This window comes from Pituophis catenifer, unplaced genomic scaffold (genome assembly GCF_029215685.1).
Source record: "Pituophis catenifer annectens isolate HBS135680 unplaced genomic scaffold, rPitCat1.0.hap2 SCAF_7, whole genome shotgun sequence".
NCBI lineage: Eukaryota > Metazoa > Chordata > Lepidosauria > Squamata > Colubridae > Pituophis > Pituophis catenifer.
In genome coordinates, this window is record NW_027256887.1 from 52,137,069 (window position 1) to 52,425,426 (window position 288,358).

At 37.4% G+C, this 288,358-nt stretch overlaps 4 protein-coding genes and 1 pseudogene across 4 annotated transcripts; 3 read left to right on the plus strand and 2 right to left on the minus strand.

Moving 5' to 3' along the window:
- Window positions 1-29,512: 29,512 nt before the first annotated feature.
- On the plus strand, window positions 29,513-30,308 carry LOC139319834 (craniofacial development protein 2-like; annotated as a pseudogene).
- A 62,598-nt stretch (window positions 30,309-92,906) lies between these two features.
- Window positions 92,907-119,443, minus strand: CUNH12orf50 (chromosome unknown C12orf50 homolog). Its single transcript, XM_070947990.1, has 12 exons — window positions 119,390-119,443; window positions 111,691-111,810; window positions 110,254-110,377; window positions 102,616-102,774; window positions 100,998-101,075; window positions 100,781-100,891; window positions 100,214-100,324; window positions 98,455-98,562; window positions 96,913-97,020; window positions 96,404-96,607; window positions 93,447-93,536; window positions 92,907-92,970 (listed from the first exon to the last, which is right to left on the minus strand). Exons 1-12 carry the CDS (start codon window positions 119,441-119,443, stop codon window positions 92,945-92,947), a joined length of 1,293 nt encoding a protein of 430 aa, XP_070804091.1. The 3' UTR covers window positions 92,907-92,944.
- Window positions 119,444-122,877: 3,434 nt separating this feature from the next.
- RLIG1 (RNA 5'-phosphate and 3'-OH ligase 1) lies at window positions 122,878-130,324 on the plus strand. The gene is made up of 7 exons (XM_070947991.1): window positions 122,878-123,061; window positions 123,924-124,041; window positions 125,783-125,878; window positions 126,350-126,466; window positions 128,294-128,491; window positions 129,559-129,728; window positions 130,106-130,324. Exons 1-7 carry the CDS (start codon window positions 122,972-122,974, stop codon window positions 130,286-130,288), a joined length of 972 nt encoding a protein of 323 aa, XP_070804092.1. The 5' UTR covers window positions 122,878-122,971; the 3' UTR covers window positions 130,289-130,324.
- Window positions 130,325-131,399: 1,075 nt separating this feature from the next.
- Window positions 131,400-192,792, minus strand: CEP290 (centrosomal protein 290). Its single transcript, XM_070947989.1, has 53 exons — window positions 192,654-192,792; window positions 192,490-192,567; window positions 191,054-191,123; window positions 188,802-188,848; window positions 188,033-188,176; window positions 187,125-187,178; window positions 184,617-184,637; window positions 184,159-184,308; window positions 182,576-182,758; window positions 182,209-182,298; window positions 181,999-182,121; window positions 180,975-181,098; window positions 180,225-180,397; window positions 179,480-179,642; window positions 177,950-178,050; window positions 177,785-177,872; window positions 174,875-174,987; window positions 169,588-169,672; window positions 168,293-168,435; window positions 166,594-166,758; window positions 165,420-165,569; window positions 164,888-165,003; window positions 163,879-163,981; window positions 163,254-163,484; window positions 159,225-159,398; window positions 158,845-158,956; window positions 158,114-158,316; window positions 156,871-157,022; window positions 156,267-156,378; window positions 155,717-156,172; window positions 154,524-154,688; window positions 154,274-154,381; window positions 154,048-154,182; window positions 152,750-153,013; window positions 152,118-152,225; window positions 149,019-149,218; window positions 148,476-148,689; window positions 146,950-147,087; window positions 144,267-144,488; window positions 143,594-143,710; window positions 143,213-143,358; window positions 142,429-142,584; window positions 140,363-140,486; window positions 139,468-139,602; window positions 138,570-138,656; window positions 136,899-137,063; window positions 136,325-136,447; window positions 135,713-135,885; window positions 134,647-134,791; window positions 133,578-133,651; window positions 133,130-133,230; window positions 132,279-132,367; window positions 131,400-131,838 (listed from the first exon to the last, which is right to left on the minus strand). The coding sequence occupies exons 1-53, from the start codon at window positions 192,753-192,755 to the stop codon at window positions 131,650-131,652; spliced, it is 7,404 nt and encodes a 2,467-aa protein (XP_070804090.1). The 5' UTR covers window positions 192,756-192,792; the 3' UTR covers window positions 131,400-131,649.
- Window positions 192,793-206,942: 14,150 nt separating this feature from the next.
- Window positions 206,943-229,538, plus strand: TMTC3 (transmembrane O-mannosyltransferase targeting cadherins 3). Its single transcript, XM_070946880.1, has 13 exons — window positions 206,943-207,134; window positions 207,865-208,083; window positions 209,271-209,370; window positions 210,011-210,126; window positions 211,316-211,488; window positions 213,053-213,305; window positions 220,409-220,557; window positions 222,552-222,672; window positions 224,299-224,410; window positions 225,811-225,914; window positions 226,305-226,474; window positions 226,605-226,831; window positions 228,065-229,538. Exons 1-13 carry the CDS (start codon window positions 206,946-206,948, stop codon window positions 228,880-228,882), a joined length of 2,751 nt encoding a protein of 916 aa, XP_070802981.1. The 5' UTR covers window positions 206,943-206,945; the 3' UTR covers window positions 228,883-229,538.
- Window positions 229,539-288,358: the final 58,820 nt, after the last annotated feature.

The window sequence follows — 288,358 nt, forward strand, 5'->3', positions numbered from 1 at the left end:
TTTCTTAGAAAACTTACCATGGTATCATGCCCCATAGATCTGATAGCAGCAGAATAGTAAAACTAATCTCTTTGTCAAGTTGTGATTCATTTATCAGTTTCTGCTTCTACAGGGATGAAACATGAAATCCAGCATTTTCCCCAGGGATTCATCAATCAAAGATAGTTAACTGAGGACAAGCAGGGACATCCACAGTGGAAAACCAAAAAGGACAAGTTGTAAGTATGACCATTCATCAAAGTCCTATTCTGTTCTAAATACATAGTACATTAACATACATAAACAGAATGGGGGTGGGGGTTGATTATGCAGTCAAACCTGCTTTTTTGTTTCCACCTACTCGTGGAACCATACTCAACCAGTATGCCTGGTTGAGGAATTCTGGGAGTTGAAGTCCATGCATCTTCAAAGGGTCAAGTTTGGGAAACACTGACCTACTCCAAATTTAAAGGCTCCTCTTGCTTCACCAAATCTGTACTCCTCATAGTATAAGTTATTTAATAAATTGGTTTTTTTCAATTCCTTCATAACTGGCACATCAGAAGATGTATTTAACCCTACATCGTCCTGTGGATTTGTGGATTTGTTGGCATAAACTGACTAACTGGTATTTGTTATCCTACCAGAAGAAAAGCCAGAAAGAAGAAAAGTTGATCTATGCCAGAGCATTGCCTCCACAAACAAATGCAAACATAATCAAGTGATTTTCACAATGGACACCTTTTGTAACTAATCACTCAGAGCCAGCCAAAAGGATTCAGAAGGAGAATTGTATTTGGGCTATAGCAGATCCATGACATTGGACTATTCAGCCACAATTTCATGGGATAGTGAACTGATTTTTTGGAATTTGGTGAGTAAACAAGGGCAAACATAGTTTGATTAATTGGTTGGCTAACATTCAAGGCCTGATTCAAAATTTCTATCATAGATTAATCACTAGAAAATGACCCTCAAATGTTGCTTTGAAGGCTCACTTGTGGACTGCTAAATGGGCAGGTATATTTTACAGTACCTTTAAGAAAAGTAGTTATGTAATATTAAAACAGATCTATTTGTCATACCTTGAATATTGATGGAGACCGATGTCTAGAAACAACTTTTAAGGACCCTTTATATACTTTTTGCAGAAAAAAATGCAGTTATGATTTGTTGTTTGAATGGTAGAAAAACTACTTGAATAATAGAAAAAAGTGAGTGTTTATTTGCAATCATGTAATTTGGTAATTGTATTTGGTGCAAAGGAAATCATAACCTTATTTTATTTTTTTCTTTTTGATTCTTTGTTTCTGATTTTTTCCTTCCTTCCTTCCTTCCTTCCTTCCTTCCTTCCTTCCTTCCTTCCTTCCTTCCTTCCGCTTTTTATTAGTTTGGTTTAGTTTTTATGTGTTTTGTAAAACTTTAGTTAAAAATTTATATTTAAAAAAACCTTAGGTCCTCCACATGCTTTGGACCTAAACTCTACCTATCATTTTACATGACTGAGAACTATAGCCCAACTTCTTCAGAGAACACTTGACTAGGGAAAACTGGTTTATTTGCCAATGGTGATGTAAGAACATGAATTAAGAAGTTCCAGCATGAACAGTCTGTGAAAAATTCACTGTTCTTTATAAAAATTTTGGCTGAGAAAATACTGCCTATATATATTGCCAGTAGGACTATATATTTGATGGGGAAATAAATCTCAACAGTTTTGCCATTAGCACTCAAACTCACATAGAGAATGGGTATATTATAAGTTTTTATAGGATAGTGAATAGATTTGCTGTTCTGTTTCGATGCATAATGTAAAGTAATAATTTCAACATAGGGTGATTTCTGTCTGAGCCAAGAGAAGGAAGAGACTTGTGACTTGTTCTACTGTTAACAAGAAAAACAAGATGCTAAATTTGACAAGTATGATACATTTTCTTATACATTATGGCCTCTAAAGGTCTGACACAAAAAAATAATAGGAATATTTATATAATCTGTCCCAGCCAATTGCTGTGCCTCTTTTATACTATAGTCATCTAAGATTTCACTAGCAATACAAATATGATATATCAGAGTTCCTGGCAGATAGAGTTTTACAAATGTTTAGCATCAGGGTGTTGATGAGATTAAAATGGGAACATTCACAAGCCCACGAGCAAGTGGTTGGAAATCTTGAAAACATGCCAGCATGATAAAATATCAGATTTTCAAGAAGTAAAATCAGCAGTCAGTGTGTAGAATGAAGATGCTTTCAGAACTAAAGTATATATTACAGAAAATGTTTTCCTGTTTCTGTCTTTATTTCTATGTTGCTGGATGCTGCAGTAAATTCAAACTTTTTTTTCTACCACAATAAAGTGCTCCAATAGGTGACATTGACTAATATTTCTGATTTTAAAATCTTAATGGTTCTTTCAATGTTGTTCGTATTGAATATGATTTCTTTTCACATACAGAAGGGCATAAAATACTTATTTCTTGTCAATCAGAAATGGTATTTGTATTTATATTTAATTTGATACATAATTAGAAATGGGGCATTGTAAAATATAAATATAGGACTAACTAAAAGAATGATGTCTATTAAACACCAAATCAACCATTGATGATTGATTGAGAGAAATTGAAATGATTTATTTCAAACATTTATATCTCTCTTAGTTATAGAGTTGGGTTTCTAATTCCTAAAAATAAAACCCCCACATCTATTGTAATATTAAAGAATTTCATCAATTATGCACCAGTAGTAGCTAACAGCATCTCTGCTGAGCAAATTTTATAAACTACAAAGCAGTGTTAATTACATGCACTAGATGATGCAAATTGTTAACCTACTGGATGCTAATGACCCAAAATAATTACTTTAGGAAGACGGTGGAATATTGTTGTGATCCCTGGTTGAATTAAATACCTTATGATTCTGCTATCTGCTACACTATATTAAAGATCCTGTATTACATATCAAAGACCACAAGAGATTATGTGGAGTAGATTATAATAGATCCAATAGATTGATTGTTGTAAAAATACATATAGGTATTACATAGGTAGATAAAGAAATTCCTTTGTTTAAAATATAGATAGCAAAAAAGGAAAAAGTTAGTGGAGGAGCAGATTGCACAGATGGTAGTATAGCAAAATATATAAGAATTGTACATTTTACATACAAATGTACATATGCACAATCATACAAACATGTACATTATGTGTTTCTCCTAAAATAAAAATTGATGTGGAGTAGAACTTGGAAGTGCATCAGTTTAATTCATCTAGTACTGATTAACATATAGGTAACCAAAATGGTATCTTGTTTGGTATAGGAATAACACATTGTAGATATAAACAAGGTAAAGCATTTATTTTTCTATTTTATTTTTTTAATTTGTTGGCTCACTGCAAGGCCATTATATTTGTAGTGTATTTATGTATGAATGTAAAATAGGTATTGGTTAAGGTGATATAATTGACATAGGAATTCTATTTACTGTTACTCAAAGAATTCCACAGAATGAACTTTTGTATAGAAATGCATATGATTGTACTTCTAGTAATACAATGCGTTGGATGGTATTTACTTTCATTATAGAAATGTGTTTGTGCATGTGTGCATTTATAAAGGAGGTACTAGCAACTTTTTTTTAAACAAGGGATGTACATATTGATCTATGCATAGTTGATGGAGTTGCCATCATCTCCTTGATGCAAATGAGCTGACATTTTCAGTCTGTTTTTTCTTGTGGGCAATTATCAAAATCTCTACTTTGCCAAGAGATTTTAATACTACAAATAATCTAATGTGGTCCATGTCATTTTCACATTCAGTCAAATCAGTAATTTGTTCTGTTCTATTTCCAAATCAGACTACCATTTGGGGGGGGGGAAATTCAGGGATCCGTAACTCCTATGATTTATTTTGCCTAAAATCTTCCCTATGTCCTTTTAGGTGGAATCCAAAACCCAGATAAATTAATACATATACTTGTTCCCATGCATGCAATTTCTATTTTTAAGCATGAGAACTGTCTGATCCAAAACACGACTACTTTCAGAAGGCCTTTACCAAATACTTTTCAGTAGTCTTATGGTATAAGGATTCATGTTAAAGTATACTATCAAATGTTATTTTTGATATTAAAAGGATGTAAACCAGGGGTGAAATCCAGCAGGTTCTGACAGGTTCTGGAAAACCGGTAGCAGAAATTTTGAGTAGTTCGGAGAACTGGCAAATACCACCTCTGGCTGGCCCCAGAGTGGGGAGGGAATGGACATTTTGCAGTATCCTTCCCCTGCCATGCCCATCAAGCCACACCCACCAAGCCACACCATGCCCACCAGGCTTTGCCCACAGAATCGGTAGTAAAAAAATTTGGATTTCACCACTGATATAAACAGTAATATCATTGTATTATATGTGCTATCCTGAAGCTCTTACGAAAGTTCATAAATGAATTAGGATATGGATACTGAAGTTTGCTGACAATGCAATTATTTGGAGAGATTAAATTTAAAAAGAGCTCTGAAGACTCTGAAACATTATTTTTCAAATGTGACCATTTTAAGATATGCAGACACTCCCAATTCTCCAGCCAGCATGCTGACAAAGGATACCAAAAGAATATAGCAGTAAAACCATCATAATGCAACAACAAAAGCATCAGCGCCTGAGGAAGTCAAAAGATCCACATCTGTACATGGAGAACTTCTGCCATTTTCAATTGTACATTATATTCCCAAGAGACAAAATGACTAGAATATAAATAATAAACATACATAAAACATTTTTCCTATAAATGGAGACATCACTGACAATCACCACATTCATCAGAAAATTTAAACGATCACTGCTTAATCAAGATTTGCTCGTACTTAAATATCATATAACCTTGCTTTTCTCCTATATCTTCTTAACAAGTAATGTGTTTTGCTCTTGTGTTTACCCAGTTGGATTTTCCTTTCCTTTCGTTTCCTTTCCTTTTTTTTTTTTTTTTTTTTTTTTTGGTAAATTGATTATTTAAGCCTATGATCATTTTCCATTAAATTGCTGCAGAAATGCCAGAGAGGCATTATGACTTTTTCACTCCAGCTGAGCTAAACCAGAAGGAAATACAGAGTAATTGACCTTGTTGTTCAGTGAATTGTACAGGACTTCGCTACCCACTATTTTATGCCACTCACTTCCCTTCATGAATCTTCTAATGTCATGCCCTATGTGAGTATATTCTGTCCAATACATTCCACAAAAAGAAAGGGAAGAAAAAAGCAGGGGGCATTGCAAACACAAAGCATTAAATACATTGAGCCCCTTATACCTAAAATTCCAGAGCCAAGCAAATCTTGTACTGTAAATTGGGTGGTTAAAATAAAATGTTCCAACTATTGTAATGAATTAGAATCTATTAAGAGTCAACACATCAATTTATGGAGGGGGGGGAGTAAAACATGCAAATGCTACACTGAACAAACAATTGAAAGCAGAAGTTGGCAAACTTTTCAGATGGGTAGAAACCAGAGTATGCTTCCATTCCAAGAAAGCAAACATCTTTTTTTCAAAAAATGCCAGCATCTCTTGGGAGCACTAAGTCTTATGAAGCTTTTCACATTTTTATATAAATTTTATTTATATAAATATTATATGGTTTATATAAATGCACTGAAATCTCATATATCCTTGCATTGTTTGATAATTTTGTGAAATTTCAACTATGAAAACTGCTTCAACTATCTATTTTATCATCATTCTCATGGCTGCTATGCTGCTAGGTCCTTACATAAAATCTATATCTGAATCAGTGCCCCCGGTTTGCACCGGTTCTATAGAACTGGTAGTAAAACCGGTGGGAGACTCTGCCCACTGACCCTGACATCATCAAAATGCTTCTGTGCATGCAAACCCTGTTGCGAACTGGTAGTAAAGGTAAGTAGAACCCATCCCTAATCTGAATGCATAACTTTCAGCAACTATACAGTGACCATATTTTTTTGTTCCTGTTCTTGACTCAGCTCCTGTTCACCTATCAGTTCAAAAGCATGCAAATGTGAGTAAATAAATACCTTCAGTGGAAAGGTAACAGGGTTCCATGTGTCTTGGCAGGTAGTCATGCTGGCCACATGACCACAGAAATCACAGTGCTGGCTCCTTTGGCTAAGAAATGGAGATGAGCACCACTCCCCTAGAGTTGGACATGACTGGACAGGGAAACCTTCACCTTTAGCTTTGTGCTCATTGTAAATATAAAGTATAAATAAATAAATATATTTACCTTGGTCTCACAATAGTTTTGTACTAGTTGCTCAGTCTGGACACAATGTTACTCCTAGATGAACATTTAAACATGGAATGCTTTTATTTGTGCAGAAACCCTAAATAAAGATTTATACAACAGTCTTTTAATACATTCAGATCATAAATATAAAGAAATAAAGCATGCTTCCAACATGATGCTGGCCTCAGACCCCTTAGATCACTCAGACAAAAGTAAACCATGTGTATATTAGGGCTCCATATGATTGGGAATGCCACATAAGAATCCCAACTCATGGAAAGCCTCTTTTAGCCTATTTTTTTGATGCGCCTATCCCTGATTTATTATCAACATGAAATCAGCTTATTATTCTAAGATCTTTCTCCAGAATATTGTTGCTAAACCTGATCTACCACATAGTATATCTACTGTTTTTTAAGTGAAGAATTTTCTATTTGTCTCTGTTAATTTTCATTCTCTTATTTCCATTCCTTTTATCTAAGTTACCAAAATCACTTTAAATTATATTACTGCCTTCTAGGATACTAGCTATTCTGTCCAATTCTGTATCATCTCTAAATCCAATAAGCATTCCCTCCACACTTAACTAATCAAAATGTCATGGGTACTTTGTCAAATGCTTTGCTGAAATTAAGATATATGACATCTACAACCATTTCACAATTTACTAAGGGAGTTAGATTATCAAAAAATGAAATAATATTTTTCTGGTGAAGCTAATTTATGACAAATCTATGTTAACATTTAGTAATAGGATTATATTGTCTTCACACGTATGGTCCTGTTGTGATCTAAAATCTAATAGAAGCTGTTTGAAAATGTTCCCGGGTGCACATTTTCTGTGTTTCTGTTGCATAAAAAGGGATCTTTTTTTGTATGCATAAACAAAGTATAGTATATAGTATACATAATTAAGCATGTTGTAGCTCTTTTTGATGAATTTATAGTCCTGAATAAATCAACACAATTATTCCCTTTTCAGATGGAAAAGTCTTGTTTGCTTTTAAAGAAAGCTAAAACAGTTTGTCATTATTAACTTGATGCACAGAGATGGAAATAGGGACTCTGTACATTAATTAATAATATGTTGCTTCCTCCCTAATTAAAAAAGGAAGCAACTTATTATTTATTAATGTATAGAGTCCCTACTTCTCTCCCTCTCTCTATGTATAAATGGATGTGTATATGTGTGTGTGTGTGTGTGTAGGATGATGATGATGATGATGATGATGATGATGATGATGATGATGATGATGATGTCAAAATAAGTTTCATCTGCCAAGATTTGTTCTTGGAAAATCCAGTCTGACTTCAGATAATTATCACATTGTTTTCAAAGCTCTTTCAAATCAATAGTTTTATGGTCTGTTCTAGAGTCTGCACAGATAACAATATCAAATTGATTGATGTTTCTTTCTCCATTGAGGGTGGAGACAGCAGCCAGACGTGGGTTGTGCTCATTGGTCAGAGGTTGGACTGAGCCTGTAAAATCTTCTTAAATTCACCCCCTGTTGCTAGGGCACCCAGCTTTTTCCTCAGTTGTCAGACTGGACAGTTGTGTGGAAAGTGTGCTCTAATTGCTTGTGATTTAGAGTCAAATTTCTCCTTCTAAAATTTTTGGTTTTTTGACCTTGGATTTGCTACTGACTATTCTCTAGCCTACTGGACTTGGATTAGGTAAATTCTTTCCTCAGCAGCTCTGTGGAGCTGCTGTGCCTCTTTCTCCCTCTTTCAGTCCCTGTCACTTCTTCTGGACCGTTGGTTTTGAACACCCTTGTGGAGCCTTTCACTCCCTTTGGGGAGGGGGAGGTTGCCGTTTGTCATTGAACAAATTAAAGTGTTTACCTGGATTTGAATTCCTGGTGGAGTCTTGCGCTCCTGATAGTCTCGAGCGGCCATTTTGTGTATTCTGCCTCCCAGGTTTTAAGTAGAGCTTCGCGCTTTCAAACACTAGCCGCTTGTCGGTTTTTTTCATTTCCGAGACTGCCGGGCGTCTCTCGAAGACCCTGCTCGCCGGCGCGTGCCATCTCAGCTGTTTAGCACTGATTGACGGCTCGCCCTCCCTCAGCGACTCGGCGCTTGCATTTAAGAGGAGCTGCGGCCACACGCTCTCGCCTGTCTCAGCTGTTTGGCGTGCAGCTTCAGAGCGGTTTGGCGCGCTCCCAGCTTTTAGCCGCTTGTCGGCTTTTGTGGAAAGTGCTTGTTGCCCCTAGCCAGTTGGCATCCTAGGGGGTCCCTTACCTAGCTGACCTTGGGGGGAGTGCCCTTTCTTCGGCTGTTTAGAGCCGAGACTCTATAGGCCCGGTAGAGTTTCGCACTCTCCTTCAGGGCCTCGGGCGCCATTTTGGGATCAACTTATACACGGTCTGGCAGTTGGGGTCTGGCCTTTTAATATTGTCTGGGCCTGCACACAGTGGTTTTTCTCTCTGCCGTTCCCTGTAATTGGAGGCACAGATTTTTCTGGCCATATTAGCTGGTGGTTATTGGCCACACTTTGCTGACTGTTGCTGGACCTCTTCTCTAAGCCGCCTATATATATTCTAAATTGGTCTTCCTCATTTGGCCTACCTTGTCTGGAGGTTGTTCTCTCCACCATGCCCAAGGCACAAACTAAGACCAAACATGGCTGGAAGGCCACGGTGTGGGAACAATCAGAGGCAGCAGCACGGGAAGGCCAGATCCAGGCGGCGAGTGAAGGGGTGCGCCCCCCTGTCCCCTCCACCAAGCGCCCTTCATCCCATACCAAGGCACCTAAGTTTCAAGGGAAGCCTTCTAAAGTGGCTTCCAATAAACTGATTGGCAATGACCCACTGCATGGTAAGGCATGCAGGGTGCCCTCTGAGGACCCCATGCGAGAGTGTTCTCTGACTCCTGATCAAAGGTCCTTGCAGGACTTTCCAATGTCTGTGTCTTCGGCAGATGTTTGGGGCTCTGTTCCCTTGGCGGGAGTGCAATCTGCTGTGGAGTCTAGCACTCCCGGACTCGCGGTGGTCCTCCCACCCACTTCTTCTGTTCCGGTCCGAGTCTCTACAGAGACCGGTCCGGCTCCAGGTCTACCTCAGGTCAATTGGCAACCAGAGGACATTCAACGAATGATTTCTGTTGCGGTACATCAATCGTTGTCTACTCATTTCAACCCTACCCATGGGCCGTCCTCCACTCGTTCAGTCATTTCGGAACCGGCTGACTCCCTAGCCAGGTTCGAGATGGATGATGCCATTTCTTTGGCGGGTTCGGACTCCTCATCTGTCTCCGGGGTCAGTGTTCACTCCAAAGAGGTGGACATGGAACCCCAGGAACCAGAACTTTCAGAGGATGAAGGGTTACCCCCTGATCAGCCAGCCTTCACAGGCCTTTTTCCTCAGGCCCTTTTTAAATTACTCCTTTTTAAAGCGGTTAACGCCGCTCAACTGGGGCCCTCAGCTCTGCCTGAGCCATTACCAACTGCTGGCGCCTTGAATCCCTTATTTGCTGAGCAACCTAAGGCAGTGACGGCCATCCCTACTCCTCCACTTTTTCTGGAGGTCATCCAGAAACAGTGGTCAGCTCCTTCTTCGGTTCCAGTGCCAACTTCCGCTGAAAAGAGAAACTTCATTGTCTCTTCGGATCTGGAGTCCCTGCTTCAGGTGCCCTCTGTCGACGCCCCTGTGGCGGCATTACTCTCTTCGTCTTCCATCCCTGGAGATCCTGAGGAGGGTCTTCGACCTTAGGAACGCAGGTCTGAACAAGTCCTTCAGAGGGCGCACTTAGCAGCAGCATGGGCCATTAAGTCTGTGACCACCGCATCCTTTTTTAATCGAACAACGCTCCTGTGGCTTAAACATTTACAGGAAAAGTTGGCTCCTGAGGACTCTAGGTTGAAACAGGACTTGAATAAAATTGTGGCAGCGGTACAATTTTCTGCAGACGCCACATTGCATGCTACGTGGTTTGCAGCTAAGTCCTTAGCCTCTTCCATTGCAGCCCGCCATTTAGTGTGGCTCCGACATTGGCAGGCCGACGCCAGGCATAAGTGGCGTCTGGCGTCAGTACCTTTCTCAGGCTCAAAACTGTTTGGTGATCACTTAGATAAGTTCCTCATGGAAACCAAAGATAAAAAGAAGATTCTGCCGGCTGTGTTCCGTAGAGGAGAACCTCGGGTTTTCCCTTATCCGCCACGCTCTCATCTTCGACCTGCAGAAGGGGGGATGGGTCCTCCCCGCCACTCAGGTAATTTCTATCCAGGGGCTTTCAATTCTATGCAGAGGAACTTTCAGGAGAGACCAACCAGGGGTAGGGGTTTCGGTTCCCGATGGCCCTTTCGAGGGGGAGGGGGTTGTTCCATCTGTCGCCGTCATTAGTAGTACCGGGGAGTCTCCCATTGGTGGACGATTGGGCCTCTTCGCCAGCGTTTGGGAGGGTACTACTTCAGATTGCTGGGTCCTGGCCTCCATTTCATCTGGGCTGGCCATTGAATTTGTTTCCACCCCCCCCCTTTATCTTTTACCCGTTGTCCTCTGTCCCCAATAGCAGAACGTCGGTTCCTCATGGAGTTGGCTATCAACCATCTGCTGGCCATTAAGGCTATCCAACGTGTGCCTCGTGACCAGGCAGGACAGGGCTTTTATTCTCGGGTCTTTTTAGTCCCTAAGTCATCGGGTGGGTGGAGACCTATTCTGGACCTTAAAAGATTGAACCAATTTGTAGTCTATAGAAAGTTCAAAATGCAATCCTTACGTTCGATCCTAGACGGCATACGGAGGGGCAATCTCCTCTGCTCAATAGATCTCACGGAGGCTTATCTCCACATCCCCATTCGCCCTTCTCATAGAAAGTTCCTTTGTTATTGTTTTGCTGGGGTCCACTACCAGTATAGAGCCTTACCCTTTGGCCTTTCCTCAGCTCCCCGTAGTTTCACCAAGATTTTGGCGGCCCTGGCAGCCCACCTCTGGCTTCAAGCCATTCGTCTCCAGTGCTATCTGGATGACATCCTCATTATGTCATCTTCCCATCAACAGTCCATGTCTGATCTCCGTCTTACAATTCAGACTCTAGCGTCCCACGGCTTCTCTGTTAATGTTGAGAAAAGCCACCTGGTACCCTCGACTAGAATCCTTCATTTGGGGGCCGTTATTGATTCGGCGCAGAGTAGAGTTTTCCTCTCCCCGGATCGACAAGCCGGGTTGAGATCCATGGTAGCTAGAGTCATAAAGGACAAGAGGGTTTCTCCCTTATTTCTTTCCAAACTGCTAGGAAAGATGGTCTCGGCCATCTCTATTGTTCCCTGGACCAGGTTGCACCTTAGAGACCTCCAATGGTTTCTCTTGCCTTTGCAGAAATCGGGCAGGGGATCCTCTCTGTCCAGGGTAGCAGTCCCACAGGAGGTACTCTCATCCCTTCGCTGGTGGCAATCTCCCACGATCTCCAAGGGCTGTCTGTTCCTGGAGCCCCAGTGGGTGACCGTGACCACCGATGCCAGCAAGTTCGGCTGGGGAGCTCACTGCTCGAGTCGCTCAAGGCACTTGGTCCACCATGGAATCTGCCTGCAGCATCAATTGGCTGGAGCTGCGGGCCATTTATCTGGCACTTCGGGCCTTTCAGCTACTGGTAACCAATGAGCATGTGTTGGTTCTCACCGACAACATTTCTGCCAAGGCGCATGTCAATCGCCAAGGCGGCACCAGGTCCCCATTGCTGATGCGGGAGGCAAAGAGACTAAGCCTTTGGGCAGAGAGGCATCTGGCCTCCTTGAAGGCGGACCATATATCGGGGGTCTCGAACGTGATGGCAGACTGGCTGAGCCGCCAACATTTAGATCACGGAGAATGGAGTCTTCACCCGCTCCTATTCCGGGAGATAACGGCTCATTTCGGAAGTCCGGAAATAGACCTGTTTGCCTCCCCTCAGAACAGCAAGTTGCCTCGTTTCTTCTCCCACTTCCCTTCCCATCAGGCGGAAGCTGTGGATGCTCTGCGCTCCCCTTGGCCGCAAGGCCTGCTGTATGCCTTTCCTCCAATTCCCCTCATGCCGAGGGTGATTCGGAAACTATTACTGGAGCAGGCGGAGGTTATTCTGGTGGCACCACATTGGCCGAGGAGATCATGGTTTGCAGACCTCATGCATCTCTCAATGTCTCCTCCTTGGAAGATTCCGTGTACCCCGGATTGCCTCAGCCAAGGGACAATGGTACATCCGGAGCCTCAGTGGCTCCAGCTGACCACTTGGCGGTTGAGTGGGAAGCTCTGCAGCGGGACCACATCCCTTCTGACGTGATCCATACCATCCATGCCTCCTGGCGAGCATCGACGGAGCGGATTTATTCGGCTACTTGGCAGTCTTTTTCCTCGTGGTGTTCATCCCAGGGGTTCTCTCCCCTTCGAGCTTCGGTCTTACAAGTCCTCAGGTTCCTACAGTCTGATTTGGACAAAGGACTGTCTCCTAACACCCTCAGGAGACGGGTTGCAGCAATTTCCTCAATCCTGACATATAAGTCTGTACATTCGTTGTCTCAGCAACCTCTAATTCGGCGGTTTCTCCGTGGTGCAACTAATCTCTGTCCACCTGTTTTGCATCGGTATCCCTCTTGGGATCTTTCCCTCATGCTGGATTCTCTTATGGGATCACCATACGAGCCTCTAGATTCGGTCAGCTTGCGCCTGTTGTCGGGCAAGGTGGCCTTTTTGGTTGCAATTACGTCGGCGCGTCAAATTTCTGAACTAGCAGCATTATCTATTAGGGGTGATTTATGTGTGTTTCATGGAGATCGGGTGGTCCTCCGGTTGGACCCTACATTCGTGACCAAAATTAACTCTCCATTTCATCGTTTACAGGAACTGGTCCTACCAGATTTCTATCTCTGTCCTTCCAATCCTTTGGAGAGCCGTTTACACATGCTGGATGTCCGCCGGGCACTTGAACTCTACATTCAGAGAACTGCTGCTTTTCGACATACAGAATCACTGTTTGTTTCCTTTTTGCCACCTTCCTTAGGACAAAAGGTGACCTCTTCCACGGTGGGGCGTTGGATCCGAACAACGATTACAACTGCATACGAAATTTGATCGTTGCCTCCTCCTTCTACTGTCACAGCTCATTCTACCAGGAGCACGGCGACCACGGCAGCTTGGGCTTCGAAGGCTTCCTTGGTCGAAATCTGCAGGGCGGCAACTTGGACGTCTCCTTCCCCCTTTATTAGACACTATAAACTAGATAAGTTCGCCTCTGCAGAGGCTGATTTTGGGAGGAGGGTCTTCTGCCCAGACTGTTCCCGCCCGTGAATTGGGACAGTGATCTTTGGTATGTCCCATGTCTGGCTGCTGTCTCCACCCTCAATGGAGAAGGGGCGTTGGTCCTACCTGATACGCCCCTTCTCGTTGAGTGGAGACAGCAGCCAGCCCCACCCTGGTTTTCAGTCTGGTTGTTAATGTTATTGGTGTATCTCATTGTTGTTTTTCTGTTTTCTTTCCACACACCGAGTCTGTTTCTCCTTCAACAAAAGCTGGGTGCCCTAGCAACAGGGGGGGGATTTAAGAAGATTTTACAGGCTCAGTCCAACCTCTGACCAATGAGCACAACCCATGTCTGGCTGCTGTCTCCACTCAACGAGAAGGGGCGTATCAGGTAGGACCAACGCCCCTTCTCATAGGTTTCTTTGCCCCCCCCCCTTTTTGGAAAAGCCAAGGAACAGTTTTCCTTCTCTGGTGATCTGGCTGTTCATCTTCTTTCCAGGATTTCTCAAAAATATAACATTTTTTCAGACTGTCAACAAGTTTTTTTTAAATACCTGAGGGTGAAATTCATCTAATGTTGCAGATTTAAATTTGTTCAATGCATACCCAAAATCCCTCACCTTGTTTCTATGTATTTCGATTTTAAGTATGTGCTTTCCTCATACTCTTTACTTTCTGATGAAATATGTACTTTCTGATTGGAATAGACTGAAAGAAAGTAGGAGTTGAATAGTTCTGCTATTTTTCTGTCCTGTTGGCATGTTGATTTTCTCATTGAACAAATCACAAACTCTTTTATTTATCTGTCTTTTATTTGAACACATGCAAAGAGGTTATTTTGTTATTTTTGGAATCCATACTAAATTCAACTCTGATTTTTAGCTTTCTTGATACCATGTCTATAGTTCCATACTATCTGTATCATCTTTTAATGCTGCTTGATTCTCCTTCAATCTTCTATATATATTATGAAGTATTTTGTGTAGCTTATTTGTTTGTTTAAAACATTTATTTATCTGCCAATTTATTACAAACTTTGGGCGGTTCCCGATCAAAAATTAAAATAAGATAAAAACAATACTTTTTTTCTCATTGAAAAGATGTGCAATTGTGATTTAGGTATCTCCTTCTTAAAGGAATTCCCACCTATGTAGATCTTCTTTTCTTAGTAACTTCTCATAGAAGTTAATCTTTGAAGTCCAAGATAGCGTTTCATTACATTCAGTTTATTTTCTTTAAAATTAGGAACTTAATGATACATAGTTATTTCCCCTGAATTTTCCTTCTATTTCCTCTTCTTGACTAAGTTGTCACTATTCATTAGTATCATATTAACAATAGTCAATCCCCTTGTGCCTTCTACTCTCTGGTTAATAAACTTGTCAGTTAGACAAGTCAGGAATTTCCTGAAAATACTAAGCTTATCAAATTTTCTCTCTTAATGGACATGGGCTAAGCAGAGTCCCCTATCACTACTACTCTTTATTTATTAAAAGCTCTGTTCTGAAAAGCATTACCCATATGTCTTCCTTTTTTAGGGCATGCAATAATGGATAAAAACAACAAGGTATGATTTGATTTCTTTATTCCAAAATTTAGCCCAGATGTTCCCTATAGTATCACAAAAGTCATTAATTGGGATTTTTAAGCAGCTGTGGCTTCTTTTAATATACAGTCCAATCATTTTTATCTTTTGGTTCCTTTTGTCCCTTTTGCTTTAATTGAATACCTTAATTGCTATATTCATTGAAATACAGAAATAGAGCCATATAGGATTCATTCGAATCATCCTTCCAAGTCTGTGTTACACTGAGTAAATCATGTTTTTCTTCTCCTGCTAAGACTTCAGAATCACCTTGCTAATTTTGCATACTCTGAACTTCACTGTATAAAGGAACCTTGAATTTTATAAGCTGAATTTTTAACCTTCGGTTCCTTCAAAAATGTTGTAAAACTTGACTGCTTTTCTTTTTTTCTTTTTCTTTTTCTTTTTCTTTGTTCCTTCTCACAAAATTCTTCAAAACTTTAACAAGATTATTTTGTAAATCCAATGTAGGAAAATTATCCAGGTCATCTTCTTGTTTTGTCGTTTGAATATCCCTTTTAGCTATTAAAATGTCAGCTGGTTTCTTTTGCATGTCCAGTGCAACATCTTTTATCACTTCATTCTTCTAGCCTGTCATTTTTAAATTTACTTTCAAGTCAGTCTTGATCTTGCCAGGTAGAACCTGTTCCTCTTTTATAGTATCTTTTAAACACAATCTATTTATAGAGGCATTTTTCTATGGTAAAAATTCTTTATAATCAATACCCAAATCTTGTTTCAAATTTATCTGAAGAAAGGTCCATTTGTACCTTTCTTTCAAAAATAGTAATTTGTATTAAAAATTACAATTAAAGAGGTAAAAACTAATACAAACTAAAAAAAAATAAGAGAATAAAAAGTAGAAATAGTAAGTATTGAAATGAACAAAGAAAGAAGATGAGAAAGGAAAATAAGATTATAAAGAAAAAGAAAAGAAATATAAAAAGAAATTACTTTCCCTTCATCAAAAACATAAAAAAATTAAGTAACTTTTTACCTTCTCTTAAAAAACAACAAGTGATTTCCTCTTTCTATATCCCTTTTATATACAGTATTTATCTTGTCACAGGTAGTCCAGACAGGAAACATGACCAGATGTGCTAATTCTATTTTATTGTAAGACTACATTAACAAAATCTTTCAAGCCTGAAAGTACAAATTTCTTTTACCACCCTAATAAGTTATAAATTATAATCAGTTCATCTGAGCATTTCTCCCTCTCCCATTCCTACATACCATTATACAGGTAATCCATAAACAAATCCTTAAAGCTTCATCATTCAGTCCTGATCAGCAAATGTTCAAAACACCTTGAATTATCATTTTTAGTTCCTTCAAAGCCTTATCCTACCAGGTTTTTTAAAGAGAATTCAAGACAAAAACATTTTCCCATGTAAAGGATTCCTCTTAATTCCAAAATCTTTTTTTCAAATCCATCTAGCCCCTTAGTCCATTTACAGTATAACTTTCTGAATCTAATGACCTCTTGCTGTTTACTGCAAAGAAAAAAAGTACATTTATTCTGCTGCATCTTATGGAAATAGTTTTTGAAGTATGTCATTTCTTGAAGACTGTCTAGAGACTAAACATCTAGAAAACCCTAACTCAACTGAGCTTTCAAATTCCTTGAGGGTGATTTAAGAACCATTCTCTTAAGAGAGAGCATGCAGAAGCTGCTGCATTATATACCGTGTTTTCCCGAAAATAGGACATGTCCTGAAAATAAGGCCAAGCCTGATTTTTGGGGTGGGCATAAATATATGCCCTCCCCCGAAAATAAGCCCTAGTGAAAGGGTGGGCGTGGCCAGCACAGGAGGCAGCCCTTCCCTTCTCCGGTCACCTCATTGAGGTTCGGCCCCTTAATTGCTGCCCACTGATCAGCTGAGCCAGTGAGGGCTGTGCAACTCAGCCCAGATTTCCAGACACCTCCCCAGCTGCTGGCCTCCTCCCCCTTTTCCTGCTGATCATTCTTTACTTGGGATCGCAGCACAGACACACATCCCCAAAATGCTCCATCTGAAGCCTTCAGCCTTCCAATCCCGGGAGGGGCATCTGTACTGCGATCCCAAAGAAAGAATAGGGTGTGTGTGTGAGAGAGAGAGAGAAAGAAAGAGAAAGAGATCTGATCCAACCTTGGAGAGTTATCCAGGGCTGGCAGCAATGTTCTCTCCACCCCCCCCCCCACTTCTCTCTCTCTCACACACACAGGTCCCTCTCCCCCAAAACCCTCCCAATGTAGCCACATCCCTGTGAACTACTGCGCCCCACCTACCCCTTCTGCCGTCCTCACTGCCCATGGCATCAACGGGCACTCGAGTGCCCATTTCTGCAGCATGATGGCAGCCTGCCTACTCTCGCCCCCAAGTCCAGATAGCCTGTGTTACCAAGTGCCTGCAACAGCAGCACCAGCATCACTGCCCCAGGTCTTCCTTGGAAGGGCAGCTGGCAGTGACAGAGAGGCCTCCATGCACAGCACGTGGAAGTCAGTGCACACATGTCTGGTGGGAACTGGGCAGTGCAGTGGGGCAGTCACAGAGGACTACAACTCGCAGTTGGGCACGAGTCTCTCAGTGGGGATGGCTGAGGTGCTGTGGGTGTTGCTGGTGCTGCCGCCGCCGCCTGCGAAGGCCCCGGCCGGCACCCTGTGGCCAAGCTGAGCTGCAGTCAGGGAGCACTGGCCATGGCTGGGTCGTCTGAGATGCGTTTGTCAGGGCTGCCCTTGGTGCGGCTGCCCGGCATCTCGCTGTTGGGCACCTGGAAAGAGTAATCATGTCAGCTTTGGAAGCCATATAAGGCTGGAAACTTCCATGCTGCCACCTTCTCATGTGTGGGAAAGTAGGAGGGGGGATTTAGTAGAGGGGTTGTCTGTAGACATAATAGCATTCTTCCTGTTGGTCAAGGTCAGGCCGATCCTGCATCTGGAGGAGTGGTCGGAGTGAGGTCTTGAGATGGAACAGTGGTTGATTGGAGCATGTGATCGACTGAGAAGTGAGGAGATGGTTTTGGGGGTTTTGATTTACTGAGGGAAAACCTGGACCTCTCAGATTCGGGTTTTCCCAGATGTGCCAGTTTGCCTATTCTAGTAAATAGAACTTTGAAAATGATTGCTTCAGAGTCTTTACTTGGAGTTGGGTTTTTTTCTGGAATGCTGACAGTGGGGCCTGCAGGAGGAAGGGAGGGCAGGCAAGGGTCCCACGAGGCTCCCCTCACCAGGAAGAGTCTGGCTGCCCTGGTTGGAGTTTGGAAGCTGCAGAGGCAGAATTTGGGGGAGAGAAAGGAAGACTTCTGCTACTTCTGCTTTTGGCTGCATGCAAGGAAAGCAGCAGAAGTCTTTCTCTCCCCCAAACTCTGTCTCTGCAGCTTCCAAGTTTCTCTGTGGCCCGCCCTGCCCCATCCCCCACCCCACCTGCCACCCACAAATTGTGCCCCACCGTGAAACGCGAGTCTTACCGGAGACTTGCAGCTCCATTGCATTCCTCGCCATTGTGTCCAAACTCCTCAAACTCGTGAGTTTTCTTTTACAATGTGTTTCCCTGGACACAACGGCAAGGAACACAATGGTGCTGGTAAGGTAAGATGCACATCCCACTTCTTGTCCATCCCACCTGCCAACCCCTGTTATGCCTGGCGAGGGGGGAGGGGAGACGACAGCAGTGATGGGACATCCAGTCCCACGCTCGCTGCCTCCTGCACCCCCAAAATAATAAGACCTTCCCGATAATAAGGCCAAGCTCTTATTTGGGGGGGGGGGGTCAAAAGAAAATAAGACCCTGTCTTATTTTGATGGAAACACTGTGTGTGTGTGTGTGTGTGTGTGTGTGTGTGTGTGTGTGTGTGTGTATTTTATTGTCATTGTAAGTATATATGCAGTATACCCATACAACAAAATTCACATAACACCCAGAGACTAAGCCCAACACACATGACAATCCCCAGACACACCCCCACCCACCAAAAATTCCCCTTAAACCACCCAAGCATCCACACAGCAGACCAAATAATGCTGTCCAACAGCTCACTGATGGTAGCCCTTTCATTCATTGTTGAGTGTAATTACAGTTCTGGGATAAAAACTAATCAGAAGACGTGTGGTCCGAGTTTTAATTGTTCTGTGTCTTCTGCCAGAAGACAACAGTCCAAAAAGATTGTAAGCAGGATGGGAAGAGTCTCTGAGAATGTTGTGCAACTTTCTGAAACAGCGAGATGCGAAGTTGTTATCCAGGGCTGGTAGCTGGAGCCAAATGATATTCTGGGTAGTTTTAATAATTCTCTGTAGAGCTTTTATATCTGCTGCAGAGCTGGCCCCATACCATGCAAGAATGCTGTATGTCAGGACACTCTCAATGGTGCTGCGATAGTAGGACAGAAGTAGATGCTGAGATAGATTTATATAATATATATAAAATTAGTAATAATTAGTAATAAAATGAAAAGTTTGAGCTAAGCAAATTAAATGTTAATTGTGAATTAACATTTTATTACTGGTCAGTGACTATAATAAAATATATTCAAATATTAAGCTAATTTCATATGAATATGAAGGTTAAAATGTGCAATATTGATAATAATTAGACACTTAATTATAATTTAATATATATTTTTTATAATTCAATATTTTCATTTATGATTTTTATTTTATTCAAAGAGAATAAGCAGTATGCCATAATGTGTATAGAACATAGTGTATGTTTATACATTTTCTTTAATGCTGCCAAAAAAATTGAGTATCAACGATTAAAAAGGTCTGAGAAGCTGGTACTTTGCCAATTATTTCTAAGAGTAATTTCATAAATCTTGGTTTTCTATGAACATATATGCAGGGTTTGTTAATTGTATAGTACAGTAATATATTAAATTCCTTAATATACTATGATTTGGGGGAAAAATCTGACACAATTAAGGTTTCAAAGTATAACAATGTAGCAGTCTCTTTCAGCCATACATTCTCCGGACATACTAAATTGAAGTTTTTACAATTCATAGCAAATATGGTTGTAGGCATAATGGGTAGCAGGTTTATGGGTTGTAAATCAAACCATCTAGAGTGCAACTATTGGGAAAGATTTCTCTGTTATTAGCCTTGTATTTACTTAGTTGAATTACAAGAATCTTTTGTTCCAATTTTCATAATTGCTATATAATGTGCTGCATGCACATATTTTCCAGGATCCCGCCATCTAACTGAAGTTCTCCAATATGTCACCCAGGCCATTCACATCAGAGGTAATTGGCAACAAAATGGAAGGTGCAGTCAGGCTATAAAACCCCACTCTTTTTAAATGTGCTTCCCTCAGATTGCATTCATATTGCAATGAACAGAGCTTCATTCTCTGAGTCACCATTTTGAACCCAGTGTCTTTTGCTTCACATGCCCTGATGTCATCCATTGGGTAAAATATACCTAAATTTGGTCTTTATACAATAACATTTTTAACAACCTTATTTTTTAAAAAAAGATTATTTATCTCTTTATATTTTTTCCTCCAACATGTAACAAAATAGCATGAAAAATTAACGTGAAGAATGTAGATTATAATAGCTTTATTATTACAAATGGTAATATCTGAAATATTTTCATATTTCATTTACAATTTTGTGTTTTAAAAGTCTGTCTGGCAGTACAAGATTACAAAATCAAATATTTTCTTAGCTGAAAGAAAAATATCCTCTGGATAATAAAGTTTTGGTTTTTAAAGGTTACTCGGAATGCATATTGACTATCAGTTAAGGTTATGTTTAAAGATCTCAGATAAGGCATCTTATATAATCATTACAAAAAGAAGCAATATTTTATAATAAATAGTAAAACTATTTCAGTCACTGATGCTGATTTTACTAACTCATTTACTAAATTTTATCAAAGACTACATTGAATTTCTAAGACATTTAATGCAAAAAAAAAAAAAATGAAAATACCAACACAAATATCTAAACTGCATCATGAATAAGACCATGTGAATGTCAGTGAATTTAAGAACTCCTTTTTCTTTTAGCCTTGTGGAAGAGACAACATGATCATATTTAATTATTTTAACAACTTTATAAACACATTTGGAGAAACGACAGGCCCAAAAATGGAATTCCATGTATGAGTCATATCATGCTACATGACTTATATATGTACCCAATAAATATAGAAATATACTCAAGCATTATTGTCTAAGGTTGAGTTAACATTCAGTATTTATTTCATAGAAATAACTTCCTTCTGTGAATCTGTAATATGCAGAATTGCTGTGAGTTCATATATAGCGAAATACATTCATTGTTTGAGAGGAATTGTTTACAAGATAAATAATACATAGATTCAGGGTTTCAATTTTTGAAAAACATATGGCAACGTTAATTACAAGCATATAAAATTACTTTTAAGATTATCCTTATAGTCAGAAATAAAATCAAGGATTTTAAAGAATTTTGAGAATCAGAACAATACCTCTTATACACTTTTGCTAGTCCTTTAAAAATAATTATTTACTTTGTCCATTTTAAATTTTCTTAAATCATATCTTGTTAAGCTTTTGCCAAATATTCTTTATCTTTAAATTCTTAAATTTTGTTTTAGTTTTAATCCAGAAAAAATGAAATTCATGAAGAGGAATCTTATATTGCTCTTCATGAATTTATGAAATTATGAATGAATAATACTCGAAAAGAATACGTCTCTTAATCTGTAAAATAATTAATTCCAAAAGTGAATAAGAAATTACACCTTGCTGTCCATAAAGGCTACATTGTGGCTGTGAGCATAGATGGAATTCCTCCAGTTTATGCACAAGGAATGGCTGCCTGTAGAACAAGCAGGTTATCTCAGGATCCCTCCATTAACTGGAGAGATTTTAAAGTCCAGTGTTGGCCCGCCAGATGTAATCTATGCTGCAATGCTATCTGTAATTTTGGACAAGTCCTCTATAGACATCACCAAATAGTCCTAATTTTTTTTTTAATGAAAATGTATATAATTAAATCAGAGAAGAGAACCAGACGTTAGATTCTCTGAAATACTTTTTCTTACAACTACCCTGTTTCCCCCAAAATAAGAAATTCCCTGATTATAAGCCCAATTGGGCTTTTGAGCACATGGCAATAAGGCCAAGCGCTTATTTCAGGGTTTAAGAAAATATAAGACAGGGTCTTATTTTCAGGGAAACACAATAATGAATACAGACAGTTGATAACATTTATAAAACAAAATATAAATATAACATGAGCAGATTTAGGTGCCTGACTGTAATCATAGATGTGATGCTTAGCTACAATTATACTATTAACTATTATAAGCACAGGAAGATAAAGGAGCTGAACGCCATGATTTTGTATTTCTATTTTCTTTGTTTGAGATGCTTTCAGTTGTTTGGTATACTTTCACTTTTGGAATTTGAATATAGTGGCAATAAATTGATGAAGCATTATTGGACTGGAGGAGAGATTTTCTGGAACAGCCTACAGAGAAAGCAATTTTAATAAATAATAATAATTTCATTAGTTTTATTGCAGAAAATGTTTGATCCATTTGGCAGTATATTGCCTGAGTCACTTGAGAGTAAATTTAGAGCTTTTGAGAAAAAATAGATGAAAGACTTGTTAAGATGAAACAGGAGTTGAAAGACATTTTAAAAATTGAAAATTCTATAAAACTAATGTTTATAAAAACAAGTTAATGATAACGTAGAAATTTTGGAGAGATAGACAAAGGTTAATAATAATTGGAGAAAGAACTAGGTAATTTGGCTCTATTTGAATTGAGACAGAGGAATTATCTTTGAGATTTAAAGCATTCCTCTGGCATCTGGTGAAAACCTCAGAGAAAAAATTATATAAGATTTGGTCATGTTGGACAGGGAATTGAGAGAATAAAGAGGTAGGGTTAGGTAAACTTTACAGAATAAATTCACAATTTGCAAGAATAATAAATGTTCTGAGGGATGTTTGGTGCATTTTGGGAGGAAGAAAGCAAGACATCAAATTTTGCAACAGAATTTTAATGCAAGATTGAACATTTTTTCTTGACTGAAAAATTAAAACAGAAAAAGATCCCATTTCACAGGGGGAAATTTGAAGATATGATTAAACTGCAGGAATTTCTACTGAATTCTGGAAGAGATGAAATAGAGAAACCTCAGAGAAGGCTACACAGAAATTACAACAAATGCAAACTCAGTTGGGAAGGGATGATTCTGAATTAGTTGCTACAGGTTATTGGTTTTTTTTAATATGTTTTGCCTGTTTGTGCATTATAACAAGAGAAGAACTAGTAGCAGGAGGATATAGTTGTTAATTGTTCTCTTATTTACAATTATTAGAAGGATTTAAAAGCAGACAAAAACAGTGGTGGGTTTCTACCGATTCACCCCGGTTTGGGTGAACCAGTAGTGGCGGTGGTGGGAGGCTCCACCCAGGGGTGAACTGCTACTGGTTCGCTCCGGTTCGGGTGATAACTGGTAGCGATAAAAACTACCGCTTCGGGCGAACTGGTAGTAAAAATAAGCTACTGGTTCGACTGAACCAGTAGCTTTTTAAACGTGCAGTGTATGTTTGGTGCACACTGTGCATGGGCATGCAGCGTGTATTTGTTGCGCACTGTGCATGCGCAAGTAGCACACATTTGGTGTGCACTGCACATGCAGTGCGCATTTGGTGTGCTGCCTGTGCGCAGCGCACACTTGGCATGCAGCATCATGCACGGCCAGCGAACCAGTAGTAAAAAAAAGCTCAGATTTCACCCCTGGCTACACCCACCTGCCCGGACGTCATCACGGACGCTTGGTGCATGCGCAGAAGGTTCTGCACATGCACAAAAGCACCACACGTGAGTGGAGCAAGCATCCGTGCGCTCATAGTTCCAAACCGGATATCGAAGGTAACTGGAATCCACTGGAAAAAAGAACTTATGGTTATGAACATTGTAAGACTGAGTTTGATTGCCAACATGATCATCAACATCCAGATATAGATATGGGTATGGCACAAAAAGAAGAAGACTGAGTTTGAAACAGAATTGTTTACAAATGATGAACATGTAATTGTTAAATTGTGTAAACTTTTATTGAAATTAGAAAAGGAAGATCAAGTGAAAGAATTTATTCTAAAGTAGGCTAGAATTTTTGTTTATAATATACAGATGAAACAATGGGAAATTATTTGGAAAAAGACTGAAATTTACACTATGTTATAATCTTAAAGAGGATTTTTATAAAATGTTAGTAAATGTCATTGGAAAAACATTGGAAACATGAACAGCAAGAGGGACATTTTATCATGCTTGGTGGCATCTAATGACAGTCTGAAACTTTTAGATGCAAATGCATGCATTAATTCAGATCATTTTTTAAAGATTATTATACAATTGAGACCAGAATCCATAATTTTTCTTTTGGGAATAATTGATAAGTAGTTTGAAAAAAAGTTATAGAACTTTGTTTTTATATAACTGCTGTGATATTATTGCATGCGCAATGGTGGAAAGATTCAAGTTTACCCACAATGGATGAATGGATAGCAAAGATGATGAAGCTTGCAGAGATGGCTAATTGGCATCTTTGATCAGAGAAAAGACATTACCTAAGTTTATTGCTGTCTGGAAACCACTTATAGAGGTTTTGTGTAAAAAAACGAAAAGGATGAACATTTGATTTATGGTTTCAATAATTAGGAAAGAATAGATTATAGATTATAGATTATATAGATTATATACAGTAAGAGGTACGTTTCTATTTATAACTGCATTTCTATAAAGAAAATTAGAAACTACTTTATATTTTCTTTCTTTTTTCTCAACTTTTTTCTTTGTTTTTTTCTTCTCTTTTTTCTTCTCTATATTGGTTTCTGTTAGTTTTTATCCTTATTAAAATCATAATAAAATTGTAATAAAAATACCTAGAGAACTACTTATAATAATAACAGAATAACAGAGTTGGAAGGAACCTTGTAGGTCATCTAGTCCAATCCCCCACCCAAGCAGGAGACCCTACCCCATTTCTGACAAATGGCAGTCCAAAGCTTCCAGGAGTAGTGAAGCTCCCACAACTTCTTTGAAGGCAAGCTGTTCCATTGGTTGATTGTTCTCACTGTCAGAAAATTTCTCCTTATTTCTAGGTTAAATCTCTCCTTGACCAGTTTCCATTCATTATTCCTTGTCTGGCCTTCAGACAGATTTAGAAAATAGGTTGACTTCCTCCTCTCTGTGGCAGCCCTTCAAATATTGGAACACTACTATCATATCTCCCCTGGTCCTTCTCTTCACTAGACTAGCCATGCCCATGTTCCTGTAACTGTTCTTCATATGTTTTAGCCTTCAGTCCCCTAATCATCTTTGTTGCTCTTCTCTACACTCTTTCTAGAGTCTCAACATTGTTTTTATAGTGTGGTGACCAAAACTGGATGCAGTATTATAGGTGTGATCTTACTAAGGCTTTATAGAGTGGTATTAGTATAAGTTAAAAAGTTGGTTTGCCCTTTTAAGATATGATAATTCTATCATAAAGGTAAAGGTTCCCCTCGCACATATGTGCTAGTTGTTCCCGACTCTAGGGGGCGGTGCTCATCTCCATTTCAAAGCCAAAGAGCCAACGCTGTCCGAAGACATCTCCGTGGTCATGTGGCAGGCATGACTAAACACCAAAGGCACATGCAATGCTGTTACCTTCCCACCAAAGGTGGTCCCTATTTTTCTACTTGCATTTTTTACATGCTTTCAAACTGCTAGGTTGGCAGAAGCTGGGACAAATAACAGGAGCTCACCACATTACGTGGCACTAGGGATTCGAACCGCTGAACTGCCGACCTTTTGATCAACAAGCTCAGCATCTTAGCCAGTGAGCCACCACGTCCCTTAATTCTATTATAATTTAAATTTAAAAAAGGAACTACAGTGAGTTCACTTATGCTTGATAATTGCAGTTATTCTTAGTATTCGTATTTGTTCCATGCTATGATATTACCAAGTAATACTGGGTAAAATTTGACATAGTAATACCTGAATACTTTCAGTAAAGTTGTGTCCATGATTGCTGAAATGCCAAACAAAATGTTCAAGAATTTATAACTATCCTATTAATCTTCTTTCTGTCACATTTTCCCCTTAAACTCTTGCATATTACAATAGTCAAGAACAGTAGCATGAAAAAAAGCTAAAGCAGAATGCAAACATGAAGTGGTTGCATGGTGAGAGTTTTAATTCAATTTATTAAAACTTTACCTTCTTATTAGAAACAAACTTAAACAAACTAATAAATCTGGCAAGACTCAAAAATCCTATGTATTCAATTTTTCAATATTCTGTTAATAACATTCTATAAAAGTAAGGATCAAATTTAGAAATCAGCTCTTTTATGTCACTTATACAGAAAATAATATAGTGCTCAATTACCCATGGGAATCTTTATAAATGGCACAAAAATAAATTGATTCTAGGGTTATCAGGTTAAAAAAAATCTATTTTATTCCGCAACTTTCATCAATACAATGCATAAATCATAAAATAAGGTCTGTGTTGTAAAACTCAGCTCAGACAATGGTAAAAGCATTATTGCCTTGATTAAGTAACACATCAAAGAAAATGCCAGTAAAGCCCAACTCATCCATAACTTGATTGTTGATGAGACAGTTGACCTGGCTCATTTTACTTCCAAAGTGGCTAACGCTGCATTGTTTTTGGAAATCTTTTCCACCACACATTTCTGAAGTGGCTAAGCTGCATTGCCTTTGGAAACCATTCACCAAAAAAGCAATAAAATGGACAACTGGAAGGGATTCTGATTTGTCTCCTCAACAGTCTGTGCTGAAAAAAAGGTTACATTTTAATTTATCTAGTTGTATATAACAAAAGCCAAATCAATTCTTTTCTCATTTATGTTTGGACTTTTCAGAAAACAGTTCCCAAATCCATATTTTGATATTAGTCACCTTTAAAAATGACCAGCAGTACTAGCACTATAACTGCATACTTAATCTGCCCAGTTGGGGATTAAAATGAAAATTCTGATTGCATGATTTAGTGTTCCCTTATCTTTCATTTGTAAATTAATATTGTTAATCTGTTCTTATTTTTATAAGCAACCATAGCAAATATGCAATCTCAGCATTTCTCCGCTTCATGCCTTCCAGTTGAGTTGGGCTTTATCTCTTAGAACAGCTGATCAGCATTAGAGTTTCTTAAACACACACACACACACACACACACACACACACACACAACTATATATATAGTTGTATTCTAATAATTTAGATTCATTTTTTGTGACTAAAAGAAAAATAAGGTACACATTTTCCTTTATTAAAATATAAACAAAAACAATAGAACTTGTTGTAAATATAAATATGTATAATTGCTTTCAAACAGCATTGCTGGCAAGGGTTCATATAAACCTATAAATAACCAAGTTACTAAAAATCTAAAATCGGGGTACATGGGAGGATTTTTTCCCATTTTTGTTTGGTTTGGTTTGTTTTCTCCAGTCCACAAATGGCTGTAGCTTACTTGTTTATTTGTTTTTTCTTTACCTCTTTCCCATAATTTATTTCTAACATTCACATGAACTGGAAATCTACAGAAAAGAGCTATAATAAAAAAAATTATGAAACTCCTGAGAAGTTATAGTATTTCCACTCTTGTGTTCTTGATTAACAGCTCTGCATGATATCAAGGCACTTTTAAGAGCATGTGAATGTCTTCTTGATAAAAAAAATCAAATCAACAAGTAAAAATGAGGAAGTTGATATTTTTATAGGTTAAAAATTTATAGTGTTTATGCATCTCTTAAACATTAATATAAATTGTGCTATCTTTGATTCTGCAATCTTGCAGCAAATTCATTCTCATAGTAAGTGGTTAGTAAGCTGGCAGATATAAAATAAATGAAAGATGCTGGCATAAAATAACATTCCGCAAAATATAGGTAAACTGGAATCTGCCCCTGACTCTGATTTGCGGCCACATAAAGGTTGAGTGGACCATCTGACAGAAGAAAATATATAAACCAGGAATTCATGGCTGTAAATGTGAAGTGCTATTCTGAGTCAATGTGTCCAGTAAATGGTGCAGCCTGACAAAAATATAGCAAATAAAACCGGGATATTTTATGAGACAAAATAAAATATAGTATCCAGCTATTCTATCTAGTGGTCATCAATTAATATCCACGTTGGTGTCTGCAGAAAAGTCTATTCAGTCCCAAAGACAGAAAAATGACAGCATCACAGAATGAAAGAAGTTAATTGAAATTAAAAGGCAGGCCAAAGAATAAATATAAATACAATATACATGCTTCATTTAGTAGGTTCCATTTGCAAAATGTCCATCTTATATAGAAGCAAATTACTATTTATTTCATACTCTTCTTTACAGGAATTGTGAAGAGCTTCCTAAATTCTCTCAGTTCCACATAATAACTTTGTGGAGGTTAAGGTACAAAATCAGGATCGGCTAAACATTAGACTTCCCAGAAATCTAAGTCTATTATTCTGAGTTCCAGTATTCTTCATTCACTGTAAGATAAACAAACAAGTCTTCTTTTGTGTGACTTTTTAACATTTTCTTTGCCAAAGGTCAAGGTGAAAGAAGCTACAATCAGCCATTACTGTTTCAGATTGCTTTCCAGAGCCATATATGTCCTAACTGCATATATGAAAGGAGCTAGTGACAAACAACATACATAATGGCATCAACAGCAGACTGTAAGCATCTAGTTGTGAGTTTGCCTCATAACATAACTGCATGCAAGTTGTAATTTTTCCTTCATAATGGCTTGCTGTGGATGCCTATTCCTAAGTGTGTATTTGTTGAAACAGAAATACTTTGTAGATGTTCAGAACCCAACAGGTTATTAAGGAAGTGGCACTGAAATAGTTCTGATGTTACTCTACAGGTGTGAAATGCAACCCTAATAGCTTCCCAGCTGAATTTCATTAATAATGCAATGAAACCATTTGTGACATTTACTGTAACATGTATATTGCAAGATATGAAAAGATGCCTCTCTTAAGTGTGCAACTTTTTAATATAATCTTGAAAGCTAAGAGGAGGGAGCTGAAATAATTACAGCTCGTTTCCATAATGAATGCTGCCTCAAAGATAATTAAAAGAAAAACATTCAGAACTTACACTGTCCAAATTAATTACAGTGACTCAAATGATTTGTTAGAAAGAAATGGTCAAGAATAACTGACTTTCCCTTAGCCGTATGAATATAAACTCACTTGGGGAAGTGAAAACAAGAGAGCAGTAAGAATAAAGGAGGTCGCAGACATGTAAACAATTTGAATTACATTGATAAATTATACTATATATGTGTGTGTAGTCCCCTTCATGGATCACTACCTTGTCATGGCAAAGGAGCTTGTGTAGCTCAATGAAGCTATGAGCTATGCTGTGCAGGGCCACCCAAGATGGACAGGTCATAGCAGAGAGCTCTGACAAAACGTGATCCACTGGAGAAGGAAATGGCAACCCACTCCAGTATCTTTGCCATGAAAACCCCATGGACAGTACCAAAAGGCAAAAAGATATGATGCTGAAATATGAGCCGCTCAGGTTGGAAGGTGTCCAATATGCTACTGGGGAAGAGAAGAGAACTAGTACTAGTAGCGCCAGAAAGAGTGAAGTGACTGAGTCAAAGCCGAAAGGATGCTCAGCTCTGGATGTATCTGGTGGTGAAAAGAAAGTTCGATGCTGTAAAGATCTATACTCCATAGGAACCTGGAATGTAAGATCCATGAATCAAGGCAAGTTGGACGTGGTCAAACAAGAGATGACAAGACTGAACATTGACATCTTAGGAATCAGCAAAGTAAAATGGACAAGAATAGGTGAATTTAATTCAGATGACCATCAGATATACTACTGTGGGCAAGAAGAAATGGAATAGCCTTCATAGTCAATAAAAGAGTAGGAAAAGCAGTACTGGGATACAATCACAAAATGACAGAATGATCTCAGTTCGAATCCAAGGCAAACCATTCAACATCACAGTAGTCTAAGTCTATGCCTGAACCACTGCTGCTCAAGAGGATGAAGTTGACCAGTTCTATGAAGCCCTACAGCACCTTCTAGAATTAACACCAAAAAATGATGTCCTTATCATCATGGGGGATTGGAATGCTAAAGTAGGAAGCCAAAAGAAAACAAGAATAACAGGCAAGTTTGGCATTGGAGTACAAAATGAAGCAGGGCACAAGATGGTAGAATTTTGTCAAGAGAATATGATGGTCATAGCAAACACTCTTTTCCAACAACCCAAGAGAGAACTCTACACATGGACATCACCAGAAAATTAAAACGTACTTCAATAAAGTATTAGTTTAAGGGTGTGCATACTTATTCAACTATGTTACTGTACATTTTTATTGTGATTTTTTCCCCTTAAAATATTTCAGTTTGTTTTTCTATTGAATTATACAGTTTACATATTATATTAAAGGTGGAATACTTCTTAAAAACCTGGCATTATAACAGGGATGTGTAGACTTTTTATACTCACTGTCCCATCCATAGGGATAAGAAGAGATTTTATAATAATATATTCCAATTGAATAGTGCTATTTATTCTTAAAATGAATGATCAAACATTTCTGAACTGGTTACAGTTGAATTTTGGGTAGTAAATGTTTTGGATTTGCGTCACTTACTATTACTAATATATAGAAGAATCCTTTTGCATATAATAAGTACAGAGAATACAGAAATGTATGAAACCCCTATTGAAATGCTTCTGTCAACTAGTCTTACTTCTCTGATAGAGTAGATGTATTTTATGATACTGCATGGTTAATTGTATGTGAGTGGCTTTCATCACAAAATATGCTACTTTAAATCTTAATTCTTTTCTGTCTTGTTAGGCATTACCTGAACAAGATGCAGCAGTAGAGCCACTAAAAGTAAAAAAAGTGGTGTGATCAATAATATGGATGCTGCCAATAAGGCTTCTGGGTGAAAAACCAGTTCGAAGGTAATGTTTTTTAATGAATTCATCTGATAGGATATTGTAAAATTTGAATACCCAAATTAACTATATACATAACAGTGATGGCTAACCTTTTCCAGACCAAGTGCCCAAAGTGTGTGTGTGTGCATGCACGAATGTGTGTGCATGCCCCCAAACCAGCAAAATGCAATGTGCATGCGGCCCTCGCATACCCCTTGCCCCTGTGCATTTTCGCGCAGTGCCCTGACACCCCACGCCTCCCACAAGAATGCCTGCGAAAGGTCCGATGACCAGCTGGCCGGCGGGAAACACGCGCACATGCATGGTGGAGCTAAACTGAGGCAATGGCTCGCATGCCCACAGAAAGGGTGCTGCATGCCACCTGTGGCATGCGTGCCATAGGTTCGCCATCACAGCTCTAAAATGTGTGGAACATAATGTGCAGATCTAGCCAACATACTTGTAAAGTGAAGTTCTGGAGACAGAAAGGAACTAGATTGGATATATAGCATATTGTCTCTGCTGTAATATAATAAAAACTCCAGTGAAGAGTCTTCACTATCTTTTGTTCTCTCTCCATCCCTCCTCCTCTCCCTTTCTCCCCTTTTCACTCTTTAGCTGTTAGACGACTGAGCTTCTAGTGAGAGAACAGCACTAATCCATATGAATGAGAATGTAGTAATTCTGCAGCAATTCCAACCTCATTAAAACTACTGAAGCTCTACTAGGTTTAACAAAGGTCAATGGAAAGGCTCTTGCTAACTCCAGTGTGCCTTGGACCCAACCTGAGTCACTATCTATTTTGATTCAATTTGTTTCGAGATTGTGAATTCAGTTACACTGTTATTGATAATGGATTTTAAAGCTTCAATCCTTAATCAGTGGAATTAGCATATGTATCTAATACAGTATTTTATTCCCTTTATGTCACATCCCTTTTTCCCTTCTTCTTTAAAAAAAAAAAAAGCCTTATTCCTGGATATATTTAATAGAAGGTGGTGAAAATGCAGATAGGATTAGTATAAGCTTTGCATACTGCTTCAGTGCTTCTGCAAATAAACTACAAGGATGGTGATTAATCTGGTGCACTTTAACTTTTATTTATTTTTAAAAATCAGCAAAAAGAGTTTTTTCTTTGTCAGTTGGGACATTTGAGAAAAGTAAAACAAAAACAATTACTTTAATTAACAGAAATGTGGGTTTTATGATTGCTAACACAGTAACATGTCTGTTTGTGTTTTTCCATTGACTTTTCAGTGCCAGGCTGAACCTCCTATTAAAGTTACATAGGAATAGAATAAACAGTTATTATTAGTCAGTTTAACCCTCTAACATTACTTAAATAACTCTTCCCTGCAGCATCTGGTAAGAAATATTAGAACTGTTGCATGACTTTACAACATCCAACATGCCCATAAATATTCCTACCAAGAAAAGAGTTTTGACAAGATTCTGCCAGAAGCGTGTCATGTTGTCATAACAGGCCTGACTTGCCTTTCAACTGAATGGTTGAAATTATATTAGACAGGAATGTAGAACTAAATAGCTTCTGGGATTAAATTTATTGACTACTTTTATTGAAGATTGTGAAAAGCTTTGAGAGATTTGGGTAGACAAAACTTTGAATCACTCTATTGAAGAAAATTCCAGAAATAAAATACAGGAATTATTGAATTGACATTTTTCACTAACTGTGTATTAGCTATAGATTTAGCCAAAGTTTATGAAACATATTCCCGCCAAGCTCCCATCCAATCAGTTCACACATGACTGTGCTAAGTTCAGGATAGTATATTTCTTTATTAGAAGTAGAGGCATTGGAATTAATCTTCTAATCACAAGAAGGAAAGACAACTGGTGGATCTCAAAAGGATGTTTTTTTTTTAATATAATAATAGCCCATGCACAATTTATCCCCCAACTGTGCATAGAGCATATAGTGATAAGGGCATATTTGAGAAGCAGCCTCCACTCCTGTATTACATATTGATAATGATGGGATGAATTTCAAAATAATGCATATTATTAATCTTATATATATAGAGAGAGAGACAAAGTGATTCTGATGAGCAGAACATGGGGAATCAAAGGAAAACAACACTATTATGAATCCTTAAATAAAAATCCAAATAAAACAATCAGAAAAACAACCAAACAAAGACCAAAACCTAACAAACAAAAAATTATAATCTCCCATAGGGACAAAGATAGAGATAACACTGAACAAACTATTATCAAACATTGGAGGCTTCATTCAGAGCCAAGGAATGAAATACAAAGCAAGGTCATGGAACTATTATATAGTCAAACTATCCAGCAACAGAGTTGCCCAGGGAAAACAAGTTTGCATTAAGTTATAAGGAGATAGCAAACTCAAGAAAAACAAGCAAAGATAACCGTATTCATCAGAAAGTGAAGCATACTACAGCTTTCCAAGGCCAGGAGTTTCTATGAAAAGCCTGGACCTCTGTGATAAGAGCAAGGTATGTTACCGCTGTTTAAAGGTGTCATAGATTGATACTATAGTTATCTTACACCTTTTGGAGATGCAGTCCCATTAAGCATAACTTCGTACTGCAGTAGCACTGCAAGAACACGGTTACATTTTAATTCTAAATGAAAGAACAAAGAAAGCAAGTTTGGTGTAGTAATTACCACACAAGTCTAAAAACCAGGAGATTGTGAATTCTAGTCCTGCCTTAGGCAGATAGACAGTGATTTTGGGCCAGTCATTCTCTCTCCTAAAATGGTAAAATGATAATCCCAAATCAATCTACTTTATGGCAGAGGCAATCTAGGAATACTGCCTCCTTGTTTCTTCATGTCAAGTGCATTCCTAAAGATCTGCTAGGAATTAGGTTAGAGTTAAATGTTTTCTTTATTTTCTTTTTTGGCAAATTTATTCCTTGTCAGAGATTTTTCTATGCTGAGCATGTGCCTGACAGAGAGCATATTTTTCCACTTATTGGTAGTAAATCAATCCACCTGTACCCTAGCAGCACATGAACTATTTTGAATTTAAATCTTATGCCAGTAGAGAATTTTAAATTGATCTTTTACATTTTAAAAGTTAAAATGTGATTCCATTTTAAAAGAACATCCTGAATATGTGTTTTCACATATCTCCTAGTTAATGAGTTGTAATCAATAGATGTTTGCTTGCAAAATAATATCTAGAGACATATACAAGCTAAGATAGAATAGCATGAGTAAAACTGGGTTATATACTTGTGGCCAAACTCACAGATACTGTTGTTACTATTAGTATGGAATGCTCCATGTGGTATGGATATGATTAAAGCTGACAAATCTCTCTGCACTTTCTCTAATTTACTAAAAGTATTAAGTGAAAACCTTGATTGATCAAAGCTATGATGTGTAACAAAGGTTAAAGGCTATAGGCACATCTCACGATGATCATGGCATACAAAAGAGTTTGACTTTGACAGTAAGAATGGTGAACAACATGAAAAAAATAGATATGTTGTATGTCTATGTTGTAAAAGCATGGATAAATGGAATGAGATGATAGATATAGGAAAAGCTTCGGCATTTGGAAACCCAAGAAGAGGGACTAGGGAAATCAGGAGATTTAGCAAGTTCAAATGAATATAAAGATTTATTGCAAATGTAAGTTCTCTACAAGAATCTGACCAATTAATCGTTAAGGAAAATGAGTGGAAGATAAGAGAGGCATTCAAGGTGGGTTGACTTAGATCTCTTGCGAGCACGCAGGGACTCATGGCTTATGACACTTTTAACCTCTTCCTTGGGCACAGCCTGGTCATCTCCTACAATTATTTCAGAGTGTGTGTGTGCACGTGTATGTGCGTGTGTGCAATGGAATTTATATAAATGGAAAAGTTTGATTAATTTGCTTATAATAAAGGTATGAGAGAAATAGGGAAAGTGATAAGTTCTAAATGTGGGGCAGAAGATTTTTTGATGGTGTCAGGAGTTGATTCTCAGGTGAAAGGAATTAAAGCAAAAGTGCAGAAAGACAAACTACCAGTTCTATTCAAGAAAATATCAGAAAGCACATTCATTTCCAAAGAGAATGACTGGAAAGAAGATGTAAGGAATGGATTATGGAAGCTACTGGGAACAAAGTGGAAAAAAATAAGTTTCAAAGTACCACAGAACTGAGTGATGTTATACTAATAAGGAAAAAAAAGATGCTTGATGGAATGATGAAGTGAAAGAAACTGTGGATGAGATAAAATGCACAGAATGCTATGACAAAAAAAAATGAGGATGAGTAAGAGACATTTTGTGTGTGGACATTAAGCACTACAGTAGTTGCAACAAATATAATCAAAAACAACAAATGAGTTAACAAAATATTTAAAAAGACAGAGAAAACAGAATTATTTGGGTGAAAATAAAAACTTGTATTGGTTGTGCAACTTGTTTAACACATATGTGTTGTGGCCCACCGGTGGCTAGTGGAGCTGGCAGCAGAGTCAGAGAGTGAGGAGGATGGAGAGGAACATGGGCCAGTCATGGGGGCTGAGGAAAACTTGGATGAGGGCTCTGCGTTGGAGGCTGAGAGGGAGCTAGAGAGCAGTGAGGCAGAGGAACAGCTAGAGCCTGATCCCAGTGTGTGCATGTGCAGAGCTGCCAGAAGACAAGAACAATTAAAAAAGTAGGGTCAACTTGGGAGTAAAGCCACACCTTGGAGGTGGTTTGTGGCTCCCATAGGAAACAAAAGAGGAGTGAACGGTGGAGGGGGGGAGAAATTTTGCAGGAAATAATTCATTCATTCAGTCATTTCAAGAGTGGACTATAAGAGACTCTGTGCCAAGTTTTGCCTTGCCCGGCATTTGGAAATTAGTTATCTGGCAGCTCTCCAAGCAAGATAAGATTTGTGTTGATAAATATTCCTTTGAAAGACTGTTTGCCAAACCTTGCTGACTGTGAATGAAAGGAATTCACAGTTGAGTAAATAAAAGGGGTTTTACCAGGACCAAGACTCTGCTTCATGCTTTTTAAGGAAGCCTAGGTCAGAACAATATGAAGACAAGCTAGAACTGATGAGTGTTCTATCATGCAAAGGGAAATGTCACAAGAATGAATACAAAAAGGACAGGAAAATTATAAAGCACATCTAGGGAAATGTTTTGCATAATTTTTGTCATGGTTGTAAAGGACAATCATGAGCAAAACATGGAAAGTTAGTATGGCATTATGTCAAACACGATTTTTGTCCAACGGATCATTCAGAAGTACAGGAAAGAAAGCACTGTGCATGTATAATTTAGGGAAAGAGTGTAATAAAAAATGTAGGGTTGAATTAAGGAATGCTCTTTGCAGATATGGTGTTAAATGTTGATTGTATGCAATAAAAGCAGTATATATTGGAAGTAAAGTATGTGTGAAAATAAATAGAAACCTGAGCATTAAATAGTTCGTAATACAAAAATGTGTGATACTGTAGATTCTTGATTAAAATATTTATGGAAAATGTCTGATAAATATTTTTAATCATACTAGAAGTGTGTTGATTGAGAAAGTAAACACAAATGTGGTTGTTTGAAATGATGATATGTTGGCTGAGAATGTGACTGCATTGCAATGAATTTTAACTATATGATGCAACAAGAGCTATAAATCTCTGTATCCAAGACTAAAGAACTTTTGTTTGATACTGGATATGGAATGAACAAGATACACATAAACAATGAAAAATTAGAATAATGAGAATTTATATACCTTGATAGAATGATTACAAAAGAAGAAAGTGTAAAAACAATGGACGTGCAAATGCTGGCTAATAAGATCATATATAGCATGAGGTCTATTGTAAAGAAGGAATGTTGAAAAGGAACATTTTTTTATACATTCCTATCTTTTTTATAGGAAAATAAGATTGAGTATGTTGGACAATTGTAAAAATAAATTGAATGCTAAGAATTAGAGAAAGTTAAATTTTTAACCTAAAATAAACAGGTGATAGATTTTTTTTAAAAAAGGGTGGTGATAGAGTGGTGTAGGGACATGGGGAAAAGAAAGGATGGTTTGTAAGGCAAAAAAAGAAAAATATGAATGTGTTGGTTGGTACAATCTAATTTTAACTGTACCATCTTTCTTTTTTCATATCTCATCTCTTTAATTTCTTGGCTTACTATTTCTTCCCCCTTTTCTATACGCTGCCTAATGTTTTTAGCTTGAAAATAAATAGTGTGATGTTGTCTATGTATGTATGCTAAAAGTGAAAGAATTGATCAAAATGAAAATTAGTTGGAAGCGAAAGGTCTTCCAGATAATGTTGTGTGAGACAGTGAATATGTGTTGCTGCCAAATTCAGTTTCAGATTTACTCTGAAGATGTTAACAGCATGGCTAGTAAAATGTCAGCATAAATTCATTGTCTTATATGACATTGCCAGTAAATCAGTTCACCAATAAATAGCAGCTGGGTAACTTCCCTCTTGTTCACTTTTTTAATATTTCCAGGATAATTATGTGTTACCTATGACACTGGTAACACATGGTGTCACTGGTTCATGCATTCAGAGCATCTCATCTGCTCCATGCCTTATCCTTTGTGATCTCTGTGTGTTTAGCTGGCAGGTCTAAAGAAGACTTTTATTTACTATACACTGAATGTAAACAAAACTTTCTACAAAACTTGGCATCTTCCCTTATTAGGGTTCCAGATACTATGATGTCTGTCTTGCAAGATATACAAGGCCTTGGTAGCACAGTGGACTAAAGCACTGTTATTAACATCTGCTGCTTGCAATTACTGCAAATTCAAATCTCACCAGGCTCAAGGTTGACTCAGTGCCTTCCATCCTTTCAAAGGTAGGTAAAATGAGGACCCAGATTGTGGGGGCAATAAGCTGACTTTGTATAAATATATAAAAGTATGAAGGCTATTGCTTAATGCATTGTAAGCCGCCCTGAGTCTCTGGAGAAGGGTGGTATATAAATTAAAGCAAAAAAAAAAAAAAAGGCAAGAAACATGGCTAGATGAGGTAATTCTATTTTATTGGAAAGTTACATTAACAGAATCTTGAAAGACTGAAGGTACTTCTCTCCCAACATTTCTCTTACAGCCCAAAAAACTAGGGAGGGTCCCTTCTGATGCTCTTGCCCCACCCACATTCCTGCTGTGTGCTCAGCTGTCTTTTATTTGGTCATTTCCTTGGTTGCTCTCCTTGTCCTTTCTCTCCCAAGGTCATTCCTACTTATCATTTCATATGGATTGCTGATCTCATGTTCCGATGAGGTTAGCAATTGTTTGTTTTTGTCTCTCAGCCGGATAGTAATGATGCTTTTGCACACTGAGTAGTTAGGACTGTAGATTGGTCTATATATATGGTAGGTGCAGAGTCAGGTGCAATGGGACATGATTCTGCCTTGTGTCTAGAATTAAGGCTAAATTGTCAGTTAGATGTGCTTGATGCTCTGTTTGATTCTTCAATGAGAATTTCTGTGCCAGGAATTTAAACCAACAATGTCCTGGATTTCAATAATTATTAACTGATTTTTGAGGCCATTCTGTACATAAACTATTTTCTTTTAAACATAGCTTCACATTTAGTCCAAATTCCTTTTTGATGAGAGAAGGGAGACACAAGTATTAAAGTCTCACTTTGCCAACTTGATGCCCTCCAGATGTGCTGGATGACTGCTTCCAACATTCCCATCCAATCATGGACACACAAAACTCACATGGAGATATAATCCAATGCAACTGCAAGGCATCAGCTTCAGAAAGGTTGCTCTACAGAATACAAAGTACCTTTTAATTTATCCAGAAACCTGCAGAATTGAACCTTGCAAAATTGTTTGGACAGAGTAGCTCTTTCACACATGTAGTTGTAAAATGGAAGTGTACAAGCTTGTTTCTCCATATATCCTTGACTGGATAATCAAATAAATTTAGCCGGTAACATTAAACATGCTGGAAAAGTACCGTACTAGATGTTTTATAGAAGCTCATCAGAGATTTCTCAATTTTTTTCACCTGTATTTCAGCAATGTAAATATGTCATAATGACATTTTCTCGGTATTTTCATTCTGTGTTCCTATATAAATCACAGTGCAGAAGAATCTACAGTTGTTCTAACTTTTGTTTTTAATCAATGGAAGAAATGAAAATTCCTTGATTTATTTTACATCAAGAATCTGAAACTGAGCATTTTCAGGGAAAATAAATTACAGAAAGATTTCTTCACTCTAATTTTAAATATATCTAAAAAGAACGGTTTTTCTTTAAATGAGTTATTTGGGCAGAAATGGATTTTGCATTAAATTGTACCTATATTATGCTAAATCTCAGCTGTGATCAGCTGAAAGCCTGATATACCAACCAGTACAGTGCACCAATTTATTTTTCTGAATCTCTTTCTGAATACATTTTTGTACTAACAGACAACAAAACTTAAATGGACAATTTCTTGTAATAAAAATGTCTCTAACAAAGAATATGTTGTCATTCTCTTTTTTCAAGTCTGGATGGTTTACAATAATTCTTCATTTTAATTTATTGCTATCAAATAGCAAACAAATTCTTGGACATTTCTAATAGGTCTTGGCTTGCCACCATGAAATGTCTAGGCTTTAAGTTTATAGAATGGTAATTTCCAGAGTTTGGGGCCATAATGCACACAAGAAATTAATAACAAATCATATATCCATAAAAGTTTTGGGTTATAATATTATAACTCATTTCTGTAAAGAAGTACAGTGAACATAATGTAGGATTGTGGTAGAAAATAGTTTGTGAAATCAAAGAAGCCCCCAACCCCATCCCACATCTTGGAAATCATAGGAAAAACAGGGATTAATGGTCGTTGGCCTTGATTGCAGTTTGATTTCCTCTGAAGGCCATATGCTGGAGATTAGTAAACTTCCTTGTGAAATTGGCTGGCCAGAACAAACATCTGGACTAGATGATCTAGAGGTATAGAAGATCAATATTTCTGACATAAGCTTCTGAAGAAAGGAAACAAATGGGAATGAGGCAGGGAGTGATGGCACTTTAATCACAATGTCAGCGGTTGAACTGTGATATAATGATGCATGTTTTGTCCGGCTAGTATCATCCCCTGTTAATTCCCTATTCTTCCGATTCAACTGCAATAGATAACCCATAACAAAGCCTACAGTAGTTCATTTCTCTAGTCAGTGCTTAATCTAGTGTTATATTTTATGGACTGAAGCACAGCAACAAATCAGTCATTTTGTCAATGAATTTTACTCAATAACTTTGGAAGATCAAGCTATAAAGGAAAAAGATATTGACTTCCAAATTTTGTGTGAAAAAAAATTTCTTCAATCTCCTTACATTTATTTTCATTTGGTGACCTTAAGTTTTCACCTTCTAAGAATGGAAAGGGGGGGAAATCCTTTTCTTAATGTTATCAATATTATTTCTCAATTATTTTATATAGCTGTATCATGTCTCCCCCTGCCACCAATGACTGTAGTTTTTACATGTAGAGAAGTGGCTCCAGCTCCTCCAAACACTTTCCTCTCCCTTTTTAGAATCTTCAGATACACTAAATCTAGCCTGGAAAGACAGTTCTGTAAGAACTGGAAACTGAGACATGTAAATCTTTAATCACCAGCATGTTGACCAGGGGTGGATTCTACTTACCTTTACTACCGGTTCGCAATGGGGCCGTGTGCGCAGGAAGCTTCTGCGCATGTGCAGAAGCTTCCTGATGATGTCGGGGTTGATGAGCGGAGCCTCCCGCTGGTTTTACTACTGGTTCTTGCCAACTGGTCGGAACCGGGGGCAATCCACCACTGATGTTGACCCAGAAAAAAACTGGTAACTAATGCAGTGATTGTAGAATAACTACTAATTACATTAGCAGATAGACACTATATATTGGATCAGCTTCAGAATCTTCTTCAAAAGCAGCACCATGTAAAATTTGCTATAGTAATTTATTAGTAAGGTGGTGAGGTATGAATCATTGCAACCAGGGCCTCCCAGCTTGAAATGATCTACAATTGCTCTGCCAGCAAATGTTTGGGGAAAAAACCCTCTGGAGACCTCCCAAATCATCAACCTGATACTTTAAGGGGAAATGTGAATAATGACTGGAAACATGAATGAACTAAATTAATCACCAAGACATAGTAGGTCTATTCCATTTTATAGAGCCCTGTGCCCCCTTGATATACAAGGCAACTCTGTCAAGAATATGTCCTTTCCCAACTTTTCTGTAAATTTCATATGCAGAAATAGTGTCCCATTGAGATTTCCTCTTGAATATAAGCTCCTACATAGAGCTTTGTTCTTGGATGTTCTGTGACATACACTTTTAGCCTTGTGATCTTCTGGCTTTTTTTACTGATTATATATGTTTTTTTTATAACTTACTCTGTCCTCCTTTATATGGTTAACAATAAATTTACAATATCTGCCAACTGCAGATAGATAAGATATTTTTGGAAGGAGAAGTGTTTGTTTAATCTGTAGCTCTCAGAATTCCCAATCATGTCTGCTAACTGTTGGAAATGTAATCAGATACCTGGTTCATATTATCATATGTGGTGGACATGGCCAAAAGCAAAAAAAATTGGACAAAAATGCACACATGTTTGGAAAAAATGATAAAAAAACACATAGATCTGAAACCTGAAATATTTTTGTTGGGCATCCTACTGGAAAAATACGACAAAGGGAAAAAATATTTGATTTTATGTGTATTAACTGCAGCTAGAATTGTATTTGCACAACAATGGAAAAGTGAAGAAATCCCGACAGATAAAAATGTAATTTAAAAAATATTAGAATGTGCAGAAATGGATAGATTAACATTGAAAATTAAGGAAAAAGAGGACACTGAATATTTTTTGACATGGGATCTGTTTTATCAATGGTTGGCTAATAAAAACAGAAGTTAGAAGCATAGAAATGTAAGAAAGGGTTAATGTTATAAGGGAGATTTATTAAAATGGATAAGTAAATATTATTATAGAATTAATATCAATGCAATTACTACTGTTGTAAGTATTTTGATTATTATTTTCTAAAATAACATGTACCCAGACAACACACTGTTCAATTGAAATTGAAATTTATATAGGTTATAAGATTAAAAAAAATTACAAAAAAAAAAAGAATTCCTAATCAGTTTTGCCACAATCACAGGAAAATATTGAAAATCTAATCCCAAAATATGTAGAGGCTGCCAGTTTTGGAAAATCACAATTAAAGATATGGTTCTTCATCAGAGTTCAATTATTTTACGAAAGGAAACTGTTGTTGCTGGCATTTCTCTGAATTTATAATAGAATAACTGGTGATTGAAACTGATACTGGCCTGTGTTGAATGATGCATAAATAGGAAAAGGAAGCTAGAATAGGAGGAGTCCCTGTTTATTTGAAATGCAGAGCACTGTACAAATACCAAATGATTAATGAATGGGACTTACCTGTAAATGTTATTAGGGTTATTAGTAAAGTTACTTGTATATGTTTGTCTGGCCTTTGAATAAAAAGGCTGCTTCATAATAAGATATATTATAAATGGCATATTGTTTTAAAAATATTTTCCATTATAATCAATTGGAATATCAACATTTTTTTCATACATTTTTCATTAACTGTGTGACTAATAATTTGGAGTTAAATAATATGAACTTATGTTAGTCTAACTAGGATAAATTTATAAATTCTAGAATTGCTACAAGTGGATACAGAGGGGGGTGTCTTATTTCAGAGTACTTAATCCAAAGTACTCATAGATCTAAAAGAATACAGTCTTCCATCCATGAAAAAGAGCCTTCTAATGGAACCTTGCTCAAAATCATGGTTTATTTAAAATGATTGGGCCAACAAAAAAGTGAGAGCGGGTGCGCAGGCACGATGCGAACCGGTAGTAAAGGTAAGTAGAACCCACCCCTGGGATGTATAATTAGCAATGTTACATTTTCACAAGTGTTTTTCAAATGTAACTGGCTCAAAGCAGCCTTATAAGACTTCTGTGATTAATTGTAACATATGAATCTTAGCCAAATATTTTCAGCGAATACAGCTTATTGTCCAATTGCAAAATGATTGGCCTCTTCACATCTTGAAGCAGACCTAGGCTTCCTACTACATACAATGGGGGCTAAATGCTAAAAGCATTTTGAAACCCTAGAATTTACCTGCAAATGGGTCAGGTCCCTGGAATGGAATTTAATGTCTCCATAAGTTAAATTCAGTCCATTAAGTTAAAACTCATTAGTAGTAATGACTACTAATGTAATTTACTAATTACAAAAGTTCATTAAGTTTAAGATAGTATTACAAATAGGAGATTATATTAATTATACCCACATGGTTCAATTTGTCAATTTGTCATTAAATTACTGTTTAGGACTAAAGTGGGGACATGATAGGCAGACTCTAGTAAATATCAGAAGTCAATTAATCTAAATGATTTTAATGATTTTAAATGATTTTAAACCAGTTTTTCATTCAGTTACATGACTTTGTGTTAAGTATGAAGAGAATACTTTTTTGAAATCTGATGTCTATCTTTACTACATCTAAACAGTGTTATCCACATCAATAGGTCCTTTTAGTCAGATATAATATAGAGCCAACCCTTAGATTAATACAGGTAGTATATTAATTCTTTAAAAGTTTCATAAGAATATGAGACTCTGCAACATGTAGTTCTTCAAAAGGATTACAAAATAATACCAATGAAAATTGTGGCTTTTTTAAAGAGTTGCAGACCAGATACTACATAAAAGTCTGTACCCCCATGCTCCAAAACACCATTCTGGAACCAAATATTGATTCAAATCAAAAGTCATTTGGGTGTAATGGTTAAGGTGCTAGCCTAGAAACCAGGAAACTATGAGTTCTAGTCCTGTCTCTGACATGAAATCCAGCTGGGTAACCTTCAGCAAGTCATTCTCTCTCAGTCCAATCTATCTCACCATATTGTTTTTAAAGTTGAAATAGAAGTGGGAAGGAGTATTATGTATATTTACCTGAGTTAGCTATAAAAAAATAATAAAGGCAGAATTTTAAAAAATCTGAAACACTGCATATTCTCAGTAATTCTTGTTACTTATTTCCTCTTTTTTTAGCAGAAAAAATGCCATCTCAATCCAATTCCCTCAATGGATAGAAAGTCAGAAATCCCATTTATACATTGTAAAAACTGCAGCCCTTACCCCATGAGCTTGTTAGCTAACCTGAATAAGAAAGGATTTTCTGTGGCATTCATATTATGAACATAAAAAGTCTGTCAATGACTGACTAGGGCTATTGGAGGGTTAAGAAAGCTGGTAGAGTATCTGTTTGCAACATCAAGTGCCCTATATTTTACCATATTCTTTGCGAAAGCATATTATCTATTTACCGCACATCCATTATTCAGTTTTTACTTTTGATATCATTAGTATGAAGATCTGTTTTCAAGAGAAAATAAAGAGCAGCAGTGTCCTCCAAAACTAAAGTTGATTTGTATTCATAATTTATGTTGGTGATTGGGGGAGTTATTCTTGATTCATTTTTCTCCACACAGTATGAGAACAAATGGCTCATTAATTTTAAACCCATCAATCTAAATGTGCTATTTACATCAGATAGAATAATGTCTGATATTATATGGAATACAAAGGACTCAATACACAAATATGATTGTCTTACATTAATTTGTGCATTGTATTTTGAAGGTTTTTAAGAATCTTATTATGAAAGGCTTATATATTAACAATAAAGCAATTTGATGTATTTAGTTGTAAGGGAACTGGTTTATTGTCAGGAAAACATAGATTCAAGTCCAACGGAAAGGATGCTCATTGAATGACTGTGAATTAATCACTATCTCACAATCCAACTTGCCTCATAGAGTTATTGTTGAAAATTTGAAGCAGTATTAGGTAGTACATCACTTTCAGGTCCTAGAAAAAAATTAGACTTTAATTTAACCAATAAATAATATAGAATCAAGAAATCCCCCAAATAATTAAAAGCCACTTAAAGTTAGCAACTATTAGTCCTGCAGCTCTCATTCCACTGGTCTACTGATGGCGATCAAAACTGGTTACATAAAAATACAGATTTTAAACAATAATAATAAATATCACCATTTATTTACATTATTTGAATTAATAGGCACTAGGATGTCCACAGGAAGCAGTAAATTCTGTGGTTCTGAAAGTAAAATGAGATTATGCCAAAAATGTGGGACCTTTTAGACTCTTTAAAGCCTATGAAGATCATTGAGATGTAAATAACTTCACCATATACATTATCTGCAGTCCTCAACTTGTTTCCATTATCAGTTGAGCCTTTTGACTAATATGAAACAAATAATTCTCATTAAAGTTTATTTGAGATTTATTTATTATTTTCTTAGTGTTTCATGGAGAATACCAATGTGTTTTGATTAGGAGGTCAAGTTTGGGTGCAATAAATTATCTTTTTAAAAAATATATTATTAGATTCAATAACAATTAAAAAAAAGGACCACATAGTAAAAATGCAAAAAACCACAATGCAAAATAATACATCAATACACATAAGTGCTGGAAGAAAAGGAGAAGAAAACCTGATCCAATAGGTCACCTCCTCCTACACTCAATCCTGGGGGACGGGAATCCCTAAAGGCAGACAGGTTAAATGACTTTTGCGGTGGCCAATGCTCTTCCAAAAGGCAGGAGCACTTGGCATACATATTTACTACCATTAATTTATTCCTTTAATTGCAACACATGACAACCTAATTATGGTTGATTTCTGGAAGTGTAAAACTGACCGATATTCAGAAGACAACCCCTACAAAAAGTATGTAACAAGAAAAATGATGGCTACAAAAGCTAAATATGTTCAGGGATAAAAGAAAAAAAATTAAATCTGATTTATTTATTGAGTGGCACACTCACATCACATTAACAGTTAAAAGGAACACAGGGATAAAATACAAAACATAGAATATAAAATCTGAAATCTTAACAAGAAGGGTTAGGATTAGGGGTTGAGGTTAGGGTTAACTATATCTAAATTGCGAATATAATTTTTTACTTCATTTGTCAGAGCCTCAGTAAGAAAACTACCTACTTTAAAATAGTTACCAAGTTTGTTGTAGTCGTGACCACCTGAACTCTACTACCATAAATGTCTAACATGCAGAAGCTACTGAAAATGATAAATCCCTGTTGTTTGGCTAAAGGTGTGGTTGAAAATATGAAGAACAATATAAATCTCCAGATGAATATGAGATTACAATGCTTCCAAATTGCATTTGCATTCTTATTCCACAATCTTTGTGGCTTATTCATCAAATTTCATAGGATTTGGGACTTTCTGACATAATTATTCTCCTTTGTAATATTTCTAATTAACTTTGGTTTTTCTCCTTACTCCAAAAGAAATTAAAATCAGTATTCTTTGATTGTTTGTGGCACTAGGGAGCGTCTCAACACTTTGGAAATACAGTAATTGCTCATTTATTACTTTAGCTTTTAAAGGGGATACGTTAAAAAATTGTATACTGATTCAAAATGCTGCCTGCTACATGTTTAATCCAAATGCAATGCTTGTTTAGTTGACCCTAACAGAAATGGTTTTAGATCACCAAAAAAAATTGTCCATGCAAATCTATATTTTCCTTCTACAGAATAATGTCCAGTATTAAAAAAATGTTTCTTAAATGATAGATTAATTTGCTTACATACATCCACTCTATCAAATTACTACAGTATAGTATTCATTATCAGGAGTAAGGAACTAAAATGCTTCTGCAGATATCACTGCAAACAGACCTTAAGGAATCATGGGATATAGATGATCCTAGACTGAACAATGGATCTCTGTGTTTGGTTCATTTACTAATCTTCAAGCCAGAGGAACATCCAGTCAAGGTGTTTCCAATTTGATATGGAATAGTTTAACCTCCTTCTCGGGAGGTTACACGAGGCTGGCTCCAGGGAATTATTAACGCTTCATTGAGTGAGGGTTACTTCCCCACGGCCTTGAAAGAGGCAGTGGTGAGGCCTCTCCTCAAGAAGCCTTCCCTGGACCCGGCAGTATTAGCCAACTATCGTCCTGTCTCCAACCTTTGCTTTGTGGTGAAGGTTGTCGAGAATGTGGTCACACGACAGTTTCCGCACTACCTGGAGGAAAAGTCTTATCTAGATCCGTTCCAGTCGGGTTTCAGGCCCAGGCACAGCATGGAAACAGCATTGGTCACGTTGGTAGATGATCTCTGGAGGGCTCAGGACAGGGGTTGCTCCTCTGTTCTGGCCTGTTAGACCTCTCAAACCTTTTGATACCATTGACCATGGTATCATGCTGCACCGGTTGGGGTACATCCGGTTGGGGATGGGGGGCACCATGTTACAGTGGTTCTCCTCCTTTCTCTCAGACCGGTCGCAGTTCGTGATGACAGGGGGGCAGAGGTCGACCTTGAGGCCTCTTATATGTGGAGTGCCTCAGGGGTCGGTCCTCTCGCCCCTTCTGTTCATCATTTATGTGAAGCCGCTGGGTGAGATCATCCGTGGCTTTGGGGTGAAGTACCATCAGTACGCTGATGACACCCAGCTGTACATCTCCACTCCAGGCCACCCCAGCGATGCCCTTGAAGTGATGTCCCAGTGCCTGGAGCCTGTGCGGATCTGGATGGGGAGACACAGGCTCAAGCTCAACCCTTCCAAGACTGAGTGGCTGTGGTTCCCGGCATCCTGATATAGTCAGTTGACTCCATCACTGACCAATGGGGGGCAACTCTTGGCCCCCTCGGAGAGGGCTCGCAATCCTGGATACGCAGCTGTCCTTGGAGGAACATCTGACGGCTGTTGCCAGAGGGACTTTTGGTCAGGTTCACCTGATCCACCAGTTGTGGCCCTTTCTTGATCGGGATTCCCTGTGCACAGTCACTCATTCTCTCGTCACCTCTCACCTGGACTACTGCAACGCTATCTACATGGGGCTCCCCTTGAACAGCACCCGGAGGCTCCAACTGGTCCAGAATGTGGCCACACGGGTAGTCACGGGAGCCGCATGGCGCTCCCATACAACACCTTTCCTGCGTGAGCTGCACTGGCTCCTAGTGGTCTTCTGGGTGCGCTTCAAGGTGTTGGTTATCACCTTTAAAGCGCTCCATGGCATAGGACCTAGTTATCTTCGAGACCGCCTACTGCTACCGACGGCCTCCCATCGACCTGTGCGCTCCCACAGAGAGGGCCTCCTCGGGGTGCCATCAGCCAAACAATGTAGGCTGGTGACCCCCAGGGGGAGGGCCTTCTCTGTGGGGGCACGTACCCTCTGGAATCAACTGCCCCCAGAGATAAGGAGAATCCAAGACCTCCGCCGTGCCCTTAAAACCTTCTTTTTCCAGCACGCCGGGCTGGCCTAAGACTTTTTAAAATGTTTTTAATTGTTTGTTATTGTTTTTAATAATGGGGCCAAATTTATATATATCTTTTTAATTGTATTTTAATGTTTGTAGTTTATGCTTTTACTTGGCTGTTCACTTCCCTGACTCCTTAGGGAGAAGGGCAGTATACAAATTTATAAATAAATAAATAAATAAATAAATAAATAAATAAATAAATAAATAAATAAATAAATAAATAAATAAAGAAAGAAAGAAAGAAAGAAAGAAAGAAAGAAAGAAAGAAAGGTCTCTTCAGGCTGTTTTTTTTTAAATTCCCTTCAAAGTAGCCTACAACAGCATTGTATAACTGGGTAAGCTGGTTGTAACGTTCAGTATCTTCACCTCAAATACATCCTGTAGCTACCGCTGATAATCTAACTCTCATGTGGCAGAACTGACATTGTCCAATAGTTCTTGCATTTTGCCAGCTTCATTTGGTGTTGTTGAGCAATGAATTAGTCAATCATGGTAATTTGCTAAGAGAAGTGTGTTTGAGACTTTGAAGTGCATATTGGTAAACTTCTATATGTATCTCATGGTATGATATGAGGGTGCTTTTAGGGCTATATATGTGGTTTTCTTCATCACAATGGGCATCTGGACTGGCATGCATGGATGATTCTTTTATTGCCCCATGATTTGTATTTATGGGTCCATCTTAATTCAACTTTCACTTGATTTATACTGAAGCATCTCCTCTTTTTGCTAAATGGAGCAGTCTCACCTACAAAGCTTGCTAATAATTCAGATATACAGGAATTATTTTTGGCAGAGAGGAATGTCGCCTGCATGCAGGTGGCTGAATGTCTTTTAAAGAATTGGTGGTTAGTATCACATTTTGTAGACTTGATATGGTATCATCAAGGTCCTGTATTAGATTTATTTGCTCTTTCTGAGAAAGTATAATAGGAGGTTATCTTGAGTCAAATTTATTTCCATTCTTCAGCCTTATGAAATTTTTCTGAAGAGTGTTATGTGGGACAATTTCCCACTGTGCCTTGGTAAGCATTGGGAATTAGGAAAAAGTGGGCACTGATACTTTTAAATACTTTTAATTGGAACAATCCCAAAGAACTGAAATGATGCTGAGTATTAAAAGTATTTGGGGTAGAACTGGTTGTTGAAGTGATGGCACAAGTTTCTTAAAATCTTGACGGTGTGGGAAATTAGTTAGGGAGATTTGTTAGTTCGTTTTGTGTTAATTTACACCCAAATAATTTTGTGAGAGATTTCAGAATAGCACTTTTTGCATTCAATTTTTAATCTTTAATTTCTATCTATAATATGACTTTACCTAATTAAGTACATATGTTTTACATAGTCCTTTAGTGCTAAGCTTTGAACTTTGCTCATCAGTTGTGCTCACCCCATATTTCCATTTTGACCAGCTGTCTTTCCCTTCTTTGAAATCCTAAGGAATCTTTCCTGTAGTGGTGTTTTATTTCCTCTACCTTTTTGTTGACGTCTGACAGCTGATCATGTATAGATATGACTGTCTGGGCAATAAGCATTTTTTTTCCAAGTAAGGACAGATTTGCAATAACCTATAATGCACTATTTCTCTACCTTGGCAACCAACTAGAAGAACCCTTCCAACTGCAGATGGGAGCACTGAAGACAAAGTCTGAAGTTTGGAGCCTAAAGTTGCCAGGGTTGAGGAAAAAAATAACCCTGCTGTAATGAGTTACCAGTTGAATCCACTTCATCAGTCTTAAATTCCATTCTAGCTACTTCTCCTTTTCCTATTAGAGTTAAATCTTCATTAGAGAATAAGAGCTTATTAGAATCCCAGACAAATATGTCATGATACTTGTCATCTATTGCAGGGGTGGGTTCTACTTACCTCCGCTACTGGTTCACAACAGGAACGCGTGCATGCATGCACAGAAGCTTCTGTGCATGCACAGATCGTTCATGATGATGTCTGGGCGGGTGGACAGAGCCTACCACTGCCGTTACTACCGATTCGCAAGAACTGGATTGAAATGGGAGCAACCCACCACTGATCTATTCTAAATAGATTTATTATGAGCCTTTTGTTGTTGTTCAGATAGTCCTGTAGTTTATTTTATTTTATTGCTTATCTTCTTCAAGATGTTCTGAAGTTTTTCTATTATGCTGTTTACTGCTGCCTTTGTCACATTGCCAGGCATGTTAGCATTCTTGGTTCTTCACTCCTGATGCTTATAAAACTTTAAAAGCTAAAACTAAGACAATTGAATGATATGACTCCAGGCAGGGATAGAAGGAGTGGGTTAAAAGGTGAGTTAATAGATCTGAATCCTAATTCTTATCCTAATAGATGAGAGGAGCATGAGAGGCTTGGTGAAAAGCTGCTTCCCCTACATCTTCTTAACAAATGATCTTGTAAATAGTTTGGCATGCAGTTCAATAAATCCTGCATTTGCATTATTCATAGGACCTACAGTAAATAATTTTGTAGTACCACAAAGATAATATAAGGGTTTTTCTTTTTTAAAAAAACTTGACGACAAAGCTCTCTTATATTCTGGCTTTTTATTTATGTATTTACTTCATTAAATATGTCACTACCGAACTAAGTATTTTATATAAGTTATATAGGTAGTCTTCAACTACAAATGAGACTGACAATACAGTCACTAAGCAACATGGTTGTTAACAAAACATCACATGACCGAAGAATTACAATTTTATTGCAAGATTCTCTTGACTTTTCTTGTTGGTAGCTGGCCATTAAGTATGCAAATTGCAACCATGTGACCATGAGATCCTTGCAAATGTCCAGCAGATGCAATGGTCCAATTTTAACCATCTGATCAGGAAGACACTGTGATGGTCATAAATGTGAGGGTTGATTGTAAAGTTACTTTTTAGGTCCAGCATAATTTGAATGGTTGTTAAACAGGGCACTTGTTAAGTGAGGACTATCTGCAACAGCAAATTTAAAGCCCAGTCTATTCAAAATAGTAAATTGGTTATTTTATTCAAGCAAAGGTTATGATGGCTTGTGAGCTCAGTAGCGAAGACATTTTCAAAGGCTTGAGCATTTGTAGAAAAGGCTCAATTTCAAAACTTTGTGAAATAGTCAAGTGGCTACTAAACACCATCCTTTTAGTAACCACAGTAACTGGAGTGTGCATGGGATGGACTATGTACGAAAAGGTTTTCTTTCAAAGACTTAAACTGCATAGATGTCTTTAAAAACGTTTTTCTATGATGCACCAATAATTATAGGCCAAGTGGAAAAACAGGGATAAGCAGATATGCAGGAATTTAAATAAGAATGTTGCATACATTTTCTTAATAGATTCAGATACTATCCATAAGGCTGCTTAGTTTGCAAAATTATATCAATTTTTGCTTGAATATGGCATTAAAAATCCATATAGGCTATTTTTTTAATGCATCTTTATAGTCCCAAGTTGGAAGTCCTCTTGCCTATCTCAGCATTGTCCTGTATTTTTGCTGTTGTTATTAATGTAGAGGAAGCACCAACATAATGTACTGTGACTAACACAGCCTGAAAATAAAACATCCCTCCCATCCGAAGGGAGCAAAAATTTGATCACCTAGAAAATGTGAAATTGAAAGCGGTTTTCTGAAATCAGAAGGGAATCACAAGGATCACAGAAACATTGGTCATATTTTTACTTCAAAAATACTCTTCAAAACCATTTTGTTTTTAACTGCTGTAATTTAACTTTTCTCATTATTGAAATAATTGCTTTCAGTTGTCAGGATTTGCTAACAGGGGCTCAAATATTTCATCCAATCAGTAGCATATCTCATCTAATGATGACCTGAAAAATCCCCAATGTTCCCCAATGAAAAAGCTATTCAAAGGCACTACAGCTTGACTAAATTTAAATAAGAATGGCTGCCCTACATAACATACATCACATAACAATGCATATTTACACAGAGGTAATTTTTAAAGAGAAAACAGTTAACATACAGACTGTAATCAGAATTAATTTGAAATGCTTATACATGTTGATTATAATAGAAAAGCTACATGTGGCACAAAGAGTCATGGAAAGATACACGCTCAGCATCGTAGGATGAGATAAGATAGAAAGACCTGCACATGGATTAGAGAACAAACAAAAATATACCATTAAGAGAGTAAAAGAATTGAAATGGAAATAGGCAGGTCACATAGCAAGAAGAACTGATGGCAGGTGGACCAAGGAAGTCATAGAATGGATCCCACTTGATAAAAAGCATCCATGAAAGAGACCTAAAACAAGATGAATTGATGACATCAACAAGTATTGTGGGCCCAATTGGCAAAAGACTCAGGACCTTATTGGTTGGAAACATGCAGAAGTGGCCTTCATCCTGCAGTGGATAGACAATGGCTAAAATGATGCTGATGATGAATTACCATGGTACAATAAGAGGGAAATTGAAATCAAGTCATTCCCTTGGAATAATGATAAGTGGTAGTGATATTAACATCTTGTTTGGAGTATTATAGAGATTTATATATATGTGTATATATATGTGTGTGTATACATATATATGTATATGTATACACACACACACAAACACACACACACAATATAGTCAATTCTATGCAACAGATGAATCAATAATTACAGAGCTTTACATTTTATAGTTTACTTGCTAATATTTTATTCTTTTATCTACTACATTTTTCTTTTCTCTTTGTTGTTATTTATTCTATTTCTTTTCCAAAATGGTTTAATAACTCCTGAACAGAACATGATTGTACAGATAGGTAAGGATTTTGTTTTTGTTTTTAACATACACTAGTGGTTTGCTCTTAATAGGAAACTAAAAACAGCCTGCCATTGGTCCAAGAGTAATCCATCTAGTAAATTCATGAATGACTGAATTTAACAGCAGGAATACCTGCTGTTAATCCAGTTTTATGGCCAACTGAGAATGTTGAAATCACTACAGAAATAAAGTTCTTGGCCTTTTGCAAAATGGTAGATGTTTAAAGTAAATATCAAGTATTTTTCATTATGCAAAATAAGGAAAGAGCTGGGCAATTGGATATTGCCTGAAACATAATAAAATAAAATTGTTTTCAAATGTGCTTTACTTCAAAACCTACTTTATATCAACATAACTATTTAATGTAACATCAGCACAAGTTAAGAAGTTCTTTTCCCATATTGGAAGCATCGATGTGCTTCTGTGGTGAAAAGATTTATCAGTGATATCAACGTTGCCTGGGACACATCCAATTGGGGGTGCCTTTCATGTCCCCATGAAGCTGTCCATTGAAGTGGTATCCATTCATCTACTCACGGTCATCCACTTTTCAACTGCTGGGTCGGGAAGAGCTGGTGCGTATGATGGAAGCTCACCCTCCCATGGCAGCAATGGGTCTCGAACACAAGCCTGCCAATTGGCAGCCCACCATTGTAACCTAGTGAGCTATTGTGCTCCTCTTAGTTAAGAAATTTCCTTAATTTCTTAAGAAATTTTGTTGTTACCATCTAGAAAACATTATAATCTTCATGAAACTACTGGGAAAGATTTGATCTAACATCAGGAATCAAATTATGCTCCTCTGTATCATTTATTTTCATCAGATGTATGCAGGGCTGTAGTTATCCTGAATAAGTGCCTGGGTACAGTAGAGGAATTAATATGAATAAATAAATTGAGACTCATTCCAACAATCCAATGGTTGATTGATAATAATGTTCAACCTTTAGAGAGCCAAGGTTATCACTGGCTAAGTAAATTTGCTAATTATGTTAGGGCAGCAAAAATATCCAGCCAGCAAAAATCTGAACAATGGGACCAAAATGAGAATTTTTTTTCATATAACTATGCTGACATTTAGTGGTGATTTGGATTTTTGGCAACCCTGACACAATATGCTTACCCAAAACTGTATGCAAGAGTACTGTTTTATATTCTGAAAAGAGTACAGCTACGCTTTAAAAGCTGTGATAGCTTACATTGGCTTTTACTCTTAACTGAGTGTTCTGCATATCTTGAGGACAAGTGACTAAAATTCTGCTTTCATCCATCTGTACTTATCCATACTTTAGGGACCTATTTAGAGATTCTGCTCCAGATATGGTGAATGAAGAGAGGTGGATGACCATGACTAAGCAGACAATGTTTTGATAGTGCTACAGTTAAACATTTGAACTATTTAAGTTTGGAATTGGGTAAAATGCCTGTATGTGGGTGCATGTACTGGAATCTTGTTAAATTTTGAAAAGACACTATAGATATGTGAAAAGTTATGCTATTATGTGCCTTGAAGAGCAGAATCAGGTCTATAACCTGCTCACAGTTTGTACTCATTAAACCAATAGAAGAAAGCAGGGAGTATTTCAAAACTAAAGATGAAACATATTGGAATGAGCAGTTATGGAATATAACTGGGAAATACTGTATTTGCACATCTTATTGTTCATTTTAAAGAAATTATTTCCTTCAAATTATTGGAAAAATTGATCCCTAAATTTACCACAGTCTTCGTATAAGAGGTACGAAAATGTTCATTGAATAAATATTTGAAGTAGCATTTCAAAAGTTCAAGTATTCACAAAGTAAAAAATGGTCTGGGCTCTTTTGCTCTCTCCTCAGGTTCTGCTAAATCTTCAGGTTTTCTACAAATACTAGCAGGGTTTTCCCATAATCTTGTTGACAAAAAGAAGAAAACTGTTCAATCATTGATCATCTCTGCTTTTCTTTAATCATATTTCATAACATCATATCTGAAGCCAGAGTAGGAAGGGGTTTTTTTCAGCCTTCCAAGACTGTCAAAGAAGATTTCCCTCCGACATGGTTTAACACAGTCACAGCTGCTGGTTGTAGATATTATCACCAATATGACAATATAATACATAGTTAAGGTGATTTTTGTTGATTCCAAATAGTTTCCTTCAAAATTAGAATACGATAATATTTTGAACAAGCAATAATTGCCTATACTGCTATTTATGTATTTTTTTGGTACAAGCCTAGTGTTTTAGGAAACTAATGCAACCTTATACTGTATGCTGGGTGTTTGACTTACTTATATTATTTTTTTATTCACTGCATTTTACTCATTCTTGGACTAGTGTGGAAGCACAAAGGAAAATAGCAAATTAAGATTCTGCTATCATTGGTCCATGCTAAACTGTAAAACAATTTTGCATATTACTCCAGGCTTTTCTTATAAAATGACAATTATACCACTGGAAATCTTTCTGTTTAAAACAAAAGTAGTGTGCTTTAACTGTTTCATACTGCTACATTGAAAAGTTTGAAAATGCTGACTTACTGAAATTTGTAATTTCAAAAAGTAGAACCCAGAAGGGAAACAACACAACAGTTTTTGTATGTTTTTGTTAGAATGTTTTTTTTAGCTAGGTATTGATATATTCAATTTAAATATGGTTATGTCTACATAATTAGGAATGACCAGCAAATTAAAACTAGGCTGAACAGAAGAATCAATTTAATATGAAATTTAACCTAATTTACAAATAGTCATATATTTAAAAACTAGTTTTCAACAAAGAAAATCTCCAGTTGGTATATAGTCTTTTTTATGCATCACCAACTGTTGCAGCTTCATAGCTCCTAATCATAGCAATACTGGATAGCAATTATCAAGATTGACACACTCAAAAGTTCAAAACTAATACACAAATAGGAGCCTGGATAGCTCTGCAGACTAAAAGCACTGTAATTTAACACCAGCTGTCTGCAATTAAAGTAAGTTCGAATCTTGCCAGGCTCAAGGTTGACTCAGCCTTCCATCCTTTCTAAGGTAGGTAAATTGAGGACTCAGTTTGTGGGGGCAATAAGCTGACTTTGTATAAAATATACAAAAGTATGAAGGCTATTGCTTAACGCACTGTAAGCCGCCCTGAGTCTCCGGTGAAGGGCGGCATATAAATCAAATTTAAAAAAAAAAAATAGAAAGAAAATGCCCATGAGTGGAGTTGCAGTGAATAGTTTATATTCTTGCCCTCTGTTTCTGATTTTTACAGCTCCATCCGTTGAATTTCTATTTCCTAGAATTTGGCATCTTTGTAGACATACTATCCCTTTAGCACAACTATTTTGGATACCTATTTTGCTATAACATTACTTCTTCATTATTCCAGATTATGTGATCAAAACTGCAGGGAAACAAAAAAAATGAAGATATCTCTTGTTGTAGAAATCAGATATCTTGCACTCTTACCCTGACTAGATACCAGATGTCAAGGTCTTATTATATTGTTGTGCCTTTGAGCCATTGTTGTTTTCTGGTGAGGGTCAGGGCAAGTCACTGCCATTTTCTTGGCAAGATTGGTTTGTCATTGCTTTCTTCCTAGGGCTGAGAGGGAGTGACTGGCCCAAGGTCACCCAATTGGCTTGAAGTCTCTAGCTAATGTCCTAACCAATACACCAAACTGACTGTCACCATCTACCACCATCATATAGAATCTCAATGCAAACCAGGATACTAGTTTCAGATTGTGAAAGAACAAAAAATGCTTAAAGAAATGTGTAGCCACCATTGCATTCTCTAATTGCTATGGCTCTCTATAGCACCTAGAATGGTCTCTCCTAAGCAATTTGTTGAAGTACCATATCACAGAGACCATTTTCCCAGAGACAATCACATGAAGTTTATCTCAGGCATGAAATTTGCCAGACACAACTGCTGCTTCATTGTTGAAATGCCTACCATTGCAGTGTTACATTTTTTCTGCTGTCATTATTAGGGGAAGAACATCTATAAAATGGTGACTAAATCCAGGCAGACTTTGGCACACAGAATTTGTTCTCAGTGTGAATGTATGATCCTGTCAGGTGTTTTGGCAGCTGCCTAAACTGAAGGGAATCCTTTATTTTTATTTATTTTTCCAGACTTATAAACTGTTCCAATAGAAGCTGATTCGTTCCCATATTGATATATTTACATTAAATGCAATTAGTTTAACAAGGCAAATGAACAGAAAAAAAAATGTAAAAAGCTGGAAATACTACAGCCAGTAGACTAAAAATTAAACACTATTTCTCACCAGATGGAGCAGTCAGTCATAACACTCCATATCTGAGGCCAGATGGAGGAGCCTTGTTTTAACTGACATGCTAAAAGCCTGGAGTGAACTGATTATTTTGATCAAGCCAGGGTTTCTCAACTTTGGCAAGTTAAAAATGTGTGGACTTCAACTCCCAGAATTTTCCAGCTAGCTGGCTGGAGGATTCTGGGAGTTTTTTTTTTATTATTATTATTATTATTATTTTTAATTTGATTTATATGCCGCCCTTCTCCGAAGACTCAGGGCGGCTTACAAAGTGCTCAGCAATAGCCTTTATCCTTTTGTATATTTATACAAAGTCAGCTTATTGCCCCCACAAACTGGGTCTTCATTTCACCTACCTTAGAAAGGATGGAAGGCTGAGTCAACCTTGAGCCTTGGCGAGATTCGAATCCTGCAGTAATTGCAGGCAGCTGGTCTTAATAACCAGCTTAATAACAGGGTGCCTTAAACCCTGTACTACCAAGTCCACACATCTTCAACTTGCTAAGGGTGAAACACTAGATCAAGCCATTCCAAAGCAGGATTGCTGCAAATAAAAAGACATGTTTTGGAGGATTCTGTAGATGACAGCCACTGAGAGAAAGGACCCAGGCTGATGGAAGAAGGCAGTCCTGCAGATATCCAAATTCTAAATGATGAGGATGTTAAAGTTGAACAACAGAACCTTGAATTGAACCCAAAAGCCAACAGAAACCCGTAAGTATCTTGAAGTAGATATGTTAGAATGGTATGCTTAAGCACACTCATAACTACTCAACCTGCTGCCTTCTGGACCTACTGTCATTTCTCAATGCTTTTTGATGCATGACTATCACAGTTTTCTAAGCATTAAATCTTTATAGAAAGATTGAGAATTCCTGCAACTAAATTATTTCTCCTGAATCGTTATTAATATGGGAACCATACTGGCATTATAAAAGGACATACAGATTCTTACATGAAGTCTGCTGAAATTACATCTTAATCCAAAATATTAACATGTTCAGCTATGGAAACCGGAAGCATCGCAGTGACACTGGCTGGGAAATAGCAAAGCTCTGCTGAGCTTCACGAAAACCCAGGCAGACAAACCACTGTTGGGGGGTCTTCGGACCAAAACCGTCTTGTAGGGACGGGGGAGAGAGAGATGCGCCTCAGAAGACCAAAGAGGAACAGGCAAATTCCTCGAACGGTCGGAGGCAGCACTTTGACCCGGTGGTGGGGGAGGCGGCCATTACATCCACTACAAACGGGCAACCAGACTAAGAGATGTGGGGCAACCAGACTAAGAGATGTGCAGGAGCGGAGTTTTGAACAGAGTATTGTTACCGGGTGAGTAATTGGCCAACTCACAGGTAAAAAGAAAAAAAAACTTTTAATAGCTTAAAGAAATCCCAGCGATAAATTGGTGGCTAATTGGCACACCAATTAAGAGGAACTTAAGCAGAGGGGGGGGAGAGGAACTTTAAAATCAAACCTAAAGCCCTAAAAATTCCACCTGGACTTAAAATTGGATTTCGAAAGGAAAAAAATATATAAGACAAGGAAAAAGGAGACAGAAAAGTATTTTTTAAATAATAAAAGGATTTAATTTGGATAAGAGAAAGTAAGCATTTTTGTGGATTACAAAATGGATACGTTTTACTAGAAGATTTGTGAATCAGAGAAAGACATCTGCTGGCAGAAAGAGCGTGAGAAAGAGACGTGGGAGTACATATTCGTGCAGCTGAAGCAAGATTAAATAGAAGTGAAGGACATAGATTGAAATTGTGTTGACTCAAGTGAATATTTGAATTGGACATTTAAAAAAAAAGGACATTATATGGACTTTGAAACCTGAAGTATATGTAAATGAAAAGAATAAATTTAAAAATCCTAGCCTTTTAAACTGAAAATATGGAGTATTGGGAGGATGAATATGAGATACTGAGGGAGATGTTTCAAAAAATAAGAGAAGCATTTAAGGGAAATAAGGAAACAGAGGATTGGTTAGAATGCAAAAAGAAAGAAGAGAAAAGTTGAATGAGAACAAAAGAAACAAGGAGATAATATTGAAAAGGAAACAATTGAAAATAAAGATAAAGATGATTACACTGAGTTTAACAGTGACAGAATAAAAATAGATAAGGGAAACTACATCTCAAATATGAAAAGAAGAGAAATAAATGGGGAAAGTGAGATGAAAAATTAACAGAGTTAAAATTAAAGAAAAGAGGTTGAAGGGGAGAAATAAGAAAAGGAAAAGAAGAAGGTAAAGGAATGGGAGAAAGGGAGGAAAGCATCAAGAAATGGAACTGTGGGGAGTCTAAGAGAAAATGGTTAAGAGTCAGTGAAAATATTAATATGTTAATAAAGCGAAGGATGTTAGTTGTAGAAATTATATGTGAAAATACTGTTTAATGTAAAATAGATCAGTAGATGAAATGTGAAAAAAATGAACTATGTTTTTGATGTTGGAGGAAGCACTAAGTAGAGAGAAATAAAAGCAACAAAAGAATTAATTGAAATTAAGATGGGAATTGAAATTGAAATGTAAAATTGAATGAAAATGAAATGTTAGTAAATGATGTAAATGACAGACTTGTAAGAAGTAAAACGGAAGAAATACAGTGTTAAAGGGAAAAAAGCAAGGGTTGGAAGATTATTTTAACAAAGGTTTCAAGGAAAAAATGCACTAAGTTGAAATATTTGTTAATAATTAAAAAGAGGAGGGGAATTTCGAGTAATATTTTTAATAAATGAGAAAGATCAGGGTTGCCTGGACACCATAGTGGAAAATATTAAATTGAAAATGAATACAGCAATAGAGAGAGATGAAAGAGGAGCAGAAAGTAGAGAGATGGAAGAGAAGGGGAGAAGAGAGAGGGATGGAAGAGAGGGGAAATCAGAGTAGGAGAGAGGGCTAGATAGGGAGGAAGAAAGGAGGAGGAGAAAGGAAGAGGAAGTAGAGAGGACCAGGAGAGGAGGGAAAAAGAAAGTAAGAAGGAAAGAAGAGAGGGAGATGGCAGGATTGAGAAGAAAGATTGTTGTTCAACAAAAAAGATGAAATGGAAGAAAAGCAACCCCCAAAATACAGTATATAAATATACTAAGATAAAGAATGAATGGTTAAAAAATAAAAGAGAATAAATGTGAATAAGCAGGAAAATTAGAATTTGAGGGCGAATGAAGATGTTGTTTATATAAGTAAGCAAATAAATATTGAGATATGATTAAAAAAAGGAAAAAAAGAAAATTGTGGCAAAAATTGTAATTGAGTAAAATGTATTTTATTTGATTAATTGTATAAGATAAGATATGACCAATACTCTGTTCAAAAAAGATGTGTATGAATGTGGGGGGGGAGGGGCACCAATAAAACTTGATTAAAAAAAAAAACATGTTCAGCAATTGGGATTTGCTCCAGTACACTTTAGATATATTTAGTAATGTTAATATATTAATATGAGGTTATTTAACCTAACCTACTGGGTCCAGCCCCTCCCCCAATGTAAAATTGTAAATTGAATATATCCATTGAAGGGAAGACAACTATCTCTCTGGGTGATAGGTTCCATTGTCAGTCTGTTCTTTGTTATTGAAACATTTCTTTAAAGTTTCAGTTGGAATTTTCCAGGAATTTAAATCAACAATCCTGCATACTAAGAAGTGATATAGAACGTAATGTAGAACGTGAACTGAAGGTCTCCTTCAATTCATTCACATACTTGAAGTGTGCTATCCTATCCTTTCTCCTGTTCCAAAAGCTAAGATTTTCTGCTACTGATGCAGCCTAAAATTATATCTATTTTTCCCTAGTTATATTATATTGCTGATTTATATGTAATCTGAATAGTATTCTGAGATCTTTTTCTCATATGATTATTAAGCCTGAAACATCCATTTTATAAAAGTGCCTTCAATTTCTGTTTTCTGAATGTATCATACTAAGATTTGTCTTTAATTTCATCCTGTAATTTTCTTTACCTATTCTATTGAGATCATTTTAAAATGTCTTCTACAATATTAGTATCTACAACTATGGTATCCATCCCTTCCACTTCTTCATCTGGGGTATCAATATAAATGTGCAGGCATTGATACCTGAGTTGTATCAGTTGCTATCATTTGAAGCCCATCTGTTCCTGCAACAATTCCAATAAAACCCATGCTTTATGCTCCTTCCAGAATTGTTCTGGCTATTTTCTCACTGCAGAACCTCAGTGTTTTCATGTACTGTATCTTGTCTTCACCTTGGGACAAAGATTGTTTTTTTTAAAAAGAACTGAATAGCTGTAATTACCATATGAAAGTAGGTCAGGACACTTTCCATTGGGGCTCTGTAATGTACAACATACACAATAAAACCGAAGAGCACCATTGTGTTTTATACATTTTGCTGTATCAAATTCTTACTCCTTAATATTTTATTTCTGCCTGTAAATGCAATCATTTTTGAAGTATGCTTTTATTGTTTGCCATATTTCAGATTCATTACTGTCAGTGTCAGCATATTAGATTTCTTGGCGTATATACATATAAATTTATGGGAAAACAACATGAATAATAAATACATCTCAATCCTGCAAACTGTAAGTCACTGATCCCTGCTCTCTTTTCCCTCCTTCCAAAATTTATACACTGCCTTTATCACTTTATACATTTTAAATTCACCACTAAGAGCTGAAAAATGCACTGCTACATAGAACTCAGACCGAGCTATTGGACTTATTAATAGCCACTTACTGGTGACAGTACACTCTCTGCAACTCCAAGTTCTCCGTTTTTAGTCATCCATATGTTCTATAAATAAGGAGACCTTGGTCCTCCCCCATATGTCTGCAAGGTGTTACAAGAACAGATCTCTTCTACTCACTTTTAACAGTATGAATTTGTGATCTATAGCTCCTTCAGATTCTGCAGGTTAGGACCATTGAAAACTTAATGTCAAAAATGTAGAATGAAAAATAGCAAGAAAACCTGCAAACGATATACCTGAAAACAAAGTTATTATCAGACGGCACAGATTATTAACCCCAAATCTTGTATTTTATTTTTCTTTCTTAATTTCTAATAGAAACAGCACGTATTTGAAGAATTTTGGATTGGCTTGCAAAATGGAGCATGTTGTTGGCTCTATTGAAGAGAATTTTAAAAATTTTAAAATATGTATATCAGTTCCCCCATTTTTGTGAGTCGGTGAATTCCTGTCACAAGCACAGTTTATCCACATCATTTATATAGACAGAAAATGTGATATCTGTGCCTTCCGGTGGACTTAATCCAATTTCCCAAGTTTTGGTTTCCCAAGCTTCCTAAATAACAATTCTAATCACCATATCCATCTTTACCTTTTGTTTGAGATTGAGGTGTCCAAACCTACATACTGATCGAAATTTAGGAACTAATGGTCCCAAACACTTTGCTATTTACTACAGGTAGTCCTTGATTTGTGACCACAATTGGGACCAGAATGTTCATTGTTAAGCGAGAGGTTGATAAGTGAGTCATGCTGGATTTTACAACCTTTTTTGCCATGGTTGTTAAGCGAATCACTCAGTTAAGTGAATCATATGGCCTTTAAGCAAATCCAGCTTCCCTCATTGACTTGTTAGAAGTTGACTGGGAAGCTCATGAATGGCAATCACATGATTCAAGGATGCTGGAACCATCGTAAATATATGCCAATTGCCAAATTGAATTTGGATCACATGACCATGGAGATCCTGCAATGGTTGTAAGTGTGAGTACCAGTTGTAAGTTGCTTTTTCCAGTGCTGTTGTAACTTCGAACAAATGCTAAATGATTGGTAGTAAATCAAGGATTACCTGTAATTCATTGATATGCTGACTGAATAGTTAGGAGTAAATTTTTCATTAATTGTGTAAATCTGTCCAATCAGTTATATAATTTGCAACACAGATACAGAAGTCCTAATGTTATGCTTGTTATACTTACTAGAACCTTTATGCTGGATACCGTATCAAATAAAAAAGAAATAGAGCTATGTAGAAATATATAGTTGGAAAAGGTCATTTAGGTTGGTGAGTACAATTTTGTCCCGATTATGTGCTAGAAATAAAATTATAACATCCCTAACTGTTAAGTTCTGGGCAAAGAATGGAGGCGAGGCCAGAGTGATTTCTAACAGCTCTTTATTTAATACTGCCTGTGAGGCAACTGAACTTCCTGGCTGACACAGCTCCTTTTATAGGGGACTGATCAGCCAAACAACGAATCAGGAGAGAGTATTTTCCCACTCCCATAGAGGACCAGAATGAGATCTTCAATGGACAACTAAACACTATATACAATACATAACACTAACAGATGGCTATTTAGCCTCTCTCATCACCTCTCTGAGTATTTGATTCCACTGTCAAACTGGCCTTAACATCAGAAAGTGTTTTTCTTTATACTGGAATCTACCTTTTTGTAGCTTAAATCCATTATTTCTCATCCTACAGGAAGTTGGAGAAAAAAAATATTGGCTTTTTTCTGCGTAACATCCTGGGTTGGCCAGACAGGAGCCAATAAGCTATTTAAGATTCAAAGACACCTAAACCTGGGTAAAAAGCCAGAAGGATTTTATTGGATAACTATTAGGAGAGTTGCAGAGAAAAAGACATACCAGTCCATGTCATTTTAGCTTTCTTTTTTTTTTTTTTTTGAACAAAAATTTTTTATTGTTTTTTTTAAAAAAATTCAAACAAATCAAGCAAATCAATTAGACATTTGTGCAACCCCCCCGTCCCTCGTCCCTCCCCCGACTTTCCAGAAGAAAAACAGGGTATAGATTTTACGAAGCATACACTAAAATATGCTAAATTAATGCAAGACATTAAAACTCCCTAGACCCCTTAACTCCCCTTCTACAGATTATTCATCAACCTCCCTTTAAACACAAAATAACATATAATCCTTTAGCCCTAAGAATTTTTTTTAAAAAAAAACCAATAACAAACACTAGTAGATAATACATACTTAATCATTTGGCTATTCCTCCTGCTTTTGTTCTCAATATTCAAATATTTTTAACAATAATCATTGTAGTTAATCATTAATACATCAATAATTAGGCCAGAAAAAATTAATCTTCCCTTCTTCCTTTCTTTCTGTTTTTTTTCCAATCTTTCTTCCTCCCTCCTTCTTTTATTTTGAGGAGGTTTTGAATTTTAAGTGGGGGTTGATGTATCTTTAAGACTTGTCCCTTTCTCAAAACCATTTCCTCTGGTTTAGAGCCCCCATATCAACTCTTCTTGCTTGTATAGACAGTCAGTTCATAGACCAAAGAATTAACTCGATCAGTTTGCAAAGAAAAATCCATTGCTGCATTTCAATTAATTGTGTGAAAGCCTCTGCCAAATCCTCCGAGACCTCATAGAGCTGATCAGTTTCTTCTTCTTTCTGCTCCAAATTATATTTTTGAAAAGTTCTGTCAGTTAATTCCAAAAGGGCAGGAAGAAGGTTTGAAGATTCTTGAAGGTCAGCCAGTTCCAGCTTCTCTGTCTTGATCAAAATGTCTCCTATATTGTCTTTATGCTTTCCTTCAAAAACATCATCAGTTACTTTTTTATCCTCCACCAGTTCTGTAAGTTTTTGTTCCATGATTGCTGTAAAGTTATTAATAATTTCAATTTGGTTATTCATGGCTTCCTTTATAAATTCTGCAAAGTCTCTGAAAAAAGCCTTCTGGCTCTGTGTTTCAGTTCTCTGTGTCATTTCTAACGCCATTACAGAGCCTCCACTTTCAGAAACTCCTTTCTTGGAAGCCATATTATTTTAAAAGAAATTTTCTTTTCACAGCCATAAAGTCTCTCAAACAACTTTCTCAAATTTATTTGTAATTTATCAAGCAAGATAGTCTTTTCTAGACCCAGCTCTCAAATCCAGCAGTTTAAATCCAGTCTCTGAGCAAAAGTCTATTAACAAGCACTTTCATTTCCTACTTTCACTTTCACACCCACAAAGACGCCATTTCCAGCTCCAGCTCGGCAAAATCAAATAGAAACAATGTATCCCAGGAGTTAAGCATATACTTGCAAAAGCTTGTTCTCCTGCTTCCGTTCTGTCTGCTTTTTGAAATCAGTTAATCTTCTTCTTGGCAGCAGAGTTGGTCGCCGGCGTCTGGCTCCGTTTAAACGGAGTCACCACGGATCCGGAGCTTCAGTGGGCTGAACAGGGAGCTCTCACCCTCCAAGCCCCTGGAATTACTCCAGGGGCTCCCGGGGAGCTCTACCCTCACCCACCGGCTCTCCTTTCCTTCTTCTCCTGAAGGAGAGGTTTTTAAGCCGTCTGACAGCTGATTAGCGCTGTCAGAACGGCTCGAACGGAATAGCAGGGCTGGCGGTCCAAGAAAACCGTCCGCGACGCCAGGTGGTGCCAACCGGAAACCCGTCCTTTTAGCTTTCTAAGTACTCCAGAAATGGTAGTAGATAGATCTCTTGGAATCAGTAGCTGTGCAACACAGTCCTAGTATTTTGGTCTTAGGTCTATGTTGAGTTTGAAAACATCCAAGGCTTTTGCCACCTTTCTTAAAGGACATGAACTGTAAACTATAACACCTGAAGATGGTTTGATAGCACCTCTTAGCGGTGACTTGTTCACAACATCTGACAATTGATAGAGACATTTTTTAATAAGGCAGGTCCTTAGCAAGTAACACTTGGAGATAGTCTGAGGACATATCTTGTCAAAAACTGCCAGCCAGACAATTGACCCTTTGCTAAAAATATTTTTAAGGGAAAATTTCTTTTTAGTGTGTAGCAGCTGTCTTTGCCCTCTCCTTAACAAGAGTTAGACAATTCACACTATCCTTTTTCTTAATTATTACAAGTAGGAATACAGATAAAAGGCTGAAAGATGACAGTGATTTACAGTACAATAATACAATACACAAAGCTTGCTAAGTAATTTTCTTTCTAGACAGACCATGCGAGAATTTACAGAGCAAAACTTGCTCAACCTCAGCTGCTAAGTAACTTTTCTGCATAATTATGTCTTAACATATGCAAAGGAAAAAAGTAGTTGCAGTGTAGCATTAAATACTCATCTTGACATATATGTCCCCATTCTGACATAAATATAACAGAAGCTGTTGAATGCCTTCCAAGATTCTGTCTGTATGTGTGGGTGTACACTTTTGTCATGTATATATCTGCTGCCACGCAATCAAACTTTAGTAAAGCTATGATGAAACCTTCTCACCCTGAGGCAACAAGTAAGAAAATCAGATTCAATAAACATACAACTGTGTGAAGTTTCTTAAAGACTTTATTGTCAGTTATAAGAGGTATGAATAACATTGAAGGCAGACAGATAAAATAAAGTTCTACTTATATCCCTTCAGCTTTGAGAAAACTTAGTGGTGACAGTGGGGTTCTAGCTGCACCATTGGTGCAGCTGTAGCACCATTCCAGGTTGACTCCATTGTATCTAGAGATTTAAATTCCAATGTAAACTAACTCTTTCCTTTTTATCTAATCAGTTCTATCTTTAAACAAAATATCTATCTAGGCTATGTAGTACATACTGCATTCATATCTGAATTAAGAAAGAACACCTGATCATGCAATTCTAATTCCTTATACAAGGTGACTTTGAAACAAGCACTTACATAATGCTGTTTGTTTGTTTGTTTGTTTATTCAATTTCTATAGCTCCTCAACTCAACCAAGTGACTCTGAATGGCTTACAATTCTAAGATTATAAAACAACATCCACAAAATAAATAAATGCAAACAACAGTTTGATGATTAATCAGAATCAGACTAGAGCTGGAAGGGACCTTGGAGGTCTTCTAGTCCAGCCCCTTGCTCAAGCAGTAGATCCTATACCATTTCAGACAAGTGACTGTCCAGTCTCTTCTTAAAAACCTCCATTGACGAAGCACCCCCACCATCTGAAGGCAAGCTGTTCCACTGGCTAATTGTCCTCACTGTTAGGAAGTTTCTCCTCAATTCCAAGTTGCTTCTCTCCTTAATTAGTTTCCATCCATTGTTTCTTATCCTGCCCTCTAGTGCTTTGGAAAATAAATTGACCTCCTCCTCTTTGTGGTAGCCCCTCAAATACTGGACCTCTCCTATCATGTCCCCCCTAGTTCTTCTTTTCTCTAGACTAGCCAAAGCCAAATCCTGCAACCGTTTTTCATATGTTTTAGTCTCCAGGCCTTTAATCATCTTAGTTTAATCAACGAATAGTAAAGCCAAGTAACGGGGCTCTTAGCACATTCCAAACCCTAGGTCCAGGTATATAGCCAAGTTTTTAAGGCTGTGCTGATAATGTGTTCAAAAAATAAAGATATAAGAAATAAGATCCATATTAATGCATCAAACAACTTGTTTGCAGAATATATTGTATGCAAATCACCTAAAAGAAAAAAACCAGATATATTATTTATTTATTTATTTATTAAATTTATGTACCGCCCTATTCCCGAGGGACTCAGGGCGGTGAACAGCAAAAGATAAAATACATGTAATACAAACGTTAAAAAACCAATTAAAATATACTAAACACTCTGGTCCTAGATAATTCAAGACATCCCAGTTTAAAACAAAATCAAAAGCAATATAAAGGGAAAGTTAGGCCAGGCCAGCCTGCTGAAACAGGAATGTTTTGAGGGCACGGTGGAAAGTGCGCAGATCCGGGATCTTCTGTATCTCTGGGGGGAGCTCATTCCAGATGGTGGGTGCCCTCACAGAAAAGGCTCTCCCCCTGGGGGCCGCCAGTCGACACTGTTTGGCTGACGGCACCCTGAGAAGCCCCTCTCTATGGGAGCGTACTGGGCGGAAAAGGGGTGCACACTATTAACTGTAGGACTCTGTTATACTAAGGAATCTTTTTCAGCTCCATTTCTGGAAGCTATTAGGTTGAAGATACAAATCTTTTCTTAAATTATGGACTGATGAGCAGAGGTGAACTAGGAAAAACATCCTGTTTGAGATGAACACTCAATGCACATGGGTGGAATTGAAGACCCTGAACTAATTAATAACTCTTTCCTTCAAATACATAGCAAGAACCAAAGTTCTTCAATCTCTCCAAAAACTGCATCAGTAAAATCAATAACAAGAATTAAAATCTAACCAAAACAAAAAAGCAGCCCATCACTAGCACTCAAATGCCTATTGAAACAGAACTTTTTTTATTATTATTTTTATTTTTCTGAAATGTCAACAAGTTTGGGGCCAAATAAATCTCAGGGGGGGGGAAGTATGCTAAGATGTCAAGAGAAGCCTGTCTCTATGGGTTTTTCCCTTCTCTCTCTCTCTTCCCCCACTCCCTCTCTCTCCCTACTTACCTACCGAAATCATCCTTGGGAAAACTCTCCAAATCAGATGTATTTTCGCTGAGTGAGACAGTCCTGGAGGAAAGCAGAAGGCAAAAGTAGGCCTTTATGGGTTAATACCAACACTTTGAATTGGATCTGGAAACCTATTAGCAACCAACACAATGACTGTATCACAGATGTTATTCTCACCGGCAGTCTGGCCACTGCATTCTGAACCAATTGCAATTTCTAGATTGATTTCAAGACAGCCCTGTGTAGAATGTGCTACTGCAGTCTAAACATATATTGAAAAGTGCATGAGTCATACTCATACAAGCTTAAGGTGGCTAATATATAATTTATCTTGAATCTCCAAAATGTTTATATATGTGTGTGTGCACCAAATTCCTGTCTGAATGTTTTACTGCATTCCTATCTTTATATGTAGGTTAGGCTTAGGGTTATACACAGTGGTGGGCTTCAATTTTTTTACTACCAGTTCTGTGGGCATGGCTTGGTGGGCATGGCATGACTTGGGGGCGTGGCTTGGTGGGCATGGCAGGGGAAGGATACTGTAAAATCTCCATTCCCTCCCCAATCCAGGAGAAGGTTACTGCAAAATCCCCATTTCCTCCCAATCAGTTGGGACTTGGGAGGCAGAGAATAGATGGGGGCGGGGCCAGTCAGAATTTTTACTACCGGTTCTCCAAACTACTCAAAATTTCCACTACCGGTTCTCCAGAACTGGTCAGAACCTGCTAAAACCCACCTCTGGTTATACATCAAGGAGTACAAAGGAACTGTATTCTGTCAAATTTACCCATAATTTCATACTGGCCTAGAAAATCTAGGAGAATTCTGGGAAGCAACATATAATATAATATTTCTGGATAAAGAAAGTGAATTATTATCTGTTATTAAACCCTCCAGATAACCTAGTGTTTGCTTTTCTAGCAGTGCTAGATAAGAGCACGTCATTCCAACCACTGATTATATTTCAGCAAAGACAAAGTCAAAAAGCCATTATGCAGAATGAATCTAATTGTTTTGCTTACTGACATTTTGCAAATTAACTTTATCTGATTTAATTCAAATGTTATTTTATTACATAATGCCAAAATGTTCAGCATTTGGGGATCTTCTGGGTCAAATAAATGTGCAATTCCCAGTGGAAATTTAGCTGTGCTAAATGTGCCCTTTCTTTTCCATATCACCATATGTACGTTTAAAAATAATTCCTAGTGCTTTAAAATCATTAAGGATTTTGAGATCAATAAATAATTAAAAATGTTTTTATTCATTCATTATTCAAATGTTTATTTTCCCTTTCTTTAACTAGGTATCCTAAATAGCTTGTGTTGGTAATATATAAATATATTAAGGTTTAATATATCTTTTATTTTTTATTTTTATTTATTTTATTTTATTTTGAATTTGTATACCGCCCTTCTCCCTGAGGACTCAGGGCGGTGAACAGCCAAGTAAAAACATCAAGTACAAATATTAAAATACAGTTAAAATATACATATATAAATTTGGCCCCATTAATTAAAAACAATAAACAAAACACTTAAAAACACTTAAAAAAAATTAGGCCAGCCCGGCTTGCTGGAAAAGGAAGGTTTTAAGGGCACGGCGGAAGGCACCGAGGTCTTGGATTCTCCTTATCTCTGGAGGCAATTGATTCCAGAGGGTAGGTGCCCCCACAGAGAAGGCCCTCCCCCTGGGGGCCACCAGCCTGCACTGTTTGGCTGATGGCACCCCGAGGAGGCCCTCTCTGTGGGAGCGCACGGGTCGATGGGAGATCGTCGGTGGCAGCAGGCGGTCTCGAAGATAGCAAGAGGAAAGAGCCTTCAATTTGTGGCAAATAATTGTGATGGTCTTTAACTCTGCTATGCTTCTCTCATACCTCTGTGAATAAAGTCTATTCCCTCTCATCTTTTTCCATGCTGCTCATGAAGTCTGCGGTCTGAAAAACCTCGCACGATTCCCCATTCATGCCTCATAATAAAAATAAATAAAAATAATAATAAAAAACCTAAATACCCTACATCTTGGGTCACTGCCTTTCACAAAATACATTATCATAAAATTATAGTCATTTTCATAATATTTTTTTTTACTGAATTTGTCATTTAATAGAATAGATGAGCTATTAATCCTAAAGCATAATTATCTGACCCCTGGGTTTTAGGATGCTCCTCAAAAGAATTTTTCTTGATAATATAGCAATTCATATCATTGAAAAGGCTGCAGGTCTTATATTAGACTAAAATATGCTTCAACTCTTACCTAATACTAAACACGGGCTTTCCAGTTTTATTAGGAAAATAGGGCAGGATTTCACTTTGTTTCCAACCAGTATATTGGTTATTCTTTTGAATTGATGAGCACTGCTTAATCTCTTTCCTGCTCAGGACTGAACAAATTCCAAACCACATGAATTTCTAGAGCCCCATTTTTGTACGGCTTGGAGCTCCCCCATTCCAGACTGAAGTGTTTAAATGTGACTATCAATCTCTGTAGAGATGGGACAAAATTTAGTGTAATGGCTAAGGCATCAAACTAGAAACCAGGAGACTGTAAGTTCTAGTCCCACCTTAGGCACAAAGCGAGCTGTGTGACTTTGGGTCAATCACTCTTTCTCAGCCCTAGGAGCAGGCAATGGCAAAACACAAAAGCCTCACCAAGAAGACTGTGGGGACTTGTCCAGGCAGTGGCCAGGAGGTAAGAGTGCTTGGGAAAGAAGAAAAGGGCTTAACTGAGTTTTGAGGCTCTTAAAAAAAGATGTAAGATATACATTTTACAAATAAATAATTAAAAAATAGAAATAAAAAATTGCTTAACTTTGAAAACTACTCATACTCTGAATACTAAATTGGAAGTTTATGCTTAACATACCTGTGGTATGTTTCCTCTCTCCAGGTATGGCCATCTTTATTTATTTTATTTATTTATTTATTTATTTATTTATTAGATTTTTATACCGCCCCCTCTCCCGAAGGACTCAGGGCGGTGAACAGCCAAGATTAAAAACATACAATATAAACATTAAAATACGTTTAAAACAGAATTAAATCCAAAACGGCTCCCCAATTTAAAACGCCTTACCCATGACCCTATAATTAAAACAAATTTAAAATTTCCACATTTAAAAAGGGGGAAGATTTAGGCAGGCCAGCTTGATGAAATAGAAGGGTCTTAAGCACAAGGCGGAAGGTGCGCAGATCCGGGCTCCTCCGTATCTCCGGGGGGAGTTCGTTCCAGATCGTAGGTGCCCCCAAAGAGAAGGCTCTCCCCCTAGGGGCCGACAGCCGACATTGTTTGGCTGTTGGCATCCGGAGGAGCCCGTCTCTATGGGAGCGTACTGGCTGGTGGGAGGCTATTGGTGGTAGCAGGTGGTCCCCTAAATAACCAGGTCCTAAGCCATGGAGCGCTTTAAAGGTGATAACCAGAACCTTGAAGCGCACTCGGAAGACCACTGGGAGCCAGTGCAGCTCGCGCAGGAGAGGTGTTACATGGGAACTCCATGTCTCTCCCATCACCACCCGCGCGGCCGCACTCTGCGCCAGTTGGAGCCTCCGAGTGCACCTCAAGGGGAGCCCCATGTAGAGAGCGTTGCAATAGTCCAGACAAGAGGTAACGAGGGCATGAGTGACTGTGTGTAGGGAGTCCCAATCTAGATAGGGATGCAACTGGCGAATCAGGCGAACCTGATGAAAAACCCTCCCGGTCACGGCCGTCACATGCTCTTGTAAAGACAGCCGTGAATCCAGGAGGACGCCCAAGTTGCGAGCCCTATCCGTGGGGGCCAATGATTTGCCCCCAATAGTCAGCGATGGCACCAGCTGACTATATCGGGACGTCGGTAACCACAGCCACTCGGTCTTGGATGGGTTGAGCCTGAGCCTGTTCCTCCTCATCCAGATCCGTACGGCCTCCAGGCACTGGGACATCACTTCAAGGGCATCGTTGGGGTGGTCCGGGGTGGAGATGTACAGCTGGGTGTCATCCGCGTACTGATGGTACTTCACCCCAAAACCACAGATGATCTCGCCCGGATGATCTCGCCCAGCGAGATCTTCTTATTTGCTTTATTGATATAAAGCAGAGGTCTCCAACCTTGGCAACTTTAAGACTTGTGGACTTCAACTCCTAGAGTTCCTCAGCCAATTCTGGGAGTTGAAGTCCACAAGTCTTAAAGTTGCCAAGGTTGGAGACCCCTGATATAAAGGATCTAGGATCTTAAGAAAGTTGATGGTATGCTCTGCTCTAGACTTGAGAGTATCTAGTTCATACCCTGTACAAATGCTCCTGTACACAATGCCAATTACTTCTTGTGCTGTTCAATGTATGGTGTCTCTGCTTGAATCTTACACTCTGCCACTATGTGTTGGAATGTGTCTGAGGCCTCCCTGCACAAACTGCACCTCAAGACCTACAGTATCTAGTGTAGTAGACCTCTGCATCTATGGAGAGCTGTCTTTTTCAACCAGTGGTAAAATGTCAGCTACATCTGCCATCTTTCAGCGGAACATCCCATGCAGGATTTCATCTTGCCATGGCACTTGCTCTTCTTGATCTTTCTCCCATGTCTATTGCTGCCTGAGGAATTTCCTCAGCAGTTAATCTTTGAATGTCATCTGACTGATGTACTCCCGGGTGCTCTAGGTTTTGTCTAGGACAGTGGCTTTGACCCTTACCAGACTCAGCCAGCTCTCTTTCTGGCTGGTGTCCAGTCTCTGGATTTTGGATTTGGGGTGGAAATTACCATACATTGTGAGGAACTTCTGAATTTTCACATCAGCAGCTTCCACATTCTCCTTTAACCAGCTCACTATACCAATGGATATCTGATGACTGTCAGGGAATATGGTGACATGGGTCTTGTTCTTCTCATTGAGCTGGCTCTTTAGGGCCTGTCTTATCTTTTGGTGATACTTAAATGTTGCTGTCTTCCATGTTTCCTCCTTCCTTCCTTCTCCTATGTGACTGTGGAATACCAACATACTTGTAAGTGGTCTGTATGTCAGCTATCTGACCCACTGGTGGTTCAGTCTTAACAACCTTCCCTGTCATTACTATTATCAGGCCACACTTGTCTAGTCTGACACCCCGCTATCTTCTATCTTCACTGCAGATCTGTACAGGTGGATCAGCAAGTCAAAATCTCATTCACTTTTAGCATATATCTTGATGTTATCCATGTAGAGTGATTCCACTCTTGAACTTGTGTCCTTTTCACTAAAATACAATATCCATATCACAAGAATGTACTGATAATCATAAGAACAAAATGTATGTGTGGATGATGATGATGATACTGATGATGTTTCTGACTCATACCACTATAAGGTGAAGTATACCTGAAGGTTATGGACCATAACCTATCATATTGTTTCACTGCTGGTTAGTGGATAAATGTTTTCAATTTCACTGTCTAGGCTAAGAGAGAATTACTGACCTGGAAAAAAAAAACTGTCATTTTTTTAAAAAGGAGAAGCAGCAGGGAAGAATGCTTTGCCAGTGATTTGATTCTTGCTGACAAATATTTCTGCCTATTATTTTCCACGTTGCTTTGAAATGCATGTGTGTTTATGTGCATGTAAGTGTTTATTTAAAAACTTAAAGTTTAATTGTAGTCACCTCTAAACTTTAATATTGTCAAATTCATTTTTTTGATGTAATCCGAATTTCAATTTCTTCAAGAACAAATGTAGAAACAAATTAATAAATGTTGGAAAAATGAAAGATTCTGTCAACTTTTTTTAAATGTCTTAATTGTTTGCTGAACTCTGCTTAGAGGCCTTAGAATTACAGAATCATAGGACGTCAAGGTCTTCTAGTTCATCCCTCTACCCAAGAGAGGAATCCTTATACCCTCCTGTACAAATAAATATCCAATCTTTTCTTGAAAACCACTATTGATAGAGCACCCACGACTCTGGGTGACTCTGGGTAATGAAATCCTGACAGTGAGAGCAATTAATTTCTCCTTAATTCCAGTTTGGATGTCTCTTTAACAAGCTTCTTGTCCTACCTTCAGGTGCTCTGGAGAATAAATCAATCCCCTAATCTCTGTGTTCAGTTTATTGTCTCTCTGATTCAAGAATTTGGTTTTCAGAGACTTAATAGTATATTTTTTCTAAGTCAGGAAGCCAACTGGCTTCCATACCTAACGGAAGACTAGAAGAAAAGTTTCCCAATTCTAATGTAACCTTAGTTACTACACACTGGTTGTTGTTGTCTATGCCTGAGTGTATCAATACATATATGCATGACTTATTCAAGTAACATACCCAGTCATGAATTTATTTTAACCATTTTATTTTAGTGTAAGGTGACCAGACATCCCGCTTTTGGCGGGACAGTCCCGCTTTTGAGCAATTTGTCCCGCGTCCCACGGCGTTTTAAAAAAGTCCCGATTTTTCATTCTGCCTCCTGGTTCCCGGCTGCCTCCTGAATCCCCGCTGATGGCTAGAGGGAAAAAACCTGTTTAAACTCTTGCCGCGGGGCTTCAAAGGGCCGCCCTACGTTAATTAGCTCGGCTTCCCCCTCTCAGCTGATTTGCACAGGGCTCTGCTCTTGCTAAATTGCTCAGTTTTTTTTTCCTCTTTGTGCAAACCAAGCTCAAAACGAAACTGAAAGTAAAACAGGCTGTTGGCTTTGCGGTTTGCTTGCAACGTTGGAAAATTAGGCAGCAGATTTATTTTCCTTTTCCTCACCAAAAAAGGTAAGTGCAAACAATGGAAAATTATATAGGGCAAAAGAGGAGAGTTCAAGATTTTAAAACACAAAAGAAAAAAAAGCTCTTTTTAACTAGGGAATTGTAATAATTGAGATATTATTAATTGTATACTGTGTTGAAAGCAGAAATGGTTAAATTGTGGTTTGGAGGAATATATGGGGGAAATTATTTGGTTTATTATTATTGGTAAGTATAATTAATTGATTTGTAAGAAATTGGATTGCATGGAAATAATTGGAATATTCATGTTCATATTGATTAATATACAAAAAAGATAGTTATATAACTAATTGATTTATATTAAAATGTTGAATTTGTATTAAACAACTGTATTACATAATTACATAATTAACCAATGTGAGGATGGATATAAAAATAGATGACAATGGGAAGGGGTATAAAATAGAATAGAAGGGAAAAATTGAATTTGATTAAGATTAGAGATGAGGATGAAGGGTAATATTGGTTTTTTACAAAAATAGATGAGGAATAAATATGGCAAAAAGGAAATATAGAAATTGTAAATTTAATTGAAATGACTAAACACTGTTTAAATTTGTGAACCAGCCAAATATTCTGTTCAAAGAAAATACATTGTATGTATGTGTGTTTCTAATTATTGCTATTTATTCATATTTGTTCTCTTTTATTCTTTAAAGTTTAACAATTCATTCTTTATCTTAATATCTTTATATTTGTTTGGGGTTGGCTTTCTTCCCTTTCATCTTTTTTATTGTACAGCAATCTTTCTCCTCAAACCTACCACCTCTCTTTTCTTTCCTTCTTACTTTCTCTTCCCCCCCTCTTCTTCTCCTCCCTACTTCCTCTTCCTTTCTCCTTCTCCTCCTCTCTTCCTCCCTCTCTTAACCGTCACTCCTACTCTAATTTCCCTTCCCTTCCTTCATCCCTCTCAATTACTGTATCCTTTTATGCATATGGACTACTCAGACGGCTGAAAAAGTTATTTTTGACTGGTCCTTGCACTTTTGACCAGTCCTCGAACTTACGACTGTCCTCACATTTTACGTTTTTTGCCCTATCTTGTCACCATGGTGAAGAGAAGCAGTTGTGAAATGAGTGACATGGTTGTTAAGAATACTGCACGGGCATAAATGTGAGGATGGTCATAAGTGTGAGGACCAGTCAAAAGTGCGAGGACCTGTCAGAAATGACTTTTTCAGCCCTCTGGTTAGTCCTTTTGTGCATATGGACTACTCAGAGGGCTGAAAAAGTTATTTTTGACTGGTCCTCACACTTTTGACCAGTCCTCGAACTTACGACTGTCTTCACATTTTACGTTTTTTTCCCTATCTTATCACCATGGTGAAGAGAAGCAGTTGTGAAATGAGTGACATGGTTGTTAAGAATGCTGCACGGGCATAAATGTGAGGATGGTCATAAGTGTGAGGACCAGTCAAAAGTGCGAGGACCTGTCAGAAATGACTTTTTTCAGCCCTCTGGTTAGTCCTTTTGTGCATATGGACTACTCAGAGGGCTGAAAAAGTTATTTTTGACTGGTCCTCGCACTTTTGACCAGTCCTCGAACTTACGACTGTCCTCACATTTTACATTTTTGCCCTATCTTGTCATCATGGTGAAGAGAAGCAGTTGTGAAATGAGTGACATGGTTGTTAAGAATGCTGCATGGGCATAAATATGAGGATGGTCATAAGTGTGAGGACCAGTCAAAAGTGCGAGGACCTGTCAGAAATGACTTTTTTCAGCCCTCTGGTTAGTCCTTTTGTGCATATGGACTACTCAGAGGGCTGAAAAAGTTATTTTTGACTGGTCCTCACACTTTTGACCAGTCCTCGAACTTACGACTGTCCTCACATTTTACGTTTTTTGCCCTATCTTGTCACCATGGTGAAGAGAAGCGGTTGTGAAATGAGTGACATGGTTGTTAAGAATGCTGCACGGGCATAAATGTGAGGATGGTCATAAGTGTGAGGACCAGTCAAAAGTGCGAGGACCTGTCAGAAATGACTTTTTTCAGCCCTCTGGTTAGTCCTTTTGTGCATATGGACTACTCAGAGGGCTGAAAAAGTTATTTTTGACTGGTCCTCGCACTTTTGACCAGTCCTCGAACTTACGACTGTCCTCACATTTTACATTTTTGCCCTATCTTGTCATCATGGTGAAGAGAAGCAGTTGTGAAATGAGTGACATGGTTGTTAAGAATGCTGCATGGGCATAAATATGAGGATGGTCATAAGTGTGAGGACCAGTCAAAAGTGCGAGGACCTGTCAGAAATGACTTTTTTCAGCCCTCTGGTTAGTCCTTTTGTGCATATGGACTACTCAGAGGGCTGAAAAAGTTATTTTTGACTGGTCCTCACACTTTTGACCAGTCCTCGAACTTACGACTGTCCTCACATTTTACGTTTTTTGCCCTATCTTGTCACCATGGTGAAGAGAAGCGGTTGTGAAATGAGTGACATGGTTGTTAAGAATGCTGCACGGGCATAAATGTGAGGATGGTCATAAGTGTGAGGACCAGTCAAAAGTGTGAGGACCTGTCAGAAATGACTTTCCAGCCCTCTGAGTAGTCCCTATACACATAGCCACGCCCACCCAGTCACATGGCCTCCAAGCCACGCCCACACAATAAGCCACGCCCACAATGGTGTCCCTCTTACCAATGTTAAAATCTGTTCACCTTACCCTATACACATAGCCATGGCCACCCGGTCACATGACCAGCTAGCCACACCCACTCAGTCACATGACCAGCTAGCCACACCCACAAAATAAGCCACGCCCACAATGTCCCTCTTTACCAATGTTAAAATCTGGTAACCTTATTTTAGTGGTTCCTCATTAGCAGTTCTTGTTTTTCCAGAAACGTTTTTTAAATCTAAATTTAAAGCATGCTTGGCTTTGAGAAAAAATATCACAAAATGAATGATATTGTTTTTACAACCACAATAAAAAAAAAGTCTTCTAAATGTCCGGTCTCAAGATAGTTTTCGTTGTTTACAATGGGGCTTGTTTTCAATTAATTGGGTCTCAGATTGTCTTCAGAATCTTGTTTTATTCTGAAGTTAGCATGCCAATGGTTGTGGTGACATCTAGTGGTAAAATCTGAAGTATTTTTGAAATGTTTTCATGTCTATCCTCTGTGAAAAGTCCTTTTCATTCAGAGCATTTAAATTTGATTTCCCTCATTTGCAGTCCAAAATAATGCAATTCACTTTTGAATTATCTCCAAAGAGCCATTCATGCAGCTTCAAAAGCAGTCTGGAATGTGGGTTGAGGAGATATGAGCTAGCCTCAAAGGTCATAGAGTTTGCTTCGGTGTAGAGTCAGTTTTTCAGCACAGCCAGTTTGTCATGACAACATGGACCCACTCTGAAAGGCTTTTGTGGATTTGAACCTCATAGTGATTTCTTCAAAAGTGTCGCTAATAGCATTTTAATACATATATAACTAGCAGTTCTCAATTTCCAGTTTTTAATAAAAAGATTTATCTAGTAAGATGAAACTCTGCTGCAAGCTTTTTATTATTTGGAACCAAGAAAGGAATGATTATCTGTAACTTTTTCATTTTAAATTACCTATTCATGTTCTCCGCTGGTTAGATTGATTTATGTAATATCAGGTCGATGTCATTTCTTAGCAACCCCATAAATATTTTTTCCATGTGTTCTGTCCATAGAATTTAAGCAAATAATTTCTTTTCTTTTTTTTTTTTTTGTATAAAAATAATTTAAGCCAAAGCGACTGACTAATCTTTTTCATTTTTTTTATTCTTATATAAAAAGTAATATTATTTTTGAATACCTGTAATATTTATTCTTAATTTATGTAATAATAGAATTATTCTTGTTTTATGAACCAAGTTCTGAAACTGAACATTTTCTGTTGCAAGACGTAAAACCCGGGTTCATAAATTACACTAAGCCACCTTAGCTGGAAGGTTGACTCAGCCTTGTGGTAGGTAAAATGAGAACCCAAATTGTTGGGAGCAATATGCTGACTCTGTAAACCGCTTAAAGAGGGCTGTTAAGCATTGTAAAGTGGTATATAAGTTTAAGGGCTAAGGACTATTGTTATTTGTTTCATTTTGAGATACCTCATTGTGTGAACCATCCGGTTTATGACTGCATGAAGGAGGAATTCAGCCATGATTATCTTCTCTTTCTTCTTAACACTCCTATCCAATTTTCTTTTGTCTCCTTTTTATTATCTTTCCTCTTCCCATTCTTTCCTATTATGAAGCAATTTGAATTATTTGTGGCATGATTTTCTACCCATGCCGACCACAACTATTGAATTTTCCAGCCATCTGTTTAAGCAATGGACATATTGCATTTCCCTGAGGTCATTGCTCTAAAGATGCTTTTGCATACTTTCCAGCATCACTTTCAGAAATTGTGGTACAAGAGCAGCCCTAGACAATGATACTGGGATCATTTGAACATTGAGCAAGCTATTATATTTCTGACTAGTGATTAATGGGTAAAGATGCCTTTTCTCTTTCACCTTAAAATTATGTATAGAAATGACTTGAAATATTTAGAAAGGTAAAGCAAAAGGCTGAGGATATAACTGTTTTTTTTATTCTATTGCAATGAAAAAAAAGCCAGGTCACTACATTTTTCTTCCTTTTTCACTTCTTTCTACACTGCTTTTTTAACTTTCTCAATTTTTGTTTCTATTTGTATTTTATCTTATAATAAACTTTAATAAAAAATGATCTAAACTTTATAGTTCAGGCAGTCACCAGGAGTCAACACTTATATACACACACCATGCACTCACACAATACAGAAAGTTTAATGTACGGCACACGGGTCTCTGAACCCCAAATTAATAAAAATTGAAGAAATATGGTAAACTCTTAATGCACCTGAGGAAACAGAAGGCAGAGAGGGATTATGGTCATTATTAATAAATGCTTCTTTCTTTTTTTTTTTTTTGCTGGTCTATGACCAAATAAAAATTGATTAATGCTTCTTTATTAATTAAAGAAGACTCTAAAACATTTACTTTTCAGAGTTTTGTCCCAGATTGTTGTATACAATCTAAGATCTGGAGGAAATGTTAAAATCATTTTTTATGGACCAGGAGCATCTTATTGTGAACATAGCAAATAACATCTGATCAAAGCTCCTTAACTTCCCACCGTTGGAAACAGGGTCTGAAGAAGGAATTGTTGAATTTATTTCAAAAATATAATCTGGTAAGGCTCCCTGTCAAGATAATATACCCATCAAACTTCTGAAAAATAACCCAGATTAGAGGGGGCCTTTACCTGATTTATTACAACAAATATAGATCTGGTTTAATCTCCTTTGATTGGAATGGGGCTATAGTACTCTTTATAGGAAGGGTAAGATGAAAAACCCTGTTAATTACAGCCCCATTACTTTGCTATCAATCTTGGAAAAACTCTATGCTACATTTTTAAATGAAAAATTAGCCTCCTACCTTGAGGAACACACTGTTTTAACAAATGTTTCAGCTTTCAGATCAACAATTACCCGGTATTTTATATTATCCTACCTGGTTTGAAAATATTATATTTTCCTGAAGGCAAATTACTTGCTGCTTTCATAGGTTTTTAAGGTTGCCTTTGATTCTGAGAATAGAACCAAACTTCAGTTTAAATTAAAGACTTTAGTTCCTGACAGGCATCTTACATATTTAATATAGATATTATATCAAGACAGTATAATGCAAGTGAGATACAACACAATGGCTTATTTACAGGCAATACAAGTAATGAATAAAGTGTGAGACAAGGTTGTATTTTGGCTTTAATGCTATTCAATAAAGATGTAAATTTAGAGACTACATGACTTCAGGTTGATAGTTATTGCCTAAAAAGGAAAATTGGTGTTTTATTATATATAATTTATGCTATTCTTCTTAGATTGGGCTTCAAACACCAACTTGACCTACTAGCCAGATATTTCAAGTTAATAAACTATAAACAAATTAACTATGGTAAACTTAAGTCTTGGTTTCTGAAAAACATTCAAAAAGTCAGATGAAATATGTTGCCATCAAATATTTATGCTAACGGTGTCAAAAGTTTCCCATTCCTCAGCATTTTGTCTCTGTAATGGAACTGACCTTGAAACTACAACCCATATTTTATTGCATAGTGAGTTTTATGCAGGTTATTATCTATCCTAATTAAAACCAGGACAGGAAGAGTTATTTCTGATTGTTAAAATTAATACAATAAAAATCCTAAAATTGCAATGGTGACATAAAAAAATTAACTATTGCTACCAAAACAAAGTCTAAATAAGTTGAGTTTGAGTTTTTAAATGTTTTATGTGATAAATAATATATACCAATTTATTTTATGTGGTAACCTGTTTTATGTTAAAATTTTAAGTTACATTTGTATTTCGTTAATCAGGTCTTTTGGTTATAAATAAATAAATATATAATTATATCCGTTAATGACTTTTGCAGCTGTCCACATGAAGTCAGAGACACTAACACAAATTCATAGTCTCTTATGTATAATATATTTAGCATTCAAACTTATAGCAGTCTTTGTCATCATCCAGAAGAATAAAAATAAGATGCAAGATTGTCAGGAAAAAAGGAATAAGCTTACACAGGAGGTAAGCTAAGCAGCATACAGAACACATGGAAGAAGAAACAACAAGGGAAACTCCCCTTCTACACTTACAGCAACCAGTCATGTAGTTTGCATCGTGCATGAGTCAGCACTCTCAATCTAACTATTCACCTACAACTGTGTATTCTGGTCTATTTACTGTTCCAGCTATTAAATTCAGTATCCTAATAATATCTGCCATTTTTTTGAATTCTATTACAGTACCATACAGATAACATCCTGCGTACCTAAAAAGGCAGCTACTGCAAGAAGCTTCCAGAATGTGGATGCTATAGCTATATTGAGTAATACTTCTGTTCAGTTTACTAAATCATACAAGATTCCCCACCCCACTCCACCAGTGGTGGGTTTCAAAAAAATTTACTACTGGTTCTGTGGGTGTGGCTTGGTGGGCATGGCATGGCTTGGTGGGTATGGCTTGGTGGGCGTGGCAAGGGAAGGATACTGTAAAATGTCCATTCCCATCCCAATCCAGGGAAAGGTTACTGCAAAATCCCCATTTCTTCCTGATCAGCTGGGACTTGGGAGGCAGAGAATAGATGCGGGTGGGGACAGTCAGAATTTTTACTACTAGTTCTCCGAACTACTCAAAATTTCTACTACCGGTTCTCCAGAATTGGTCAGAACCTGCTGAAACCTACCTCTGCACTCCACCCACTTTTTTAAAGTAAAAATAGCTGCAACCAAATTGGCTGTTGTTCATAATAAATTGGTGTAAAAAGACTGACTTGGCCAAGGACTAAATCATTATAAATAATTATAATTTGATTATGCATCAGCCATATATCATATTCTCTTTCTTTCATTGGTTGAATATTGAGAGGCTCTGTTTAATGCTAGCTTTTGCATCACTTTAATATCCTTTGGGGAGAGAAATAACGTAATCTGATGGCAAATAAATCTCAATCAAAATTAAATTTGTATTTTTCCATTATGCTACTTCAGATTTTATGGGAGAGTATATAATTAAATATTCCTCACCCTGCTAAAAGGCAATACAAATATGAATAAGAAAATATTTTCTAATTTGGATAATCTGGTTTGCATGCCAATTAAAAATCCTATATTTTAGTAATTCTGCAATTCCTTGAAGTTGCCATATTTATAACAGGAGTTCGAAGAAAAAAAATGTTTTGTGTCAATGGATCAAACACATCTGAAACACTGCTGAAACTTCATTTCTCATAAATTTTTTGTTTTGAACTGATTAAACATTCATGTTTCATTTCAGTCAGGCAAAAGCAATTAAATTATATGCCCAACAGGTGAGCAGATGTTTTGGGGTTTTTTCTTCCCAACATGGCATTGAGAGATGAATAACACTGCATGTGGCTTGCTATTCAGAAATCATGTCTTCATCTTGTGTTTCACTGTATTACTTTTGGTGTTCCAGTTCCCATGTATTCTATTTTGCCTGTGCTTTTTTCTTAGTTTTTGTCATCTCTTTTAGATGCATCTCAAAGGGAATTAATGTCACTAATATGGCAGAGGTGTTATTTGAGATGTTATTCACAAGTTGTTGGAATTCATGGACTTGAAAGTGTAGACTTCTCTTAAAAATATAGTCAGGATTTTATTTATTTTTTTAAAAAAAAGAGGGTTTTTTTTTCTTATTCCTATAAGCAATAGAATTCTAAAATTTCATAAGGTACGTAAGGTGCATTCTTAATTAATTTGTACTGCTGAAAGAGGTTTATGTTCATTCTTAATTTTCTGAAGGAATTTGAGGGATGAATTCCTCTGCTATGTTAAAACTATGTCTCTGCCCTTTTAATTATATTGCTTACGTCCTAGACATTTCCTTAGAAAAAAAATATGGCTCCTGTGTCTGTGTCCTTGCTTGTTGCTTTTTACTCAAACTGGTCAGATGTTCTGCTTTTAAAAGAAAACACCAAGTGGTCTTTTATCAAATATTTAATTATTTCTTTTTATAACTTTGATCTGGATGTCTGACCTACATTTCCTGCTTGCTCAACCATGAGGCTACCTGATATTTTGGAAGGGTGAGAATAGTTGTCATTGAACTACCCCTAGTCTGTTGAGGAAGTGACCTCCATCTGAGTTTTCTGCCTCTCTTCAAGTACTGTTTCCCCCTTTCTGATGATGCAAGCTGGGTAGCCAATCTAGTCCACCTGCTATGCCTTATTTCTCTGTTCCAACTTCTGCTAAACTGTCTGCTCTGAATGATTGAGCCTTCGTTGCTGTTATTTCTTTCTTTAGTTAATTAGCAGAACAATAAAATGCCCTTCCTTCCTTCCTTCCTTCCTTTCCTTCCTCCCTCCCTCCCTCCCTCCCCCCTACCTCCATAAGGTTTTTTTGTAGCTGTTTCTGTTGTTCTTTTACTGGGTACAATTGACATCAGAGCTGCTGTTTCCCTCTAATGATAGAAAGGACTGTCAAACTGTTGTGATTGTGGTTTGGTTTTTTTCCCCTTTCATCAGTCCTCAAAAAGTATGTCCACAGAAAGAAAAGCAATTGGTGCTTGGCTTCCTGTCATGGATGGGAGGAGGAAATAAGCAGGGGAATTATAACTTGGGAGGGGGTGTTCAAATTTTACTATATATGCTACTGTTTCATCATAAGGATGTCATAGTATGTTGGTGAAGCAGTAAATAAAACATATCTGGCTTCATGGAGATCCTTTATAGTTTCTACAGTAGTTTTGACATGTCATTCTATCTGAATTATTCCACTATGGATTAAATGTTGACTAACATGATTTTATGCCTATACAGTATATATGACTTGAAAGAACTATTTCAGCACAACAGAAACAACACATTTATTTATTGAATCTGAATCTTTGTCTATTATGAGTTGCATTAATGTAACAGCTATATAATATCATGCAAATATAATGTGGACTTCACTCAACAAAAATTGTCCATCACTTCACTGTCAAGAAACTAGGATTCCACATTTGAGTCATTTCAAGTGGTTTTATAGCACAATTACATCTTGTGCCTGATCTGACACTAAAGTTAACTGCAACCTTATTGAAGGAATGAATTTAATAAATTTTAATTTAATAAATAAATAAATGCAAGAATGTCTACAGACTTTTCAAAAATCCCCCTAATGACTCTATTAAAAAAAAAACACTGAAAGTTTTGTTAAACAGCTTTTTTCAGCAGCTTCAATTTATTACTGTCATTCTACCACTAAACTTGATGCCAACTGAGGAATCAAATTATCCCTTCCTTTTCTCCTCAGAAAGATTGAAGAATATTTGAGTAGAGACAGACGATACATGAAGAAATGGAAGGAGGACTGAAAATCCAAAGTATGTAAGTAAAGTCTATTTGCATAATCTTACATCTAGTAATTTGTCTGAACTATACACCTCCCTGATATTTTTGGATAAACTATATACTGTAGGTAGACCTTGCTTAATGACTGCCTTGTTTAGTGACAATTCAAAGTTGCAATAGTACTGAAAAAGTAATTTTACAACTGGTCCTCACACTTATGACTATCACAGTATCCCCAAGATCACATAATCAAGATTCAGGTGCTTCACAACCAGTGGGCATTTTCAACCATCATAGGATTCTGTGGTCACATGATTACTTCACAACTGATTTTTGAGAAGCAGCAATAGTGCACATCATCATCATGGTCACTGTTTCACTTAATGACTGAAGATGATTCCCTTAATGACTGCAGTGGAAGTGAGGCTGTAGGTCTGTCATAGTTGTGTCTCACTTGACACTTAGCAACAGAATTCCCTGTCTCAATTTTAGTCAAACAAGGACTACCTGTAATTTTAAAATATTTCACTAATAGCAGCAACAAAAAATAGGACAAAACAGCAAGCATTTTAAATAATTATTAATAACTGTTATATTCATGGAAAGAACTACTAGACCAACCTGACTCCCTCACTTCTGTAAAGGCTCCAAGATTTATGCAACCTTATTTAATATTTTTCTTCACCTGTCACATTAAAAATTACAAAGCAAGATATTGAACTGGTATTTATGATCCTAGGACCTCAGTTATGCTTTTTGTAGTAAAGGAAGAACTGCAGTTGAGTGGTAGGGCAGAGATTTTGTGGGGGAAAAATAGGAATGATTCCTGGCTTTTTCAGAGAGGGATGGAAACAATTCCTTTCTGAAACTATGGAAAACAATTGCTAGTATGAACTGATCATGGGTGAATTACTGGGCTATTATTTGCAGATACTGAGAAAAAAAAGTTTCTTGAGTGGCTGTGAAAAAATATGTATATCAGAAGTTGACAATCTAGTAGTATCCATCTAATATTACAGACAGTTACTTGCAGTCTCTTCTCATAAACCATGCTCTTTATCACCTGTTTTTGACCAATTGACTAGGGCTGATGAAAATCAAAGTTGAGAACTAAAAGAAATTAAATTGCCTATCCCAGGTATATCTTTGTGCTATTATTCCAAAGGGAACTTGTGGCATATTCCAATACCTAATCTTATTGCTGGAATAATTTATTTTCTAGCCTTTCTATAATAGCACCAGAAGAATTTTAGCCTGAAACCTAATAATTTTGACTTTTTATGAAAGGGACCTCCTAAAAATATTCTCTTCTTTTCCTTCCTCTAGAAAGTAAAACAAATCTGATATATTTCTCTCTTTCCAAAAGATATCATTCCAGGTGAGTCAGTTTTACATCCATATTGATGACAACATGGTATTGAATACAGTTGAAAAGGAACAATAGCATCTCTTCATCTCCCATTTTTGAGCAACCTAGACATTTGGTTGGCACTGCAAACACCAAAATGGTGAACTAAGATGAGTCTTGGCCTGATGAAACAGGCAGTTCCTATGTTCCTTGGTGCACGTCTCCTCTATGGATACACTGATTTTTTTTTTTTTTTTTTGCTCAGGATACATTTAAAATATAAATTCAATGTTGATTTTAGCTAGTTTTGTTCATTTTGGAATACTATATTTTTTTGCTGAATGTTAATGTTATTCATGCAGTTAAAAAGCATTAGCAACCTTGGTTGATTTGTTTGTTTTGTTTTCAGAAGCCAGCAGCACCCTCACAGTATATATAAGCATAAACATTAGCAAAGAACAGCACATTTCTTTGGCAGGCAATGTGAAAAGAAAAAGTCAAAATCTGTTGAGTGATGAAGCAGGAATATAATTTCTTACAGACAAATTGGCCAAAGAATTATTTTTTTAGTTATTTTTTTCTTATTAAATAATCATATTCTGGGTATAAAAGTTGCTGCAGCTGAATACACTGATTATTATATGCTGAATGATATTGTATCAATGATCATTATGAATGTTCTATATCAAAGATGATCATTGTATTAGTCTGATGAACAGTCAGGTTACCTGGATAATTGTAACTAGTCTCATACACTTCTTATAAATTCTAAGCTATCTGTGAAAGTGTGTAAAAATGTGCATTTTTAGTTGATGTTTTTATGACAGTGTACAAATAATATAAAAACAAGGATAGAAGAAAGTCATAGATTGGCTGCTCTAAAATATTATACTACAAGTGCAAAGGAAGCAGGTGAGTTCAACTTTTGTGGATATATGTTCTGCCATAGTTTCAATTTAGGCCATACAAGAAATCAGATTAGCAGGTATCCATTGTCTCCAGATAAGAAATATTATAATAATAGAGCTGTTAGGTTTCAGACTTAGAATAATAACTTTGTCACTTTGTCACTTTGAATGTACACTAATTGGCATACATTAAAATGAAATTTCATTGCATACAGCTCTCAAAGGGTCACCATCTTGAAATATTGACATAACTTTGTGGATAAATCCATTTTTAACAACTGGCCTTTCCAGTGTATCACAGTAAGATATTGGTTTTTTCACATCTATTTCAGTGTAATTCTTTGCTTCCTTTGGTACAACCAGTGGTCGGATTCAGCCGGTTCGCACCGATTTGGCATAACCAATACCTTTTTTTTTTTAGTTTGGCGAACCAGTTATACCAAATATGTGTTTTCCAAAACACATATGTTTTTTGTTCAACTTCCTTCCAGGTGGGGAAAAAAAGAAAACCCTTCCCAAAAGTCCAAGAGAGGAACAACGGAAATCAGAGATGCAGTGCCTTCTATCACATTACTCAGGTAAAAACTACCATGTTTCCCAGAAAATAAGACCGGGTCTTTTGAAAAGACCAATTAGGTCTTATTTTCAGGGTGTCAGGGTTCCCCCACCCTAACCCTAACCCTGCACATAACAGAGAGAAATGCGATGGAGAAACGCAACAGAGCTGGAAATCAGGTTAGCAAAGAAATATTTGGGGGAAGCAAGGGAATCTGGACAATGGTGCGTGGGGCAAGCTCTGGGAAATGGAGTGGCCAGCGCGAGGGAAGGAGGAGGAGAAGGGAGAAAAAAGAGGGAAAGCAGCCTCCTTACTTCATGCTGGCTGCTCTGTTTTCCATTTCTCCATTGCAGAGCAGTGTCCAGGATTGAGGAAGAGAACCGCTTGTTAAATTATTTGAATCCCACCACTGGCTACAGCTTATTGCATTAACGTATTATTTCAGATTTTGAAGTGAAGATCATGCAATTAATCTACTAAAGATGATATGGGAGAAAATATTAGCACATCTTTAAAATTCTGTAAAAAGTTAACTATTGTATGAAACAACATCTGCACACCAGCTTCACTGTAGATGGCAATCACACTTACTATTCTTTTACTATTTCTCAGGCTACTAGTATCTTTATATGTGGTACTATTGCCCTCTAATGGTTATTGATTTGTTAAAGTAAAAAAAAATATTTATTCATTTAAATATTCATTTAAATATGCAATTTTTTCACTTTATTGGCATTTACCAGAGGATGCTCCAGATTTTTAGAAGGCTTATATTTCCAAAATGGCCCAAATTGTATCATTCATAATTAATTTCAAAAGACAAAGCATCGTATCATTTCTTCTTTAGAGAAATGTTATCTAGATAGATAAATAATGCCTGTAATGGACCCTGTAGAGGAAAGTGTAGAGATATCATAAAATGGCATGGGCAAAGTATTGATAATTAGCTGTAAAAGATATGGTTGGAATCTGCAATTTGGTTACTATGGAGAAAGGAAGGAAGGCTAGAGGTCCTTTTAGTTTCCAACTTAACTGAGGACGTCAGGGTGAAGGGATGTTTCTGGAGGAAAGCAAAGAAATGTATCTGATCAAACTTGAGTACGAGGCCGTATTAAGGATGACCTTTTGACAATAAGAGTGGTAAATCAGATGCAGGAAATATGATAGAAGATGGCAGAGATATAGTCCTGAATAAAACAGTGTCACAGTGTATAAGAGATATCTGGTTAAAGAGGTGACATCATCTCTCCCCATGCCTTCTGCCATGTTAGTTTTGTGGTTCTCAAAATTTGTATCTCTGTTATTGGTATTGCATTAGTTGAAAGTGTTGTGTTATTTGGACACAAAGATAGTATTAGATCTTTTCTTGTATGTAGTTTTCCACTATATGGATAGAATGTATGAAGATGAATGTTATTAACTGTCTTTTAATTATCAACCCTTGTCTGGGTTGATAATTGGCTGTGGCTGCTGGCGTCCCGATATAGCCAGCTGATACCATTGTTGATTATTGGGGGCGAGTCATTGGCCCCCACAGAGAAGGCTCGCAACTTGGGTGTCTTCCTGGACACGTGGCTGTCTTTAGAAGAGCACATGACGGCCGTGGCCAGGGGAGCTTTCTATCAGGTTCACCTGATTCTCCACATTATATGTATGTTATTCTGACTGTTCAATGCCCTGACTCCTTCGGGAGAAGGGCAGTATAAAGATTAAATAAATAAATAAATAAATAAATAAACAAACAAACAAACAAACAAACAAACAAACAAACAAACAAACAAACCAACCAACCAACCAACCAACCAACCAACCAACCAACCCACCCTTGTCTTTTCTGGCTGATTAAATCAAACAAAAACTTCTCTTGATGTGGAAATCAGTATATGAAATTACAGCCAGTCTCAAGCATATTACTTCTAAGAAAAGGTCCAGACACATTCTAGTTCCAGACACATTCAAACAACACTGATTATCTGGACCTATTTCCATAGCAACGAGATGCTGAATCTGTTTTGGATTCCTAGATCGAAATTGGGCAGGGAAAGTTCATCCTTTCTAGTTTTCACCAATTTTTGATAAAATCAATTGTGGTAACTTTTTCTTGAGCTATCTAGCAGGATTTGATCTGCTGGGTTATTTTGTAGTAATGTTCCCTTTGTTCTATCTATGTAGTCTGTTAATTTCCTTAATTATCAGCTACAACTTGGTTCAAAGATGATTACTGCAGCAAGAAATGCGTTTGCATTATTAAGATTAGTGTTCCAGCGCTATCCCTTTCTGGGTCCATGAGATTTGGTGACCGTAAGCCACATCTTGTTATACCCATTTTACAATGCACTCTATATTTGATACTACACTTGAAAAATGTATGTTTGATGTAATATCTGAGTTCTCCATAATGTAATTAAATTTATGGCTCCTGTATTTTAAAAAAAATACATGAAGCAATCTTCTTGCTAAATCTAGATCTGTTTAGTTCCTGGATGGAGAAGTAATGTATACTATAATTAAGAATACAGGACTGGTAAAGGAAGGAAGTAAATATTACATTAACTTCAACTTGTTTAACCTACTGGTTTTGATTTGATCCAACACTTACTTCCATCCTATATAAAGTTTTAATCTTGTTTTAATATTGTTTCTTGCAATATGTGCTGCAGATGGACATAAAAATAAACAAGGCTACTGTTATTATTTTTATTGCTTACCCAGAAAAACACAGAGACTTGTCCAGGCAGTTGTCAAGAGTCAACATGACTTGAAGTCAGACATACATACATGCATGCACTTTATAACTTAATTTCCCTTTAATGATCAAAGTATTTTTTTATATTAAAACCCAGCCTGGTTGGAGAGGCCTATAAGATTTACACTGCTTTGGACTTTCAAGATATAAAATATGTCTGCAAAGTTGTATAGTCTAGAAACTGAAATGGACATTATCCAATTAGGAAGGTAAAAACAATTTTAACAATGTGTTGCCATGCCTGAGAGTTAAAAGATGTTCCTTTCCATTTTTCACATCTTTCTATTGATTTTACAACTGAGACAAATTGCAAGGATCTGTGCAATAGAAATAGTTATAGAATTATGAATTATTTCTTTTCATTTTGAAATACAAGACAAATTTTTAAAAATTACCTAGAAAATTGGTGATGACAAAGGAAGGCTTATAGGAACAGGCATGTCCAACTCAAAACAAGCCCATGGAGGTAAGTTTCCCGATACCATATGTTTTTAAATTAACAAAAAAAGTGAATACAATATATATTGTGAAATTACTGGTTAAGCTAGAACTGTTCTTATGTGTGGATATTTTTGAAGAACACAAGGCTATACTATCACTATAAATTATTGTTGATGTAACTCTTACGCTGGTGAAAATCCATCAGATCAAGAAGAAAACTGGACAAAATAACACAGCACTAGCTTGTTTTAGGATGAAAGAACAGGTTCCAAGTACCAGTGGAGGAAACAGTTACTCTATATTGTTGTGAGCTAATATGTGGTGACTTTGATGATTAAAGCACTTTGCACAGAGTGCGCTTTATGTAAACATATTTTTAACTAATCCTTATAAAGTTTTCTTTCAATAGCCATCCTTTCCAGCCTTCAGACTGTCAGTTAATTACAGTATTCAGAAAATCTTTATGTAAACATGGTTGGAATTAAATATGCTGATTTATGTATGCTGATTACTCTCTGGAAGAACACAAAATATTAGTAGGACCTATAGTCATCTTTGCATCCCAGTGTTTTCAGTAGCTCCACATTATGGAAGAAGAAAAGACTGGTGTTCCTCTCATTAGTACCATTGTCATTAAAATCATGCTAATCTTTACTGAAAAAGGCAAAATATTCTAAACATCTTTTCTTGTGAGAGAACACATCCCACCGTTGTTAAGCAGGACATTTGTGCATGCTTTCAAAAGTGATTAAGCAAGAGCCTAGTACTCTCTGCTATTCAACAAATAAGTTCAACTTTCTTCAGATTTTGACAAAAGCCTGGAAAATAAATGGCTTTCTTGAATAATAGAGATGTGCTTGCTCTCATATGGGATCCAAAACATTTATTTATTTATTTATTTATTTATTTATTTATTTATTTATTTATTTATTTATTTATTTATTTATTTATATTTCATATTTGTATACCGCCCTACTCCCGAAGGACTCAGGGTGGTGAACAACCATAATAAATACAAATACATATAGAAGTTAAAAACTATTAAGAAACAGATTAAGTAATTTAGGCTCAAAGATTAAAAAACATCCAAATTTATCTAAAGAGGTTTAAAACCCAATTTAAAAGACAGTTTAAAAGCCAATTAAAAAGGGGGAGTTAGGCCAGACCAGCTTGTTGGAATAGAAATGTTTTCAGGGCTCGGCGGAAAATGCGTAAGTCTTGGATGTTTCATAACTCTGGGGGAAGCCCGTTCCAGATGGTAGGTGCCCCCACAGAAAAGGCTCTCCCCCTGGGGGCCATCAGTCGACATTGTTTGGCCGACGGCACCCTGAGGAGTCCCTCTCTATGGGAGCGAACTGGTCAGTGAGAGGCTATTGGTGGCAGGAGGCGGTCTCGTAAGTACCCTGGTCCTGAGCCATGGAGCGCTCTAAAGATAGTAACCAAAACCTTGAAGCGCACCCGGAAGACCACTGGGAGCCAGTGCAGCTCGCGCAGGAGGTATACTTATAAAGCATGCCCACACTTACTCCCAAACAGTAAAATTTTCAGTTCAGGTTCATATTAAAATAATTGATTCAGAAATAGATGGCTTGTTTACATATTTTAATGTAAATGTTTTAGCACATATACTTCCTGAATTTTAGAATGTTTTTGTCACCTTAGATCTCCAGTTGGATTTCCTGATAACCAAATCATTTGAATTTGAATATTTTGTCCTCTTTTGATGGCGAACCATAGAAGAGCAATATACCATTTCTTTATTCCCTCTTTCCTCGCTTTAAAATTAACCTCCATTTTATCTACTTCCATTTCTTCTGGGCTCTGAAATGAAAGCATATGAAAGTTTTAAAATGTAATAACATAAAATCTGAAAGTTATAGAGTCAAGGTAGTCTACAACAAACCATAGATCATGACATTAATAATATAATTTGAATTCCTAGCTGTTAGTACATCTTATATCAAAAAATGGGGCTTCACAAACATGAAGAAAGCAATTAATTGAAATTGCCATATCTTAATGGACCATTACTTCATGTATTACTTGCATTATCCACACTTACTTGTAAAGTAAGTAACTTTTTTCCTTAGTCAAGTTTTAATTATTAATTTATATAAAGAAGGACTACAGACAAGACTGGTCTGTAGCTAGACTTTAGGTAATATTTTATTTCATGAATTTATCCTTTTTCCATTAGCAATAGAAAAAATTATTTTGATCTTTTAAAAATCTCTCTCCATATTCTGGATTGCTACATTTTTAATACTTGCAGTATATTACTATCACCTTATAAATACCTGAATGCATTTTTTCAGGTTTAGTATATATTTTAGAATGCGGGCTTCTTTTTCTCCAGGCTGGTATATTATACGCTGAAGCACACCTCTCTTTAAAGAAAAAGAAAGAAAAGAAAGTTTTAATTTTTCTCTTTTATAACCTTGACTCTGTCATTCTCCTTAAGCACATATACCAGAATTGTTACCATAACATTTTCTGATATTACATAACAAAAAATCCTATTGAGAAAATAGCTTTAATTCTATAAGAAAATGCATTCTATATTTAACCTGAAATTGTGATCAAGATTTTTTTTAGAAATCTTCTTGTGTACTTAATTCATTTATTTTAAGGCATTTTTGGTTAGATATATATTGTATATTGTCTATTCTTCAGGAATAGATGGGTGTCTCCCTTTTATCTCTACAAGAATTATGTATGACATAGATTGAGTTGACAGAGAGCGATTGGTCCAGACTCCAAACCTACATTTATTGTTTTCTGTCTCAGGGTTGCAAATCTGGGCTGGAAACATCAGGATAATCTCTAGATGGCAGCAACAACATGTTGAACATTTTAAGCTTTAAAGCTCTAGTAGTAATTTGGATTTTGTAGCACAAATCATTTTAAAAACACTTTTTCTTGATGCTACAAAGCTATAAATGAAAAGTTTTTTATAAAAATAGAAAACATGTGAATACAATTTAAACAATTCAGACAAGAATGTACATTAAAAAGTCTACATAATACAAACTAACAACTAAGTACATATGCACAAAAAAAACCTTATAAGGAAATGAAAATATTCCAGATTTCTTTATATTAGTCAAAGTTATTTTATGAAATGTTTAATTGATCATTATATAGGATGGCTGATTTAGTTTCTGTAAAAAAAGCTATTCAAATCTACTGAAGATGAAAGGCTGCTACGCATCCAGATGAAACAAAGAACATAAAAGCTTTATGAACGTATTGATAACTAGCTGTTTTATGCAATTTATATTCTTTTTGTTGCCTTACAAAAATTGTGAAAGTTTCATTAATAATTAAGAGTAACATACTTTTTGCCCATTTTATTTATTTTTTTAAAAAAATTTCTTCCATTTTTAAATAAGGGTGTTTTAGATCAGCAATTGTTCGTGAGAGTTCAAATCAAATCAAAATGTCTTTCCCAGTAGTGACCCAAACCAACTACAGTGTTCAAAATATCACGGAATTTTTATTCTAACTGGAACAAGCACTTGCCAGGATTTCAAGGTTGATAAGTAATAATTCTCTAATAGGGCCTTCAGTATTACCTTTTTTGAAAAATATTTAGGAAGGCACATTTAAAATATGGTATATAAATGAAATTCATTAGATATGAAAAACAATTGTAAAGCATATTGTGCTACTGCACAAAGGCTGAAAAAAAAAGCACAACAAATCAGATGGGGCACAAAATATTAGGAGAATAAATCGGTTGCATTGAAAATGTTTATTAAGAAATTGCTACATTTCAGTATACAAATAACAAGTAAATTTAATGTAAAGGGCATTACAACATTAAAGCAGAATTGTGATATAAAGTATGAATGCAACAAAACTATCTGAAAATCTTTAAACAATCAATATCGTTCTCTGAAAACTTTGGTTTTAACTTTATTAATAATATTTGGAGCAACTAATTTAACAAAGTGAAATAATGATTTCTAGAGATATCAACATTTCTTAAACAACATGGCAGCATTTTTCTAGTTTGTACAAGGTAAAACTTCCAGCTTCTCCGATATATTTTGGGAAGACACTTTTCAGAAGAGGTGATAGTGCTGAGAGTTACAGAATATAAATCTCTAAAAGCTCACAGTAAAATTCAATGTTGGTGTAATGGACTGATGTAGAGGAAATGTAAACAAAATATTTTTTCCCTGAAAGTGACAACAGCATAGTATATTATAATTAGTCTGAATTATCCCAGTCTTCTATTACTAATCCTTTGTGCTATCTACATATTTTTTCCTTTTAAATGTTATTTACCATTTTTGAAAAACAAAACTGGTGAATGAAGTAACAAAATGAACAGGGAGTTTAGAAGCATGATAGAATTAAGATTAAAATCTATTATGTCAATAAACATTCAATAAGAAGGCAAGAGGGGATAAACCTGATTTGAAACTTTTCCAGTATTTTTTTTATTTCTAGAAAAAAGGCGATTAACATCAATGAAAAGTAATACTCAACATCCCTACATGAGCTAAAGAAGAGGTAAGAATTTTGCAGCTGAATTTATTTAAGTTATCTCTGAATTGTTTAATCCTGGCTTGTGGACTAAGCCATAGACCATAGTTTGCAAACCACAACTGTTGCATTTACATAACACATTAAGGGCAAATATTTCATACATTAAGATTTAGATGCAAATCATAAATACTAGAGCAAGAAACAGAATTAATGACATACCATTAATGTAAAGTGAGATTTCAAAATAATCACAAACAATATTAAAAAATAGTAATAACTGCTACAGTTTGCCTTCTTAGTAAATATACTCCAGTGAACAGCACTAACAGTTAGGCATTTTTAATAGAAAATTAACATTATTGCAGAATTTTTGAATGGCCAGTTTCTTGTAACCTTGTTCCTCATTGCAAAAACTGAATTGCAGAGACATTGTATAAAACCTAGAATCATATTCATTTAAGTAACAATGTACTTAAGTTATTTTAGATAGATCTTTCTCGAAATTAATTCCAAAAGCAATTTATGCAGTTAATAAAGTTTAAATCTCATTGTTTCAAATTCATGTACAAAACGACAGAAGATAAATGTCTCCTCCTTGTAGAGACAAAGTAGCAATGTTGAAAGCTTTAGGACACTGCATCACAGCTGAAAAACCTTTACTGATGAAACAATTGTATTATTTAATTAGCATAGCATCTCATTAGGAAACAAGGTGATGCCCCTATCAGAAAGAGATCTTATGAAGCTCAATGCTTACCTGTAGATAAATTCATTTTGGATTCTTTGGCTACCCCAATTTTAGCATAGGTGAGATTTTGTGATCTTCCAGCCATTGGAGCACTCAAGGAAATACTTCTCCCATTGGCTCTCTGAGAAGGAACATAAGAGGCATTCTCAGCATTCTTGATTTGATCATTTTGTTGGCAATTCCCTTTACTTTTAGAGTTTGAAGTATGCATTGCTGCAAGAGATAATAAAACAATCAATATTTCCTCCCAACATGTAAGAAACTATTCAGGGCTCAACATGTACTGCAAGGATGGGAAATCCATTCCAATTTAGTCATCCATGAACTCAGAACATCCCAGCTGGAAACAGACCAGCACTTTGTGGAGGACTTTAAGTTATCCATCACTCGCAAAATGAATTAAAATACTGGGTCCTAATAGAAAGCTCCATCTTAGTAGAGCGTGTCTGATGATGGCAAATTGTAAAATAGGGCAGACTGTGCTATTTGGAATGATTCAAAAAGTTCCTTTGAAATACCTTTTGCTGTCAAAGGGGTAGGCAGATTTTTGGATTCCTCAGATAGCCATTTCTTTTTCTTTACTCCCTTAAAATGATGCTTCTTGATGCTTTCTGTATGACTTGTAGCTGAAAAAAATGTTAGGATTGTGTTGTTCAGTTCTAGAGTAACAATTAGTAAGGAAGCCAACAGACAGATCTATCTATTCCACTAAGTCATTGTTTTACATGATTTCATGAATTATCTTTCTAGTAGGCTTATTCAACTTATTAAATCTCAAAGGAATAGTTTGGTTTAGCACACTCTGAATCAGGATTATCTGTGGCCTCCGTTCCCATGTTAGCACATGATCCAAGAATTTGATTCATAGTTTTAACAATCTTTAAACACTCATCCTAGAAATATAATGGTCTGATATTTATAGCATCACTATTACTGCCTGTTATTTTATTTACAGGTATTGTCTTAGTGGTTGTCTCCTTCACTATTGCTATTCAGTTCTAGTTGCCAAACTGGCATATGAAATGACCTACAAATACAGAAATTTCCTAGCAGGGTCTGAAGTATTTTTAAACTGACAAAAACAGTTCACCCTGAAGCAAGGTCAAACCATTGCTAATAGCTGCAAAAGTATAAAAAAGAAACAGGATATCCAGGGTGATCTATAGTATATCTATCCACTAATTGTTCTACTCAATTGCTAATAAACATACATGCTTTCTTCCAGAAAAAGCAAAGGCATCAGAAGTCAGTATAACCAAGCATTTGCTCAAATCAATATTCAACAGAGGACCTACTGTCAATCTTCAGAACAATTTCATTCTATTGCTATTATAATAGTAGTTCAAGTGCTACTGTGTTTTGTTTTGTTTTGTTTTTTAGCATTTTATATATTTCATCCAAGTATATGAACACTGGCTGGAGCAAACAAAAGCAGCAGCAGTTTCCATTTCCCTTAAAATTAGCACACAAGTGGCCAGGGGTTACAGTGAGCTAATGATGGTGCAAATTGAATAAGACAGAATTTATATTTGTATCACAGCTAAATTAGCCTTATTTGGGGCTTATTCTACAATGTTCCTAAAATGAGGCATGATTGGAAGACCTGCTTGGGGACAGATCACCCCCGAGAAGGTCTAAGGGGTTGATTTGATGCCACATAAGTAGTTAAATTTAATCATACTACTACAGTACTAAATATAATAGTACTAGTACTACCAGGAACTATGCCAAAAAAATCCCAATCAATATTAGTGCAGAGGTGTTTTTCAAAAACAATATAGCAATGATTGCCACTGAACTGTCATACCCTCATCCAGTGATACAATGTCACTAGCATGAGAATATATCAAGATGATTCCCCAATTATGGCATCATATAACCAATACATGGCTCAAATCACCCTTTTGAGTGGGGTCTAACCTTTTCTGCAAGACTTCTAAAATTAGCAATTTCTTTGGGGTATATTTTAGCCAAAGCCCTTGCCAGAAATGTTTTAAGACAGCACATATATTTATTTTTCCATTGAAAAAAAAGAAAGGTGAGACATGAGTTCTGAATACCTTTAACGTTTAAACATTTTAGCATGGTAAATTGTTTCTCTCCGTTGAACATTTTGTTTTGTATCCCTTCAACAAATATATTTCTTTGTGACAAGTAACAATCACCTCCTACAGAGAAACAGATATATCACAGAATTATCAAAGAAAATGAAACAATAACAAGAAACATACAAAAGAAATAAATAAAAAGAATAGTATTCTAGATGTCTGCTGTTTTCCCTTTAAATGGAAAAGCAATGAATGGCAACATTTGCACATGAAACAAAGTTGTTTAAACTAGCAAAATGAAATGTGATTCCATGGTATGAGCATCAATGGACCCTATGTAAAGCCCAAATGGCAATAACTCTTTCATGTGCCTGAACCATTGTAGTGAAATTGCAAATCTGTAAGGAGATGTCTTATTGTTTCTTTTCAAAGGCCTTCTGCTTACTTTAAAAAAACTATAAACACATACCACATCTAACATGAAAGGAAGAGATAGGAAAATTTTGCAATCAATAGCCATAATCAATTGATATCACACCTAAAATGCTAACTCAAATCATGCTACTTCTTTTCTGAAATTGTACATTCAAAAGAATTGCCTACAGCAGGGGTGTGAAACTTGCGTCGTCACGGCGTCAGGTGACATATCAGTACTTTTTTCCCCTTCACTAAACCAGGCGTGGGCGTGGCCAGTGCTTGATGCATCCGAGCCACGGGCCATGAATTTGACAGCCCTGACCTACAGGGAAGAAATAACCCACCTCATAAGGTTTTTTGGGGGGGAGGTAAAGTAAGACATGGGAACATGTTCCCATGATGTACACTACCTTGAGTTATACAGAAATAAAGGGAGGGTGTAAATCTAATCATCATAATAACAACATAAAGTTGTCCTAATAAAGCAGGAACTTGGCTTATAAGGAAGCCTATGTACACATAGCTGTATACTTTATGTAGCTTTCTCTTTACAAATAACTACAGTGAATGTTTACAAAGGGCTGACATCCAAAAGCAAGACCAAGAGGTGATACGAGGCTTATCAGGAGTGCTCACATATTCAGAAATTTGGGGCATTGCATCTCAAAGGGGATAGGGTTTCTTTTAGAACTGTATTGTTTGTCTGGGAAATAACACTGCAGTATTGTAATTACTGATACTGTACAAAGCACACGAGAACTCAGTTGCTTGGAAATAATTGAATGGACACTCTTCACCTCCATATTCTTTTTTTCTTACAGATGATTACACCAATATCCTTGCTGGGGGCTTTTATTTCTCAAAGGTCTATTCAGCAGCTTCCCCCAACCTGCCACCTAATAATATCTTGCTTGTTCTGATGGAGAATCCTTTTCTTTTGTTCTGAAACCTGCGGCATCTCTATTCAGGAACAACAATGCAGGTGTTTTTGTAATATGTTGATTCAAATCCCAAGTCTCTCTCCCTCTCTTTTTCCCTCTTTGTCTCTATTGTTGTTGGTTTCAATAGAGAAAGGAAGCAAAAATTGCAGTCTGAGAAGAGAAGGTAAATGTAGCTTGCAAACAATCCCAACGCTTCTTTAAATAAAATTAAATAAAGACAGATGGCATTGCTTCATTAAATTGGAAAATGAAAAAAAACCTGAGCAGAGTTTCTGCAAACTAGGTAGTTTGTGTGTGTGTGTGTGTGTGTGTGTGTGTGTGTGTGTGTGTGTGTCTGAATGCAGGTTGCTGCACACTTATTTCATTGTCAGTTATAAGAATTTAAATGTAGAAATTGTATTTTAAATAATTACCTCCATTTTCAAAGGCACTAAGTTCAGATTTAGAGCAACTGTCCACTGAGGCTGTTATTTTTGTTTGCCTTTCTATAATGTTAAACTTTGATGGAACTGCAACACCATCACCTAGAACGGTGAGAGAGAAAATCTGGGAAGTTATTAAACTGCATGTAATAGGAATAGTTTTCTGTAGGGACAGTTATTATCATAGCATTACCTACTGTTCTATAAGCTTTAGACCCCTACCTATTGGCAATATGGGAATCTTAAGTATGAAATTACTAAGTTCTACTTATCATTTTTTCTATAATAAGATGGATTTTCTTAGGAACAATTAATAAAATATGACTGAATATTTTACTTAATTCCATGACTGAAGTAACTGGCAAATTCCCCATTGTGACATCTGTTAATTGGTACTTTTAGTTGGCAAGTCTAGAGATTGAACTTGGGCTTCTTCCTGGAGTCTACCTCTAAATAATATGTTAATGTGGATTTTTAAAATGAATATTTCTTATCTTTAGAAAGATAAAACAACATTTAAGATCCAAAATTAAAAACTTCAGCTGTTCTATTCCTTGCCTTCTTGTAATTCTCTGCATGTTTCCATAGGTTTAATGAGCTCATTCTCCAGCACTGAAGAATTTTTTGTTAAATTATTTTCCTGAGAAGTCTGAATTCTATAATATTCTCCTGTTTCATCCACAGAAAGACAAAAGAAGAGAAAAAAATTGCTATTGTTATATCAGCTAAAAAAATGCACCAATGTTCTTAGTTGATATAACAATAAGATTCTTACCAGATTTATAGCACATTTCCTTTATTGCCTTTTCTTCTTCTATATCTTCTGGTGTCTTTGACAATAAATAAGATGCATCTGTATGGAACAATTTTAAAAAGTTATTTCTAATAAAATTCTTTCCAGGCTTTTTCCTGTGCCATATAAAGCAAATCTGAATTGCATTTACATTTATAATACAAAATAAAATATTTCTTTTACTGACGGAATAGATTTAAAAGGAAAAGTTAGATTATTTTTTTCTAAAGAACTCTTTTTTCTAAAGAATTCTCCGCTTTCATTCTTTCCTTCCCAATTGGGCATAAGAAAAAAACATGTAAAGAGGATCAAAATATCCTTACAAAAAATATGTAGAGAGGACATTTTGCGTTGTGGCAAGTACTGAGTTTATGAGTTCGGAAAAAAAAGAGCCACATCTGGACAAAGGAAAATATTCCAGAAAAAAAAAATCCCCTCAAGTGAGAAAAATCTTTTCCTATGGAGAAGGAGATGCACATATGCTGATATATTACTAACTGTTCCATTCTCGGCCCCATTTTCTCTGAGTCCCAAGACAGAGTGTATGCAACCGGCCCTAAGCTTTTCAGTGCACACATTGACACAAAGGCACAACACAAGTGGAAAACAAAAGCACATGCATGCACCATGTTATTTTGTTACATGGAAAAACAGAGAGATTTTTTTAATGGCTATTGCTGAGAAGAACTTAGAAAGAATTCCAGAATCTATACTTTATATGCTTTCCCTTCCTTCTTAATCTTTCCATCTCAACAGTATTGGAGAGAAATTATGTAAAAGGTCTTCAGACTCTGTCCATCAGTCTCTAAAAACTAGTAAAACAGGGCCAAATTTGGATTAATGGGACAAGATATCAAAGGAAAGTTTAAAGTAAAAAAAAAAAGGATAAATTTGAGACTATGGACAAAATATATTTTTTTTTCTTTTAATAAACTTGTAGTCCCTTGCATCGGAGTCAGGGTGACTGAATGGAACTGAGCGTTTACTGGCCGGGTGCCCTTTCTGATGCCTATGCAGAGTTCGCAGCAAACAATTACTCATTTCATCCAGAGAAAGAAAGAAATATCTGCCACTACACTGAACTCACAGCCTCCTGATTGTGAGGCAAGAGCTCCACCTCTAGGCCACCATGCCGCTTACAAAATATAGAACAATATTAATAGAAAAATCCCCACGGAACCCTTCGGAGAGCATTAGAGGAGTCCTTTCAGAATGTTTCATTCTAAGCTCCATTCTAAGTTAACTTCCCTCTTCCTTTCTAATACTGTTGCCCCAGAATCGAGCTCTTTTTAAAGGATTGGAAAGCATTTCCGAAATCATATTTTATTCTACATGAAATATATATATAATATGCTTTTATTTCTCAAAATCTGGATTTACAGATGAAGCAGACATTCTAAACCCATTTATCTATTTTTTAAAGAAGAGCATTCATCTCCTTTTTTAACTATGTCTCCAAATTTAACAGTAGGCAATATTTTAGATGTATATAGGTAAGCAAAGAAAAAGAAAGGCAAGAATATTCATGCTGGGATTAAGTTTTCATCTCTTTCTAAAAGACAGTATGCAGACAAACATGAATGTTTGAAAAAATATTTACATTTTTCTTCTTGTTCTTCCTCTTCTTCCTCCTCAAGATTGATGGTAATAATAAGTGGAGGATGAATAGGCCTTAATGTATTCTCCTGACCTTTTGTGGAATCTTGATTTTGAGCAGGATGCAAAATTCCTTCCTGAACTTCCCCTTGCAATGTAGAATCTATTGGAAGTAACTTTAAATTCAGTATAAAACTTTTGAATTGAGACTTTGAAGAGTTTAACAGACTTAACTCACTCATAAAAGCCAAAATAAAATTTAATAATTATATTTAGAATGTATATTATCACCTGAACCATTAACCAAATCAATCAATCAATTAACTTAATAGTATGCAATCCTATTCACAATGACATAGGATAAAATTCTTACATGTTCAATTGGAATAACTTTCTGTTAAGTACAGGTAGGATTTCAGCCTTGGTTCATTAAGTGTTCCAGACAGTTTATACATGTTATTCTAACTGGCTTCAGTGACATTTATTGTGTCATATGTTTTATGGCAGCAGCAAAGGAAATAAAATATACATTAACTCTGAAAGAAAAGATGCCTTGAAGGAAATGCTTCTTTTAAGATCCTATTCACACCCCAAAGTATATAAAATTAATTGCATATTACAAGAGAGCAATATTAAAGAAAAGATCCCATATCATGCTAAGCATTGGTTTTCAACTATGTTCTGACTAATCATACATTTCATTAATCCATATTCAATGGTTTATCATTCGTAATGACTGAATCCATGATAAAGCCTCCAACTAAATGAACAAAGCCATATTATTAATATTGCAATGAGTGAAAGGTCTATTGCCTTAGTGGCCAATTATTTATTTGCTTGAAATGAAAACAGTACTGAATTTAAGATGATCCTCAACCCCATAAAAAAGGAGTAAACCAAACTTACCCACACATGCAAAAATCTTGTTTAATGCCCAAATTCTTCATTTATACATTTAGAATTCCTATTTTTAGCTAAAAGTAATCCTCAAGTTACAAACTCATGAACGTAATGTAAAATGTAAAAACACCTTTGAGTGCAGCACAGCTCCTGGGTTGTCCTTGTCTTCTTGAGGTATTTTTCAATTTCCCATTCAACTCTATAATTTCCCTATAAACAACCATCCAAGCATTAATTACCCCTAATTCTGATTTTTCTTTGGAGCCCAGAGACAGATAGATAAAAACAGATTTACATGCAGACAAAATACAATAAAATGATTGTGGTAGCATAAAATATAATAATTACATGATTTGTATGGGTAGTCCTTGTTTAGCAACCCCAATTGGTTCCAGCAATTCAATTGTTAAATGAAGTAATCACTAAGTAAAAATCATGTGACCATAACTGTGTTTACGATTTTACACTGACTTTCCTTTGCTTTACAGTGTCAGAAGAATATACTCCCAAACAACTGAGTGATTGTTATTATTAGAGAAGATTTCCAGAACATGACTCATGATGAAGCCAGGTAAAAGGGCAAATTTTGTTCCACACTCCCTTGTCCGTTGGGATATTCAGCCCAATGCTGGGATAATTAGCAAGAAGTAATTTTTTTAATAAAAAAATGCATTCATTGGAGAGGAAGGAATTGCAAGACGGTAAGAAGGCACACAATGGGGAATATATATGAAAAGAAATGCACTGTTTGCCTAGCCCACTTATGGATGTAAGCTGTGAGCTGCTTAGGAGGCAAACAACAGCCTTTAGTGTGAATCTGATTAGTCTTCTCGTCAGGCAACAGTGCCAGCCAGCCTGAGGGTTCTAATCAACTTATTAAAGCCACAGAGCTAAGCTTGTTAACTTGTGGTTAGCACTTTTAGGGATACACTGTAGTGTGCAGAAAAGCATCTGAAGAAGAGATTGCTTGTTTAGGCAATACATTCACCCTGTGAGGAGGGAAGCGAAAAGGAAAAGAAAGAAAGAGAGAGAGAGAGAGAGAGAGAGAGAGAGAGAGAGAGAGAGAGAGAGAGAGAGAGAGAGAGAGAGAAAGAAAGAAGGAAAGAAAGAAAGAAAGAAAGAAAGAAAGAAAGAAAGAAAGAAAGAAAGAAAGAAAGAAAGAAAGAAAAGGACTTTTCAGTGGTGAGTTGCTACTGGTTCTCCCCGGTTCTTGCGAACTGGTAGTGGAAATTTTGAGTAGTTCGGAGAACCGGTAAATACCACCTCTGCCTGGCCCCACCCCCAATCTATTTGCTGCCTCCCGAGTCCCAGCTGATTGGCTAGAAGGAAAAAAACTGTTTAAACTCTTGCCGCGGGGCTTCAAAGGGCCGCCCTACAGCTGATCAGCGGTAAAAGGCAATGTGGTGGTAGACCAGTGTGCTGGAAAAACAAATGGGTAAACCGGTGCGTTCCAAAAACAAATAGGTAGACCAATGCCTCCAAAAACAAATAGGTAGACCGGAACGCTCCAAGAACAAATGGGTAGACTGGTACGGCTCTGCAAGCAGTTAAAAGCCTGGTAGACCAGTACCTCTGCTAAATCCTAAAGAATTGTTTGTCACATGACCATCAAACCATGCCCACAAAATAAGCCATGCCCACAGAAACGGTAGTAAAAAATTTTAGAACCCACCCCTGAGGACAATGTATACTAACTGTGTAGGACAAGGTATGCCTGCCTAGAGTTGAGATGGGCAACTATACAAATTAAGTAAATAAGTAAATAAATAAAATAAACTGACTTTAATAACCAACATGTAACTGAGAGAGAGAGAGTGAGAGATGCTGCAGGCATTGGTCACAAAGTTACTTTTTCATCATCATTGTAACGTCCTCTAATATTACAGACCATTCCATAAATCTGACAACTTTAACATCTTAATTATTTATTTATTAAATTTGTAAGCTGCTGGACTCCCAATGACCTTTGGTGGTTCACAAGTAAACTACCAGAGCCAAAAAGACAAAAAGGAAAACATACAATTAGTTAAAACCAGAGTAGCAGAAAAAGATCTCTGTAAAAAGAACAGTCCCGTAGCAAAAAATGAGCAGAGCTAGAACCAAAAAAAAATAACCAATAATTAAAAGATACTGCGTAAAGTATTCCTTCAAAATTAATTGATTTTCCCATCTTCATGTAAGCCTCTTTTTACATACACTAAGCATGATCACCCATAGAATCACACAAACCTGAATTCCTTCTTTTGAGAAGAAACAAAACAAAAAAAGAAACATATGGAAGATGACGAGGACAAAATAACCAGGATGTAGGTGGTATGAGAGAAAGGAGTACAGATAGTCCTTGACTTATATCACAATTGAGCCCAAAATTTTTGTTGCTAAGTGAGACAGTTGTTAAGTGAATTTTGCCCCATTTTACGGCCTTTCTTGCCACAGTTATTAAGTGATACACTGCAGTTGTTAAGTTAGTATACAGTTATTAAGTGAATCTGGCTTCCCCATTGATTTTGATTTTGATTTTGTCACAAAAGGTGATCACATGGTCATATGCAGGACACAAACTATGATAAATATGAACCTGTTGCCAAGCTTCCACATTCTTATTACATGACTGTGGAGATGCTGCAATGGTTGTAACTGTGACAAACAGTTATAAGTCAATTTTTTCAGTTCTATTGTAACTTAGAGCAGTCACTAAATGAATGGTTGTAAATCAAAGACTACATCTAGTGCAGGGGTGTCAAACTCAAGGCCCATGGGCCTTATCCGGCCCATGGGGTGCTTAGATCTGGCCCATGGAGCCAACCTGGGCTCCATTTTTGCTGGCAGAGTGCTAGCAAAACAAACTACTGGCAAAAGTGGCATTTGATCACGCAAGTGATGTCCAGCTGGCCACACTCACTCCGGCCTCCCAAGGTCAAACATAACCCTGATGTGGCCCTCAGTGAAATCGAGTTTGACACCTCTGATCTAGTGGGAAACTAAAGGTGGGAACTAAACTAAACGTGGGAACTAAACTGTGTGGAGATGAGGCAGAAAGAAGGCATAAAGGGACAGCAAAGGGAAAGAATTACAACACCAGATCTAAAGTCCCATATTCTTACTAAGTTAACCTGCAAGTACATCCTTAGAAGGGTACTCTTATTCCCAGGGAAGGCAATGTGACCCTCCCTCCCTAATCAAAACATGAGACTCTTCTCATCAAGTAAATATGGCACTCTTTTTGCAATCAGTTTCCTGAAATGTTTGCACACAATTAATATATACAATGCATCAAAGTTTTCCTTTCCTTAAGCTTCTACAACTCTGGGAAATCCTAAATCTTTTTGCCTTTATTGTTCTTAACATGCTTTATTTAGGCAGGGTATTTTCTTCTCCACCATTTTCTTATCTAGCTAAAACCAGTATGAGGAAATGACTTTTCTTTCTAAAATATAATTCACATGGATTCCATTGAGAATAACAGTAAAAAAAAAAAACCTCTCATGCAATTTGCAGAAGAGGTATATATATGACATATTCCATATGTAGATCTTTCTTGTAATATTCAATTGTCTTTTATTATTAAAGCACAACTTTTTCCACATGTATTTTTCCATACAGAAAATAACATTATATTGGAACCATACTTTTAGTATTGCCATAAAATGCAGCATTTATCTTTTCACCATTTTATAAACATTTATACCATTTTTTAAAAAGAACAAGAAGTTCCTGCATTATGCAGTACATCAGTTATTCATATTGCCTCTCATCCTCACTTTCTCTGAATATTATCCTGGAAAGAGTGCTGAATACTTAATGTATCTTTGCAATACTTATTTTAGGCAGGCATTACAGAATATAAAAATACTATTCCAGACAACCTAATTCAACAAGAATATCTTCTTCTTGGAATATAAAAACTGTTTTTCTCCATAAAAGTTTGGAGAACTGTATCAGAGCAGACAAAATTAGTTTAAGCATCCTAGAATCCTGGCTGATGGGTATGAATCAAGGAAGTGCTTCCTAAACTTTTTTCTTCATTACTCAAAATCGCTTATCAGAACGTCTTATTGAACTTTGAGGATCTGTGGTAATTCCTTCCTTCAGTACTGTTAAAACTTCAAACAGTCACAGAACAAATAGTCATAAACTGAGGACTATGTGCATTATACAAACAGTATCACTGAACAATATGTATGTCATTTGAACAAATTGCAGTTGGTAATTTCATTGATTTTCCTCTTGATAGGAATACTTTAGAGATTTTCAAATATATTTTAGCACACATGGCAATCTTTACATCAATTATATGTCTCTGTTGTGATGGGTAATAGGTTTGTGGGTGTTGTTACCCAAAGAAAAAACACTTTTACCCAATTTGGATAATTTATTCAGGTTTGAGAACCACTGAATTTAAAATATCAGTAGCAGCAACAAAATAATAGTGAAGCCAATTAGTATTCACTCTTTATTATAAATAGGCAACTATATCAAAACTCCCAAACATAACTCCTTCGTATAAAAGGACTGCGTAAATTACATCAAGTACACTCACAAAAGAATGTCAAATGTTAAAAGAAAGTGCCTCCTAGAGCTAAACATAACTTTGCAGAAGTTCCAGAGATTTCAGAGAAATTTGAAGCCTTATAAATGTGTCCAAGTTTAGAAAGTATGATGAACAAGACCCCCATTCAATCAAGGCAACTCAACTTTGCTTAGATGAATGTGAGTTACAGTTGAAACTTGTATCATGTTGTCTATTCTAACCATTGAATCTATGTGTTTGTCTAGATGTAGCCCTCACCTAATTTCATTCACCAATCAGCACGAACTTGTGGCAATTCAGAAGATATCTAGGAGAATGTTTCTAGGAGGAGCTTCTATCTGGAGTTAAAACAAAACAAAAAACAGACTACCTTGATGGCCTTCCGATCCCATGGAAACATAGTCCAGGGCTCAACACAATATATGGAGGTAGATGTCAATATCAAAATATATCAAATGAAGAGCATATTACTGTTATCTTCGTTCCCCTGGAAAGAGGAGATAACAATGATCCTTGAAACAATTTCACTGCTGAACAACAGTAAAATACCGATTAGCTACTGATCAAAGCACAGCTACCCATTCCCACCAGTACAAGCAAATCACTTTTCTTATCAAACGTGGTTCAGAACGACAAAAATGCCAATGTCAAAAGAGGCAGCAAAGCAGAAAACTGATAGGAACCCAATCAGTACTGGTGGACATCAGTACTATCTTGCTTTGGGTCATTTAATTGGCCCATTACATTATTTCTTCTCTACCAGAAGGAGGCAAAAAGCAATTCTGAACCTATCTACCAAGAAGATTAGATTAACACAGACCATGCTGGCCTTCTGTAATGGTTTAAAGACATAATTGTGTCACTGAACTTGGGGATATGTATGTATGTATGTATGTATGTATGTATGTATGTAGGTCTTTGGTTATTCGGGTTTTCTCCCGCGTAAAATTGGAGGTTTCTTGGCAACGTTTCGACGAAGTCGCATTCGTCATCTTCAGGATGGTGTCTTCGGCTTCGTGCTTCTAGGAGCAATGTGTGTGATCGCAGCTGTTTCTTCCTTTTAACTGCCAGTGGGGGTGTGAACTGATTGGGTGGGAGCTTGGCTGTGTTCTGATTGGGTGGAGGTGTGTTCTGATTGGTTGGGGGTTTGGCTGTGTTCTGATTGGATGGGGGGTTGGCTGTGCTCTGATTGGATGGGTGTGTGTTCTGTTTAGGTGGGGGCTTGGTTGTGCTCTGATTAGTCTGAGTAGCACGGGGATTTGAGCTGGTGAGCTGTGTTGCTGTTGTTTGGCTTCGTGTTCGTGGCCGTGCTACCTCTTCATGGTGGGTGTCAGTCTGCTTCATGTATGGATTGGAGGGGTTCCAATCAGAACACAGCCAAACCCCCAATCAGAACACAGCCAAGCTCCCACCCAATCAGTTCACACCCCCACTGGCAGTTAAAAGGAAGAAACAGCTGCGATCACACACATTGCTCCTAGAAGCACGAAGCCGAAGACACCAGCCTGAAGATGACGAATGAGACTTCGTCGAAACGTTGCCAAGAAACCTCCAATTTTACGCGGGAGAAAACCCGAATAACCAAAGACCTACATACAAACACCCGCGAAAACCTCAGAAAACAAATATATATATATATATATATATATATATATATATATATATATATATATATATATATATATATATATATATATAACAGAATGCATGCAATGATTCTCTTGATCTGTTGTAGTTGGGTTGTTTTTTTTACCTTAGGTGCCATATATACATTTATTATTCTATTGTTATGTGCTTTGTGGTGTTTTTAACTGTTGTTTGGTGGCCAAATAAATTCAAATGATAGATAGATAGATGATAGATAGTTAGATAGATAGATAGATAGATAGATAGATAGATAGATAGATAGATAGATAGATTCCCATTAACTTTAATATTGTTATATGCAAAATTCTTAACAGCAGTAAGGGAACTAGAAATAAGAAAACTAATTTTATAATTGCACTAGATAAATTATTAATTATAATAATCTGCTGTGAGTACAGCCTTGAAAACAAAGATTAGCCCCATTCTAATCAGATTATGAATAAGAACTTTGACTCAATACCTAAAAATTAATTAATTTTATGATGTTGCTCATCAATGATAACAGAAGTGAAACATCTGTAATTGACTTTATTTCAGTTACTAGAAAATGAAAAAGATACTCACCATTACTAGGGGGCAAAAAAAGTCCATTGATATTACGAGGTTTCCTGTGATGGAAGACACAACTGATCCTCACACAGCCTAAAGGCTGCGTTTCCCAGAAGCATGAGATGCTGTTGTATTTTTGCTATAGAAGAAAGCATGGGTGGTTCCATATTTAATAACGTTCTGGAATGAAATTCTGCAATTCATAATCTAAACTATGAAGAATAAAATTAGAACAAAGCATTCAAAAAAGGCTTTGCATTTTACTGTAAAGGCTTTGCAGTAAACCCCACTGCTATTGACTTTGTGGCTTTGCTGAAATTGTTTCGACTACTTTCAAAATTAAAGATCTGATTGGCATCAAATTGGTATCGAACACCAATTAGGTTTCTTCTTTATTATATGTGCTACGGTCTTCCCTGTGGGGAAGGCCTCTTTTATATTTCACACTAAATTGCATATTAAAATTTCACCCACATCCAAAAAATGTTTCACTTAAAGAACAATCTAGGTCCAAACAGTGAGTATTGCTATAGAACCTTCTGGCTGTATTGATGAAAATTTTAAAATAGGAAAACAATACTAATGCCTATTCTTCTATTAATATATTTGCGCCACAACTATAGAAAACATCTGAAAAGAAACTATTTTTCCTAGTATCTTTGGAATCACAGTAAGTATAAGCCAGAAACTGCAGAAGTTAAAGAACAATTTGGCATCAAATTTAATAAGGCAAAAGATGGTTCATTTTGTTTCTTGGCATCACTTCAATCTCAGCTTCAATTTGAAGCCACAGTGACACATCCCAAAGCTACTTATGATTTGGTTTTAAAGTTACAGTGGCTGCCCCCCTGCAGTCACATGGCTAAATTTTGGGCACTTTGGCACTGTGCCAAATTTTGGGCACTGAAGTTTACTTCCAATTTCCATCAAAAATGTCTCCATTGTGATCCATGGTTCACTTAATGACCATGGCTCCATCACATTTGCTTAACGACTGAGGCAAAAAAGGTCATAAAATTTGGTGAGGTCTTGTGGTGACCTGCTTAACCACCATAACAATTTACAGTCATAACTGTGGGCTCAATTATCTTCTACTATCATTCTGAGCAGAACAGATTATGGGAACAGAAAACCCAATTAATGTACAGATGGAGAGTTACTTAAAATTCAGTATTTTTGGTTGGTTTTCTAAACTTAGTGTAAAGTGTGAATGAGTACAAATCTTTAGCTGATGAAACTGTGTGATTAGATGTCAGAAGAATACTGTACTTCTTAAATGTGAAACTAAGATGTCATATCCCAACAGAAAAGATTTCAATGGAAGAAAATAGAAGAGATGTGAAACTAACATGACATATTTTCAGTAATGATAGCAGAGATTAGAAACAGGTGGTGAATTCTTATAATAGTTCTAGTTCAAGAGAGACCACTTAAAAAGCTTGTTATTTCTACCTGTATTTCCATATGTCTAAATTTGCAAAGTTGATGGGAACATTTTCCCTCTCTCCATAATGAACACACAATATCACTGCCAATGGCTTTTTCACAGTGACGGAACCTGCACTTTGATCCCTGGATATAGAAAAAAGAGAGGTTTGAAAACTTGGCTACATAACATTTCCTCTATTTAAATATTTTAAATAATTTTTCAGGTTATAAAACTACTGAAACAACTGTTTGAAATAACAGTCAAACAGAAGATCACAAAAACAGAAAAAAAAAGCCAGCAGAACTAATACTTCTCAAAAAACATAAATCCATTCTAATACCTGTGGAACTAAAGAGTTGATTTAGTGTTGCAAAATACTGGATTTAAATCAAGCAGGGCAATCAATAATCAGATATCATCATTATGCAAGATCTTTCTCCAATCATATCCATCCAATTTTAGAAAGCAGGGAAGATGACAATGTCAGGTGTAAAGTCTGAGTAAACCTTAGCCTATCATTTTATTATAGTTTGGCATTGTGATTTTGTTACTCCTGAAAATATAAACAGAAATTCCAGAGAATCTACAAATTAATTTATATATTGTCAAGTAAGCTCAGCTACTATATAATTTTCACCCAATTGATCTGAATAAAATCAAGTAGTAACCAGAAGTTCCATCAAGAGATAATAACTAGAAAATACACTAAACATCATTAACAATGAGATAGTTTATTGCTATAGTGTAGCATGCCTTAGACATTGTATTTCAAAGTAAGCAAATAAGTAGAAAATTTATTTAGGAATCTAGGATCAAGCACAAAATCATCTCCACATCCTCCAAATTTAGAAGTGGTGAGAATAACATAGAATTATCAACATGGTGATATGATTTCAGAGGATAATTGGGGAACTGGGTATGAGAATTTTTTGGTTAGCTACTACAACCAGGAAACTTTGAAAATTATGTTATTGGTTTGAGCTCCGAGCTTGGCAATTTGGTTGCATTTCGTCCCCATTCAAGGAGACATCTTCAGTGTGCTTTGGATTGTGCTTGTCTGGGGGAGTACTGGCCTTTAAATATCTTTCTGAGTCCTGGTCATTTTTTTTTAATGTTTTATAAGTTTTGTTTTAGAATATACATCAATAGCAATGAACAGTGAGGCATCTGAGCCTTGGTAGCGCAGCAGACTAAAGCACTGTTAAGTAACACCAGCTGCCTGCAATTACTGCAAGTTCAAATCTCACCAAGCTCAAGGTTGACTCAGCCTTCCATCCTTTTGAGGTAGGTAAAATGACGACCCAGTTTGTGGGGGCAATAAGCTGACTTTGTATAAAAAAGAACACCGCTTGGGGGGGGGGCAAAAGCCCTACTAAGCAGGTATATACAAAAGTATGAAGGCTATTGCTTAATGCATTGTAAGCCGCCCTGAGTCTCCGGAAAAGGGCAGCATATAACTCGAGCCAATAAATAAATAAATTAAATAAATCTGGGTATCATTCATTTGGATACAAGTAATAGTAATATTAATATTTGTTACTTTAATCATATTTATGTAATTGTAATGTTATTATACATATTTATGTTAAAATATAGGCCTTCATTATTTAGTTGTTCAGTTTTTTAGAACTCCATTCTAAAGACAATAACAATATCATTAAAACATACATAGTTACACCATCTTTCAACATCTAATCTTTACATCTAGCTGCTACTTTTAGTATATTTTATTTCTTGTTTCTGCCTCTGTTCTAGCTCCTAACAGAGCCAATCTTCTGTTATAAAGCATTTCCTCTACCAATCATCTCTTGCCCGTTTAAATATTTCAATCCTTATTTGTTTTTTTAACTTGCCCCCCCCCCAACTCTTCCCTTAGGTCTTTATCTACTTCTTTCCTGCCTAATCCAAATATTCCTTCCATCTCTACTATCTTTTGCTGCCAAGCCTCCAGGGTGTCTGCCCAAGTCCCTATCTTCTTTTCAAGAGTATCTGTTTGTTCAATACCATCTTTTGGTCTTTTAGTATGTATTTTCCCTGAATTATTTCATAAGTCTTTATTGCCTTCTCCTTCTTGTTGTTTTACTTGTTGGTTTATCTGTTCGATATTTTCCCCAGTCTTTCCATTATCTCCTCTATTTCCTGGGCTTTTTGATCATCATTCATTATCCCTTGTTGAACATTTTCTAATTACCCGTCTATGTTATTCATTAGATCCTTTACTTCCCTGCGATTCCTTATCATCATATCATGAATGTTTTGGAACATTGACATCATTTCTTTATGCAATCCACTTATATCCCCCTGATGGAACATCTTGTCTTTTTTTAATAGGTCCAAATATTGCTCAGTAGTCTGTCAATAGTCTATCACCACCCCAATCTCAATTATCTGTAAACTCAGAAAGTCGACCTGGAAACCGTTTGCTCAATCCTGACATTGCTCCTTAGGGAATACAGTAATTATAGTTCATTATGTCCCACAATTAGTCTATTAGTTCTATTTGGGTAGTCCAGGAAGATTTCCAAATGTCTCTTTAAATCCACTCTCTGAGTTCAATCATAACTCTTAGTATTTGAGATCCACTTTGTTTAAATGTTCTCACCATTGGAGCTCCAGTAGTCATGACATGGATAAGTATAAAGCAGTAGATAGCACAGCAGTTCTCCAGGTGTTATTTATTTCCCTTTTCTCCTCTATCTTATCAGTATTTTTCCCAGGGTTGTAGGAGTATAATGTCTATTCCAGTGGTGAAATCCAAATTTTTTTACTACTGGTTCTGTGGGTGTGGTTTGGTGGGCGTGACTTGGTGGGCACGGCAGGGGAAGGAAGCTGCAAAATCTCCATTCCCACCTCACTCCAGAGGAAGGATACTGCAAAATCCCCATTCCCATCCCACTCTGGGCCCAGCCAGAGGTAGTATTTGACAGTTCTCTGAACTACTCAAAATTTCTGCTACCAGTTCTCCAGAACCTGTCAGAACCTGCTGGATTTCACCCCTAGTCTATTCCATTCATCAGAAGTGGCGTCTTCAGCTTAACTTTCAAGGTTGCACAACATTTGACAAGTTCTTTTAATATTTATTCAAACTAATAATCAAAATTCAAACAAGAACTTCCAGCATTTTAAAATGCCTTGTTGTCAATAGGAATTAGAAATCCAATCTTTCTATGTTTTTAAAATTTTGTGCTCTCCTCTTAGAATCTTTTCTTTCAGGTCAGTGATTTTGTCTCTGTAATTATTCATCGCTTAAACTTTTCAAAGAGTCTCTTTTCCAGGATTTATTTTCTTTAGGTTAAGTTCTAGGTAAAAGAAATCATCTCACCCAGTTCCAGTCACTGTTCATCCACACTGCTCCAGCACATTCTTTGTTTCTTCAGCTGCCCCAGCTTTATGGCAGCCATAATGGCTGCCTCTCCTCTTCATCGGATGAAAGGGAATTAGCCCTGGGTCAAGCAGGAGAGCTGCCGCCTCTGTGACCTGCAGGGTACCCCTCCACTCTTCGTCACCCCTACAAGGTGAATTTAGCCCCTTATGGGACTCTCCAATGAAGCAATTCGGCATAAATTCGCAGAGCCCAGCTCTTCATGTCTGACAGTGCCATGACGTCAACTGGAAGACCTGAGTCCTGGTCATTTAAAGGCCAGTACTCCCCCAGACAAGCACAATCCAAAGCGCACTGAAGATATCTCCTCAAATGGGGATGAAACGTTTGCAACCAAATTGCCAAACTCGGGGCTCAAACCAACAACATAACTACCAACCCGACCTACTAATATTCAAAGTCATTTCAACTTTGAACATTGTTTAATACCTATTTTAAAGATATTACATTGAGATCTTTCTTCTGAAACAGGTAGTCTGTCTTCATGAGCATTTGTAAAGATAAATGGAGAGTTTGATCTAATAATTAAGGCATCAGGCTAGAAACCAGAAGAATACAAATTCTAGTCCTGCCCTAGACATGAAAGCTGGCTGAGTAACTTTTGGCTAGACACTCTCTTTCGCAACTCATCTCATGGGGTGGTTGTTGTGGGAAAATAAGAGAAGGAGTATTAGGATGTTAACTATCTTAAATTGTTTATCAAAATAATAAAGGCAGGATATAAATAAATAAATCATAGAGAGTATGAGGGGTCCTTGGTGCAGAGTATGATTTTTGCCCTACAGAGTTAAGAAAACATATATTATTTCTGCTGACACTTGTTAATTATCCAGGAAAGTTTGTTTCACAGTGAAAACTACTGATGGAAAATGGCTTCCCTGTAATTGGGGATTTCTTTTGAATGGTTTGAAGTGGATGCTCCTGGGAGTGTAAAAAAGATAACCAAGCACAGCAATCGAAAGCACAGGCTTCTGATTCTTTAAATAATGTTATCACTGTTTCCCAGAATGACAGCAATCTTTTCCCATTTCAGATAACAATTTTTGCTTTCTTGTAATCCAATCTGAATGCTGCATTTTCACATAAGTACTGGGATAAATCTTTTCCTGATTGCTAAACCTCTCCCCAAAAGATATCAAATTTTATATTCCTGAAGCATTTATCAGTATTTTTCTACTTTATTTCTTTTTTACTGCCACATCATACCCCACTCCTTACCTTTGTTACCCTACTTATATATATATAATCCAGAAAATTATTCTATGTTCAAAACAATCAAGAGAGCCCATTTATTCTGGAAATAATTAATATATAATCTGCAGTCTTAGAACAACTGTTTATAAACTTCTTTATCTCAGTCGGTAAATCTAGGATCATATACTAAGTCATAGGAATTTACTCCAACTATATATTTTATTATTTATACACCACCTAACTCACCTAGGTGACTCTGAATAGTTTGCAAATAAAACTATTTATTTTAGTTTAGTTTAGCCAAATAAAAGAGACATGGGTAAAAAAAAAAAGTTAAAAACAAAAGGAGAGGGGGGAGGGGGAGGGAGGGAGGGAGACAGAGAGAGAGATAAAGATGAAGTTGGGACATACCAAGGAAGGTATGGCAAACTGAAGATAGTGATACCCAGGACTGATAACCATGGTAAAGGCCAAGGGATCTATAAGGTTCCTTGCAACCTTTTCAGATATGAAGAGAATGGGAAATTGTTCATACAGTATGTGCTCTGTGCGGCTGCTACTCATAAGGAGACAATAGGACAATGGCCTTTTATGAGTTTGAGCATGAAAACACGAAGGGATTAGCCATTTTACTCAAACTACAGCAAAAACTTTTAAAGTACACCAAGTTTGCAAACCTCACTTTCTAATCACTTTTGTTAGTTTACTTTGTTAGTTTACTTTATTGATTAGCCCTTGGCCATATCAAAGTGCAGAGTTCCAGACACAAAGTGTTACTAAAATCTGATACAAACAATTTAAAATGGAATTGGATAAAATACAATTTAAAATGAAATTGGAATAAAATACTAATCATTTTTGGAAACTGCCTGTTAACCATTTTAAAGCTATCAGGGATCTTTGGAAGGACCAGTTTGAAAAGTCTTTATCAGGGAGTTTATCTTCAGCTCTGAACAAAAGAAAAGAAAAAAGAAAAGAAAAACTATAAACTTAAGAACCCAAAGAATATTAAATAAACAGCAAAAAGCCAAATAAGATTTGGCAAATTTAACTTAGAAGATTATAAATGAACTAAGGATCCAGATAAACTTGGAGTATTGAAACTTTTACAAATAAATAGTATATCATGGGAATACTGTACATCTGCCTTATATACATATTGTATTTATCTATTTTATACTGTTTTATACAGTTCTATACAGAGATAAGCAATTTCATGATTTAAAAACTGGACAATAGAGGGGACTAAAGATTTTAGGTAGAGGAAAAAAATATTCAAGTCTATAAAATTCAAAATACTATAACAATGAAAATACCAAAGAAGATTTTTGAAGAATGGAGTCAGAAATTAATAGCCACAATCTCAACAATTTCAATAAAGATTTCCGCTTCCATGAACAGACTTTATTCAAAAGAGGTCATTAAACAAATAATAGATCTAGAACAAATTGATGTAGAGATGGTGTTGAAAATAGATTTACAACTGACAGACCAAGAAAAGACTTGGAAAAGGTTGTTTCACTGTATTTACCAAAGAAATTGGCTATTAAAATTCGAAAGGAAATTCAAATAATAACCCAGATTTACAAAAGCGGTTTGTTAAAACCTGTGGCGGAATGTGGTGCAGAATCGCAGGAGGACATGTTCTTTCCTAAGGATCAAAGAGGCAAATCATACAGGAAACTTTGATTGTATGAGGCTTGGGGTGTACCCTCCCTAACTTTTTTCAAGGTGTTTCTATGTATCTATTAGTTATGCAGAGTGTGCTTTAGTCTAACAAGATCCCTACCTATAGACAATCAGCAATAAAGAAACTACTCTGAGTAAACTCTTGTGTCATTCTTGATTCCTTGCACCCAACATTACATTGGGAGAAAGGAGAAATGAAGAGTGATCAGATCCTATGACAACATTTGAATGAACTAAAGATTAAGACTATTAGAGGAAAGGAGTATAAACTTGGTTATTTGATCAAGGTTAAAACAAGATATGTTTTTGCTTTTGGCAAACTTTTATGGATTTTCTGCTGATACTAGGACTGAAAAGATGATGCTTTATGGATTTGTCTAAAACAAGTGATGGCTTAAATGGGATGAAGAGATAATTATTTGTAACCTTAAAGATTACTAAATTTGTTTGTTTGTTGTGATGAAGGTTGGAAATTACTTCTTTGTATATTTTTCTCTTTATTATATTATTATATTATTACTTTTTCCTCTACCCTTCCCTTCCTTTTATTCATCCATTTTCTTTTTTCTTTCATCTTTCATAGGGCTTGCCCTCTTCACATTCTTGCCTTTCTAACCATATCAGTTGTGCTAGACCAGCCCAGCCCACAGGCTGGATGCATCACACGTAGGCCACAATATGTCATGCAATGGCAACGTGACATGGCGAGTTTGACACCTGCGTGTCAAACGCAGACAATACTGTGTGTGCTTCCTTGGTGTCTTTGAGCAATTGCAGGAAAGGAATGGTAGTTATAAACCTAATAAAAGGTCATAGAAATGTTACCTGTTTTTTCTATTTAGAGTGAAGGTAGATAGTATAAATGTATGTTGAAATTTACTAATTTCTTTGGAAAGTAAATTATGCAATCATCAGTTTTCAGAATTCTGACTATCAATATGTCATTCATGAAGATTAAAGATAAAATAATTTTCATGCTTAAGGGGGGGAGAGAACCATGGAAATTATTGGGAGTTTCAGATATATGAGAAGCAGATAGAGGAAAATAGACTGGACTGAGAATTCAAGACAAATCTGTGGAATGCAAATGTAACTTTGGAAGAATAAAAGAAAGTTGCTGCAGCCATGACTCAATCTGAAATATTACTGATTGTTAAAGGAATTCCAGTTTCCTCTTGATGTGCCATAGAATTATTATTGAAAAATCTCCAATGATCATTCATTCCAAGGTAATTCAGGCTGCAATTTTATAAGATAAGATAACCTTTATTGTCACTTTTCTGTGTAGACAATGGAAATATAATATACAGTGAAAGTAATTGCAAATGACTTTCAGTTTAATAAAAGAATTTGATTGTGCCTGTGACAGTCTTCCTGGCATTTCTTACAATTTGGAAAACTGGGAGGTACATGATAATATAATAGATGCAATCCATTATAAATTATACAGTATTTACCTTCGCACAGGTTGAATGAACATAGAAAAAACAGTCATCCCCAACTTCTGTCATTTCACCTCTTGTGCTTCTACTCCACTGCCTTTAGAAAGATCTCAGCATAAATGTTGGAATTATCAACATGTATGGGAAGAATATTCCCTTTTGTTCTGAGTACAGCTGAATTCAGGATCTAAGTTCTATTTCCTCTTAAAGGGAAACCTCCAGTTGATAGTTTTAACCAAAAAGCTTCTTATACTAATTGTAAAACAGACGGTACCTTCTTAAGGTTTGTTGAAGAGCTCACAAATTGAAAGTGGTTGCTAGACAGTGCACAAATTCAAACTTCCAGAATTTCTTTCATTGTTACCTTAGTTCTTATGACATCATCACAAAGGACATCATATGACCCCTCAAACTGGGAAAGCTCACTTATTTTCATTGTTCCTAAGTGCTGGAAAACAGGAGGAAGACAGAAATTTCCACATGGTCTACTCATCTGATTATTCCATCATAACATAAATGTATGAAAGAAATAGAACTCAGTTAAGAGAATTTCTGAAACTCACAATTAATGGACAGAACTGAGAATGAGACAAGAAGGAGAATAAAGATCCTCATCCTTTCTATATCAGTAACTCCCAAATTGCCAGGATTTTAATGATTTTAATGATTTGGTTCCTAAGCTTATCTGCCGTCATATACGCTACTAACACATATATCAGTCGATCAAATCTTTATTATGTTCATAGCATAATACACACACATGTTGTATTGAGACTGTTATTAATGGCATGTGCATCAGTAAGTCTTTGAATAACTACTAATATTGCCAGAGAGTGTTGGGCTATGGGATAGATACTTAATTGCATGAAAGTAAGTATAGTTCTTTGCTTGTTTCTTTGGCATAGTTTAAATGCAGGTCCTGAAAAGCTCATTGTCTGGGGATATTTGGGTTAGTTGAAAAAAATAAAAACTTTCTGTTAGAGAGAAAAGCACAGAAATATTGGAAAAAAATCCTAAGAAGACCAATCAAAAAGGTTAGCTTTGATTTTTCCACTCTTGTGGAAGGGAGAAGGACTTACTGAACAGTGGTAAAAACATTTGCAATAGTTACAGGAACTCCTAAAGCAGATTTGTGCAGTGCAATGTATGAGATGTTCATAAAAGAAACCATAAAGATGCCATGTGAAAGTAAACCAATTGGTTTCATGGTATAATACATTAATATTTGGAGCTTGCATTAGTTCTAACTATGTCTAATAACAAAGCAACTATTTACTTAAATATTCCTGCATTCATTTATAAACCAATGGAATCAACCAGTTCTCAGTGGTAACTATCAAGAATTAACCACAAAGTTTTAGATACCATAAAGAAAAGATTTGTTACAATATATGAGACATGAATAGAATAACAGATCAGTACATTATTTTTGCTGAGTAGGTGCAGGTCTCATCACAATATTTATGTTATTAATTTGGGAAATCACATTTCATTAGAAATTTTATATTTAGAGTTCAAGAACTGGCTATTTTTTTTTCAAAGAAGGGAAAGTATTTTAAGAGCACATTAAAAATATTATTTTTTCAAGGAACCTGAAAATAATCATGAATGTGAGACCTATTTGTCCACTAGTTTAAGGCATGAGGCCAGAAACCAGGACACTGTGAATTCTAGGCCTGCCTTAAGCACGAAAGCAGGATGGGTAACTTTGGCCCAGTCACTTTCTGAGCTCAACTCACTTCAGAGGGTTGTAGGGGAAATAGAAAGAGGAAAGAGGATTAGATATGTTTGTGCCTTGAGTTATTTACAAAAATAACTCAAGATAAAAATAAATAAATAAGTAAATCCCAAATAATTGCTGATCTAAATGTAGCTAAGTATACAAGAGCTACGCCAGAGAAAAATGTTAGAAATGGTAACAATTAAACTTGTAAAATATTGTAAATATTTTTCTACTGTATGTGAGCAGTAAGAAATAATTATTTAATTAATTATAATTATTTTCATTATTTCAAAGGAGTTTGAGAAGCATGGTATTAATGCAGACTGAAACTTTACAAGGAATATTTATGAATCAATGGTTTCACACTTAAGACTGCTTTTATATCTTATAGAAGCCATGCATAATTTATCAAAGGAGGCCTCTGTTTAATGAATGCAGCATTTCTGAATGGCTCTTCAGATAAAGAGCCTAATTCTGTGGAACAGTGTCGCCCTGAAGATTTCGATGGCTCCAATTCAGTTACACTTACACTTTTGTAAGGCATTGAAGACCTGGCTGTTTCCCCAGGCATTTGGATCAGGTAAACAGATAAACTCAATGTGCTCTTTTTCTGTGCATGGGGCTATTTATCTTTGGGTGCCTGGGGTTATATGTGGTTGGTTTTTCTGTTTTATTTTTTTATTTTATTTATTTTATTAAATTTGTATACCGCCCTTCTCCTACTGGACTCAGGGCGGTGCACAGCCAAAATAAAAACATCCCAATACAAAATTTAAAATTTGTTAAAAGAATTACACAACTTTGGCCTAAATTTAAAATCCCGACTAAAACCCATTTAATCCTTGCAAGTGACTGAGTCATTTGTATAAAGTGATAAAACCTGACATTAGGTGGTATTGCAAAATCAATATTGGCCATTTCTGACAATATAAGGAACAAGTGGAAAAATTCACATTGCTGTTCCTGAACTCTAGCTCAACCACTGTAGACATGCCACCTTTGGACTGAAAGCATCTTAAGGACCACTGGATAGCAGAAAAGAATTTGCTGTCATCTAACATTGGATCTTGATTTTTTATTTAGTCTTATACAAGTTGCCACCCTAAATTTCATTGTATCAAAGAACAATACAATGTAAATGCAAGCAGGTGAATTCTAAAAATGTAAATTCTTCACTGGTAATAAGTATTTCCAAATATTTAAAGCAAATGGAAAATAATTGTGAATGGCACAATATCTTGATTTGAAAACCAAAGTTAAAAGCTAAGGTACTTTTTTAGGATACAAAACAATAAACATTCTTGATTTTATTGCAAGGTACATGACTTTTTAATTTTTTCTTCTCTTATTAAATAATCTCCGATTGCGCAAAATGCATCTGTATGAATTCTTCATATGAACTATTTTTTTTAAAAAAATCTCTGTAATGTTTTAAGGGTTAAACCACCAAGATCGAGGTGAGATCTTAACGCTAACTCAATTTCTAAAATTTAAAGCTGTAACAAAGAAGTGGTTATTTGGGGCGCGTGTGTTATGTAGTATTTTCCCTTTCAGATTAACATCCTAGTCGTGCTGGCTGGGAGTTGTAGTTTAATACATTTGATGGGCACCTGGTTGGTAAAGGCTGATGGAGGAACAATGGATCAAAAGAACTCGCCGCCTCTAATTCAGTGAGTAAATCACTCGGAAAGGTGTGGCGCCTGTCTCGATCCGGCCTTGGACTACATTTCCCAGAAATCTTTTCAGTGAGACTTACCCCCGCTGCGTCTGTTGTCGCTCAAGGAGGGCGGCCTCCGGGCTGGGAAGCGGCTTGCAGCAGTTGAGAATTGGAGGCTTCCCGCTTGCAGGGGGCGAAGGGCCCCGTTCTTGGGGCCATGAGCCGCCTGGGCTCGGTGCAGCAGAAGGTGCCCTGCCTCTTCGTGACTCAAGTGAAGGAGGAGCCCTCGGCCAAGCGGGAGCGCCAGGTACTGGGGTCGGAGTTCCCCGCCGGGGTGAAGGGGAACCGCGGGCCTGTCAGAACCCCCCCCCCCCCGGGAAGTCTGAATCGGATATTGACTTTTCCGGACCAGTTGCGGGTCTAATAGAACCAGACACGAGCCTGGCTGCGCGAAAAACAACCTGCAGCATCTGCAGGGAGGATTTATTCGCGCCGGCTTCTCTCGCCCAGTTTTGCAGCACGCCCACGTGAAACTGCCGTGGATGAGCGGCAGGGAAGGATTTTGGATTAAGTGGTAGAGTCGCTTCACCTCTTCCAAAATCTCTGCCACTTCGGCTTCGCGGAGATATCAGAAGCTGCTTTATACGCAGGACGGCATCCTTGTGAACTACTTAGGTACTGATGGGCCATTTTTTTTTTTTAGGTGCAAATATTTACCAATAGCGAAATGCGTGAATTAGTCTTTTGACACTTCAAAAGGAAGCTGGCAAAGTGGAACTCACCTCCTCTGATTTTTACCTCCTTGTAAGATTAGGTTTTCAGGGAGAATATTGCAAAATATTGTTCCACCAAACATTTCGGCTGGTACAAAACTTTGCAGTTACCATCAGTTAACTGAATAGATTTACTTCCTAAAAACTATTTGGACAAGTAGATTTTTCAGCAGATTTAAACAACTTTATCCCATCAGATTATTATAAACATTCCACCTCTATCCGTTTTTAATTTTCTGCTGGTTATGTTTCTAATTTCAAACTGAGACTCGGCTACTTTATTATTTACTGAGGTCATCCTTTTTAAAAAAAACAAAAACCTTTGATATAAATTTTTAAAGTGTTAAAAGAAGACTACATTTGCCAAAAAGTTTACAATGATCATTTTCTTTTCAGACTTTTAAAGTGTTGGCCACCAACTCAATTAATAAAAAGGCTTTAGCTGCAGATATATACAGTGCAATCCCAACAGAAAAAGTGGATGGAACTTGCTGTTATATAACTACATACAAAGGTAATATAGAAGAATCACATCAAAAATGTTATTGTACTAGGTATTGTGTATGTGAACAGGTAGCATGCACATTTTTCTAAATGAGTAATTCAAAATTTTAGGATGTTCCTCTTCCATGTACAGAAAAATGCCAGACAAGTGGGTCCTGCTGCTCACCATGGGTTAGTTTCCTAGTAACATTTCAATTTGAATAGTATAATGTAGCTGTCAATTTACAATCATGTGGAAGAATATGCTATCTAAGCCATAGAAGTGTGTCTATGAAGGTCCCGAATGTTAATATTAGATGGGTACCTTGTCCAAAGAAATTCCAAATATAGCCATATCTGAGAGCTTTATCTTGCAGTCTTTTAGTTGAAGACCATCATGCTCAAACAGCACATCTTACAACCAATTTTTTATTTCCTAGTGTTTTCCCACAAGTGTAGGATCTGTTTTTTTAGATCAACTAAATGTAGTTTGTTGCTGGTAAACACTGGTACGAGACTGTATTTATTGGATAATTGCTTAGGTTAGAATATGACAATTAATCGTAAACAAGGACAGAAATATCCAAACGTGTAGGCTATTCATCTTTTTAGACATTAAGTTTTCTAATATGCATGTTCATTTCTGTGTAAAATTTCATTTAGTGATAATTTATAATATTCTGATCTATTATAAGGATTTTGAGGACAGAAACGAATATTAATATGGAATTATTAATATATTCATATTATAATTAATATAAAATAATTAAATAAGATTCATATGAAATTAATAAGTAAAGTTTAAAAACAAATGTTTCATTTCAGCAGGATTGTCTTGTAAAATATATTGTCCTTTTCTGGGAAACTGTTACCTTGATGTAGTGGAAGGGTTCAGTAGCTCCAATGATTTTAAGAAAAATATCTCTGAAAGTGTCAAACTTTTTCAATACTAGATCTGGAGATAATTATATAAATATATATAACAAGATCAAAACTGAAAAAAAACCCCATTAATTATGGTGTGGATGTTCAGTAAACATCAACATTAAGTGATACTGATGAAAGACAAAAAAATAGGAAGGAATATAAGAAAATGATATAAGAAAATGTACAGATGCTCATCCATTTTACTTATTTCTGATGTAGGCAAACTTTGTCAAGATGTTACTAAGAAAAATAGTCATGCATATAATATAGCTAGCTTAAGATGATGTAGAAAGCAACAGGAGTACATGAAATAGGTTTACCTTTGTTTCACTGGATATAGCAAGACCTTTGACTTTGTGAATCATGATTGAATATGGAATATATTAAAACCAACAGAACATGTGATCATTCTTAGGATACAGTGAACAAACGAGCTACTATAAATTACTGAATTTGGAACTACAGCAGTTGAGAGTAAGAAAGGATGATTCTTGTTTCCATTTTTTTTATCTTGTCATTAAATATAGGGATGAGAAGACTGGAAGGCATGATAGCTATAAGCCAAAATATTAACAATTGGAAATGTGTAGATTACAATACAGAATTGAAGCACATTTAGAAGACTCAGGAAAGCAAAAATGTAGAGTGAAAAATCTGGGATATGCTTGATTACTGTTATTTCACTTCAAAATGGTGCATCCACTTATAGAATCTAACTATGAATTGTTTTTTATATGCTCATACCATGTTTGCTTATTTCTGGAGATATATGCTGCTTCAACACCTCACATTACCTTGTTTATGAAATAATTGAAAAAATCATCAAACTTTCAATCTCATTGTAGGTCATCCATATCTTTGGGCCAGACTTGATAGAAAACCAAACAAGCAAGCCGAGAAGAAGTTTAAGCAGTTTATGTACTCAGCAGAACACTCAAAAGGTAGGGGATTTTTCTGATATACATTGTAACAGAAAAAAGTGATAATGAAGGCATTTCATCAGGTTTCCTTCTGTCCTTCAAGAATTATCTAGAGAATATCAATTATTGATTAGCAGTAAGTTGAAATGTTTTAATCAAGTTTTGATTGTAGCTACAATGAATTACTAATTTGAATGTATGATATGCCATATGCTAAATAAATAAAGTAGTTTGAAGATCCTTTGGTTGTCATTTTGTCAGTGACAGTAATGAAAATATACTTCAGAAACTTTAAATGGGACAGCAAAAGTAGATGCAGATCAGCAGTTGTCATATTTGCAACCTAATAGCAATGAAAAGTTGACACACACAAAAAAAGAACTGCCATTGCCAAATTGTTACTTGCTACTTACCCTAAATTGTAAACCTGTTCAAAGGCAGGAGATAGTTAGATGGTAACTTTTACAAGGGTGTTCATATTCTTGCCTACAGGATTTACGTGGAATATTGAAGAAGATTTCAGGTCTGTCCCTGAATGCTGGATTCCAGCCAAAGACATAGAGTACTATAATGGAAAGCCTTTTCCTGATGAAAACGGACACATTCCAGGTATAAAAATATTATTTAGTATGAGAAATTCTATTCTAAACATCTAAAGTCCTCTTTCATTTTAGAAAAGATTTCATTTATAGTGTTAGAAATTACTGAGAGAAACTTGTTTTTAGAAAAATCTATAAATTATTTAAATAAAGTCAGATATAACAGTACTGTATCACGTAAAGGATATCTATATGTGGTGATTAGTACAACATAAGATTGGAAAGTACAAAGTTAATTCTGCCTACTTGATCAGAAGAAAAGGAACTGTGCTCTTCTTTTTATCTTTCATAGGAAAATCCTATTTCTTCCAGATCTTCAAAATATGTCATGAAAAATACTCCTTTCTTTCATTTTGAACTTTTCTTTCATGAACTTTCAAGTTTATTTTTCCCTCTCCAAAAAGAAAATATTAGGTAAAAAAAACTTTTGTTTCCTTTATCATTTTATCAGTGATATTAAAACCTCCCTTCCATTTTAAAGATAAATTATGTGGGGGGAGGAGAAACTAGATGAATTCAGGTGAATTGAGCAAAACACCCTATCTTGTGGATTCTCATTTAACAGCTTCCCATTTGTCAATAATACAAGCAAAAGAAACATTAATATGTAAGCAACTACCTGGAAAATATATATTTCCTTCCTGAGAATTGTTCACCACAACTTCAGAGTGAAAATTGTTAATGGACTGAGGTCTGCACTATACTAAAAATAGAATTCTTTCCTAATAACTTACTAATGCTGTCAACAAATATACCAATTACCAAAAATTGGTAGAGACAATGTTATGGTTATTTAACATAATCATAAGATTAACTTTTCCCAGTCTGGGCACTCTTCAAGTCCCAGAATTCCCAGCACTGACTCTGCTGGTTGGGCATTCTAAAAGGTGAAATTCACATATCTGTAAAGCATTCAAGTTTCAACAGTTGCACTAGTTCTTACAAGTTTGATATTCTGTTGTGATACCGTTCGAAAGAAAATTGCAGAAGTTTAACAAATCATGCTTTAAATATTTCCTAGTTAAATTGAGAGTAGAATATTAGTCCTAACTATGAGAATCATTCTGTTTTTATACATAAAAACATTTTGAATAATGAATGTGAGTATGTAACTGTACACTAACCAGAGTCACTCTGATAGTGAGAGGGATGGTTCCTAAAAAGTGCATTATAGTAGGCAGTTTGCTGTTCTTTAATTATTGATGGTTGTTTCTAAATGTACAGTTTTTGTGAATCATGTAGTTCCTTGGCTTCTGAGTTAGTAGGAGTACTTAATCTTGAATACCTCTGTGCTCCAAGTGGGAAAAAAACCCCATGTTTCATGATTTTTTGTATTTGAAACACAAGAATAAGCTATGGAGTTTTCCCTTTTTGAATTGAAATAAAATTGGATCTTAGTAGAATCCCACTTTTGATTAGTGATTAAGAGCCTTGGTAGTACAGTGGTCTAAAGCACCCTGTTATTAAGAACAGCTGTCTGCAATTACTGCAGGTTCGAATCTCGCCAAGGCTCAAGGTTGACTCAGCCTTCCATCCTTTCTAAGGTAGGTAAATTGAGGACCCAGTTGTGGGGGCAATAAGCTGACTTTGTATAAATATACAAAAGAATGAAGACTATTGCTTAGCGCATTGTAAGCCGCCCTGAGTCTCCGGAGAAGGGCGGCATATAAATCAAATTTAAATATATATATATATATATATATATTTCAATCACTCATTTTCTGTACAATAAAACTTATATTTATCTCACTAATATTTTTATTCATATATCAAGTCAAATCAATCTCAAGTCAATCAATCTCAAGATAATACTAACATTGTGTTTCATAATAATCAGGTTGGGTGCCAGTAGAAAAAAACAGCAAACTATATTGTTGGCATTCTTCTGCTATTGATTATGAGTATGAACTTGCTCTCATTCTGAAGCATCATGCTGAGGAACCTGATCTTCTAGAAATCTGTCCAGTACCTTTAAGTGAATTTACAGAGCAGACACTGGAACTTATCGGTACTAATATTAATGCAAATCCATATGGTAAGCACTTCAACTCATTTTTTTAAAAAAATCAGACAATATAGCAAAACCATTACACTAAAATTATAAATGTAATAATGTAGAAATGAAAAATGCACAGTAAAAGTATAATAAAGTTACCGTATTTTTCAGAGTATAAGACGCACCTTTCCCCCCCCTAAAGGGTGAAAATTTAGGTGCATCTTATACACCGAATGTAGCCCTGGCCCCCACCATTTGGCCTCTGCCTCGCAGCAGTTACCTCCTTGCAAGCAAACAGCAAAAAAAACCCAGCTCCTTTCAGCTTCAGTACAACCTAATTAGCACAACTTGATTGGATCGGCCTCCAGACTCTCAGCTGATTTGCTCTCAACTGTTTTGCGCAGGCTCTGCTGCTTTCTGCAAAGAGGTAAGCAGATTTTTTTTCCTTGTGCTAATCAAGCTATGCTGAAAACAAAAATGAAAGTAAAGGAGGCTGTTTACTGTAAGGAGGCAAAATTGCTCAGAGGCAGAGGGAGATTTCTTTTTCTTCTTTTCCTCACCAAAAAAGGTAGGTGCATCTTATACTCCGAAAAATATGGTAATTAGAAAGGAAATCCAGTATTTCAAATCGTGAACATAGCATTTATCTGTAACTGTTTAAAGCAGCATGGACAGCCATATAAGGGCAGCCATATATGACAAATTTAAAGAGTTGCAGACAGGTGCTGTGTACATGTACTAATGAATTAAGCAACAGGAATATTTTTTCCAATTATTTTCCCAATTCTAGTATTTAGGTTATTTTGTGAAAGTGTCCAATTGTAAAAATAACATATGTTATGACTTATGACTCTATGACTTTGATGAAATAAAAGATTGTAATAAACTATTAGACAATTCAATCCAAGTTGAATGAAACAAGATAAATGAAATAAGATTTATCTTAGACAAGATAAATGAAAAACCTAGATACATATAATGGTGGAAATAAATATATTATGGAAGCAAGTATCATCATATAATGAGATTTTGGAGAAAGAACAATTCAGATTGTGAGGAGTTTATTAATAAAATATGCATTCATACTTTTCTGAATGTTTTAATAGGTTTAGGAAACAAGAAACATCCTATACACCTTCTTGTGCCACATGGAACATTTAAAATTAAAAATGCACCATCAATAAATCACAATGATATATTGGCTTGGCTTAATGGATGCAAAGAAGGAAAGATTGAAGGAATTGTGTGGCATTGTCCTGATGGAAATTTAATCAAGGTAATCCTGCAAGTTTCATTAAGGAATTGTTTAATGTTCAGAAAGCCTAGTGTCCTGGAGCTTAGGTTACTCTTACCTCCAAATACACATATTTGCCAAGACTGCCAGGAAAGGAAAATTTCTGTGCACATGTACAAAGTGTGCAAAGAAAAGTGCTGAGAAAAGCCTTCAAAATATATAGTATATATCAATCTTTCAAAGGACATAGCTGCTTTAATGCTTGTGGTAACATGCTTTTTGAAATTATCTCTTTCAAATACTTTTCATAGTCTTTATTTTGCTTTTTTGTTCATATACTTTTCTGCAAGTATTGTCATTAACAGATTATACTCTGTTAAAACAGTATTTTAACTGCTTTTCTTTCCTTTTTCAAATAGCTTCACAGACATCATCTTGGCTTGTCCTGGCCAATTGCGGATCCTTCTTTGGCATCGAAACCAGTTACCGTCACTTTCAGTAGAGCCAAGTACAACTTTGAACCAAAGACACTTTTTCATTATTTTTCTAAGTTGGATGGACAAAGATTTAGTAGTCTTAGAGATATAATAAGTGACTTATGACCAGGTCTTTTCAGAAAATACATTGAATCATCTCTATGTCTGCTTCTTCATTTATAGTAATCTAAAGATATTTAAAATGTTTGTTGAACTGTAATATAAATTGTATTATGTCTACATATCCTTGATTGTAAAATTATATCTGTATATACAGTATGTACATACATACATACACACATACGTACATAACTAGAGAAACTTTAGTAGAAAAGCTATAAAAAACCCTTAACTTTTCAGCACTTTTATTGTTTCAATTCCTAAAGATGAAATATGTAATATATTTTTCTTCAAGCAGTGAAAGTTAAGTATTAGTCTCACAGGTTCTTTTAGTTTTAAACGTACAGATACCTCATTTAAAAAAACCTAATAGTGAATCTATTTTTGCTGGCACTGTAATATTTTACTTTAGTAAATTTTATGCAGTGAAGGCATAAAAAAGAAGGAAACTGTTAGAAACTATATAACCTTACAGTAAGATCTTGTGATAGTTTACATGCTGCTACCAGCATTGGAGAACATATTTCAACATTAATCAGTCATGAGTAGTGTAAGTAAATCATTTTACTTAAAATACATAGAATCAGTCTGATTCTTTACTTCCATGCATTTTTATAGAAAGGAACACCTGCACTAATTATGAACAGTTAATTAACAACTCCCCATTCCGGCATCTCTTTTAAAACGTTTAGATAAGATTCTTCATTTATAAAGAGATTTTAATTATCTTAAATACCTATAATATTTGTAGTAGAACTTCATTTATATTAGGATCATGAACAGATATCTGCTTATGCAGTGACTTATTCTACTATGGCTCCTAAAATCTGATGTAAATATCTCCTAATTTTCTGGAACAGATATAAGGAAGCACAACTCCAATCCTGTCAAAACAAAGTAGCATTTTATCTTATTCAAGAACATCTAACTAATGAAAAATGATCTTGAAGTTTGTAACTCTTTTATTCAACATAACTTGTCTTAAACATTTTAAATTAGGAATGTAGCATATTGCTTTATACACAATTCATATATTATTCAAACATAGAAAAATAAATATAATACTAATAAATTAGCACAATTAAAAAACTAGCAATTTTACATTATTATAGTTCCTTTAATCTTTCTTACTTTTGTCTTTAAACTTGTGGAAGTACTAAACCAGATTAATGAGGCAGGCACTTTGTTAAGACTTGAAAGAAACTGTATAAAAATTATAACCTGCATTTTATTGAGTTTAAAATAAGTGGGGGAAAAAATACCTCACTCATGAGCATGCTTGTCTTCATTTTCCATGTCAGATATTTCATTTATCTCTAAATACACAGTATTGGCAAGTTTCTTGGAAATGTTTCTTCAAGTATTATTTAGTCAATAGAAATTCTACCTGGAATGTCTACTTGAACTCCAAATTTTTCAGAAAGTGTTTTCAATTTCTCTTCTAAGACAATATTCTTTTTAACTTCTTCATTATAGTTATATTTTAAATCTTCGATTTCCTCAAAAAAGGCTGGATCAAAGTGGTCCAATTCATTTTTAAGCTTTTTGATTTCTTCCTAATTAAAAAAAAAAACTTTATAGATTAATCCTAACACACACACAAACATAAGTATGTTCAGCACAATCCATTAATTTCAACAAACAACAATATTATATCATTAAATTTTTCCTATATTCAAAATGTATTCTTGGTTTCCTCATGCCCTATGAATAAAAACATACATATATCTTCACATTCTAGTTCCAATCTGACATTCTGAAAAGTACAAGTACAAAAGATAATTTAACCAATTCCTCACAACATCAACTTCATTTTGCCTCTATTTAGAGTTACAATCCAATATAAGGGAAATTTGTCTTGAAAATTTTATTTTGCTTAACTTGAAAAATGACTGAATATTTAGCAATGAAATGCTGTATAATGATCGATTTCAATGTAGCAATATTTTCTAAGCCTTTGCAAATGACCAATGAAATGAAAAATTACCGTACTAACATGAAGTCGCTGTTGTTCCAAATCGGAAGATTTAAGCTGTGTCTTGAGATCTGTTACTTCTGCCACTAGTCTGTAGTTTCCAGTCTTCCCTAAGTATTCAAATTGAAGTTTAGATATAAATGCAAATGAATACACATATTTTCATAATATCTAAGAAGTATGTTTGAGGACAGTTTTTTTTATTCAAGGGTATAATATTCTGTACTACTTATGTAATTGATAATCGATTGAAAATAGTATGCAAAAGAGCTATTGGCATAACTGCAGAAGGGACTTCAGAAACCTTATATGAACTCCCATGACTATATTAATCATAATTAACAATTCATGGCAACACTGGCCATATAGGTAATATTTATTTATAGTTAACATTGGTTCTACTTAATGTTAGCACAGGTAAGAGGTCAGTGGCTTTTACATGTTATGGGAGAATCACACAACCCCACGTCTCCTGATCCCAGCAGTAAGAGATTTGAGTACATTAGATCTAAACACCAACACAGATTATTAGGTTTTAATGCAATCTGGTAGAATAGATTTGCAAATTCACTGAACTTAACTTTTTATGTTCCAAAGAGTAAAAATTCCATTCATGTTATTTATTCCATTTTATTCTCATGAAAGACATTTTACTTAATAGTCTCTTATAATACCTATGGATTTTGTCTCCCACCTCCAAATATAAACATTTATCAGATCTTATCCCATGCAGAAAAATTTTCTTGATTATCGGGAGTAATTTGTTGGGAACTGTGATTGGTGAGTATGTTGGCAGCCTTTTTTTATGGATGAAATTCTGCTAATGGTTCTTTGAAAGGTTTCTTTAGTTAGAATATATAAGTATATATTACCAGCTCCAAGGTCATCTCCTTTAAGTTTTCTTTGATTTTGAGATGATTCCATCAAGTAAATTAGTTCTCCTTTTTCCTTTTCCAAACGATCATTAGTTAATCTACAAGAAAAAATAAAGAGCAGAAGTTGCAGCTTTTTTTTTTTTAATTTGATTTATATGCCGCCCTTCTCCGGAGACTCAGGGCGGCTTACAATGCGTTAAGCAATAGCCTTCATACTTTTGTATATTTATACAAAGTCAGCTTATTGCCCCCACAAACTAGGTCCTAATTTCACCTACCTTAGAAAGGATGGAAGGCTGAGTCAACCTTGAGCCTTGGAGAGATTCGAACCAGCAGTAATTGCAAGCAGCTGTGTTAATAACAGGGTGCTTAGACCACTGTACTATCAAGGCTCTTAGCTTTTGCTAATGTTTTTATTGTTTTACAAAGGAAACATGTGCTTTACCTGAGAAGTTGATTTTCTCTGACATATTCTTGCTCTGTTCTGGTACCCTCAGGAACACTTTTGAGAACCTCAGCCTTTGCATGAAAAGAAAAGTTTTATTTTAATATTAGGAACTTCTCAGTATGAGAAAATTTTAAGTTAATGGAATAGACTTCAGTGCAATTATTCAAGTATTGGACTGAAGTGGAGGAAAGCCCATCTAAAGTCCACATTGATAATGAAATTTACAAGATGATTTTGATAATCTACCAATTTAACACACCAAGTCAATTCAATCTTCATATATGCCACCTTCAGTTTACAAAAGTAAAATAATGTAAATAAGCTATAAGGTATCTTTTGCAGAAATGTGTCATTTCTCCTTTCTGCCATTCTTTAACTTATAAATTGTAAAAAGCTTACTGCAGAAGAGGAGCTTGTCCTGTTATGGGATAGAGATCCTTACTTTTAAACTTATCTTCAAACTGATTTAAAAAGTATATAAAAGAACTCAGTGACAATTGTTTTGCAAAGTGAAGCAAATGAGCAATTGTAAAGGAATGAGCCTTCAGATGTCCTCTGTGACTTTTATATGTGTGCCTGAAGCCAATTCCATATTAAACAATACTAAGATATTAAAAGCAATATACAATAAAATAGTCCATGCCAATCAGGAACAATTAAAAGGACAGGATTCTAAAAAGATTTATAAAGTTTTAATCTCCTGATCAGAAATACCCATTCTAGAAAGTTTTTCCCCAGTAATCAGAGAACCAGGAGTGGAATGGAATAACCTGCTCTCTAGATACCAATCAGAAAAGAAAAGAAACAATGCGCTTACAAAGGAAGAAAATGCATTAAAACATCTTATCAGTAAAATATAAATACCACATTTTCCCATTATACCCACAATAAATTTTACTTTAGTTTGGCATAGTAGTTAAGGTGTGAGTTCTAGTCCTACCTCAGCCACAAAGTTAGCTGGGTGACCTTGGACAAACCACTTCTGAAAAAAATGTGCCAAGAAAATAGCAGAGTTTTGCCAGGCAGCTGACCTGAAGGCACCAAATAAATAAAAATAAAATCTTACTTGTTCTTTAAGATAGTCTTCAGTACCGTTTTCATGTTTATCTCCACTCTCTGTTGGCTTTTGTAATTTCTGTTTAAGATCACTAATGGTTTGGTTTTTTCTGGCAATTTCAGATTCCATTTCTTTGAATTTATTTTCAAACATCCTGAAAGTAAAAACAATAAAAATAATGGACAGTACTGATTCCAACTGATCTCATTAAAAGAAAATAATATTATTCAAGAAAATAACATTGGTTTATCAATTGGTTTACAATTTTTTAAAATCATACATGATACACAATACATACTGAATTGTTCATATTGAACAGATGCCGTGTGGCTAGAAATACATACATCTACAATAAATGATTGTAACAGATTCACAGTTCAACATGATTATTCTGAAGAACGTTTTGAATAGCTTCCCAAATAAACTTTTTAAATATACAAAATAACAAAAAGGACCTTGTCACATGCCCTAGAAGTTTGTATTCCAAAGATGCAAAAACCTGCTATTAATTGATAAGGTTTTCATTAACAATAAGTTTCCAAATTTTGAAATTTATTCAAAAGTGCCAATAAATTTGAAAAATAAACTAACAGTTTTTGAAATCTTGGGGGAAATGGATATATATTTATTTTCCATTATTTAGTTCCAGTTATCCTTTACTTTATAATGATAATTGGGATGATAATTTCTATTGCTAAATTGTGATCATAAAGCAAGACATCATATGACCATGTCATTGCTAAGTGAAAATCACGGGCCATTCAGCGAAAATCTTGTGATTTCCTGCCAGCTTCCTGAGGAGAAAAAATAGCAGCAGAATTTGCAATCTTCCATGTCAGGTTCCCCACGACTCTGCTTGTAAGAAGCCAGCAGAGAATGTCAGAAATGGTGAACGTGACTGTGGGATGCTGCAACTATTGTGAGAGCTGGTTGTCAAGTGCCCAGATCACATCCACATGACTATGGAGGTGCTGTAAAAACTGAAACTCCAAGGATTGGTTGTAAGTACTACTCATTTAATGCTGTCACAATTTAGGTTGTTGAATGAGTGGTTGTTAACAGACAACACCTGTACCTTGTTATAACTATGGATTTCCAATTCTTGGTGTCAGCGTCTTCAAGTTTTGGGATTCTGCTTTCTGCTAAGTTTAATTTCTTTGTTGTCTCTTCCAATTCCACATTCAGTTTCTCATTTATTATTTCAAGGTTATTCTTTGCCATTCGCAATTTTTCTGCATTTTCTACTTCCTATTGGCACAAAAAAATATATTAATCAAATTGAAATGTTCCCAAATTAAGTTTGTAATGAACACTATGCCTGCGAGTTCCTTTCTTATCACTGATGCATGTGTCTCAACAAATCGTATTTCTTGAAACTAATTTTCCATTAAATCTGAAAGAATATGGTTTATTTTAATTATTCTAATTTACTAATCTTTTTTAGTAGTTATTTATTGGGAAGCCATGATTTGTTTGTCTATCAAGATTAAGGGTTCTGTTTTCAAAATGGGAAAGACTGAGCCCTGCTTATCTATAATTTTTAATATTACAAATAATAATTTACAAATTAATAAATAATATAGATTAATAATAAAAAATGCAACCAATGTTGTCACCCAACCCTAGATAGAATCAAACTATGTTGAAAATTTATCATACAATATTTATATGTTATATATTTATTTACCTTTTTCAGCTCTTTACGTATTCTGTCATTTTCAGCAATGATTTTTTCTGTGCCTTTAGTCTTCAGTTCATATCGTGCACTTAATTCACTTCCAAACTGAAGTTTCAGTTTTTCCATTTCAGACTTAGTATTTTATAAATAAATAAAAAAAGGAATATTATGCCACAAATTGTTCATAAAATTAAAATCTGAAAAAGCGAAGTATTTATTTGTATATGGTAAAAGTCTTATCAATTTTTACAGAGCCATATTGTATTCACTTAAAATACATTAGAAGGCATACAGAAGGCATACATTATGCTCCTTTGTTTATGGTATTGTATATCGCTAGAACAATTAGGATGATCCAAATTTATATAGTTTCTAAAAATAGAACTAAAACAGGAAAAGAGAATAATAGATAATGAGATATTAATAAGACAGCTATCTCATGAGTTCTGGGATCCCAAGGACTTCACCCTGGTCTCAAGGGACCTTTGTAAGCTCAGGAGTAATGAGACCACCTTCATAAATCACTGTATATTTTTCAGATTAAATATTAAAACAAAAAAGCCTTTATAATAGCATACGTTACCCTTAAATCCTCATTTTCTTGCTCAAGTCTGGCAACTTTTTCATTAGAGACTACTCCAGGGGCCCTTTTTAGCTCTTCATTTTCTCTTTGGACTCTCTCTACAACTTTTTTCATCAAGCCAATTGTTTTCTCTAATTCTGGAATTGTTTTCCCACTTCTTCCAGCCTACATGAAGAAATAAGATGAATACATACATACACATATGTTCACAGACTAAGGCTGATATCTATGTGGTTATAATTTCTATTAATCTAGAAATACCATTTTCATTATATAAAAAGTCTCCAATAAAATATTTTCTAACTATATTAATTTTCTTATTTGTGATATCTGCTTGCTATAGATATTTAGTTCAATATAAGAATTGTCTAGAATACATGGTTCTAATCACACTATAGTTAAATAATACAAAAATATGAGGTATAATAATAAATGCAAACCAATTATTTAGCAGCATTTTTTTCTATTTTGTTCTTTGTAACATTGCAAGATGTACTTGTAGGAGCGATGTGAACAAATTCTTTTGCAGTGAAACGCACAGATGAAAGCAAACCTATTTTGGCTTCATATTGTGACAAAGAAAATCTATAAAGCGTAACTTAAGAGAAGTCATTTACAGCTACTCGTATATTAATGTCCCCACTAATCATCAGAGAAAATTGAATGTGCAGATTTTGCTTCATTCCCACATATTTCTAATATAGTTAAGAACTCTGTGTTCTTATTAAAATTTACAGTTAAATGCAACTATGGGAAAAAACACTTTTCATGATTACAGCTAGGAGATATTGCAGCCTGGAATTTGTGGGAAGACAATTTATCCCCTCATGTGATAATAGATGCTTATTCTGGAATCAGAAGTAGATTAAATGATGTCTGCTTGAATAAACAGAAGATAAGGGTTACAAATAACTGCCTCTATTATAATCAGACTCCATATTCTATAACTCATTTTGTATGTTTTGTGGACTCATTTAATTATACTGTAATAATGAAAACTTGCCTGAATCTTACAGGCTTATTTCCTCTAAAAACCTGGATGGGACTAGCTACTAAGAGCTGTGTTGGCGCAGTAGTTAGAATGCAGTATTGCAGGCTAATTCTGCTGACTGCCAGCAGTTTGATTCTCACTGGCTCAAGGTTGACTCAACCTTCTATCCTTCCAAGGTTGGTAAAATGAGATTCCAGATTAACTGCTTAGAAGCGGTATATAAATCTAAGTGCTATTGCTATTGCTACTACACCAACTCTGCTTGCTGTGCTACTACATAGAATCCAAGGGGTTTTTGGTTCTGGATTGTTACATTTAGCTAAATGAATACTGGTGAATTTGGTGTGAATGGAATCTTCTGGGTTTTTTGACATGATACAGTTCTTATGTACGAAGATAGAATTGTAAAAAAAAATATTTTTGTAACATATAACCAAATACAACTGATATAGTAATTGATACATTATTTTTATTCCTTTTTAAATTTTATCTCAGTTTTTAGTAAATCTTATGCTCTACTATTATAGGCAAAACAAATCACATCGCTCTACCTTGGGATAAGAAACTCTTCACTGCTGAAAGCCAAAGATCTTCTATATTTTAATACAGTTAATACAAGTTCTTAGTATTTATAAAATTCATTCCTGTACCCTTTTAAAAATTCTATCATATAATCTTACCCCTCTGACATTGCCCAATTTCCGCTCAGCTTCACCCTTTTCTCGCTTCAGGAGCTCACACATTTCTTTTAAATCAGCTACTTGATTCTATTGAAAAAATAAAATGATAATCTCATTCTACAGAACACTTCTTCTAAAAATAAAAATGTACAGTAAAATGGAAAATTCAAAATATGCATAACGAAGTTAGGCTTCTCTGCAATATTCATCCTATTACAAAGGTATCTGGATACCTGCAACAAAAGGTTATATGTTCACAATGAACTTCTTTCCAGTTATGTACTAAATACATACTCGCTAATAATAATTCTAATGATTTACAGTATGTATTTAACTACAATATGTAATTATTTACATTCATAATACCAGACAATTTACATTATGAAAGAAGAATGTGAATATAATGTTATTTAGGGTAATAATTCATAAGGATTGTGTTCTCACTAATCAGTAGAGATTTCAATATTCCAACGCTTTTGGAAAAAGGAGGAATCAGTGATAAAACCAGTTTATTATAATCACAGTAAAATAGTATAAAGACAAATGTCATAACTGAGAGAAAAGAAGCCATGTACCCAGGAGATTTTGATATGTAAATCCAGAATCTAAACAAAAATTGTATAAATATTTGATGTCAAAATGTATTGCCTGATCAAAATTAATTTTAATGAAATGCACATATGAATTTCTTTGAAACAAAGGCTACAGTATAATCTACAATCATAGTCATATCTCATAAAACAATTCTATTGAGAAACGATTTATTTCCAATAATAATCTAAGGTATACAGAAATTGATCCGTTGATATATCTGACCAGTTGTTACAAATTCATTTTTTAAAAATATGAAACATAGTAATTTTCTGCAGACCATCAGATTTATAAAATAAAAATATACCTTTAATCTTGGCAAGTCCTTATTGGCTTGTTCTAACTGGAATCGTAACTCCATATTTTCAGATGACAATATTAGATTCTCCTTTTGAAGCTCTTGTTCTTTTTGATGTTGATCATCTGATCCTATCCCTGATGTCTTCAGAAAAAAGTTATAAATGTTGAGAAGCTTAATAGTTGGCATTTTAAGTATTTTACCAATAGCAATAGTATTAAAGAATACTTAAATCTTTAATTAAGTATTAATTAAAGAATGAATACTTTAATTAAATATTAAAGAATACTTAATGGAACCTTAATTATATTACCCATAATGACAGGAAGCAAAGGAGCAACTGCTACTATAAAGGAAATGTGTATACAATCCCTTCAAACTTATTTGTACTTTTTATCCAAAACATGATCTTACTAAGGCAGCATATAAAAACCAAGATGTCTAAAAAGTAAATCTACATTCTATTATTTAAAAGACTTCAGCAACCTGAATAGTTTACAGAAACAACATAAATACAATAATATGTTTTCCTTCCATTCAATCATATTGAATTCTGGACAATTGCAGGACAATTTCCTGCAATTTTCTTGATGAAGTTTTCAAAAGTGGATAACCATTGCCTCTTTCCTAGGAGACGTGAATAGCTCAAGAGCACCCAGATGCTTTGTGACTAAAGTCGGTTAGAACTCCTGGTTTCCAGCCTAATGCCTGATCAATTACACAAGCTGGTTCTCCAAATAATAAATAGCATAAAATATACTATTATAATTGTTGGTGCTATGTTCAAAAAAATAACACAAAAATATTGTATTAAAATAATCATAAAATACTGACAAAATCAACTGAATTTATAATCTAGCAATGAATTTTATCTTGAAAAAGTATGATTATAAGCTTAACTTACTGATGGCCTTGAACAAGTGTCTCGGGGAAGCTGTTTCTCTAGTACTAGTAGTTTTTCTTGTAGATATCTGTTTTTTAAGTGCAAATCTTCTATAACAGTATCTCGAGGGACAGCATATTGTGTTCTTGATATACAAATGAAAAGATTATTTAAGAATTGCACAATTTGACAAATGATTCATATTTCATATAAAGAAATTGTAACATTAGTTACAAAGAAGTCTTCTTTGAGTTGAATTGGACTTCTGATTTACATACATTGTAATGAATAATTATTGGCAAAAACACAAAATTGCCATTCCTTTCAGTTGCTTCTCAACCGTCTCTAATCCATAGTCCTGAGATTTCATAAAAAGTTCTCCATCCAGATATTAGAAAACCGAAACATTCAATTTTTCAACATCAATCATTGACAGGAATATTATCACATTGAATTGTAAGCTATTTTAAAAATCACTGAATTCTTTGGAAGAAAAAATATGTCAGTATATAAAATGAATTTCAGAACTGTTCTCCATATACTGACCTCCCTAAATGAAGGATCAAAAGTTAGTACAGAAATATGTACAGGTAATCCTCAAGTGACTGCCTCAGACAGCGATCACTCAGTTACAACAGTAATGAAACAGTAACTTTGAGACCAGTGCTCATATTTATAACCCTCACAGTGTCTGTCTGTCTGTCTGACTGACTGACTGACTGACTGACTGACTGTCTCCCCCCTCTCTCTTTCACCATTATACTCAGTCAGTACACATTATTCTGTGCCTGATCCATTCCCCCCACCTTACAGAGTGGAGAGATTTCTTAAACAAGTTATCTCTTCTTATGCTGCTTTTCTCTGCAGTGCATCTCTAAAAGTGCTAACTGCAATTTAACATGTTCAGCTTTGTGAACTTAGTTGATTAGAGCCCTTCAGGTGCCTAAAAATTAAGTTTCACATTAAAGAGTTTTGTTTGCCTCCTAAGCACCTCACTAGGCAAACAGTAGGAGTTAAGGTTAGAGTTGTGCATTCCCCATTTTTTCTCTGCTTACTCTCTAGTAATCCCTTTCTCCCAAATGAATATAAAAAGAAGATTAATTTCCTTCTTTCTAATTATCCCAGCATCAGGTTGAGCATTCCAAAGAGCAGAGGAGTGAAGAAAGAAGAGTATATGATTTGAGTCAAGTTCTGGAAAATTTCCCTGCTGTTTGGGATCGTATCACTGTAAGTCAAAGGAAAGCTGATGTAAAATAGTAAGCATAGTTGCAGTCACATAATTTTCACTTAGTAATTGCTTTGCTTAATGACCAAGTCATCAGTCCCAGTTTTGGTTGCTAAATGAGAACTCAACTTGCATGAGTTACAGCTGACTTCCTCAGATGCAACTTGCATCTGGTATTCCTTTTTAGTAAAGGGGCTGTCTGAAAAAGCTGCCTGCCAAAGAATGTCAGCTTCCTTTTTTTGTGGGTGGGTGGAGGAATGAATTCAGATCCTGATAATTTCAACTCCCTTTCTGCACCCTACCGAAGGAGTTCCCTTCTCTGCATTGAGAGGATCTTAACTCCTTCAGTGGGGTAGAGAAACAGGACTCAGATCCTGAAGATCCGAGCTTGGTTCCTGCACCCTGCTGAAGCTGATCCCTTCCACCCAATGAAAGACACTGATATCCTTTGGCAGCCAGTTCTTTCAGGCAGCCCCTAAGGATAAGACAATCAGAAAGCAGAGAGACAGCACCATAAGTAAGGTGCATGAAGTACCTCAGGTAGGGTACCTTTAACTGGCTTGGTGCAGGCTGTGCATGAGTGTTTCTCAGGGGCTGAAAATCCTGCTTGGATTTGGGCAGGGAGAATTTTCAGCTACTAAACAGAACCTCCCAGAGTCTATACCACCTTCCTGAGGCATCCCACACTCCTTACCAGGGATTTCATCTGCTTAACAACATACGTGATCACTTAACATCAGCAACTGGAAGTACCGGATTGTGGTCATTGAGCAAAGCAATTACATGGGCAGTCACATGACATATTGCTTAACAACAGCTTCACTGAATGGGTAAGATAATAAAATTGATTTTTTTTTCTTACTTCAGGTGAACAATCTCATTCTCCAGATCCATATTTTGTTTACGAAGCTCTTCTAATTCTCGCTCTGATTCAGATGCTCTGACTCCCATAACATGATCAACAGTGATACTGCAGCTTTTGAGTTTCTTCTGCAAAGTATTTTTTTCTTTTTCAGCCCTGAAATATGCAATTTTTATGAATGCAACAGCACACTTACTTTCATGTGAAGTACGTAAAATTAAATGTTACACGCACACATATTGTGATATATATATATATACATTAAAATAATATATTTGATATATATCCATTAAAACAAACCTTTTACTTCCTCTTGCAGCTTTATTCATTTTCCATTTTTTTCAATGAAAAACACTTTTTACAAAAGCATTTTCAAATGTGTGCTCTAGAAGCAATTTCTAAAAAAGATACATTGCTATTTAAGTTAAAATATTACTGTTGAATTCATGTTCGTGCCGACATGAAGCTTCTAATAAATAACTGGATTTCTTTTGAAGCTTGGCTCAAGGCTTATGATTTAATTAAGGCATCGGTTGGAACCCTGCCAGCTATATATGAATGTTCTGCACCATATTTAATTTCAATTTTTGCTAATGATTACTTTTAGTAGTTTCTTGTGGTGATTTCTGATGAAGTAGTAAGATTGTAAAATGCATTTATCAATGTGAAAAACATATGGCTCAGAATATATTTTTCATAGGAGATCAATTCTTATCAAATACATTTAAGCTGCAATATGTTTTGATATCATAAATAATAAAAAATGGAAAAAAATTAAACTAACTTGGAAAAAAGTTCCTTTATTGTGTTAAGCTGTTTGCTTAGGGATTCTATCTCCTTTTCTTTTTCTTTCAGCTTGTTTCTCATCCCATCAGCTTTGGTCTGCCATTTTTTACATTCCTCCCATTTAATTAATTCTTCCCTTGGGCTCTATAAAGTGAAGAAAAACAAAATGAACAATCTTCACCTTTAATGGTTGGCAATTATCAGTCTCTAATGAAGCATACATTTCTTGAAAATATGTGCCTCTGCATGTATAAACAAATACTATATATAACATACCTTTTAATAAAAATACCATCTATAATTACAAATATGGGAGGGGCATAACAAATTAAAGATAAGTCATATTGTCTAAGGACATTTTATATCATACTTTCAACACCTTGTCTTCTCTTGGATTCTTTTTTTCTGATTCATCACTCTTCTTTCCAAGCTCTGTTTCCATTCTTTTTATTTTTCTTTGAAGTTCATCTATTAGAGTTTGCTCATCAGCCTTGCCCTAAAAAATAAGGAATACCTTAAATTACATTGTGTTTCCCCTAAACTAAGACATGTCTGGATAATAAGCCTAATTGGGCTTTTGAGCGCATGCACTAAAATTAGACCCCTCCCGAAAATAAGACCCCCCCCCCAAATACTTAGATGCATGCGCAGGGGGGGGGGAAGGAAGGGGGAACATCAGAGCCGCTTGCCGCCCGAGATCAGCAGGCCAGATTCGGTGAGCCGGACGCACCGCTGCCATTCGGGAGAAGAAGAGAGGGAGGAGGCGCTGCAAGAGCACCCATTTCTCACGTTCTTCTTGTCCCGGGCAGCGACAGCGCATTCAGCTCCCCAAATCTGTCTTGCTGATCTCAGCCGGCATGGGGAAGTGGCAGGTGGGGAGGGGTGGGGAGGGGCGGTGGAGAAGCAAGAATTCTGCCATTTACCTAAACCCCAGATCTCCTGTTTGCCCTGCAGGCTCTTCAAGAGGAAGGGAATCGAGCCAGTCCAGTGCTAAAAAAACAAAACAGCCAACAAACCCACAAAAATATCCTATGACAAAAAGGACTATTTACCTGAATTGAACTGGTTAATCTTTTATTCTGCTTTTTCAGTTCTTCATTCTCTTTTTCCATATCATCTTTCTCCCTTAGAACTTTAGTGTAGGCTTTCATTTTTTTCTGAAGTTCTTGATTTAAATTATCCATATCATCTAACATAGAATTCTCTTTATTTTTGCTTAATTTAAGAGCATCTTTTAGTTTCAACAGTTGGTCATTCAAATCTTCAATCTGACTCTAAGAAATTAATATATATTAATTACTATTTAGGACAACCAAAGAATGAATGTTAGCATTAAATTCATAGGAAAAAAAAGGTTGAAAGCGTTAATTTCTGGCAATAGATAGGATCTTACCCTAGTCGCAAAACCCAGGAAAATTCAGTTGTATTTATAGCTCCCAATTCAAAGCCATAAATTGCTTTTTACCACTGCATCCACTTTCCCAATATTATCTACTTTTGCTGACTGTGACTTTACAATTCGCTTTATTTGAGAAGAAGAGGATCTCTAAGAGTGTTTCCTAGTTTCATGGTTCCTGCTTGAATAGAAAATGGACACCATGACCAGGAAAGCCTCTGCCCAGATTCCAGTTGCGTATCAAATGTAGCCATTCCTACAGGAGGAAGAAACAGGTAAAAACATTGGCTACAAGGCCTAGAGAACAACATTGGGGGCAGTCAAGGCTACAATATACAAGTATCTAGTAATAATATCTTATTGTATGGATTAATATTGATTTTTATGAGTTTCTGTTTTGGTTATATGTTTTTCTTATGACTTTATATTTTATTGTTGTAGGCAAAGAGTGTCAAACTAGCAGCCTGCAAGCCGGATGCATCATGTGCAGGCCACACCCACCCCAGCTCCACAAAGGCAAAAAAGGTCACATGACATCACGTGAGGCGATCGAGTTTGACACCCATGTTGTAGGCCATCCAAGATCAATGACTGAGGTGAAGAACTCTTACAGTGGTGCTTAAAAGTTTTTGAAACCTTTTGAATTTTCAATATTTCTGTGTAAATGATTTAAAATATGATTTGCTTTCCTAAATCTTAAAACCCAGTTAAATAAACCAGTTAAAAATATTATACTGAAAAATTTAAAATGTTCACAAACTTTTAAGAACCACTATATTGAATTGAAGAACGAAACTGCAATACTCTAGATGTTATCAATTATTCAAAATAGTTGCAAAATATTATGATGTTCCAATTTATTATTATTTTTCTAGGAAAATATTCAGAACCATATTCTTTTCTGATACATTATGTTAATAAGTATCTTCCTCTGAAAGCTCAATTTGCAATACTTGTATTGCACTTCAAATGGTATTCTTTTGACTATGCAGCAGCAAACTAATAGAAATAGTATTTCAGCAGTTATATTTCATTCTGAATGAAGAAATAATTTATTATTCTATATCCAGCTTCATTCTGGGAAAGTGCCTTTTGTTATAGGGAACATCATACATACATCTTCCTATTTTTGTATAATCCAGGTAGATTTATTTAAGCAGTTATTTCAGATGCCCTGATATAGCAGAAATGTGTGTGACTGTGATTGTTATATCATACTGATATATAATCTTTTGATACTATTTTTCCTGTTTAATCTGTTATAGATACGTTTAGATAAAAGAAAATGATATTTCTGCCTCAAATAACCATTTCACAATAAATACTCTTCATCTAAAACCCAGAAAGATGAATGCCCTCTGGAAAGCTTGATGAGATGTCCTTCAAAAACTCTATCAGATAACTGTTAATAAGTCGAAACTTTTGAATAAATAGTAATCACTCATATCTTGCATTCTGAATTCAAAGTTTCAGAAATTATCCAAATAATTGCCCATTCTTTTATTCTAGCTTGCCTCTTCTATTAATGATCCCCTTTTATTAATAATTGCCATTAAGTTCTTAATTTTTGGCTAGAAAAACGTTTGGGAGACCAATAATTTTTCTAGCTTTCCCTCAATTATTTTAAAAAACAAAAACAGAACAATTGTGTCTCAGCAGGTTGGAATATCTAATATCGAAGATGTTGGAGGGTCCAAAACTGATTGAGGTCCTGGGCCACCAGGACAGAAGGAAGAAATGCATAACATTTCTATTTCCCATTATTTGATTTAGTTTAGACAGACATAGATATAGTAAATAGATAGACAGACAGACAGACAGTCAGACAGACCCCACTTTATAAAGCAAATATATCCACTCCTCATTTAATGAAAAAGTTCTGTTCCAGTGACTTGGTTGTTAAGCAAAATAGTCGCTAAGTATTGTATACCATGCTGAGTCTCTCTTTGAGGGAGATCGGCAGTACATAAAAGTTAACAATATTTAAAACATGTAACTGAAAACCACTATGAGAATTGCTGGTTACTGCTACCTCATTCAGATAAAAGTTCTCATATAGCTACACCAATATTGCTTTCACCCTGGCATGTGTTGTTGACAGATGAATAAAATTTGGTTGTGAATGTATGCATTGGTCAGAAAGTAATTTTTTAATTACCATATTTGCAAATGGTCGCTAACTGAGGTAGTTGCTAAATGAGGTATAGCTTTAGTTTGATTCCATTCCAATCGTGAACTTTTTTTGGACAAAAAATACAATTTTCAAAGTGGGATATATTGCTGCTAGACACTGTTTTGGTATGACAACAAACCAAACCAAAATGCTGATTCCTTTTTACCCTCAATTCCTTTGTGTGCTTGTCAACAATTTGCTGAACATTCATATGTGCCTCCTTTTGTGATGCTACAGAAATTATCTGTTGCTCTGCAGCTGCTGTCATTTCTGCTCGGAGTTCCAGAAGTGCCTTGCTCAAAGCCTAAAAATATCATTAAAAAGATACGAATAAGCTCTGCAAATTAAAAAAAAAAACTGTCATTGTATTTGTATATGTAAATAAACCCAGAATTTAACATTCTGTAGAACTGAAATTGCAAATGTAAATAAACCCAGAATTTAACATTCTGTAGAACTGAAATTGCAACCTTTTCTGGCTGAGGTTTTTGAGTGATATCTTTGGAATAAACTCCAAAAATTAATAAATAAGGCTACTGAAAATTATATTTTATTTATAAGTAACATTATTTATATAAGTGTGTGTATAACTGTGTGTGTATCCTCAATTTACAACTACAATTGAGCTCAAAATTTCTGTTGTTAAGTGAGATACTTGTTAAATGAGTTTTGTCCCACATTATGACCTTTCCTGCCTCAGTTGTTAAGTGAATCACTGCAGTTAATAATTACTAACCCAGTTGTTAATTGAATCTGGCTTCTCCATTGATTTTACTTGCCAAAAGGTTGCAAAACCTTGGTCATATGGTCACAGAAGGCCACATGACATACAGCAATGGTCCTTAATATGAACCAGTTGCTAAGCATCTGAATTTTGATCACATGATCATGGGATTGCTGCAAACGTCATAACTGTGAAAAACAGTCATAAGTCACTTTTAAATGCTGTTGTAACTTTGAATGGTCACTAAATGAACTATTGTAAATTGAGGATTACGTGTGTGTGTGTGTGTGTGTGTGTGTGTGTGTGTGTTTATATGACATCTCAGGCACTGTACAGGTTGGGATAAAAAGAAATGAAAGGGCTATCTCTATTTTGCAACCATCATACATCATGCAAAGCAAGTAGGCGAACAAAAAATGCTAAAGGTAAAGGTTCCCCTTGCACATATGTGCTAGTCGTTCCCGACTCTAGGGGCAGGTGCTCATCTCCGTTTCAAAGCCGAAGACCTAGCGCTGTCCGAAGATGTCTCCATGGTCATGTGGCCGGCATGACTAAACGCCAAAGGTGCACGGAACGCTGTTACTTTCCCACCAGAGGTAGTCCCTATTTTTCTACTTGCATTTTTACATGAGGTTGGCAGAAGCTAGGACAAGTAATGGGAGTTCATCCCGTTATGCGGCACTAGGGATTCGAACACTGAACTGCCGACCTTTCAATCGACAAGCTCAGCATCTTAGCCACAGAGCCACCACATCCCTAAAATTTATAAAAAATTCTACGCCAGTATTAAAACACTGAAGTCTGCCAGCTCAGTAAAAGTGTTGGCAGATAGGGAGCATTTAGTACGGCTTATAAAATGGCTTTGGCAGTCTTTGCATAATATACATCACCAAGAAACTTGTCAATGATTGCACCTATCCCCTCCCTAGATCCACAATCTCAAAAAATTGTGAAATAATCATACTTACTTTTTGTTGCTTCTCTTTTAAAGCTAACTGATTCTTTAGTCGTTCCACTAGATTCTTCATTGTAGTTGTTGGAGACCTATTATTTGCTTGTCTTTGTATCTCCAACTCACTTTTTATATTCAGTAATTCTTTTCCCATTTTTGACAATAAACTCCTTAATTCTTCTATTTCATCTTGCAATTTTTTAACTCTACATTGATGCTTCTCCTCAAGCCTAGCGCAACAAAATAATATATAAAACTGAATTCCACTATTAAACTGAGCACAGCCAGGTAGACTAAGAAATATTCAAATATTATTCATAAATATTTATATCCGAATTTACTAAATTAAACTAATTTACTGGTAACTAAACTCAGTCATGTTATTAAAAGGTGAGGAGTGAGACAATGATAATAGCTCTAAAAATGTTGTTCAACTAATTTTAAATTTATATAGGGATAATCAATTCAAAATTTAATTATTTATGCAACACAAGACTCAGTTATAAGTCAAAAGAACAAGTCAAGAATTTCTAATATCACAACTTCAGTCTAGACTTACTCGGCCCTGATGTTATCAAACTCATTTATTTTTACTGCAGTTATCTGCTTTTGCTTCTGTAAGTCAGATGATGTTTTCTTTAATTTGCTGAGAAGGGAATTAAGGGAGCTGTCCTGTTCTGCTATAGTTTGTTCCAGTTCTGCCAGATGAATTAAATGTTTACTTGCCGGAACGGCTAAAGAAGGCTTTTGAATCAACTCCTGTAGAACAACAAAGATTGAAATAAATTTTTCTGTACTCATTTATTTCATTTTAACATCAAAAATCAAAGTTTCTTGCCAATACATTTGTAAGAAGAGGTTCTTGTAAGAAGAGGTGTATAATTCTCAGTTCAGAACATATACATCAGTCAAAATTAGGAACTTTCAAAGTCACAAGAATTTCAATAGTTGATTTAAATATTCTCCTTAAAGTCATCATTAGGATGATATATTTTTCCCCAGATTACAGATTTTATTTCTGATACTAAAGAAACAAACGGAAAACACAAAAAAATTGTATTTTTAAGCTTTCTTGCTAGGTAAGATACACTAAGGGAAAATTTATTTATTTATTTATTTATTTATTTAAATTTCTATACCGCCCTTCTCCAAATAGGACTCAGGGCGGTGCACAGCCTAAGTAAAAACAAAGCATACAAAATTTAAAAAACAGTATTAAAATAATTAAATATTCTGGCCGTAAATTAAAACAACCCAATTTAAAATCAATTTAAAATTTAGCTCAAGCCAGCCCAGCTAGTTGAAATAAATAGGTTTTCAGGGCCCGACGAAAAATCCGGAGGTCTGTTATTATACGTAACTCTGGGGGAAGGTTATTCCAGAGGGTGGGCGCCGTCACAGAGAAGGCTCTCCCCCTGGGGGTCGCCAGCCGACATTGTCTGGCGGACGGCACCCTGAGGAGGCCCACTCTGTGCGAGCGTACTGGCCGGTGGGAGGCTATTGGTGGCAGTAGGCGGTCTCATAAATACCCCGGCCCTAAGCCATGGAGCGCTTTAAAGGTGGTCACCAACACCTTGAAGCGCACCCGGAAGACCACCGGTAGCCAGTGCAGCTCGCGCAGGAGAGGTGTCACATGGGAGTGCCTCGTCGCCCCCATAATCCCCCGCGCGGCCGCGTTCTGGACCAGCTGGAGCCTCCGGGTGCACCCCAGGGGGAGCCCCATGTAGAGAGCGTTGCAGTAGTCCAGGCGGGAAGTGACTAGTGCCTGAGTGACTGTGCGTAGAGAGTCCCGATCTAGAAAGGGGCGCAACTGGCGTATCAGGCGAACCTGATAAAAAGCCCCCCTGGCCACGGCCGTCAAATGGTCTTCTAGAGACAGCCGTGCGTCCAGGAGGACACCCAAGTTGCGAGCCCTCTCCGTGGGGGCGAGTGATTCGCCCCCAATAGCCAGCGATGGCGTCAGCTGGCTATATCGGGACGCTGGAAGCCACAGCCATTCGGTCTTGGAGGGGTTGAGTCGGAGCCTGTTTCTCCCCATCCAGGCCTGCACGGCCTCCAGGCACTGGGACATCACTTCAAGGGCATCGTTGGGGTGGCCTGGGGTGGAGATGTACAGCTGGGTGTCATCAGCGTACTGATGGAACTCCACCCCGAAGCCACGGATGATCTCACCCAGCGGCTTTACATAAATGTTGAACAGAAGGGGCGAGAGGACCGACCCTTGTGGCACCCCACAAGCAAGGTGCCTCGGGGTCGACCGCTGCCCCCCCGTCAACACAGATTGCGACCGGTCAGAGAGGTAGGAGGAGAACCACCGCAGAACGGTGCCCCCCACCCCCAACCCCGCCAACCGGTACAACATGATACCATGGTCGATGGTATCAAAAGCTGCTGAGAGGTCTAACAGGACCAGGATAGAGGAGCAACCCCTATCCCGAGCCCTCCAGAGATCATCCACCAACGCGACCAATGCCGTTTCCGTGCTGTGCCCAGGCCGGAAGCCGGACTGGAGCGGGTCTAGATAGACAGTTTCATCCAGGTACTGGGGAAGCTGTTGCGCTACCACACTCTCAACAACCTTCGCAACGAAGCGAAGGTTGGAGACTGGACGATAGTTAGCCAAAACAGCCGGATCCAGAGAGGGCTTCTTTCAAAGCGGCCGGCAGGACCCCCTCACTCAAAGAAGCGTTAACAATCTTCTGGAGCCAGCCTCGTGTCACCTCCCGGGAAGCCAGTACCAACCAGGAGGGACATGGGTCCAATAAACATGTGGTCCGTATCTTAACGACCACAATTGGGCCCAAAATTCATGTTGCTAAGGGAGAAATTTGTAAAGTGAGTTTTGCCCCATTTTATGACTTTTCTTGCCATATTTGTTAAGTGAATCACTGCAGTTGTTAAATTAGTAGGACGGTTAAGTGACTCTGGTTTCCTAATTGACTTTGCTTGTCAGAAGGTTGCAAAAGGTGATCACATGACCCCAGGACATTGCTACCATCATAAATGTGAATCAGTTGTCAAGCATCCAAATGTAAATCACGTGACAATGTGGATGCTGCAATGTTCATAAGTGTGAAAAATGGTCATAAATCACTTTTTTCAGTGCCTTTGTAACTTTGTTCACTAAGCGAACTGTTGTAAGTTGAGGACTACATGTACAAGTTATTTATCTGCATAATGAAATAGCAAATGTTATCAAAAAATTTTTTGTATTTCCTCATATGAATTGCTCCAAATCAAAAGTTAATAGTGTCAGCTCAACCTGTTAGTTCCATCAATAGCTTTGCTAATAATAATAACAATAACAATGAACACTTATGACAAAAGAAAGCAGATAGAATCAATAGTAATAGGCGCCTTGGGCGCAATCTCAATACAGTTGGAGCACCACTTGAACACCACTGGCATTGATAAAATCACCATCAGTCAATTGCAAAAGACAGCTTCATTTGAATACCTGACGTCCTGCACTGATACCTTTAAGACCATGAAACAATACCATCTTATCCCAGGTTGTGGGAAGGGCTTGATAGATGGACAAAAATGCCAAATCCAGTCTAAACTTCTGGTTTACTGCACGATTAACCATAATAATTTTCCCATTTTATCTTTCTGCCATGCATTTAGTTTAGAAACAAATAAAACGTATTATACTTACTAAAGCTGTTTGCTTGAATTTATTAAAGGAACTGTCAACATGTACATCTAATTTCTGATGCAGAACTCTGAGGTCCTCTTCATGTTTCTTTGCAATTTCTTCTTGTTCCTAAATAATATATTTATATTTCTTGTTACAATAGACTTTATTGATAATTTGAGCTATTTCATCTAATTAATAAAAACAGATAATGGGAATACACACAGACACACATATTCATTCATTCATTCATTCAGTGATTTAGACTCATTTTGTTTCTGCAGGCTTATTCTTCCCAAATCTATTCAAATACTAAATCAGACTTATTACAAAATGCAAAGAAACCCAAGCTAACTCTTCACATTTTCCATTTTCAAAATAAGATTACTTATAACTTTGTGACCTACTTACATTTCTTTTTTATTCTTCATCCCTATTAACCTGTAACTTTCATTCCTTTGTATGCCTATCTAGGAGTGTTTTTCATGGATGATGCACAAAAATATTCAAGAAAAATAACTGAAATAATAGGAAGATGGCAACAGAAAGTATTGGTATATAAAGCTTTTTTTTCCAAGCCTAACCACAAAATCCCATTATGAAACCTAAATATTCCACCTTCATTTTTATTTAAGTGTTCTAAATTATAATACCTCTCGTGCTTTGGCCAAAAGATGTTGGTACTTTTTCAGAATTTCTTCTTTCTGATTTAATCTAGCTTGCATATTTGCAATGGTCTGGTGTGCAATTTTCAGAGCATAGGGGTGGGTATTATCATCAATTTGATCTAGCTGCGCTACCAATTTCTCTCTCTCGGATGATGCTGGCAATTGCAGTCTTAATTCATTGATGACTTTATCTCGTGACAAGATATTTTGCTCTGCTTTCCACAAAGCGGCTTCCTTTTCTTTTAGCTTCTGAAACCAAGGAAATCCATATTATTGAAAAATTAGTTAGAATCAGTTTCAGCAATACATACATTTTACATGACATTTCAATCAATTATGCTTCTATTGTGATATGATCAGTAAAATGTGTGCAGATTTTTTTTTAAAAAAAACCCTGCAGCTTTGTAACTTTCTCCAAATTAAAAATACTAGAAGAGCAGGGAGGAAGGTTTAGGGTGGTGAGGATAAAAGTGGGGTGATAATGATAATGGAGGCAACTGTAAGAGAAGGAACTCAGGATTTTCTAGATAGTCACTCTGGAAACAGAAAATATAAAAAAAATAATTATGGGACATAATTTGGGGAGAGCTAGCTGGTAAAGTTTTTGCTAAGGACATTAGTTTTGTTTTGTTTTTTTAATTTGATTTATATGCCGCCCTTCTCCGGAGACTCAGGGCGGCTTACAATGCGTTAAGCAATAGCCTTCATACTTTTGTATATTTATACGAAATCAGCTTATTGCCCCCACAAACTGGGTCCTTAGTTTTATTTTTCACTGCTTAGATCCTGTACAATCAGAGACAGTTATAACATTCAAAATGCCAATAGTAATACATTTATTTGTTTGTCATCATAGCTAAAAAGGAACTTTAATTTATCAACTAGTAAATTGACAAGTTAAACTATCACAAAATAGTTTAAACCTGCAGATTAAGTCTTAAATGGTCAGAATTTGATCATCCTATTAGTTAAAGGTAATCACAAAAATTAAAATGTTTTTATCAAGAAATCAAATTAAATTGATATTTTTATGCTGAATTTCATTAACAATATTTTCTATTTTTCCATTTTTTACTTAGGTAAACCTAAGAAATTTTGATCTCAGTTAACACTCCCAGGTTTCCAGTTTATATACCATTTAAGTGATAATTATTAATTATTTGTGAAAAGTAACTAAAAACACTCGTTTCCAAATTTGCTTGAAGAGTGGTAATTTTCTCCCTCTCTTGGTCTGATAACATCATTAAAAGCAGATGATTCCATTAGGTGAGTAGTTCTATTACCTCTTCTACAGATCTGCAGGTGGCTTGCATTTCCAGAATTGTTCGACTTTGTTCTCTAACTGTTTTAAGAGCTTGCTCAAGCTGATGTGGAAGAGACAAGCTAGGATCTGGAACTGTACCTGCAGCTTCGTTAAACTGTAAAATAAATAAATAAATGGAAGATAAAGAAAGTAGCTCCCACCAAAAAATATGGCTCTATTATATAGCATTAAATCAATGTAATTACCTTCTGAGCTGTACTTAATATGTCCTGTTTCTGACTGTCATATATATCCAGCTGACGTTCTAATTCTACTTCTCTTTTATCCCAGGCCATCTGTCGCTCCTCATGGAACTACAATTATATGAAGAATGACATTTAGGAACGACAGCACTATAGCACACTGGTATAAATAAACTTAAATGCAAAAAAATGTTTTTATGAAAGATTAATAACAGTAATATTTTTAAAATTGACAGTGGTATTTTTTCTGTACCTGGCCCTGCTGAACAATTTCTTCTTCCAAATGATTGATTGTCTGTTCATATTCAGAGAGGATATTTTTTAAATATTTAATCTCCTCATTTTTCCTGGATAATTCACGATTTAGTTTAAGTTCTTGGAGGCGAAGTTCTTCAATTTTCACATGCCACTCAATTACCTGATAATTTATAACAAGTCAAATCGCAACAGTAATTTAAACAACACAATTAATTAATTTCAGTAAAGTAGCATGATAGTCAAGAATTGAACAAATGTTATAGTTTTTTAGAAAGGAATAAAAGGCTTTGAAACAAGGAATTCTTGATGCACCTATACAAAGTTTAGTGCATATCTAAATAGTCTCTTTACATTTTGGTCCTAACTAACAAGGTGACTTTATAAAAGAAATATAGATCAATGTGCACCACTAAGAAGGCTAGAAAGATTCTCAAATAGACAGCGGTGATGGGAATAATATCCAAAGCCTGATTTGGCATATGCAGGATTAACATATAAAAGCTTTCTATCTATTAGCAATATTCACAACACATTACGAAAAGGAAATAAAATATTTAATTATTCACATATTAATAGCAGCAAGAATCATCTTTGCACAAGGCTGGAAATCGGAAAATATACCATGGGAAGATAAAATAATACTAAAAGTGATGGAGTGCGCAGAGATGGATAAACTCACGAAAGAAATGCAAGAAAAAGAGGAAACGGATTGCTACCTGGTATGGCAAAAATGGTATGATTGGCTGGAGAAAAGGAAAATAAAACAAAAATAGGACCACACTAAAGGAAACAGACTAATTAGACAGGGATTGAGTACCAATTAAGAAAACAATTAAAAAGGGAACTCTAAATATTGTTATATAACTAAAGGTGTAGAAACATACATAGAGAAATATAGTTTACCGATGTGATTATCCAAAATACAAGTCGTAAGACTTGACCTACGTTTATTTGTTGTGTATGTTTGTATTGTTATATTTGTACTTGTTTGTTTTTCTTTTTTTAACTAAATAAAAATTTGAAAAAAAAAATACTGGAAAAACTACAACTGGATAGGATAAAGTAATTATGTAACCCTGTAAATTTCATGGAATAAATAGTACCTGGGGAACAAAGGCAATTATGGGATAATAAAACTGCAATATGGGGGGGGAAAAAGCTTTCAATTTAAGACTGAATGTCTCAAACCTTTTGGGCTCCTCTTGCGTCTTTTAAAGTGGCTACTAGTTCTTCTATTCCTTTTAATTTCATCTCCAACTCCACTGTTCTGTTCTCTGCATTTCGACGTTCTTGCTGAGCCTGCTGGATATCTTCCATAGTTTTAAGTTTGTCATTCTGCAGCTGAATCATAGTCTTGGAGAACTTCTCCTGTTGAGCTAGGGGCAAAGCACCACTAAATTGCCTCCGTAATGACTGAACAGTTTGGCGTAAATGTTTGACTCTATTCTTCCCTTCAAGTCTGGCATAATATAATGCTTGCTCCTTGTCATCCAATTTTTGCTCTAAGCGCATGTTAGCGATCTCTGTCTTCTGAAGTTTTGATGTTGCAGCTGCCAATTTAGTTATAGCTGTAGCCTCACTAACCTGAAGGGCCACAATATGCTGATGTAATTTTGCAATAAGTGTTTTTTCATCTGACTGTACCTAGAATCCAATAAAATAAAAATAAATTAAATGTGTTTAAAAGAATAATACTACAAAGAACAGTAAAAACTATGCTGGGTATCAGAAATCACACCTGATAGTCCAAAATCTGCATTCTGAGTGATTCCACTTCTTTATCTCTCGATTGTTGCCGATTCTCCAATGCAGTAACTTGTGTCTTAGCAATATCAGAAAGTTCCTTTAACCTTATAGCAGAAGTAAAAGATACTGTAAGAGTTGGCAAGATTAGAAAGAAAGGCCTAAGTTTGGACTATTAGAATAACAATATACCAGTATCAACCATTCTTTCTGCTCATAAACAAATGGCTCTCAATCCACTGCAATAAATAGAACAGAGAAAGTTGTAAGAGTTCAATCTTGAATGTATTATGTAAAAAATTTGATTCTTTCAGTTTACAATAACTGATTTTCTTTTATATTAGATTAAAAATTAATAAAATGAATGAGAATGCTTTCTAAAGAGATACATGAAAGCTTCCTTTATAATAATCCCCAGCTTCATAAATTTGTAAAACAGCTTGGGAATAAAAAGAAGCTAATTTAAACATAAAAACCTGTCTTAATATTTTTCCATTAAAAAGATCTTGAGACATACATATATAGGAAAAAGATGATCTGCTGGGTAAATATCAGCACATTCCTCTTTTTTCAGCAAAGGGATAATATTTAAAACTTACTTTGATATCTCAATCTTGAGTTCAGTTTCACTTTTCTCTAGTTCCATTATTCGACGTTTATCCACCTCACTTATTCCTTTACTCACACTGTTTGACAGTTCATCTCGCAATGACTGTTCTACCTTCTGTGCTTCAAGGTTGATTTTTGTAAGCTAAGAAAGATCAAATTGAAATGAATTTCACTGAAGTAATACATAACAATGTCTAAACATACAGTTGCATAATTTATATCATGTACATTTTTATGATATTCTTAAACATGAAGAATAAGATTTAAAACACACACATCTGACTAGGGTTTAGGATTTAAATGTAGCTTTGTTTTCCAGTTACATCTGTAACTCCTTGTGACTTACTAAACTAGAAGGAAACTCACTTCGGAACACAATCAGTCTATATCTATTGCATATTTCACTCAGTGTATGACACTTGACAAAAAGTCTAGGTAAAGTATTTTCATACAATTACATCACAGAATTCAAAGCATACTGTTTTACAAACTGACTAATCTAATTAAGGAATTATGTATGAAAACATCAAATACTCTCTACAAATACTGAAATAAAGATCTAGTAAAGTGCATAGTACCTAGGCTAAATCTAATACTTCTGACAATAGGTGAGAAGACATGTATTGTATGTATTTAATCTGATAACTGTTTATACTGTTAGAGCGTGGGATGTTACATTGCAGCATAAGACATTTCTCTTTGAAATACATGCAGGAGTTTGATTTTTTTTATGTCAAATGTAGCAAGCAGCATCGTAAAAATAATTTATAATATATTAAATATAATGTATGATGTTGCTGCTTGTTTTACAAGAGTTATAAGCCATTGCAATCACAGCTGATGATACAAAGTTGTAATTCTTTTCATCCAATCCATTATCCAAAAGGCAGGAATGAATGGCAGAAACCTGAAGCAGCAATGAGATCCACTTAGATTCCAAAAGCAAAACACACTTACAGTACAATTCTTTGCCTATTTACTTGAAATAGAGTTCACTGAATCAATGGAAGCTACTCACAAGTAAACATGCATATTATTGCACCTTTTACATCAGTATAGATCTTGAGCATGTACTTGTTCCCTGTTTTAATCAATAGCCCCTAAAAGCCTCTACTCACCATGAATTTTTTTAAAACCAAGTTAAATCAATGATGTATAATTATAAATACAACCGCAATCTATAATTGTATCAAACACTTTATGCAGGCTATGTAAATAAAGCTTAATAACCACCTCAGCAAATTTTGTTTCCAATTCAAAGTTACGTTCTTCTGCTTGTTTTAATGTATTTCGTAGGTGTTCATACATTCTCTGACAATGCTCTGCTCTCTGTCGTTCATTTAGTTCCTTCATTTCAAGCATAGTAATTTTCTTAGAAATAGAAACAATCTCACTGTTGGTTATGGCCTTTGTAGCTTTGTCTGTAGCTCTGTCTCCTAACAACAACATCATCATCATCATGTACAATAAAATGCTACTCAGATGTACTACATACTTTAAACAGGAATAAAACATAATACTAGTGTTACAGAGGAACAAAATGTTAAATTTTCCAAAATATTTATTCTTTTAATATAAAAAACCAGAAATATGACCCAGCAATCTAACCATTGTTTAATTATACCAATTAATAATTTGTTGATGATCTAATGCCATTTGTGAGTTTGAAATACCTCATTTTTTTTTTACTGAAAGCAGAAGAAACTAACTTTCCCAAATAGGACAAAACATCTAACATAGGTTAGCGTTCTAATACAAGAGAAAAGAAACAGAGATATATCTAAATACTATGTTCTTTGTTCAACTCAATTCATGGGTGTAATTAAGAATCTTACTCTTGCCAAACTTAGAATGTAAAATTTGTATTCCATCACTTTCCAAGTAAAGAGAAAAAATATACAAACTTATTAACTTGCTACCTTTACAGAAAAAAGTAAAATGAGTTATCATATCTTTTTACTTACCAAGTTTTGCTGTTTGTTCCCAGGCTTGTTCAATTGTATGAAGTTTCTCTTTTGTAATTTCTAGTTCCTTATTTAAAGATTCTATCTGATTTTTCAGAGATGTGTTCTCATGCTATGAAGGAACATGTAAAGGTACATTATTTTTCTAATGTAAATATAAATTGAATGGAGTAACAGTACTGTTTTTTCTATGTTGGTCTGAATGAAATATACTTTGACTTTAACAGCAGTTTCATGGGGCCACTCCATAAAGTTCCCTTTCTAATTTTTGGTGATAATGAAGCATCCAATTGGATTTGCTAATAGCTCAAAAAGTAAATAAAGGGGTGAAGGGAACAATATAAAGTTTCTTCAAAGTAATATAATATAAATAATATCACCTCTAGGTGTTCCACATTGTTTGTTCTTTGAATAAGCAAGTTATCTTTTTGAAGCATATCCCTGTATTTAGCAGTTAACTCATTATATTGTTTATTAGCCATTTCAAGGTCATTTAGAGGTACACTATCATCCAATGCTTTTTGCAATGCTGCTATCTTGAAAGTTGCCATTTCCTAAATTGAAAAAAAGGAAATGTTTTTTAGAATATAAAAGCTTAAATACTGATTTCAGGAAAATGTTGTCAACGGTCCCAAGGAAATTATTATTCCAAGAGTTACTAGAAATATATCTGTAAGAGTGGCAGAGCTTGGGGGTGAAATCAAAAGAAGAATCAGCGTAGAGTTTCTATGTTGCCACAAGCAGACTAAATCCAAACCTTCTTGAAAGCCAGCTGAGTGACTTTGGGCCAGACATTCTCTCAATCCAACTCACTTCACAGGGTTATTATTGTGGGGAGCATAGAAGGAGCAAGGTGTGTTGGATATATTTGCCACCCTGAACTAAAATAATAAATTATTATTATATGAATAAAAATAATAAAGGTGGGATACGGATGGGATGGGATGGGATGGGATGGGATGGGATGGGATGGGATGGGATGGGATGGGATGGAATGGAATGGAATGGAATGGAATGGAATGGAATGGAATGGAATGGAATGGAATAGAATAGAATAGAATAGAATAGAATAGAATAGAATAGAATAGAATAGAATAGAATAGAATAGAATAGAACAGAACAGAACAGAACAGAACAGAATAGAATAGAATAGAATAGAATAAACAGAGTTGGAAGGGATGTTGGAGGTATTCTAGTCCAACTCTGACCCGATGCCGATCTTGTCTAGCTCCTTGGTTTTCCGAGGAGCTGAGAGAGATGAAGCATCGGAAAAGACGCCTGGAGAGCGATTGGAGGACAAGCCGATCTGAATCTGACCGAACACAGGTGAGATCTTATATTATAGTGGCGATAAGAGCGGCGAAGTCTAGCTACTTCTCCGCTCTTATTGCATCTGCAGAGAACCGCCCAGCCGCGCTGTTTAGGGTGACCCGCTCCCTACTTCAGGTGGGGGTACAGGAAGATCCCTTAAAGGGTCGAGCTGAGGATTTTGTACAATTCCTGCATGATAAAGTCACTCAGATTCGGGAAGGCCTGGACTCCGATTGGGTAGATCCAGGGGAGGAGACGGGAACAGGTCTTGAGAGCGTTATCTGGGAAGAGTTTGACTCTGTGACTCCTGAGGACGTGGACAGAATTCTGGGCATGCTTAACGCTGCCACATGTTTATTGGACCCATGTCCCTCCTGGCTGGTATTGGCCTCCCGGGAGGTTACACGAGGCTGGCTCCAGGGGATTATAAATGCTTCTCTGAGTGAGGGTGTCTTTCCCGCCGCCTTGAAAGAGGCGGTTGTGAAGCCCCTCCTCAAGAAGCCTTCCCTGGACCCGGCTATATTATCAAATTATCGTCCAGTCTCCAATCTTCGCTTTGTTGCGAAGGTTGTTGAGAGTGTGGTGGCGCGACAACTACCCTGATACCTGGATGAAGTTGTCTATCTGGATCCGTTCCAGTTGGGCTTCAGGTCACGATACAGCACGGAAATGGCATTGGTCGCATTGGTGGATGATCTCTGGAGGGCTCGGGACAGAGGTTGCTCCTCTATCCTGGTCCTATTAGAACTCTCAGCGGCTTTTGATACCATCGACCATGGTATCTTACTACAGCGGCTGGAGGGGTTAGGAATAGGGGGCACCGTGCTTCGGTGGTTCTCCTCCTTCCTCTCTGACCGCTCGCAGTTTGTGTTGGCAGGGGGGCAGAGGTCGACCTCGAGGCACCTTATTTGTAGGGTACCGCAAGGGTCAGTCCTCTCACCCCTTCTGTTCAACATTTATGTAAAACCGCTAGGCGAGATCATCCGTGGTTTTGGGGTGAGAGTTCATCAGTATGCTGATGACACACAGCTATACATCTCCACCCCAGACCACCCCAATGATGCCCTTGCTGTGATGTCCCGTTGCCTGGAGGCCGTGCGGATCTGGATGGGGAGAAACAAGCTCAGACTCAACCCCTCCAAGACCGAGTGGCTGTGGCTTCCGGCGTCCCGGTATAGTCAGCTGGTACCATCACTGACAATAGGGGATGAGATCTTGCTCCCCACAGAGAGGGCCCGCAAACTTGGGTGTCCTCCTGGATTCACGGCTATCTTTAGAAGATCATTTGACGGCCGTGGCCAGGGTTGCCTTTTATCAGGTTCGCCTGATCCGCCAGTTGCGTCCCTTTCTGGATCGGGATGCCTTACGCACAGTCACTCATGCCCTAGTTACCTCCCGTATGGACTACTGTAATGCTCTCTACATGGGGCTCCCCTTGAAAAGCACCTGGAGGCTCCAACTGGTCCAGAACGTAGCCACGCGTGATTATGGGTGCAGCTCGTTACGCCCATGTAACACCTCTCCTACGCGAGCTGCACTGGCTCCCGGTGGTCTTCCGTGTGCGATTCAAGGTGTTAGTTACCTTTAAAGCGCTCCATGGCTTAGGACCTGGGTACCTACGAGACTGTCTTTTGCCACCAATAGCCTCCCACCGACCAGTTCGTTCTCACAGGGAGGGACTACTCAGGGTACCGTCAGTCAAATTATGTCGACTGGCGACTCCCAGGGGGAGGGCCTTCTCTGTGAGGGCTCCAATCCTTTGGAATGAACTGCCCCCGGAGATACGGAATATCCCTGATCTCCGTGCTTTCCGCCGTGCTCTCAAGACCCTGATGTTCCAACAGGCGGGGCTAAACATATGAACATGTGAATGATTTTTAAATGTTATCTAATTCTGGGTTTTTATTTAATTGACCAAACTAAGTAATAATTTTAATTAGCAATTTTATGATGTTTGTGTATCTATATTTTTCTTGACTGTACACCGCCTTGAGTCCTACGGGAGAAAGGCGGCATAGAAATATAATAAATAAATAAATAAACTCCCTGCTTAGGCAGGAAACCCTACACCACTTCAAACAAATGGTTATCCAATTTCTTCTTAAAAACTTCCAGTGTTGGTTTATTCACAACCTCTGGAGGCAAGTTATTCCACTGATTAATTGTTCTGTCAGGAAATTTCTCCTTAGTTCTAAAATGCTTCTCTCCTTGATTAGTTTCCTCCCATTGCTTCTTGTCCTGCCCTCGGGTGCTTTGGAGAATAGTTTGACTCCCTCTTCTTTGTGGCAGCCTCTGAGATATTGGAACACTGCTATCATATCATAATAATTTATAAATAAATTAAATAAACAAACTCTAATCTAGCGCCAAGATAGTGCTAACCATGTGTTCCTGTGCATAGACATGAGCAATAAATCAATTTAATTGGAACTTAATTGTGTGGCCCTTGTCTTTTGCGCCTGATATTAACCTAGTCAATTCCTCTCTCCAAACTTTTTAACGGACTGCAATGAAAACATCAGAATGGCATCTGAACTGCAAGCTGGAGCAGCAGCTGTTCTACACCGCCAAGATGGTTCGAAAACGAAGATATGCAATATGTCAGCCAAGATGCACAATGTCAGCTATATTGCTCCAAATTGATCCAACAAATGCAGAATTTGCCTCAGTCTCCCCCTACACCAATAGCTCCGGCACCAACACCTGCTCCGGCAGCGCTGCCTATTTTACAGAGAACTCACAGCAGCTTGCCAGAAAGATTTGGAAGCCAGAAAAGATGAGAACTTTCATAACACAATATGAGTTACAGACACCTCCTGGGCAGTGGAATTTCCAACTGATGATTGCAAGTTTCCTTTGTACAGACTCTCCTCATAGCCTCAGCATCTCAAAGGATCCTCCCCTTCATTGAACAAAATGACCCTATTATGGATAACTATCAGAACTACATGGAAAACTTCAGGGGCCAGTTCAGGAATCTGATAAGAGAGCTTACAGCAACATACAGGATTCATAAACTTGATAACACATAATTAATCAATTTATGTATAACTGAACCATACAGTATGATGAACAAACTTGAATAAAGTAACACATACTTTGAACCTTTGCAAAGATCCAATCTTCTCTCGAACTGTCACCTCCATTGATATCATCTCAGTCTTCATTTTCTCATTTTCTTTGCGAAGATGTCTTTCCATTTCAAGTAATGTTGTGTATTGTCTTGTTATTGATCTTTCATTGACTTTCAGAACAGTTATTTTTCTACTATAATCTGCAAATAGTTGTTTAGTATCATCAGTATCCTTTTCAAGCGCATCCAATAAATCCTGTGAAAAGTTTCCAGTATTATAGACATTGTAGTCAATATTTGGTAAGCATTTTATTCATGCATAATTAACAGATTCTAGATTATGAAGCTTCATTCATACCATCAATCTACTCCACCTTTCCTCAGACCCAAGTGTTTTTCAAAAAAAAAATCTATTCGGAGAATACAGTAAGTACATTAACAGCTAGGAAAACAGCTTTTCCTCTCTATTCCTCTCTATTCCTCTTTGTATCTAGTGATATGGGGCAAAGTGAAAATCTTAGCAAATCAAAGACCCATTGCTAATACTGTAGGGAAAATTATTAAATGATATTCTTAGGATTATAGTTAATTAACGTTTTCTGTTTTCATGTAAATTAAAATTTACTACATCCAAATGAAAATAATCTTACAGTATATTCCTTTATTTTTATATCATCTTCCTCCTTTTGATACTCCAATCTTTTCTTTTCTTGTAGTATTTTCTCATTAGCAACTTTCCAGTGTTCCCTTTCACTAAAAAAAGAGAGAAGCTTTTCAATAAATGCATGCATACTTAAAGCCATTCTTTTTTATCAACCTGTAAAATATATTTTTAACAAGTTTGGGTGCCCAGGTTTGAAAGTTTAGATTAAAAAGTTAAAAACAATTTCTCAAAAAGAACTGATGAACAAAACGGAACTTGTAAGAAAGAATATTACAGTGTTAAGGGAATGTTTTGGTATCACAAATTGATTTGTTTTGCCTCTCATGTTTAGTCCAAACAAGTTTAAACTACATTATTTTCTAAATAATCAATATTAGAATACCAGAGCACTATACAATGCAGATGGTCTAACTTTACAAATCCATAACTCAACAGATTTTGTAAATTTAGCAAAAAAAAAAAAGTCACACATCTCATAAATCAAATGAAAAGCATTATTTTATTTCATTAAGGAAATAAATACTTTGTTAATACTTTGTTTAATTAAATTTTTAAAGGTTCAGAGTTAGATCTTGGATCTGAAGAGACAGGAATTCTTATTAGGTATTGTAATAATTGTGAACTGATGTGTTCAGAAACTACTTAATCTAGGCAGAATTTGGTATCTTATCTGATGCTGAATATGGAAAAATACCGACTGTCCTGCTCATTTGCCTCTTCTTTCATATTCAACCAGAATAACTACTTCAAGTCTTAGGCAGAAAAAGGTAATATTATCATGATTTGAAAAGGTTAATTTTTGAGTATCAATTTAAAAATTTGTAATTTGGCAATATGAATTCATAAAGAAGTAAAAACTACTAATAAATTGAGTTGAATTTATTATGGTCATACGGCAGCTTAAAAAAAATTATCAAACAAAATTCTCATTTCTTCTATTAACAAAGATATTTTGATTTTCTAATCAAAAGAATCAGAAGGAAAAATTACTATACCTTTGATATTCTTTATACAGCAATCCTTGTTGATGGCGGATAACTGCAAATTTTCTCTTATATTCTTCTATTGCCTCTTCTAATTTTTTGAAGAGCTGTTCTTTGTTTTCAAATTCCTAATAATACACGTAAATTAAAAATATGATACCTCTCTACTTCAATTCCAATGTTACTGCTCGGAACACTGTCTTCTTGAAGTTAATGAAGTTAGTGAATTAATATTTAACAGTAATTGATTTAATTCTATAAGCATATGTTTAAAAAAATACTATGTTCATTTTATGTAGGCATACTATTTTTGTGTGTGTGTATAATATGTAGTATATAATAAGCATTCATACTTGTCTATAACTAGTTTTTAGGAAAAAATATTAATTGAAAAGCTATTGATTAAGTTTAATTCTCATGAATGAAGAAACTATACGTGCATGTTCTCCCAGAACCTTTGTTCAGTTTCTGTATATGGAAAAAAATCTGACAGATTGGACATATAGAAATACATATATATACTGTTTTGTTTAATGTTATTTACCTGAAAAAGGTGTATTAAATATTCATTCTGGGAATTAATTATGTTCACACTAGAAGGAGACATCCCTTCTGGAAGATTTGGTGATTTAAATACTATGTTGCCACCTTCTGATTTTTTCAGCATATCAATTTCATTTTCTAGATTTGCAATCTGAAAAATAAACATTAGAAAATAACAATGCAGGGAGGAAAAAAATCTCAGTAATCTCTGAAGTTTTATCTAGCCCATCTCACTAAAACTACTGCAAAATTCCATGGTTATAAATTAGAAAACCTTCTCTGGAAGTCCATAGTACCAAATCACACTATACTGTATGTAAAGCTTCATATATTTTAACAGCTTTAAAACAAGTATAGCAGAAGAGCACTTGGAGCATCACAACAGATATATGTCAAGTTTCAATGTCGTCTCAAATAAAATAAATTGTATTTCCAAACAAATAGTCTTTGATGAAATCTTTCATTTATTAAGCACGACAATCTGTCCCCGATTATGTCGCAGCCAACACTGACTTCCTGACCCCAAACCTTCCCTTTCTGTTCCCCAATTCTCTGTGTCTCATTGGCCAGCTTCCAAATCACTCTCCCCATATCTACTACTTCAGCTCCCAGGAATGTCCCCCCTCCCATTCCATCTCCTAGGGGATATTATCTTCAGGGAAAATAAGTAGGTGAAAAGTCAAGGAGCCTGGATAGCTCAACAGACACAGCTCTGTAATTTAACATCAGCTGTCTGCAATTAAAGTAATTAAAGTAAGATCGAATCCCGCCAGGCTCAAGGTTGACTTAGCCTTCCATCCTTTCTAAGGTAGGTAAATTGAGGACCCAGTTTGTGGGGGCAATAAGCTGACTTTGTATAAATATACAAAAGTATGAAGGCTATTGCTTTACGCACTATAAGCCGCCCTGAGTCTCCGGAGAAGGGCGGCATATAAATCAAATAAAAAAAAAAAAAGTGTCCTCTTGCCAGCTGCCCCCTTCTCTTCCTCCTTATGTCAGCACTGGAATGAATGTAGTTTGGAGTGCTGACAATATAATTCACTAATGCAGTCCAGAGACAAACAAGCAATTCCATTAAAAGTAACTTGCAACACAAATAGCTCTGAATGGGACTCCTCTTAACTTTTTTCCAGTAGTAGTAGAGATAATTTTGAAAGCCAAAGTAACCTACATACTTTTGTACTTGCTTTAGCTAGCTGGTTAGAAAAGTTTACTGCTTCTTTCCGAGATTCTCTCAATTCTTTGCGCAATTCTTCATTTCGGCCTGTCAGTTGGTCCACTTGGGCCTTCAAATGCAAGCTGGCATCAAAAGGTCCTTCTGCATTCTTTAATTCAATTGCCTGTCAACAATTAATTCATGACAAAAGTAAGTATTTTCAATTAAATTATGGAAAAATTTCAGTTCCTCTCAAATAATAGAACTCTAGTAGTAGTCCAAGTACTCCATGAGAGAGTGCTTTCCAAAACTTTTGGGACTATGCTTCCTATCATCTGTAACTATAACAAGTGATCTTCCTGGATTCATAGATTAAAATAACAGAACATTCATTTAATGTTCTATAGCTTAATATAGCTTAGAAGAATGATTTCTATGATGAAATGAAACATATTACTGAATTGCAATGAATAAAAAACATATCACATATGAAATCAGACACCAACATTATTCTATAACTCTCTTGGAAAAAAATTCTAAAGAATGAGGAGAACAAAAGGAATCAATTTGTATGCAAGGCTGCAAGAGCTTTGTTGGCGCAGCAGACTAAAGTGCTGTTAAATAGCACCAGCTGCCTGCAATTACTGCAAGTTCAAATCTCACCAGGCTCAAGGTTGACTCAGCCTTCCATCCTTTCGAGGTAGGTAAAATGAGGACCCAGATTGTGGGGGCAATAAGCTGACTTTGTATAAAAAAGAACACCGCTTAGGGGGGGGGGGCCGAAAGACCTACTAAGCAGGTATATACAAAAGTATGAAGGCTATTGCTTAACGCATTGTAAGCCGCCCTGAGTCTCCGGAGAAGGGCGGCATATAAATCGAACCAATAAATCGAACCAATAAATACCAGGCATTGCCATTTCCAAAAGATTACCAAGAAAATTAAAAGGAAATAACATTCACTAGAGATTTTTCTTCTTTCTCCAAGATAAGATATAGGGATCTGATAGGTAATTGATTTTGGTCCCTTCTGTAAGCCTTTTCGATTCCTCTTTGTCTCTATCTCACCCCAAGCCATTATTTGGTACTTATCTTCACTAACAAAACAACTACAAACAGCTTAGTAAGATTCCGTCGACCTATCTCTGCCTTTAGAGCATAGGAAACATTTTGTATAGATCTATGAATACAGGGGTAGAGCAGCATGATATTAATAGTGCTCGTTAGAGTTATGGGCACATTCATGAAAGACTGCTGATGCACAATTCACTTCCATAACCATTACAATAGGTAATTTACAATGCAAAGTATGGTCAGTTTATATTTTTGCAGAATGGACTACAACAGTCTCAGCAACTGCCTATTATCTCTTTTTTTTTAGTTTCTTCTGATAAGGGTAAAAACGCTTGGCTTCTCCAGATAGATCCTAATCCCAAATCATTCATTGTAGACAGAAAAAGATGGTACATGCCTTCTAGGTGACATTAGAGGAGATTCCCATTCTTAGGAATTCTGTTAGGAGGTGGTAAAAACAGGGATTATTGTTGCTATAGTTTGTTTCAAATTCTGTAAAACTTTCAACTATATTCAGCTAGAGGCATAACTGATATATTTTCGTATTTCGTGTGCTATTTTTAACAAACTCATCAACATGGAATCCATTGAATAATGAGAGAGATTTGACTAAGCTAAATAATTAAAATAAAACAAGAGACTCACATTTACTAACCGCTCCAGACTAGGAATCATAAGAGCACTTTCTCCATCTTTCACACCTGGATCTTTTTGCAAATCCTTTATCGCTTGTAAAATTTCTTTCATGCCTTGTTGAAGGTGCTTGTTTTCTTGTACCAACTCTTTCACTACAATTACAATGCATATTGTTCACATCTGGACACCATGGAATGGAAAAAGTTCACATTCATGTGCATTTTTAATAGACAGGCCTGAAACAGCTGCTTGACTCCTTATTGCTATCGTACTATTCTATATTGAGATTTGAAATTCATAGAGAAGCTTCATTTAATCCAGAAAACAACAGACAGTTGGCAGTTGTGGGAAATTTTGTTGCAACAAATTAAAGATCTGGAGGCTCACAAATGTTTCTCTGTGGTGATGCAAATGCTATGGAACTCCCTGCCTCCTGAAATCTGATCAGTTTTAATAGGGCTTTAGAAAATTGCTAAAAACACGATTGGTTTACAGATGACAGAATTGAATTCTATTTTGGTTGGTTGTTTTATGATTTTATCTGTGATTTCATTTTAGGGTTGTTTACTATTTATTGTTATGTATTGTGGATATTCCTCATGGCAATATGTCCCTCATGGCAGAGTTTGCTATTTTCTAATTTATGCAAAAGTTTGCAAGATTTAAAGCAGAGACCAAGTTTAATTTTGGTTGATCCACTAACTGTCATGGAGTTTACATGTAGTTACATTTCCTATGGGAACTATAAACTATAAATCCATAAGGTATTATCAAATTTACATCTTCAATTTTCTTAGCTTTCAGTTTTATCAATCAACAATTATTTTGACGTTTATTTTTCTATTGACTTTTAAGTAATTGAGCCTCAAACCTTCAATTAGAAAGATTTAGATTTAGACAGAATTAGAAAGCTGTAATCATCTAATATCAAGGCAGAAGCTTGACCCCCCCTTTTAGACATAGTTCTATTATACTTTCAACATTAAAAGTTGCAACACATATTTGGAAAACATTGAGAAGGAAGTAGAATTCTGACCCTTATTCATGCAATTAACTTACATTTTGGGATAACCCAGTTTACTGTTATTGAAAAAAGGAACGTGGGTTATAAATTAACACTTTTGGATTGCCAATATTCACTTTTTGCTTGTGAAGTGACACTATTGATATAATGAAAATATTTATCAATATTATTCAGAAAACTGAACAATTTTCTCTATATATATATTTTCATTTATTGTTTTAATGCCATTTTCTTTTTTTTACTTTAGACTAAAGCAATTAAAAAAAAAAGTTCAGCTTACAATTGGATTTCAATTTCATTATTACAATCCTGTTTTGTTCCAAATCTTTTTCTCGTTCATTTAATTCTTTGGCAAGGTAGTCATTCTGTCAACAAAAATGACATGAGCAGATTTAAAAATTGAGTTGGTTAATAAATCATTAACTAAGAGGTTGAAGAATCATAATTAAAACATACGTGTCATAAATTTTCAACAATGTGTATGATACAGTATAGTTGAAAATACACATGATAGTCAAACGCTACAGGCCAAGAAGTAATTAGTCACAAAATATGAAATAATTTAATTCTTACCATGCTACAAGCACAAAGTTTTTTATATTATATTTGGAACCTTGAACTACCTCAAATTTCTGGCTCTTGCATCTTTCAAACTCTAGCTCTGCATTTTTATTCAGTGTGTTCTTGGCGAACAAGTCTCTTAATATCTGCTCATTCTGAAGAATAAGTAATAATTAGTGCATAATTATCTATGTCTTAGCATCAATAAGCTTTAATACTACCTATGTCTTGTCAACCTATAGTTGCCTATCAAGTGATTACTAAATAAAGATCAACATTTGTCAAGCTCCTTAATTGTAGGGTACATGCAAGGAACAAAGAATTAGACATTTGGCTAAAAACTATTTTTTATTATTAATTAATTAATTAATTAATTAATTAATTAATTAATTAATTAATTAATTAATTATATTTCTATACCACCTTTCTCCCGTAGGACTCAAGGCGGTGTACAGTCATGAAAAATATAGATACACAAACATCATAAAATTGCTAATTAAAATTATTACTTAGTTTGGTCAATTAAATAAAACCCAGAATTAGATAACATTTTAAAAAATCATTCACATGTTCATATGTTTAGCCCTGCCTGTTGGAACATCAGGGTTTTGAGGGCACGGCGGAAAGCACAGAGATCAGGGATATTTCGTATCTCAGGGGGCAGTTCATTCCAAAGGGTTGGAGCCCTCACAGAGAAGGCCCTCCCCCTGGGAGTCGCCAGTCGGCATAATTTGACTGACGGTACCCTGAGTAGTCCCTCCCTGTGAGAACGAACTGGTCGGTGGGAGGCTATTGGTGGCAAAAGACAGTCTCGTAGGTACCCAGGTCCTAAGCCATGGAGCGCTTTAAAGGTGATAACTAACACCTTGAATCGCACCCGGAAGACCACTGGGAGCCAGTGCAGCTCGCGAAGGAGAGGTGTTACATGGGCGTAATGAGCTGTGCCCATAATCACCCACGCGGCTACATTCTGGACCAGTTGGAGCCTCCAGGTGCTTTTCAAGGGGAGCCCCATGTAGAGAGCATTACAGTAGTTCATACGGGAGGTAACTAGGGCATGAGTGACCGTGCGCAGGGCGTCCCGATCCAAAAAGGGACGCAACTGGCAGATCAGGCAAACCTGATAAAAGGCACCCCTGGCCACGGCCGTCAAATGATCTTCTAAAGATAGCCGTGAATCCAGGAGGACACCCAAGTTTGCGGGCCCTCTCTGTGGGGAGCAAGATCTCATCCCCTATTGTCAGTGATGGTACCAGCTGACTATACCGGGATGCCGGAAACCACAGCCACTCGGTCTTGGAGGGGTTGAGTCTGAGCTTGTTTCTCCCCATCCAGATCCGCATGGCCTCCAGGCAACGGGACATCACAGCAAGGGTATCATTGGGGTGGTCTGGGGTGGAGATGTATAGCTGTGTGTCATCAACATATTGATGAACAGTCACCCCGAAACCACGGATGATCTCGCCTAGCGGTTTTACATAAATGTTGAACAGAAGGGGTGAGAGGACTGACCCTTGCGGTACCCCACAAATAAGGTGCCTCGAGGTCGACCTCTGCCCCCCTGCCAACACAAACTGCAAGCGGTCAGAGAGGAAGGAGGAGAACCACCGAAGCACAGTGCCCCCTATTCCTAACCCCTCCAGCCGCTGTAGTAAGATACCATGGTCGATGGTATCAAAAGCCGCTAAGAGATCTAATAGGACCAGGATAGAGGAGCAACCTCTGTCCCGAGCCCTCCAGAGATCATCCACCAACGCGACCAATGCCGTTTCCGTGCTGTATCGTGATCTGAAGCCCGACTGGAACGGATTGAGATAGACAATTCATCCAGGTATCGGGGTAGTTGTCGCGCCACCACACTCTCAACAACCTTCGCAACAAAGCGAAGATTGGAGACTGGACAATAATTTGATAATATAGCCGGGTCCAGGGAAGGCTTCTTGAGGAGGGGCTTCACAACCGCCTCTTTCAAGGCGGCGGGAAAGACACCCTCACTCAGAGAAGCATTTATAATCCCCTGGAGCCAGCCTCGTGTAACCTCCCGGGAGGCCAGTACCAACCAGGTGGGACACGGGTCCAATAAACATGTGGCAGCGTTAAACTTGCCCAGAATCCTGTCCACGTCCTCAGGAGTCACAGAGTCAAACTCTTCCCAGATAACGCTCTCAAGACCTGCCCCCGTCTCCTCCCCTGGATCTACCCAATCGGAGTCCAGGCCTTCCCGAATCTGAGCGACTTTATCATGCAGGAATTGTACAAAATCCTCAGCTCGACCCTTTAAGGGATCTTCCCGTACCTCCACCTGAAGTAGGGAGCGGGTCACCCTAAACAGCGCGGTTGGGCGGTTCTCTGCAGATGCAATAAGAGCGGAGAAGTAGCTAGACTTCACCGCTCTTATCGCCACTAGGTAGGTCTTAATATAAGATCTCACCTGTGTTCGGTCAGATTCAGATCGGCTTGACCTCCAATCGCTCTCCAGGCGTCTTTTCTGATGCTTCATCTCTCTCAGCTCCTCAGAAAACCAAGGAGCTAGACGAGATCAGCATCAGGTCAGAGGCCACAAAGGCACAACGCGGTCCAAGGGCCCAGTAGCCGCCCTGTCCCAGGCGACCACCAGGTCCTCAGTCGAGTCGTGAGCCAGAGTCTCAGGAAATGGCCCAAGCTCCATCAGGAATCTTTCGGGGTCCATCAGGCGCCTGGGACGGAACCATTTGGTTGGTTCCGTCTCCCTGCGGTGGGTGGAAGTGACTTGAAAGTCCATGTGAAGGAGAGAATGATCAGACCATGACAAGGGCTTGATGTCTATATCCCCTATTCTTAGATCATTCAGCCACTGATCAGAGACAAAAATCAAGTCCAGAATGTGATTCCCCAAGTGGGTGGGGCCTTGAACTACCTGGGTCAGGTCCATGGCCGTCATGGAAGCCATGAACTCCCGAGCCATCTCCGACATCTCACCAGCGGATGGCAGGTTAAAATCCCCCATAACAATAAGTCTGGGGGTTTCCACCGCCACCCCGGCTATAATGTCGAGCAGCTCAGGCAGGACCGCTGTTACGTGACAGGGAGCCAGGTACGCAATCAGTAGGCCCATCTGAATCCCCTGACCCCACTTCACAAGGAGGGACTCACATCCGGCTATCTGAGGAACAGTGGCTTCCCTCGGGCAAAGACTTTCTCTAATGATTGCTGCCACTCCCCCACCCCTTCCCTGAGTCCTTGGCTGATGGAATGCACGGAAACCTGGCAGGCACATTTCCACAAGGGGAACTCCTCCCTCCTGGCCTAACCAGGTCTCCGTAATCCCTGCCAGGTCAGCACCCCCTCTGAAATAAGATCATGAATGAGGGGGGCTTTATTTACCACTGACCTGGCATTACATAACATCAGCCGTAGACCCAGGGTCTGAGACTCTGAACAACCCGGGAAACGAGCAGTGCTTTGGGGGTCGGAGTGGGCAATCGCTCGTAAACATCGAGTGCGCACTCCCAAAACATAATATGGCCCCCTGCAGCCGTCATATCTGCCCCTCCCACTTACTATACTAATGCCCATTGCTTCATCCCCCTGTATCCTTGTCAGATTTCTGTCCCCATCCTCCCCACCGTGATCATCAGACCCATTACCCCTTTCAGTGGATTTATGGATCCCCCCAGATCCATTCCCACAATCCCTCCTAGAACCCCTTAAAATAGAATTTAAAGATTTATCTAAAAAACCCCAAAGCCGTCTGTTTTTTGCAAAATTAAAAATCAAGATAGAAATTCCTTAGCCCTTCTTTTTTAAATGAGATTATGAAGGCAGGACCTATTTAAAAATCTTTTTTCCAAAACATTTACACAATAGACTAAGATAAGGCTTGTTGGATAAATCTAACACAGATTCTCCCATCTATAGATGGATTGTTGTACATTCCCCTTTCTTTCTTAGCCTCAGCACAATCTTATACAACAGCATTACAATTCTGCTGTGAAAATAGGGAAATGCCCATTTGTCCTGTTAAGACCAGTCAGTCAATGACAATTCATTCAAATAAATATTACAATCTAGTCATTATTATGACAACTACAAACTGTGAGATAGTAATCTAAAAATATATATGGAAGGTGTCTCACCTCTGACCTAAGAAACATTATTTCACTCCTCAGCTGTCTTATGAGATTTTCAACTCGATCTACCTGATATGCCTTCAAAGACTGACCATATTCTCCTTCCAAGAGCTCTACTGGCCATGATTCTGAAAAATATAGGTTTTTGCCGGTGTCTTGCAAATCTGTTCTCAAATCCATCAATTTTATCTCAGAATTATCTTCCTCATTTTTTAATAGGATTTCCTGCACTATATAGGATGATATAGGCTTCCTGAGCAGAGAAGATGGCAGCCCTTCCTGAAAATCCAAGAGTGATTTCTGTACAGAGCACAATGGCATTTGGACGTGACAAGAAGCTTCTGTTTTCTTCATCTCCCTTTCCTCTCTTCGTATATACTTTTTATCAGCCCTTTCAGTTCTTTCCAGCACAGAAAATGAAACTGGACAATCTGCGCTGTTCGAATTCTTATTGCTGACTGAACATAAAGCTGTCCCTAGAATTTCTGTGGATGTTTGCTCTAGTGAACTGTAAAACTCATCTACTGTAAAAGCCTTAGAACTATCACTGTTATCTTCCACTTGTACCTGTGGAGCAAGTTGAGAACAAGAAAAGAAACCTTTTTCACTTTTTCAGACAAACTTGGAAAAACTCAATTTAATTCCACAGATCTTTCAGAAAAACAAAAAATTATTTTATCCTAAAGTATGCTTTCTTCTCCCTTTTATGTATACTATAATTCTCAAAATGAACAATGCTTAATATTCTACTCAGCCACATAAGGAAATAACAAAGTATTACACATTATGAATCAGTTTTTAAAATAATTTTCTTGTATTCAGTGTGTGATAAATAGTTATTTCTAAACTGTATACTTTCAGAATTCAGTCAAATTGGAAGTTCAAAAGAATGGCTACCTTTGTTTTAAGTTTATCAAAGTTAGATGTACTCATTAACTCAGATCTCTCTCTTTTCATCTTTAAATCTTCAGTAAAAGTATCAATCAGCTGTAGATCATCTGCATCCAGTCCTATTTGGAACAAAATTTTCACACAAAATTAACTTTGGGCGGATCTGAGAAGTAAAAGTTAAGAAATAGACTTTACCAAAGAAAATGTTAAAAAATCCTCAATGTTTGGCGCTCTTAGATTGACAGGAGATGTCAACATCATATAAAAAATAGCAGCTCAAACTTTTATCCCGCTGTGCAAAATAAGTGAAGAATCACATAAAGCAGAGGCGGGAACTATCAGCACTGATTAACCTGACGTAGATTATAGAACTAAAACTACTTAAATAAAAAGACATATAGGTCAGACACAGTACTAAGATTTAGCAAATTCTTTTCCATATAGTTTAATGGAAAATACTATGTTCAAAATGAAATACTACATCATACTTGTAACACAGTGGTTCTCAACCTTCCTAATGCCACGACCCTTTAATACAGTTTCTCATGTTGTGGTGACCCCCAACTAGGGGTGGGTTCTAAATTTTTTTTACTACCGGTTCTGTGGGTGTGGCTTATTTTGTGGGTGTGGCTTGGAGGTCATGTGACTGAGTGGACGTGACTAGCTGGTCATGTGACCGGGTGGCCATGGCTATGTGTATAGGGACTACTCAGAGGGCTGAAAAAAGTCATTTCTGACAGGTCCTCGCACTTTTGACTGGTCCTCACACTTATGACCATCCTCACATTTATGCCTGTGCAGCATTCTTAACAACCATGTCACTCATTTCACTACTGCTTCTCTTCAACATGGTATAAGATAGGGCAAAAAACGTAAAATGTGAGGACAGTCGTAAGTTCGAGGACTGGTCAAAAGTGCGAGGACCAGTCAAAAATAACTTTTTCAGCCCTCTGAGTAGTCCATATGCATAAAAGGATACAGCAATAGAGAGGGATGAAGGAAGGGAAGGGAAATTAAAGGAGGAGTGAAGGTAAGAGAGGGAGGAAGAGAGGAGGAAAAGGAGAAAGAAAGAGGAAGTAGGGAGAAGAAGAAGGGGGGGAAGAGAAAGTAAGAAAGAAAGAAAAGACAGAGGTGGTAGGTTTGAGGAGAAAGATTGCTGTACAATAAAAAAGATGAAAGGGAAGAAAGCCAACCCCAAACAAATATTAAGATATTAAGATAAAGAATGAATTGTTAAACTTTAAAGAATAAAAGAGAACAAATAGCAATAAATAGCAATAATTAGAAACACACATACAAACATACAACGTATTTTCTTTGAACAGAGTATTTGGCCAGTTCACAAATTTAAACAGTTGTAGGAGGTTAGCACCCACCCCTTTCCTAGAAGAATGAAATATTTTGGGAAATATTAAAAAGGCAGAATATTATATTTTCCTGTATGAGAAATGGAGAAGCATATTTTACAGACAAAGCAACTCCCACCTTCCTGCCCCCCACCCTTTGTTAATGGGCCAGAGGCAGAAACTCAATCCTTTGTCAAAGGACATTTGCAACACAATAGCAACAGAAACTAACACAATGGGCTCCATCAAGCCATGTGATCCTGTCCACCATTAAACCATCTTTCCAAGCAGTCTCCATGTTTCCAGTGTCTTTTTCCCCACTTGGAGCAGAACCCAGAAGGATATTTCTTCCAACACAGTATTTAGTCATTTCAATTAAATTTACAATTTTTATATTTCCTTTTTACCGTATTTATTCCTCATCTATTTTTTTAAAAAACCAATATTACCCTTCATCCTCATCTCTAATCTTAATCAAATTCAATTTTTCCCTTCTATTCTATATTATACCCCTTCCCATTGTCATCTATTTTTATATCCATCCTCACATTGGTTAATTATGTAATACAGTTGTTTAATACAAATTCAACATTTTAATATAAATCAATTAGTTATATAACTATCTTTTTTGTACATTAATCAATATGAACATGAATATTCCAATTATTTCCATGCAATCCAATTTCTTACAAATCAATTAATTATATTTACCAATAATAATAAACCAAATAATTTCCCCCATATATTCCTCCAAACCACAACTTAACCATTTCTGCTTTCAACACAATATGCAATTAATAGTATCTCAATTATTACAATTCCCTAGTTAAATAGAGCTTTTTTTCTTCTGTGTTTTAAAATCTTGAACCTCCTCTTGCCCTAAATTTCCCATTGTTTGCAGTTTGCACCTACCTTTTTTGGTGAGGAAAAAGAAAAAGAAATCTCTCTGCCTCATTTTGTCATGTTGCAGCCAAGACCCTGCTTACTTTCAATTTTGCTTTTTCAGCATAGCTAGGGGGAAAAAAATCTGCTCCAGGAATTTACCTCTTTGTAGCTAGCTAGCAACAGATCCCTCCGCAAAACAGCTGAGAGTAGGACGGCTCTTTGAAGCCCCGCGGCAAGAATTTAAAGTTTTTTCCCCCTCTAGCCATTAGCTGGGACTCCGGAGGCAGCAATAGATTGGGAGTGGGCGGGGTAAACGAACGGCGACCGGGCGATCCAGCAGAGGCAGAGGGTGAGTGAAGGCATGGGGGGGGTGAGAGAGGGCTTTGGCGACCCCCGTGAAATGGCCATTCGACCCCCAAAGGGGTCGCGACCCCCAGGTTGAGAACCGCTGTTGTAACATGTGCAATAAAACTAAGAATTTATTTCTTTTTTATTACATTTGTATGCCTATCTCACTATTCAAAGTGATTCTGTGTGACTTTATTATTATTAAATAATAGAATTATTCAGTCTGACTCCTAAATATTGGAAAATATGTTTAGATTGATCCAGGAATGATAGAAAAATCAATTTATTATTTATCTCATTGCTAAATTATTTTTTAAAAAAATAAGTACCATTTTACCTAAAGTTGCAGCTCTTCTTCCTTTCTCCTGAGCCAATTTACGGATTTGTTGTTTCAGGGTAACTCTTTCTTCTTCTAATCTTTCAATCTGCATTGAATTTAAATGGCATTATTTCTTTGTGCCTTAATTTTTATGAAAAGCATTAAGTGAAAATTATTACTTGCCTCTTTCAGCAGGACTTGATTTTCAGCTTTGTATTGTTGTTGTTTTAATGCTTTGCTATTTTTCAGTTCAGTTAAATCAATCATTGTTTTTGGATCAAGCCCTAAAATGAAACAGATCATGCATTAGAGATTATCTGTAGATTTGATTATGTAATTGCTGGACTGGATGATATGGAAAGGTGCATTGAGGGAAAGTATCTGTTCCCTCATAGCATCTTGTTGACACTTTTCATATGTTTCTTAGTTAAGTATCTATACTGAGCATAAACCTCAGTCATTGTATTCATTTTCTTTTTCCTCCAATATTCATTTCTAAATTCAGTTATGTTGAAAATGCAGATTCTTACTAAACCTGGCAAAAACAGACCACCTTTTGATAATAGTAGTAGCATTGGACTAATTCTTCTAGACTTAACTATTTACTATTAGGTTCTTGGTTTTGTCGGAGCTTGGTAGTGCACGAATAATGTTACTTACTATAGTCTGGTAACAAAACATCTGCAAGAATATCACCGAACTCATACAGCACCAAAGATCTTGTAGTTAAACCCTGAGCTATAAATATTCTCTCAGAATTTCCATATATTTGTTCTCTATGCAGAAAAGGAAAACAATCCTAATTCTTAATATGTATGTGTATAGGTGTGTGCATACATGAAGTGTGTGTATTTGTGTGTGTGTGTGTTTGTGTACACATGTATACCCACACACACACAAACATATACTGGGATGGAATATAGTCTGGATTCCCAGGATAGCAAGTGACAGCAAAGTTTAGATAGTTTGGTTGAGAGAAAGAGGATCGGGATAGCTCTCCATAGAACTTCTGAATATATCTTTAATGATGTAAGTAATTATTTAGTTTGGCATGATTTCTATCCATGGGTGAGGAACAATAAAGGGAACTGCTTAGAAGTAACTCCATATTGTTTTTCTTGTTTTGAGGGCCACATATTCAGACATACATAAACTAAAACACCCATGACTGATTGAGTCTTTTTCAGAAATATTTCCTTACCGTAACAGAGAAAACAGTATGACCATGGATGGCAAAAAATCAGTGGGAGACAGTGAAGATGATTTGTACAAATCCAACTGACCTAGTTAACACAGAGCTCCTTAATATTAACAATTTAATATGTAAACTTAATAAAATGAAAATAAAGATCAAAATCTGAAGAAAAAAAATCCCTCCATATGGTTTAAGAATTCCTCACTTTTCGTTCCACTTCCACTTCCTACCATACTGCAGATGCACCCACAATGGTAATAATACTACCAATGTTAGTAAAAGTGTCATTCTGCTAAGCACCGTCTCAATGCTCTTAAAATCCAGACCAAAGTTTAGAATTGCTTTAATCAGCCATTCTGTCTACAAAGAATCAGAAGGCTTGTTGCTCAAATTTACATATGAAGAAATTATTAGTTCTACTCAAGACAGCTTAAAAAAACCCTGAAAAAACAAAGTAACGAAGACATGCTAAATATATTATTTAAATACGTTATCTAATAAATCTGATATGGTCATACCTAGCTGTTCCCGAAGATCTTCATTTTCATCAAGAAGATCATTGATTTTAAATTCAAGTTTATTAACTTCTTTAATTAATGTTTCAATTTCACTATTTCTTATTTTGAGTTGCTTTTTTAAACCTTTTATTTCAGCAACAGCATCTTCCAGGCCATATATTCCCTTCGAAAAGAAAAGATTAGAAAATAGTTTTATATTATCAATCTAAAATCAAAAATACATATAAAATATATAATATCTGAGAAACTGGAATGACCTGAAGTCCGTTAATTATCTTTCAAACTCAGTTTTAGCATTTTTCAGCCAACAAATAAAATATGGAAGGAGATATAAAGAGAAAACTTCCAAGACAAACAACTCTTCCTTTGCCTGCTTATTTGCACATTCATTAAATGCAAATGTAACAAACTAAAAATAGATGAATGTAGATTGTGTATGTGCATGACTGCAAGAGAAGTGATGATATGCAATTTGTGACTGCATGAATAATATAATGAAATGAGTGAATTAATTAGCATGTGCAAGAATAATAGATAAAAAATGGGTGCAGAAAACAAAGAGAGAGAGAATAACGTAAGAAAATTATGTTCCTGAACTTTTGATTCTGGCCCAATACTTCCCCAGCTCCTGTCCCATCAGTTGCTGGTATACATTTCCCCCTACTGGTGAGGGAACGCCTTTCTCAGCTTTAAGAAAATTGACTGTTTCTGCCTGGAAGATATTTTCACCAATCAAAAGACATACAGTTTCATAATCTTTCACTCGCTTCAGAATTTCAATAAGTTCTTTGTCCTTTTCTCTTGCATCTGCTTCTGCAAGTTCTGCTGTCCTTTCACTATCCTTGACTTTCTCTTCCAGCATCTGTAACTTTCCTTGCATTTCCGAAATACGATCCTGTTGAGTAATCGATAGCCTGCCTGAAATAAAAATAAATGTCTAATTATTTAATATTCCTATAGAAATGAAAGGAGAAACATATATTCAATATGTGACATTGAAAGTAAAAATATAGTGGAAAATTAACAATCAGTAAATTCTTTTTTTTAAAAAAAAAAAATCAGCTTCCCTTTCACTATAAAAATTTAATCCAAGGGAATCAGGGACATAAAATCCAGGCTTACAAATTAAATGAAGTAGCAACAACTCCTGAAAAACTTTGATATGTGGCCAGTGAAGTCTTTCAATGGAAAGTTGAAAATATCTTATTACTTATATATTTGCTTGTGAAACAAAAGAACAAGTAAATTATCCTGAAATATGTCCTTAAATGCATTATTAGGGTATATATTCCGAAAGAAATCATCCTTTCTTCTGAACAAATAAATTCAAAATCCCACCTAATATTATTACTCATAGTTAAGTGTCAGCATATCAACTGCTTACCGATGTGCTGCTTTCCTTCTTAACTAACATTTAAGGCTATAATCAAACATTCAATCAATTCTTTATTGTTTACCTATTGACATTAGTACAGAAACACTTTCAAATATTTACTTTTATCTTTCTGGAGTTCTCTTTTCATATCCTCAATGATCAATACATTTTTCTCCATCTCCTTTGTATATTGTCCAATCTGTTCAGTGAGCAGTTTGATCTGACTATCTCTTTCTTGAACACCCTAAAAAGAGTTTTTTACTTAATAAATAATACATGGAACATGCTCTTAAAGTACACCAAAATGATCAACAGAAAGACAAAAGTACTTACAACACAGAGTTCAGATATTGTCTAGAAGGATAAGCAAAGGGAGCAAAAAAATAAATAAAAATAAAGCAGAGAAATAAAAATAAAATAAACAGCTTACAACTTTATGACAATGTCAGCTAAATTAATCACAGCTAAATGCTCTCTCTCCAATGATTTCATTTTCTTCTAAATAGACATGAGGTACGTATACCGGTATTTCAGATTATCCTAAATTCAGGATAAACTAATGCATTAATGACTTGTACGTGATGCCTACCATGAGCTCCCCTGTAGGCAAGAAGTAAGATTGCTATAGGGGGAAAACCTGGCATGAGATTGAAGGGTAGAGGGCGACAGTTGGGAACATGTCATTAGAAGAGTCAGAGAGGAACAACCAAATAATCCTTGTTGAGGCCATGCAATTAAACTGCTCCCCCTAGTTCTCCTTACTCAAAAAGGAACTATGCAATGTTCCATTCTCCCACCCCACTACATCTCAAAATTTTAAAATGTACTGCATTAAGGAAGCAATTAACTTCCCAAACACATAATGACCTCCTCACCAAACATTTCTGTCCCTTCAGCTTCATCTTCAAGTCAACTATGTTAACAGATTTTAAAACTCATATAGCACATTTTATGGGGGGGGGGAAGGGGGACAATTAAAAGTAATGAATTTAGTGGTAAAATATTGAAAATGCTGCAAAAATAAATACAACTCTCTAAAATATGTTTCTAGATATGTCCATACAAAAGTGGGTTGTGAAGATAATTACTGCATTATATTTTTTAGTAATGTGCATATTTATTTCACAAATGTGTGGATACAAACCTGCTGGAGGGCAAGAACATTGCTCTTGTCAGCATCCAACTGGGCCATTTTCAGCTTCTCTTTCAGAGTCAACAACATTTCCTGATATTCAATTATTTCATCATCTTTGGAAGCCAAAATTCTCTGCAAGATAAAAGGAGACAAAAAAAATCTTAATTATGACAAAACACAAAACAAATCGCTAAAACACAGTTGTTAGTTGTGAAGTACCTTCCACTCCTCCACTTTTTCATTTACAGCTGCCATAAGTGGGTCATCTTCTTCATTCTTTGCTTTAAGTTGCTCTGTCAGCTCACGCACCTGCATTGAAATACAATTCATAATATAAGCTATTGACAGTTTGTCAATGGAAATTTTGCAGTACACATAACTGGAAACTAGTTGCTTTCTTACAATTTTACACGTAAAAGATACTGATATTTTTTTCAATGGATAAGGCTATGGTAAGTGTATTGCAAATGAACTTCAAATTTGGTACTATTTAGCACTCCTAAAATCAACATTACTAACTTAATCCTTTGTACTCTAATTTTAATGTTTTGTGTATCTGCTTCCTAGTATGCAAGGTGACTCATACCTGTAGTCTATATTGCTCTTTTTCCTTTCTTAGCTGGTCCATGGCAATATCAGACTGTTGCACCATAAATTTCATTTTATTGTATTCATCAGTCATATTCTCCATTTCTTGCACAGATTCTTCTAAATTTTTTCTCATTTCCTGGTTTTGTGCTTCTAACTTTTCATTAGCTTCTGTCAAATTCTACAAATGTAAAACAGACATATTTCCATGAAATGTATGTTTTGATATAAGAAGCAATTCTTAAATTGATTAAGCTATATTAAATTGTCCCCTAAGAAAATCTAGAAGATAACAATACAATAATAAGTTGCAGGGACATCCAAACAAATTATTACAATTAGTTCATAAAACAACATATGGGTTTTGGCATGTTTTAGGGTACCTGAAAAAATATATTCTCATTAGCATGATGGGCTGACATGCTATGCTCTAACTAACAACCAAGCCCTTCATTTTATATTAAATTTTCTTCTGAGTTGTCCCATCACTAGTTTAATTTTGATTGTACTAAATTGGCAGGACTTTTCTTACTAGATTTATGATTTATGCTACTGACTTCCCTGAAGATATTTACACCCCTTTATTCCCCTTACAGATATTTCACTACTCTTTATTTAAAAAAATGGTAATTCATATATACCATATTTTTCACACTATAAGACACACTTCCCTCCCCCCCCAAAAGTGGGTGGAAATGTCTGTGCGTCTTACAGAGCGACTATTGAGGCGGGGTAGGGGGGGTTGATGCAGCAGCAGCGTTCGCCACCACCACCTGTCACCGCTGCAGCCGTTTGGTGCTGCCACCAGGGAACACTGGAGCCTTCGCTGCTGAGGAGCTGATTGGTGGTTGGATCAGCCTCCCTGAATACCGCTGATCAGCTGTTCTAGGCAGTGGGGATCAGTGGCGGCGGGAATTGCCGCCGCCTAGAACAGCTGATTGGCAGTATTCCAGGAGGCTGATCCAACCGCCAATCAGCTGCTCGGCAGCAAAGAGTCCAGTGTTCCCCGGCAGTGACAGCAGCTCAGCTCAGTTGACTGGTGGTGGGCGCAACGGAATGGAACCCTGATGAGCCACACACTGGGGCTGCAAAAACATGCTGAAGCTGACAGGCTGTTTGCTGTAAGGATGCTAGCAAGATGAATAACAGATGGATGCTGAGAGGCAGATTTTTTTTCTTGCTTTCCTCCTCTAAATCTAATGTGCATCTTATGGTCCGGTGTGTCTTATAGTGCGAAAAATACGGTACACACACACACACACACACACACACACACACAATCTAAATCTCCATCTCACCAATTTGAACTACAAAGTATCTTTTTCTAAAATTAAATTCTGCATGGAATACAATTTTTATATGTTTAAATGAATAATGGATTAGTTGCCAGCCATTAGCTTACTATGCCAAACAGCAGGAAAAACACGACAAATCTTTGGATCTTATATAAAATTACCTTGCTCTTATTCTTAGACAAAAACCAAAACCAAGAACCCAAAATACACCAGTAAGGTCTGCACTCCTTTAAATTAGAGTCAGGCCTGACCATTTTGTTCTACTGAGCAACTCTTTGAAATTTACCTGAATTTCATCTAGGTATTGAACAAGCTCAAAATTCTTTTTTGATAACTGTGACCTGTAATCTGAGTCTTCTTTTCTTGAGAGAAGTGTTTCCTTTTGTGTTTCTAATTGTCTCTGATAGTCAATAACATCCTGACGAAGCTGCTCATTCTGCAGAAAAAGATGATTAAAATATGAAACTGCTGAAGATAAGATATTAATACTTTCTGAAACTGAGAAATATGCTAGTAGATCTAAGGGAACTAGAAGTAATAAACCAGAGAGACTTCATTTCATTGGATATATTCTAGTGGAGGCTAGATGGCCACCTGAAATACTTTAATTTTTATTTATGCACCAAGTATGGCCAGGGACTTGATATTATAATTGGCCCTTTCACATTTAAAGAATCTAATTTTTAAATTAAGTTATTGAAACAAGCTAATACACTGAACACAGAAACTAACACTAATCCTCACCTTTTTCTTCATTCTTGCTTTCTTAAAAAAAATAAGAGCAGAACAAGAAAAAAGAGGAAAATTTAAGGGACCAAACTTAGCAGGCAAAACAGAAAAGAGAAAAACATAAAGGAAGAAGTAATACAGCATTATCTTACCAAGCAAGCACATTAAGAACTTAATATTATATATCTTTATGATGAAGAAAATCCATAAACTGAATCAGAAATTACCTAGATTGAAAGACTAATCTTGTCATTGCAGAAGATTTTAAACATTTGTTATGACTGGATGAAACTAAACAATCGCCTAGTGGCGATAAAAGCGGCGAAATCTAGTTATTTTGCCGCTCTTATCGCGTCATCAGATAACCGCCCAGCCGCCCTGTTTAGGGTGACCCGCTCCCTCCTCCATCTGGGAGCGCGGGAGGACCCCTTGCAGGGCCGAGCTGAGGATTTTGTACAGTATCTGGATGATAAAATAACTCAGATTCGGGAAGACTTGGCCGCCGACTGGGTTAGTTCAGACGAGATGACTGAGGCAGGCCTTGAGAGTGTTATCTGGGAGGAGTTCGATCCTGTGGCTCCCGAGGACGTGGACAGGATCTTGGGGCGGATGAACGCAACCACATGTTTATTGGACCCGTGTCCCTCCTGGTTGGTGCTGGCTTCCCGGGAGGTTACGCGAGGCTGGCTCCAGGGGATTATTAACGCTTCTTTGAGTGAGGGTGTCCTGCCGCCTACCTTGAAAGAGGCGGTGGTGAGGCCTCTCCTCAAGAAGCCATCCCTGGATCCGGCTGTTTTGGCTAACTATCGTCCAGTCTCCAACCTTCGCTTTATTGCGAAGGTTGTTGAGAGTGTGGTGGCGCGACAGCTTCCCCAGTACCTGGATGAAGCTGTCTATCTGGATCCGCTCCAGTCCGGCTTCAGACCTGGGTACAGCACGGAAACGGCATTGGTCGCGTTGGTGGATGATCTCTGGAGGGCCCGGGATAGGGGTTCTTCCTCTATCCTAGTCCTATTAGACCTCTCAGCGGCTTTTGATACCATCGACCATGGTATCATGTTGCGCCGGCTGGAGGGACTGGGAGTGGGGGGCACCGTTTTGCGGTGGTTCTCCTCCTATCTCTCCGACCGGTCGCAATCCGTGTTGACAGGGGGGCAGCGGTCGACCCCAAGGCGCCTTGTTTGTGGGGTGCCGCAAGGGTCGGTCCTCTCGCCCCTCCTGTTCAACATTTATGTGAAGCCGCTGGGTGAGATCATCCGTGGTTTTGGGGTGGAGTTCCATCAGTACGCTGATGATACTCAGCTGTACATTTCCACCCCAGACCATCCCAATGATGCCTTGGAAGTGATGTCCCAGTGCCTGGAGGCCGTGCGGGTCTGGATGGGGAGAAACAGGCTTCGACTCAACCCTTCCAAGACCGAGTGGCTGTGGCTGCCGGCGTCCCGGTATAGCCAGCTGACGCCATCGCTGGTTATTGGGGGCGAATCATTGGCCCCCACGGAGAGGGCCCGCAACTTGGGTGTCCTCCTGGATGCGCGGCTGTCTTTAGAAGGGCATATGACAGCCGTGGCCAGGGGGGCTTTTTGTCAGGTTCGCCTGATACGCCAGTTGCGCCCCTTTCTGGACCGGGACTCCCTACGCACGGTCACTCAAGCACTCGTCACTTCTCGTCTGGACTATTGTAACGCTCTCTACATGGGGCTCCCCTTGGGGTACACCCGGAGGCTCCAACTGGTGCAGAATGCGGCTGCGCGGGGGATTATGGGAGCGACGGGGCGCTCCCATGTGACTCCTCTCCTGCGCGAGCTGCATTGGCTTCCGGTGGACTTCCGGGTGCGCTTCAAGGTGTTGGTGATCACCTTTAAAGCGCTCCATGGCTTAGGGCCAGGGTACTTACGGGACCGCCTTCTGCCACCAATAGCCTCCCACCGGCCGGTTCGCTCCCACAGAGAGGGCCTCCTCAGGGTGCCGTCGGCCAGACAATGCCGGCTGACGACCCCCAGGAGGAGAGCCTTCTCTGTGGTGGCACCTACCCTTTGGAACAATCTACCCCCAGAGATACGAGTGATCTCCGACCTTCGGATTTTTCGTCGGGCCCTAAAAACTCATTTTTTCCAGTTAGCCGGTCTGTCTTGATTTTAGGGTTAGTTTTTAAAATTTTAATATTGATTTTAATTGACAAGTTTTAAATTATGGGCCAAATTATAAATTATTTTAACTTTATTTTTAAACTGTGATGTTTTGTATAGATGTTTTTATCTTGGCTGTTCACCGCCCTGAGTCCGAAAGGAGAAGGGCGGTATAGAAATTTGAATAAATAAATAAATAAATAAATAAATAAATGGCCTTTCTTCTAAGAAATTGGAAATCCTTATATCTAGTGTACATGGCACAGATAAGGAAAGATGGAAATAAGGAAGCACAATAGCAGTGGTATATCAAAAGTACACAAGGTGTAACAAATAAGTAGGCACCAGGTGCAAAAAATTATTTTGTGTCAAATTGTTATATTGGCATACCAACCTCTCTTCTTAATTTGCTGTTTTCATTTTCTGTTTCTTCATTTCGAAGAGTAAGCTAGAATGACAAATTGGTTAGCTGAAACTATATAGTATGATCCTAAGATAAGACAGAAGTCTCTTTCTAGGAATATCATTATTCATATTTGCAAAACTTACATATATAAATTATTAACTGAAAATAAAAAACACCTCTATTTCAATCCAAAAGTTTGTTTAGCCAGTTTTCTACTAAATCTATATAATGCTACATTTTCTCAGAAGTACCCAGTAGCAGAAGTGATTGGGTCTTCATAATTTACCAATTCCAAAATTTAGTGCAGTCAATCTGCAATGTAGGGAATAAACTCTATTTAGTTCCACAGACACATATATATATAATTACTGCTTCTTATATATAAACAATGCACTAAAAACAAGATATTAACTTGTTAAACTAGACATAGGAACTATTGAAACTAGTAAATTTGAGAGCATCTCTTTCAGTTCACTATACATGTTAGATTGTTTCTTATAATTTTACAATTTTGAAACAGTTCCAGTGCTTCATTTAAAAAACACACACATTATTTATGATCAGATGTATTTTTCAAATCAAATGTATAGATAATATTCAGTATTACCAATAACAGAAAGAATTTCAGATAAAAATCTTATATTCATTTATCTGTGAGTAAATTTCTTTGACTCAATTGGCTGTTCTTCCGTATAGTTATGTTTACAATTTCATTACACAATTTTAGTTTTCCTAAATTTATAGTATCTATCACTACTATTATGTTGATATAAATTTACAATATTTTCTTTTTAAAAATCTTGCATTGTTAGGTCTTAATTTTCAATTTCTATTGTTATTCTAACATTAATTTGTTTAGAACAAACTTTTACTCTATAAAGATTAATGTAATTTACCTGTTCATTAACTTTCTTCTCTTTGTCTAGGTCCTTTTCCATGTCTGCTAATTCTCTGTCTTTTTGTGACAATTGTTTTTCCAATTGGCGAATTTCATCGCGCAGAAATCGAGTATCACGGCTTCCAGTGGATCGCTGTGCTATCTTAGCAAATATTAAAATAAAATTAGTTATATATATTTCATTATATTAAGGTAAGTAAAAAGTGCATATTCTAAACAATATAAAACTCATGGAAAGGTTCTGAAATATAGTAAATATGCAACTAAACAATGTAAGATCAGATTTAGCTATTTACTCTAGCGGACCATCTGTCTTGGAATCTAAATTAAATTTAGACTGGCTATACTGAAAAATAACTACTAAATTAACAAATATTGAATTAATTCATTATTTCTACCAGTATAGCAGCAAAATCAAACTCCCAACTATTAAAATAGGGTTACACTTTATTATACTTTATGATTCAACATATTCTCTGCAAGTATTATATTTTAAAAATGCTCCAAAATCTGATTTCTCAATTAATAATTAATGCAAGGAAGTTTTCTAAAACATGTAGTAGGATCCTACTTTTTTATATTGTCCAAATTTAAAATATTAGGCAAATTAAACAGTTGCAGGATTTAAAATTACCAATCGTAAAATGCGAAAACCAAGCCTCACAACATGCTGTAGCTTAGAAGATTCAGCGCCATACAAATTAGACAGATTCATAAGATTCATAAAGCTATTTAAAGCTGATATTTTATCTCAAAAATAAACATACCTCTAATTCTTTTTCTAGCTTCATCACCTTAGTTTTTAATTGATTTTCTGTTTTCATAAAAAAGAACAAAGTTATCAAAATATATAATGACAAAAACACTGAAATAAGACCTAGAATGAAACTGATCACATTCTTTACTAGTATTTAAAACAGCTCCTTAAAAAAAATTAACTGTAGATTCTATCTGTGTATAGTATGAATTATATTATATATAGGAATACTATGTTTCATAATTGAACCTTGCATATCCCATATTTAATATACCTATTCTTTCAGAGAATTAAAAATGAGTGAACTCAATTGCTCATTAACATCTTTCAATTTATTTTAAAGAAACTTTTTTCTTCATTTTATAAACTGAAAATTCAATTCACTTTAAGTTGAAATTGTGTGATGCTTTGGGCCCAGCTTTAGAAGTTGGACCTCATTAGTCATCATCATATGTATGTTTTCAATGTTTCTGTATTTGACTGAGAATAACAGAATAAACGAAATTTATAATAAATTATATAAATGAACTATAATGAAGAATCTCACTATTCCAACTGAGTAAAAGGTAACAGTTCAAAACTAGCAGCAAAGTAAAAGCAAAACAATAAAGGGGTTAATACTTTTATTTGGGCTGGGAAGAAACCAAGAGTGAAACTGAAAATTATACAGGATATACGTGAGAGAGGAGGTCTTAAAATGCCTAATTTAAGATTGTATTATGAAGCAGCAGCTTTATCACAAATTAGTGACTGGTTTAACTTAACTAAAGAAAGAATGTTAAACATAGAAGGTTATGATTTGTTATATGGATGGCATGCTTATTTGTTGTATGAAAAAAAAGTGGATAAAGTGTTTAAGGGTCATATACTCAGAAATGCATTGTTGAGGGTTTGGAAAAAGTACCAATATAAGCTGAACTATAAGATACCTATATAGGCAAACCCCAGACATGTAATAGAAAATATAAGTACAGAGCAAAAAATAGAGGTGATTACCTATAAAGAGCTTCTTTTTTTGGAAAGGGGCAAGTTGCAATTGAAATCTCTAGATGAATTAAAAGAAGAGGGGATAATTTATACTTGGTTTCAGTATGGTCAGCTCCAAGCTAGATGGAGGGAGGATCAAAAAATTGGGATTATGCAAAATGAGGAAAATTTGGTGAAACAGATTAGAGATCAAAGTCAGATGCATATTAAAAGGTTGTATAATGCATTACTGGAAATAGATTCAGAAACTGAATTGGTTAAGGATTATATGATAAAATGGGCACAAAACTTTCAGGAACCAGTGATGATGGAAACGTGGGAAAAGATTTGGGTCAGAAATGTTAAATTTACACAAGCACAAAATTTGAGAGAGAATTTTTATAAAATGTTTTATAGATGGCACTTAGATCCTAAGAAATTATCATGTAAGTACTCGAATTTGCAAGCTAAATGTTGGAGATGTGAATGTAATGACGCAACCTATTATCATTTATGGTGGACTTGTAAGAAAGTCAAGGCATTTTGGATAAAAATTTGGTGGGTGATGCAGAACATTTTGAAAAGAAGGTTGAAATTTACTCTTCAATTGTTTCTATTGGGTATAATTACGGACTGTACAGTTTCAGAGACTAAATTGATTTTGAACTTAATATCAGCAGCTAGGCTGCTGGTAGCGCAATATTGGAAGAAGGACTCTTTGCCTACTATTGAAGAGTGGATATTGAAAGTAACAAACCTAGCAGAAATGGCGAAAATCTCAGCGTACTTGAAGGACCACACGCAAGAAAGATACGTATCGGAGTGGAGAAGATGGATTGATTATATTCAAAATAAGTATCAGACAAGAAAATATCAAATAGCTTATGAATGAATGTTAGTATTAGAAGTATTTGGTTATCTGTAGTGGAGTTAAGGTTTCAGTGGGGGAGGTAGTACTTTGAGGATAAGTAGATTAATCTAGTTTATGTTTGATTAAATGAAATACCTTGTATTTTGCTCTGGGAAGTCGGGGGGAGGGGGGGATAAAGGGGGGGAAAGGATGGGGGGAACAGGGGGGGGAATTTTTTTTGTATTCTTTTTGTAAAACTTTTCAATAAAAAAAAGAGAAAAAATAATTAAAAAAAAAAGCAAAACAATAAAGCCTACAATATTGAATTCTGAATTCTAAATAGGGTTTCTTCTCTATGGAACTGGAAATTCCATTTTATTGATACTTCTGTATTTTCCCCCAAAGTATCAAGATGTTTACAAGTTATATATCTATAGAAATGTTACCAAATTTAGCTTGCTCTTCTCCAGCTTTCTCAACTTCTTCTAGAGCCAGTTCTACTTCTTGATTTTTCATCTATTAGAGAAAATGCAAATAATACTAATAACTGCTGCAAACAAAATAAAATCATATGGATTAAAACATGTTTAAAATAAGATACAGTTTATTACAGATAAACCCCTAATATTAAGTTATATTGATATGTTATAAACATGCCAAAAAACTAAGAATAAGCTTTATGTAATTATACTCTTTCTTCTACAAGAGTATACAAGTAAAAAACAAACAAACCTCAGAGCTGTTTTTATTAATCCAAAACAACTACAACTCTATGTTTATTATGGACAAGTGTGTTTGTCCCATTTTCATCCAACTACTATATTTACCATTCAAAATGACTGTACATGAATGGGCAAAAAGAAAAAAAAATCTCATCTCTTCCCTTCTCAGGAAATCTTAGGTCACTTGTCTTCTTCACTACTTCTAGCCTCATAAATGTTTTTATATTAAACTATTTAAATATTTAACAAACCATGCTCATTTTTATTAATATCTGTGGATTAACTTTCTAAAGTGCTGCAAAACTATTGATATACATCTGTAAATATTTTAGAGGTTCCAGGAATTATAAACACAAACAGAACCTGTTCCAATGCTTATTTATGGGATTACAATGCAACTGATGGATTTGATAAACTTTCAGAGCAGTAGTGGAATTCAAATTTTTTTACTACCAGTTCTGTGGGCATGGCTTGGTGGATGTGGTGTGGCTTGGTGGGCGTGGCAGGGGAAGGATACTGCAAACTCTCCATTCCCACCCCACTCCAGGGGAAGGATATTGCAAAATTCCCATTCCTACTCCACTCTGGGAACAGCCAGAGGTGATATTTGCTGGTTCTCCGAACTATTCAAAATTACTCAGCACTTTGAGGACTGTCTGTGTTAGATTACTGGGAAATGAGTTTATATTAACTGCCAGTCTCTTTCCAGGTGCAATTCAAAGTGCTAGTTATCACATTTAAAGCCCTGAATGGCACAGAGCCAAATTATCTATAGGACTACTTTTCTCTGTGGATATGTCGATCTCACCAGATATCATCTGGTGTGCCTTCTCTACAACAACCATCTATCTTATATAACAGCCTTTCCCCTGAGGTCTGGAAGGCCCCTAACCTATTAGCTTTCTGGAGGGCCATGAAGACCTAGCTCTTCCCTCAAAAGGATAGGAATTGAGCCCAGCATATGTGTACTTTAGTACAGGATTACTATGATATCTTGGTGGCATGTGATGTATTTTGGGGGGAGGGTAGCATTTTTCCTCTATTCATAGTGGTTTGATGATTGCTATACACTTAGGATTATATTATAAATAAATAAATAAAGTATAATAAATGTTTATAAAGATGCTATTTAGAAATCTTAACAATATATCAATACTGACCTTCATTAGTGATTGAGAAATTTTAAAAAGCTGAATTAAATGTGCAGGAGTCTCATCTTTCAAAGCCTTACCATCAACCTAAAATATATAAAATATAAATATTTGAGAAGTACACATTAAAATATCTTTAATTACTGACATATTGAAAACATCATGCAAAATACCTTGGCCACAGTCTCAAGCAAACTATCTGCTAGTTCCTCCTGACGAGGCAAAGCATCAGGATCTACTCTCATAATTTTCTTCCATTCCAAAATAGGTGCCATCCTGAATATTCATTTACTTCTGTAAAAAAAAAAAGTAGTCACATTGAAAAGGTTATATTACATTTACCAGAAATATTTAATATAGCATTTGTAGTATTTTTATTTAGTAAGCTATTATATCTAAAAATAGTAGAGGACTTACTTTCCCCATTAACAGAAATTCTGTGAGGCAGGTTTAGACTGAGTGGTTATTGGTCCACAGGCATTCATTAAGTTTGCATTAACCAAGGGTGGAATAGAACCTCACCTAGCCCTTCCTAGTCCAACCCCTTAACTACCACACTGACTCTCAAATGAAATGTTACTAGATACAAGGAGTCAAATAAATATTTTAAGACTAAAAGCCAATTTTTTTTATTTATGCACCTGAAACATTTATTTATTTATTTATTTATTTATTTATTTATTTATTTATTTATTTATTTATTTTATTGAATTTGTATACCGCCCTACTCCCGAAGGACTCAGGGCGGTCTTTTCTCTTTATTTCTCTTTATTTCCATGTATATATAGTTCCTCAATGTAATCACTTAAGAATTCCATCAGATGAGATGGGAGCTATTGTAAAAATTAATAAGAAAACCTGTAAAATAGCTTTTACGTTTGAAAATGATCCAATTTCAGTTTTTGTATGCATTCTACTCCTTGAACTTGATATTATGTTGAGGGGTTCCTTTACCATTTCCTTTTTTAATTCTGTTTTTAATCTTTATATTAATAAAATATTTGATTACCGTAAGTTTGGGGCAGATTGTAAATGAATGCAAAGGATAACTACAATGTCTCAAATACCATTTCAGAACAATTATCCTTAATATTTTGGAATTCTCTTGTTGGAAGGCCATTGATTCAAAAATTTCATTGCACAAATTGGTTGTATGTCTGTACCTATGAAAACATAGATAACTAGGATTGCCAATCTTGTTTCTATCTAAACTAGTACTATTAAATTCAATTTGATTTCTAAGAAACTGTGGATAAAATTATAATTATATTATTTACACACAGTTTTGTGACATGCTCTTTTTTGTTTCATTTAGCTCCAACTGGGTATCACAACGCTTGGAGGAAAAAAAAAGGTTTTAATGGTTTTCCAGAAGGTTAAGAGGATGGAAGTTTGCCAGATCTCAAGGGGAAGAGAGAGGGCAGGACCACTATGGAAAAGGCACATCTCCTAGATCCCAGAAGTGATACTTCAATATGAGCTCATTATTACCGGTATATATTGTGTTTTAACAGAGAACTACTATACAGTTAATTTCACACAGATTACATAAAGTATGAGACAAACTTCAATTCCATCAGATTTATGGAATAAAACCAACAGCATTGTTTTAATACTATATTCCAGTGTTGGCGGACCTTTTCGGCACCGAGTGCCGAAAAGGGAGTGCGGGACCTCGGGGGAGCACCGGAATCCAGAAGAGTAGCTCCCTGGCACACACGCACCGGAGTGCCGGTCACCTGGTATTCCAGTTTCTGGCACTCATGAGCACGCAAAAACCAGCACATGTGCGCACCAAAACCCAGAAAAGCAATAGGCGAGGGCTGGCATGCCTGGAGAGATGCCTCTGTGTGCCACTTCCAGCACATGTGCCATAGCTTCGCCATCATGGCTATATACTATATAAGAAAAAATACTTTGGCCTTTTCAAATACTATTCTCCAGGATTCAAAAATCAATTTTTTGACCCTGGGAAGTAAGATCCAAGTTTTTGTTGAAGAAAGGATTTTTTTCTTCTTTTTTTTCACCTTATCTTATAATTCTTCATTTCCTGAGTTAAAGATTCTCAATTTGGAGATAAGGTTCATACACTGAATTAAAACATGGTTAGTGTAGCAGGTAGCCAAGTACATAGAGTGGAAAGCTGAAAATCTCAAACCCCCTTCCCAGAGGCTCTGTAAGCATTCACATTGTGATCCTCTCTCCTACTGTGAGGTATCAGTTTGATTGTACTTGCTGATATAACTATCTTCCAAGGGGCATCTCACCTGACAATGCTGATATGTGAGAAAGATACAGCACTCGAACCCTTCATGACAATTAAAATGTAAAAAATGAAAAAAATAAATTTAAGTAGTGCAATCTTCTGCCATGTAACATTAAAATTCCATTATTTTCTATCTACAAGGCATGGACTGTTTTGTTTTGTTTTTTAAATTAATCATATTTCTATGCCACCCACTCTCCGAGGACTCTGGGCGGCTTACACCAAAGACAGTATACTAAATAGCATATTGCCCCCAACAATCTGGGTCCTCATTTTACCCACCTTGGAGGGATGGAAGGCTGAGTCAACCTTGAGCCGGTGAGATTTGATCTGCTGATCTGCTGAACTAGCAGTCAGCTGAAGTAGCTGCAGTACAGCACTCTAACCACTGCGCCACCTCGGCTCAGTTATTTAAAACATTTTGTAAAATATCCAATAGATTATGCCAAGTCACATTTTAACAACGGTTTACTGAATAAATCATAATTAACATACTAATAATGTAAATCGGTCTATGAATCACAGCAACTGGGTTCCCATATTATGAATAGCAAGTACCAAAGCAATTTCATACTTTTAAGCTCAATCATAGATCATTTCAGTTATTGAATCCAATCTACCGTTTAGTATAGGAATTCAGTTTAAAGCATTCCAAACAGAGGTCTGTCCTCCAGCCTCTACCTTAACACATTCAGTGAAAGATGGTTCCTAACATTAAAAAAAAAAAATCTACCTTTCTATAAAAGTTTTAAGACCATTATTTGGGATGACAGCAAAGACATGGATCAATATTTTCCACTTCACAAGATTATGAGTTTCAAAATTTCAAAACCTGTTTCTTTTCAGGTATTTTTATGAACAATGGAGAAGCTAAAAGAATATTTTTTCCATGTTATTTTATTTGCTGTTGTTCCATATGGCTTCCATCATTCGAAGAGATACACCTTTTCTTCACAAATTGAAGTGTTTAATGTGTTTAATGGAATGGTCTACTTTCTCCAAAACACCATTTTCCTCCTTCTTTTTCATCAAATCATGTAACCACAACACTTGTGCAAGAAGGCAAGCAGGAAAACATGAGATCACACTAGCAAAATCTGGTATGCTTCTTTTTTGGTGATGCTGCCCATCCAATGCTTCTCTCTCTCTCAAGATCCTAGCTGGGCATTAAAGGAGGAGCGGGGGCAAAACTTTGCTGCTTTAGGATTATCTATGCTAGGGGAGACAGAGCCTATTATGCCAAAACATTGTGGATTAGTGACCGTTTCACCAGAGGCAGAATACATGCAGGCTGTCCTTTCACACGTACAGGCAGTCCTCAATTTATGACCACAACTGGGCCCCAAAATTATGTTGTTAAGTGAGACATTTAAGTGAAATTTTGCCCCATTTTACGAACTTTCTTGCCACAGTTTCTTAAGTGAATCACTGCAGTTGATAATTTGCTAACGTGGTCGTCGAATGAATCTGGCTTCCCCCTTGATTTGGCTGGTTAAAAGGTTGCAAAAGGGGGTCACATGACCTCGGGACACATCAACGGTCATAAATAATAAGTATAGAACCATTTGCCAACCATCTGAGTTTTGATCATGGGGATGCTACAAAGATTGTTAAGTGTGAAAAATGGCCGTAAGTCATTTTTTTCCAGCGCCGTTTAACTTTGAACGGTTACTAAATGAAGTGTGGTAAGTCGAGGACCATCTGCATTTGGACCATAGGGAACATTTCGTGTATCTTTAACAAAGCGAACTGTAATCCTGCAAAGCTTTATTTCACCAGAAGAACTGGGCTGGGCGACGTAAACCGCATTTTAGGCATATGAAAGAACCACCCTATCTCGACCGCGAAGATTTAGTAACCGGGGATGCCAGGCATAAAATCCCAGCGTCCACTCGGTCCTCCTTCCCTCGATCCCGACTAGAAGCGGGAAACGGTCCCCGTCTCTCCCCGGTGCCCGCGCCGCCCCTTGCTGGCTCGCTTACTTTCCACCGCCTCTCCTCCCACCTTCAGCTCTTTCCTTTGTCTTCCCTCGCCGACTTCCGCAGTCGTTGAAGGTGGGGACGGCCGCTGCTAAGCAACGCGATCAAACAACCCTCGCCCACATTCAGAAGAGCCCGGATATGCTCTCCAACTTACACCGAGCGCCCGGTCGAAACTCCCGCGGGACTACAATGCCCAGAGGGCAGTCGGCGAAGAAAACTCCGAGTCCCAAAATGCTTTGCTCGACGAACCGTTTGACAAACGCTCCGAGTCGGACAAAGCGCTACCTAGCGCGGGTGAAAAAAAAACGAATTCCGGCCAATAAAGAGAGCCGCGCTCCTTGGGGAACGGAGATGACGGGACCCTCGCGCCGACTGGGCAGGAAAAAAGGACGGACAGCCCGACATTAAGGAGCGAAGCGTTTCCCTTTCCAGGGAAAGCGTCGTAGGAAAAAAAAAAACTACACGCCCCAGTCAGCCCAACACCGACCTGGAGACAATCTCCTTTCGATATCCGCCGCTTGGAATGCTGGGAAGAGGGAGGTGGGGGAGCGGCCGAAAGCCGCCTCGGCGAGCGCTCTACTGGGAACGGAGAATGAATGTCTGCGCATGCGTAATTGAGGAGGGAGTCTCCGGTTCGTTCATTCGTTCTGATTTGTGGGGTGGGGAGGGGAGTTGGGGGGGTCTTAATGTCGAGTTAAGTCGGGAGCTGCTGCGGAGTAAGTCATGGCGGGGAAAGGGGTTCATCCACGGCAGTCCCAAGTAGAGGAACCTGCGGAGTGAAACACGCGGGGACAGAGTCTATCAGGATCTTTTGGGGAGCTGGGTAACTTAACGCGCGTGCTGGTTTTCCGTGCAAAGGTAATGGGGAAAGAAAAAGGACGGGGGAGGGCGGAGAAGGAAAAACACCAGAACTTGTCCGTCAAATGTGAAGTTTAAGCCCGAGGGACGATTTTGTTTGATCTTTTGTAGGATGCGTTCATTTTCTCTTTAATGTGAACATGTCCCCTCGCTTGCCTGTTACTAATTTCCAAAAAGGCTAGCAGGCTTCACCCGTGACGTTTATAAAGACCTGAATTAGATACTGTAATGGTATCTTTTGTGGGCTTGGCAGAATCTATAGATGTATTCTTGTTAAGTGTTACCTAGCTGCATAATTCATATGGGCCCAACTTCATATACTGTATAATGCAGTATTGTTAGTGTTCACTTTGAAGGGCCAACGCTGGATATTGTTAATTAAAGCCCTTCTGAAATTGACCTGTCTGCTTCATTTATAGCTTGCTTCTTTGGCAAAAGTATGACTTTTGCTAGGTCTGGAGCATGCTGTCTTTGCAAACTTTGTGCATTGCTTATATTTTGTAAAGATTGTGTGAATTTTTCATGGTATATTAATCAGAATTCTTTACCCAATTTAAAAGGGTATGAAGTCTGCTAGTGAGATAAATAGTTCTTAATTTCATCTTCTGGGTAATTTGGAAGTGGGATAAAGAAATACTTCTACATACATTAATTTCTTAATGACATAGTTGGGTATCCTGAAGTGGTAGTTTATAATCAAAATTTAACTCTTGGATACAATTTAGATTTCAGTGGCATATATATTTTACAGTATTCATATTGGCATGAATCTGATATGTTTACGTGAAAGTTATTCTAGCCACTGAGTTTCTTCCCCTCCCCCCCCCCCATTTTGTCTACCTTGGGCTCCTTATTTTATTCTGATATATTGGACTTCATTGTTCTAGCTACATTTTAAAGTGTTTAACTTTTTTGTAACATTATTCTCTTTATTCATATTTTCAGTTCTTTGCTTCTCTATAAGCCTGGGAAATATCAAAGCTGTAGTTATTAAGGATTCAGCAAATTATTGCACCTGGCTGATTTTACTCTTAACTCAAAGAAACCTATAAAGAGGTTGAGGTCTGATTTGTATCTAAGTGGGAGACTCAGGAATGTAGGCTAGACTGGGAAATTGGAGGGGAAAATCCCCAAAGAAATTAAGGACTAACCAATTGTTTAATTGATGCCAAATGAGCTACCTGGAAATAATAAGAGATAAAGTTCAACAGAAAGAAGAATTTGGGGGCTTTAGTGCACTGATAGAGAGCCAGTTTGGTGTAATGGTTAAGGTACCAGGCTAGAAACCACTATCGACTCTAATTCTACTTTAGGTATGAAGCCAATTGGGTGATTTTCATTCTCTCTGAGCTCCAGGAAAAAGGCAAACCACTTCTAAAAATATTGCCAAGAAAATTGAAGGGACTTGTACAGGCAATCACCAGGAGTCAACACTGATTTGAAGGCACAAAACCCAAAAATGATTCATTATATAGTCAGGATGAGACATAGGTTGCCTATGAAATCGTATTGTTGCTATTGTCAACAATATTAGTTAAACCAAACACTTGATTTCATATAGAACAACATCAGTGCTTTATATAAATATCCTGCATACATCAGCCATTCATTTTCTGTCCTAAATGCCAATAAGCAAATTACAGCTGCCCCACTGAAAAAACTCAGTACATTTTCTTATCAGGCAGATGGTTACATAGCTAATTGTGTGCGTATGTAAATGTTGAAGCAATTAATGCAATTTAGAACACCTAGCAGTCAGTACAAAAATAGCATACAGTATTTCTCAATTCCAATACTATAGAGTTGGTTGCCTTGGGGGCAGGGGTACTTTATAGCTCTGTAGAATATTCAGGATAGAGTTCAATTACTTTTGGTCTTTTCTACATATACCCAAAGGCTTTCATTTCCCCAGTGGAATCTTTTTTTTTTTTTTGGGGGGGGGGGGGGGGGACTTTACATGCCACATTAAAGACTGTTTTGAAGTTTACCAGAATTTTTTTAAAGGAGAAATGTCATTCGAAAAGACGGCTCGGATATGGATACAAGTACTGTAATCTGGCATGAATGCACATCACTGTCCTTGTGGATAACTTATTTCATTCTGCCAGACTCCCTACCCTACCTGATTTTATTGTTTACTCTAAACAGAATTTGTAATGTTTGAAGTCCAGCATAATCTTACGCAAATTATACTTGACCCATAGAAATTCTAAATTCTAAAAAATAAAAATATAGATGATAGCTGGCCAATGTTTTGCTCAGAAATCTGTACAGCTACCCAGAAAAACAGTTAAAACTAGTATAATAATAAGCATCAGGGAGAAGACAGAGGATAGTGAGATAATACTATTTTAGAAGGTTATTACTTTCCAGGTTGCTTTCAGATAGATCATTTTTTGGGGTCTCACCAAAAGAGGCATATTGTAAGAGCACATTCAGCTATTTTTTAAAATATAAATATTTAATTGGGAGCAATGCCTCCTTCCATAACTTTAATTTAAATAGGGGATATTTTAAAATTACCATTTTCCTGAGCTCTTTCATTACTTGATTCACTTTTTCGCATAGCTCCATTTGCTGCATACTTCTGGCAGTGGTGGAATAGTTTCTTAAAGTCATCACAAAGAACTTCATACTTTGCCTTTTCAATCAGGTCCTGACAATTCCTTCCAGCTGTTCATTTGAGTTAAATAGATACCCACAAAGGTATTCTTTTCACTTTGGAAATTAGTGGAAGTCACATGGTACGGATTCTGAACCTTAGGTTAGAAGGGGTAAGATGTGAAATCTAACTTTGCAATTACTTCTTGGTGGCTTGTGAGATATGAGGCCTAAGGTTATCACATTGAAAAAAAATTCATTCTTGTGTTATGCTTCCAAACTCCTCTTAATTGTTTCCAAGTTTTGAGTGTCATCTCTTTGAGTGCCATCATAATATTATCAGATTCAAAAAAATCCTTATGAATAACACCTTCTGCATTCCAAGAAAACTGTATCCATGAGTTTTTCTGCCAAAGCGTAGAGTTTCTTACCCCCGTTGGAAAAGTTTTATGACAGTGTTCCATGGACTGATGCTTCATGTCTGTGTCATAACAAAGTGCCCATGTTTTGTTGACTGTCACAATGTTACGTACTTTCATTCTTACAGTTTGAAAGCAATTATTGACAAATTTCATTTCTGGAAGTGTTCATCTTTGTCATCAGCATCAAGGAACCCATCTAGCACAAACTTTCTAATATTGAGCAACACATTCTGTGAAATGCCAAGTTTGACAGCAATTTTCGTTTCCATGATCTATTGATTGTCCTCAATCAGTTCATCAACATAGCTCATATAAAACTTGTGGGTTTGCTGTTACAGGTTGCCCATTTGTTCTTGATCACACATATCAACTCTTCCTAGTTCACCATCTTTACACTTTTGGGGGCCCAGCTATGCACATTTCTTATATTAACAGTCATTGTCATAAATCTGCATTATGCAGTAAATTTTAATTAGCTGTCAAAAATTCAATCACAATGCATTGCCTAAAGCATACTGACCAGTACTCGCTGCAGGTTTAGTTTCAGTGACAGCACAATTTTTTTGTAAAGAAAAAAAATGGAGCTGAAAAGCACATCAGGGTTTCTAGTTTGTCAGTGCTGTCATCTGTTGGTGATTTATAAAATTGGAGGCAATCTTCATTCATCCCTTGTGTGTCTGCCAACAATTATACTATACTCCTCTGGATTTTAGTGACTGTATCTGATAGGTGAAGGATGGTATCATATGCCCACTTAGATCTAATATCCTATTTGAGCATTCAGCAATATTGGATTACTTAAGGGAAATAGAAAGACATGGTTGGCTCAATATACCAGTTAAACTGCAGTTTAAGATCTCTGCCACTGAATATTTAGCTTTACAACTGGGCTTATAAAAACAGACCTTCCTGACCCCTTTTCTTCTCATCACAAATTTTATTATTTTATTATTAAATTTATATGTCACTCATTTCATGAATTCAAGTTACATTTCTGTAGAGAGATTCCTGTGGTATATAAGAGCAGAGGAGAAAGACCAGGAATGCCTGGAAATTGGACAGGATTGTGTAGAATAGGCGCATCAAACTCAAGGTTCTGTCTCTACTTGTGTATTTCAGAACTAATCTAAAGAAAAAAAACATGATTAATCCATATGAGCTAGAACATTTATACAAAAATGTTACTTTTTGGGAGGGAATTCATGGATAGTTTGATATTCAGGTAATCAAACAAGTTATAGTAATATACAGAAAAAAATAAGTATGTTTATTTAAGCATGTACTGTATACATGACTGTCTTTCTGGTTCATTGTTAAGTAGTGAGAAGTTGACTAGCCTATTCAATTTCTGTGTTCTGACTACCCAGGAATGGGAAATTTAGTTGAGCACTAGTGTTTTTCCTTTGTCTTTGCTGCCATCTCATGACTATCTAGATATTTGCACTATGATAGCCCTACGTACCAAATGGGGTATTACAATCCCATTACATGGGAGAAAATTAATGTGTATTCTTCCATACTACTGTATTGATAAGGTTTGTGGACAGGAGGAAAGATAAAACTTTTTGAAAAATATATAAAATAGGATAAGAATAATCACATTACCCTACACTTGCTGTAAGGAAGACCATTTAAATCAGGGGTGTTAAACTCAAGGCCCTCAGGTCGGATCCGGCCCACGATGTGGTCGAATCTGGCCCACGGGGCTGTCCTGGTCTACCCAATGCTGAGAGGAAAAACCGGGCCAGCCTAGCTTTGGCCCAGTCTACCCAGTGTGAAGGGGAAAGATCAGGCAAGCGTAGCTTTGGGCCCTTTGTACCCAATATGAAGAGGAAACATGCCAGCAGTTTGGGGACTGGCGTCAAGTTGGCCACACCCACCCAGTCGGCCACACCTTCCCAGTCGGCCAATCCCACCCAGCCCCTGGAGGTCAACCACAGTCTTGATGCGGCCCTCAATAAAATTGAGTTTGACACCCCTGATTTAGAAGAGGGTTTTATAATACCTTTATTTCTACTTGGAAACCACTTCTGGACTTTGCTTGAGGTGGGAAAAAATGAAAGCTTGATTTTGGGTTTTACTGATTAGATAGATTTGTTGTTATAGAAATGGCTAGTTTATATTACTATGAAAAAATAAAAAGTTGAGGGTAGATGTTAACGCTGTATTTTACTGCACCAAAGGAGTCAGAAGTCAATGCCTTTTTTTTCTTTTCCCTTGCTTCTCCCCACTATCCTCTTCCCTTTTTCCTTCCCTAATTTCCCTAATATTTACTTTTCTATTCTCTTTGTATATCATATTATAAATTAATAAAAAAAAACCTATATAAAATAAAAGAAGGTTTTATTTGTTATAGGACTTGTATCCTGTCCCATTTAATAAACACTAGATTTTGATTTTTGAATGTTCATGTTACTCTGCATAATAGCCTTGCATGATTTCCTTTTGTATTTTCTGATTTCTACAACTGTTTTGTTTCTTGACAGAAAAAAAAAGTTCTTCTGCATGCATAATGGAAAATGGATCATTTCTACTGCTTTCTATGAACAATTAAATAATAAAAAATTAAAAACAATTTTTCTATTTCCTTGAACTTTTTGACACTTTGGTAATTTATTAACTTCTAGTATTTATACACACACACACACACACACACACACACACACACCTGTAAGGATATACATACATACATACATACATACATACATACGTACGTACGTACGTACGTACATACATACATACATACATGACCTACCCTTCCAGGTATATCTGGATAATAGTGAAGAGTCTTAAATAATTATTTGGGTTGTATTTAGAAAGTATTGTTCATTGAGAAAAGCTTATTGTTTTAAGCCAAATTATATGTGTAAATTGAATCAAGTTGCTTCTGTTGACTCTTATAAAATTCCTACTTTTCCCACTCAAAATGAAGAACAACTTCTCTTTTTAACTTTTTGTATTTTTGTGTTACTCAAGGTGATTTGGACCCTTTGGAAAAGACATTTAGATTTGTTCATATTCTTATATACTAACTTTTTTCAGCTGGTTGTCACTGTGAATCACACTTAGAATATATCTGATAGTTCATTGGTTATATAGGAACATGACTTGCTGCTAATCCATTATTGACTACTGTACCTGACAATATTCTTATGGCTCCAAGAGTTTTTCCACGTCATCTACTACTTGGAAAAAGCAGACACTAAAAAGTTTGGGAGACTTTTGCATACAAAGTTTATACTCTTGTCATGAACCACAGCCCTTTCACTAAGCCTTCTTTCTTTATAAGCAACACTCTTTGAAATCATGTCATTATTTTGTCATTTTTAAACAATGAGTGAAGCAATGGAGAGGAATGTGAGGAACTGAGGTAGTAAAATATTAGTTGACGTGATATTTGAGAGTGCATGTGAGATTTTTTTTCATGGTGAAATACAATACTGGTATCCCCCTTTTCCCTGTCAAAGTAGCAGAAACTGCAAGGAATAATTATTCTACACTTTATGCAGAGATAGGCAGAAAATCATCTCCTAGGCTTAACAATAAGCTTTACAATAAATAATAAGATAGAAGAAACAGTAAGGAAGCCATTCTTAGTATATGTCCAAGATTGCTTCACACTGAGCTTCTAATGAAAATCTGATACTCTTACATTTGGACTGAACCAGTCTCTTCCAGTTAGCAATTGGCTTAAGGTCTAATCAGTTTCAGGGAGCCCTCCAGAAGAAGGGTTCTAATCAACTAATTAAGGTCACAGTTGAGCTTGTTAACTTCTGGTTAGGAAAGGCTGAGCTGGAGAGAAAACAACTTGAGAAGGGATAGTTTGTTTAAGCTCTTTGCGCTGTGAGGAGGCAAAAAAATGGGAAAAGGGGGTAAGGCATAGAATACTGTATGAGAGAACTTTATCTGAATGTGACTGCAGCAACCAGCGATCTTCTCAGCATCTCTACATATCTATCTCTACACACAGTGTCACATGTTTTACTTAACAATGGTGTTGCTCTGTGACTATTCTGCCGGAATCAATTGAAGTCACTAAATGATACTATATTAATATTATAACTTGATTAATCACAAGCGTTTCTCAGTTTATATTTTTGGATAATCTTAATATTGTCATGCAATATTTTGCATAGTTTAAGAGTATGTATATTCTGCAATCCCAACAGTTTAAGATAACTGAGTTAGGGTGGCTTAAATGAAATTGACCTAAATATGTTTCCTAAGACTGTCTTATTTTTCTTTCCTTTTGTCCTAGTAAAGATCCATAAGCACTGTAACAGATCACTTACTGATAGTACTACAGCTTGGAAAAAAGATTTTGGAAATGGCTTCTCTTGAAGAAAATGCATAAATGAAAAAAATATTATGCTTGACTGATAAGGTAAATGTTCTAAAAATGTTGCTTTTTGGACACTCATCCCAAATTTTTAATCATTGCTTCATTCTAAGATAAAATGCATGATTGAAATTTTTGCATTGTGTATTATTATTTTAATCTGGGCATAAACATCTTGGTGAGCATATTGAATATGTTAATTCAAGATTACTGATAAAATCAAATGTTTGCACAATCCTTTTGAAAACTTTATTTTTATAATGGTGGTTGATTTCATTCAGTAAAAAAAAAATGCCCTTTTTTCTATATGTACATTTTGACATTCTGTTATTATGAGATAGAACAATCAGGTAATAAATTTAAGAGACCATAATTCTCACCTTTCTTCAGAGACTGAGTTTATATAATTTTACATAAATCATTACCTCCTAGTTAAGGCTCTGTCATAAGAACTATATCCAGATTAATGTGATAATGTTTCACTATTAAGTAAGGGATTCTCTGGCAAGATATATTTGCCTATGAATTTCTTTTTCATGAGAAGAGCTATTTTATTTTATTTGGTTACAATCAGTACTACTAGTTCCAAGTGCCCATATATTTTCAGCAATTGCTGATTCACTAAAGAGTCTAGGGATTTTGATTTCAATATTACATCCAGAAAGAATATCAACAGTTGCTACAATTCAGCAGGTACCAAGATGTCAGTGCTTGCTAGCAGGTTAAGATTTATATTGTTTGAAAAGGTCCATCCATAGTATACAATCTTATGTTTTAATAAGTCAGTTTAAAGTTTTTAATCTGTTTAATAGGACCTGTAAACTTCCCACCTTTGGTGGGAAGGTAACAGTGTTCCATGTACCTTTGACATTTAGTCATGCCGACCACATGACCATGGAGACGTCTTCGGACAGCACTGACTCTTCAGCTTTGAAACAGAGATGAGCACCGCCCCCTAGAGTCGGGAATGACTAGCACATATGTGTGAGGGCAACCTTTACCTTTAAACTTTAAAAAATATTTATGGTATGGTACTTAGCTGAAAAGTACTGAAAGACTTACAGCAATCTAAGAATTTAAAGTATTATTATTATACTTATAGATTAATGCAGTATCTTTCAGAATAAAATTTATTTCAAAGGAGATATATTTTCATTGCAAATTATATATGTTACTTTCTGATCAATAAGTAATATATATGATTTTAATTTATCTATAATCACCTGTTACTCTCTTCCCCTTGCTATTTCTTCCAATTTATAGGAAGTGTGTTCTATGTATTTGTGTGCCCAGAGTTAAACTAGAGAACATGGCTTAAATTCCTGATCAATTTTTAATGCATACTTATGGCCAGCAGCCTAGCAAGGAGACAGTTAATTTTAAGAAGATTAACTCTTAAAGCAGAAAATAATATTTGAAGGAAAGATATCTCAGTTCAAAGAAAGGTAGTTCAGAATAGGTGATTTGGTCCCTAAGGATGACATACTATTTCTTTTGAAGTCAAAGGTTTCTTTTCTTGTCATTGAAAGAGAAGGAATTGGGATATTATAATTCCCGAGACTAACAATACAAACCTATGCGTATCTCTTTAGAAGTGAAACTCAGTGTATAGGCTCTCCCCCCCCATCCCCAAAGCATTACTGAAAGTATTGTTGGAATAGATGATTCTCTTCTAAGCACTTATGAACCAGTCCATGTTTTTGATCAGTTTTTTCAAAAGCGTAATTAGCAAAATACCAGATGTTATCACTTTTTGAAGTCTGTGTGGAAGCAAATGAGTGAAACCAGCAAGCAGTATTGCTAGGATATAAAGCTACAGCCTTTTTGCTAAAATGTGTCAATTTTTTTGTGAAAAGAGTTTTATTTACTTATGGAGATAAGCAGCAATCTTCTGGTTTTCAGTTAATCTTCACTGTGTATATTTATGTTGATGGAAGCAGATGTTTAAAACAAACTGAAATTTGTTTTACAGATAGTTTGCATGAGTTCCGGAGAAGATGGCTTATGTTAGCCCAAAGGAATTTGCACTAATATTTGGAGTAGTGGCTGCTTGCTACTGGAACAGTCTATTTTGTGGCTTTGTTTTTGATGATGTTTCTGCCATTTTGGACAATAAAGATTTGCATCCTTCAACTCCAATTAAGAATCTTTTTTTGAATGACTTCTGGGGAACACCCATGTCTGAGGTAATATCTCTACAAGACACTTAAAGCATTTTTATAAAGCATTGAACCAATGTGTAAGCCCTACTTTGCATTTCAGAAATATCATTTCAGCCTTCAATGATATTTTACAAAATACCAATATTTTATTTTTCATTCATTTTAATTTACAACATATATGATGACCAGGATACAAATCTTGATCATCAACGTATTAAAGACTACAGGAAAAATCAATATAATTCAAACTAGATTATCTGAAATTCATATGCCTCTGTTGTTCTTATAAACTCTCATCATATTTCAGAAAAAAATTGGAATGAACAAGTAGACTCTGTCGTATACAGAGAACTTGAGGGAGAAGATTTGATACGTTTTTGAGCAAAACAAACAAACAAAGCAAACAAAATTGACATGAGTGCCCCCAAGGCTAAGGGGACATTGGCAATTTTCCAAATCTCCTATTCATGTTACTTTGAATGTTTGAAGAGAAAATATAATGTAATCTTGCATTCTTAGCAATGTACAAAGGAGTGGATTTGTGCAGTGTGCATATGATGAGAGGAAAAGATTGATTTGAACAGATTTGCCTAGTTTGGCTATCTGGCTGTTCGTTTAGCATGCTCTTTAAGGAGAAAGACACATATACTGTTTAGGCTTCTAAAACTTTTTTTTTTTAGAATTTTCCATTTTACCAATAGCTTTTATTCCTTTTATTCTATGTGATGTTTACTTCTTTGTTTTGTCTTTTTAGGAGAGAAGTCATAAGTCATATCGACCCTTCACGGTCTTCACATTTCGTTTGAACTATCTTTTCAGTGAATTAAATGCTATTTCTTACCACTTCCTGAATGTCATCTTCCATGCAATAGTTTGTATCATCTTCCTCAAAGTCTGTAAGCTTTTCTTAGACAACAAAAGCAGTTTGGTTGCATCTTTACTATTCGCAGTGCATCCCATACATACTGAAGCAGTAAGTAAATTTAAAAATCTTGCTAGTTCAAACTGTGGAGAGTTCTTAAACAGTGTAGGGAAACATTGCAGGGTGATGATAGTGAGAACACAATTTAAAGAAATGGGGGGGATGTTAAAATGGGGAGGGGGTGTTATTCTCAAATACATCTACATTTAAACCTATCATTTACTTCTAGACATCACCTTTCCAATTACCACATGATTGTGTTAATGCATTTGAAGTGTGCTTTAGGAAGTGAACTGGCATAAGCAATGAATGTGCTCTCTTGTTAAAGCTGTGAGGCAGCTTGTCCTCTTGAAGGCTCTGTGTGCAATTGTGTCAAGAACATTCCAAGGTCATGTGTTTGGCAGTGCTTCTGCTTGGCAAAATGACTGTTAAGGGTACATACACAGTGCTCAGATTACATCATGTCTTTTGAATCCAAAGAGCTTTTTCTAAGCACATATTCAGGGAGCAATCAACATTTTCTTTCATTCTTGGTCTCTGAATGAGTCAGTCACTTCTTACTCTATTTTCTCTTTCCCACCCATCCATTTATGTCACGCAACCAAGAAAGAAAAAAAGAAAAGTTTATTTTAGGTCACATTTGTTTGGGATAATGCACATTTTTCTCCAAAATCATTCCTGATTAAAAATAAAACATATCTGATATGGCAACTTGTTTTCTACTTAAGTTCTGCAAGTTAAAGCCAAGCACATCAGCCATGATTGATCTGGGGATGTGGGCTGGGAATTGGAAAAGCACCCTGGAAAAAGGCAAGATCAATACTGTGTATACTATATATCAGTGTTTCTCAACCTTGGAAGCTTGAAGATGGGTAGACTTCAACTCCCAGAATCCCCTAGCCAGCGCTGCTGGCTGAGGGATTCTGGGAGTTGAAGTCCACCCATCTTCAAGCTTCCAAGGTTGAGAAACACTGATATATATGCTATCCTCAGGAAAAGTCCATGGATGTGGATTGGGCTTGACCTCAGAGCATCTTTATTTATAATACTAATTCAGAATAAAGGCATTTCCTTGTTTATCCACATGATGGCAGTCTAATTCTGTCCTTGCATACTTCATCAAAACAATGGAAAATCAGAACTCAAATATAAATACCTGTAAGATTTTTTTTGTCCATTACTTTAATACTTTATCTTATTTTGTTTAAATGATTTATATTGCTGTATCTTTTATTTAGGTAACTGGTGTGGTGGGCAGAGCAGAACTTCTCTCCTCAATCTTTTTTCTAGCTGCTTTTCTGTCCTATACCAGATCCAGAGGGCCTGAAAACACTATAGGTAAAGCAAACAATGAGTGGACAATCATTCATCCCCCACCCCACACCTTCAATGTAGTTATTTAAAGACCAGGTAGGGAAGTTGCAGTGGTTTGTGTGATTTCAAATCACTGTGTAGCAAATCAGTCCAGATCTATCCTTCCTTTTCCCCTGTTCTATGGATAAGAGTGAAGCATATATTAAAATGAAAGCATATGAGGTGCCAAAGAGAGAGATACGTCCAATCATACCCTTAGCACTTGAATCAATCATTCTTTGGCTGCAACTCTGCCACCACGTGCTCACAACAAAAAATATTTTTAAGGAAAGCCCACATCTGTAAAAGGTCACCCAATCCTAATTTAAGAAAACAAGAGCAAAGGCCATATGATTTTGGAAGTTGTGGCATAACCTCTGGATGGCACCGGATTGAAGAACTATACCTTGGCATGGCATCTACAAATGATTTTTACAGTATAAGATGGTACTTCTATTCTTAAATAGCTATAAAATGTGGTCGGTCTTCAATAAAACCATCTGGCAAGACAATGTACATTCAATGTTCAGAGAGAGAGGAAATATTTCCAGGCTGACATTTGAATTGCAATGTTGCTTTTCCCAATTTCATGAAGACTTAACTATTTTTGTATCTTACATTGCAGTGTGGACTCCTATTGCAGCAACAGTTTTTTTGGTGGCTGTTGCTACATTATGTAAGGAACAAGGAGTAACCGTGGTGGGGATATGTTGTGTCTATGAAGTATTTATTGCTCAAGGGGTAAGGAATTTATCTGATTCAGTTTCAAATCTGAAATTAAATTAAAATTAAAATATGTCACTTGGAGACACTTGGCCAAGAGTTCCAAGTCACATGCTGGGTGGGGAATTTTGGTAGTTGAAGTCCACACAGCTTAAAATTGCCACATTTGAAACACTGGACTAGTTCATACCTCACTTGAGTTCCAAGGCCCATGCAAATGCAAGATACCAATGAAATCTCACATGCAATAGATTTTGTCCAAAGCTAAAAATACCAAATGAAAATTTTGATCCTATTATTGAATTACTGGCAAATGAATCCACAGACCTCCCAGTTCTTATCTATTAAAATTATTTCCCCTATACTCAGTGGTGGGATTCAGTCAGTTCGCACCACTTCGGGAGAACCGGTTGTTAACTTTCTGAGCAGTTTGGCAAACTGGTTAGAAGAAATCATTAGGACAGAGAACCGGTTGTTAAATTACTTGAATCCCACCACTGCCTATAACCCATTACTTCTGGTACAACTACATCAACCCTAAAAATATTTTTTTTTAAGTTGGAGACCTTTCCATGATAACCATGGTTACCTTTTTCCAGTGAAAAAGAAATGGGTCAGTAGAGAACAAGCAAACTTCAGAATAGACTATAGTTCAATTAAATTGCCATAATACAACAACTCACTTTTTAAGACTCTTCTAAATCTAGGAGGTAACATGAACTACTTTCTACAAGACAGATATGTGAAGAGTATGGCTTGAGGACCTAAGCATGCTAGTACGCATAGAATACAGCCATTGTTGTGTTAATGGATACTTGAAATGCACTAAACATTGGATTTATGTTAAATGTATTGGCAGTGAATATAACATTAATAGCTTATTGAATTGAAAAATATTTTGATGTATGTCAGAACTCAGTATGATTGGTGAATAAAACTTAATGAGACAAGCTTGTTTAAATATTTCCCTTTGAAATAAAGGGAGCAGAAAGGGTTTTTAATCCTGTTTGAAGGTTCTTTTTTTCCCCACTTGGTGGGTTTCAGTTGAATGAAATCCCCAGAATTACTGCTACCTTGTTTGGGAATTTGGGGAATTGTAGACCTACACACTTGGATTGCATTATATATTGAAGAAGTTTGCTTGTGTGATACATGGTGTCAGAAGATTCATTTGAATATTGTTTTATGTTTTTATTTCCTTGTCTAGTATACGGTGCCAATTCTTTGGTATACAGTGCTACACATTCTTCAAGGCAAAGGCAGCATTCCCTACTGTATGCTTCAAATGCTATTGAAACTAATTGTTCTGATGTTCAGTACCCTACTACTTGTTGTGATCAGAGTTCAAGTTATTCAGTCCCAGTTACCGGTGTTTACAAGGTAAATTCCACTGTTTGTAATAGTGAAGGAACTTGGGGAAAAGTGGATAAATATTTCTGTTTGAAGAAGTATTCCTACTCCTTGGCTTCGTATTCAGGATATATATTTTATCTTACTTATGCATTAAACATTTTGTGATCTTTTGTTATGTTTACTGTTTCAACAAACTCATAAGCCTATTCAGGGATTCCCCTGTAAGTATAAGGATTGAAATTGGATAGAAGATAAAGTATGCATTGCTGGTCTCATGTTTGCTAATCTGCAAAATACAGGGTGCATGCATGCAGCTGTCTTCTGCATGTTTCCTGATCCAGGATTCAGTCGTAGATCTCCAGAAATCAACTATTCACAGCTTACTTTGGATGGCAGGTTTGAACTCAGCAGAAGTTCTCAGACCCTTGACATGCTGTAGTTAGATAAGAATGTCTACTGTGAATAGGCTGAAATTGTATTAAATAATTGAGGCTTCTCTGTCAACATAACAACTATTCTTTCTCACAACAGTTTATATCTTGGTTCCTTTTCCATATTTCAGTGGACTCTTTGCTCTGCACTTGCTGGCTTGAAGCCAAGCAACTGCTGGCTTTTGAGTTAATTGCTATCCCTGTCCTGAGTATTTATTTGCATAATTTTTGGGTGGACTTCAATGTACCCTGTAGTCCATTAACTTGGTGGTTTTACTTAATATATATTTATACTGTTTACTTCATAAAAGCATCTCAAAGCAGTTTACAACATACAAACTGTACAGTAAAACAATAAATGTAAAAACTAATTACAGTAAGGAGTGAAGGGGGGGAAGCAGAAATAAAAAGCATTTGTCCAACATTTATGTAAAGAAGGCTTGGCAGAAGAGAGAGCATTTTAACATATTTCTCGTAAAATATTACAGGGATGACTACAGGATAGCACTTGGGCACTTAGGACTTGCACAGTGCTAGCTAGGTACATGCAATAGAAGTCCCTTGGTGATCTGAGCAGTTAATCGTGTCTGTATCAGCAAAGCAATCTGCTGGGCATCCTGACCTTATACATGATACATGAATCATGAATGGAGTAAGGTTCTGCTTGCACCAGGCTTTTAAGAAGTTGCCTAACCCAGTTTAAACAGATTAACTGATCAGTTAATTTGCTTGCTTTGGACCTCAGCTTGTATCTGCTGAATTATAGAAATGCATAAATTGTTTTTTTCCTTGGTTCAATAAAAAGTCAAGGCAGCTTTGCAAGAATTCTAACTAGGCTTTGACCCTTCATGAATGGAAGGACTCCTTCCCTTGGCAAAGAACACAAGAATCGAGCTAGGTTGGGGCCGCAATTTTCACCATTGCTACTGTCCTGTTTTGCACACTGTTTTGAATAAGGCTTCTGTCTTCAGCATTGTTGTAGGGAAAAGAGGAAGTTGGGGGTAAAAGATCACCATTTTCCCTCCAACCTCTCTTTAAGTCATCCATTTCACAAAATACGTTTTTCACTCAATCCTGGATCTAATCCAGAGATTTAACCTAAGTCTTCTGTTATATGTCATGTCATATGGCTGCACCTTAACTCAACTTTTTCTTTCTAGGTTTGATAACCCAGCTGCTGTGAGTCCATCTCCTGTGAGGCAGCTGACTTTCAATTACCTCCTTCCGGTAAATGCTTGGCTGCTTCTAAATCCTTCTGAATTGTGTTGTGACTGGACAATGGGCACTATCCCATTGGTAGAATCCATGCTGGATGTAAGAAATATTGCCACTGTCACCTTCTTCTGCTTTTTGGGCACTTTGGTCATCTTCAGTCTCCGGTATCCTGGGGATTCCTCCAAGACTGTATTAATGGTAAGTGACATTATAGGGCTACCTATCAAGGCTGATTGAGACTGACCTTGGAGGAAAGAGGTGAGCCAGCACATAACACTGCCACCCACCCCCAACTCACTAAGTCAGCCCAAAAAGATAGCATGGTCATTGGTATCAAAAGTCACCAAGAGGTCAAAACGGGCAAGGTTGAACGCACCGCCTCCATTCTGTTACCACCTGAGATCATCTATGAGTATGATCACTACTATTTCAGTTCCAAAACTGGGCCTGAAATTTAACTGAAGAGAAGCCAGATAATTCATTTCCTCTGTAACACCACAGCCTTCTCAACCATCTTCCCTCAAAAGGGGAGATTGAAGACTGGACAAAAATTGTCCAGAATGATATGATACCATGGCTTCTTGAGGAGGGGGCACACCAGTGCCTCTTTAAAAAGATCCAGGACACCCCCACCAACAAGGATAAATTCACCATCTATCTCCTGGGCAGTCTTAACCGCCAGGAGGGGCATGGATCTAATGCACAGGTGGTAGCATTTACCCATTCCAGAGGATCCCGTCCATTTCCTCAAGTCCAATAGAATCAAACTATTCCCAAATAACTGGGTAAGTCCATTCTCTGGGCATCGCCACAGTACTTACACCATGCTTGGTATCCAATTGGGAATTAATCCAAGTGATTTTATCCTACGGGTTCACAGAAAATTCCTCTGCACGGTTTTGTAAATGGGCCTTCAGGCTTCCCTTTCTGAGGAGAATCCAGTAACCCTAAACAAGGTGCTGGGTGGCAGAGCGGAGAAGTATTGGCACTTCTCTGCTCCAGCCTTCATGAGATAAAACATAATAGTGGCCTTAGCTTGTATTTGGTCAAGCTCATTCTTTATCTTCTTCCAGTGCTCCTTTTGGTGTCTCCTGATCCTCTTTCAACTCCCTCAATTCCTCTGTAAATCACAGGGAGCAGCAGGAGAGATGGGCCAAGAGAGGCAGCATCCCCTAACCCTGGCCTCTCAGTTCCCTTACCTGGGGGATCCCCCATCCCAAACACACAACCCAGATACGGTGAACCAGGGGTAGTAGTGAGACCTGTAGTACTGCAGCGCTCACACTCATTCTCTGCACAAGGCGAGCCCCTCTTGTATTAGTTGCAAGTGTACAGAGAGATTTAAATGTGTTCTAAATTAGATTATTCTGCTTTCAGCACATTTTCTTTAGACTTGATTTTTTTTTCAGCAGCTACAATTCAATCCCAATTCAGTATAAGTGATAGAAATATTCCCAAATCCATTTTGCTACATATATGAAAATAGAGATCCTATTTATCACCATATTTGATCGAATTAGCTAACTTCCATTGCATGTTCTATTGTGCTATACTTGCATCGGTACATTTCAATGATTATTGTTTGTAGGTATGGACTTAATTATTGTGCATAATTTTGTACGTATGGAGTTAATTATTGTTCCCACTGTAGCTCTACATTGCTTTTTGTCCTTGAATGTTGTAACACTTTGAGTTGCGTTAGTTCAGCACTCAGGAAAACGTCGGATTTTATCAAGCTGGTACATTGTACATTATCTGTACAATGTCTTTGCTGAATTTTTAAAAGTATTTCATGGAGCAGTTATTTCACAGTGTAACTTTGTATCTGCAGATTTTGCTCCTCTGTGCTTATGAGGCTCTTGTAATATACGTATACAATGTGGGCTTTATTGACAGCAGGGCTTTTTTGCCACGTTAAAACAACACAGTAACAGCACCGTGTATAGATTCTGGATTAAAGGACTACCCCCTCCTCCCCGCCCCCCATCCAATGCTTGATCTATGAATGAAATGAAATCTGTGGTGAGCAAAAAGGCTGGAAGTCACTTGACTACTTCCTAACAACCATTGCTGTTCTAGCAATAATCTAGGAAAACGAACACAATTAAATAGAAAGGGGAGTCCTTGGGGTAATTTTGTGCTTTATATTGATCACAGTTATAGTGGAGCCCAAGTAATGTTATTTGTTATGTAAAAAGTTACGTTATTTGTTACATGGGCTACATACAGTCGGCATCGCAAAAACATTAGGATGTTATTAGAAAATCCTATTTTTCCAGACCATCTAGTTTTTCAGCAGATTCCATTTAAGGGTATATGAATGCTTTAAGTTTTTGTCTTTTTAAGAAACTGAATTCTGCACCAAAAAAGGTAGCATTTTGATTTGGAATATACCACCAAAAGTTAGAAATTTAGTGTTGCCTACATTAAGACTGGATTTCTGTGAGCCTTCCTCTTGTTGTGTGAGTTCTTCAGTGTTGCTTAGGGTGAGCGGCCATATAAATCTTTCAAATAAATAAATTATAAGTTTAGCCAATGTTTCTATCGTGTCCTTATTATTATGAAAAACACACTTGCATGCTTTTTAATTTCATTTCCTAAAAGCTTATCGGCATTCTATGTTGATTGTTGAATTAATAATGACTCAATAGGATTATGAATAAATTGCCTTCACTCTCTGCTGAGGGAGTAGTTCAGATGTGGCTCAGCAGCAAAAAAGAAGCAGAACCAAAAAAAGAAAAAAATGGCAGACATTTGGCTGTGTATTTTACTATGAAGAAAAAACAAGTAGTCCATTCCTTTTCCAGGAAAGCCTACTTTTGTAGTTTGTGGTCCAGGAAGAAGCTTATGAATTATTATTGATCTAAATTAAACACATCATCTGAGAACCTGAGTTTCTTCAGGAGGCAGAATTTAAAATCAGTCTGAGTCATAGGTTATAGTGCCTTGGATAGCACAACTGATGGTGCTGGTCATTGGGAGATATTACCCAGTGTAATCATCATCATCATTTAATGACCCCATAATCCCGGAGTCTGGGCAACTGAATGGAGCTAGCAGAGTGTTTTAATGGCTGGATGCCCGTCCTGCTGCTGCCAATGCAGAGTTTTGTTCAGCAGATATATTCTCAATGTGCTCAGAGAGATAAATATCTGCCTCTACCTAGGATCAAACTCGCAGCCTCCTGATTGTGAGGTGAAAGCTCCACCTCTAGGCCACTGCACCACTCCATATTACCCAGTGTAATGTATGTATGTAATGTACTAGCCATACGGAGTATGACATATCTGGCATCAGAGTCTAATAAACTTGCACATACTCTATGCTGCTATAACATTGCTTTCTCAGAGCAGTATATAACTTACTTAAAATGTGCAGTGGTGGAAGCAAAAGGACGGCTGCCTGCCTTTAAGCAGGTTGAGGCAGATAACCTTACAAAGAGCTACAGTCAGGTGCAGAAATATTGGGACATCGACACAATTCTAACATCTTTGGCTCTATACACCACCACAATGGAGTTGGAATGAAACAAACACAATGTGCTTTAACTGCAGACTGTCAGCTTTAATTTGAGGGTATGTACATCCAACTCAGGTGAACGGTGTAGGACTTACAGCAGTCTGCATATGTGCCTCCCACTTGTTAAGGGACCAAAGGTAATGGGACAGAATAATAATCATAAATCAAACTTTCCCTTCTTAATACTTGGTTGCAAATCCTTTGCAGTCAATCCCAGCCTGAGGTCTGGAATGCATAGACATCACCAGACGCTGGGTTTCATCCCTGGTGATGCTCTGCCAGGCCTCTACTGCAACTGTCTTCAGTTCCTGCTTGTTCTTGGGGCATTTTCCCTTCAGTTTTGTCTTCAGCAAGTGAAATGCATGCTCAATGGGATTCAGGTCAGGTGATTGACTTGGCCATTGCATAACATTCCACTTCTGTCCCTTCAAAAACTCTTTGGTTGCTTTTGCAGTATGCTTTGGGTCATTGTCTATCTGCACTGTGAAGCGCCGTCCAATGAGTTCTGCAGCATTTGGCTGAATGTGAGCAGATAATATTGCCCAAAACACTTCAGAATTCATCTTGCTGCTTTTGTCAGCAGTCACATCATCAATAAATACAAGAGAACCAGTTCCATTGCCAGCCATACATGCCCACGCCATGACACTACCACCACCATGCTTCACTGATGAGGTGGTATGCTTAGGATCATGAGCAGTTCCTTTCCTTCTCCATACTCTTCTCTTCCCATCACTCTGGTACAAGTTGATCTTGGTCTCATTTGTCCATAGGATCTTGTTCCAGAACTGTGAAGGCTTTGTTAGATGTTGTTTGGCAAACTCTAATCTGGCCGTCCTGTTTTTGAGGCTCACCAATGGTTTACATCTTGTGGTGAACCCTCTGTATTCACTCTGGTGAAGTCTTCTCTTGATTGTTGACTTTGACACACATACACCTACCTCCTGGAGAGTGTTCTTAATCTGGCCAACTGTTGTGAAGGGTGTTTTCTTGACCAAGGAAAGAATTCTTCGGTCATCCACCACAGTTGTTTTCCATGGTCTCCCGGGTCTTCTGGTGTTGCTGAGCTCACCGGTGCGTTCCTTCTTTTTGAGAATGTTTCAAACAATTGTTTTGGCCACGCCTAATGTTCTTGCTATCTCTCTGATGGGTTTGTTTTGTTTCTTCAGCTTAATGATGGCTTGCTTCACTGATAGTGACAGCTCTTTGGATCTCATCTTGAGAGTTGACAGCAACAGATTCCAAATGCAAATAGCACACTTGAAATGAACTCTGGGCCTTTTATTTGCACATTGTAATTGTGGTAATGAGGGAATATCACACACCTGGCCATGGAACAGCTGAGAAGCCAATTGTCCCATTACTTTTGGTCCCTTAACAAGTGGGAGGCACATATGCAAACTGCTGTAAGTCTTACACCGTTCACCTGAGTTGGATGTACATATCCTCAAATTAAAGCTGACAGTCTGCAGTTAAAACACATTGTGTTTGTTTCATTCCAACTTCATTGTGGTGGTGTATAGAGCCAAAGATGTTAGAATTGTGTCGATGTCCCAATATTTCTGCACCTGACTGTAGGAGTCCAACACAGGTAGCTAACCCAGTTGCTTGCATGTGCAGTGACAAATGTAGATCTATTTTTTGCAATTAAATCTTCAGTAATGTTTTGCTAAAGCTAAGCAGATCTAGCAGTGTAAACTTCAAGGAATTAGAAAGGTTGTGAATAAACTGTTCCAATATTGGCACTGTGTACAGATGAATTCGGTTTGGTTCTCCTACAGCAGTTTAATTCCAACCTGAGTGGCCTCCAAATATGGGGAATTCAACTCATAGAATTCTCTCTTATTCTAACTATGCCAATTGAAGAATTCTGGGATTTGAAATACATCAGTCTGGAGGATGTGTATGCTGGTAAAAGCTGTTCTGTAGAGTTAGATATATACAAACATTACACTGCTTCAGTTGGATTGTTGTCTCTTTTTGAAATAAATATATGTTTGTTTATAATATAATTCTGACAGTCTTGATACAGGCACATGCATCTTTCCTCTGAACATGTAGAACTGCTCTAGGCTAACTCAAGACTTAAGATCATATCCAGTGAAGACAATGGATAAGTCTGTGTACTGATATAAGCCCCTCTGATTTCTATGAGTCTGTTATTAACAAATCTATTCAATCCATTGCTCCTTTCATAACTTGCAGTTAAATCAATATGTTTTTGATTGGCTTGTTTAAAACCTTTAAACAAACCAATTTAACTCTTTAAACTGAGTTGTGGTGGCGCAATGATTAGAATGCAGTATTGCAGGCTAATTCTGCCGATTTCCAGCAGTTTGATCCTGACTGGCTCAGACTTCCAAGGTCAGTAAAATGAGGTCTCAGATTGTTGGGGTCAATATGCTGAGACTGTAAACTGCTTAGAGAGGACTGTAAAGCACTATGAAGTAGTATATAAGTCTAAGTGCTATTGCTATTGCTGTTTAACTACAGTTATCCAGTTCAACTAAAGGTTTGCTCTGTTTAATTAGATTTGGCTATTGTACATAACTAATTGTTTATATACATAGATGAATACAGGTAGTCCTTGACTACAATTGAGCCCAAAATTTCTGTTGCTAAGTTAAATAGTTGTTAAGTGAGTTTTGGCCCATTTTACAACTTTTCTTGCCACAGTTGTTAAGTGCACCTGGATTTCCCATTGACTTTGTTCCTCAGCAGATTGCAAAAGCTGATCATGTGATCCCAGGATACTGCAACCGTCATAAATATGAGTCAGTTGCCAAGCATCTGAATTTTGATCATGTGACCCAGGGGTGAAATCCTCCCGGTTCAGACCCGATCGCCTGATCCGGTAGTGATGGCGGGAGGTGGTTCAGAGAACTGGTAGCAAAAATCCCTGCGCCCCCCCCCCCCACCATGCCCAGCTGAGCCGCACAATCATCAGAGGCTTTTTTTTTTTTACTTTTAAAAGCATTTTTTTCTACAACCTTTTCCGACGAAAAAATGCTTTTAAAAGTAAAAACAAAAAAGCCTCTGATGATCGCGCGGCTCAGCTGGGATCATCAGAGGCTTTTCAAAGCATTTTTTTCTGCAACCTCTTGGCCGAAGGGGTGGTAAAAAAATGCTTTGAAAAGTCTCTGACGATCCCAGCTGAGTTGCCTGATCGGCATAGAGGCATTTTTAAAAAAGCCTTTCTGACGATCCCAGCTGAGTTGCCTGATCGGCAGAGAGGCTTTTCAAAGCATTAGAAAAAATGCTTTAAAAAGTTTTTTTTAAAAAAAACAGCCCACGCAGTCACATCCCCGCCCCCACCAAGCCTTGTTACTACAGAACCGGTAGTAACAAATTTTACATTTCACCCCTGACGTGACCATAGAGAAGCTGCAATGGTCATAAAGTGTGAAAAATGGTCATAAGTCCCTTTTTTCAGTGCCTTTGTAACTTTGAACGGTCAATAAATGAAATGTTGTAAGTCGAGGACTATCTGTATATGATTTGTAAAGTAATAGAGTTTGTATAGCTTTGAAGAAGTACCGATAGCTTTGAAGACATACTTTGAAGGGACACAAGATAAATCTAGATTTGGTAAGAGCATAAAATAGCAAGTTATCGATTTCATCAGAACTGTAGAAGAAAAAAAAATAGGGATTCTAAATGTAAAATTAAATCAGTGCCTCTTTTACAGACATGTATGCTGTAGGTCTGTATAATGCTTAAATATTTTTCTGCTTTGGGTTACTAGCTAGTGTTTTGTTTGTTTTTTTCTTTTGCTGTTTTAGGCACTTTGTTTAATAGTTTTGCCATTCATCCCAGCGTCAAACCTTTTTTTCCCTGTTGGCTTCGTAGTAGCAGAACGAGTGTTATATGTTCCCAGCATGGGATTCTGCATGCTAGTTGCTCATGGGTGGAAAAAGCTGTCAAGTAACAGGTAGGTTAAAAAGTGTTGCTTGGGGAAGGGGGGGGGGCATGAATGGGAACTAAAGGTGAAATTGCATGGAAGAGTTGTCTGAGTGGCTTAATATCTTTACTTGCTTTTTGTCAGTTTCTTGTAAAAATCAAATCCAGAAGCACACAGATAAACTGATGCAGTAGGATTCATTAACTTCTTTATATACATAATAATACATGAAGTAAATTTACAATACCAACAGCAGATTCACAGTTTCATTTCAGCTCAGGTCAGCAGACAAGTTCACACACACTGGTTTCAGTTTCTCTTTACTCAGAAGCTGCAGACTCAGACACACCTTGGCTCCAGTCTGTCTCAGTTCCCAGTTGGCTGACTTAGTTGCTATGCCTATTCATTGGCTGACCTTGTTACCATGTCTTCCCAGTCATGAATATTCTGACACTTTTACCATCTTTTCTACATCATAATCAGTAAAACTTCCTTTTGGGGAAAGGAAGGAAAATATATCTCAGAAACCATTACATTTTTTAAAGTTGTCATTAAAGTTTTAACAATTAAATAAACTAATTAAATAAAATAAAACAATCAAACCAATTAGAATTGAAATTTTCCCGAGTATTCAGGATCTTAAATGGATCATAAATACTCTACAATACTATTTTACTGTAAATGTTTCTTGAAAACAATGATTTGCAAGACTTTTCAAATAGTTAACCTCTTATTTTACGTTTCATCAATTCAGTCATGGTATCAGTCCCTTTATGTAATGCTGTAAATGTTTAAAAATAACCTGAGGGCATCCCTTAACAGTAAGTGAAAGGGATTTTCTAAATTTCCTTGCATTATTTTCTCTTTCCTGTAGTTCCTGTTATTACTATATCTGCTTGTTTTAAAGATTCATAGCACCTGAGAAAGAAATTAAGGGTTTTTAAAAATGGTTTGCTTTTGCTTTTTCTTTAAAAATGGATTAAAAATCCCTTCTTTTCTAAATAATTCACTCTTAATCATTTTTACTGTTTTTTTAGTTGTTATCAAATTATTTAATTTGCAATTATGAAACTACTCTTTTAACATGTTTTCATGTTAACACATAAGCTGTGTCAACTCAGATATGTTTCTAAAATATAATATTTGCTCTTTCTGTCCCCTCAGTTTCCTGTATAACATAAACTATAGTTGTAGCTGGGCAAATTATTGTTATATTGAGCATGAAAACTAAATTCACAGACAGGGCTTAAAATAGAGTCTCGATTTTCCTTTGGAGGGGAAGTGACAATCAGTTGTTTGACTTTTTTTTGTCAAAGAAACAAATATTTTATTTTGCATTGCTTTCTTCTTAAGAATGAGAATAAATATTGTTTCATACAATAAAATAATTTAGGTTGCCTTCATGGTTTTGTTCTCCATTACCTTTTATGCCATCATAGCAGCAAACCAGAAATGAATGTTGAAACTATAATTGTTGACAGACAATTGACAGACAGATGATCTGTTCCATAGTTTCAAATGGCCACATATAGGCAGCTGTATTTCTTCATTATGGCAATGAAGTCTACATTCCAATTATTCCAAATAATAAGTCCTGTTTTGCAAAGTAGTGATATTTAGTTACCAACACTTGGATTCAACAAGTTCTTAATGGTTCAGATATGCTGAGAACAATTCAGTGGATTGAATGACAAATATAGTCAGTTGCTATACTGATAACAGAAGCAACTTCCGTCTAAATAGATTTCATTTTCTCTTTGTATCTTATTACTGTTTGTTTATAATAAAGCGCTAAATGCAAAATGACATTGCATTTAGCAAAACTGCCTTAGCACTTTTTCTCCTGTCAGCATCTGTTCTGCTTCCTGAAGCAGTTAATTGTGAAAATATGGTTAATATTAAATTGGATCTAGAATTGTAAACTGAGGTTCTATGAGTTAAGTGCCCTAATTGGAGAAATATGCTGTTAGCCTGGGAAATCAAGAATTACATTAACCACATCTTTCTTCATTTTTACTTACTAGTACCCTGAGAAAGCTATCATGGATTTGTTTGTCTTTGGTTTTGTTCATTCATGCTTTAAAAACATTGCAGAGGAACTGGGATTGGGAATCGGAATATACATTGTTTATGTCTGCTTTAAAGGTATAGTATTATTATTCTAAACTCTTATTTCTGATAATAATGCGTTCTTGAAGGATTTATGTCAGAAAAAAGAAACTCCAGGATTCACAGCCTCTGATACCTTTTCAGAACTCTCCCCTCCTCCCAAGGAAAGATACTGGGAATTGATAAATGTAGCTTGTCCTTGGTTAACAACTGCTTCATTCAGCAAGCATTGAATTTACAACAGTGATAAAAAAGTAGATTTAAAACTGGTCCCCGAACCTATGACTGTCACAGCACTTCTGTGGTCATGTGATGACTATTTGGGCACCTCGCAACCAGCATGCGTTTCTGACAGCTGCAGCATCCCGTGGTCATGTGGTTTACATTTGTGACCTTCTTAGTTGGCTTCCGACAAGCAAAGTCAATGGGGAAGCCTGGAAAAGGCCATTCATGGTCATATGACTTCATGCTTAATGACTTCAGATTATCTGCTAAACAACCACAGCCGAACTGATATAAATTGGGTGATGTCACATGATGGTTCACTTAATAACTACATTGTTTAACAACAAAATTATCAGTCCTGGTTGTGGTCATTAAGTGAGGACTGTCTAGATGAAAAATCAAGGTTACTCTACTAATGAAACAGAAGTCCTAAGACATGTCTAGCTAAAATTGTGTATGTAATACTGAGAAATTTCTGTTGCCTGGTCATTTTTTGTGTTAGAAGTGAGAAATTATTTAATGTGCCACCAGACCCGTGATGGTGAACCTATGGCACGCATGCCGGAAGTGGCATGCAGAGCCATCTCTCCAGGCACATGAGCCATCGCCCATTGCTCTTCCGGGTTCAGGCCAGCTGGCCTTCACGCGCACAGGAGCACAGGAAACCAGAAGAGCAGCTACCCAGTGCGCATGCACGTGGCGGGCGGCTGCTCTTCCAGTTTCCGGCACACGCATGCGCACCGGCCACCTGGTCTTCTGGTGTCTGGCATTCATACACGCGCAAAGACCAACTGGCCAGTGTGCATGCACACACCGGAAACCAGAAGAGCAGCCTCACGCATGTGCACTGGGCAGCTGTTCTTCCGGTTTCCGGCACATGCATGTGCACTCCTTTTTCGATACTCTGTACCGAAAAGGTTCGCCAACACTGCACCAGACCATAATATTAACTTACTGAAAATCAAATTTATTTTTTTCCTGGTTCCTCCCACAATTTTTCTTACTGTATCCGCTGTCATACCATTTCAATCTTTTACAGCAGCCATCTCCAATCACATGTCTCAGGAGATGCAAACTGCCAGAATTCTCAGTATCGCCATGACAGGTAGAGAATTCTGGGAGTTGACACTCATGCACCTGGAAGGCACCAAACTGGGGGAATCTGTCCTGAGCAACTAAGCAATTTACTATCATCTATCATAAGTCTTTTGTATTTTAGATTTTAAATAAATGAGTTCAGCTCCAAATGGTCCCTAACATTATTGGTGTGCCCATAAAGCTTTTATACATTCCCTTAGTCTGTGCATAGGCAAGGTTTTTATAAACACTCTCTTAAACATTCCACCTCAATAGACTATGCTTTCATAAATGAATTATTCAATTTGCATAGCAAATTGTTTGTTTCTGATATGTCATGTACATGTTTTCTGTGATCAGGTAAATAAGAACAATGCCAAACTCTGGAATAATGTGGGTCATGCTTTAGAAAATGAAAAGAACTTTGAAAGAGCATTGAGATTCTTCATACAGGCCACCCAAGTTCAGCCAGGTGAGTTGTAAAAGATCGCTAGCATGAAAGGCAATAATACTCTCTTTTCCTAATATTTTCCCCATGACCAGGGAAGCCTTTGCTTAGCATTAGTTGGCATTATCAGCTACTGCAGCTTGGACCAGAAAGCTTTAATGGCTCATGTCTTTATCCCCATGCATTTTACTATTGCAGTGCTCCCTCTAAGGTGCACAACTCAGTGATCAACAGAGATATAAGATATATCCTATATCTTATAGGATATTTACAGGATATCTTTACAAGATCATTATTTTATGTTTCATACACTAGGCTGCATTGGGGATCACTTTAACCATGTGTTCTGTCCTATCTGTAAGACCATTGGGAGAGGGTTTTTCTTGTCATTGCAAGAGGTGAAAGGACCATGGTCCAGAAGGACAAGCAATCTCCTTGGTTGCTCCAGCATTGTAGAACTTGCTGCCTGCAGAGATAAAGCTGTTCCCATTCTTGGCACTCCAGAAAGTCTTGAAAATTCCTCTTTTTAAGCAGGAATTTGTTCTGAACTAATATGACAGTTGGCTCCTCTTAGCAAGGTTATTTTGGTCTATGAGTATTGAGTTTACTATGAAATGTTAGTTTATGCTTTTCTGTTAACTAGTCAGGGTGATTCATTGGAGTAATACATAAATTGTGTAAGTAAAATAAATGTTAGTGTGAAATCTTAAAAATGTATATAATTTTATGAATTTATACAAGTATGGAAAGTTTGCTGGTGTCCTGATTCCTTAAATGTAATGCTTTAAAAAGCAGTTCAAAGAAATTTCCTGCTCCATCTAGCTATTATTAAGTTGCATATTAATCTTCCATGGCTGATTTTCCTTCTGTAATTCAGGGGCAGAGCACATGTTTTACGTGCAAAAAGTTCCATGCTCAGTCCTTAACAGTGCTTTACAGAAAAGATCTCCGCATGAGATTCTAGGAACATTGTATTTATCAAAGTAGCTTGTGCTTCGGAGGCAATGTACATCCCTCCGACTGATGCCAGATTGTAATCCCTCATCATTGCCATACTGGTCTAGGCTGACAGAATCCAGAGGTAGCTTAAAAGCATCCTTTCCCGCCTCTGAATTAAACAGCCAAGTGGCCCAAGCAACAATAAAGCAACTATATTTCTTTCTGTAATGGGTATAATATGTGTGTGTTCTATACTTGGAACATTGCAAAATGCTTGTGTTTTGAATTAATTATCAAATGAATTTCTTGAGCCTAGTTTAACAAAATTGTACAGCGTATGTCATATCAGTCACATTTTAGATAGAAGCGGAGGCAGGGAGGATTTAATATTTATTTGATTTCTAGTTTAAAGTTGTTGTGACTGAGGCTGGAATTTTAGAGGGAAAGAAAGTACTGAAGGTCTTGTTTATCTTGCAATTTTGAAGATGATATTGGCGCCCATATGAATGTAGGAAGAACTTACAAAAATTTAAACAGAACCAGAGAAGCGGAAGAATCCTATTTAGTTGCAAAATCATTGATGCCACAGGTAAGTGGAATACACTGCTTATTTGAGAAGTTTCATTAGACTTGGAATGTCTTTTTAGCAAAAGATGTTGGGGCACATCTTTTTTACTTTGCTGGAAATTATAGCAATCAGTCTAGTTCACCCTTTTTCTTGTCTGTATTTTCGTAATAATTATAACATTTAATATTTTTTAAAAAATTAAAAATACAGTTATATATCAGCCTGCTTTTGTATTAGAACAGTGTATTCTCAGTTCAAATGAAAGTTGTACTTAGTTTAAAGTAATTATAATTTAGGCCTCTCATTTTAAAACTGCAGTCTTTGACACTGTTAAACTTTCATTGTGTTATAGTTCTAATAAATTTATGGTTAATGCTCTTCCAAGCCTAATATAATTTCTTCTGCTGTCAGATTATTCCGGGTAAAAAATATGCTGCGCGAGTCGCTCCTAACCATCTGAATGTTTACATAAACCTTGCAAACCTGATTCGGGCAAATGAGTCTCGTCTTGAAGAAGCAGACCAATTGTATCGTCAAGCCATTAGCATGAGGCCAGATTTCAAACAGGCCTACATTAGCAGGTACTTTATAATCTTATATTCATAATGAAATGCAAAATGTGAGTAGACCGCTCTACTGTCAATGCTGTTTTAATAGCAAGAAAATGGAGTGAATGGAAACCACATAATTTAAAATTTTGATTCTCAACAGGGGTGAATTGCTTCTAAAGATGAATAAACCCCTGCAAGCTAAAGAAGCTTACCTAAGGGCTCTTGAATTGGATCGAAGCAATGCAGACCTATGGTACAACTTGGCAATTGTTTACATTGAATTGAAAGATCCCTCTGAAGCTCTGAAAAACTTCAATCAGGCATTAGAACTGAATCCTAGTCACAAACTAGCCTTGTTCAATTCTGCACTATTGATGCAAGAATCTGGTATGTATACCTAGAACTCTAAGACAACTTTGTAAAAGTTGTATGATGTTTTACTATTATTTATTATTATTTATTAACATGCTCTATGGGGAAGAAAGACAGAAAAGAAAGACCAGGAAAAATAATGCATGAAGAACTCCAAAAACAAAACAACGTGATTGATATATGTCAATAACAAAATTTTGAACCAAAATTAGTAATAATCAATGACTCTCTGACATGATCAAATCACAAAATGACATGAAATATCATTAAAACTAGGCCATAGAAAAACATAGTTATTTTTTTTAATGAATAGTCAGGATTGCTTTTTCAAAAAAAGGATAAGTCACATAACTCTAGAATACAATCCTGTCTCAGCAATACAAATTATAAGCAAGTTAAATATTTCCCTTTCAGGATGGATTGTCTAAAGTTTTAGCTTTGAAGAATACATTTGCAGAACTGAGTTCCATATTATTTACAATTTTCCCTCTTAAGTCAGATTTTAGCTTATAAGTAAAGTACTCCTTACAATTAAACACAAGACTGTGTCCTTGCATTGTGAATTGAGTCTTCAGTGCTTCTTCTACAATGATTGAATGTGATCTTTGGTGCAGTGGTTAAGATACTGAATAGACACCTACGAGATGCAGCTTCAAGGCCACATCTTGTCATGGAAAATCACTGTCTTCCAGCTCAACTTACCCTATAGGGTTGCTGTTACAGGAAAAAGTAGGAAGGAGGAAGTAGTATATATTTCACTTTGAGTTCTGGAGGAAAGGTGAGATTTAACCCTAATAGGTTATTTTAATAAGTTACATTCCAACGGGGGATTACAAACAAGATTTGAAGCAGGAAATTGTAATAATTTTAAAAGCCTGGGGATAGAATCACGGGGGTTATTTTCCTGGGCCCCCATCCAATTATTTTTCAATATTTGAAAGGATCAGTTGTTATTTTCCATTCAAATCAATGAAATTAATTGAAATCTCCCAAATTATATAGGTATTCCAAATCTTTTACCTCAGTTGGGCAAAAAAATTATTGTAATAATGGATGTTGGGAGAAAAAAGTGGGTATGTAATACGCTTCCCATGGATCTTTCAGATCTTTCTGACTATAAGAAATATCAAATTGTAAAATTATAGTATCATGAATCTAAATCTACAAGCATAAGTAGTAAAGACTGTTGATATTGTCCTGTTTACAGAGCCATGGATAGTCCATATTAATGTTCATTTGTTGCTTTAGGTGAGGCCAGCCTTAGGCCTGAAGCTAAAAAGAGACTTCTAAGTTACATAAAAGAAGAATCTCAAGATGCTAATGGTTATTTTAACTTAGGCATGCTTGCAATGGATGATAAAAAAGATGATGAAGCTGAGATGTGGATGAAAAAAGCCATAAAGCTACTTCCAGGCTTCCGCAGTGCTTTGTTCAACTTGGCCTTGCTTTACTCTCAGACTGCAAAAGAGCTGAAAGCTTTACCCGTGCTGGAGGAATTGCTGAGGTACTACCCAGATCATACCAAAGGTTTGATTTTGAAGGGAGACATTTTGATGAACCAAAAGAAAGATATACAGGGAGCAAAACAATGTTTTGAGAAAATTCTGAAAATGGATCCAAACAATGTACAAGGAAAACACAACCTCTGTGTGGTTTATTTTGAAGAACGAGACTTATTAAAGGCAGAAAAATGCTTAGTGGAAACACTGGCCTTAGCCCCACATGAGGAATACATCCAACGCCATTTAAGCATTGTCCGAAGTAAAATTGCTTCCCTCAGGTTAGGGGACGCAAGTGTGACTCATACGGAAAAAGTAGCATCTGTGGAAGAAAAAAAAACTCCATCTGAACACTTGAAAGAGGTAAAAAGTGAGCAAAAAAACCCTCAGACTACGAACTCTAATGGCAGCAAGGAGCAGAGGAAATCCAAAAAACATGGAAATAAAAACTCTACAGACAAAGAGACAAAAAAGAAATCGACAAAAGAAATAAAAGAGATAGAGAAAAAAAGAGTTGCTGCACTGAAAAGACTGGAAGAGATTGAACGTATATTAAACGGTGAATAATTACTTGGAGCACCACTGTAAGGGAAACTGGCATCTATTTTGCAGATTTTACATGTGCGTCGCATGTGTTTTCAGTCAAAGTAATCACAAGGAGCTTTTAAATTTGGAAAGAATATTGAAATGTTAACTAAAATTGAAGAAGCTACACAATGAATAGGAAAAGCCATGACTTTTAACCAAGGATGCTTGGTTAAGGAGTTGCACATAACGGACACACAAGGACTTTTCCAGCAATGGAAGCTTATATTCTAATATTGCTGGTTAGAAGAATAGCTTATTACTCCAGAAACAAATCTCACTAAACTCCTTATTTGAAAGCAAGCATGTAAGAGCTTGGCTGCAAAATACTTGCAACCACCTGTGCTCGGTTCTGTCTGTTCTCAAAGAACGGTTAAAATACTGATAGATAAATATTAAAGAGAGCCTCAGGTATATTGGTCACCAGACTAATTTTACTAGAGAAAACCATTGGTCTGAGTATTTAAGCATTACAAATTAATTGGATGACTATTATTTTACTTCACACATCAAATCATTTTTTCTATGTAAATGTATGTGGCACATTCCCATTTTGTCTTCCTGCTTCCCTATAAGTATTAATGTTCCAGAATGCATTGGGAATTAATTAGCAAATACCACTTGTGTTTTTGTATGAGCATGCATGCATTTGATGTTTTTTTTTAAAAAAAAACTTTAATAAATCACTCTATAGATACAGTGATTTTCTGTATCATGGGGACGAGCAGGAATACTCATCCCCAAAAGATATCCCTATCGAAAAGCTTTGTCCTGTGTTTTTTGTTGTTGTTGTCATTGATTTTTTTTGTTATTGTTATCAGCACCATCCTGTGATGCTTCTAATATAGGAAAAATGAAACTGTTTCTGAACTGTCATCTATTTTTTAAGAAATCAATGCAAAACCTATAGAATCATTTCCAAGGTGGTGGATTTTTTTTACCTCTTTTATGGTTGAATGCAACTCACAATATATACCAGGTATCTTTTTAAGCTGCTCGCCGATTAAATTGCCTTCTTGTGATAATACATTATAAGGAATGGCAAACCATTACAATTTTATTTGCAATCATGGTAATTATGTTTTAATATGGAAAATATAGACCTGTACCACATAATATCAGCCACCAACTGTTTAGGTAACTTCTATGGAGTTTGAGGTTGAAAAGAGAGAACGGAATGTTTCAGCTCCTTGACTAAATGCAGGATATATCTAAAATGAATAAAATCCTTTGCAACAAGAAACCATATGTTTGACATTTTGAAAGTCCCAGGATTTTAAGGTACACCTGCAAAAGGATCCTGGAAAAAAAAGGTTTCATCATGGTATGAGGTAGCTAAAGAAATGATCTGACATGGTATAAAACAACTTCTTATGTTCCTGCTTGGTGAAATAAAACAGGTATACAAACAAAAAAAGATAGAGTGAAAAAAATGTCTCTTGGGTAATAAGCAAAAGGAATTTCTTACGATTAGAATTGTAGGGACTAAGTCCATAACATATGGCAACTCCAAAGAAAGCTTTGAGGTAAATAAGTCTGATAGAAAACACAGGCCTGAAGGATCTTTTCTTTAGATGCCTCAGCAAGCTACTAGCTGGAGGTGTACTTCCCCTCCCCCATCATCATGTTATACATGACAGATTGTCATGTGACAATCATACTTGTGACTTACACAAAGATTACTGATTGCATTAATTCTTCATATAAATTCAGAATTCATTTTCAGCTTGAAAGTTTCTGGTATAATTCCAAACATGATTTTTATTGCAGAAATTTGGGCATTACAATTAAATACTTGTTTTGCTAAATTTCCTATGGTTTTCATTAACAGCTTTGTTAGGATAAGATAACTAAATCTCTTATCTGAAATTTGAACTCATCATTTTTATATCTGTGACTATATTTTCTTCCTCAATTTGTCTCTGGATTACCTAAGAGTATTTTAGTTTTTAGTTTTTTTAAGCATTTTTTTTTCCAAATATGTTAACTCCATGGATGTTGAAGAAATGTTTACATGAGCAAACTTACTGAATTCTTTATTTTATTTTATTTATTTTATTTATTTATTTATTTATTTATTCATTTATTTATTTATTTATTTTTAAATTTGTATACCGCCCTTCTCCCTGAGGACTCAGGGCAGTGAACAGCCAAGTAAAAACATAAACTACAAACATTAAAATACAATTAAAAAGATATATATAAATTTGGCCCCATGATTAAAAACAATAACAGACAATTAAAAACATTTTAAAAAGTGTTAGGCCAGCCCGGCTTGCTGGAAAAAGAAGGTTTTAAGGGCACGGCGGAAGGCACCGAGGTCTTGGATTCTCCTTATCTCTGGGGGCAGCTGATTCCAGAGGGTAGGTGCCCCCACAGAGAAGGCTCTCCCCCTGGGGGGTCACCAGCCTACATTGTTTGGCTGATGGCACCCCGAGGAGGCCCTCTCTGTGGGAGCACACAGGTCGATGGGAGGCCGTTGGTAGCAGCAGGCGGTCTCGAAGATAACTAGGTCCTATGCCATGGAGCGCTTTAAAGGTGGTAACCAACACCTTGAAGTGCACCCGGAAGACCACTGGGAGCCAGTGCAGCTCACGCAGGAGTGGTGTTATGTGGGAGTGCCAAGCGGCTCCTGTAATTACCCGCACGGCCGCATTCTGGACCAGTTGGAGCCTTCGGGTGCCCCTCAAGGGGAGCCCCATGTAGAGAGCGTTGCAGTAGTCCAGGCGCGAGGTGACGAGGGCATGAGTGACTGTGCACAGGGAATCCCGATCAAGAAAGGGCCGCAGCTGGCGAATCAGGCGAACCTGACAAAAGGTCCCCCTGGCTACAGCCGTCAGATGTTCCTCCAAGGACAGCTGCGAATCCAGGAGGACTCCCAGATTGCGCGCCCTCTCTGCGGGGGCCAAAGACTCGCCCCCGATAGTCAGTGATGGAGTCAACTGACTATATCGGGATTCCGGGAGCCACAGCCACTCAGTCTTGGAAGGGTTGAGCTTGAGCCTGTTCCTCCCCATCCAGATCCATATGGCCTCCAGGCACTGGGACATCACTTCAAGGGTATCGTTGGGGTGGCCTGGGGTGGAGATGTACAGCTGGGTGTCATCAGCGTACTGATGGTACTTCACCCCAAAGCCACGGATGATCTCACCCAGCAGCTTCACAAAAATGTTGAACAGAAGGGGCGAGAGGACCAACCCCAGAGGCACTCCACAAATGAGAGGCCTCGAGGTCGACCTCTGCCCCCCTGCCAACACAAACACTGTTTGGAAGAGTTGGGGATGGGGGGCACCGATCTGAGAGAAAGGAGAACCACCATAACACGGTGCCCCCCATCCCCAACTCTTCCAACCGGTGCAGCATGATACCATAGTCGATGGTATCAAAAGCTGCTGAGAGGTCTAACGGCCAGAACAGAGTAGCACCCCCTTTCCCGAGCCCTCCAGAGATCATCTACCAACGCGACCAATGCTGTTTCCGTGCTGTGCCCGGGCCTGAAACCCAACTGGAACGGATCTAGATAAGACGTTTCCTCCAGGTACTGCGGAAACTGTCATGCGACCACACTCTCGACAACCTTCACCACAAAGCGAAGGTTGGAGACAGGACGATAGTTGGCTAATACTGCCGGGTCCAGGAAAGGCTTCTTGAGGAGAGGCCTCACCACCGCCTCTTTCAAGGCCGTGGGGAAGTAACCCCCACTCAACGAAGCGTTGATAATTCCCTGGAGCCAGCCTCGTGTAACCTCCCGGGAAGCCAGTACTAACCAGGAGGGACACGGATCCAGTAAACATGTGGCCGCACTAAGTCTCCCCAGAATCCTGTCCACATCATCAGGGGTCACAGAGTCAAACTCTTCCCAGATAACGTTCTCAAGACTATTCCTCGCCACCCTGCCCGAATCTACCCAGTCAGAGTCCAAATTCCCCCAGATCTGAGCGATTTTGTCATACAGATATCCTCGGCCCTGCCTTCCAAGGGGTCCTCCTGCGCTGCCGGGTGGAGCAGGGAGCGGGTCACCCTGAACAGGGCGGCTGGACGATTCTCTGATGACACAATAAGAACGGAAAAGTAATTAAACTTATCGCCACTAAGTAGGTCTTAATATGCGACCTTACCAGTGTTTGGTCAGATTCAGCGAGACTGGCCCTCCAACCGCTCTCTATGCGTCTTTTCCGGCGTTTCATCTCCCTCAGCTCCTTGGTGAACCAAGGAGCCGTGACTGATCGACACCGGGTCAGAGGCTGCAAAGGCACGACTCGATCCAAGGCCCCACCAGCCGCTCGATCCCAGGCAGCCACCAGGTCCTCGGCCGAGTCGTGTGCCAGATCTTCAGGAAATGGCCCAAGCTCCATCTGGAACCTATCAGGATCCATCAGGTGCCTGGGGCGGACCCACCTAATTGGCTCCGCCTCCCTGTGGTGGGATTTAGCGGTTGGAAGGTCCAGACGAAGGAGTGAGTGATCTGACCATGACAAGGGTTTCATGTCTATATCCCCTATAATAAGACCACTCAACCACTGGCCAGAGAGAAAAATCAAGTCCAGAGTGTGTCCCCCCCTGTGAGTGGGGCCATGAACTAACTGGGTCAGGTCCATGGGGTCCATTATTTTTTCTCTTTCTTCATAACATGTCTTAGCATAGGTTGTGGTTAGTATAAACTCCAAAACAATCAGAATTGTTACTTTAAAATAAAAGATGTGTCACAAGCTCAGGAAATCCTAGTAGTTTCTACAAGACAAAGATTTCAGTTTTTTTAATTAAAATATTGAATGGAAGGAGCCACACAGGCTAGCCAAAATATGCATTTGGGTTCTAGTACAGTACAAAGCACTTTTATGCACATACTGATAAGATACTTAAATACAAAGCGAGAGCTGGCAAAATCAGCAGTTACTCTGATGGCAAAGCATCTCACTGAGGTGAATTGTGAAATATGTGTCAGTCGAATATTGACATATATATCACTGTGTCATCTTGACTGATGTCTTGGTTTCATCCATAGACAACCTGACATTACCCATAGGCAACACTCTGAACATCATCCAGTTTCTCTGCCTCATTGTTGCCGGTTGGCTTCATCCCATGTTATTCCACAGATTATGTTCTGGGGGGAGGGATGTGCAGAAGAGACCATAGTGGGGAAGGAAAATCTTACTGTGCATGTGGATTGCTACCCAGTCTTGAGATAATTGTATATGTTTAAACATAGATTGGAATGTCTATGAAATAATAAACAGTGGCTTGGTATGTGCATAATTTCTGTGGGGATGCTGTTTTCTAGTTGACAACTTACAAGCACAGAGTATTTTTTTAAAAAAAAATGGGAAATATAAAATAATGACATGATGAATGTATAGTAAAATTAAGCAGTACCCTCAAATAAAAGGAAATACTAGGAAATGTAGATAAATTACCTAATGAAAGAGCTGTGTGAGCATTGGTCTATCAGAAATTGTCCAGTTAGTATTTCATATTTCTCAGTAATCATATTCTTCACTGTAGTGAAGTTAAATGTAGTCATTTAAGCTTTATTCAAAATGAAAGATACATTAACAGTTGGAAAACGGCTGTATATCACAGAAATCCTGCAAAATCCTCCAAACTGTCAAAACATGTAATGGCTTTCCAATATTTGTATCCTACAAACTAGTAGCAAATTCATCTTGCAAGTTGATCTTAATAGATGACAAAATTTTAATGTCAATTTGAAGTGAATAGCAGATTTAAAAAATTACTTCATAGATAACCATTTATTATAACAAAAAGGGTGCTTTGGATCACAGTTCACTACATTACTTCAGTTGGCAATAAATTAATATGAGAAAAATGTGTTGCTATAGAAATGGTATGCTGGAATTAGTGCACATTCTGTGCTTCAAGCAACATACTGCAATTAAATTTTGATTGCCAAGTGTCCTTCCAGTTGAAAGTCATTAAAGTTTTCATAGGCTTGTAAGGTCCTCTTTACCAACTCTTTAAACGTTTGTCTAAATTTTCTTTAAAGTGTGATGCCTAAAATTGGACATAAAATGTGTGATGGGATCTACCAATTTAGAATAAAATGAAATGAATACTTACCTTGGGTCTGAAAATTTACACTTATGGATGCATTTGCTTTTTTTTTCAGCCATCTCAAAATACCAGTATGCAATCAACTGTTCAGAAATATTGATCACAAGATTCTCCCACAATACCTGTGTACGTGATCTTTGTTTCCTAAGTGTGAAAATTCTATATCTATCTTCTAATGTATTAGCCATCCACCGTTATCATAGAATGCTCACAATATATCAGAAGTTACTACTAAAAAAATGAGATAAAATTAGCTCTGGCAATGGTGAATTCTAATTAAAAAGTTTTTTTCAAAATATTTTTAAATCCACCTCTATAGTCTGCTGCAGAATCTTCCCATGCATTAATCGTAGACTGACCACTGTAAGTTCCCAGTATTTTAATAATAGCAATTTATCATTTATTAAATTTATATTCCCCCTGACTCCCAACTGTAGGTTTCATTGTTTTAATTAGAGTTGTTAAATACATTATTTCCTGCACTTTTTTTTACCAGCTCCCTGATAGTAAATTAATGACAGCAATTTTGGTTTCAAAATTTATTTCACCTTGTGCTATTTAATGACTGCAATAAAGTTATTTTATTTTATTTCAGTGAAGTAAATATGTGTGAGATCCTCTTCGGGCAATATGGTCCTTCATATGTGTTAAGTTCATAGCGGGTAACTATATGTGTGAATGTCCTGGTTTTTATTATTCAGTCTTCTTTCTAACAGTCTTGTCTCCTTCCTGGCTTCCATGCTTTAGTTACATCTAAAGGAAGATATTTGAGGGCATTCCTATCACATTTTTTTTTTCAGGCTGGGAAGAATGATGGAGAGATCTTTAAAAAACAATGCCAGTTCTAACTTTTTAGGTCCCTTCCATCAACAAGATAAACTCAAAAACACCACTTAGAGAATTTTGAAAGAAATTCTTAGTCACCATGAGAAAAAGATAGAAACTCTTAAGAAAAAAAAAATGAGACACTTTCCTTAGGATAAGAAAACATTTGAGATTTTGCAAAAAAAAGGGGGGAGGGTTAAATATTTTTTTAAAATTTAATTTAGTAACTTTTGTTACTTTACTAGTAGTTTAGTAAACTTTTGTCTAGTAACTTTTATTCCCATTCAATACAAAACTGCCCCACCTTGTGAACTGCAGAAAGAATAACTGTTGTAAGTATTTAGACATAAGTACTGTCTATTTCGCTTCCAGCTACTGTGAGGAATGCAGCCAAGTTTAAGAAATAGGGAAGGCTAAGCAGGATGGTAGATGGTGCTATTATCCCTGCTAATGCAATTTTTAAATCCAGGCACTTTGTCTCCCTGACAAAATAGCTCCATTACAACAGTAGTCCAACTGGATAGTGTTAAGAGAATAGCTTTTACTAGCCATACATTTTGCAGATTTATAGAGGATTAAGGGACATATCTTCCCAAGCAGCTGTGTGCCCCTACTTTTTCCCCAAAGTAGATGCTTCGCTGACGGATAAAAGGGAGCTGGGAGAATTGAGTCATAATAATACACATTGTACTTTGCATCTACCCAGCATGCTGTTTTTATGTTCATCGGTGTCTTGTGAGATGAAGTATTTTAAGCTGTAGTTAGCAAAGTACAGCTATTTTTGTGCTTATTCATGCGCACAATAGGGGAGATCAGGAAAGGAAAGGATCACAATTCTAGGAAGCAGCATATTGTGTATGGAACTTTGGGGCTCCAAATATTTTAAAAGTATTCTCACCTTTGTTTGATTTGAATTGTTAGTGTCTATTTTGTAATTTTGAACCTAGCATGTACAAACAAACTTTTGTCAAGGCTGGAAGTTAATGTCCCCTAAAGCCTAGGTAGAACAGAAGACAGCTAAACTGAAAACGTAGGGTTTTTTTTGCATGCTCTTTATTTCTAAAAATTATTTAATTCAGAATCTTTGAAGCTAATTCCTCTTTGCCAACTGCTGCGTAGCAGCTTCTGGTGTGTGGGTGTATTGCTGTGAATCAGCTAAAAAATACCAATTCTGCCAAATCTAGAAGCATTTAATGACTTCTCCACTATTGTTAAAATTGTGCACCCTTTCATTAGTAGTCAACAGAGGTCTTGGATATAATATGTGCATAACTGCAGGGGTGCAAGTGACTAGAGGAAGCAGCCACAGATGAACTAAACTGCTAGGCAATACTCCATACTAAGATACACAGAATTAACAGAAGTCGGGGTGGGCAAGCGGGAGTGGGGGAAAGAAAGATGCAAAAACTTGCATTAGCGGTGTACATTAGTACCATTTAAATTCAAGACAAAAATAACCATTTAATAAAATTATTTAGGGTTAAGTTTATAACTGCTTCCAAGGTGCTGGCCTTAGCAAGATTTCATTTATTTATTATGTCCATAGTGGGCTAGTAAAATATGTTTGTGTGATGAACTATATGAAATACCATTCAATTTCTTTGAAAATAAAAGAGGTTTTTAAACAGTTCAATGGGGAAAAATTATGTGTATTATGTGATCTACCACTTATTCCTAACTAGTGTGCTTCTCTCAGAAATAATAAAACAGGGCTAGTTTGATGCAATGGCTAGTCCAGATTCAGCCGTGAAAACTAATTTGGGGTCAGTTAATTTATTGAAGCCTAGCCTATCTCATTTGGTGGTTGTGGGGAAAAACAGGAGGAGGAAATACTGTGGAAATACTCAAGGTAAATACAATTACCTTGAACTTTTCTCTATACATTAGCTAATGAATAAAATGTGATTCAACTGTCAGTTCAACTGGTCAGCTTCATGATACTGGAGAAGCAACTTGATCATACAACAAAGGGATCATTATCTCCTAATTATAATATGTTCTTTGGGATTTTTTTTTGAGGGGAAATAGTATGCTGTTGATGGCTAAGAAATAAGATTAAATCCAACACCTTTGGGGAATACTAGATTGAAGAATTGACTCATCTTTGACACCACTTGTAAGTATATGTAGAACATTAATAAGAAATTAATAGTCCTTGGTCTTGGCAGGATGGAAACTATGAAGATTCTGAAGAATGTGGTAGATTATGATAGGAAACATCTTCTATTCAAGGAAAGAAGGATCCATCCATTTCCACTGAGGTAATGGATAAAAGCAATTATTTTAAAAGAAAAACTGAGTAGGTAGATATGCTAAAACTAATTTTTAATGAGTGTATGGTTCATTATTTTAGTCCATTGTTGACCATTAAAAACATTTCACAGTGCCTACTTCTGGTGAATATCAAAATTAATGTGATTTTTTAAAAAAATTAGCTAAGGTAATGCAATTTATTTAGTGACCTGAATAAAATTAGCTCATTTTGAGGAAAAGGGAGCTTTATTTTATAGCTGGTAGGAATGCTTGGACATTATTTCCACCATTTGTTGTTATATGAGAATTAATCCTGATTTAGAGTTTCTTGAAAGTCTTTAGAAATGCCTTTGACCACCTTATAATATAGTTATATTCCTTCCTTTCTGGGGTCTGGAGGAAGTGGCTATAATTGCAGATTTAGTTTTCACTTAGCAACTATCTGGGTTCAAAGATAGCATTCAGGTGCTTAAATTTTATAATTTATAAAGAAAATAAAGCTCTCTCCCTGTCTTTTTGGAACTATGGATAAAACATTCTTCCTAATTATTCCTTTTTTAAAATTTTAGATAAACATTAAACATAGATAAATTATATTTTTATTGAACAGATTATCTAAATTGTAGTTATTGGGAAGCTTAGTCATGAAGGACAGTCGCATGATTTTTCTAGATGTGATTCTTGCCTTTAACATAGGAGAGAGTAAGCTTTATCAAACATTTATTCTTGTTATGAGAGAAAATAGAAATGGTAATAAAGAATATTATTTATAGGCCATAAATATTGTCATAAACCAATTTGGGAATAATTTTTGTTCCTAAAGTACAATTACTGCAAACTTAATGCTCAGTATAAACCAATTAATCTAGGAAAATATATGGTTACTATCTTTGTTATGCATAATTATCTTTTAAAACCAGCAGATCATATAGTTGTTATATTACCAGGATATTAACCCTGTAAGGGTGATTTCAGACAAACATTCTCCATCCAAACACAAGGGAACATTCAGAGGTCATCCTCAGTTCATAAAATTTCAAATAGCAATTGAATGGCTGAAAACATCCAATGAGTAATAGTTATCACAGTTTTATTTATGGGACAATTAAGATTTATGGGCAATTAAGATTTCCTCCATTTGTTCAAGGAGCTAAGATTTATTATATGAATTATTCTAGGTCGCCATAAAATTATGGAAACAGGTAGATATGAAATACTATACTAAGCAACATTAATGGAAAATGCATTTTTTTAGGAAAAAGACAATTTTTATTAAATACTTATAGCATATCTTAATGGAAATTGAGCTCCTTGGTTTAAGAGCCAATTGTTTCTCGATTTATTATCCTAGCAGACATAGACATGATGTAATTCAGATGTCTATTATATGGGATAGCAATGGTCAAATGAAGTCAAGAGAGTTAATAAATTTAGTATTTTCCATTTTAAAATGAAAAGTATAGTGTGACTTCAGAAACAAAAAGAGAGAACTGATTACCAGTATTTGCTTTCCAAAACTACAATAGAAATATTAGCAAAAACTGAATTGCTTATCCAAAAATAAAGACTGGTCTGTGTTATTTATAAAATCTGTGAGGAAGAAACCCCCAAACCAGGCTTGACATTATAAAAATGTAACCGACTGGTAAGGAAATTACAACAACCCAACTCAGCTTGGTGCTTTCCAGATATACAGACTACATTCCCCAAAACTGGGTGTATCACTTCTGAGAATTATACTGCAACCTGTATATAAGGCTCCAAGTTAAGGAAAACATTAAAAAAAGGGAATCCATTACTTGAATGCCCTCCAAATAAAAACATCAAAGCAGATATGTAGTGAAATGTTCTAGATGAGGAGCATTCCAACTGAAGCATAATGAAGAGATACTATAACAAAATTAACAGAGTTGGAAGGGACCTTGGAGGTGTCCAACTGCCTGGCTCAAGTAGGAAACCCTGTACCATTTCAGACAAATAGTTGTTCAATCTCTTCTTAAAAACTTCTAGTTATTTTTCTCTTTGATATCCTGAGCTATATAATAGACTCAAAATACGGTAGATCTTAACTGATGACAGGAGACAGTGGTAGATCAGGCAGAAGCAGTGGTGAAATGTAAAATTTGATACTACCAGTTCTGCGGGTGTGGCTTGGTGGGGGGGGGGGTTAATGTGACTGAGTGGGCATGGCCAACTTTTTTTTTTCTTTTAAAAGCATTTTTTTCTACAACCTTAAAAGCCTCTGACAATCAGGCAACTCAGCTGGGATCATCAGAGGCTTTTAAAGGCATTTTTTTTCTACAACCTCTTTTTTTTTTTTTTATTTTTAAAAGCATTTTTTCGGCCAAAGAGGTTGTAGAAAAAATCCCTGCCCACCCCCATGCCCAGCTGAGCCGCGTGATCATCAGAGGCTTTTTTTTTTAACTTTTAAAAGCATTTTTTCGGCCGAAGAGGTTGTAGAAAAAATGCTTTTAAAAGCCTCTGACGATCCCAGCTGAGCCAAGCGATCATCAGAGGCTTTTTTAAATTATTTTTAAAAGCATTTTTTCGGCCGAAGAGGTCGTAGAAAAAATGCTTTTAAAAGTAAAAAAAAAAAGCCTCTGATGATCTCACAGCTCAGCTGGGCATGGGGGGGGCAGGGATTTTTGCTACTGGTTCTCCGAACCACCCGCCACCATCGCTACTGGATCAGGCGATCCAGTCCCAACCGGGAGCATTTCACCCCTGGGTAGAAGGGATGTTAATATCTTCAGGAGTGCTTCTGGACATGGCTACTATTTTGCATTTTGTACTCTGCCTTGTTTATGAAATTTTACAATCAGATCAAGTGAATTAGTCTTCCATTTTATAAATCCACTCATGTTTCTGAGAGCTTTACAGTATTAACAGTGATTGGCCCAAGATCATCCAGCTGGCTTTCATGGCTAAAGTGGGATTAGAATTCACTAACAAATTAAGGTTTATGCTATCTGTGTTTGAACTGTAGGTTTCAATTATTTGCCAGTGTGGCTTAGAAATACTTTTTTGCAAAAATGCAAATATTTTCAACTCTTAGTTTACATTTTCTCAACTTAGTATTTCTGAAACTTAACATTTTATTAAAAAGTTGGCTGTGACATCTTGAAACCATTATCTGTTTTTTATATTTCAAATTTTTGCATACTCTTATATATTTTAAAAACCTACATTTTCAAAATTATCATATAGTATGACTACAATCTTCAGAGGCATTCTGAGGGATTATTTGGAAGAGAATCCAAATGTTCAGTAGCAGAGTCTAATGATGTTTTATTATGTTGGAACTAATCTTGCATTTTTTTGTAAAATATAATTGTCTTTTCCTCCTACCAAATTTCTTTCCTGATACCAAAGTATTTATAGGAAAATAGTTGTATTTAAATACAGTTTATATACATAGCTGCACATACATGTAAATGCACTGCATCTTTTGCTTCTATCTGTGTACTTCTACATTTTACTTTGCTGCAGCCCTTTGCTATAGATGTCATCGTCTGAACATTATTTTGGGTAAAACAATTTTAGAGAAGCAGTATTGGGTCAAACTGTTTCTGGACTGTAGTTTTTAAAAAGTATTTACATATATTCCCTTCTTTCATAATAAAAAAATATTTTTATACAGCGTCTGGATCTTATCACTATTAGAATTGGTAGTTATCCTATGAGATATGCTGTTTTCACCATTATTTTTTTTTTAAAGTTGGCTTCTAAGTTTTAAAGGAAGCAATTTTAAAAGCGTTCCAGTTCAATACTTCTATCAAAAACTGAGGCTTGACAGATTTCAATTCTGGATATTACTGAACTATTTCTTTATATTTTATTGCTTTTAACCCAGTTCACAGAGCCTGGAACATATGTCACTCAGAATTGTTCATCACTAGAACACTCTTCATCCCAAACAAGCAAGAAAATGTTTTCTGGAAACATTTTACAAAATATATGAATTAAAAGATGCTCTTTCCCATTAGAATGCAGATGCCTAAGAATAATAATTATTTTCAGAGGAACTAATATTTCTTTGGATAAGAATTTCTAAAATATTACTTTAGAAGTTGAAAAAAGATATAGATACAACTAAATTCCAGACTGAAATGAACAGGATGAAATTTAGTAGGGAGAAATATAAAGTTTTGTCTCTGGGGAGAAAAAAATTCTAAACAAAAGTACAGAATAGGAGAGGCCTGACTTGGCAGTAATATGTGTGAATAACAGTTGGGCGTTCTAACAGATTACAATATAAGCCAGTCATTAAGCATTTCAATTGCTTAAAAAGGCAAGTCATATTTCATGATGTATTAACAGAAGCATGAATTCCTTCCTGATCATGAAAAGTTGTCATCCACTACTTTGCCAAGCTTCATTTGAAAAGGTTAGATATTGAGAAGAATTTCCTGAAACTAACAACTATCCAATCTTATAAGGTTAGCATAAGTATTTTCTGGATGAGCTATAGCACTTTTGTTTCAATAACTGCTATTTCAGTGATTGTGGCTAGACAGAATTCATAATACAGTATTCCTACTACTGTGACTAGCTCTGTTTGATAGAGATTCTGGAAGATATCTATGTTAGTCTGTTGCAACAGAGACTAAAACTCTTGACAGACAGACAAAACTCATTACAGTCCAAGCTTATTTAGCCCAAGTCTAGTTTGCCTTCAGATGCATTAAACTGAACATGATAATGTTTTAATTTCAAATCCTCCTGCTCAGTTTAGGGAGGATGGTATGGAAAGCGCCAGAGCTTAATATCAATCATAGTAACATAACCTTCATTTCACATAACCTGTTCTTCTGTATCTGAAGACTTTTTTTTTATTGAAAAGTTTTAAAATGTTTTACAAACAAATTCCCCCCCACCTTTCCCCACCCCTTCCCCTCTCCCTCCCCCCCAGTATCTGAAGACTTTTGATTTCTTTAGAAAAAATCTTTTCCTCTACACTTTTTCTTTTGTGTCGTGCTTTAAATAGTTTAAAAATACTGTTAATGATTGCATAAATAATTGTAGAATAAGACGCAAGATACAGAAGCTTGGTTTATAAACTATTTGGCAACTATTTTAAATAACATATTTGAAAATTTTCTGTAAATAATTGGGAGGCTTTTTAGTAAATTCTACATTATGTTACCAAAAAAAAAAAAAATGAATAATGATAAATTCCATAAAACTTAAGATTTTCTAAAATTAATTCCCTATACATACCGTAATAATAAAAAAATATTGGAATGAGGAATCTATGTTGATTCATTGTGAGTAAATGAAATGAATCCCAAGGCCTGTGACTGCAGACTGTGCTTGGTTTTACTTGCATCACCAGCACTCTGATATCTTTAATATGCATTTTAGCTAATACCACACTCACTTTCTGCAGCTATAAGAGCTTTAGAGGAAATACTCTGGGGTCAAAGCAGCCTATACATCTCTAATATTTGGTAAATATGTTTTTTTTAGTGTGATCTCTTCTTTGCAATTCATTCTCCTGAAAATTTATGTTCCTTAACATTTCTCGTTTTCTCTAGGCAGTTTTGACACTTGTTCCTTTTAACTGTGATATCAATTTTCTACCCAGTCTTGTATGCTATATAATCCATCAGTATTATAATTTCTTAATGGGGTGGTTTTAAATATGTAGATGTTGTTCACGTGAGGCTGCAGTTGCTTCTGCTCTTTGTGATTGTGGTGAAATGCAGACAACACATATACCTGTCCTTTGTGCCCCGATCAGTGTATACCTGGAGACCTCATGGCACCGCAACAGAACACAATTAATGTTGCTAGTTTCTGGGCAAGACCTGTTTAATTTGTACATATTTTAATTTTGTATTTTAAATTTTAAATTGTATATCACATAGTATACCTTCTTTAAATTGTGATGCTCCAGACATGAATAAACAAACATGTGAGGCTGGAAAAAAAAAGGCTAAATTTTTTTCATGGTTATTAGAGCTTTGGACTTTATTAAAAGTTCTAATGGGAACTTTGACTTCTATTCCTACCCTTACACATATAAGGTTTTATGTAAAAAACCATCTTATTGATAAAATTATTTTTTTGCCAGATTCTGGCAGTGGGATAACAGGGTTCCAAAATATACTGTAATATACTAATTTCCTCAATCGGCTTAGTAAGACTTAGACTTAAAACATAGAATAACTTTATTGTCACTTTGAATGTACGCTATACACTATATACACTAATTGGCATACATTAAAATGAAATTTCATTGCATATAGCTTTCAAAGGGTCGCCACCTCCAATATACACTATATAAACATGACTCAATCAATCAATCAATACAAAATTATGCATATACCCACATATAATATGTGACACAGAGAAACCACAGTCTAGTTTGGATGTATACATGTACATGGCAGGGGTGGGTTCTACTTACCTTTACTACTGGTTCGCAACAGGATCACATGCACGTGCACGCTTTGCTCACACACGTGCCTTACTTCTGCGCATGCATAGATCGCTTCTGATGACATCAGGGTCAGTGGGCAGAGCCTCCCGCCAGTTTTACTACCAGTTCTATAGAACCGGTCCGAACTGGGGGCAACCCACCACTGGTACATGGCAAGAAAAACAAATCTTGCCAGTTTACCAGACGGATGGCATAGGGAACAAAGCTGTTTCAAAATCTGCTAGTCTTGCTAGAAATACTTCGAAACCTCCTCCCAGAAGGGAGCAACAGAAACAGACCATAAAGTGGGTGTGTGGGATCTCGAACAAAGCTTTGAGCTCTAAGCATATAGCACTTAAAAGAAGTATCCTGAATGACAGGAAGAAAGTGTCCTACAATCTTCTTGGCTGTCCTTACTGTTCTCTGTATGGACTTTCTATCCGAGGCACTGCTGCCACCAAACCAAACAGTGATGCAGTTTGTTAAAATGTTCTCAATTATGCCTCGGTAAAAAGTGGCCAGGAGAAGAAGGAGGTGATGTGCTCTCTTCATCTGACACAGGAAATGCAGAGGCAGGTTTGCACAATTCACTAAGGATGATGTGTGGAGAAACCAGTTCAAATTGCTAGTTATCTGCACCCCCAAATACTTAATAAAAGGTACACCTACTTTTTCTTTTACCTAGCACTTTTACAATGTGATATAATGTACTATATGTTATAATAGCAAGACATTGAAGAAAGTAAGAGCCACAGAAGCAATATGGGTTGTGCAAAGTTAAATAATCTTAATGTGAGCATTTATACTCATTCTGGCCTTTAATAAAGATACTAAAGCCTCATCAGAATGGAACTCTGTTCTGAGGGAAAACTATAGAGACAGTTCTATAGTTTTTAACGGACCATGACGCATTCTTAAAGGTCAAAATTTTGGCAGGCTCTTATTGCATGTCATATTAAAATAAGTAAACATAGTCAGCAATTCATTCCTTTTCTAAAAAAGAACAAAAGGGTAGTGAAGGAAGCTTCTGTTTAAGAAGTGTGTGGAAATTATTTATTTACTATACTCTAATTTCATGACATTTCATCAGGAAAAAGCTGAAGAACAATATTTTCATACAGAGAAGGTCTACAATTGTTGTACAGGGAGGAAATAAAGTTGAAAATAATTACATGCCAGATTATTTCTTCTCTAGTTCATTAAACAAATAGTTATTTGCTATTTCATTCTACCTCATAATACTTCAGGGTTAATTACATGTTCCTTCACTTCTACTTTTTACTGATTTTTTGAGGTAGAACAGTATCTTATAGCTATGGCTTCATAAATAAACAGTTTGACTTTAGTCCAATTCTCTAACACTTTGACTATCTTTTCTCCCTATATTTTTAATTTAGCAGGTACCTGTGAAAATAAACATACATTTCAAATGTTCTGAACTTTAGAATTAACTGATTTTGTTCTATGCTACTATAATTATTTGAAGTGTGAACAGCTACAAATTGGAATGCTAAAATAAAATCAGAAGAAAGAATAATAAGGAAACCAAAGTCTATTAATAAAATACTACAATAGAATCTAGGTAATAAACTAAAAGTAGTTAATGTCATGATGTCATGTAACATAAAACTGCTTACCAGATTTACCAAGAGTTCATGTACTCTATCTCCCTCCCTCTCTCTCTCGTGCTTTCTGTCTTACACAAGATGACTTTTGACAGTATATAATAAAACAAGCAATTAAAACATATTATAAAACCATGCAAAATACTTAAATAATTAACCATAAATAAGAACAAGATTGTAAAGGGATTAAAATCAGAATGTTATATAACCTCCTGGATCTAACAGAATCAAATTTGTATGAATTCTAGAAACCTTTCTTCTCCAAAAGAAGTTGAAGTTATTCTGAATTGCACATTCAGTTATGCAGATTCAAAGGGATCTAATCATATTCCTGCCTATAATTATTTACAGGAGATCAGAAAAGAAGTGATTTTTCTGCAAGGTATAAATTATGGTATCCTTTAATCTAGAAGAAACAACTCGTTTCCAATTTTAAGATCCCAAAAAGTGGATTTCTAAGTCATGTTGATTTATGAAAAGTCAAGTAGAAGGCTTAAAATCTCCACTATACAATATACAGTATGCATATAGTTTCAGGTGATGTTGATTCAGGTTTATTTAATTCAACTGAACAAGTATACCTCTATACCTTTTGACCTGAGAATCTATGTCTCTTGGGATCCTTAATTCACCAGTATACTTTGATGCATTCTTTATTATTTACTAAAGCTCTGTTAGATCAAATGTCACAGTGCTGCAGAATTAAATCTATAGTTTGGCTATCATCGATTCAACTTTTTTCTTGGGGGAATCTACTTCAATTCAAGAGGCAACTTGTTTTGTGACAATTATTTATACAGTAATGTCCAAAGCTTAGCCCTTAGGTTAGTGGCCTTCTTGTCAATAGACAAATCTCAAAAACAATTCAAAACCAGTTTTCTAATCTATTGTAAAATATTGTAATCTCTGTCCATTCTTGTTAGATTAAATATTCCCAGAATATGAGTACTTTTGTCCCAATTCAAGCAGCAATTTGAGAAAACCACAATAGCTGATGAAATGTTTAAACTAGTTTTCCTTGATTGTTTTTGTTTTAACATGAAAGTTTACTATGTTTACTATAAACATATTGTTAAGTTTCATGTTAAACAAAAACAACTTTACATTGTTACATTCAAGCTGATAACAAAAAGTAGCATATATATATATATATATATATATATATATATATATATATATATATATATATATATATATAAATGAAATACCAAAGCAAAGTTTTAAAAAATAAAGCATTAAAAAAAATCTTAAAGAAGTCACTCCTAGTAACTCCCTTTCCCTTCCATTGCCCCCAGCCAGTAATCAGTAATTAAGTATTTTTCCTTTTTTTGAAATTTTGGAAATTATTGCTTACATTTATTTAAACCGGTATTTTTAAATTAAATTAACTTCTTTTATCCCCTCCTCTAGATCATTTATGAAGATGCTGAAATGCACTGGGACCAAGACAGAACCTTGAGGTACCCCACTGCATGTAGTTATAGTTCAATTGAGAACTACATGCTGAGTATGATTAGTCAGCCAATTGCAAACCCATCTGGTGGTGATACCATCTACAGCAGTGATACCATCTACAGCAGAGATGGGCAACTATGGCTCTTTTATGACTTGTGGACTTCAACTCCCAGAATTCCTGAGCTAACATGGCTGGCTCAGGAATTCTGGGAGTTGAAGTCCACAAGTCATAAAAGGGCCATAGTTGCCCACACCTGATCTACAGCATTTTATTAAGGGTCACATCAGGGTTTGTGTTTGACTTCAGAGGCCCAGGGATAATGGTGGGGTGTGTGGCCATGGGTGGGCATGGCCATGTGGGCATGGCCATCGTGGGTGTGAACAGATACTAAACAAATGGTTGTAAGACAGAGACTCACGTTATTTTTGAATTGTAGCATACACTCATTATCCTTTGACTCACAGAGCTGTTTGGAGATATTTACAGGTGAAGATGAAGGGAATGCTTACCTAGATTTTCTAACGAATCTTTTAAAAATTCCAAAGAGGATTTTGTGTTTGGGATAGTAATTTCTACATTTCACTCTCAAATATCGTTCAACTATAAATACTCTCAGATTCCTTTCCTTAAGAGAAGTAATAAAACTTCATGGAGGAGAGTGGCAAGGCATTACTATAGTAAATTAATTTTTACTTTTTTAAACCTCCTTATGGCTTCAGTTAGTCCTTCTAACTCATCCTTTCTTGAGGGTTTTTTGCACAACTCGTTTTTGGCTAGCAGAGTGCTGCAGGAGACCATGGAGGCTGAAAATGGGTCATGCCCCCCCCCCCCCCCGTGGCCCATTTTGGCCAGCAGAGGCCAAAATGGTCCTTTGATACTTCCAAGCCAGCCCCGCGGGCCAGATCTAAGCAGCCGGCCCACGGCCCTTGAGTTTGATACCCCTGATCTACAGTATTGCACATTGTTCTATCTTACAAAAAAACAGGCTGTCCTCTACTCTTACCTTACAGAAGTCTAATTATACCATATCCACAGCATTTCCTTGCTCCACTAATTTAATCACATTATCAAAGAAGGCAATAAGTTTGTTTGGCAAACAACTTTAACAAGCTCATGCTGACTTCCATTAATTACTTTGTTCATTTCTAGGTTGTCACAAATCTGTTGCTTGATTATCTTTTCCAGAATTTTCCCAAGTATTGATGTCAAATTGATTGGTCTGTAGTTCCCTGGTTCCACATTTTTCCCCTTCTTCACAAAAATCCCTATTCCATATGTGGAAGGATTCTCACACACATCACTTCCTGCTGCATGCTGGTTTAGGCTGAGAAAAATCACTATTAATTACATACACACACAACTGTACAAAATAGAGCAGCCTTCTTCCCCAGTGGAAAAATATTTGGAAAAAAATATGGCATGTTGGTATCACAACCGCGGATAGAAAAACATCACAGAGGGTGGTGAGTACAGCACAAAACATCGTGGGCTGTCCCCTGATACCACTAGATGAGATCGCTAGGGCTCGTTGCCTTAGAAGAGTGAGGAAAATTCTCAGGGACGACTCTCACCCTGGTCACCACTTCTTTACCCTCCTACCATCGGGAAGGAGATATAGAAGTATAGCCAGCCGCACAAACAGGCTGAAGAACAGTTTTTATCCGTGGGCTGTCAGACTCCTAAATGAGAAATAACATCATAACTATGTAGTATGATGGACTGCACGGCCGGCGCAATGTGTAACATGTTCATACTGGTGCAATAGGACTGGGTGTTTTGTTAATATGATTTATTGGGTTAGGGATTTTCTGTCTTCACTGTGAGTTGTATTGTGTTGGGGGGGGGGGTGCACTCAGCCAATATCATTGTACATATGTTGTGTACTGACAATAAAGATTTGAATTGAATTGAAAAATATTTAAAATCCTTATCTGGAATTTGTCTCATCCCGCTTTAACAAGCGTATATCTATGATCAATTTACATACCAACTGGAGATAAAAGGCATTTTGATCAAATCTAGTTTAAGAAGGATTGGCTGAATGAAGTGAAGCATTTCTAACACTTGACATTTCAGAGAGCAGTTACAAAATACTAGGCTTAGAATAAAAACAAAGAAGAAAAAAGCAAGAAGATGGTTTATTCTAGGCGTATTTTTTTTCTTCATTGGCCAAGTCATTTTCAATAGATATATAGATAGATAGATAATTTTATTTCTATACCGCCCCTCTCCCGAAGGACTCGGGGCGGTGCACAGCCAAGTAAAAAACACAATACAAATCCCAATTAAATTTAAAAATTATTTAAATTATTACATTTACGGCCAAGTTTCATTAAAAACCCACAAATTTTAAAACTTCGAATTTAAAACTACTTTACAAAGATAGCCCTGCCTGTTGGAAGAGCAGGGTCTTGAGGGCACAGCGAAAAACTCGGAGGTCAGAGATTGTGCGTATTTCCAGGGGCAGTTCATTCCAAAGGGCAGGAGCTCCCACAGAGAAGGCTCTCCCCCTGGGTGTCGCCAGCCGACATAGTTTGGCCGACGGCACCCTGAGGAGTCCCTCTCTGTGGGAGCAAACTAGTCGGTGGGAGGCTATTGGTGGCAGAAGGCGGTCTCGTAAGTACCCAGGTCCTGAGCCATGGAGTGCTTTAAAGATGGTAACCAACACCTTTAATCACATCCGGAAGACCACTGGGAGCCAGTGCAGCTCGCGCAGGAGAGGTGTTACATGAGCACAACGGGTTGCCGCGTGGCCACATTCTGGACCAGTTGGAGCCTCTGAATGCTCTTCAAGGGGAGCCCCATGTAGAGAGCATTACAGTAGCCCAGCCGAGAGGTAACAAGGGTGTGAGTGACCGTGTGCAAGGCGTCCCGATCCAGAAAGGGACGCAGTGATTTCACTAAACATTCAAATCAACAACCTCCAAAAATAGCTATATGATGTGTGGCAATAAATGTGGCTAAAATGAAATTAAAGAGAATTTTATGATTACAAAATTTCTAATAGCTAAACAAAAAGATTTTCTGAATCTTTATATTTTTCCTAGCATCTATGGAAATTCTTTATCAAACAGGTCATGATAGTCCCAAAGGTGCTTTTCAAAAGGCAACTGGACTTTCTTGATAACTGAACAAGGAAGTCCAGTTGCCTTTTGAAATATATCCCTATGATAATAACAAAACATATCGGCTGGCCTATGGGCCCAGGACATCAGAGTCTTGAGCCCACCTGCCTTTTGGAAGATCTAAAAACCTCTTTTTCCCCTGAGTCAGGAGATTTTATGTCCTTCTTAACTGTTTTTTAAAAATTATTTTTGGTTGTTTTTAGTTGTTTGAAATTTCCTCTAATGCAATATGCTTTATTATGTCAATGTCTTTTTATTGTTTACTACTTTTATTTTTTTACTCCATCCTGAGTTGAACATTGGTTGAGTGGCCATATAAACTGATCCAATAGTAAATAAATATATTTTCCTAATTTGAGATAATTTTCATAGTGATAAGGAATGATGAGACCATAGAATCCGGCTTATTTTTAATTACAAAATTCTAGTTTCTGTTTTTATTTATGGCAAAACATGCATACAATATAAAATAGTTTTAGGTTAATACTCATTATTACTTCAGTAAGTTAGGTTGTTGTTGTTGTTGTTGTTGTTGTTGTTGTTGTTGTTAGTCACAAAGTCGTGTCTGACCCATCATGACCCCACAGACAACGTTCCTCTAGACTTTCCTGTCCTCTACCAGAGTCCATTTAAGATCACGCCGACTGCTTCAGTGACTCCATCCAGCCACCTCACTCTCTGTCATCCCATTCTTCTTTTGTCCTCAATTGTTCTGAGCATTAGGCTCTTCTCCAGTGAGTCCTTCCTTCTCATTAGATGGCCAAAGTATTTGAGTTTCATCTTCAGGATCTGGCCTTCTAAAGAGCAGTCAGGGTTGATTTCCTCTAGGACTGACTGGTTTGTTCGCCTTGCAGTCCAAGGGACTCGCAGGAGTCTTCTCCAGCACCATACTTCAAAGGCCTCAATTCTTTGATGCTCAGCCTTCCTTATGGTCCAACTTTTACAGTCATACATTACAACTGGGAAAACCATAGCCTTGATTATGGACACTTTTGTTGGCAGAGTGATGTCTCTGCTTTTTACTATGCTGTCTAGATTTGCCATAGCTTTACTTCCCAGGAGCTGGATGTCATGATCTTAGTTTTCTTAATGTTGAGTTTCAAGCCAACTTTTGCACTCTCCTCCTTCACCTGCATCAAGCAGCTCTTCACTTTCTGCCATTAGAGTGGTATCATCTGCATATCTGAGGTTGTTGATATTTCTCCCAGAAATCTTCATTCCAACTTGTGATTCATCTAGCTCCACCTTTCTCATGATGTGCTCTGCATATAAGTTAAATAGGCAGGGCAACAGTATACAGCCTTGCCGGACTCCTTTCTCAATTTTGAACCAATCAGTGATTCCAGTTCTCACTGTTGCTTCTTGACTCGCATATAGGTTTCTCAAGAGACAAATAAGATGGTCTGGTACTCCCATCTCTTTAAGAACTTGCCACAATTTGTTGTGATCCACACAGTCAAAGGCTTTAGCATAGTCAATGAAGCAGAAGTAGATGTTTTTCTGGAACTCCCTAGCTTTTTCCATGATCCAGCATATGTTGGCAATTTTATCTCTAGTTCCTCTGCCTCTTTGAAATCCTGCCTACACTTCTGGTAGTTCTCAGTCCACATACTGCTGGAGCCTAGCTTGTAGGATTTTGAGCATAACTTTGCTAGCATGTGAAATGAGTGCAATGATGAGGTAGGTAGAACATTCTTTGGCATTGCCCTTCTTTGGAATTGGAATGTAAACTGACCTTTTCCAATCCTCTGGCCACTGTTGAGTTTTCCAAATTTGCTGGCAAATTGAGTGTAGCACTTTTACTGCAATGTCTTTTAAGATTTTGAATAGCTCAGCTGGAATACTGTCACCTCCACTAGCTTTGTTGTTGTTCAGATTTCCTAAGGCCCATTTGACTTCACATTCCAGGATGTCTGGTTCGAAGTCAGTGGTTAACCATCATGGTTATCAGGGACATTAAGCTCGTTCTTGTATAGTTCTTCTGTGTAATTTTGCCACCTCTTCTTAATTTCTTCTGCCTCTGTTAGGTCCCTACCATTTTGGTCCTTTATCATGCCCATTTTGCATATAAACATTCTCTTCATATCTCCAATTTTCTTGAAGAGATCTCTGGTCCTTTCTATTCTATTGTTTTCTTCTATTTCTTTACACTGTTCATTTAAGAAGGCATTCTTATCTCTTCTAGCTATTCTCTGGAATTCTGCATTCAATTGGGTGTATCTTTCTCTTTCTCCCTTGCCTTTCACTTCCCTTCTTTCCTTAGCTATTTGTAAAGCTTCCTCAGACAGACATTTTGTTTTCTTCATTTCTTTTTCTTTGGAATGGTTTTAGTTGCTACCTCTTATACAATATTGCGAAATTCCGTCCATAGTTCTTCAGGCACTCTGTCTATCAGATCTAATTCCTTAAATCTATTTGTCATCTCTACTGTATATTCATCAGGGATATGATTTAGGATCAGGTTTAGGTTTATTAAATTTGTATACCGTCCTTCTCCCAAAGGACTCAGGGTGGTGAGCAGCCAAGATTAAAATACATGCAATATAAAAATTAAAATAAATTAAAACAGAATTAAATTAATTTGGCTTCCCAAAATTTAAAACCCTTTGCCCATAAAATAACCCATTAAAATTTTAAGCCAGCCCGGCTTGCTGAAATAGGAAGGTCTTCAAAGCTCGACAGAAAGTACAGAGGTCCGGGATCAGTCGTATTCCTGGGGGTAGCTCATTCCAGAGGGTGGGTGCCCCCACTGAGAAGGCTGTCCCCCTGGGGGTCATCAGTTGACATTGCTTGGCCGATGGCACCCTGAGGAGACCCTCTCTGTGGGAGCAAATTGGCCACTGGGAGGTTATGGGTGGCAGAAGGTCGTCTCGTAAATACCCGGGCCCTAAGCCATGGAGCGCTTTAAAGATGAGAACCAATACCTTGAAGCGCACCCGGAAGACCACCGGGAGCCAGTGCAGCTTGCGCAGGAGAGGTGTTACATGGGAGTGCCATGTCGCCCCCATAATAACCCGCGCAGCTGCATTCTGGACCAGCTGGAGCCTCCGGGTGCTCCTCAAGGGGAGCCCCATGTAGAGAGCATTGCAGTAGTCCAGGCGAGAGGTGATGAGGGCATGAATGAGCATGCATAAGGAGTCCCGATCCAGAAAGGGACGCAACTGGCATATCAGGCAAACCTGATAGAAAGACCCCCTGGCCACGGCCGTCATATGCTCTTCTAAAGACAGCCGTGCATCCAGGAGGACGCCCAAGTTATGAGCCGTCTCCATGGGGGCCAATGGCCAATAGCTAGTGATGGCACCAGCTGGCTATATCGGGACGCCGGCAGCCACGGCCACTCGGTCTTGGAGGGGTTGTCGGAGCCTGTTCCTCCCCATCCAGACCCGCACGGCCTCCAGGCACCGGGACATCACTTTAAGGGCATCATTGGGGTGGTCTGGGGTGGAGATGTACAGCTGAGTATCATCAGGGTACAGATGGCACCTCACCCCAAATCCACGGATGATCTCACCCAGCGGCTTCACATAAATGTTGAACAGGAGAGGCGAGAGGACCGACCCTTGCGACACCCCACAAACAAGATGCCTCGAGGTCGATCTCTGCCCCCCAGCCAACATGGACTGCAACCAGTCAGAGAGATAAGAGGAGAACCACCGTAGAACGGTGCCTCCCACTCCCAACCCCTCCAGCCGGCGCAGCATGATTCCATGGTCGATGGTATCAAAAGCCGCTGAGAGATCTAATAGGACCAGGACAGAGGAACAACCCCTGTCCCGAGCCCTCCAGAGATCATCAACCAACATGACCAATGCCATTTCCGTGCTGTACCCAGGCCTGAAGCTGGACTGGAACAGATCTAGATAGACAGTTTCATCCAGGTACTGTGGGAGCTGTCACGCCACCACACTCTCAACAACCTTCACCACAAAGTGAAGGTTGGAGACAGGACAATAATTTGCCAAAACAGCTGGATCCAGAGAAGGCTTCTTGAGGAGGGGCCTCACCACCACCTCTTTCAAGGCGGGAGGTAAGAAGCCCTCACTCAAAGAAGCGTTTATAATCCTCTGGAGCCAGCCTCGTGTAATCTCCCAGGTAGCCAGCATCAGCCAGGAGGGACACGGGTCCAATAAACATGTGGTTGCGTTCAACCTCCCCAGCATCCTGTCCACATCCTCGGGAGTCACAGGATCAAACTCCTCCCAGATAACAGTCTCAAGACCCGCTTCAGACACCTCACCTGAACCCACCCAGTCAGAGTCCAAGCCATCCCAAATTTGAGTGATTTTATCATGCAGATAATACGCAAAATCCTCAGCACGCCCTTGCAAGGGGTCTTCCCATGCTCCCAGATGGAGAAGGGAGCAGGCGATTATCTGCCGACGCGATAAGAGCAGAAAAGTGGTTACACTTCGCCGCTTTTATCGCCACTAAGTAGATCTTGATATAAGACCTCACTAGTGCTCGGTCAGATTCAGAACGACTAGCTCTCCTCGGAGAACCAAGAAGCTGGGCCGATTTGGCAGTGGGTCAGAGGCCGCAAAGGCATGACCCGATCTAAAGCACCAGCGGCCGCCCTATCCCAGGCGGCCACCAGGTCTTCCGACGAGTCATGAGCCAGAGTCTCAGGGAATGGCCCAAGCTCCATTTGGAACCTATCAGGATCCATCAGGCGCCTGGGGCGGAACCACCTGGTCGGTTCTGCCTCCCTGCTGTGGGGTGTAGCGGTCAGGAAGTCAAGTCTAAGGAGAGCATGGTCTGACCATGACAAAGGTTAAATGACTATATCCCCTGTATCTAGACCATTCAACCACTGACCAGAGACAAAAACCAAGTCCAGAATGTGTCGTCCTATATGAGTAGGGCCATGAATTAACTGGGTCAGGTCCATGGCTGTCATGGAAGCCATGAACTCCCGAGCCACCTCCAACCTTTCACTGATGGACGGCAGGTTGAAATCCCCCATGACCAAAAGCCTGGGGGTCTCAACTGCCACCCCGGCTTTTTAGTTCGTACCTGAGTGGCCTAGTGCTTTTCCCTACTTTCTTCAATTTAAGAATTTTGCAACAAGAAGCTCATGATCTGAGCCACTGTCAGCTCCTGGTCTTGTTTTTACTGACTGTATAGAGCTTCTCCATCTTTGGCTGCAGATCACATAGTCAATCTGATTTCTGTGTTAACGGTCTGGTGATGTCCATTTGTAGAGTCGTCTCTTGCATTTGTGGAAAAGAGTGTTTGCTATGACCATCGTATTCTCTTGACAAAATTCTACCAGCCTGTGCCCTGTTTCATTTTGTACTGCAAGGCCAAACTTGCCTATTATTCTGGTTATCTTTTGGCTTTCTACTTTAGCATTCCAATCCCCCATGATGATAAGGACATCATTTTTTGTTGCTAATTCTATAAGGTGTTGTAGGGCTTCATAGAACTAATCAACTTATCCATTCATCCATTAATGTCACTTTTTATTAGAATCATATGAATTTTTGATAAGATTTGTAAATTTCACAATTCTGTTGTTTTACATTTTGAAATACATATTAAATAAAAACCTGGTTTTGAAAGATTTCACATTTCATATCAAACAATCCAAGCTTTAGTGGCAAAATTATTTCCCCTTTGAAACTTTTAAATATTTTATGTCTTTTGCATGATGCATGCAATAGAAGTTAAGACTGGTGTTAGTTGTTGAATTTTCTGTTCAGGAACTTCATGCTATAGATTTTCAGAACTGGCAGGAGTTTGGTGATTAAATAACAGTGTAGATTTACAACACTTTCTTGAAAGATAGCCATCTACTCTCTGTTTAAACATTGCCAAAAGTGGAAAAGATACTTAAAGTAGAAGCTGTGTTTCTGTGGGATCTTGAGTTACTCAATTATCTGTTCTATATAACTTGTGCTCCAAAAATGGGATGAATATTGTGGATGTTCTTGGAAAGGAAGCAACACTTTCTGCTGCAAAGATAAAGGCAGTGTTAACTGGTAAGATCTCATGATTTATACAACAGGATACCATCAGATGGAATTACTTTTCCCTGGGACTACCTTAGTAACAAGAAAGTATTCTAACTTAGATACAGTTGGCTTCCTTGATTTTTTTAAACATCAAGATGATAATCAGGTGTAACCTTGTGAAAGTTGTTGGAAGAAATGTCCATCTGGGTTCAGTTCCAAGTGGTGAGAAAGAAACTGGAAACATGGAGGGATTTGGAAAGATGGTTTAATGGTGGACAGGACCACGTGGTTTGAGGTCCTGGGCAAAATAAGCATGTAGGAGAGACAAAGAGAGAGATTTATACCCTCTCTTGGGCCCTGCCTTGGAGCTTCCTGTTCCTGTGTAAGAAATGTATTCTGATTGGTTGTCAGACTCCCATGGGGCCATGCAGAGGTAACTTTGAATCTTGCTGAGTGATGCAATCTTCCCAGATGCCATGTGGTGAGTTCTGTTGCTAGATGGGTAGAGGGCTAATCCTATCATGTCCTGAGGGCAATGTCTTAATCCCATCACCCTGGAGCTGAAACGGGGGGAGCTGCTTTGTCTTTAAAACATGTTTCTCCTTTTCTCATCCAGGGAAATATAATATTCTGCCTTTTTAATATTTCCTAAAATATTTCATTTTTCTAGGAGGGGGGTGGGTGCTAACTTTCTTCAAAGTTATCCATCAATTTCAACACTTTTGGGTTTTGTATCATTTGTCTGAGGCAGCATCTTTCCATCTTAAGTGTCCATCATAAAAGCTAGAGATTAATGACGGTGTACTCATTATAGTATTCAGAAAATACTGTCTGGTTTAGAATTGTATGTATGTCCAATCTGTTCTTTAAAAATCTTTTTTTAACTCTTAACTGATCCCCATTTGGGAGAAATCAACCCTCCTACCAGTAAAAACAAAAAGGACCAACATGTTTGCTAATAACAATAGTACTGTATTTATTTTTATTGCTTCACAATATTTCAGAATTGCCAATAAAAACTTTATTGTGTAAAGTCCCCATGTGTATTGGAAATTTCCTTGTCAAGGACGTAACTAAAGCAGTTCCTGGTTTCTTTGACACATTTTCATTTGACTCTTAGCATACATAAACTGGTCAACCTGGGCCTCAGGCAAACCTGTACAATCATCACAATTCCGATTTTGGCTGCCTCTTCTTTTTCCTCAAGCTTTTTCTATCACTTCTTGTTCCCACCATAATCTCTCCCTTTCTCATCAATTTTCTTCTCATTCCTTGAGCCAATTAAAATATCTTGTGCCAACAGATAGACATATTTGCATGCTTTGATCACTAATTGTTACATGAGAAATCTTGTAACAATGGCAATCCAGCCCACTTTAGAAATGCACAAATGAGATCCTATGGCTTTCTTTTCACACCATCTTTTGAACTCTTGCGTTTCTCTTGTTACGATAGTACAACAATAATGACAGGCAGATAGATGTAATGATAGTAATGTATATAGTAATAGTAATGTCAAAAAAATAGTAATGACAGACAGATATCAAGCATTTTCTAAAGCAGTGTTCATTCTGGGCAAAAACATCAAAAACATCATTATTATATTCTCTTAAATTTTAGAAATGGGTAAGTTATTATTTAGAAAAGAGATTGTAAAAAGTTTGTTAGTACATCTGGATATTTATAAAATAAGATAGTTGAATCACCTTGTTAACAGGGTCATGCATCCTTTGAAAAGAATTTGCAAGAATTATTTTAGACTTTGTACAAATGCAAACATGTTGACATTCTACTACTGTAGAAAAGAAGCTTGACCTTTTTACAAAGTTCAAGGAAATGGCATCATTTACATCCTACTTGTAATATTCTATTACATGCTTTGGAGTCAAATCTTGATTCCTGACAACTTCATCCACCCAGAATTCCCAATGTGCTTAAATTTGCCTAATCTGGTTTATGTGATTGCAAAAGTGGATCAGACCAATATGTCATAGATCTATCAATGGCTAACAGTCCTAACATTGATATGGAATCTCCCATTCAGAAGCAGAATGTTTCTGAATTTCTCTTTCTGGCAACTATAATGCAATAAAGTGAATTACTGTGATGCCTATTTGTTGATTTCTCTTGGATGTAGCTGCTCAGTCAATGAGGGAAGCCAGTTACAAAACAAGATGGATCTCTGACTGATCCATCAGGCTTTCCTTGTGATCTTTTGTTATTTCATCTAATCCTTTTGTTGGCACTGAGACTATGTTTTTTTCTGTATTCTTCATTAAAACAAAGCTTTGATTTCCTAACAATTTCTCTTCCAAGTTGTGGTATCATTCTTAAAACAGCCTTTCCTTTTTTATGGACTCTGTAAATCTTCCAAACTCACAGATTTTACATTTGTCTTTCAATGCTGTAGCACAATAATCTATTGTTCTTAGGGGATGGGAGGGGGAATCCAGTTGAAGAAGATTTTCATAAATCATTTCACGTCCTAGAATAGATGTTATTCAGTCTCACTTTGAAAGGTAAATCTGCCTTCATTTTCTTGTTCTGGTCTCCTTTCACATCCATAAACAAAGAATTCTTAAGTATCCATATCTTTTTTGGTGGACTTGATTCATTAAATAAATGGAATTTTACTGAAGTTTGCCAACCATTTTCTTGACCATTAAGTTTCAGAAATTAATTTATTACAGAATTATACCAGAATTATGTATTTATTACAGAATAAATTAATACAGAGATTAATTTATATTATTTGAGTTTAATTTCAGCATTTTAATATAATGTTCACTTTGAAACTACTTTAGCTACATTGTGCTGGGTAACATACAGCAAAATTCAACTTCGCATTATTTGGATGCAGTGATTCTTCTCTGTAATCACTTTGTTTCCTAGTGCTACAATTGCAGATTAAAAGATTTTCCCTGATTAGCTCTAACTTTTTTTGTAAGGTGTGATTCAAGCTTTATCTTGAATTCAAGAGACAGTTGGGCCACTAACAATTATGTATTTATTCAAGGGCTGAATGCAAGCTGTTCAAGCTAACATTCTTGATATTTCTTGTATGGATGTTAAAGTCTCTAAAGTCTGAATAGATATTTAGTTTCAGCCAATGAAGATCAAAGATTTATGGGCCTGCAGTTGTTCCTGAACTACTATTACTATCATGCCATATGCCAGCTAATGGAGCTGCAACAGCTTTATTTCAGTAAAATTTGGAAGGTTCCCATATCTTAATACTATAGTACCATGATGGCAAACCTATGGCACATGTGCCAGAGGTGGCATGCAGAACCTTCTCTGTGGGCATGCGTGCCATCGCCAGTTGCTTTTCTGGTTTCCGGTGCGCTCATGCGCATTGGCCAGCTGGTCTTTGAGTTTCTGGTGTTCGGGCACATGCAAAGACCAGCTGACCGGCACACATGCACATGCTGGGAACCAGAAGACCAAATGGCCAGTGCACATGTGCATCTTTGAGTTTCCGGAGCTCCAGCATGCATGTGCACATGTGCATTCTGGTTTGGGCACTCGGTGCCGAAAAGATTTGCCATCATTGCTGTAGTAGATGGTAGAACTAGACAACTGTGTCCAACTGGGTCATAATTTCAGAGATATTTCCTTAAACGGAGAAAAAGAGTAACCACTATTAGGCAACAAAGCAATGGGAATGGGAGTGACTTCCAATAAAGGAGAATATTTGTAGCTTGGTGCTCTCTGAGCTTGGTTGTTTTCTTGCAGACATTTCATTATCCAACCTTATAACATCATCAGTGCTAGTAAGGAGTGGGGTTTTGCTCTCAGTTTATATTCTAGTGGCCTGCCCTGGGAATCTTAAAGATTCTTTGGTTGGGCTGTTTACTGTTTACTGTTGCCTTATCAGGCAGTTCCTTGATTGGGGTATTGTTTACTTGGTTGTTGGCCTGATGTTAATAATGGAGTTAGTTAATCTATCCTCATCTAGGTGCTGATTGCTGTTGGTGGGGGGATGTTTTGGTCTTTTTGTTCCCATTTTTGTTCATTGATTTTCTCTTTTGACTTCCAACTTCTTGCTATGAGTTCCTTGTGGAAAGCTGGTGGGGAGCATACTTAAATCTCCCTCCCTTCCTGTTCCTTCCAATAATTCAACCACCTTGCAATGTAAGAACTTCAGAATGATTCTGCCTTAATTATGCTGGGTATTAGATGGAGAATTGTTTTGGCAGGATTTCAAGATTAGTATTACGTCCTTGGACACTGGCAAAGACAGGAAATAAGAACCACTCTGCTATCTCAAAGATCTTTATTGCTTGTAGGGCAATGGAGCAGAAACCTGCCAAAGAAGGTTTCCAGATCAACTTATACCTAGCATAATTAAGGTGGAGTTACTTAAATAATAATGATTTAAATCATATTTCTTTCATCCAAAACATGTTGAGAATGAAGCCATTTTATTGTTATCATGATCAAAGAAAAAAAAAGTCACTGGGTTAACTGCAGGTTTCCTGATTAACCTTACACCATTTAGGAGCTTTTGAAAAGAGCCCCTTAGATATCAGCAAAAAGCTGAATAAGAAAAGGGTAAGAGAAATGGGCTGAGTTAACATATCACATTTAGCCACATATTTGTTTAATCAGAATTTATTGAAAAATCAAAATGGATTGCTTTGGCATAAATTAAGCTATAAAAACTATGGTTTGTAAACCACAATAGGTGCATTTTTGTAACACTGAATGATGTATGAACCCAGTCATTCTGCTTAATGAAATGAAAGCAGACTTAACATTTCAAACATAAATCCTATTGTTACATAACAATGGGAATTTAGAGTTAGAATAGCTTATATGTCAAGGACTACTTAAACTTTCAGTTAGAGTCAACTAGTGAAAATGGTTACTTTCTTTTGATTGCTGAGTCCATGGAATGCCATTGGATTCCATAACAGTTCTGTTTTTATCACACCTTTGGAAAACTACATGTGAAATTAATTTCATGACCTTGCAGAGCTCTTTGTAGGCCAGAATATCAGATGCAGACATACCTCTGATACAGCAATTTAATCAGGGCTAAGTAGGTGATCTGGGTTCCATCAGTTAAAATCATTATATAGATTATTATAATTGTCTATAGTTATATAATATAATTATCCTGATGAGGATTTTTTTTTATTGTAAAGGAGAATCACTGCAAACTAGAGATTCCCTTTGGATATGCAAAAGTGTGTTCTATTATAAATTATAAAAAAGCCAATAAAGTGCTTCTGTATCTTAGAATATTTAACAATGGCTTCCACAACATTGACAGCAGCAATTTAGATAAACCAATGATAGGATTCAGGAGAAGGCAGGAGAACTCTATGTTCTTTTTGGACACTCTGAATATAAAATACTGGCATCAATACAGTTGCTCCATTTACAGAAATAAATCTTGCTGCTTATCTTGATTTTTAACAAGTGACATTTAAAACTTTTCCTCATTTGCATATTAATTTGGATTCTGTCTTCATATAAAAATAATGAAGTTGGGTTTTTCATATCTTTCAAAAGTGCATTTCATAACTTTAAAAAAGTAGGCACTAAACACGTATGTTTTAGCATTGGTAAACTTTTTTGTGCAATTAAACATTGATTTGCTACTATGTTTACTATTTTAATATATATATATTTGTATGCTATTCTATACTTTTTAAGGAGAAAGGGCAATATATAAATTAATAAAAATATCAACAATAATAGATACCGTAAGGAAAAAATCTATATTAAAAATAAGTTGGCTAAGCATTTGCCTGGATAGAATTTGATGCATTATGAAATTGGAGAAAAGCCACTAGGAATAAATGGTAAATTTCTTGGCTTGGAACCAGCAGCAACTCCTTTGCTTGCCATTTCATACATACTGAGATGAAACAATCTAACCTAATAAATAAATGACAGAACGGAAAAAGCCATTTGAATTTTATACTTTTTTAAAAAGGCATACAGTAATTTAATTGTTAAAGTTCATCTATCAAGTTGCAATGTAAACTAAGGTGTGTCAAAAATATGTTCCGAGTTCAGCATATACAACCAATGGAAAAATCCTGCAATCCTAGCCTGATTATGGACAGACCAGGTAATTTTTTTGTATCTAAAGAACACACAGGGAATGAGGATCCCTGATCTCCTAAAATAGTTTGGCAATTGTTATGTATTGATACTTTTGAGCAGGAGTTTCAAACCTGCCTATGTTTCTGATTGGCTGACAGTCCCTCCAGGATTGTATATAAGGAGGGCTGCAGCCTCTGAGTTTTTGCTGAAGTCTCACTGTAAATTAAAGAGCTGTTGTTACTTGCTTGGTTGTGCCTCTCGTTATTCCCGAACCACTTCATTGGCGACGAAGGTGGGATTGAGAGCACAAGAAGCGAACCAGTGAGACACGAGCTTCAGCTAGGCGACGAGGCAAACTACAGGAGACATACCGAACATGTCTGCCTATGTTCCGCCCAAGCCTTTCGATCCGACCCGCGAAAAATGGGTCTCGTACCTAACAAGGTTCAAATGCTCGCTCGAAGCCAGCGACATGCAAGGGCTCTCCGCTAATCGGAAGAGAGCCCTCTTCCTAAGCCACTGCGGACCCGACGTGTTCGAGATGGCAGAGTCACTGTGTGAGCCAACCCCGGTCCAGACCGTCTCCTGGGACACCCTGATGGCCACGCTCCGGGCTCACTATGCTCCCGTGCCCTCCAAGTTCGTGCAACGATACCAACTCAGACAGCGCGTTCAGCGAGAGGGAGAACCGGTCAGCGCTTACATGGCCAGCCTGAGAAAAGCCGCAACTCATTGCGACTATAGACACTTGGACGATGCGTTGCTTGAGCAACTTATCTGTGGCGTTCGGGACATTAGGCTACAACGGCGCCTGCTCGCCAAGCCTGATTTGACGCTTGCTGGAGCCCTAGACGAGGCCAGGGCTCATGAAGCCTCCACAAAAGCCGCAGAAATGCTGCAGCGTCCGCTGACCAACAAAGATAACCCCAAGTCTGCCCCGGTGCACAGAGAAGACGCCGGATCCAGCTCGGAGTCCGAGTCGGATGAGGACGTCTTCCGAACAGAGCACCAGAGAAAAGACACGGGCAGCCCGCGGCGAAGCTGCCCCAGCTGTGGAGGGCACCATGACAGACTGTCCTGCAAGTACAGGGAGGCGATTTGCAGGCATTGCGAGAAAAAAGGGCACTTGGCGCGAGTCTGTAGAGCCATTCTGCCCAGAAAACACCAACCACGTGAGCGCCGCAGCCAACCAGAATCAGCGCGCCAGAAACAGCCAACGAGAGAAGGCGGCGCGAAAAAACGGCGCGAATTTGAACCTCGAGATGGCCGCAGCATTCACATAGACCAGGCCAGCGCGGAAATCGAGGACAAAGTCAGCACGGTGGTCGAAATCAACGGCAAGCCATGCTCGATGGAGATCGACACTGGATCGGCTCTCTCCATAATGTCTTGGGCAACCCTAAAGACCCTCTTGCCATCGTTCCGGAAGGACCAGCTCTCCAAACAGAGACTGCGCATCCTAGACTACCAGGGGAACCGAGTCCCCCTCGAAGGCGTGGGCACGTTCCGAGTCACCTACGGAGACTACGAAAGAGACCTGCCGCTGACCATCATCACGAAGCAGCTTCCCAGCCTTCTCGGCATGGGGTGGTTCCGAGCCCTCGGCATGGGCTTCACCGGCGTCCACCAGATGCACAAGTCATCGTTAAAAGACAGTCTCCTGACCGAGTTCCAGGACGTTTTCGGGGACACGTTGGGCAAGTATGTGGGGACCCCTATCTCCCTTAATTTAGACCCCAACGTAGCCCAAATAAGACTCAAGGCCAGACGGGTGCCTTTCGCATTGAAACCGAAGATCGATGCAGAACTGGACAAATTAATTAAACAAGGGGTGTTGGTTCCCGTTGACCATGCAAAGTGGGAAACCCCCATAGTGACCCCAGTTAAGTCTGATGGTTCAATTAGGATCTGCGCTGACTACAAGTGCACGATCAACAAGGCTTTGCAGCCGAGCGCCTATCCGGTGCCGATCGTGCATCATCTACTACACTCCCTGGGGCCCGGAAATTTTTTTGCCAAATTAGACTTGGCTCAGGCCTACCAACAATTACCAGTTGATGATGCCACGGCAGAGGCGCAAATGATTGTGACTCATAGGGGTGCATTTAAATGCACCAGGCTCCAGTTTGGGGTGAGCGTCGCACCCGGCCTATTTCAAAGCACCATGGAGCGCCTTCTGCAAGGGCTCCCCGGAGTGGTGCCCTATTTCGATGACGTTCTAGTCAGCGCCCAGGACGAACGTCAGCTAGGGGACAGAGTAAGGAACGTCCTGTCTAGATTTAGGGAAGCGGGACTTAAACTTAAAAAGAACAAATGTATGATCGCTGTCCCCTCCGTTGAATTTTTGGGGTACAGGGTGGACGGCACAGGCATCCACCCTACCGAAAGCAAGGTGAGAGCTATTAGGAGCGCACCTGCCCCCAAGACCAAAGCAGAGCTCCAAGCCTTCCTTGGTCTGCTGAATTTTTATTCAATGTTCCTGAAAGACAAAGCTACCGTCGCAGATCCCCTACACAAACTATTGGGGAAGAATGTACCATGGGTCTGGGGGAAACCACAAGCTGCCGCTTTTGAGGCAGTAAAGAAACTTCTATCAGAAGACAGTTTCCTAATACAATACAATGCAGCGCTACCGCTTGTATTAGTTTGTGATGCCTCCCCTGTAGGAGTTGGTGCCGTCCTAGGCCATAGACTGCCAAACGGCCTAGAGGCGCCCATTGCGTTTTACTCTCGCACCCTGTCAAGCGCAGAGCAGAACTATAGTCAGTTGGACAGAGAGGCTCTGGCTGCAATTGCGGGGGTTAAAAAGTTCCACGAATACCTCTATGGCCGGCAATTCGAACTTGTGACTGATCACCGGCCTTTGCTAGGACTTTTGGCAGGCGACAGGCCCACCCCCGCTGCCCTTTCCCCACGTTTGACTAGATGGGCCATTTTTCTTTCGGCCTATTCATATCAACTTGTGCATCGACCTGGACGGACCCTGGGTCACGCGGATGCCCTCAGTCGCTGCCCCCTGCCTGACTTACTGACCAATCCTACACCAGAGGCCTCCGTCCTTCTACTGGACTCAGTAACCTTGGGACCTATTTCCTCTGCCGACGTGGCAAAAGCCTCAGCCAGGGACCCGATCATTCGCACTGTGATGGGGTGGGTGCTGAAAGGGTGGCCGGTCAAGGTGGACGGGGGGGAATACCAAGGTTTTGTAAACAAATGAAACAAACTGTTTACGCAAGGTGGTTGTTTGTTGTGGGGTGACAGGGTGGTGGTGCCAACTAAGCTACGAACCAGGGTTTTAGAATTGCTGCACGAAGGGCATCCGGGCATTGTCAGAATGAAGAGTTTAGCCCGCAGCTATGTATGGTGGCCAAACATGGACCAAGTTATCTCCGAGTGGGTGGGGAAGTGCAGACCCTGCCAGGAGTCTCGCCCCGATCCCCCGGTAGCGCCCATCCGAGAGTGGGAGAAACCAAAAGGGCCATGGGGGAGAATCCATATCGATTTCGCTGGCCCCTTCCATGGGCAAACGTTTTTAATTGTAGTAGATGCCTTTTCAAAATGACTTGAAATAATTCTAATGCCCTCTACCACAGCCGAGGCAGTTATTAAAGCCCTTCGCAAACTATTCGCCACACATGGCCTACCGGATACTCTAGTATCTGACAACGGGCCTCAGTTCACGGCAATCCTGTTCGAGGGTTACTTGGCCGGACTGGGCATTCGCCATGCCCTATCGGCCCTGTTCCACCCGGCTTCTAACGGATTGGCCGAACGTTTTGTTAGAACGGCCAAAGAGGCCCTATCCAGACTTGATAACGGGGACTGGCAGGCCAGGATAGACCAATTTTTAGCTGTTCAGCATGCCACACCATGCACAGCCACAGGGAGAAGCCCAGCCGAGCTCCTCATGGGCAGGAAGCTGCGGTGCGTGTTAGATAGGCTTCACCCCAACTACTCGCACGAAAATTTCAGGGGAGAGACCTCTGGACTAAGACAGTTCCAGGTTGGGTCCCCGGTGTTCGCTCGCAACTATGCCAGCGGACCTCTATGGGTTGCAGGAACCATAGTGGGCATAACAGGCCCGAAATCGTATACGGTAGACGTAGGGGTAGACAGACTCTGGAAGCGCCACATAGACCAACTGAGAAGAAGGGTAGTCGGCGAAGCAAACATCAATTTAGATATCTCCGAGCCTAACTATAACAACTTTCCCCAAACAGCTAACTCAAGCCCGGGTTCGCGAGAATACTTAGCTGACAAGCCCTGGTTCCAGCGCTGCCCCAGCGAGTCGCCACTCCCAACCGGGGATAACCACACCCCGGACAAAATCCAGGAGGTTCCATTGGCGGAGCCGGGAGAGACAAAAAGTCCCTCCGACCAGCTCGACGCCCCACCAAACACTGAACTGCGCAGGTCAACTAGGACGAGAACTCGGCCTGGGCACCTGCAAGATTTTGTGTGTACTTATGTAAATATTTAAATGTTAGTGCCTTCTGGGAAGGGAGGGGTGTTATGTATTGATACTTTTGAGCGGGAGTTTCAAACCTGCCTATGTTTCTGATTGGCTGACAGTCCCTCCAGGATTGTATATAAGGAGGGCTGCAGCCTCTGAGTTTTTGCTGAAGTCTCACTGTAAATTAAAGAGCTGTTGTTACTTGCTTGGTTGTGCCTCTCGTTATTCCCGAACCACTTCAGCAATGATGTCACTATGGGGTGGCTCTATTGGATTTTTTCCCAAACTATTTTAGGATTTGTATTTTTCTTTTCTTTTTAGGAGAACTGAATATTGTTTTTTATTGTAGCAAATTGGATTCACATAATTGAAAGACATAGTAATATGATTTCTTTGAACTCAGTCTTCTTTATGTTATGTTATTCATGGGCAGCAGGGAATAAAATGGTGAAGGCTATATTTAATGTTTTAAAAATTGCTCTAGCAAACAGCTGAGTCCTATACCTACTTTAGTATGAGATTAACTTCAGATTTTGTGTGACAGGATGGGTTAATTAAATGTTCTAATGTATGCTTTTAGCTTAGGGTTCCCTTACCTTCTCTACTGGTTTGCAAATGTGAGCGCGAGCGCGCTTCGCTCACACACGCCACCTCTGCACATGCGCATGTCCTTCTGTGCATGCGCAGTAGTCATGCATTATGTCAGGGTGGGTGGATGGAGCCTCCTGCAGTCGCTACTACTGGTTCGCGCGATCCAGAGAGAACTGGCTGAATCCCACCACTGCACTGTATATAATGAAGCTTGAACCAGCAGTCACATCTTATTACCTTGGTATCATATTGCCTTCTATTTACTTTTAAAGCCTTCACTCTGTCTGCTGATTCTGCTGTTGGTTTTAATCCTTTTATTTTAATATAATCATTGTATTAATTCTGAATTGGGAGGCATAGACAGTAATTAAATGCCTATATGAAATATACAATCTCTATATTCTCAGCTTGTATAAACGGCTGTAATTTTTTATGACAGCTAGGCTGTAGTATTTTGTGCAAGGATTTCCTAGGAAACAGAAATAAACATATCAGTGATTCTGAGTGTGACATGAGACATCTGCAACAAGGGCTTGTTATTTTTTTTAGCTTCCTTCATGTGCCAAAAGTTTTCATTGCTCTCCAACTTCCAGTTTTGCAGAACTCAAAAGCAACAAGAAATTGAATCATTTCTTAAATATGTGCTTTTTATAAAATTCCTGAGAAGTAGAGAAACCTAGATTCCTTTTGAGTTTACAGTAAATGGGAACAACCTTAATCCTTCTCACATTGCACTATCCTATAGAACAGGGGTCTCCAACCTTGGCCACTTTAAGACTTGTGGACTTCAACTCCCAGAATTCCTCAGCCAGAGGTGGCGTGTGCAAATGAAGTGCATGCACTCACACTCACATTTGCAAACCAGTAGAGAAGGTAAGTGAATCCCACCTCTGATACAGTGGTATACATATGCGTGTTCCTTTTGTGGAAATCAATCCACCAAAAATATGAATGTTTCCTGTTTCTTGATTTTTTTTTTCTTTTTGAGGAAGGCTATGAAAACGTTGCTTTTCAATTACAGCTTTCAGTTTCAACCATTGTACTAAATGTCTGGTGTTATTATTACTTTTGCTACTTTTATTGTATCATTCTTATTCTGTGGGATTTCCTTCTACATCATGCTAAGCTTTTGTTTAGTGGGAAAGCAATAATCAAGTAGTCATTATTACATTTTGTTGTTCGGTTGCTAAGTCATGTCCAACACTTTGCAAGCCCATGAATCACAGCACATCAGCCCCTCCATCCTTCACTGTTTCCCTGAGTTTCCCCAAACTCATGCCCATGGCAATGATGACACTATCTAACCATCTTATCCTCTGCTGTCCCCTTCTTCTTTTGTCTTCAATCTTTCCCAACATCAGGGTCTTTTCCAATGTCTCCTCCCTTCTCATTTGGTGCCCAAAGTATTAGAACTTCAGCTTCAGCATCTGTCTGCCCAAAGGACAATCACGGTTGATTTCCTTTAGGATTGACATTATTACATGACTTTAACATAATGAAGGGGGAAAAAAAATCAAATTCTATATTGAAACAATATCTCTGAAAATGTTGAACAATAGCTTGCATTTTTTGAGACATAGGTATGGAATTGTTTTTTAATGAGCTCATAACTTCAAATTTATTGAAGTTATCTATTTATCTATCTATCTATTTATCTATTTATCTATTAATAATGACAATTAATTTTCTCTTATGATTAGAAGAAATAATTTTTTACATCTACAGAGGCAATACAATATTAGCAATGGAAAGTCCACACTTTCAGGTGTTGAAAATTCTTCACCTGGCAATTTAGTTAGAAAATAAGAGGGAGGGAAGAAACATGTAGTTGGTTTTACAACCATAACTGTACAAGTTAAATTGTTGAGTGTTAATGAGGAGCATTCAGATATTAAACTTGATTTACCAGGTACAAAGTAGCATTAAACACATGAAGTCTCTCTCAAAACATGCTGACGCAAAGCAAGAATACATATGCTTTTCAAAACTCATATTGTGTGCGTATGTGTCCATGTCCCAGCTGTTATGATTGAATTGTTTCCATTATATGCAAGATCCACAAATTACTTGGCTAGTGAAAAACAGAAGAGAAATCAACGGCAGCTTTTATATTAACAAAGGTAGATTTAATTGGAGCTGTACTAGGTAACAACATATGATCAAAGCTAAATTCATTGATTGCACTGATGCAAAGACAATTTAAAAGGTGTCCAGTAAATCCTCTTGTATGGTTTGAGAGGATCAGTTTCAAGTTCAATTTCCAGGAATTGGACTTCCATGCTGGCTGGGAATTCTGGGAGTTGAAGTCCACAAGTCTTAAAGTGGCCAAGTTTGGAGACCCCTGAACTAAAGAATTCAAAAGCCAGATTGGTAATGCTGTCAACCCTTTTTGTTTCATGAAGAAACATATATAAGAAGTTTGATCTGGTGTCAGATTTTTGTTCTGTTTAATGTTTGACTGTGTTTAATTTTATAATTTTAATACACTTTTGTAGGTTATTTTAACTTCTGATTGAGATCCACCCAAAGATGGTTGTAAGATGGGCAACTATATAAATATTTTAAATAACTAAATAAATAAATGTTGTTTCAATTTCATTACAGGGGCTGAATGTTTCCAGAAAAGATACATCATGAACTTTAATGAATTTGGATGTGGGTTATCTGAGGGAATATCATCTTCAAACTTACCTACTACCCAGTGGTGGGATTCAATTTTTTTAACAACCAGTTCTGTGGGCGTGGCTTAGTTGGGGGTGTGGCTTGGTGGTCATGTGACTGGGTGGGCGTAGCAAGCTGGTCATGTGACCGGGTGGGCGTGGCTATGTACATAGGGACTACTCAGAGGGCTGAAAAAAGTCATTTCTGACTGGTCCTCACACTTTTGACCTGCCCTCGCACTTATGACCATCCTCACATTTATGCCCGTTGCGGCATTCTTATTTATTTATTTATTTATTTATTTATTTATTTATTTAATTTGTATACCGCCCTTCTCCAACAGGACTCAGGGCGGTAAACAGCCACAGTAAAACACAACATGTAAAATTTAAAAGCAGTTTAAAAGACATTAAATAATTTTGGCCATCAATTTAAAATAATCCAGTTAAAACCAATTACAAATTAAAACCGCAAGGATGGGGTCAAGCCAGCCCGGCTAGATGAAATAGATGTGTTTTCAGGGCCTGAAGAAAAGTCCGGAGGTCTGGTATCGTGCGTATTTCTGGGGGTAGATCATTCCAGAGGGCAGGTGCTGCCACAGAGAAGGCTCTCCCCCTGGGGGTCGCCAGCCGACATTGTCTGGCCTACGGCACCCTGAGAAGGCCTTCTCTGTGCGAGCGAACTGGCCGGTGGGAGGCTATTGGTGGCAGAAGGCGGTCTCGTAAATACCCCGGTCCTAAGCCATGGAGTGCTTTAAAGGTGGTCACCAACACCTTGAAGTGCATCCGGAAGACCACAGGAAGCCAGTGCAGCTCGCGCAGGAGAGGTGTCACATGGGAGTGCCCCGTCGCTCCCATAATCCCCCGCGTGGCCGCATTCTGGACCAACTGGAGCCTCCAGATGCATCCCAAGGTGAGCCCCATGTAGAGAGCATTGCAGTAGTCCAGGCGAGAGGTGACGAGGGCGTGAATGACCGTGCATAAGGAGTCCCGATCCAGAAAGGGACGCAACTGGCGTACCAGGCGAACCTGATAGAAAGCCCCCCTGGCTACGGCTGTCATATGTTCTTCTAAAGACAACCGTGCATCCAGGAGGACGCCCAAGTTACGAGCCCTCTCCATGGGGGCCAATGACTCGCCCCCAATAGCCAGCGATGGCACCAGCTGGCTATATCGGGACACCGGAAGCCACAGCCACTTGGTCTTGGAAGGGTTGAGTCGGAGCCTGTTTCTCCCCATCTAGGCCCACACGGCGTCCAGGCACTGGGACATCACTTCAAGTGCATCGCTGGGGTGGCCTGGGGTGGAGATGTACAGCTGAGTGTCATCAGCGTACTGATGGAACTCCACCCCAAAGCCACAGATGATCTCACCCAGTGGCTTTACATAAATGTTGAACAGAAGGGGCGAGAGGACCGACCCTTGCGGCACCCCATAAACAAGTTGCCTCAGGGTCGACCGCTGCCCCCCTGCCAACACAGATTGCAACCGGTCAGAGAGGTAGGAGGAGAACCACCGCAAAACGGTGCCCCCCACCCTCAACCCCTCCAACCGGTGCAACATGATACCATGGTCGATGGCATCTTAACAACCGTGTCACTCATTTCACAACTGCTTCTCTTCATTATGGTGACAAGATAGGGCAAAAACGTAAAATGTGAGGACAGTCGTAAGTTCGAGGACTGGTCAAAAGTGCAAGGACCAGTCAAAAATAACTTTTTCAGCCTTCTGAGTAGTCTATGTGCACAAAATGACTACCCATAGGGCTGAAAAAAGTGATTTCTGACAGGTCCTCGCACTTTTGACCGGTCTTCGCACTTATGATTGTTCATCATTTATGCCCATTGTAGCATTCTTAACAACCGTATCACTCATTTCACAACTGCTTCTCTTCACCATGGTGACAAAATAGGGCAAAAACGTAAAATGTGAGGACAGTCGTAAGTTCGAGGACTGGTCAAAAGTGTGAGGACCAGACCAGTCAAAAATAACTTTTTCAGCCCTCTGAGTAGTCCATATGCATAAAAGGATACAGCAATAGAGAGGGATGAAGGAAGGGAAGGGAAATTAGAGTAGGAGGGAGGGTAAGAGAGGGAGGAAAAGAGGAGGAGAAGGAGAAAGGAAGAGGAAGTAGGGAGGAGAAGAAGGGGGGAAGAGAAAGTAAGAAGGAAAGAAAAGAGAGAGGTGGTAGGTTTGAGGAGAAAGATTGCTGTACAATAAAAAAGATGAATGGGAAGAAAGCCAACCCCAAACAATTATAAAAATATTAAGATAAAGAATGAATTGTTAAACTTTAAAGAATAAAAAAGAACAAATATGAATAAATAACAATAGTCAGAAACACACATACAAACATACAATGTATTTTCTTTGAACAGAGTATTTGGCCGGTTCACAAATTTAAACAGCGTTTAGTCATTTCAATTAAATTTACAATTTCTATATTTCCTTTTTGCCATATTTATTCCTCATCTATTTTTTTTAAAAAAACCAATATTACCCTTCATCCTCAAATTCTAATCTTAATCAAATTCAATTTTTCCCTTCTATTCTATATTATACCCCTTCCCATTGTCATCTATTTTTATATCCATCCTCACATTGGTTAATTATGTAATTATGTAATACAGTTGTTTAATACAAATTCAACATTTTAATATAGATCAATTAGTTATATAACTATCTTTTTTGTATATTAATCAATATGAACATGAATATTCCAATTATTTCCATGCAATCCAATTTCTTACAAATCAATTAATTATATTTACCAATAATAATAAACCAAATAATTTCCCCCATATATTCCTCCAAACCACAACTTAACCATTTCTGCTTTCAACACAATATACAATTAATAGTATCTCAATTATTACAATTCCCTAGTTAAATAGAACTTTTTTTCTTTTGTGTTTTAAAATCTTGAACTCTCCTCTTTTGCCCTAAATTTCCCATTGTTTGCATCTACCTTTTTTGGTGAGGAGAAAGAAAAAGAAAAAGAAATCTCTCTCCCTGCCTCATTTTGTCACGTTGCAGCAGAGCCTGCTTTACTTTCAGTTTCCTTTTAGCTAGGGGAAAAAAAATCTGCTCCAGCACTCTTTGCAGCAAGCAAAGAGCTTGCAAAACAAGAGATTGCAAACGAGCCTGCAAAACAGCTGAGAGCAAATCAGCTGCGAGTCGGAGGCCGATCTAATCATACTTTTCTTGCTGTTTGCTTGCAAGGAGGTAAGTGCTGCGAGCGCAGGTCAAAGGGGGGGGCTCCTTGCCACTTAGCCCCCGTCGCCCCCCTTTGCCTCTAGCATCCCTCTGCCGCCCCCCTTGCCGCTTACCGCCCCCTAAGGCATCCCACTGGCTTAACTACTTAACAACCGGTTCTACCAAAGTAGAATCCCACCACTGGGTCTACCCATTTATATTTGCAGGCACCAATCTACTCATTTGTTTTCTTTTAACACTGATCAGCTGTAGGGCAGCCCTTTGAAGCCCTGCGGCAGCTGCGAGGCTAATAAAATTATAAAAAAACACCGAACCGTTGTTAAATTGCTGCTTGCCCACCCCTCGCCCAGTGGTGCGGAGGGGCGGGGCAAGGGGCGGGGCGAGCCAGCAATTTAACAAACGGTTCGGCCGAACCGCCTAGAACCTGCAGAATCCCACCACTGCTACTACCCTTCCCCACTGAGGCAAGTTCATGTCACAATCAAATTGTCAAATTGTGATCAAATGTGCACCAGCAGGAGCAGAGGGAAAGAGTTTTGGGAACATGGATTTTTCCCAGAAACAGGCCTGGAATAAGAGGCTACATAGTCCCAAGCCAGAGAGGGAAGGGGAAAAGGTCCAGGGTAATCATATCCTACTACAGTCTTTCAGGATATATCTAGCTCAGTGGTGTCAAACTTGCAGCCTGTGGGCTGGATGCATCATGTGCTGGTCATGCCCACCCCAGTTTAGTGAAGGAGGGAAAAGTTGAGATAAGTCATGTGATAACAATGTGATGCTGTGGGTTTGACCTAGCTGATTAGAAAGTTATAGCTTTAGTTTGGCAAGATTCTGTCTATCAGCTGTAAACAAATGAAGGATTGAAGGTGATTGGATTTTGCTGTTTCATTTCTAGGCTTGGACATTAACCTTCTGAGCTTTTAGAAAGTGCTCCCTGATGAACTGAAAGACCTAGCCTTCTTTTTCACTTGAAAATACAACTTTTCAGCAGTCAGTAGTATATAAAGTCCAAGTAACAAACTAATATAGAGATATGGTGAAAAGGAATGCACTGTCCACTCTGCAAAGATTTCTTTTTCCTCCTATCATTCTCCTCTTTTCTTTCTATGCTTTCCTCCCATCACTTTCTTCCCCTTGTCATTGCTGCTGCCTTTACTCCCTTCTCCATCACTTTTCTTCCTGCAGTCTCATTGTCCTCTTCCAGTTACTGCTTCCTCTTAATTTTTTCCTTCCTATTAGTCTTTTCCCTTTTCATCACTGCTCCTCTATTATTGGAAATCATCTTATTGTAAAAGTCTGTCTCCATCATTGCTTCAGCCATCGAAAGACAAATGTTGCTGACCAGCCAGTTGAAACCTCAACTGTATATATGGGGTTTTTAAAAACCAATCTGCTGATCTTTTGAGTGCATGCTGGCAATGGTGACACATTGGATTCCCTTCCTGATAGATAAAGAAGAGAACATCCTTCCAGTATGACCTGCCTAAATATTTAGTTGTCCCCTGTCCATAAGATCTCAGATAGGTGGCCAGGCTCAAATGGCATCACTGCTGATGGTAAGAGGAATAATGCAACAAGGTTGGTTTCATATGCAAACTGTAAGAATTATACCTTGTATTTAGAATTAATACCTGTTTCCTTACATTGGAATCAATATACACTGCTAACTAAATAGGTTATTTTTGTATAATCCTCCCTCCCTCCCCCCCCTTCCATATTATTTGGTAAGTACTGGAAAAAATTACGACAGTGCAATGTTCTTAGTATGTACTTGCAACAGTGCTTATTCAATCATGGACAGAAACTAAATGAAATCTCCAGAGAGCTGATCTTTGTGAAGTTCCCAGCTATTTCTGTCTATTTCCATCCCATCACCACAGCTCAAAAGTCAAAGTTTAGGAAGTGAAGGATTATTTGAGGAGCACTAAACTTCGATGAGTTTCTATATTTTACAACCCATGTTTCCAAAACAATATATATTAAATGAGTTCTTCAGATAGCAATTGTTCCAATTCAAACAAGATCTTGTGCATAGATTTTGACACATTGGAAGTTATTCCGACAATTTATTCATACTTGGTTTCAAGCATCACAAGATTGAGAAGTATACATAGAAGGACACCTTAGGATGCCAGCATCTCTTAAAGATGAACATCAGATATCAGGTTTGTAGTCTTGTAGTAAAAGTGTAGAAGTAGAGTTGTGATAGTTCAGACAAATGGAAACATTCAAAGGGAAGAAACACTGATTCCACCACACATTTATTCATTTATGGCAGTGTAGAGATTATGCTTGTATATTAAATGTATAACTTGAAATGTAACAAAGAGTAAATGATAAATAGTATGAACTAAGAAATGAAATGAAATGAAAGAAAGAAAAATAAACAAGTTAATGTGTCTGTGAAACTAAGAGAAAGAGGAATGAAGTAATAGATGTGAAGAGTACGATCTTATGAAATAGAACAGATAAACATGCAAAAAAGTGAAGGTCTAAATTATGAATGAAATATATAGAGCGGAATATATATCTTATATTTATATCTATTTATGAATGAATGATACATACACACACACACACACACACACACACACACACACACACACACATATATGAATCAAAAGAAATAAATATTTGACCTCTACAGGGAGGAGTCACAAAATATGGGTGTGTCTGGCTGAAGAGGTCTAAAAAGGCCGAAATAGTGCTATCCCAGTCTCCCATAAGTCTCAGAAGAAACAACATAAAATGTCTGACAGGCCTGAAAGCGATGAATAGAGATTTCATCCCACCATGGCCATTTTAACATCTTTCAACATAGGAAAAAACCCTGATTGCAAAAATATCGCACATTTATACCTATGAATCAAAAGAAATAAATATTTGACCTCTACAGGGAGGAGTCACAAAATATGGGTGTGTCTGGCTGAAGAGGTCTAAAAAGGCCGAAATAGTGCTATCCCAGTCTCCCATAAGTCTCAGAAGAAACAACATAAAATGTCTGACAGGCCTGAAAGCGATGAATAGAGATTTCATCCCACCATGGCCATTTTAACATCTTTCAACATAGGAAAAAACCCTGATTGCAAAAATATCGCACATTTATACCTATGAATCAAAAGAAATAAATATTTGACCTCTACAGGGAGGAGTCACAAAATATGGGTGTGTCTGGCTGAAGAGGTCTAAAAAGGCCGAAATAGTGCTATCCCAGTCTCCCATAAGTCTCAGAAGAAACAACATAAAATGTCTGACAGGCCTGAAAGCGATGAATAGAGATTTCATCCCACCATGGCCATTTTAACATCTTTCAACATAGGAAAAAACCCTGATTGCAAAAATATCGCACATTTATACCTATGAATCAAAAGAAATAAATATTTGACCTCTACAGGGAGGAGTCACAAAATATGGGTGTGTCTGGCTGAAGAGGTCTAAAAAGGCCGAAATAGTGCTATCCCAGTCTCCCATAAGTCTCAGAAGAAACAACATAAAATGTCTGACAGGCCTGAAAGCGATGAATAGAGATTTCATCCCACCATGGCCATTTTAACATCTTTCAACATAGGAAAAAACCCTGATTGCAAAAATATCGCACATTTATACCTATGAATCAAAAGAAATAAATATTTGACCTCTACAGGGAGGAGTCACAAAATATGGGTGTGTCTGGCTGAAGAGGTCTAAAAAGGCCGAAATAGTGCTATCCCAGTCTCCCATAAGTCTCAGAAGAAACAACATAAAATGTCTGACAGGCCTGAAAGCGATGAATAGAGATTTCATCCCACCATGGCCATTTTAACATCTTTCAACATAGGAAAAAACCCTGATTGCAAAAATATCGCACATTTATACCTATGAATCAAAAGAAATAAATATTTGACCTCTACAGGGAGGAGTCACAAAATATGGGTGTGTCTGGCTGAAGAGGTCTAAAAAGGCCGAAATAGTGCTATCCCAGTCTCCCATAAGTCTCAGAAGAAACAACATAAAATGTCTGACAGGCCTGAAAGCGATGAATAGAGATTTCATCCCACCATGGCCATTTTAACATCTTTCAACATAGGAAAAAACCCTGATTGCAAAAATATCGCACATTTATACCTATGAATCAAAAGAAATATATATATATATATATATATATATATATATATATATATATATATATATATATATATATATATATAATACTTTTTTTTTTTAGTCAGGGTTTTTTCTATGTAGATCAAGTTGTTTACATGGCTATAGTGGGGTGATATCTCAAATCACCACTTTCAGGCTTTGTCAGACATATTGTGTTATTTGTTCTGAGACTTATGGGAGACTGGGATAGCACTATTTCTGTCTTTTTGGACTTCATCAGCCAGCCACACCCATATTTTATGGCTCCTCCCTGTAAAGGTCAAATATTTATTCTTTTAATTCATAGGTTCAAATGTATAATACTTTTTTTAGTCAGGGTTTTTTCCTATGTAGATCAAGTTGTTTACAGGGCCATAGTGGGGTGATATCTCAAATCACCACTTTCAGGCTTTGTCAGACATATTGTGTTGTTTGTGTTGTTTGTTCTGAGACTTATGGGAGACTGGGATAGCACTATTTCTGTCTTTTTGGACTTCATCAGCCAGCCACACCCATATTTTATAACTCCTCCCTAAACAACTCCCTAAACAACTACTGTTACTGCAAAAGACTCCTCACATAAGCCTGATGATGGCAGATGAGATTCTGTCGAAACGTCGCTTCTACCCTTTTAGGGATATATCCACAATTACATGGGAAGAAACCCAAAATATTAACTATACACACACACACACACACACACACACACACACACACACACACATATATATATATATATATATATATATTCACGAACGCGAAGCCAAACAACAACGCAGCTCACCAGCTCAAATCCCCCTGCAACTCAGACTAACCCGAGCACAACCAAGACCCACCCAAACAGAACACACTCCCAGCCAATCAGAGCACAGCCAACCCCCCATCCAAACAGAGCACAGGCAAGCCCCCAACCAATCAGAACACAACTCCACCCAATCAGAACACAGCCAAGCTCCCACCCAATCAGTTCACACCCCCACTAGCAGTTAAAAGGAAGAAACAGCTGCGATCACACATTGCTCCTAGAAGCATGGCCAAAAACACCAGCCTGAAGATGACGAATGAGACTTCATCGAAACGTCACCAAGACATTTCCAATTTTACGCGGGAGAAAACCCGAATAACCAAAGACCTAAATCTGGAATTATATGACAGTTTACATTCATATATTAATTAAATTGCATCTACCTTAGCTTTGAAACCCAGAGAAGGTCATTCTGGTGCTGCTACCGATTTTTTAACAAAAGGAAGCTGATATGCAATGATGTTATTAAACATTGACATAATACAATAACAATACTTGTTAAAAATTGAATGCTACTGTCCAAAATTAAAACTAGTTCAAATCAGTGTTAGTTTCGGCTCTTTTTTTATATCATTAAAAATCACAGTAAGGTAAAACATGTATGCTGTGTAAAAGTGTGCTGCCTATAATTATGGTACAATTATGGTACAAACATTTTGTGTCTTTACTACTTTAGAGGATGATTGTCATAAAAGAATGTTTACCACTAAAAATAACAATAGCCCTAAGCGGGCTTCTCAGTTGCAAACAATTTGGATTAGTTCTGGATTTGAATCAGAGGATGCTGAAGAAGAAGATGAAAAAGACTATAATCTGTTCTAAATGTTTGGTCCTATTTAAACCTTCTGCTACTACTTGCTGAGCTAGCTGAAGTTTTGGACTATCTTCAAAGGGAGCTGAAAAGGAACACTGAAGCTGAGCCTCAGAACAAACTGCATATATTCAGAAGTAAGAACATATGTCCACAATACTATTAAAGGGACTTGCAAGATCTTAAAGTGAGCTGGATAAACTGTATGCTTTGTGGCTCAAATAAATGGAGAGACTGTATATTAGGTGTTTCTAAAAAGAGGTCTCCATTTTTTTTTATAAAATAGAGTATCACTATATGATCCATTGAAGCATTGCACATCAATGCAGACAGGAAAAATATCTCTATGAAGCATACCCCTGTTAATGAGCTTAATTAGTATACCGCACCTCTGATGCAAGGGTTATGGAGTTATAAAGTTATGATGTTAAATAGATGAGGCAATTTATATAATAAATAAATTAAGGCAATTTCTTCCATAGCGTATTTTTATATTTTAGATCATGTACTAAGGCTAAATAAGGCTGAGTAATTTTTAATTTTTTTTAAAAAAAAATAAATTTTTAAAATTGAGTACTTTTTAAATTTTTAAATTAGGGATGCAGTGGCTCAGTGGCTAAGACGCTGAGCTTGTCGATCGAAAGGTTGGCAGTTCAGTGGTTCAAATCCCTAGTGCTGCATAACGGGGTGAGCTCCTGTTACTTGTCCCAGCTTCTGCCAACCTAGCAGTTCGAAAGCATGTAAAAAATGCAAGTAGAAAAACAGGGACCACCTTTGGTGGGAAAGTCACAGCGTTCCATGCGCATCTGGTGTTTAGTCATTCCGGCCACATGACCATGGAGACGTCTTCGGACAATGCTGGCTCTTCAGCTTTGAAATGGAGATGAGCACCGCCCCCTAGAGTCGGGAACAACTAACACATATATGCTATGGGAACCTTTACCTTTTTAATTTTTAAAAAATCTTTAAAAGATAGAGTCAAAGAAGCTGACTATATTTAAGTCTGTTATTGTATTCCTGATATAAGTTTTTTTTTATCAGTCCATTCCCACAGATAGTATTGAAACTCCCCAGCTGTATATTATGGTAAAACCAGAATAATCCTGCATTCCATGAGACCATTGCTTCTGTTCTTATATATTGTTGGAACCACCACTACTTTCAGGCACAGTACGAATGAGTTTGACTGGAATGCCTTTACAGGTTCTCATGGATAATTCCTTAAAAATATTATTCTGGTGGTGTTTTTTGAGACAAAGGTTGGAAAGCTTCTGTTTGAAGTCATCTTTCTTGCCAGGGACCAGAAAACACAGATGTCCCATTTCGCTGTCTTTCCAGAATCTGTCAGCTTCTTAAAGACAAGCAACATCTGCTGATTATCTGATCAGTTTCTGTATATAACTGTTTCTATAGCCTTTCTCTTTCAGTTCTTCATAGATTCAGCCTCCTTCGATGTCAATAATGTCTGATTACTTAATCTCTATTGCCTTTGTCTTTTTCAGATTCTAATTTCCAGTTTTTTGCATCTAGCTGGAAATGGTTTCCATCAAGGACATATGAAAACAACATATTTCTTTTTTATCTAGCATAATATTTAAATGAATCTGGTTTTTAAGGTTCATGCAAATAGCCCTAACAGTGGAAGCAGGCTGCACTAAACATAGTTGCCCTCAGTATTCATTTTACCATGTCTCCAGAATGGGATTGGCAGAGTTGTTGCCTCACACAGTATATTCAATATATTTCCATTTTTAAAAACATTTTTCACTTACCTCTGTTAAATTTCCTTCTTGATTATGTTATTCATACTTTAACTATTAATTTACTTGGATATTTTTCTGAACATTTTTTAAAAAATATTTCCATCATTTTTTCCTTTGTTTATTGACATTCCTAGCTGAAATAAATTTCATTGTCATTTTGATGGAAGTCTATGTTTAGTGCAGACAAGCATAGGCAGGCAAGCGAGTTTAATAGTTTATTCTGTATAAACTGTCTTGGCAGATGTAATTAAATTATAACATCACAAACAAGCCTAGAAATTGTTTAGAAAACTTAAGTAGAACCAAGAATATGTTTGCTTCTTATCCCATTGAAGTATCATAACAACATGTATGCTTTTGGATACACTGGATAGAGTCAAACAGACATTTCAAGCTAGCTTTTGCAATGTTGTTAAAATGTTTACATTCTAGAGGACATATCTGGAATTTCTCAAACATCTCAAATACTCAAAGGTATTATATAGCTAATGTAAAGAGTGTCCATTCACAAAATGTTTGCCATAGTCGGCATAATCAAAAAACACTTTCTTCCCCACAATAACAAGCTTGTAATGTTACATGTCATTTTTTCCTTTTCCTTTCTATCACTTAATACCCAAGACATATACTTGTCTAGTGCATATCCTATCTTCCCCATTTTCTCTCCATATTTGGACTGTTTTTATCTGTTTTGAAGCCTTCTATTTCCTTTTATCACCTATTACTCACCTCCAAAACCATACCACTTTATTATCTTCAATTCTTCATTCTCCTAATACCATAAGTCCCTGCTGCCCCCTCTAAATTTCACCTTTCTTCCTCCCTGGACAATGGCAATGGGATCAAGAGCCAAGATGGTGCAGTGGTTTGAGTGCAGTACTGCAAACTACTTCAGCTGACTGCTAGCTGCAGTTCAGTAGTTCAAATCTCATCAGCTCAAGGTTGACTCAGCCTTCCAACTTTCTGAGGTCAGTAAAATGAGGACCCAGATTGTTGAGGGCAATATGCTGACTCTGTAAACTGCTTAGAGAGGGCTGTAAAAGCACTATGAAGCAGTATATAAGTCTAAGTGTTATTGCTTGCTATTGCTATTTATTTCTCATTTGGGAGATTTACCATCTTTATTTTCTAAATAAACAGACATGCAAAGACCAGAGTTAAGTAGTGAGATGGCATTGCTTTTCATTATAAAGTACTGCTTTAAATAAGCAGACCTGAATATCATATTATACTTTAAAAATTGACCTCCATATTTGTCTCCCAACCATCTCTCCCCCACCCCCCACTTAACCCTAGAGAGTAATTATATGGATAGGAAGAAATTTCCTATTATTTTCTAGGATAAATAGGGGGTGCAGGTAGCTGCTTTCAGACATAAGATTCTGTTATAGTAATCCTATAATAAAAGTAGGTTTAGTATTCACCACTTTGGTTTCCAAATTTGATTTACTTTGATGGTAGATGGATGGTTGCAGATTAGAAGCAATTGTGGCATTCTCAAGTGACAGTGATAATCATTGCTAGACCAGATGAAGTGGCTGCTGAACCATATCCTTGGAAGAGTTCATACATACACTATCTGCCAGAGTTTGAGGGGAGAGTTTGTGACATTTTGCAGCTGGTCAAAGAAGCCATGGACAGGAAGCCAGCTGGAGAGAATTCTGTTGTGATGTTTATGAACTCCAAGAAACTTGGAAAATTTGGACCATCCTGGGAATGACAAACTTCAGATTTGTGCAGGATGTTCTTGCCCTCACTGTAGAACAGTTGCTGCTAGCAGATAATGTGGCTATGTTCTGGGATTTAGCAATTGTTTTAGCTGATGACAAATTTGAATTAAATTTTACAAAGTTGTACAAACAACACTTTATAACTGTAGTTAATTGCAAACAAATATTCCTGTTGTTAAAACTATCAAATCTTTAGGAAGCAGAAATAAACAATATTTTGCATTTCTTTTGTTCCAGAAATAAGCAATGAGTTTTATAAGTGCTATTTTTGTCTAGTAATTGATCACCCTCCCACTTCTTGAATGCTTCCAGTGAAAAATATTTAACATCTGTTGTTAATCCTTTGAAGATGAATTAAGATGCTGGATTAATATATTAAGAACAATGTTCTCAGAGAATCCAAAAGTACAGGAAACACACAATCAATATATTAAGGACAATGTTCTCAGAGAACCCAAAAATACAGGAAACACAAAATCACTAACATAAAATGTAAATGTACTACTAAGAACTTAACAAAGGCTCAGGATTCATATTGGATTGTGTTTTAGGCTATTTAAGATTATCTCTGGTACTATGCTTTACTTCTCTCTGCGCATGCCCCAAGATGGCGCTGTCCGTGTGAGATTCGCCTGATGATGGGACGGTTTCTGGTCATTTGGGGGTCTGGGGAGCTGACTTGACCATCTGCGGCCCCAGCCCCAGTTGTGGGAGTCTCTGCCCAGCCTGTTGAGGGCTTTTTCGCCCTCTGGAGCATTGTGGCTGGGTGGAGCCGACGTGGGAGGCGCCGCGGGAGGATGGCAGCCTTCTTCTGAGCTGGAGGCCGCAGAGGCCGGAGCGGCGGCGGCTGTGGGCGCGGCGGCGGCGGCATGGAGCGGGCCCTCCCCTCCCAGGCCCTGGATGCTGTCCCGGTGGTCCTGGGATGTGCTGAGGGGCCGGGTTCCAGACGGTGTCGACGGTGGCAGCTGAGGCGGCAATGGCGGCTGTGGCTCGATGGCGAGACGATGGCAGCGGCGGCCTGGTGCTTAGCAATGAAGAAGGGGGGGAGATATGGCTGCTTTGTTTCTGGCCTTACCATCTATACCTGGAATAGACCATCTGACCTGGGGGCTGGAGTCTGGAGGCGGGAGATACAATCAGGGGGATTTATGAAGTTCTGGGGGTCGGAGAGGCTGGAGTGCGGCCAAAAAACTGGTCATCTGGTTGCCTCGATTGATCTCTCCCCCCCCCATGCCTATGACTTGGTCTTCGGCTTCCCGCCTCCAGATTGTGTCCAGCTGTATGTTATCCCTCCCTTTTGAACAACTTCTCTCCCTCGGGTTTAATATCATCATGCCTCTATGGTTTGGCTCCTTTTTCATCTTGAGCCCCAAGCTGGAGGGTGTCTGGGCAATTGTCATGCGGGAGCTGAGGGAGTTGCTGCCTTTCACCAATGGAGGAATAAACCATCTAACTTTCCTAAGCCCTTTCCATCTGGGCTAGCCACCGTGAGAGGGTGGCTTGGATTCTTACCTCCAATTTTGATGAAATGACACGGGACTCCTCCCACTGCAGTGAGAGGGCAGTGGAGTCCAGCCTACCGGCTTTGAGATCCATCTTGCTCCAACACCTTAGACTATTTATCAAACTCCTGACCAGACTTTTTACCTCTCATCTATGTATGGCTTATACCTCGGCAGACCTGCTTGCACTGCGAGATGCCCCCCTTTCGCGGCGATGGCCTTCCACGTTATCAAAGGCCTACCTTAAGGACGGGCTTTGGAGCCCTGAGAGCGGGGATTAAGGGGTTTTTTAATTAGGGTTTTTAATAATTTTTTAAGGGGAACCGGGAGGATGACCAAAGGGGATGGGGGGGGTAATCCACCAAGGTCAGAGCCGAGCCCGGCACGGGGTAATGGTTTGGAGGACATTGGACGAGGGAATGGGGAGGGGGCGGAGGGCTATCCCAATGAGGGAAATACCATCAGCACGGTGGTTGGGAGGGGCAGATATGGGCGGGAGCAGGGGGCCACATCATGTGTGGGGGACGCGCACTCGCTGTTTGAGAGCAATTGCGCACCCCGGCCCCCAAGGCTCCTCTCGGATACTAAGTGGCTTAGATACTCAGGACCTGGGCCTGCGGCTGATGCTGTGCAATCCCAGGTCTGTGGTAAATAAGGTCCCCTTCATTCACGATCTTATCCAGGAGGGGGGAGCGGACCTGGCAGGTATCACGGAGACCTGGTTGGGACCGGAGGGAGGAGTCCCTCTGGTCGAGATGTGCCCACCAGGTTTCAGAGCACACCATCAACCAAGAGCCCAGGGGAGGGGCGGGGGGGGGTGGCGGTTATTATTAAAGAAGGTCTTGGTTCGAGGGAGACCACTGTGCCTCAGATTGCCGGATGTGAGTCCCTCTTCGTGAGATGGGGTCATGGGGTTCAGATGGGCTTGCTGCTTGTGTACCTGGCTCCCTGCCGTGTGGCAGCAGCCCTGCCTGAGCTACTCGACATGATAGCCACGGTGGCAGTTGATAACACCCAGGCTTATGGTCATGAATGATTTCAACTTGCCATCCATTGGTGAAACGTCTGGGATGGCTCGGGAGTTCATGGCTTCCATGACGGCCATGGACCTGACCCAGTTAGTTCATGGCCCCACTCACGGGGGGGGGGGTACACACTCTAGACTTGATTTTTGTCTCTGGCCAGTGGTTGAGTGATCTTATTATAGGGGATATAGACATGGAACCCTTGTCATGGTCAGATCACTCACTCCTCCGTCTGGACCTTCATACTGCTACACCCCGCCGCAGGGAGGCGGACCCAATTAGATGGGTCCGCCCCAGGCGCCTGATGGATCCTGATAGGTTCCAGACAGAGCTTGGGCCAATTCCTGATGATCTGGCACACGACTCGGCCGAGGACCTGGTAGCTGCCTGTGATCGGGCGGCTGGTGGGGCCTTTGAGGCCTCTGACCCGGTGTCGATCCCTCGCGGCTCCTTGGTTCACCGAGGAGCTGAGGGAGATGAAACGCCGGAAAAGACGCCTAGAGAGCGGTTGGAGGGCCAGTCGCGCTGAATCTGACCGAACACTGGTAAGGTCGCATATTAAGACCTACCTAGTGGCGATAAAGATGGCAAAGTTTAATTACTTTTCTGCCTCTATTGCGTCATCAGGGAATCGTCCGGCTGCCCTGTTCAGGGTAACCCGCTCCCTGCTCCACCTGGGAGTGCGGGAGGATCCCTTGGAAGGCAGGGCGGAGGATTGTGGACAATACCTGCATGACAAAATCGCTCAGATCTGGGGGGACTTGGACTCTGACTGGGTAGATCGGGGCAGGGTGACGAGGAATAGTCTTGAGAATGTTATCTGGGAGGAGTTTGATGCTGTGACTCCCGATGATGTGGACAGGATTTTGGGGAGACTTAGTGTGGCCACATGTTTATTGGACCCGTGTCCCTCCTGGTTGGTACTGGCCTCCCGGGAGGTTACACGAGGCTGGCTCCAGGGTGTTATCAATGCTTTGTTGAGTGAGGGTCACTTCCCCACGGCCTTGAAAGAGGCGGTGGTGAGGCCTCTCCTCAAGAAGCTGTCCCTGGATCCGGCAATATTGGCCAACTACCATCCTGTCTCCAACCTTCGCTTTCTGGCGAAGGTTGTTGAGAGTGTGGTCGCGCGACAGTTTCCGCAATTCCTGGAGGAAACATCCTATCTGGATCCGTTCCAGTCTGGTTTCAGGCCTGGGCACAGCACGGAAACGGCATTGGTCACATTGGTTAATGATCTCTGGAGGGCTCGGGACAGGGGTTGCTCCTCTGTTCTGGTCCTGTTAGACCTCTCAGCGGCTTTTGATACCATCAACCATGGTATCATGCTGCACCGGTTGGAAGAGTTGGGGATGGGGGGCACCGTGTTACGATGGTTCTCCTCCTTTCTCTCCGACCGGTCACAGTTCGTGTTGGCAGGGGGGCAGAGGTCGACCTCGAGGCCTCTTATATGTGGAGTGCCTCAGGGGTCGGTCCTTTCGCCTGTTCAACATTTATGTGAAGCCGCTGGGCGAGATCATCCGTGGCTTTGGGATGAGATACCATCAGTACGCTGATGACACTCAGCTGTACATCTCCACCCCAGGCCACCCCAACGATGCCCTTGAAGTGATGTCCCGGTGCCTGGAGGCTGTACGGATCTGGATGGGGAGGAACAGGCTCAAGATCAACCCTTCCAAGACTGAGTGGCTGTGGTTCCCGGCATCCCGATATAGTCAGTTGACTCCATCACTGACTATTGGGGGCGAGTCTTTGGCCCCCACAGAGAGGGCTCGCAATCTGGGAGTCCTCCTGGATATGCAGCTGTCCTTGGAGGAACATCTGATGGCTGTAACCAGGGGGACCTTTTGTCAGGTTCGCCTGATCCGCCAGTTGCGGCCCTTTCTTGATCGGGATTCCCTGTGCACAGTCACTCATGCCCTCGTAACCTCTCGCCTTGATTACTGTAACGCTCTCTACATGGGGCTCCCCTTGAAGAGCACCTGGAGGCTCCAACTGGTCCAGAACGCAGCAGCACGGGTAGTGACGGGAGCAGCGTGGCGCTCCCATGTAACACCGCTCCTGCGTGAACTGCACTGGCTCCCGGTGGTCTTCCGAGTGCGCTTCAAGGTGTTGGTTATCACCTTTAAAGCGCTCCATGGCATAGGGCCTAGCTATCTTCGAGACCGCCTGCTGCCACCGACGACCTCCCATCGACCCGTGCGCTCCCACAGAGAAGGCCTCTTCGGGGTGCCATCAGCCAAACAATGCAGGCAGGTGACCCCCAGGGGGAGGGCCTTCTCTGTGGGGGCACCCACCCTCTGGAATCAGTTGCCCCCAGAGATAAGGAGAATCCATGACCTCAGTGCCTTCCGCTGTGCCCTTAAAACCTTCTTTTTCCAACAAGCCGGGCTGGCCTAATTCTTTTTAAGTGTTTTTAATTGTTTTGTTTATCGTTTTAATTAATGGGGCCAAATCTATATATATATATTTTAACTGTATTTTAATATTTGTATTTGATGTTTTTATTTGGCTGTTCACCGCCCTGAGTCCTCAGGGAGAAGGGCGGTATACAAATTCAAAATAAAATAAATAAAATAAAAATAAATTTCAGAATTAATGGCCTTATGTGATAAATTATTTTTAGAACATTGAGAACATATCTCTTTACTGAATCTTTGATGTGAAAGTATTGGTAGAACCATGCATGATGGACATGGACAATTTTAAATAATTAAAAGTAAGTTCAAGGATGACCAAAGTTAGGATGAGACATTGGAAGATAAAGTGTGCCACATGCTTCAACCAAACACTGACAGTGTTCATATAAGATCTATTTGTCTCTCTGGTCAGCTTCTGCATATGGAATTTATTGGTAGGGTGGGAGAGAATTAATCATTTGTTAGCTTCAAGCAACAATTGTTTTGGGCTGACATTGGCCTGAGATCTAGGACAGTGGAAATTGACAACATATTTGCACTCTGAACAGGAATCCAGACTAGAC

Bases quoted from the DNA above. Each gene is read 5' to 3' on its own strand.
- CEP290 (XM_070947989.1), bottom strand. From the start codon at position 192,755: ATGGCACCTATTTTGGAATGGAAGAAAATTATGAGAGTAGATCCTGAT. The intron at 179,643-180,224 runs GTATGTCTTTTG...TTCTTTTCGAAG, and splicing joins GAGTGAAAGATTATGAAACT to GGAATATATGGCCTGGAAGA. The intron at 166,759-168,292 runs GTGAGTCTCTTG...AATTGTTGACAG, and splicing joins GTCTGGAGCGGTTAGTAAAT to GCAATTGAATTAAAGAATGC.
- CUNH12orf50 (XM_070947990.1), bottom strand. From the start codon at position 119,443: ATGACAGAAGTTGGGGATGACTGTTTTTTCTATGTTCATTCAACCTGT. The intron at 101,076-102,615 runs GTAAATATTTTT...TGTTCCATACAG, and splicing joins GGAAGAACAAGAAGAAAAAT to ATGCATCTTATTTATTGTCA. The intron at 92,971-93,446 runs GTATTTATAAGG...CTTTCATTTCAG, and splicing joins ACCTGAAAAAATGCATTCAG to AGCCCAGAAGAAATGGAAGT.
- TMTC3 (XM_070946880.1), top strand. From the start codon at position 206,946: ATGGCTTATGTTAGCCCAAAGGAATTTGCACTAATATTTGGAGTAGTG. The intron at 213,306-220,408 runs GTAAGTGACATT...TTGCTGTTTTAG, and splicing joins CCTCCAAGACTGTATTAATG to GCACTTTGTTTAATAGTTTT. The intron at 226,475-226,604 runs GTACTTTATAAT...GATTCTCAACAG, and splicing joins AAACAGGCCTACATTAGCAG to GGGTGAATTGCTTCTAAAGA.
- RLIG1 (XM_070947991.1), top strand. From the start codon at position 122,972: ATGAGCCGCCTGGGCTCGGTGCAGCAGAAGGTGCCCTGCCTCTTCGTG. The intron at 124,042-125,782 runs GTAATATAGAAG...ATCTCATTGTAG, and splicing joins TTATATAACTACATACAAAG to GTCATCCATATCTTTGGGCC. The intron at 126,467-128,293 runs GTATAAAAATAT...CATAATAATCAG, and splicing joins TGAAAACGGACACATTCCAG to GTTGGGTGCCAGTAGAAAAA.